Genomic DNA, 243,793 nt, shown 5'->3' on the forward strand with positions numbered 1-243,793 from the left:
TGGGAATTCACCAACCATGTTTTAGTGTTGAGAGGGAATGCGGTTGTCTCTGACCGCTCATGACTGTCTTTTGGGGATTAGGAGTATAAACTTCCCGAGGAGCAGGACGGCGCTGCTGAGGTTGGTTTTAACCAGTTGGAAAAATATATCCACTATCCTCCTGCAGCCTCATACGCTCATCAGATCAACGTGCTCTAAGGTCCTGCTTGGGCTTAGATACTGCTGCCGAGTCATAATTGGACAAACTGCTTTGTGTGGGCGGGCTCTAGAGAATAGAAGATTTATTAAAGATAAACTTGGCCTAACGATGGATGTTGCTGTTGGTTGGGAGCGCTGCAGTGATGAGCCTTAAGTGACTGATCTGGTATTGCTTTTTCCTTTCTCGGGGAGAGCTCTGACCAGGGAATGATCTCGACTTAATCTTCTCTCTGAGCAGACCACCCAGCGGCTAAAAGGAAACTTTATGACCCAGACGAACTCTACAGGACTCCAAGCATGTGTAGCAGCAGTTTGAGTAATTCAATGCTCTGGTTCTTTCCTCAGATTTTAACTGCCAACGATAAGGAGCTGAACCAGTGGTGCACTCTGAAGAAGACCTGCATGTTCAGGTACCGGCTCCGGCCCAAAGGTCAACGTGGCCTTTCTGCTCTGTCGGGTCCTTTTCCAACTCTAAGAGGCCTTTGTCTTCCCAGGTCCGACAGAGCAGAGTCGTGTGACTTGAGGAACTATCAGATAATGGCGCAGAATGTGAAGAGGAAGCAGGCGATCCTGCGCTCTGTGTATTCTGAGTGAGTATAATGCAGTCAGCTCCTCCCCCCTCATGATCCACCATTAGTGGAGTAATGCAGAGCGTTTTTTCATCTTGCTTTAATCTACAGGGAAGACAAACCGCTGGAAGATAAGACCAAGCCGGGGAAGCAGCGACGCGATCATCCAAAGGACACAGAGAAGCAGGACCGAGCTGCAGGGGACATGGTGGACTCTGCAGAGGAGACGCCAGGCCAAGCTCTCGGAGAGGAAGCGGAAGAGATTCTGATTCCCAAGAAAATGAAACTCCAGGAGGAAGCCCAGACAGCGGTCTCCGCCGTGGAGAAAGCGGACAAAGCTGCAGAGGTGAGAAACCGGACTGAAAGGCCCAAATGGTCCACGAAGAAGCAAACGCACCCCGTTGGACGCCTCAGATCGGGAACCAGCAGGGTGAAGATCGGCGGCTGCGAGTTCAGTAAGCAGAGACTGAAGGCCTACGGTCTGAACCCCAAGAGACTGTTCTTCAGACAGCTCGGCAGGCAGAAACGAAAAGAACCGAAGAAGCTGGAGGAGAAAAAACAGGCGTGAGCCACCATCTGAGTGAACTGTACAATCATAGATGTCTGAGAATTTAACACATTGTCGAATTATAAATTCCCTTTTTGTTTAAATTAGAGCTTTTTTTTTTTTTTTAAGGTTTCAATCATTTTCTGTTATACCCAGTGTACGCTTTAACTACACAATAATAAAGATTATTACAATTAAACGTTTTATCTTGCTACATTCATATTGTGTTTACATTTCACTCACTTTGATAACAGATGTTAGTAGTGAAAATTGTTTTCTCAACTTTCCAAATGTAATGTTGACTCACATTAACGCTCTGGCTGTCTTAATCCTTTCACAGCTGTTTAAAGCAGATGTGTTATTAAGCCGTTCATGTGGGTGAAAGCAAACTGGAACCACACTTTAGTATAATGCAGAGGTTCTGTCCTCTGCTGTCTGTTCCATTCGATTTCCTATGGAAAACACGCTGGCATGATCAACACGTCGGCTTAAAAGTTGTACCTTTGCCCTGAACCTGTAAGTTCTGAGTGCTACCTGGAAGAGCTGCTTCATGAACCAGAATCTGTGTGAAGCTTCCAGATTGGAAGCAAAACGTCATAAAAGGGTAGTGCACCTTAACTGATGAGACCCAATTCCCACTGGGGGGGGGCTAGCCTGCTACATTTAGCATTATGTTAACAAAAACGAATGCGTTTTACAATGTGGAAATATTTTTCACTTCACGCCAAATCTCATTGAAGGGTTGGATGTAATTAATCATCCGTGATACTGACTTTGGCAACAAGCGACATGCAGCGTGGCGCTTTTCTTCTTGTACGGCAGCGGGCGCTATGACGGTCCGCCAATGACCACAGAAGAAGAGGCGGTGGCAGCAGAAGAAGAAGAAGAGGCGCGCTCACGGGGAGGATTTGAATCATCGCACTGAAGAGCTGTAGGTTCGTTTTCTGTCTGACTTTAACGTAATAACCGTATTAACGTCATCTTTGCCTCACGGACAATGTGCTCACTTTTTACTTTTTACAGTCGATGCTGTTGTGTGCAATTTGTTTAATGAGTCTGCAGCATTTTATCGTAGTTAAGCTAACTTTAGCTGCGTAGCTAACGATCCTGTTGTAAACAAGGCAAACGAGTAATCACTGTTATTGTGAGTTGCTTTTCCTGGTCGATCTTAAGTTAATGCGTAGTTTAAAAGTTCTATTAATTTAGCTTTAGAAACTTTCAAGTGCAGTTCTGTGCAATCTTGTTCGATTTAAAGTAGTTGATTTATCAATTTATTTATTTAATATACTCAAGATGTTACTGTACCTTTTTTTTGTCAGTTCAAATTACGAGGCGTTGTGTTAAATGTCAATGAAGTCAACACTTATTATCCTTATAAGTGTTTATCTTTAGGTTTAACCTTTTCTCTTATGGGCTTCCTAGCTGCCACAATGGCTCAATGTCATAAATTCAATGACTTGGTGGAGACGGCGGAGGGGTTGGTGGCCTTCATCAACAGCAGCCAACCGGAGAAGCTGAGACAAGTCAAAGATGAACATCAGGCTCTTTTTGACAACCACATGAAAACCAAAAAGATTGTCGCGCAGATTTTAAAAGGCAAGTGGTCCGATATTCTCTATTGTGACTCAGCTGTCTACGTGCTCTCCGTGAAAGATTGTGTAGATTCATTTACCTTCAAATAAAAAATTAGTTTCGACTGGATCCAGTCGTTCTTACTTTCATCTAAAATGCTCGGTCTTTTCCTCCGCTGTCTCTCTCTGTCTCCCGTCCCCCAGATGTGGGAGAGATTGAGGAGAGGGCGGGGCAGATGCTGCTGGACATGGAGGAGGAGAAGACCAGAAGGGAGAGGGAGCTGCAGAGCCTGGGGGAGCAGCTGAGACAAGCCGCCGCCAAGAGCCAGATGACCGACTCAGAACTACAGTATCTTCTCATACCTTGTGGAGAATCCAATGAAAGTCCCTTTGACTCCCCTCTTGCTTTGATTGATTCAGATGTACTTCCGGACACGGGAATCCATGTTATGGACTTTTATTTGCAGCTGTGCTTTATTTATGTTTTTACTTCTGTTACTTTGTTGGCTTCCTTAATCCTTCATCCAGATTTCTGCAGAGAGAGTTTGAGAGCCTGAAAAACACGGAGCACGAGCTGGTGACTCTTCAGAGCGAGGTGGACGAAGACACGACCGAGGTCATCCCTTCAGCAATGTGAGTCTCAGATAATAAGTAATGGAAATCTCTTGTCAAAGGCGTTGTCCCACTGCCGTTGCTTCCTTCAGACAGAGAATGTAAATCTGGCCCACATAGACTTGAAACGTGTTATGTTTCCCTCTGCACATCGTAGTTTGCTTCTAGTTTTTTTTTTTCTGCAGGGAGATATTACTTTATACAGCAGTTGCAAGTAGTTTTTTTCCGTCAACAGATACGTGGCTCAGGTGTACTACCTCGTAACCAAGATCAAGTGGGAATATGACACGCAGCCCAACATCCTAAAAGGAGGTACGGATTGCTTTTCTCTTTGCCGTGTCTGAGGACGCTCTACATGTCCTCAGTCTGTCTTCTCGTCCCGCAGTGCACTACGGCGCAGACCTGGCGACTCCCATCAACATCGACACCTCCACGCGGCCTCGGAGCGACGTGAGCGACCAGCTGTGGGGCTTTGTCAGCACTGAGTGGTAGCCGCGTTATCACACGGGATCGTTGCGTTATTGTTGTTTGTCCGTAGATGTCTGTGTTTTTGGCCGTTCTGTACGCCGCTGATACTGTTTTCAAAATAAAATATCTTTTGTGGGGGTTTTTTTCTCAAATGTTTTTGTTCAATGTGGACTCATCAGAGCAGTTTGGAGTCCCGGAGGACGGAGTTGGCCACTAGATGTCGCTGCAGTCTATTTACACCTACATGGTTTTGCAAAGAAACTTTTTTTTTTCTTTTTTTTTACAGTTTTTAAAATAGTTGGTTCTGTGTGCTTAGGAACCCTAAGATGCTATTTAAAGCGTTAGAAGAGGCTTTTGGGTGGATTGGTCAGACTGGTTTAGACCAGTGGTTGCCTACTGGTTTTGTCATCTGTCATGTGAGCTCGAGTACCCCTCCATCAACACCACCTGTCATGCTCCAACTGTTTTCGTCATTAATGTCTAAAACTGTTAGTTTAACCCATCTAAATACATGAAGGCGGATGTCAAATGTCATTGTTTAGGTTCAGTTTGCCTTTGCACTCATCCCACCGGAAGCTATCCTTACATTAACTAGAAAACCCCTTGTCTCTTTGAACTCGTTGGCCTGCGTGTAAGCGGTGTGTTGTGTTCAGGGACAGAATGATGGGCGGCACACTGCTTATTATGTACTGTGTGTACTGAAGTAAACACACAAATGTTACCTCATTTGACTTGTGTATTTTTGTCCCGTGCATGACAGTGGTGAGTTAGTGAAAATGTAGTGAAGTGGCGCGATGAGAGGCGCTGACGTCTCTTCTTCTCTGCAGCACTCAGAGAAACCCCGGCCCGCGGTGTCATTTCCCACAGGCCCACCTCGTTCTTTCGCGACCCCCTCACACCTTCGGCGTTGGGTTGGGAGGGGGGTTGACGCCCACGCGTTGGCGTGGACCGCGCCTCGTTTCCGCTCATCTCCACCTCAGCAACACACACCGCGCATCTTAACGACAGACTAGTGCCGCTGTTTATATATATATATTACATTTATTTAATTATATAGTTTATAAATGTGTGTGTATGTGTATATATATATATATATGTGTATATATATATATATATATGTGTATATATATATATATATGTGTATATATATATATATATATATATATATTATATATATATATATATATATATATATATATATATATATATATATATATATATATATAAACTAGAACGTGTCTATATTGGTTTCAGGCAATATATTCATTTATATTAGAAAACAGTAAAACAGATTAAAATCTCTTAATAGTTGCTCTTGGTATTTGCAAAGCATTTTGTTTCATGCAGCCAGGTTTGTGTTACATGTCACACAACAAAAATAGAGGAAAGCTGTCTGAATGTGTAGAATATATGTAGTTAATGTATTTGAATAGCATTTGTACTGTCTGGATTATTCTGTAGTGCTTTTGTAACCACTTGCTGCGTATTTCAAGTTAAAATCGGCAGTGAGGAACGGGAAGGATGTTGTTCAGGCTGCTTAATTATTAACAGTAAAGAATATACACAAGGCTCCATAGAAACTTCATTTACACGCTTTATTCAGTGCACATTTAAAAACCAAAGTGACATTTTAACTTAAGTAAGGTTTTTACAATACAAAACAGCTCTGTTAAGCTCAGAAAAGGCTATACATATATATATATATTTACAAATTATACAGAAATCTGTAAATAGATGTATTTTTCTATACATGTATGTACAATATTACAATCGGAAAATAATCTATTCTAATCTTACGTGACCACAATGGAATTCCCCAGACGGCACCATGCAGCCTTATACGGATCGCTGTTGTGTGGAAGACGATTGTATCTCAACTCGAAAGAAACCGATCCATATCACGGTTGGACGTTTTCCAGCGAGGAAAATGCAATGTTTGTGTTTGCAGCAGATCGCCCCATGTTCTGCACTGTGAGACCCAGAAGGTCCTCACCGGGCCTCCCAAGTTCAGCCTCATGGCCTCCTAGTCCTTCGCTGTGTGTCGCTGCATGTGTTGATCGGGGGACCTCCAAAGCTCCCCCCCGGCCCCTCAGCATGACGTCCCCGAGGGGCGCCGAGCCTCTGATCTGGGGCCAAGGGGAGGGGGGGGAGGCACCACACGGCACTGCTGCTGACCAAAACCCACATGGCAAAAATTACATGGGTTTGGCACAGCAGATTTTGGGCGTGTTCGTAACAACGTATCATTAAACACGCCGCGCGGGGGGAGAGGAGATAAGGGTGAACCTCCCGCCCGGGCTCTGGCCGCAGACTGTCAGATGTGCAGCTTGATTGGCTGGTATTCATGTGGAACGTCTGCACACCAGCCTTTGATTTCATTTCATGTGGGAAAACTGACACTGACAAAAACGAAATGTCTTCCAGAAGGAAAATCCTCTGATAAATACTGACTGAAAAATAAAGTACTGCTAGTTTTCCACAAGAAACCGCAAGCTGCTATTTAGCCGTTGGCGTTTCTTTTTTTTTACATTATAGTCTTTCTCCCAAAACCTTGACTTCAATCACGCTCACAGCTTACAGCTTATTCAGCTTACAACCCAAACTCTGGCAGAGTGCAAAACCAAAGTCTGTCACTCGCCTGCAGCACGACTCTAGAGGGAAGCCTCAGCCCGAACGTCCGATCCGCTCGGTCATGTCTTAGACATCCTGGGGTAAATGGCCTTGATTGTGGAGGGCGTTAAGTTCCCGGAGGACACTGTCGTCTCCAGCCCCTCCAGTCTGTGGGACGCCACGTCGGTCTTGCTGGTGCTGCACTCCAGGAAGGGTATCCCGATCTTCTTCACCTGCCCGTCCTTGGTCAGCAGGCAGTGTCTGCAGAGCAGCCTGAGGATGGCCCTCCTCATGTCCTTGCTGGTCAGGGTGTAGATGATGGGGTTGAGCAGGGAGTTGAGCATGGCGATGACCAGGAAATAGTCCGCTTTGAAGAGCACCGAGCAGCTTTTGGCCGGGCAGTGGAAGTCCAGCAGCAGGAGGATGAACAGGGGCAGCCAGCAGGCGATGAAGACCCCCAGGACTATGGTGACCGTCTTCAGCAGGGCCATGTACTTCTGGGACTTGCGGTAGAGGCCCTTGCGCTGCGGCACCGAGGCCAGCCGCTGGGTGTTGAACTTGACAATGCGGAAGATGCGGACGTACAGCACCACGATGGACATGAGGATGGCGCTGAACACGGTGATGCAGAAGAGGATGTAGCTCTTGGAGAAGAGCGGGAGCACCGTGGAGCACTGGTCCAGGCGTCCCATGCAGTTCCAGCCCAGGACGGGCAGGACGCCCAGGAACACGGACAGCACCCAGCTGGCCCCGATCAGCGCAAACATCCGGCCCTGCTTGTCTCCCTGGTACGGCTTCATCCTCACCATGGTGACGTGGCGCTCTATGGCGATGGCCAGCAGGCTGATGACCGAGGCGGCGAGCATGATGAACACGCCGCCCTCCCGCAGGAACCACAGCACGGGGGTCAATAGCATGGTGGTGGCGCCGGACGTCAGGATGTTCACCATGTAGGTGAAGCCTGCCAGCAGGTCCGAGAGAGTCAAGTTGCCCAGCAAGTAGTACATGGGCAGGTGGAACTTCTTGTTCTTCCAGATGGCCAGAAGCACCACGGCGTTCTCGGCGACAATAAACAGGCAGACCAGCAGGAAGGCGATGTCCTGGGGTTTGAGGCCTTCTTTGTAGTCTTTGGCGTCCAGCTTCCCCGTGAAGTTGTAGTGTTCCAGGATGACCGTGTTGTTGTGGTAGGAGCGGAACATGCGAAGCAGGTTTCCTGTGGAGGGGGACATGGTGATGGCGGAAGGGGCCACAACGGCATAGGCATCATGGAAAGACTCTGTAGTCATTTTGTTTTGTTCTTCTTCCTTTCTCTCCCTTATTATTGTATGTCACGATTAAATCCAAGGTGTCATATAGTCCTCTGGGTGGGCATTCTTCCTTTGGTAATTTATCTAAAAAATCGGGAAAAGTCAGAGGCCCCCAGCTGCTCTACGCAGAGGAAAGAGTTTCCCCTTTTAATGCTATCAAATAGGATTTCCTGTGGTTTGAGAATTTTCCTTCCCTTCCTGTCGTGTCCGGGCTGCGCGCTAGGGGGCGATGAGAGCCGGTCTGCACGGGACACAGGGGGGGGGGGGGGGGGGGGGTCAGGATGATGACAAACAAACAAACGCCACAATTACCGACAGCAAAACCAACTTTGATTACTGTGATCCAGTATCAAACTTCCCCGGAATAACCACAGACTACAATGTACATTAAGAAAACACGTTCAAAGTCCGAAGCAAAGTTATAATTATTATTTAGCTTGAACATAAAGCCGCTTTCTTACATTCAAAACTATTTATTTCAAACATTAAACCTATGTGACACAAAAACATGAAACTAATTCGTAGGTTTAAAATATTACGAAATAATACGAATGCGTGTTAGTGTTGTAATTGTTTAATTTAACTCATTTAACAATTTTGTCCTTTACCGATCATAAATTATTTATATAGGAGTCATGTTTTAATTGGTATGCATTCAATTCAATTAAAATCTCGGTATCTGTACTGTACCATGTTAACAGCAGGCTAAACGTAAGAGTTAAAAATGACCAGTTGCGCACAGAAATGTTCCTGTAACCGCATCCCGCACGGGCCAGCCGCGTTTCGCCGCTCTTTGCGCACCGCATCTAACCAACACGGTTAAAACGAAAACTTGTAAGAAACTTTCCCACGCACCTTTAAATACACGTACATGTCCCGTGGAAGCCCGGGCGGCAGCAGAAGGGGTCCCGCAGCGGGAGGAGACGCGGTGCGGAGTGGATCACTGCGCCACGGCGACATGTGAGTGCGCAGAGCGGAGCGCGGAGCAGGACTCGACACGCAGGGGGTTGGTCTATGAAGTTATTTAACCGCAACCATTTTCACTCCCTCCTTCGCCCGACCCCCCCCCCCCCCTCCCCCCCCCTTCTTATTTCAGTGATTTGCCCTCAGGAGGAATTAGAGGTCGACGACAGGTTGTTTCTGTACAATAAGAGGAAGAAAGTTAGATTTTCATGTTTCAGTTTGCCCGCAGGTGCTGTTCAGATGAGTGTAGCTCTTCTTTTATTTGTATGTGTTCAACAGGCGGAGGTAAATTATATGTTGCTCTTCGGGTTTGGATTATGTGTAAATCTCTCCCTCTCTTGTTCCCCCCCCCTTTGAAGAGAAACGTCACACTCCGAATTAAACTCTCTATGGACCACAAGTTCATTTGTCAGTGGAAAAATAGCAATTTGCAAGAAAGGTGCAGCTGGATCTGCTTTGCGGGTCAGAAAGTCCAGATTTCAGAGCATAACTAACCTCGTCTGTAATTATCTTCCAGCTCATATTTTTAAGAAACACTTTCTTGGCAGCAGCGCCATTTGTAGGTCCTTTCCACTCCACGCATTTTGAGAAATGGTTCCGCTCTGCTTTGAGTGATCATTTGTGTACAAAAACTACAAAAATCACCCTCTCCCTCGAGGAACAATCAAGGAACAAAGTCATGCTCAGACTGCAGGAAGGTGACACCTTTGAGTGTAACTTGCTTTCACTATAAAGCTCGATTCTCATTATCCCTCTGAACTGATTTGTGGTGTGAAAAGTGCTAAACAAATAACCAATTGACTGATGTTTTTAAGCGCCGTTCATATCTCCTTAAAGCCACCATCACATTGGCAAACACAGCTGGAGGAGAGATCCACTTCCCAGCCAAAGTCTTATCACCAGTCCCACCACTTCTTTACCTTTTAGATTAGTGCTTCTTGTTGCTGCTTTTCTAACCAAAATGTAAAGCACTTTTCAAGGGAATTCTGCAGGAAATGAACAACAACAACAAAAAGCAAAAAATAACGTGCATTTCCATGCTGGCGAGCCAGAAGAATCTACGGGGAAATTACGTAAGGTGAGGGTGGGAGAGCGAAGGCCCGAACCGGCAGCTTCTCTAAAACAGGAAACTGCCTCATTGTGCCTAGAGAGGAGAGGGATATCCTTGAGAAAAAACACAGATGAGGTCATGGTAGAAATTGACACACAGGGGCGGAGCCGTGACGTGCGGACAAAATCAAACGTAACACACACATAATTAACAAGTTACTCTTTTCCACTGCAGCTCGTGATTAATGGGGAATTTTTCTAAATGTGGCCACGTCGTTTTATGGAGCGCTTGCTCTTCCCTGGTGGTCTGTTTTTGAAAAAGTGATGTTTTCTTCACCCGAGTAGTTCTTAATTTAGCTTCAACAGCTTCCCACCACCACCACCACCACCACCACCACCACCACCACACCTGCTGGTCTGGGGTTGTCCTCCATTTAAGTGTCCGCCCGCTCCCTCACCCGTTTTGTTCCGCCTCCCCCGAAGGCCCACCCAAAGTGATAACCATTGATGAACTGCTCCTCTATCTCGGCCTCGGACAGTTACCCACCCCCACCCGCACCCCCACCCCTGCAGAGAGACAGTGACAGGCTCCCCAGCCTCCGGTTAGTTAACACACAAAGACCCGACCGCGGGACTCGACAACGCTCCGTCTTCTCTGTCGTCCCACAGCAGAGTCCTGCCCCGTCACTGCCTCCTCCCCCCGGGGCAACGGGCCACACTGCGAGTGGAGATTCACTGGTTGTTGTTTCGTCACGGACTGCCCAGTATCCCCTCGATGACCGACTGTTTCCCTTTTTTGGGGGACGAGGGGCCGGCGAGTCATGTGTCCCTGCTTCCAATGTAAAGAAACAAGGGAAACATTGCGAGAGCCCATTTGGGTTCATTTCACAGTAAAAAAAAAAAAAGAAAATAACACCTCAAAATGAGTCTCTCACCTCTCGCCAACAATTGAAGAAACACACGGCCTTTCTGTTCAACGTTATTCCCCAGAGGACAATGGAGTGAAATCACACCTCTCTAATTCACTCCTCACAATGACTTGTTAATGCTTTTGCAGCCGTTTGAATACAGACTCAGGTGGCGTAACTCTACTTTCCTTCAGTTCAGGAGATCGGCCCTTTCTTAAGCCAGGAAAAGCATCAAGGAAGGAACATTTAGGCCGTGGTGTTGAGCATACGTCACATAAAGGTCTGGTCACTCCTCATTTAGGAAATCTTTGATGTCTTGAGTCTGAAGGTTGCCCTCGGGTCATCGTTTTTTGAGAGTGGGTCCCTGCTGTGAGTGGAAAAATATGCCCCACCAGAGGCCGGTGCTAAACGAAGACGGAAACAGGGACTCTAATGTGGCGTCCAGCACTGTTGTGGCTGCCAGAGCTTTATGGGACGCCCAGAAATAGCCGGCACTTTTGTTACTTTTCTGCCACGCTGTTTCAAGTGCAGCTGTGCCGGGCAGCGACCTCGCTACGAGCGCCTAATGAGGCGAAATGGGAAGAACATACGTTAATGTTCCTTTTCCATTCCTTCCATGTATTCCTGTCAGGACAGATCGCCGTGCTGAACTCACCCTCTGCATGTTTGGTGTCCCCACCTTTCTTCTCCAGCAGCACTCAAATTCAGATCTAATCAGTGACCTTAGGTTCAGACCCTAACAGTGACAATCTTTTTACTGGCTCTCAAAAGTGACATTTAAATACCAAATGCTGGTGGGTCCGTCAAATGTCTGTTTTGCTCTGAACCCGGCATCAAGGAAAACACTTGTTTTGTCTGTTTAAAGCCAAAAAGCCTTTATCGAAAGCCTTTGCACAATAAAATGCACTCAATTATTTTCCTTCATTTTTTAAAATCAACTCACCAGTAAAGGTTTCAGTGGCGGGAAAAACGACAACTGTAAAATAGATGGAGATATTTCTGCCACAAATAAACACAGGAAGAGGCTGCTGTTCCTGCCCAGTTTGATTAGAGTTGAGCATACGTGGAGGTCAGTTGTGTCTATATGCAAACATCCTCCTTTTCTATGTAAACATACTTCTCGATTGACTGCAGCCGTTTACAAACAGCAGATTGTTTAGTCCTTTTCTGCTTATTCGTGATTTTCCTATCACCATCCACAAAGTGCTTCACCGAAATTGAATCCCACCAGTTTTGCTGAAGTGTGTTTCGGGTTGACCGCTGTGCTCTCTTGGCCTTCAAAGAGAGGAAACCCACTTTGTAATTGTTATTAAAGGGAGATGGCTGAGTCTGCTTTGTTGGCAGCCAGTGCTCGACCTCATTAGTCCAAAAGCCACTGGTACCATTTCACTTCAATTGTCTGGTCACGTGAACTGGCACGACACTGATTTATCTATTTACTTTTTTCGCTCGTGCTGATTTTTCATAAGGCCCTCAGGAGTTTTTCTAGCTTTAACAATGTGGAAAATGTGAGAAGATCAACACCATGTATTTTGTGAAAGGAGGGATGGGGAGGCATTAAAGGACTATTGGTGATGGCTTCTGCATCTGTGGCTGCACGTACTTAGATTTCAAATGGAACACCCCCTGAAGTTAGACTGCTTCTCAAAGTCAAACCAAACTCAGCAACCCTCCAGCCCCAAATCCAAGATGTCCTCCTATCAACAGTTAAGAGCTGTGCTAATGTACTCGGGTTTGTCATCATCCTCAGCTCGGACTTCTCATAGAGGCTTTGTTTCCCTTCGTGTTGAGCTCATTTCTCAGACGTTTTGTTCACTCTCGTCTCCACATTCCCACATGTTTAACATTTAACCCCCCCACCCTTTACCCTCTCCTCGTTGTGCATTTTCTGATAAACCCCCAAATGTCACCAAATGAAGAGGCATTCTTTCCTCACAAAGTACCCGATTAACACTCAAGCTGTTCTAATGTTTACGTCTTAACTTCATCAAAGGGGAAAATCCTCCTGATCGTATGTCGGAAAAAACCAAACTGGGTGAAGTCAAGCTTTTGTGAAGGCCGAAACGGCTCCTTGTTCCTAAAAGGCCGACCTTTGAGAGGCTTCCGCAGTGACCAAATGCTTCACAGAGACAGTCATTTACAATTCATCGGCTGCCGTGCGGCGGCCGCTGACAGACCGTAGCTCATGCTTTAATACGTGCGTATTTCTTTCCACGTTAGTTGTTAGGGGGGGTGAGATGTGAACGGGCGGTTTTTATGAAAGCTTGTTTTGTTCTAAGCAGCGGTTTGGGATGAGTTCATCTTGGAGGACGAAATGGAAGAAAGACCAAATGAGAGTTCCCACAAAAAGGGGGGGGCGGGACGGACCGAGTCATGAGAAATAGTAACCGGCCTCTGTGAGATTTATTCAAACTGCCTCAATGAGCAACTCGCCAACGACCCACCAGCGCTCCCTCCCGCCGGGGGGGGCGGACTCCTGCAGGAGCTCGCTGCGATGCTTTTCGTCAGTAAATGAAAGGCTGCATTGCTAAAGGAAGCCGGGCAGCAAGCAACTAGATTAGTAATACAATAATCTAATATGTGTTCAGGGAGTGAGGTAAAAGTCATTTTACTGCGGGGGTTAATAATATCCTATTACGACACTCCATTGTCTGCAATGGTTTCAGCACGCACCGGCCAGTCGCCTCGCGCACATTTCTATTCACCAGTCGACCGTATAAGCGTTTCCCCTCCAGTGAAAATAAGGCCGTAAATTTCACGGGCCGAACTCGAGGGGCCGACTTCCTGTCGGAAAGACTGTTCTATGACAAACGCAAGAAGGCCGATAAGGCAACAGCACGGCCATGTTGGGTGGGTCACTCCTCATAATTCTCAACCTTTTTGGCTTGTGACCCCTCAAAATGATGCTTTATTGGATCATTAGTCGCAGGTTTCCCACGTGTCACGTGGCGTTACGTTTTCCAAAGACGTCAGTCATCAAGAGCTTTTGCTTTTGAGGCTTTGAAACTGAAATGTACTGTTTCCGAATAGGAAGTGTGTGTCTGCGTGAGAACAACAAAACAGCCTCTTTCTCCATCACAATTGTTTGAACCAACACATGGCACCAAAGTTAACTGATCCAATCAGACAGTAACAATTGTAGTTTAACAGACTTTATTTATAGACAGAAAGCTTTTGTTTACCTCTGTCTGAAACGAACTTCAACATTATGACAGTTTAATCGGTCACGTTATCATAAACTGTGAGTTTGACATGCATAGCTGGGCCGGCTGGTCCACATGAGATGAGTTTACATGATTTGTTGTTTCTTTCGTTTTTTTTTCAAGACTGAACTTGGCCCTTTTTCCTGATAGCATGGAAAATCCTCGTGTGAGGTTATTTGTGCTGTTTTTTGTGGGATTACAGCTCTGCAGTGTATAAATAAACACAGATGATGCAGGCTGTTTGGAATTGAATGAGCTATTCCTGGTACATTATGTCTGTTAGCTTGGTGCCGTTTGCCTAATGCTGTCAGGAAAGTGAGTTATTGTGAATTACAACGATGTAATTAACCGTCCTCGCTCATCATTCCTATCAGAGTGCACCCAGACCACTTTCATTGCTCCTTTCTAACTCAAAATGATATCCCATGAAAAGGTTCTGTAATGTAACATGGTAGAAAAAAATGTCCCCCCCCCCCTGGTCTCCCCCTGCTTATATTTGAGGTACATCTGTACATTGTACTGTGAGCTGAGCTGAGCAGAAACCCTTCATTACGAGCGCGCCCTGTGAGTGTGGTGTGGGGCTTGTGGGAGGAAACCAGCGGGCTGTTTGCTTCCCCCGGACCATCGCAGTATGTTTCATGATCCTGTTCTTAACTGAAACCAAAAGTATTGTTAGTCACTCTCTAGTTTCATGTCTGTTTCTCTTTAAAAAAAGAGAGAAAGAGAGGGTACTCCAGGCCATTAGGAGGGGGTGGGGGGCCTTATGGGACAGATTTCAAATGTCGATGGGCTTTTATGCTTCACATTGAAGCATGTGAAGTGTTCACAGTAAGTACAATCACTGTAATAAGGAAAAGATAAGGCCTTTTTCTCCGTTGTTGCAGGTTTTTCATCATTTTTAACTGTGTTTTGTTGCACCCACTCTGCCGTTCCTCTGTCCTTTCCTATGGGTGGAAATGTGTGTGAATGCAAACACAAAACCCTGGAGCACACGGCCTTTGGCACCCGTAGCGCTGAGAAACCCATTGCCACAGGAAGTGAATTACTGAACATTTTGTAGGGTTCTTGTGTTTTTATTTGGCGGACGCAACCTCTGGAACTTATTAAAAGCAGCTTAGCCTGGTGCACACACACACACACACACACACACACACACACACACACACGCGCGCGCACACACACACACACACGCACACACCAACCTACGCAAACAAAAAAGTAAATGCTCCCAGGATCAATCATACTCTCCACAAAACAAAACACGCCACGGGTGATGATGTGCAAGCAGCGTTATTGAGCCTGTGAGACTTTCACACTTAAGGTTCAGCAACAGACTTCTGCAAAAAAATACTGACGTTGTATGAAATGACTGAGCCTGCTTAAGACAGTAGACGGGCAGGAACAGGTGGACCAATTGCTGAGAGCAACAGACGGGTTGGTGGACAGCGATGACACTCGTCATTTAAAATGAATAGTTATAGAAAACGTTCTATTCTGTGTGCAACGCTGTTGAATGAAGAGACAGACCTAGAAATCTGTCCGTCGAAACAAGCTCGCAAAGTCTCAGGTAGCCATAGAGCTTCCTCCATGTCGGACCCACTGTGAGGTCATAACTTGTGGTTTAATGAGACCTTTTTTGAAGTGGAAGAACGTTTCGAGAAGAGGAATAAAAGGTCACCTTGTCGGGCTGGCTGTCCCGTCTGTTGGCCTGTCGCTGTCTGATGATCTATCGTTTCCCGCAGTAGGTACAGTTGAATGACCGTGTGCTGCGTGACTCTGGACCGTATAACAGGGTGACGGGGGCCCCACCTGACACATGGCGGATCCCAGCACAGCGCTGTGTTGCTGTTGGCCGTTGCTGTTCTGTGAGGTATTGCACCGTAAAACCTTAACCAGGAGACGAGGAGCGTATCATTTCCCCTCGGGGGTCCCAGTAACTGTAGACTCTCCAAAGCCCACCTCATCACCGGGACACCTTTAGACAGAGAGCTCCGAGCAATCACATCGCCTTCATTTTTTGTTATAACCCTCTTTGGAAGCCGTCTCATCCAACCACACTGTTTGTTATGATGAACTGTTGAAAGCGAATGCTGGGGAAGGTCATTTATTTGAACACATGGTTGCTGTTACTATCACCGTGATTATGCTTTGAGATTCCACACAGAGATTCTTCTTCTTCAGTCTCATCTCCTCTTGTATCAATTTAATCCAATTATCTCCCAATCCCTTCGCCGCCGTGCTCGCCGTGATTCACATGTTTACGCATGATTCTCTCACCAGTCTTAAGCCGACGCGCCGCTAATTCGCCACAAACAGGTCATTGCTGTGTTCAAGTTCAAGGGAGTTTAAAGATCAGATGCTTTTTTTTAAATACAAGGTTTGGTTGGAAAGCTCGTGAGGGAGATGATGGAGCGTAGCAGGAGGGACGAGGTTCTGGGTTTTTGGATCTGTTTGGATATCCGCGGCTTTAATGAGATGATCCTGCCTCAGCAAGGCTCAGTCAGCCAAAGCCCCCCCGCTGCCCCCCCGCTGCCCCCCCGCTGCCATGTGTGTGCTGTTAGGATTTAAGTAATGCGGTTGACAACGGGGAGCGTCTGGGCGGCACATGTAGCTTCTCCTCTGCGCTCGGCACAGGCAGGACATTCTGCCTTAGACTGAGCAGTTTCGTTCCCCGGTGAGCCCCCCCTCGGCGTCCAGCTCTACGATAACTCTGCAGCAGTTGCTTTTCGTGCTCCTCCTGTCATATCGCTCGGCCTCTGCGGTAGGATATGAGCGTCTCGACAAAGGAGGCATTAAATCCTTAAATCGGCGCGACGGACTGATGACACGCTGTAGGTAATAGACGAGTCACTGCTTCATTTATGGAGAAAAGGGGAAAAGTTAAAGGGCTCCACAGTGAAATAGACTGAAGCATAAAACGTTGAACATAAAAAAGTTAAAGGAAAAGTTGAAAAAGGCGCAAAGATGAAGACACTAAAAGGAAGATATTGAGTTTGTCGTCCCGAAGATCAGGCAGGGTGCTCAATGAAAAGTGGCGTTGATGTAAAATACATAAATTGATCAATATTGTTGAGAAATTGGCATATAGTAGTGAATTAGTACAGGGCCTAATCGAGGCTAATCGATTCTTACATATGGACCATTCAAGGCTTGTCTAACAAACAGTAAAAACATAAAGTCATTGACCGGTGAACGCAGATAGGAAGTGTCAGCTTCTCTTAGTACGCGTTAAACCGACCGCCAACTCCTGTTCTGAAGCCAATGCTGAAGCGCCTTGAAGCTGCATCCTTTCTAAGGGCCATTAGTAAGACGACTCCTCCGGCTGTTTAACGAAGTCTGATGAGAAAATGACCTTAATTCTCTCTTGATTTATTTCTCAGTTGTAAAGATACGCTTTTGGTGTCAATGGTTAGTTTCAATATGTCTTCTTCAATACGAAATGATGGACATTTAGATTAAAACAGACCATAGCTGGCGGTACGGTGGTTGTGTGCTGTACACGGAAAGAAAAACGCTTGTGTGGCGCTTGGGAATTGCGTCGAGAGGGACGAGCGCATGTAATTGGGATGGAATCCGGCCCTTTTTCAAGCTAAAAAAAATTTCAGAAGAAAAAGTCAAATGAAGATTAGTTTTATTCCTTCTTTCTCTGCGGCCCGGTACCAAGCGGTCCACGGACCGGTGGTTGGGAACCCCGGATCCAGGGCGCGGCTAACTCGTAATTCACAGTTGTTTGTGTTTTTGTCTCACAACTTTGACCATTTTACGACATGTTTCCAGTTTGAAATAGTTACTTGTCTTGTCTGTAAACTCTGCATATAAATACATATAATGCATATAAATCCAATCTCATTCGTCGAGATACTTTTGTCGTTATAATTTTAGATTTCCCCTTTTTTTCTAAAGCAGAAGATAAAGTGACTGAGTTCAACTAACACTACCATGTGACGTAGATTCTTGAAATGATGCGGTTTCGATGCACCGGTAGGAACATTTAAATGCCTCTGCAGTAGAAAACCTCTCTCCCTCCTCTTCAGCCGTCGGCTCCTTTGTTGCGGGACTCTGAGGGGGAAGCAGTGAACCGCTGGTCTCACACCGGCCAAACATTCTGGGAGGTTTGCAGACCGTGTCATAGGGAATTTCCTCAAGAAGGTTCTATTTGGTTGTTTTAAGCCTCTTCACCCTCCTCTGTGTATTTCTTTATAGTCAAAGAAAAACACACAGCAGGGTTGCCAATTTGTGCTCCTTTCACACATATAATTGCCCATGTTGAAGGCCAAATATTACACCATTGACAACCATCGCTCGGCTGCACAAATGAAGACGGGGTCTTCAAGAAAGGGAATGGAAAACCAAAGCGTCTCACACAGAAGCCTCACACACACACACACACACACACACACACACATAGACACCAACACAAGTGCAGGTTGTTGTCTCAGACTCCGTTAATGGCCGCTGAGTCACACGCTGGTGTCACTGCCGGTGAGCGCAGACAAAAGCACGGGGACAAACAGCGGGCGGACGTGGGTGATGGCTGGCACACCTGCGAAATGAAAAGCTGGAGAGCGCCGCCGACCAGCAACACAAAGAGAGGAATTCTTTTTCAGCCTTTTCGATTTGTCTTTGTGTCCCGGCTGAGCAATTGGATGAAGGGTGTGATATCCACACTGTCCTCCCTAACGCTCCCGTTTGTTTCTCAACCACAGATTTCTCAGTGTGGGACTCACTGGTCAATTGTAGCACCGACCGATGGTCAGCAAAGAAGAACAGAGCGTGTTGAAAGCTAGTAGTCAGCAGAATCACTGATGCAGAGAAACGGGTTACCCGGTCAGGCTTTGTTTCATGCATTAGCTTTATAGCTTCTAAAGCTAATAGTAATCTCTTGAACAAAAAACGTGGGAGTCAATAGCATTGCAGTAGATTGCATTCGTCAGTATTCTTTAAAATAACAGATGAAGTGGAAGTCGTAGAGGTCACATGGCTCTCTATCTATATATTCAGCCTTTCTGGGTGGAGTGGGTGTTTTCACACCACAAAATACGTTCACATCACACTTCTGTGCTCTGCACGCGTGTTCTCGCTCGCGCTCGTCAAAAAGTGTGAACAGGCTTCAGCAGGCAGCTTCGTAGGACACTGGAGAAACTAACATGAGACGCCCTTTCAGGGCCTTTAGAATATGAATTACTGGTTAATGAGTTTAGAAGCTTACAAAAAAAATAACCAATGCAATATGATTTTCAAAGAGTCTATACGTTCGTAAAGCGCATAAATACATTTTAAAACAACCACTTTTCCCTCGTGGCTTCTGCATATTTTGTGACACAGACTATACATCAGCAGGTTAAACCAGCCGAATGTAAGCAAACGCTCACCAAACACTCAGCGCTTTAAGTTTCTTGTTATTTTAGGCATTTGATGTATTTCCTCTACGTCGTCATGTTGGAGATTTTTCCCACGAGAACACATTTCCTGCCGACAATGAATATTTCATGTTTTTTCTTGTGGAATCTACATAAATTGTCTAAGAAAAGTAGCTGTAACAGGTCATTTGTAGTAAAATCACCCAAATAAGTAAAAACGTGGCATCTGCATAAAAAAAAAAATCATAGATGTGCAAAACAGGGTAACACATACATTCAGAATGGATTCATTAAACAATCGTGACTCTAGCTATTAACTAATATCCAAAATATGAAGAAATAAAATGTTAAAATTTAAAAAAGACTGGATCATAAATTAGAACTGCTTTTTGGACCAGAACTAGTCTTTGTAGTAGTAAACTAGTTTGCAAGAAACAGGTATAAAGCAAGAAGCTATCATGGCTGACCCGGTACTTGGGCTGCAGGCAGCAACTGAAGGAAAGCATTAAATGTCAGTGAATAAAGGGATGAATTTGAACACGAGGACAAAACTGTATGACTTTGTTGGTTGGTGTGACATTATGTATCGTTAGCCAGGCGGCGCAAATAGCAAATAGGAAGTTGCCCCTGCTATGCATGAGCTGAGCAAAATGACATGAGTTCAAACTACTTCATCAGATACGGTCTGATGTAGCTGACTTACAGCACCAAGCCCTGTTGGAAACAGGAATATGATCAAGAGAATTCAACAAAATCAGTTTGCACTTTCAGAACATGTGTTTTATTTCCACAGCTTTGGGTTGAGATATTGCTGAAAAGCCTTTCCTAGGAATGAATTCAAGCAACCTTTTAATAGAGAACCATTGTGTTGGGCTCTAAATGCTTTTTAGTGGCTTAAGACCGTCATATGCGTGAATCCACAGAAATTCTTGTTTGGATTTTGCCGCTTTTGCTAGCTGTCACAAATCTCCCCAAATGTGTAAAATCCCCAAACATTCATTACGGTCATGAACACGTTGCTCGCTCCTACGCACTTTGACATTCTGTCCGTCTTTGGCCGTCTCAAACGCAGCACTCTTCTCTTCGTGGGTCATGACCCCGAAGTCCAACACGTCTGGCATTGGGACAGAAAAAGGGGGATACGTCAATCTTTGAACCTCTTCTTTTTCAATTGCCCAACGTCACATTCCATAAACTTACAATGCAGCCTGAACTTTTGTTCTTGAACTCCTCATTCTTTCCCCCCCCTTTCCCTTCTTTTCCAAACAAAGTTAAAAAAATAAATAAAAAAGCTGCTAAAACCCCTGCGTCTTGTTTCATTTGTGTGGGAGAATTCTAGTGTTCAAAGTCCCTGTGAAGTTTTTCTCCGGGCCTTGCATGTCTTTCTCCTGAAGAACCCGACCTGCTAATAGCATCCTCCTGACATCGCCCTGAAGGTCTGTCAGCATCTGGACAACGCCGTTGTGTGGCGTCACTGCTGGGAAACTGGCTCGTGTATCTTTCAACGGCCGCAATCCTCCTCCCGTCACTGCGTAGTATAGAAGGGTACAAATTTAACTACGCTATTTAAAGTCCCACCAAAAGGCCAGGCGTCCTCCGCTGTTCTGCCGAGCGTGAGTAGCTGGTTCACCACATACGGGTTCTCGCTCAGCAAAAGATTACAGTAAATCCTCCCTCCCTCCCCTCTGCAACTCGCCTCAAAAACTCTTCCCCCCCAGTTTTCGACGTCCTCCACCCACCACTCCTGCTCCCCTTCTCCTCCGAATTCTCCTTCAACTAATTATGGCCCAAAACGTGGCTCGGCTCGGGATTTTTTTTGAACCGTCGTCCACTTGGGATTCTTCTAGATGAAAGATGAGAGGGGAAAATGGAAGGAAGTGGTAGCGCCGTGTTTTCACAGGAAGTCATTATTTACTACTTTCGTTCTGCCCGCGAGGGGGCTGGAATGGCGTGGGTGTCTCTTGACCTGCTAGATTCTCAGTGCTGATACATTTGATTCCCCAAAAAATCAGTCCAGAAGAGTTTGGCCCTTTAAGTTTCTCTCTCTGTCTCTGTCTCTCTGTCTCTGTCTCTCCGCCCTACGAGGTTTTCATGTCAAGACGTCAATGTTTCACCTTCTACAAAGACAACCGGGTTGAGATCTCAGAGCGCAAACACCAGCAATCAGAGGCTTAATCCCCTTTAAACAATGTTGAGATTCCCGTCCCTGCTCTGTGTTTGTTGTTTAGCCCCAGAGTCCCTCAAATAGCAATTAACGCCGCATTGTTCACCGAGTGATACGGCGGACGTGCCTGATGCGTCTAGACGTGGAGAGATACGGCTATCTAAATTGCGGCCTGCTTTCTTGTAGAGCGCAGCGCTGGATTCCTGAGCCCATTGTTTGGGGGACAGTCAGATGCCGTGATGTGGGCCCCCGGGAGCAGATAAAATGCCCGCAGAAGGATGAGTGTTTGCTCATCGTTTGAAAGCAGGTCAGGAAACACATGGCCTCGCCGAGCGCCGATGAGCCCTCCTCGTTTCCTCTGATTCCACAGGAAACAGGGCAGGTACATACCGTAAACTGTGTCCCTGCCGGTCAGTGAGGTGGGGGGGGGCTGGGGTCTGAGTTATGGCTCTGTGTCAGCACGGGACGTCAAATCCGTATGAAAAGATGAAATGAAAGAAGCCAGTGGAGCGTAAACTGTGGCCCTGAGGTCAAGCAGAAGCTCACAACCAGTCAGTGTACCAGCTCATTCTCAGTTTATGTGGGAACAACGTATGACTGGGACACTGGACTGGATTGGTCATTGGCCTGACGCATGACGCACGCTGTCATGCTCGAGCAAACCGCCTCAAACGCTCGGGCCTCGTCATCGCCTCGGAAGGGAGGAGTCTCTCTTTCGGGCCGTGTGTTCTGTTCTATTTCTGTCACACTGCTCATGGATAGTCTCGGCCCCCGACGCTGAATGCAAACGTCAATTACGCATCCTGAGCCGGTCGTGACGACAACGCGCACCACCAGACTCCAGTTTACAGAGTTAGCTTTAAAGAGCGGTTTTGCTTTAATGGATTTTCTGAGGATGTTGCAAAATAAGTTGTGTAAGGGAGTAAGAAGGCGTGGGGCAACAAACACGTTTACAAGAAAAACGGTGATGTCACTGTTGCTTGGTTTTGTTTATTGAGGCACTAAAGAGTAACATAATCATCTGTGGTGATACATTCACTTTCACATCGACACTAAACGATCTGCTCTTAAGCTTAAATGAAACAGAAAATGTGAGAGAAGGACCGACTGGCTGCCCTTGCTCCCGTTGCCCTTCACACACACACACACACACACACACACACACACACACACACACACACACAAAGTCCCCTATCACAACTTGTCATCAAGCACTCATATCCTCACATTGTCCCAGAGGAAAGCTGACCTCCCGGGCTATAAACTGTTCCCCGCCTCCCTCTTAGCAAAGAGGGCCATGAGGTGACGGGGTTTTGCCCTCTGAGGCCAAACTCATTTCTTGGCCTATAGCGAGCGGACCGTAAATCCCACCTCGGACGTTACTTGTCCCCCTCCAGCCTTCAGCTTTGGGATGCAGCTGTGGCCTTGTGTGACGTCGGCGGGGTTAAGGGAAGGGCTGGGGGGTCGGCGGCCGGCATGGACGGGGCTGTTTGGATAGGCACGGGGCCAGGTCCGGGGGGAAAACACTCGTCTCCGTGGAGATAGCACAAGGGACTCTCTTCTGTCTTTCACTGTTTACGTTCACTAGGTCTCTCTGTCCGTCTTCTTGTGGCCCCGCAGGCTTTATCTGGCTTTATAAGTTTTGATTCATCTCTGGAGTCTGAGCCCTGAGGAATCCCTCATCACTGCTCTTATTGACGCTCGTCATTGACCCCTCATGAATTCCCATCACTCAACCGTCCTTTTCTCATTTTGTTAATCTAGAAATTAACCTTTTAACTACCGCATGTTCGTGCTAAGAAAGGTTTCTCCCCCGCGCAGCTTGTGTTACTCATCCTTTTTTATTACTTCGAGCCTGCCGTCACTCACATTCTTGATGCCTGAGTCTAAAAGGAAGTGTGTGTGTGTGTGTGTGTGTGTGTAAGGGAAGGGGGGCTGTGCAACATCATTGCCTTCGGAGGGCATCGATGACATGATCCCTTGCAAACGCCGCTGACGGCTGTGGTGAGCTGTCGTTTTCTGCGACAAAACACATTTTGTTGATTTGATTTGTTAAAAGATTACTAAACATTAGTAGGACCGGCTCTCTTTACCCATCGGGGTGTTCGGAGATACGCTGTGCATGCGAATGAAGGAAGTTGTAGTCTCAGATCTCACATTTTTTTTTCAATCCATAAATCATCTGACAACTGCAAAAGTGCCCCTTTGGTTACAAAAATGTGCCCTGGTTGATAGATAGTAAGGGAGCGCTGGCAGGTGTGAGCACGCAGGGCTTCGGGGTTGCCCCGACATAATGTAAACCTGTTTTCTGCATGCGTTCCTGGAGATGATAACCAGAGCTCAGGATTCCTGATAAGATAAGTCAGCCAACTGCAGACAAGACATGTTTCTCCTCAGGGACGGGCCCTGCTTCCTCACTATCACTTGTCCTGTTTTGTGTCGTAGTCAAGTCTAAGTGGTAAAACATGGAGGAATAAGCCGCTCACACACTCGGTTTTGGGAGAGATGGGGGGGCTTTCTTATGTAAACTATGCTCGGTTAATGTTCGGTCAAAGCCTCGGAGATCGCCGGGGAGAGAGTGAGATATTGGCATCATCATTCTGTCAATATATATGATCTGCTCTGATTTGAAGGGCCTCAATTGTCCTCCTTTAAAACGTGCTACTTTAAGCCCCTTTGTATTTTGAACAGACTTGCAAACAGCGCGGAGCAGGAGCCGCACGACGAAGGTTTGACCCAGATTACTGTTTCGGATTCAGTCACATATTGACTTGACCACAATTCCCATGAAGAAGCAAACAAACAGCATGGCATTTCGCCTCCGTGGTTTGTGTTTGAAGGTGGCAAGACTGACGCCACACGAGTTTTCCCTCATACGGGTCTCTTTTTTCTTTGCATTTGACCGCATTGCCACCTGCTGCTGTGCGTGTGGGGGCGGGATTGTATGAGCCACACTGAACAACAGGCCCAATTAACACGCACAGCTTGCATCATTATTTAGCACAAAAGCTAAAATGCGAGCTTGATACAGGCGATCTTTTCCACATCTGACAAAAAACTACACCGTTTGTCATCCTCAGTGCCCCCGTCAGCTTGATTAGTGTCTCCAACGGCCATCCAAGTGGGAGGTTTAAAAACAGGCTTTTAGTGTTTCTGGAGAGTATTTTAGTGTCTCCTATGATGTTTTACTGTTCTGCCGAGCAGCGGGAGTCTGGGAACTGCTGGGGCAGGAATGTTTGGCCTGTATGTTCCAATAAATGTTGGATCTAACCGGAGCGGACTTGTCTGTTTCAAGTGGGGGGGAAAGTGGCAAATTGTTTCCATAAATCTAAAAAAATAAATGAATACATTTTTCAGAATGATGTGGGCTGCAAACCATCTTGTCTACCAAACTTTGCAATAAAACCAACCACATGAGCTACGTTATCATTCATCCAAGAGGCTTTGCCTTTAGAAAATAACTGCTGCATGTGTTCTTAATGAACTGGACAAAGAGCTGCCTTTTGCTGAACGCATACATTCACTCTCTTTTAGCTCGATTTTGGGCTCCACCGACTCTTTAAATTTAGCATCTAAACAATATGTTCACTAGCTGGTTGATAACTTTTCGTCTGCCGGCGGTTTGGTGCTGAGCAGTTTTAGTAAGTTGGTTTCTGAGAGCTCTTTCTTCCGGCTTCCTGCTGCTGAAAAGCGGGTTGACGAGAGCGAACTGAAATGCCCGTTGCCTAGAAAAGCAAGTCCATTAGCCGAAAGAGGTGGGGTGAACTGCTGTATCTGTCCATCACAAACCGTGGCTTCAAAACCTAAAGTTACCCTTTACACACTACAATTAGTCATTTAATCTACTGCAAAAATAAAATGTTTAATTAGCGCGGCTGTAAATGGGCAAACACAACAGTTGCATTCATCTCAGCCTTATTGTGTATTCTGTGGTGATGCTCTCATGCCTGAAGGTGAAACCCCCTTCATTTAGTATGGTAATGTCCTCTGGCTGCAGGGGGTGAATCATTAGAAGCCCTGTGACCCTGATTTTAGCTTTAAAGTGCAGTTGGTTCCCATGGAGAGAAACCCTGCTTCACTCAGCGTGTTCTGAATCCTTTATAGTATAAGTTGTGTAGTTCATTCAGATCTTTTTTTGTGGGGTGTCGTCAGACCGCGGAGAGATTTGTTACATTACATTACAGGTCATTTAGCAGACGCTTTTATCCAAAGCGACTTACATTACACTTTAAACCCACGGCTTTTTCACATTCTTGCCCGGGGAGCAACTAGGGGTTAGGTGTCTTGCTCAGGGACACTTCGACATGGAACATGGGGCAGCCTGGAATTGAACCTACAACCTTGTGCTTCCCAGCACACCTTCTCTAACCCCTTTCTCTGTTCTTTCTCTGTTCTTTGTTCTTTCTCTTTAATTAATATAAACACTAAATAACTCACGGGAATCAAACTAACCAGCAAATGGTCAGCTTCTGTAGAGATCCTGTACCTTTAATTCTATCCGGAATGATCCTGTGAAGCGAGGGCAGAATTGTCCCGGTCAGCGTGGTCAGCTCGGCCACGTGTGTTGTTGTTCTGCTCTGAGCCGCTCTGGTACACTGCCAGTCCCGACTCCATGGTTTCTACTCCCCGCCGAGCAGAAGACTCAGAATCAGCAACTCGGAAACAGAACCTTTTGTGCTGCTGGGAGCATCGGCCCGCCGCGTGCAGACAGCGGGACCACAGCGCTGCTCGCCATTCATTGTGTGTCCGCTGTTCTTTTAAAGGTCAATGACCCCAAACGTTGGGCCAGCGTTTGCATCGTGATGACGCTTTAATTGTTGTTGTTGTTGTTGTTATTTTTCTCTTCTCCCTCCGTCGGATGATTCCCTGACTTCCCACGGGGGGCTTCCCAAGCCAAACAGGCCCTGGGCTGTTTGCTCTAATGTGTCTGCTCAAGCCTCGCTGTGGGAGGGGAAAGAGGAGAAAGCAGGAGGGGAAAAAGGATTCCTAAGGGCCGGAGGTTGCGGGGGCAGACACTTAAGAAGGGTTGTGTGAAAACGTGGGCCTCGCTCTCTCCCGTGGTCGCGCGCGGGAGGGGAGGTCACGGACCCACCCGCTCTAAAAGAGGGCACGGGCCGCCGAGGGGGAAAATAACAGGGCGCGCAGGCCCGAGGGCAACGGCGAGGTGCCGCCCTCTAATCACTGTCGCCTCACTCACATGTGGATGAAAAAGTACACGCTGCACACAATGAAACACAGCGGAGGAGCACACCCTGGGAACACGTGTGTACAGACACATCAGAGATGGCATATAGGCGGCGCGGTAACCATCTCTATGGCGATAACTTTGCTGGTACTTTCATCAGACTGTATTAGTGATTGATTATCCTCATGCATGAACCGTACATCCCTTAGGAGCCTGATGTTTACACATGATCCACGGTCAGGATACAGAATAATGGAAATGGTCGGCATAAACAGGTTATTTACATTATTTTAGAGATTTACTTGGTTACAGTACGGTAAAGAGAAGACAAGGCCTGCACACGCCAGCTCTTAGCAGCTGTATCTGTTCATACGTTCGGGAATAAACTGTAAAGAACCGTTATCGAACTGTTATCGTCCAGACTTAGTGGTGTGGGAAGCCTTCGGTGATGGCGAGTACCTCCATGGAGACGCTCTCCTCCGGGCTGCGGTTCTGGAGGGCGTTGAGCTGGTTCTCACTCTCCGGCTCGGCTGAACACCCGGAGGGACGGTGGGCCTCGCTTGTTTGAGGCTGCTCCATAGTGACCTCAGAGCTGTTGTCGCTTGCTCAGACGCTGCCATGCGTATCTTCAGATATGGCGCTACCTTGTGTTTGCAATGCGACACCCACTAGTCTACAGTCGATCCTCATTCTGAGAGGCTGTGATGTTTTGTCATCGATTCCTAGAGTTCCAATTTGACACCACGCAGGATTATTTTCTGGTGTGAACCGTCCTCAACGTGGGCCAATGCACACGCACACACACAGACGCACACATTCCTGCAAACCTCGCCGGTGGCAGTTGAACCACTTTAACGGCACGTACTTCCAAACAGAGCACGGCCCTTTAAATAGACCGCTGTGATTGAAACATCACTCACATGTCACGGTGGTCACAGAAAAATGTTTTTGCATTGATAGAGCTGATACATGGCCACTCAGACTTCAAACAGAGTTGGTTTATTTGAACTAGTAGTCTGTATTACTTCCCTGTCACATGACTCCGCTCATAAAGTCAGGGGTTTAAAAAGACAAAGGTGAAACAAATACATTTCACAAAGCCCGAGTTGCACAGAAGAAAGAATTTAGTAGAAAAAGATGTAGATCTCCTAGCTGGTGCAGCGTGTGGGGGATTTTGTTATCGTGTGATTGAGGCTTTGCTGCCAAGCACCGAGGGGGCAGGAGGCTAAAACAGCTTTGATGATGTTTCTGTGTGTGTGTGTGTGGCTGCATGTGCTCGGTGTGTTTAAAAGTGTGTGTATCTTGAGGACGGATGAAAAGGAGCTGGTTTTGTTTGAACGGCTTCGCTTTGATTGATTTGTGACTTTCACCACTCGCAGCTCAGAGCTAGTTGGTGAAATCCATCAGAGTCCGAGACCACAGACCGGACAGCTTCACACATTGTGATCATCATCTGCTCCTATATGATGATCTATTTCCCCTCAAGTCCTGTCTGACATCTTTATTGTCAACATTCGGTCCGACTGTGAGTCAGTAGTGAAATGTGTGTGTGTGTGTCTGGAATTGTCAGTGTCGAGCCCTAGATGAGACCGGAGCGAGGTCCGGACCGTCGGCAGGAATTCTCTTTTTGAACCGCGGTAAAGATTTATGGGTGCCAGGGGTGCAGGGGGATGACCGCTCCGCTCAATGTCTTCATTGTGCTGAGAACATGTGTGGCACTGGGTGAAACGGGGTGCATGAGGGGGATTACAAGGGCAAAACCAGACCCATGCGCTCGTAAGCCTGGAGAGCACGTACAGCTCACAAACAGTAGAAAATACCTTCACGCATCACAGTTAAAAGCTTCTCTCTGCTTTCAGGAGAGTTGTGAATAGGACGCTCGGATTTCAGCTCCCAGCGAAATGATCAAGGGACAAACGTGCAAATGAAAGATTCAATTCTGCATTTAAAACCCCAGGAAAACCATGTTTAAAGTAGTTCACTGTGCCAAACATAAAGACTGCAGCTTGACAGCACTCTACCACAACAGCAGTGAAAAGAGTCCTTATATTTTTGTTGGTAGACATGTGCAAACTCTATTTGTAGGTCTCAAAATGATAACATTGAGTTTAGGAGACGCGTGGCTTTTGCAGCCACAAAACAAAAGAGAAACCGTGTCATTACTGCAGAGGTCAAAGTGTACAATCCCTTTCTGTGCTGCTGGGCAAACAGCTTCTCGGTGCTCCTCTGCTAGTTGTAGGTATTTAAATGAGGTAATATGCATATAGTTGACACAGAATTGGCCCATCTCTATTCAAATTAGTCTGTTTCCAAAAGCAGTCCAATTCACAAACGTTAGCTATAAAACAACAAACAGTTGAATGAAATTACTGATATGCATTCATAAGATGCTTCACGATGAGACTTTCCAGTCATCATAGATTATATAATCACAAATGCATATTTAAATTCCTTGCCTGGAGTCTCGGGGAACGCCTCTGCACCTTTCTTTTCCCTCTGTCCCTCTCAATGTTTCCCTCTTTCTTCATTACGTCACAGATTCGCAAGAAATGCCAAAGGCATCTGTTTAACTGCCAAACGTTTTCACAACCTCCGAGGCAAAGACACAAAAGATAAGCATCCTTGCCTCTCATTCCTGTTTTTCTTGGCTCATCAGTCGTGAGGAAATGCTCTCTTCATAATTAGCATATTTTTGGTGACTTTCATATCCAAGTTCATTACTTTTCCCACACAGACAAATGAGTGGCTTAACAATCCCTAAAGCCTCAGTCAATAGTCAAAAGCTTGTCATAAGTCCTTCTCTCTCTCTCTCTCTCTCTCTCTCTCTACCTAAAGGCTGTTGGAAATGTTCCCGCGGCCTCCTGTAAAGAGTTGTAGGTCGCTATGTAGTCCTGCAGGGCTTGTCAGAGCCTGTACGCCTTTTGTCTCGGTAACATATCGCGTTGTGTCAGAGTCAGAATGATTGCTGGAATACGCCTACTGACTCTAAGCTTTCCAGGCTAAGTTCATTTGTCCTGAAGTTACAGCCGTTGGCCGTTTGTCCGCGTGGTTAAGTTTGGCTACGTGAGTGAACACATGCTGGGGTAGTACGGGGGCTGAGTGGGCAGATGACCTGGATTTCCCGGCGCAGCTCCCTCATCCCCAGGAAAGAGAGAGGAAAGCTGCTGTGAGTCAGTCGGCATGGATTCCAGTCACCGGCCGCCAGCGTCGTGCCAATCTGCAATCACCCCCGAACGCACCTCAGGGGATTTGTCGTCGACCGCACGGCCCCGGCCACTTGCGGTGAAAGTTCACAGAGCTCCATATTTCCTCTGTGCTCTGTGCACATGCTCCAACGGATAAATAAAACAATGAGGGTGTCATGTCAGCACAACCAATTGTAGTTGTCGGAATGTCGCCAAAGGAGTGTGTGTTTATTCACTCTACCGTGAGCTGCAGGCGTTAGCACGTCGGGCTAATTAGCTTATACCTGAAGCAGCAAACCGGCACTGTGACTGTGGTCGGGGCCAATTAATACTATGTTACTTTGAGGGGTTAAAGGTTACATGAAAAAAATTAGGCTTCATTCACGACTAGCAAATCGGTGTACTTGCCTTGGATGCTATAAGAGCGTTTAGGCCAACTAGCAGCTCTGTCTTACTCAGTAGGATTCAGAGAAGTTTGCAGTTCCACCATCAACCTCCACGTCTCTTAGCGTAGACTCCAAACGCTACGCTAACAATGAAGAGAAATTTAACTTTGTTCTTTTCCAAAAGCTAAGCAGCAAAACAGGGTTATATTAAAACAAAATGGCCATTTTACATTTACATTTTTACATTTTGGCAGTAACACAAAGTTGTTAAATAATATAAATGTCAAATCTAAATGTAAATGTTAAATGTTATATCTAAATGTTAAATGTAAATCTAAATGTTAAATCTAAATGTTAAATCTAAATGTAAATGTTAAATCTAAATGTTAAATCTAAATGTAGATGTAAATGTTAAATGTTATATCTAAATGTAAATGTAAATGTTAAATCTAAATGTAAATGTTAAATGTTATTTCTAAATGTAAATTATAGTAATAATCAAGTTTATATTTCAGACCCTTATGGGCCAGACATGGGCCATACAATGACGCAGTACTCTACATATGGGTTTGCATGAATTCACCAGAGAGCAGCATGAAAAAATCTCCAACCAACCAAAGAGTCTCAATCCAACAAAAACACGTATATGAGACATCAGTTGAAAAGAAATAGTAGCGTTGGCACAATTTCATACATGTGTAAAATCCATCGTATGTGAATCCACCCACATCACGTTCCAGCTGTGTGTTCGCAGGCTGTCCGAGGGGTGTCAAGGGAGGTCACGGGACGGCAGCCGTGTTTGGGACAGCGGGGCCACTAAACAGTGTGGAACATCTGAAAGAGGGACCAGGTGGGTTTCCTGATGGCATGCCGACTGAGGAATGTATCCGTCAGCGCTGAACTCGTAGCCCCTGGTATGTGTCAGCATCACAGCTGAAGGTGTCGGGATCAAATGGCAGAGCGAGGCTGCTGTGTGTGTGTGTGTGTGTGTGTGTGTGTGTGTGTGTGTGTGTGTGTGTGTGTGTGTGTGTGTGTGTGTGTGTGTGTGTGTGTGTGCGCGTGCGAGTAAATACACACCATGCAGCATAAACCTGTATGACCGGCATGGTGCACCTGCATTTTATCTATTTTTTAAAAATTGCGATCAAATAACGCACATCACACAAGTAATTGATTATTATTTGTATCATCAGATTAGATCAGAACCATGGAGTAGAAAGTATGTCTTTATTTAAAGGATCTTAAGGCAGAGTGGGCGCTCTCTACTCACGAGAAGGTGGAGGTGGGGTGGTGGGGGGGGTCGTAACAACCCCTTGCTTCAGATGTCAGGGAATAACTAATTGTGGTGCCCAAATGTCACACCTCCACATCAGGAGTGTGTGTCTGTGTGTGTGTGTGTTGCTTTTTCTCTCCCTCTCATAGCTGCGTGGGCGAAGTGCTCGGCGAGTAAGTGAAACAGTTTCAGACTAATCATCTCGCATTGTGTGAAATTAGTTCTAACAACCAGGGGATCCGTTTACACTGATTTCTCACAACCAAACTTTGGCAAGTCTCGTGAACGGTTGTGTCTAAGCACTGGATTGTCGAGTGTCGTTGCCAGGACTCACCACCCTCATCTGCCTGCTTACGTCACAGAACCTCACGATTCAGGATTCAGTCTTTTGAATTTCCCGTCCAAACGAACTCTGGTCATACACTTTTTTTTCTTGCTTCCTGTAAAATGCCTCTTGGTCCACTTTGGACAAACTGTAACATGCTGTCAAAACAATTCCAAGTCATGGTGATGACAGTGGAAGATTAGCGCCCCATTAAAGGCTGCAGGAGGGAGAAAAGATGAAGTAAACTGGGTTTGAAAAAGACTCCAAAAGGGTGAAACACAAGTCTGTGATGCTGCTGTTCTCTCTCCATCGAAAGGGCCTTTTAAAGCGAGTCTCCAAATCCTGGAGCTTCTGACCACACGCAGTCAACACAGTGTGTGCTGAACTTCAAGGCGCAACATCTGCATTCCTTCCGTCCTTTGGTGCTTTGTCTGTCTGAAGCTGGACGGACCGCTGCCGTCTGTCCCAACCGGAAAACTTTGTTGGAAAGTCCTACCGTGGCCTTGCACGGGCATTTGCGGTTGGCGTGGTTGTGTTCATTGAGGTCAGCAGAGCACTGATGCTTTCTGAGCGACGTGCATTGTGTTTCTGTGACGTTCACTTGTCTGCAGAAATGTGTTGGGGTAAAATGACACTTAAACTGGACCGTAGATCGTTTTCCAGTGTGGCCATAAAGGACTCGTGTCAGACCAGATTAAACAGCATAGGATAAATGTAATAAAGTTGCCTCTTAATATTGGTGCAAGGGCGCCTTCTTCTGGAGGACTTTAAGAACTTCTCAAATGGGTCCAAATCACTAAAACTCAACATTGACCAGATGTTGGGGGGATTTGACTCTCAGCATCCCAATTGTAAAGGATGTGTACAATGTTGTATTGTTGTGTGAGATCAACACCATGCTGTAACTTTTCTGTGTCGCTACAAAGACATTTGTTTCTCTTTTCTTCTTTTCCTCCCCTCTGATACTTTTGCCACAGAATTAACAGCACATAATTTGACATGATGACACCTTGTGAGTTGAACCACTCTCCTTTGATGGTTGGTGCTTCCCCGTTGAGGGGTCGGACACGTTTGTGAAGTAGAAGGTTAACACATGTGTCCTTGTGAAACCGTCAAATTCACTTCAGTTGAATAACCTGATTATGAAATGTAAAATAAACATTACGTTTGTCAATCTAGGAAGGCTTTTCGCCTTTATGATCAGGAGCTCACGACTTATGATTTACATTTAGCTGAAGCAAAATAGTGAAATTGAGGTGCAAGCCTCTGAAATACCGAAGTTTTCTGCTCTTTTCGTTCTTTTTTGAGTGTTTTCACAGCAGCCATTTGGATCTGTTAAAGCAGGAAAATCATCTGTACGTGAGATTAATAAGGGCTCTGTTCCATTTAGAAGGAAATGAGTGGGCATAACTCCAGCACCTTTCAACATGCACATTTAAGTTGAATATAGCCATGATTAATGTTATTATGATACCTGCACACTAAATATAACGGCTTTGGGTTTGAGGCCATTTCTATTTCATTTTTAACGTTAGCGAGGTTGTCTTTTTATGTAGATTTACCTCAGATAAAATGAGTATTGAGTGAACTAATTATATCCATAAACTAAGGTAGTTGAGAAGTGTTGTTAGCATACACGCATTGTGTCAACTCAGAATGCTACGATATAAATTCTATCCTGTCAATGTAAACGGCAGCTTATAGTTTTCAGTGAGACAATCTTTTTTGTCACACTTTTGCAAGACATAACTACCCGAATCAGGCTTGACTGCTCAGCACTTTTATCGTTTGGAATTTCATTTATTTAATTAAATAATTTTATTTGTGGATTTCACAGGAATGTGCACATCAACATAAGTTGTTGGTTGCGCCAGTGCTCAAAAAGGCTCATGAATAATGCATCTAATAAATTGAACGATGCTTTGAAAACTTTTTTTAATATAAAAAAGGCAGATTTTATGAAACTTTCTGAGTGTTATCTTGATCCAATAACGTCCCTCTCTAGCTTTAAGCTTCTATCATGCTAGAGCTGGATGAAATATATAAATTATAATACTATCAGTCCATGGGAAGATTAGCTATATTATCTAATAATATAAACCAGTACAACGCCACCACATCAGTGTATCTGAACAACAATCAGATAACTAACATTTGTAAGATTGACTTACTGTCGGATGTGAATCTGTTTTCACAGTCATGGTAATAAAGCGATGTACGGTGGCTTGACCGACGCTTTGCTTTTGTCCCCAGAAGGTCTCCCCTCGTCCGGCCTGAAGGTGTCCCGCTCCCGGCTCCGGCTTTTTAGAGGCGTTTCACTTCTCCACCGCAAGATGGCGCCACGTCGCCGGTGCGCGCCGCCCTGCTGTGTCCGATACAGATGTGTGCAGATGCACAATGAGAGGATGACACGCACACACACACACACACACACACACACACACACACACACACACACACACACACACACACACACACACACGCTTCATTGCGTTACGGAGCCGTTTGTCAGCCAATGAAAAACGTGTTAATGAGCAGCTCCGCTCGTAAAGATGTTCACATGCAGCCTTTCCTCCACTAACGAACTCTCCCCGTCCCTCCACCTCTCCGCGGGCGTGTGCGTGTTGCTGGTGTGTTGGGTCCGGCACCTCTCCGTGCGTGTCACGCAGTTATGATCCATGATACCTTGGTTTAAACGTCGTGTTATTGTCGACCGCGCTGCCAGGATTTTAAGGGAATCAAGATGGGGGGGTTGAGGGGTTGAGGGGTTGGGGGGGGGGGCCGTATGCGTGAGAACAACCCTGCGCCTCTTTGAAGCCGTTTCAACGTCTCGCAAAGAAAAACACACGCTCATTTTTATTATTATTTTCGAAGGGTTTTTTTTTTATATCGCCCTCTGAATCACGTGAGCGGCTTGAATTTCTCACCGAGATAAGAAAACATTTCCACTGAAGTAGCTCGTACAGCAGCTCCATGACCTGCGCAGAGGGTCGTTTATCCACCGGGATCCGGCGGGACCCCCCAGGCCTGTTTAGTTACTCCACTGTGGCTGATCGCACCCCCACTTATTCATCATCTGCGGTACAAAACGAATCACATCTCCGTAATGGTTGTGTTTGTTAGATAGCAGGTTGCGTTGTTGTTAAAATGTGTGTCGCATATGGCTTCCTGGGAAAGTAAAAATGAAAAAGAAAAAAGGTCTTATTTATTTGAGAGTTTCCATATTTCGCTTTTTCATTTAATAAAGAAGAGCATGCAGAGAAAAAAACACCTGTGACGTTGGAGGCCAAATGTAATGGTGCATAGCTTTTTAATGGCGGTTCTCGTGAAATTACCAGAAATAAAAAAAAAAAATTTAAAAATCGGAGGCCATATCAGTAAATGTTGGCACCGGGAAGCCTTTAACGCAGCACAGTTTGCTGCATTTATCATCGTGTCCTTCGAGTGTCCTTCGTCGTTCCATATGTTTGTCCCCTTCAATGTCTCACGTGACTTCGGTGCCGTAACAGCGTCACATACCTTGCGCTTGTGTGGCGATTTGACGCTCTCGTCTCATTAAAACCACACAACGCGCACGGGGGCTTGGGAGGGAGGAGGGGGGGGGGTGCAGGGGGTCGTTCAGGGGCTGGTTCCAATCTGAAGACATGCGTGATGAATTTGGAAAATCATCTGCAGCTTTGCTGGTACCGTATAGAAGGCCCACCCAGCCCGCCCCCCCCCCCCCTCCTCTGCCCCGGGGTATCAATTCGATTAGGGGCAGGAAACGTGGGAATCCCCAACAAAGGGAGCCATCATTAAACATAAACAACCAGAGGCCCCCCAACAACACCAACAGCGCCCTCCTCTCCGCACTTCTCTTTTAAGTCCGAGCGGGTGCAAATCTATTACTTTCATCCCGGAATCAGCACTCTGCCATCCAGTCGCCCATTATGGGGAACGACGATCCGGCGGGGGGGGTCTTGGCGGACTTGGAGAGGTTTTCGTTCACGCACAGAGGGTGTGGGGTTTCCAGCCCCGCGGGTCTCAGGGATGTGCCGGCCCCGCAGCATCAAATGTTATTTCTTTTCTCCGTTTCACACATGGTGATATTTATTTATAAATATAGAAAAAGAAAGCAAGTGCAACAAAGGACATGTTCAGCTCATTAAAGCCCCCCCCCAAACGACTCCTGCGTCAATTGTCTGTTCAAAGAGCAAGTACCTGCCTCACGTGGACCTTTGATTTAAGGTGTAGATGACAATATGGACGTTCATTGTGATTCCCTATTAGGTGACAGTTTCCCCTTCTTCTGTTGAGGTTAATATCGTATTTTAAAAAAGTCTGTTGTTGAAAAAATATTTCCCAACTTTATTAACGCGTTAAATTAACAATGTATTGAACGATCATCATAATCCCTCTAATAATACACATCATATTAACTTGAATTATTCTGATAAAACCACAATAACCGTTTAGAAGAAATACTTGTTTTCAACAGAACCCCGTCGACTGAGACTAAAATCGCAATTTAATTGTATTTGTTTCTATTTTTAGTAAAAACATCAAAATCAACAACCCTTTTCCCAAAAATAGATTGCCTCTGTCCATGAGGATGTTTTCCCCGAACGGCCCCGTAGCGTCCGCGTGGCCCGCTGATGAGAGCGCACCGGGAGGCTGGCACGGGCCTCCTTGGTATCCGTCCCGTCGTTTTCATTGGTCACAATCCTTTTTCCTCGCGCCTCAACGTGACATCACATCCACCCGACCCGCAGGAGAGCGAACCCGAGATTCCAGATGATGCTGGACATCTCAGAGGACGCGCACGCTTCGCTTCACGCGTAAATCACTCCGTAGCGCATTTTTTTTTAGCGCATATAAGAAACGAAATAGAAAGGTGAGCGGCGCTTGTGGTTCGCAGAGTCTGTTTGTGGAACAGCAGAAGGATTGCGGTCGGACCCTCCCTCCCCTTTTTGTGAATGGAGATGAGTCGTGCGTAAAAAATAAATAAATCCGGTTCATCGCGTCGAGGAGAAGAGCCGTCACTCCTCCACCTGTTGGCGGGTGGTGCTGGCTTTCTCCTGCTGACACCTACTATGACATTGGGTTTGGAAATCATGGAGGATATTGTTATCGACGTGGTTGGCGAAGGACTCAAGGACAGCGGCGAGGAGCAGCTCTTCCCTTCGGACGAGTCGCTGAGCGAGCAGGAGCGCGGCGCCGAGACGCGCGACGGCCAGAGCGAGGAGCGGGACGCCTTCAGCCCGGACGCGGGGAGCCCCTCTGGGGCCAAAAGCAAAGGTCCCACGTCGGTCAAGCCGCCGTACTCCTACATCGCCTTGATTACCATGGCCATCCTGCAGAGTCCCAAGAAACGGCTCACCCTCAGCGAGATATGCGACTTCATCAGCCAGCGCTTCGCGTACTACCGGGAGAAGTTCCCCGCGTGGCAGAACTCCATCCGACACAATCTGTCGCTGAATGACTGCTTCATCAAGATGCCCCGAGAGCCCGGCAACCCCGGGAAGGGAAACTATTGGACGCTGGACCCCAACTCCTCGGACATGTTTGAGAACGGGAGCTTTCTGCGGCGGAGGAAGCGCTTCAAGCGGCAGCATTTCCGCTACGACCCGCTGAAGGAGCAGCACCTGGAGCCCAGCGGGCTGCACGGCTTCGCGCACGGCGCCTACGGGTTTGGCGCGGCGGCCCTGCAGCTGCCCGGTCTGGAGATCTACCCATACCTCCATCACCACGCGCACACGCCTTGCGGGCCCGCTGCCATCCCACCTGTCAGCAGCATCCTGCCGGCGCTTTCCAGCTTCTTCTCTCGCAGCGCGCTCACGGCCAAGGCTTTCCTGCAGGCGCAGCCCGGGATGGACGCCTTCTCCCCGGGCCAGTGCACCGCGTACTCCTCCCCGCTGGCGTCCGGCGCTGCGTACGCGTCCCCGGCGCTCTTCCACCCCGCCGCGGCTCCGCACTTCCTCAGTTTGCACCAGGAGTATCAGAAATTACAGACTCAGCGTGGCACCGTGGACCTGGCCAAGCACATCCACGCGCTGGAAACAACGAATAATGGCGAGAGACTATGACGGACTATGAACTTGTGTTTTCTCAGGTAACAAGAGACATTTTAATCAGAACCCTCCAGCGTCGGAAGTGTGATGTATCTGCTTTCAAAGAATCTTCTAGATATGTTTTATTTTTTTAGGGCAATGAAATATGTTTCCGCAGATGTGCTTTTATTTTGATTTTGAATCATCTTACGTTTTTTAAAAGAATATTTAAATGACGAGTTTCCTTTATTTTTTTCTGGAAAGAAATAAAATTGAATATTTAAACCGTGCGGTTATTTGTATTTTGTGCAAATCCTCGCGGTGATATTACCTTGTTTATTTATCTCATTGCGAAGGTACAAAAGCACAGACTCGCTTTAGATGTCAGGTGTTTACTTTCAGTTCCTGAGTATTTGACTATTTAGGAATTAATTAAAAATAAATTCGAATATAATTCGGGATCATACCAACAGACCGAAATTCCCTTTATTCAAATACTATGAATTATAAACTACTTGAAAAGAAAAGGGGGATGAGCTAAGCATTCAAATAACCGTCAATATTTATTTAAGGACTGAAGTAAGCTGAGGCCTAAAAGTGAAATTACGAGATTCCGCTTCAAATGATCAATCATATATAATACAAACACGGTACAGTCATAAAAAAGTACATATCTGTTGATCATCTCAGTTGAGGCAGTGATTTGCATGATTCTCAACGATTGAGATGAGTTTTAATATTAATTGAATTTTTAACTTGTCAAATATTGTGTTTCATATTAGAAAAGACGCTAAATGCGGCATTGTGCAGCATATCGGAAACACCCGGGTTTCAAGGTCAAAGTCTCAAAACCCTTAGCAGTACATAAGTGAGCAGCTGAAGGTCAACGCATGCGTTTGTGCGCGTGTGTGTGTTCATCGATACAACATGTCCATAATTGTCTTATTTCGAAGGGGCAAACACACACACACACACACACACACACACACACACACACACACACACACACACACACACACACATACACACACGTATACATATACACACCCCTGCTCTCTGAAAACTGAAGAAACGTCCCTTATTTTATTGATATAAAATATGTCAACCTTTTGGTTATTTCTGTTCCTTTTTGAGGATAAGCTTTAAAGATGTAACTTCCTCATATAATTCATATTCAAATTAAAAATTAGATTTATTTAAAAAATAAAAGGAAACAATCTTGAAATGTAGTTAATTGATATTTAAAATATACGCTGCGTAGAAATAGTTAACAGTAATATTGTAAAGAAGAATCTAATCTGCCTGATTTATTACTTGATTTAATCTTCCATTTACATTCTGGTGTATAAAGGTTGAGCTGTTTAAGGCCAAACTCAGCATAATTAGATCAAACCATAATCCATCATCTAACTAAAACAAATAAACTCTCTCTCTCACACACACACACACACACACACACACACACACACACACACACACACACACACACACACACACACACACACACACACACACACACACACACACACACAGGGTAAATAAGAGGTTTAGCAAATCTGTCCCCAAAAACCACCCATTTTTTTAACCACTTTTATTATTCCATTAATTTCATCTTTTCTTTATTGCTTTTAAGTCGACGCGGCGCTGCCTCGCAGTGAGAAAGACAGTAGTCAAACATTTCTGGGTTTCAGAGCATGGCAGTATTTGTTTAATTCTATTTTAAGTCCGGTTTAGATGGATTACCGCGCTGAAGCTCTTGGAGCGAGCTGATGGATCACACCGCACGCTCGGCCCTCTCGCAGACTTTGGCGCCCAGTGAGGGCCTGACTCAAATGAAAAGATTGCTACCTGATGGGGAGCTGCAAAGCTGTTGGCCCCTGACAGAAGAGCCCGCTTTCTCACAGGCTTTTCTTACCGCTTTTTAAAGATTTTTTACTGTTGGGTCCCTTTTTTGATCTAATTCAATCTGTTCTGAGGTTTTCTTTTATTCCCCTCTTTCTTTGGTCTCGACCAAAAGTCCAATATTTGCACTGCTAATCTCAAACAGTGCGGCGAGAGCTGCGGCTGAACTGATCCGCCATGAGATTCGTATCATACCACCACACCACCACTTCTGCTATTAGAATTTATCTGATAGGAAAACCAAACATACAGTTGAACGTGTACTTTTTCTTTTTTTTTCACTCAGTTTTTGGGGCTTTTCTCATGGTGATTTAAAAAGTCCCACCTAAATATGGAGATGCAATATAGAGGGGCTTGTGACTGCAAATGAAAAGAACCACGGAAAATGTTGCCTGTTATTCACATCGCAGGCAATAAGTTGTCATGCGGCTTGTGTACAATCACGCACACGTTGTCTCATCTGTCTCGTCCATTGTCTCACTGTCTGATGTCGCGCACCGACCGCCAAGTCAAATTCCTTGTATGTCTGACACATTCTGGTAATAAATGTTCCTGACGTCAACAGGATGTGTCCCTTCGGTGCGGCTCAGTGTTGGTCGAATATGGCGAGATGAGCGGGACACAACGATGTTAATCGTCTTTAAAGGGCATCAGAAGCAGAAATATTTGTCTTCTGGACTGAGGGGGAGAAGCCGGTGCACCTGATAAAATAAGCAAGTCAGACACCCCAGGCCTTTGCCTGTGTGTGTGTGTGTGTGTGTGTTGCTGTGACTGCACATCAGTTTTCCATCCTGAAGGAGGGGAAAGCTGCCGGCCAGCACACAGCTCAAAGTCTCCTTTCTTTCCTTCTTCCTTTGTGCATCATTCAGTGTGACGTGCTTTATTAATTCCCCTCTTTTATTACGCGCAAAAAAAAGCTTCTTTTTCAGATGTTCCTGTTTTTTTTTTTACCTTTTGTGATCTGTCTCCAAGTTGAACTGCATTTGATCCACAAAGTCGCAGCGCGTTTGACTGTGTTTGTTACTGAACGTGTCACATGGAGATGGAGCCCTACACGAGGGGCGCTCGATGAACGGGCCTTAACGCGGCGGCCTGTCAGAATCAGCTCTGAGATGTGATCCCTGGGACAAGTGAGTCGACTCGAGCCACAGCTCCATTCATGCCTTTCGCTCTCCGCTGGCCAACAGGCAAGATAAACCGGTGGGTGGAGCGCCTCCGCCTCGCTGCCGTCGCTCCTTCTGCTTCTACGTCAGGGAGCGCTGCATTCTGGGATGAACCCCTGCACGTTCAGTCAGGACGGGGAAAAAACAAGGGGTCTGTGTGGTTCTGCTTGGATTAAAATGCATCGTTTGGAAGGAATCCCTTTCAAATTTCCTTTCTAACTTTTTACTAAAACTCGGTCAACTTAACCCGAAACAAACGAGTTGACGACTGTGGTTTTTGTATTAGTGATCTTTTAGAGGTATTAGACCAATATAGAGGCAACATGCAGTAGACTTGACTTGACTTAAAAACAATTGTACATTCTTGAGTGTCACGCAGTCCATTCGGAACAGTTTCAAGATAAAACAACAACCGTTTTGGACCGTAACTCAGACGTGTAATGAAAGGCGACGGCCCGTTGGTGCTGCAGGGAAACTCTTCCTTGTGATTCTTCGCCGTGTGTAACTGAACACCTGATGGCCGGGGACTGATTTGTGTCTGCCGTAGCGCTTCCAGGGAGTTGATTTGTGCGGCCCCAGACTGGAGTCGGGACAGTATGAGGGCGCTGTGGTTTTTTAGTTATCATTAGTAAATCTCTCACCTTCCTGCTGAGGCCCATCACAGCTGAGCGTCTCTCTCCTCTCCCTCTAATGGTCCATTTCCACGGGCCTCACTCGCCCCTCGGCGTTTGCTTTTCCTGGCAGGGCCAAGATCCCCACTGCCCCGCTTTGTGGGGTTATTCAATTATAAATCTTCCAAACTTCTTTTCGCTGCCCCCCGCCCTCCCCCTCTCCCCCCCCCTCCCCGCCGCCTCCCCCTTACCTCTCTCTCTGCTTCCCCTCTCTCACCGGCCTATGCGTTACCCTGCCAAGCCCAGTAAACCACGCTGCACCGCTCTCCGGTCTCGTGCCCAAGAATTTATCGTGCTCAGGGTGGTGAAGCGGAGCGCCGTGTGTTTTTGGAAAAGGGACCCCCCCCCCGAGCCTCGGTGCCAACAGATGACAGTGACATATAGCAGGAAAGCCACCCAGAAGGAGAATGATCTCACACCTCAGCCACGCGCTCAGAGGGAGTTGGAGAAAAAGGAGAGATCTGCAGCCGGGGGTTAGGGGGGGCGGGGGGGGGGGGGGGGGGGACACTAAAATCAAGATGAAAAGACGAAGGGATGGAGAAATGCAAAGGTGGAAAGGAAAAACAAACACTGGAGAATGGAGAGAAACCGGTAAAAAGCAAGCCAATGGTCTGATGGAAGCGAACTTATGTCTGTTTCCTCTCTAAATACTTGCTAAACGTCAGCATGTGTCATATCTGAAGAAACCCAACTACGTTAACCCTCTCATCTCTGATTTCACCCTCAGACTCTTGTCTCTGCCGGCCTCTCTGGGGGAGATGCACCGCTCCAGTTGGCCTCTTTGGAAAATCCTCAGTTGTGTTCAAGATTTTTATTTGCAGATACTGTAGATCCCCGTTCTTCGCCCGTGAAGCAGCAGATCTGCGTCTCCCCCTCCTGTTGCCCTTTATTTTCGGTCCTGGGGGGGGTCTGACTGCTGGAGAGCAGTGGGCCCCCTGTCGCGCCCTCGGAGGTTTCTGCGTACCCCCCGCTGCAGGTTACAGTGCGCGCCGCTCGCCCCCTACAGGCCCGGGATCAAAGGACTGTGATGTCACCCGCGGCAGCCCCCAAAACCACTTATTGCACCAAATGAGAGCCATTAGCCATACAAACAAAGATTTAAAACTCTCTCCGTTAATCAAAATCGGAGCAGGAAGCACAATTAACACGTGGGCCAAGATGTGTCAGGGTGTTGGGGGGGGGGGGGGGGGTCAGGCTGCAACCGCGCCGGCTCTTATTACAGCGCCACGCTGCGAGGCCCGGCAGGTCGGTGTGCGGCCTAATGAGAGCCGGTGACCTCAGCCTGATTCCGACTGATCTCTGAGTAAGACGGAGTGGTCTGCCCTCCGCGCCGGGCATCGCCATGAAGCCAGTTAAGAGGTGACCCCCCCCCCCCCCCGTCTGACACACTCTCTCTCTCCATTCACTCTCTACCTCTCTCTCTGTGCCTGCACCTCTCTTCTCCATTACATTGGGTTTTATCCACTCAATAACGTCTGCTGTGGCGTACTGGAGCTTGGAAATGGATGTTGGAGTAGAGAAGGAGGCCAGAATGGGAAAAACATGGATTGGCTCAATGGAGGCAGATTAAGTTGGCATGCCAAACCTCACGCTTTGTAAGAAACAAGAAAAAGACCCCTTTTAACATTAATGCGCCGAGCTAAGGACCAACCGCATAGCGGGGCGGGTGGGGGGGGGGGGGGGGGGGTTGAAATCAAAAATCCCACCCTGTTTGAAAGAGAGAATGAAAATTCCAGGTGGTGGTTATCACCTCATACAAAGCCTTTTCCCCCTTCGGTGTCACCAGAGTGAACAACCTTTTTTTTCTATTATTTGTATCATTGCAGCTGGTCTCTGTGTGCTCAGGGAACCGTAAAGCCAATGCATAGGCATGCAAACATCCTGCAACAGCAAGATAAATCCACTAATTCAGGCCTTTGTGTTGGGTAATGGATGTTGTGCCATACTATGTAGATGTGATATGATAGGATTGATTGCTCTGAAGATCGACGGCTTTCTCGCACCGCCCTGCCACCCAAACCGTGGGCCAACGAGCCGTTCGTCCCGCGCTGCCTCTGTTGGTGGTCCCTGGTGTAAGCTATATTTTCCCCTCACTTCTCTCTCTCTCTCCCTCTTTTATAGCTAACACAAAATTGTTCCTAATTCGCTGCTGCTAGAGGGGGGTAATTTGCGGCTTTTGGCTGAGTGTCGCAAGCCCCAAATTTGAAAAAGCTGCTGAGTTGAAGGCGTTCTGTGAAATGCTGTAGGAGAGGGGAGAGGAGAGAGGGAGACAGGGAGACCAAATTCAATCAGTTGAAACGGAAAAAACAGCAAAAACATGATGAGCCTCAGCAGGCGGAAGACAGCGAAGCAACGCCGCGGCTTACATTGGGTTATGTAAGCCGTGGCCAACAACATTTCTGTCTGCTTATGAGATGATGGCGGTCATGTCTCCTCTTCTATTTCAAGTAAGCACAATTTCCGTTTGGCCGACACATACTTTTTTATTGTTTTAGGGGAGATAAAATCGCTCGCTGATTGTCAGTTGTAAAAAAATGGCCATCTGTAAAAAGGAATAAAAAGCTGAATGTTCATTTTTGCCCTTTAATAAAAAGCAGTAGCGTGAATGGCGGCTCAAGTCCGTGTACGTCAAAGAGAGTCAAAGGCCAAAGTTCAAACTGACTTACTCAAAGAGGACCTCGAGGTTCTCAGGGTACTTTAAGGGTACGAGGAAGCCTGTGATCATTGTGGACGTTGTCGAAGACAAGAGTTTTTATTTGCTACAAATTAGGCATTTGTTTTAATGAATGTCTTCTGGGAAATAAGCTGATTAACTTACTTTCGAGTTAAGATTGATAGCACACGTATGGGTATGAACCTACTGACAGCAGCCGGCTAACTCGGGTTAGCACAGACTTGAGGGAGAGCGATACTGCTACCCTGCATTTGTTTTTGAACAGTGCTTGAAACAGATTTAAAAAATGAAATATAATATGTTAATCGGTAGCTCTTTAAAGATGTCGCAAGACGGATTTAGTTTGTTAAGAAAAAGCCAAATATACGTAATAAGAGGTTGAAATGTCTAGCCTCCAATTATTTTGCCCATGGGGGATTCAAAGTGCTTTATTATACAGCAGAAAACAGCTATTTGCTTTGTAAAGAGAATAGAGATTTGCTTTGTTGACTAAGCTGTGCCGGCCAACCCCCCCCGCCCCCCCCCCCCCCCCCTTCACTCCCGTCACACCGGCTTTAGCTCACGGCCACCATCACCATTTTTTGTGTTGTAGCAGAATAATTGAGAGGCAATGAAAATGTTCACAATCAGACAGTTTCGTGTTGATGCTGAAAAGCGGCCGATAAAATATCTACAGCGAGGCAGTGATGTTTGTGCAGGAGAACGTCTGGAGTTTCTGAAGCGGGGGGGGGGGGGTCCTCCTCTGTGGCCTCATTGACACGAGGGCCCTGAGGTGCTCGTTTTGATTAACAGGACCCTCCTCACTCTCATCCCATCTTCGGTGGTTCACTCTGAGAGGGTGGGGGGGGGGGGGGGGGGGAGGGGGGGAGGCACACGGTGGATGTTTTTCCTCTTCTTTTTTTTGTGTCCCACATGGTTTTTCACTTCCACAACAGCACCTCATTACCCGAGTGTTTAAACACTTTAGAAGAGTTTAAAAGCAGGGAGAGGAGGTGGTGGGAGGAGGAGGAGGAGCCAAAAAGCACTCGCGAGCAATGAACAGTTCTCCATTAACTTTGCATCACTCAGGGGAGCCGTAAAGGCCCCGTAAGCAAAATGAAGTCAATAAATGAACGTGGCTGTTGTCAGATGTCTGGAACCGCTTGAGAGGGCTTCGAGGGAGGGGGGGGGTAGGGGGCAGTCGGGGGGGGGCAGCGTGTTGATATGAAGGGTGATAAGTTTGAGCGGCCCCGCAGAATAAGACGGTACACCCCCCCACCCGAAGGCCCGGCTTCCGCAGCGGTCAGTCGAGGACTGCTGTGTTTCACGACTTCATCAGATTAAACGTCCCAGAATCCTCTTGGTTTGAGGTCGGCTCCCCGAAGGGAAAACGCCCGCACAACAATACACAACGCGTGAGGAGAAGCGGTAGCAGCTACGTAGCAATAGACGAGAGTCTAGAGAGAGGCCAAAGGGAGGGGGAGGGTTAGGGGGCTGGTGGTGGAGGCGGGAGGTGGGGGTGGGTGGGGGCTGAGATGGTTCAGAGGAAGCTGCAGGTGTGGGGAAGAGAAAACACAATCACATCGCAAGTCAAACAAATGCGTCCCGGCTGATGGAGATGGATGGAGGCTCAGCATTCCAGTCCACGCTGGAGATCTCCACCACCAGGCCGCAGGTCCTCGCTCTCCCTCTCGCTGCGTCTGCTGCCGCTCCCGGGAGGAACATCTGGAGAGGGAGAGAGAGGGAGAGAGTTTCTGAGCGAGACCGAAGGGTGGAGGTGAGGATGGATGAAACGAGGTCAGGAGGAGAGGTGAAGGGTGTTAAACGAACAGCCGTGTTTATCTTCGGGTCTCCCGTGGAGGAGGGAGTCCACATGAGTGAGCCCGCGTCGGTGGGGGAAAGTTCACGGCCTCTTCGTCCCTGCTCTCCATTTCTCTTCATCTTCATCTGCTTCAGCTCTCTTCTGACATTTCTCGTCGGGCCGAGAGTCTTTCGGTAAACGGGGGGGCCACCTTCTGCCCGACGGCCCCGACCCCTCTCTCCTCTCCTGCTGCCCTTCAGACGGCAGCAGCCTCAAACTCACCGCTTCTCTCGTCGATGTTTTTTTTTTTTTTTTTTGTGTTTTCCCCCCCCGAGTCCCATAAAAACCCGTTCAGCTCTTGTTTTCTCTACAAGTCATGAGATGAGCTGCAGCTCATAAAGAGAGAGCTCAGAGGGCACCCTGAGGTCCTGGGCTCTGTAAAAACCACCAGGCTGCAGCTCTGGTGGTAGCAGGAGGAAAACACACACAACACACACACACACACACGCCTTGGGAGTATTTGATCCCTGTGAACACTGCACGGCCCGGGGAGGACACGCTCTGTAAATTTCCCTCCCGTGTGCTGTGTTCTCTGTAACAGCAGCCTGAGCTTGTAAAAAGAGAAAACACACTCATGACAGGTGCCAAAGTCAGGAATGTAAAAAAAAAAAATGAAAAAGCGAAACAGAGTGATGAATTATTGTGACGGAGCTTGTTACTTTCTGGTATTTCCTTGTTTTGTAGCGTGTGTGCTTTTGGGAGAGAATGTGTATTGAAGTGTCATACTGTAATACAGGAGGGATAAAAAAGAAACCATGTATTAATTCGACTTCTGACCCACTAGAAGTGTGAGGCGAGCCGGAACTTTGAAGTCCCTATTTTCTTATTTTATCAGGGACATTTCTGGTCTTTTACCTCTGTACGAAATGTCATGAAATGTCATTGAAATGTCATTCATACTATTAAAAACATGTATAGCAGAAATTGTTATAATTGTTTTCTTCATACATTTCAGCCGTCAGTGTTTGGTTTGGTCGTTTGCATTTATTTGCCCATGTGGCAGAAGCTCTGCATCTGAACCATTTATCCATTATTTTCCACTGTTTATTTCAACCACGCAGGCATTGCTTTTAGCTGACAGTTTAAACTTCTCGGCTAATTGTTTTCAGACGCCCATATGTACAGAACGCCACAAATCTTTCCTCTCGCCCTGTGGCACCTGGATAAGTAAAAACAGAAGTATGCCTCACCCTAATGGGGAATCACTGGTTTATTAACCAAATATTGCATCATATTTAATAATCTCACCACATGTTCGCCGCGATTCTGATCTGAAAAGTGAACACGAATCAAATCTGTCAAACAGGATATTGTGAAGTGAAAAGTGTGATATTAGTTTAAAGTATAAAGGCGCATGAACTGAACATTTTAACTTATTGTAAGTAGAAGAAGAAATACTTGAGTCAATATGCTTATTGCTTTCCACCATGGTGTGTGTGTGTGTGTGTGTGTGTGTGTGTGTGTGTGTGTGTGTGTGTGTGTGTGTGTGTTTTCACTGCTGATGGCACAGTGGAGGATTTATTTGAACAGATGTGAACTCTCACTGCCAGGATGACCTCAGGTCCTACTTGGCTACACTGCGGCTGATCTCTCCGCCCTGGAAAAATAACACTCAGTTTAACAGACTGACCCGCGGAGGAAGAGTCCAGGAATACGGCTACGTCTCCTCTCTTGTTGTAACCTTATCAGCCTCGCAGCAACGTGGAGCGCATGCGTCATGTGCTTGTCCTCTGTGAAATATCTCACTTACAGTAACCAGACGGTACAGTAAAACCAAAAGTTATATTCCCTTCAAAGTCAGATATATAGCAAACGGTTTTATACTCCCATTGACTGAAAATGGAAGGTTTTATACCGAAAGCCATGCACATTAACGGCACCGAGGTGAGTTAGGGGAGTGCAGAGGTTGCAGACAAGAGCCATAAAGGAGGTGAATTTATGTGTCGGAGCAACAGCGGCGGGAGGTCAGAGGCAGAGTGAAGCGTGGAGGGTCGACAGGGATGAAGAGACAGCAATGTTTGGAGAGAGGAGAGGAGAGGAGAGAGCGACGCTAATTTATGCCCAGCTAATTGGAAACAGCAGAGTCCTGCACCTGAACCGCATTCCCCCGGCCCCGTGGCCGGCTCCGGGCAACGTGGGAGGGTGATGAGGGCCGGGGGATGGAGGGACGGGATGGAGGTGAGGGTCAGTGTCAATGGCACCACTGTTGTTCCTGTCCCTGCAGAAGGGACAGAGTCTGCCGTGTGTGTGTGTGTGTGTGTGTGTGTGTGTGTGTGTGTGTGTGTGTGTGTGTGTGTGTGTGTGTGTGTGTGTGTGCGTGTGAATGCGAGGTCTAGGAGTGCGCGTCGGAGTGGAATCAGTGTGTATGTCAGACATTTTCTGGGGGTCATGTTGTGTGTTGTGACAGTCTCACTCACACACTCACACACACACACACTCTAGAGGAAAGACCACCCTGCCTCAGCGGAGCGAGGGGAGGGAGGGAGGGGTCCGCTTAATGCGCCGTGCTTTCAAACTGACACGATCTAACATGCGACATGGCTGGACTTCAGCAGTCTTAGCTCCCTAGTTAAATAAATATGACAGCCCGGCGGGATAATTGCCGCGCTTCCACCATGTTGAGTCACAGCATCCGTTAATTATTCGACGGTGGCCGCGTCAATGCCGGGCTTCAATTTTCTCTCCTGTGAGTTTTCTGATGTCGGTGATCTTTCGGTGAGTGATGATGTGTACAGATGTTGGCTGTGACCGGGGTCTGGCAGCGTGCTAAAAAGTGAAGTAGTCTACGAATTTAGATTGAAACAACATTGCTTGATGTGCTTCATCTCTGCAGGGTCTGTTTGCGCTGAGACTTGTTGCGTCTGTGATAGTTGAGAAAAGAACACTGGAAGAGATTAAGAAGCTTAACTAATCCGAACCAAATGGTTCATGAGTTCATTTGAAAACAGACACACAAACACACACACTCACACACACACACACACACGCACACACACACACACACACTCACCTGGCATTAAGCTAAAGCAGTGAATGAACAGAGAAGAAAAAATAACTAGAAGTGTGAGAAAAATAGCAGTAAACATTTAGCTAAAACTAATGGATGGTTGAATTAATGTGATATTTGACCTTCAATTTGTATAATTATAGATAATTATAAAAAATTATAGTTTATATTATAGTTTAAAGCAGTTGAAAGAGCTAAAAGTAATGAATAAAATGTTGCAATGGTTAAAATGAATAGGGCTCATTCATTTAAAAAATGAAATATAATATGTTAATCGGTAGCTCTTTAGAGATGTCGCAAGACGGATTTAGTTTGTTAAGAAAAAGCCAAATATACGTAATAAGAGGTTGAAATGTCTAGCCTCCAATTATTTTGCCCATGGGGGATTCAAAGTGCTTTATTATACAGCAGAAAACAGCTATTTGCTTTGTAAAGAGAATAGAGATTTGCTTTGTTGACTAAGCTGTGCCGGCCAACCCCCCAGAGATAATAGATAAGTAGTTATATTAATAATGAACAAAGGTTAATTAATGATTGCAACAGCTTAAGGTAATCGATAAACAGTTAAAGAAACTATTTATTGACCAAGACTAGTTAACTGATGGCAGAGCATTAATAGATCAATCAATTATTAAAATAAGAGATTCAAAATAACATCTCTCAAGCTAAAAGGTAAAACTAGGTACTAAAACTAGTAAAAAGTTGAAATAATGGGCTAAAAGTGTTCAATACATACAGAGGTCAAGAACACTGAATAAACAGTAAGGCATTGGTTCATTTAAAAATGTGTGTTGTATCCACTTTCACGTACAGTGTAAAACAACATCCACATTGTGTGGATGTTTGGATTGTGGAACACGTCCCTGATGTCCATCTGGAGGATCTGACATGGCTGCACACATCACACAGAACAAAGTTGGGCAGATTTTGGGCCCGTTGTCGTAACGCCGCTGTGTGTGCTTTTGATAAAGAAAGTCATCAAGTCAGCGCTCAGTGACGGGCTGTCAGCATTCACTGAGAAACAGCCTTCCCTTAATACGCAGCATCCCTGGAACAGCGAAGACGCACAGAGAAATGAGCCCAAAAGCCCAAATTCCTAAAAAACAAACAAAGGCTGGACATGTGGGGAGCACATTGGTGGCAGAGTTGTGATCACACAGCTTTCCTCTGCGGAGGAGAGAACACAACAAGAGTTAGATGTGGTGGTGCTGGGGGGGCTGTTTTGTTTCCCTTTTCAAGGCGTGTCAGTTGTCTCGGCCCTGCTTGAGGATTCTGGAGGACAAAACATTTTCGTCACTCCCAGAGATTGACAACTCCATAATCTGCACACACGAACGAGTGTGTGTCTGTGTGTGTGTGAAAGTAATTTGAGAATTACAGGGTCAAACACGCACACAAAGTTCCACACACGCTCCCACTGTGGTGTTTTATGCATAGAGACATTTGTCCTATCATGTGCCCCCGCCGTCCCCCCCTGTCTATTCTGAGGACCGAGCTCCGAGCGCACATCAAAGCCACCACGATCTGTCTTTTTCTCTCGCGATGTGTCTCCTACACACTCCCCCCCTCTCCCCCTCTCTCCCCCTCTCTCCCCCTCTCTCCTGTGCACGAGCTCAAACACATTGGTGTTGTGGGACGGATTGGACACATTCTTTGATCACTGCTCATCCGACAGCGGATCCCCTCCGACGCTGTGTTCAGAAACACTTGCGATTTACTTTTCGACGTTGAAGCGCTGGATTTTTAACATGCTCATCACGAAGGTTTTCCTTTGACCCATAATCCCATTTGAGCTTCAGGAAATGATGAAACTCCACCATTGCATGTAAGATATCCCCACTTCTTGACACCCCCCCCTTATCATTTCCACATTGATTCCACTGCCCTCTCTGGGGCAAAGCAAAGCTACTGCAGCTGCACATCTTAATCTCATTTCTCCTCCAACCGGCTGTCACGTTGACTCCACGTCCCCCCCCCATCCTCCCCCCGTCCTCCCCCCGTCCTCTCTTCTGCAGGATGCACGCTTTCAAAGGGACCACAGAGCAAATCAGAGGCCCATCCCTGTGCACCAATGGCGTGTCTCTCATTTCGGATGGAGATTGAAGGACAAGTCCTCCCTTCTGGAGGACCGGGGAGCCTCTGTAGCACCCGCCGCCCCCGGGGGCCTCCATGTTTCCACTGCGCGGGAGCCGGACCGTGACACACACACACCAAACATAGCGCAAACCCGCAAGTGCCTCTGCTGACTGAAGCCCGCAGTCGTCAGGGATCCCTTGTTAGCTCAAGGTCGTGTGTGAGAGGGCCCGAGTGTTGTGGCTTTGCCGTCCTTTGAAAGGAGATGACAATAACTGGCCCTTGAGCCAGACTTATTATGTGTCTTGGCGCAGAGCTTGCGGGCTCGTGTGATGCTTCCCCGCCGTTGTTCTTCAGGGTTCTTTAGCCACCAGCCTGTTGTAACGTGTCTCCCGATGCGCCCCTATTGCTGTTCCTATTGCTGTTCCTGTTGCTGTTCGTATTGTTGTTCCTATTGCTGTTCCTATTGCTGTTCCTATTGCTGTTCCTATTGCTGTTCCTATTGCTGTCCCTATTGCTGTTCCTATTGTTGTTTGTATTGTTGTTCCTATTGCTGTTCCTATTGCTGTTCCTATTGCTGTTCCTATTGCTGTTCCTATTGCTGTTCCTATTGCTGTTCCTATTGCTGTCCCTATTGCTGTTCCTATTGCTGTTCCTATTGCTGTTCCTATTGTTGTTCCTATTGCTGTTCCTATTGCTGTTCCTATTGTTGTTCCTATTGCTGTTCCTATTGCTGTTCCTATTGCTGTTCCTATTGCTGTTCCTATTGCTGTTCCTATTGCTGTTCCTATTGCTGTTCCTATTGCTGTTCCTATTGTTGTTCCTATTGCTGTTCCTATTGCTGTTCCTATTGCTGTTCCTATTGCTGTTCCTATTTCTGTCCCTATTGCTGTTCCTATTGCTGTTCCTATTGCTGTTCCTGTTGCTGTTCCTGTTCCTATTGCTGTTCCAATTGCTGTTCCTGTTCCTATTGCTGTTCCTATGTGCGACTCTGTGGCGTCGCTGCTCGTTCCTCCCGGCGGGCCTCGTGGATCAGACGAGACGAGACGTGGTTCCAATCTCCCCCCTTTCGCTCGCCTGCCTCTCGCTCCGGTCTCTCCCCCAGGCCTCCATTAAGCCCCCTTCGGCTCTCACGTGACACGGCGCGGCCCGTCAGAAGCTGCGTGACGGCAACATGGGCCCGAGCGACATCTGATGTCTGCGGCCAGAGCGAGAGCAGCTTCTCTCTGTGTCTCCCATTCATGTGGCGAGGGCGGGATTAAGACCTGATCCAATAGAGCCGGAGTGGCGAGGAAGGAGCTCGGGTCAGATCTGCCTTGAGTTAAGTCAGTGTTGCAGCAGGAATAATACAACCCCCCCCCCCCCCCCCCCCCAACACACACACACGCACACAAATCCTGTAATACTGCTGAAGGGTTAGGGTTGTGTGCATGTTTGTGTGTGTGTGTGTGTGTGTGCGACCAAACCACAGGCTGGTGTCCTTTACAGAGAAAAGGGGTCTCTGTTGACGGTTCAAACACAGCCCCCCCCCCTCCCCCAGCTTCAAAAGGCCCCCCAATCATCGCACCCACTTACAACCAACGGCGCAAGTCACTTATTGTGGACCACACTATTCGTCAATTATGGGGAGCTCAGGGGCCGTCCAACCCCCCCCTCCCCCCCCACAGCGCCACCAGCCGTGAGTTGTCTTCTGTCTTGACTGAAGCCCCCTAAAGAGTCCTCAAAGCCTGTTGCAGGAGGGGGGGGGTACGAGACCGTAACACAGACTTGCGTTGTCCCTCCTCGCTCGTGCCTGCGTGGTCCTCATTCTCCCCTCAAGGTGCCCCCCTCCCCCTCACCACCACCACCATGGAGTCCACCACCACCCTGGAGTCCACCACCGTACCCTCCCACCCACGGGTGAACTGAGCCGCACTGCAGCTGGGTAAATGTCGTCTGATTGTGACGCGTCGCCACGGGGCAGCGGTCACACCCGAGCGCCTCCTCGGTATCCGAGTGACAGGACGCGTGTCACGGTCGTACGGGTGAAAGTAAAAGACACAAATGTGGCAACCATGTTTATAAATCCCTTTAAACAGACGGAGGAGGTGAAGCAGACCAAACCTCAGAGTTCTTCTTCTTCTTCAAACTTCCTGCCTCACATCTGGACGGGCCTCAGGTCCGGCCGGCCCGACGTGGGGGCATTAGAGGTGCCTCTCATGCTGACCAGTGCACTTGAGTCATGCCTCTCCCGTGTCCTCAGCTGCGTCTGGTTCTGTGTGTGTGTGTGTGTGTGTGTGTGTGTGTGTGTGTGTTGTGTGAGCGTGAGTCCGTCTGAGCTCTAACCTCAGCAGCTGGGTGTGATTTCGTATTCATGTTGTCTGGGGGCTTCTTTCCTGTTGTATTTTTTCCTGTCTGTCCCGTCGCTTTGTTCCGCGCGCAGGAGTCTGGAGGTTGTGCTCAGATTACGGAGGGGAGCTGCTTTGTGTCAGCAGCTTCAATGACGGAGTTTGCATTCAGTCAACTGTGACCAGGCAAAGAAAAAACAATCAAATCCATTCTCTTCTACTCTTTCAATTCTGTTTGAAAGTTCGGCGGAAATATTGTACTAAATATTTCTCTTGCAATTTGATTTTTCTTCCTGTAAACCTCCCGTTCAGTGTAGGTAATTTAAACCGGGGTACTTGCAGGGTACGTGGAAAGATTAGCTCAACTGATTTGAAAAGAAATACAAGAAAGATACTACAGGCAGTGGAAAAACAGTGGATATTGTGTAAGAGGAAGTGGATATTTGCTTCTGCCACTTATGATGCAAACTTCACTAAACCTTCCTCAACTGTGTTCAATTGTTTGACAATAGTGCTTCAATAAATCCTTTCAAATAGATAAATATCAACCAGTTGGAGTACTTGAGTTCATCCGACGGGGAGGGAAAAAAAGAAAGAAAAAAGAAGTATGTGACTTCTTTTTTCTGCACATACCTGCTTCATACTTTGTATCTCACATTCTGCCTCTCCGAGCGTCTGCATTACATTTGGCCAAATTTGAAATGACATCTTGTACGCTGTAATGATTTATAAATATACATAACACAATTAAACACAATTCCATTATAAATTTTGGTTCTAATCCAGGCAATTTGTTACACGCACACACACACACGGTCGTACGCACACAAACACGCAGTTGGACGGGGAAAGTATTGCTTCACAAACAATTGCAGCCACACACGCTCGCTCAGGGAAGGAACATGAAAACGGCTCTAATGGGAAGAAGATGAGAGGGTCCACAGCGAGCCCACCAGAGGGAGGAGGAGAGGCCCGACACACCGCGTGGAGTCGGACGCAAAGATGGCTGCCTGAGGTCACGTCGTTAAGAGCGTCCTCTGGAACTGCTAGTTGAACATGGCACGACCGATCCGCGGCGCGTGAATCTCTCTCCCCGTGGGTCCTGCTTCCTTCTGCTCGTATCCACTCTCGCGCTCGCTGGGTTTCCACTTTACTTTCAGCAGCATTTTTTTCACTGTGATTGTTGTAATTTCTTAAATTGACACGTTTCCTTTTTTAAATTAAAGGATTTTTAAATCTTGTTTTTTTTACTACAAAAACTATTATAAAAGCAAAAGAAAGATGTTTTTGTTCCTGGAGACTTTTATTTGGGGATTTTGTTTGTCAAAGCCGCTCTGCATTTGGAAATTCAAGTTATTCACAAGCGAATAATCAAGAATCAATTATTTTGTTTTAATTTAATTTGTTTGAATATTCAAAAGTCGCAAGTCAAATTCTAGTATGTTAAAAACGAATGCGGGCCCCGGATCATTTGAGGGTTCAGCGGTGACGCGGGACGCGTAACCCGGCGGCGAGGGGAAACGGCCCCGTGCTCGCGAGGAAAAAGTGTGTCAACTTGTTTGCTTCCCTTCGGTTTGTCTTTTCCAGCCCCCGGGCCGCGACGATAACACAAAAATACGGCGGCGTCCACGTCTCACAGCGAACTTGCCCCCTATAACCCGCGGAGGGGCCACGAGGCCCTTAGAACAACAGTTTGGCTCCGAGGAGCAGAAGTTACGGCCTGTGTGTCAACGACGGCTCACTGGTGATTCCCTCACATGTTTGTTCAGATTCTGGCTTCGCTTATGCACACAAGCACAAATCAAACTCTCCATCCCGTTGTGTCCCCTCCTTGTCCCTGTCCCCGGGAAGTCTCATCTCCGAGAAGCGAGGTTGGCCGACGCTCTGACACTTAGCTGGCGTTGCTTTGTGCTGTTTTTAGACCTTTTGTGTCCCGTATCTTCCCGAAGAAACAATTTCCCCTCCAAAAAATTCTCATTATGTTTTCCCCTCTGTGCCAAGTCTATCATTGCTGCCTGTGCCTCGTCCGCGGTGCATATCCACTATGACGGGATAATATTTGGACAGGTGTTCTTAACCTCGAGGGTGCTAGCGTGCTGTTTCATTGCAGTTCCACGAAGAAGAAGAAGAAGAAGAAGAAGAAGAAGAAGAAGAAGAAGAAAGCGCCGCACATGGCTGCTGGTGGATTGTTAAGCTGGTAGTGTGTACTGTATGTGTGATCCCTGACAATAAAAAACTGTTTAGCACCAATTTTCCTTTACTTTTAGAACCCTCTTGCCCCCCCCCAACCCAGCCCTCTGTTTCAGACAACTGTGGAGGCCACATCTGGAAGACAGATGTAGGCCTGGAAGCTTGTTCTCTGCCTTTGACTCTCGCTCTTTCTCTCTCCCTTCGCCTTCGCCGCTTCTCACTCACTCTCTCTTTCTCGCGTCTTACCCTCCCTCCCCTCTCCTTTGGGAAACATGAGAGCTGGGGGTAATTCTCCCTCTCTCTCCCTCTCTCTCTCTCTCTCGTTCTCTCTCCCTCCCACCCCGGCTGGACCACCCACATTCGGAAACGCCTAGCCGCTCCTCAGGCCGAGCCCACGGCAGTTTGGAGAGACACTGGGAGGGCAAACGAGAGGGAGGGAGAGAGATGTAAGGATGGGTTATGACTGACGGTTTTAGTAGAGTATCAATTACATCAACGTCGAAGCCGTAACCTGCCATCGTGTGAGGAGGAGGGAGTCTGGGAGGGACGGACGCTTTGGTGCTCATGAGTTCACGCAGCAGGAATTGTGGGCTCTTGTTAAACATGAACCTCTTACTCTAATCCAAAGTGTATTTCGTGGTGCTTATATAAAATGCATCTTAGGAAGTGAGTGGTTCAAAGCCCGTCTTTGGTAAATGCACATTAGAGAGAAATTGTAATCTTTTGATCAAAATTGGTGGAAAATGGACGACTTGAGGAAAACGTCTGGCGACATGACAGTGAGACGGATTCGAAACAGCAGCTTTTATTTGCGTGAGCAGTAAATAATGATCTATTAGTTCACCTCAAACTTGTCGGAACCGGTCCGACGTGAAAGTAAAGGCCTCCATCGTGTGGCTGTCTGCTAGTACTGCCTATTTACCTCCTGCACCTCCTGTGGTGCAACTCTCATTTGCATGTTTTTAAAGTGATTTATAATTTCCACATAGACAAGAAGTCCACTCAATGGAACATTTTTTGTTTGTAAATCTGTTCGGTTAGTGGATATATGACACCTGCTTGGGACATTCATCAGCATTCAGGTACTGTTTGCATCACGAGGGAGCAACGATGTTGCATAAACCTTGAGTCATCCCCACCTGGTGAGCTCACCAGCAGTACTTGAGAAGAGGGGGTCCATCGGCACTGGTCCCCCCCCCCGACAGGTCACGTCCTCAAAGCGAAGCGGGGAAACGTTCTCCCTGTTCAGGCCAGAGGCGAGATCCTGGAGCTGCATTCCACCCGAGGATGGCGTGTGTCCGCAGGCGAGGAAGATGGACGTGGTTCCATGCGTGAGTTCATTCCTTCCTCGGATTTACCTGCTGCCGATGTCTCGCGGTGTTCAACTCTTTGGGGATTTTTTTACACACAGTACATTTAGCAACTACATGCTGTAATCTGACTTCTTTATATGTTATTTCCACACGTCATGCTGTGACTTTTTGTGATGTATTTCAACATGCTATGAACCTTTCGTGACTACGAATAAGACTCATACTGAATGATCCAATATTAATTGTATATAAAGTCTTGTAGGCCATAGAAATTTCATAAAACATTCATACTGTTATTCCATTAAACGTTTAGATTAAGTTTATAGCAAAAAGAAAAATAAACACTTAGTGTGCTTCAAAACGTTAGTTAGTTATTAAAATATTCTAGAATGTCATAGTTTCATAAATATATTGTAGTCGCAGGCCATAAAATGGCAGCAGAAAGTCGTACTGTGGCGTTCCACAAAGAGAACTTCTGCTGTGACTCCAAACCACCGTTATCTAGCGTCTCCAGAGGGTCTCGTAATCTTGGTCGTTAGTTATAAAAAAACGCCTGGCGAGGTCAAATATAAACTGCACTTTCTTGTTCTTCTGAGTTTGTATCTTTATGGTGGAAATGCACTTATTGTACGTCACTTTAGGCAAAGGCATCAGCTAAATGACATGTAATGTAATTAATGTTATATAATAAATAATAGCTTAAGAAATAGCAAAATAAATTCAGATTTTCTGCTGAAATAAAACAATTGCCTTCATAATGATTATTTTTACTATTGGTACAATTGACACGTGCTAAAATGACTTTACTTTGACCTCAATCTTTTAAATGAAAAAGAATAATGTGTCTATGTATAGCAGTGTTTTTAAAACAGCTTTACTTCTCCCACCAGACTTTAAAAGTCCTGATGTCTCGTCAACGTCACGTTCAGTGCACGACCAATAACATTTACAGCCAGAGACGATTTTGAGTACTTGAAAGAAAAAACTTTATTCATCATTCAAGACTTCAGTAGTGTGTAAGTCAACTAAGCATGACAAAGCAAGATGTGACTCCAGGAAGATGAACACTCGCGCATCGAACGTTTGTAACCCGGTAAAGCCATTAGAGAACACGGTACGCTTAAATAGACAATTGTAACAGTCGTAAAAATACAATTGTTGGTGCTCAGTGGTCAAGTATGAATATTATTTGACTGCATAAACCAAACAGCTGAGTGACACAACGTTGTGCGACACACAAGTGACTTTAATGTGCAACTCGATGCCCGAGCCCTTTGACCTGAGATCAACTCTCAGCTGGTTTTCTTTGTTCTTCTTCGCCCCACCTCAGTAGCCACGGACCCCACAGTGGCCCCCATGGCACCACCTAACGGCCCCCCCACAAACAGGCTGACCAGCGCTCCCAGCAGGGCCTCCACCCTCATCATTCTGGGCAGCCAGCTGATCCAGCCGCTCAGCTTCCCCCACAGGCCCCACAGGAAGGAGGGCGCGGCGGCGGCGGAGGCTGACCTGGGGAAGAGACCGTCTACGTCCACGTTCAAGTCGCCCGCGCTCCTCTCCGCCTCTTCTCGGACCGCCTCCATCTCTTCTTCGGTGACATCGCCCTCCGGTTGTGGGTCGGCGGGGGAGACGGGGTCGCCGCCGCCTCCTCTCCTCTGTCGGACGAGCTGTACCTGCCTCTCCCTCACTCTCGCCTCGGCCTCCCGGCACAGAGCGCCGCTGCAGTGCTGCTCCCCGCTCGCTCTCACTGCCTGCTCCACCTTCTCCAGCAGCTCCTCCACGGCTTTCGCCTCCTCCGCCGCTCCGCCGCGGGGCTCCAAGGTGTGGTAGCGCCCACCGCACGCCTGCACCAGCTCCCGGAGGTCCTTGCGCCACGTGGAGAGGTAGTCCTCCATCTGCTCCTCCTCCTCCAGCTCCTCGGTGTGGGTGAAGAGCACGATGGTGTTCGCTTCGACCGCCGGGGGGCCGAACAGCTTCTTGAGGACGCTCAGCGCCTCGGCCTCGCCCTCGGCCGGCTGGTTCACGGGGACACACAGCAGGAAGACGTGTGGTCCGGGGCTGGACAAGGCGATGAAGGACGATATGTGTCTTCTCCGTTCCTCCGGGTCGCAGCCGGGACCGAACCAGGCTGGACTGGAGACGACCGCCACCTGCCGAGAGGAAGCAGAAGCAAAAAAATCAAGAGCATTAATGCAGCAAACACAAACTTTACTGTAAGAAGAACAAGTAGAGGTTTGTAAATTCTGGTGGAAGAGTTTATTGAGACATACATTTCTATCATGTTTGTATACGGGTGTGTTTCTCTATATCTGCATATGTACAGGCCTACATGTGTGTATGGATTCCTATTCAGGATAAAGTGAGTGCTGCAGGGGTCATAGCTTAAAGCTAACGAGCCACTGACATGACAATAAGCCGTTGCTGTTACGCAACATTTCGCTCGTACCCGTCTACCGGCGGCCTCCCCCCGGTGTTTGATGCACTCCGGCCGGACGCCCTCCTCTGCGCCCCGCGGAGCTTCCTCCAGGCCCAGGATGGAGCTGACGGCCGACCTCTTCCCTGCTCCGGTCCGGCCCAGCACCACCAGCCTCAGCTCCGCTGCACCGCCAGAAAGGGCGGAGGCACCCAGCAGGGGGGGGAGAGAGAGAGAGAGAGACTACGTCATGGCTGCGCTGTTCATACGGACACGAAGTTACACAAGTTTTCAAGAAGTAGTATTTTATGACAGCGGTATTATTACACTTCCTCCTCCTTCTCCGTCGTTTACAGTCTGTTAACAACTGTTAAAACGACGCGTCGCCCCCCCGTCTCCCGGTACCGTGGACACCCGCCCGGGAGACGCCTCGCTGCCGCCGCGTCTCCCGAGAGGCACAAACGGCGTCTCGGCGTCTCGGGTGCGGCGCTGCCTACCTGAGCGCGCGGCGGATGCGGACATGTCTGTCGTTGGGTCCCGGGCGGCTACACTTCCTCGTTGCTGCCGGTTTCTGGGAGTCAACTCGCAGGAGAACACAGCTCCTTCTGTCGTGGGGCCCCGGAGTAGCAGGGCGTCTCAAACCGGGGCTCGCGGACCAGCCGGGGTCCGTTAACACGTGACGCAGCGTTTCACAAACACAGACCCATAAATTGTATGAACCCCTTTGTGATTACTTTCATGGTTAACTACAAAACATGCAAGTGTGGATGATTGAGCTGTAACACCCAAACAATAATTATGTAATAAACCAATAAACAAAGTCTGCATGTTAGCAGTGGGTAGCTTTTACCAGCTAAATGCTAAGAGCAGCATGGCCCCCATTACAATGCTATCACTGCTTATGTTCTGAAATTAATGTTTACAATAGTTTAGCATGTTAATATTTCATAACTAGTGTTGAGCATTAAAATATAAACATGCACGCTTACGCTAGAATGAAATTACACTTGAACTATAAATGCATAGTAATAATGGGTGAAGGACGCTTAAAGGCCGGATTTGCACGAACAGCATGTATCTGAAGTCACGACACCAGCACACGAACATGCAAAAAGATGCACGCACATCTGGGTCAAATGAAGTTCAACAGGAATCACCTGTTCCCCCTTTCTAAGAATAACATGTTCATACCTAGAACTACGCCTACCGCTCAAATCTTGCAAACATCCTGATGTGTAGAACTCATGAACAACGGGAGGCGTGTTGATCCGAGAGCCTAGAGGGACGGACATCCTTGTGCTCCAATGGGGCTCTCCGAGGGTTCTAAGCAGGAGCCGCCTCCATCCTAATAACCAATCAAAAATGCTCTTAGAGACCATATCATTCGAGCGCATCTTGTATTAAGCGCCTATTTTTATGTTGTTGTTAAACTGCCTGAAATAGGTCCGTGCACGTACAACTGCCGGACAGAATACTCTCGTTGCAAATTGTCAAATGTCATATTGCTTTAAGTCTCCAGTCTAGTCCTTGTTTTGCTCGCACAACATTAGCCTCAGATAACTGCTGGTTGATGGGAATGTCATTAGAGATCATCCTGAAAGGGAACATTGACAGAATAATAATACAGGTTAACCTCGTCGCCACTAATCATTTTTGTACATTTTGTGCAAACCTGTGCAGCGGGTTTAAGGAAATGTTTCCACCTGTTAACCCTGCGCTCAGCTGCACTCATAAGAAAAGAAGAATCAAAAGCTGACTTTGGAAACTGCTTTAATGTTGCCATGTTGTTAAATGTGACAGTGACTTGATCAGCTTATGATTTAAAACAAAGTTGCACCAAGAGTTGTTTCCTTTTCTACGGAGCAGTCCAAATCTAAATGCAGGATGCACAGTAAAATATCTAATGTATAAAACACCAAGGCATGACAGCATTGTTTACACGGTAAAAGAAAAACAGAGCAGCTGTCAAATATATTATGTTGATCGTGACCAAATTACTTACATGTTCCTGTACTTTTCAGTAAAAAAACAAAATCAAATATCTAGACAGAAAAGTCAACAGTCAAACACACTAAATAAACAACTGCACGCATACACTCACTACATTCACACTACTCATTTTTACAACACACTGTACATTAACAATAAAACTAAGCTGGCATGCCAAGACAACGTGTTCAGTAAAATGTTTCATTTAAAAAATATAACAATTAGAAAAAATTAAGAGAGCAGGGTTTTTAAAAAAATACACTTTAAAAAACGTTGACGCTAGAAATATCCAAGATCCCAGTTGCCGAGGAAGTGGCTTAAATTACAGTCCCGCGGTCACTGCTGTCACGGACCGCTCTGGTCCAAACTGCCGACCTCTGACCCCATGTAGCTCAACTTTGATTATCACCCTCTCCTCACAGCCCGGGCATGATGTAGGCGATATTATCCAACGTATTCGACTGACAGAAAAAAAGAACTTTGTTAGGAAACTGACATAAAGACGCACACACGATTGCTGACAAGTGTACACTCGACTTAACGAGCGGCAAAACTTTACCAGGACGTTCCGAGGACATCCGTTGAGCTGTGGTATCTGCGCGGTGAGACAGGTCAGAGGTCCCAGCGCGCACAAGATGGAGTCCAGAAGAACGGACAGACTCCCGGACACTGCCACCATCCCCTGACACAAAGAGAACATCAGTCACATGACCCGCCCATTCTACTGCATACCACCCATGAACCCTCTCCAAAGGTAGTCTGCAGCCGTAACACCAAGACATGAATTGTTGGTATCAGGAAAAGTGAAAACTAGGAAGTCACTTCAGTCAGAGAGCTCATGTTTTCGGCTCAGTTTAGACTGTTTGTGTTTTTGTACAGGCATCCAGCTTCGTTTTCTTTAACACTGCCAAGTAGACTGTGCTGTGATCATGTGGTGTTGTAACAACTTCCCAAATGGAAACGGTCGCATGAATGCCCCTTCAAGACAGCTTCGAAACAGCAAATGTGGGGTTTAAACAATAAACTACAACACCCCTCACATGTTTCCGTGTTACATCAACGAGACACATACTACGGTGAAAACACCCAAGTCCAAAGTACGACTTTCTAACCATCCAAGGAGCACCTGAAGGCACCATTGTCTCAGAACGGTTACAGTTTGGGTGTGTTTGCAGGCTTAGAATCCGTGCTCCACGCCTTTCACAATAAGTGTTTAGTAAAGTCTTACAAAACCTCTCCAAAGTAAAAAGTCAAACACGGACAGCTGGTCAGACGAGATATGCGACTTCTGTAGCGCTGCTGCAACAACTGTGCACATGTGCATATTTTATTTCCCAACACACACACGGTGCTTTTAAACTCTGAATGTATTCTCGGCTCCATATTATCTTTTATTTCCAATATACAAAGTGTCAAATAAATAACGTTGGCGCCTGCGTGTAAAAAACGTACCTCCGTCTCCTGTAGCCGATGGCCAATCAGGGACAGGGACTCTCCCAGCAGCTGCAGGTGAGCCGCCCCATCGATGGGATCAACATCTGGGACTCGTGCCGGGGACAGCGACAACGCGCCGGCCGCTCGGTTTGGTGACACCATCCCTGTTGCCGCTCCCACAGCTTCCATGACCGAACGCAAACACAAGAGTTATGAGAGGACAAAAAGTAGAGGAGTCTTTAAACATCGTCAGTCAGCTGTAAATCGCTGGGCTGAAGTCGACGCTACCTTTGCTCTTGCCGTCGCTGGCACTCTTGTGTTTGACTGTGGTGGCCTCGGCTTTGTTCTGCTTATGCTGCAGATACTGAGCTTTCTGCCTCCAGACCTGCACAGGACAAACGTTCAGTGCACCGGCACGACTGCACGGGGAACAGCGATATTCAAAATGATCTTTGACCGATAAACAGTTAGGAATGCAGACAGAAACGTACCAGTTTGTCTTTCTCTGGCATCGCCTTCCACACCTCTGCCAGCCTTTTGCTGAGCTCCCCAAAGACTGCAGACAGACAGACATACGGTTTCAAATGTTTCCTTCAGTGACCAGTGTCATTGCGCGTGCCGTGAGTCACGACGTCACCCACCCAGCCCTGGCTGTTCGGCATTGATGTTGACCCTGTACTCCTTACAGAACACCTGATACGCTGTTGTGTTCTTCTTCTTGGGCTAAAAGAGGACAAAGGAATGGAACAGACACTTAACAAAACAAAAATGAATTTTCAAATCGCACAATTTTTTAACTTGAAACTACGAATGCAACAACAAATATCCCCAAACCGTTTCTTACCTTATCTTTTTCCTTCTCGTGCTTTTCCCGATCTTTCTCCTCTTTCTTCTTCTTCTTCTCTGTCACTCCATCGTTGCCCGGGTGGTGGTGCGGGGGGACGGGCGTGCCCATGGCGTACATCGGGCCGACGGCGCTGTGTGTGACGGTGGGGTGGGAGTGGCTGTGGCCCCTGGATGAGTCTGGAGATAAAGGGATTACACCGCGGTTGTGGTGGAAGCACAAAACAGACTCTTTGCTGTACAACCAACAAATGGAAAAACCCACCTCCAAATCCTTTGCTGTGCTTTTTGTCCTTCCCACTTTTTTCCTTGTCTCTGTCCTTTTCTTTGTCCTTCTTCTTCTTGCTTTTTTTGCTCTTCTTCTTCTTTTTTGACATGTGTGTGTAGGAATCATCTATAACCAGTTCACCTGCCTCCAGCTCCCCCCCTGATGACGAGCTGTCGTCTCCCATGCCCCCTCCATAATGACCTGAGTAACAGGGAACGCATCCATGGATATTAATCAACAACACAAATATTTTATAGTGTTTAATAATATCTTCAGCCGCAATAACTGCAAATACAGTTCATCAGCAATTGGCTAGCAAACCAACATGATGCAACGAATAATAACGAAATGATAAAAAGGAAAAGGTCAGTACAGGTACTAAACCTACTGACGCGGCATGTATTACTTGCGGTTCTTCCGACCGTAACTTATGTACCAGGGACGTCAAACTAATTTGAGGTAACACTTTTTCGGCTTGCAAGGTAGTTTTCAATAAAGAAAAACATGGCGATCTACTCCCCTGTTTCCGTCCGCTCAGCCTGAATAATAATGATAAAAATAATAATAACAACAACTAGTATTAGCGGTAATCAAATGGAACACTGCATACTGTGAGCGCAAAACGAATCAATATGAAATTAAACAACGAGCATCTGATCGGTCAGAAGCGAGGGAACCGTGACAACTAAGTTACTAACCATGGTTACATTCATGGCCATTACTGTACTTGGATTACTTGCACTAATTGGAGTCAGCCAGGGTTGCTTTTGAATTAAGTTAAATCGGTCCTTTAGTAAGCAAGGTGTTTTTTTCTCCCAATAGCAGGGAATGTGACCGCCTTGGTGATGTGATCACTCTGGTCCAGCGCAAGGCTCACTCGCAGAGGGCGACCCCCAGTGGACTGATTCGGAATAGCAGCTACTTTTACAGAAAAGCAATCTGTCTTTCTGTAATTCAAACAATCGAAGAGTCATCCGACGGGCCTCACTGGACCCCCGGGGGTCCGGGTATAAAGAGTCAACAAGCACACCTCCAAACTCATCAGGTTTCATCTTGCTTCCTCTATGTTTTCTTTACATTTTGCTTGGCTAAGCTTGGCTCTGCATCCTATGAACACGGCCGCCACGCTCACTATCAAGTCTGAAACCCCCCCATGTGAACGTGTCAATACCACACCTGTGCATGTTTGCTTACGTGCAGACAGAAGTACAACTCCAACTTTAGTTGGTAACGGTTATATCTCACCTTCCACCTCCACCTCTTTCCCGACGACAGGCAGCGGATCTCGACTCTGCTGCACTTTCTTCTTGGGCGCCTTTGAGTGCTGCATCCTGTCTCTATCCTTCTCCTTCTTTCCGCCTCCTTTGGACGGGTGGGACGTGAACGGGGAGCTCTCCCCTTCCTCTTTCTCTGGCGACATGATGAGCTTCATCTTCAGACCGTCGGCCTCGCGTAACGTCAACGGCTCCTCTTTGGGCGCTCCGCCGTGGAATAGTGACGACTTTGAGGAAGACGACGAGTGCTTCTTGGAGGACGATGATGACGAGGCAGCGGGGCGGGAGTGGGAGAAGGAGTGGCTCCCTTTGCTTCCGCCGCCGCCGCCGCCCTCACGTTTGCGGTCCTTGGAAGAGTGCGAGGAGAAGGGCGGGTAGGAGGGTTTCTTGTGTAAGTGGGGGCTGGGTTCTGAACCCGTTGCCAGCGGAGAGGTGATGGCCTGCAGGAGGCCCATGGCTGTGTCTGTAGGGAGGGAGGATGAGGGGGATGAGACGGTAGGGGAGCGGTCTACAGACTTGTGCTTTTTCTTGTGGGAAGGTGGACCTAAACCATCGTGGTCTGTTACAGGGACAACACGGGAAAAGAAAAAAGTAAACACGGTTGAGTGTTTTTTTGTTGTGTGAAATTAAAATATTATTACAGCATATCAACATCTCACCTCTGTAATAGTAATCATCACTATGTTTCTTCTTCTTTTTGTGCGAGTCCCCTCCAAGCGCAAACAACTCCGAATCCTGATTTTGAATGACATAATTGCTTTTCGTTCACCAATTTGGGGATAAATTGGTTGGAAATACTATGTTTTAATAAAAAGCTTCCTGTGATATTAAATTATAGAAACGTTAATGTTGACAGATAACCTACCTTGGGTCGTTTTTTGGAAGACTTTCGGACCTGAGCAGCGATCTCCTCTTCCTCCCTTAACAGGTCCTTGTACGACCTCCTCTTCTCTCTCTGGCTACGCCCAGCTACAAGGCCTCTGTCTCCTTCCATCCCCACATCTAGAATAAATGGTAAAAATAGTCAAATGGTTCATTGAAAAGAATTCTTTGGATCTTGTTTCATCCATGTCTCTTGATATGTTCTCCGTTCCTTGTGCAAACCAACACTCAAATCGGTGAAACGGTAACATTTTATTTATTGTGCCTCTGACATTTGCAAATCTGTGATAAGTGGAATGAATGTAGAACTACTTTCAGTTTACAAGCAGACATTACCAATTCCTCCTTTATTCTTGATCTCCTCAAAAGCCATGGCTCCTGCTTTGTCAACACGTGTGGTTGTCACAGTACGTCACTGACAACGTAAGGCAGGATTCTGAGCTGCAAAGTGAACACCAAGAGACACCAATCAAATGCAAGTTAAGGTTATCTATCCTGGACAAAAAACAAGCAGAGCAGTTTAACGACGGAGAACTTGGCCATTATTGGCTACATATTTCACAGGTACAATGGTAATCACGGTGTAATAGGTACCGAATGGCTAAAAGTGACGTTGTACCGGTTTAGTCCCGCGCTGAGCTGTAGGTAACCCGAACACAACGCTACCCAAAAGTATGCAAGTTCCGTAATGAATGGCTGCTAATTGAAGGAAAATACAGGATGCCCTATGTTAGAATAATGCTGTGGTCGGTCACCGGCAAAACAGTAAAACAAACCATAGCTAGACAAACTCCCGCCTACTTTCATCAAGACACACAAACACACCCCCTCTCCGTTCACTTTGAGTCGTTAGCTTCGCAACATTTCCAGCACTGGAGCGGGTCTCGCTGAGCGCGGCCTCAGCCCGCCGGTGACAGCGAGTGAGGAAAGCCCGAGGCTTTCACTCAGAGCTAGGCCGCGCTCCTCTCAAGTGCACAAAATAAAGTGCAAAACATGCATTCAACTCTGCTCGTGTCTTAGTCTCCACTGGGGCGATAAGCGTTTGCTTTTCATACACACCGGGGAGAAAGGAAATACTGTGTTCAGTAAATTGTACTACCTTTATGGATATCCAATTTACGCGGGTCCGGTCGCCATTTTTATTATTTTCGGCGAAGCAACAATACGTGTCGCCGTAGGGGAGGGGCTTTGGAAACGTAGCCAATCAGCGTGCTGCTCTCTGCTCTTTTTACACACACGATCCTACTAGTGAAAACTAAATTCTGGAATATTGGATGCGTTGGTATTGAATCAAGAATTAAATTACACAAAATTAACCGAAATGTATTCAACATTTATCATGTATGAAATGCAATATCCTACAATCATAGCCAAACATTGATTTATTGAATCACATATCCATTGCCAACGATAGTCAAATATCTAAAAATGTTCTTTTACAGTACAGTTCACATACAAACATTACATGCAACACAGGAGAAAAGGCAACGGCATAGAAAGATGCCGTCAATAAGAAAACAAAATACAACAGTGAAAACTGTTTAATCATTTCATGAAAAATGTCTCATAATTATCAGCAAACTTAGCTAGAAATGGCAGGCAAAAAGAGATTGCGTCAGCACATAGACACAGCTGTGAGTCTTACACACACACACACACACACACACACACACAAACACACACACACACACACACACACACACACACACACACACACACACACACACACACACACACACACACACACACACACACACACACACACACACTAGAGTGAAGATCCCACTGCGCCTGAGGGTTGGTTTCTGTTCCAGCAGTTTCCTGTTCTTAATGTATATTTCCCTAAAGGGTTTCTTTTATCCCGTTTTATGAAAACCTAACATGTGACACTCCTTTCCCTCTATAAATAGATACCCACTTCATTGCGGTACTGGGAATTCCATTTTGAGCATCTTGTCGCTTTAACCAGATGATGATTTTTCTGTTACAGTCTTACTCACAGGAACGCTATGAAAACCTCACTAAAGCTGCAAATGCTTTCAAAATAATCACGGTTTTATCTTATAAAGGAACAAGGTGTCCACATTTCACAGCCCTGAAGAAACAATGCTGTAGATGAATCTGTACTTTGGAATACGGACAGAAACCCCCAGAATTTTGGTTCAGTACGGTTTAGAATTAGCTTGTCTGCTCATGGCTAATGCTGCAGAGGCATTCTCCTGAAAAGTAGCAGGACTTCAGCTCCTTGTACAACTTTTCTTCTACCTATCCCCTAGATTCTGTTTCTGTAGACTGAGTGACGTAAAACTGGCCAACAAATCGGTCACCTCATCCACCTAAAAAAAAAAAAAAAAGAAAGAAAAAAAAGAAACAACCACGTGTGAGTTTTGGGGAAATTGAAGTAAATTCACAAGAATAATCAATACATACGAAAAAGCAAACATTTAGCGAGTTACACCATGACTGATATTTATTCACAGAGTCTATAGGTCTCACCTGCTCTTTGGTGCGTGTGTGCCGCAGCTGTGTGGAAATGTGCTCGAGTCGCTCTTTAGCTTCACTCTGGCCCATTAAGTTCAGGTATTCCCTCAGCATTTGAATAATCTACAAGGGAAAGTCAAACGAAAAATGATTCAGCATTCATTCCATCTAAACGAATTAAGCATGATTTTTGCCGAAGATGAATCCAAAGCAGAAGCCGGGAAAATGAGGGCGTTCGATACCTGCGTGACTTCTCCTCTCAGCGTTTCTAAACTGCGTGAATCTCCCTCCTGCAGAATATTGAGTTTGGAGCGCGCTAGATGCAGGGGGGTCCTGCCTGCTCGGTCCAGGGCGTCCACACGGGCTCCTTGACCGAGAGAATAAGGGAACAAATTTCTCAGCTAAGTGTGTTGAACAGTTAATGGTCCATTTTGTTATATATCTGGCAACATTTAAAGGGGTTGGGACGCCAACCACCGAGGATGGGAAGCATTTGACGAGGCAGTTTCTGAGGAGACGTGCCGCCATGGTGAGTGGTTACAATCCTACACCTGAACTAGATTAAGTTAAATGCTATAGATTACTTTAAATTGGCCTATTTTGTTTGAAGCAGCCATTTTTAGGTGGGAAAATATGGCCAACAGATGTACAATTCAATTACACAACAGAACACCAAAATGAATGGCACTGGGGATCAGTTGAAACACTATTCTCAACCAGCAAACATATCAGACTGCCTTCTTCTACATGGAACCAGGGCAGCAGTGCTGCTTTATATCATGTTTATCATCGACTCAGTCAGAGTTTTTGATTGATATATATAATATATATATTATATATATACTGTACCCATATAAATATGCTCCTTCAGGGCAACAAACACCTTTAAAAGTCTATCCCGTGACCCTTTATCTTCAGCTAACTTACAACAACGAGATCTCATACAAAGGCAAGCGACATGTAAACAAAAAGGTCTCACCTCCTCTCAGCAGCGAGGTGATCACAGGCACATGGTTGGTACAGGCCGCTGCGGACACAGTTAAAAAGCAGCAAGTTGAGACACAAATAAAAGAACAAGCGGTCATGTCGTTCTGCATCTCTGCGTTAGCAGGTGCGGCGCGAAGCCGCTGCACTGCAGTGAGTCAGAGGGAAACCACAGTCATGTGCTTTTCAGACCACACTGCTGCAGGCTTTACAGGGAGAGTGTGATCGTTTTCTCTTACCCAGATGGAGGGGGGTATTTCCCAAACTGTCTCGCTGGTTTGGGTCAGCGCCGTTGCTCAGCAGCAATTGCACTACAGAGAGAGAGAGAGAACGACATTGGGAAATAATTAACTGTGACCGATAATAAAATACAGTGTAAAAGGAAGAAAATCATAAGAAGTTGCGTTGTACACAATTTTCCTATTAGAGAGTCGGGACGAGTTAATCACCAACCTACCGATGCTCTCGTTGCCATTGCAGGAAGAGAAGTGGAGGGCCGTCCTCCCCTTGTCGTCTGCCGCACACGGGTCGGTGTCATCTTGCAGGAGCTTTCGAACTGAAAAAAAACAAAAACACACAAAACTGATCACCTTTCACTCCACCTGCGAGGCATTTTACTGCACCCACCTCGCTGTTCATACCTGTGTCAATGTCGTTGCTGTTCGCTGCCTCCCTCAGTCTTTTCGCAGCTGTGGAGACACACATTGAAAATGACCGGTATGTAAATGTTGCTTTGGGTGGATGAATGGAATCTGATTGCATTTACATCAACAAACAAAGGCTCCTTTCACTGGGTTCACACTGTCAAGAGGGGGGGGGGGGGTGCAACTGTATACCTGCAGTGTACTGTTTACCAGGGCATGGTAGCAGGTTGTTACAAGACAGATGAGACAAGACAGCTACTGGGATCTTAATACTTCCTTCTGGTATTCTCTGCATTACACTGTGATAACTTCAGCCTGCCTGTGCAGGTATATCTAACTTACTCTGTATGTATTAAATCTACGTGCTCAGAGACCTAAATATGACACACACTCACACACACACACACACACACACACACACAGTTGTAATGTATAGGTAAAGCTGTCACTCACCGTAGATATCTTTCCCCATGGGCCCGAGGCTGCGGGCCACCTTGTGCTGCCGCCGGGCCCTCCTCCCCGTCATTTTCCCCATCTTGCTCGTCACCCCCCCGGCGCCCGCCTCCGCGCAGCCGGGCTCCCACAACAAGTGCAGGTACCGCAGTTCCTTCTCGTCTCTCTGTCCGACCTTACCCAACACCACTTTGCCATCCCCGGTCCCGGTCATCCCGAAGCCGAGAGCAGCGGGACCCTCGGGGTCCATCCTCTCCGGGCTGACGATGCCCCGCGGCTCCCTGCCCTCCGGCCCCTGCGCGTCGGCTTCGGGTCCGGGCTCCACCATGTACTCCCCCTCGGAGCTGGAGCGGTCGTTATCCGAGGCCGTCGCAACAATTGGGCTCCACCCGTCCATACTCTACGGTGACATGTGGATGCCGTGTTGGTGCTGCCTGCGTTCCTCACTGCGGCTGCCGAAGCAAACGGGAACCAACGCGGTCGTGTCGCGTAGGAACACCTCCGAATATCGCAGCCGCTCCGTCACGTCTCCTCAGAAACTGCCTCGTCAAAGGCTTCCCATCCTCGGTGGTTGGCAGTATATGGAAGCGCAGGGCACACTTCCTAAACAGCAGCAAAATGTCTCCTATTTCACAATGTTTCATTATCGCGGAGGTAAACTAGTAAAAGGCAAAGCCATTGTGCGGTTGACGGAGAGCTGGCCAATCAGGTTGCGTGTTGTTCGTTAAGCGCCTGTCCAATAGAATCTACGCAAACCAGGGAGCCAATCAAAGAGTCGTGTGCCTGGACCAATAACCGCGCATGCGCAGGTGTACAAAGAAAAGCTAGTCCATAAAACATATTTGGAATCCTTCTTTAATATACGTTTCATCGGGTAATACCATGTAAAATCAATAATACACACAAACTCACCCTTCCCCTATATGGCTTAAATAACATGTACATGATATGAAAATGTCATAATATTATATACAGTAGATTCAGGTTAGAAATAAAAAATAAGGGAACATTCAAGGGAAAAGGTCCCTTTCCAGTGATGCGCAGTTCCCAACCTGAGGGTTGGGTCCCCAATAGGTCCCGTGACGATGTGGGAGGAACTGTGAGATTATTACAAAATAAGGAAATATTCAGTTACACTTTACTGTAACAGTGAATTTCTTAATGGCACTTCTTCAGACACTTAAACATCAAAATAAAACAAAAAAACATTGACTCTTTGGTTGAATTTGTCAATCCAGATTTACAAATGACAAGGGTTTATAGATTGCCTCATTTTAAGGGGTCACAGGCCCAACACCTTTGGGAACCACTGATCATGGTATCAAGATATTTGTTCTCGTGGGGGGAAATATTCCAGGTGCTAGAGAAATGTAACACACACTCATTGCTCATCACAACAACTTGCAGTAGCAACATTTTTGGTTCCATTGCTTAAGATCTAGAACACTTATTTTTCTCATGTAACCACTGCCTTCAACACAATCAGAAGTCAAGTTTCAGTCCTGCAGAAATGGAGGCTCAAGCCTGTGCCAGGTGGGCAGGGAACGCGGGATCCGCCCCCGATGTGCCTTCATCCCGCACAGTGGGCATCGGGCCCCCGTCCTGATCACGCTGCCACAGCCGACTGTCGCGAGCGACACCCTGCCGCTTTAAGTAGCCCTGCTGACAAAACAGCGGCGGCTTGCGGTGGGCGAGGGACAAGCGGAAGCATGATTCTGAAAGACATGATAATAACGCGGGAATGAGTCAAACTACCACCTGTAATGATAGAGTAAATATATTCAGAAATTTGTGTGTAACTGGTATACAAAAATAGGATTTGCAGCAAAAAACTGGGCAGGTTTACCTGCATAGAAGGCCCTGAGGTCAGTCTGGACACAGTGCTCGAGGAAGCGCCGCAGCGGCTGAATATGCGATATGGGCGTCCCCCATTCTGTGAGGAAGTCCTCGACCATGTGGTGGATTGCCTTGGGCCTCGGTAAAGGCCAGCCGGGGGGACGGAGCTTCATTTCCTCATCTGGGAAAAAAGGAAACAGAACTCATATTAACTTTCAACCGGAGCTCCTTGCCTTTCATTAACTGCAGTAACTCGACCCTTTAGCGGCACAGTACTTCTACTCACCAGTGGGAAGCTTGTCATAGTAGTATAAAACCGGATGCAGAAAGTTTGATTTCCAAGCTGTGGTCCATTCGGTGTCAGCCCTGCCCCGCCCCAAGTAGTCAACTTTATTCTTCCCGTACTGCATGACCAGAACTATCAGTCCGTGCTTGGAGACCTCGTGGCCCGAGAGAGAGGAGAACCGAGGCAAGGCCTGGAGTGTGAACTCTTCCACGTATTCACAGCGAGAGCTTAGAGCCGGGCAGAGAAGAAAGCACCATGAAGAACACGGAAAGGTAACAACTGTATTTATACTTAATGAGCAAAGGTCAGGCAATATCATTTGAAATGAGAGTAAACAGGGAGTGACTTATACAGTGACTTTGATATTTCTTTATCTGTATGAGCTGTAGTTGCAATCAAACTGGCATTGCCTTCATTAGGTATCACTGCGTGTTAGAATATATTATCCTAACAAGCAGTGACGCCGCTGGTGACATCAAGACAGCACATTTACCCGCGTAGAAGGATAACATCTCCGAGAACCTCAAACATTTGGTACGGCCCAGAGGCCTCGTTGATCCGCTTCAGAATCCACGACTGCAGCTGCGTTGTCGATAGTTCTGTTGATTGCCACGGGTTACCGTGGTAACGCTGTTCAAGCACGCGATGTACAGACCGCACTGTGGTAAAAATATAAAAACACCAACAAAATTACATTTTAAATATATTTTTTGTACTTTAAATGCATATCCAATAGTCACAACACATGAACGCTATTGACTACTTGTCGCTGCCGTTGGAACCGGACCACGTCGATGAAGATGCGCAGGCTCTGGCAGAGAGGACACCTGGCGAGGCAGAAAACATTGTTCGGGCTTTCACCTGTGTAACGGAACCCGTGGACGAAGCCGCCGGCGGATGAGCGGTAGTCTCTGGAGTGAGCGGCGGTTCCCAGCACAAACAGACCGGGGGTGTTGTCCCCTTCATACCAGGCCGTCAGCCTCGGCAAGCGGCCTTTGGCGTTGTCGCTGTTCAGCGGGCGGGCCGAGCTGGGGAGACGGGAGGTCACAGAAGTTGAACCGACTGGGCTTTGACACACGTCCACTAGCACTCGAGGTTAACAGTAGTTCTCCACCTTTGGAATATACTGAAGTTGAATCGGAATCCGAGGCACGATATCACCCGGTCGTAGGGCTTGCGCATAGAGAAGTTGTCCAGTTGATACTCGAGGGTTTCCGCTCTTCTCGCATCGGAGCCGTTCTTCTCCTCCTGGTGTTGCAGGTACTTTTTTAAAGTCACACAGAACTTTGGCTTGTTCACTTTCTTCTTTGCGCCCGATCTGCTCCAGCCTTGCTCTTTAAGTTGAGTGATGGCTATTTTATCCAGAGGGATCTCCGCCAACCCGTCCAAGGACTTCAGCTGATATGTGTCGAGAAGATCATTGTTCACAGCTCTGAAAAGACAAAAACACAAGAGTTCACTTTACATTAAACAGTGTTGACATGCAAAACATTGAGGAAGAACCCCACCTGGGGCACACGTACCCGCTGGGTGACAAATATGCTGTAATAATACGAGATGTGTAAAGAAACAATAAACAAATGTATGTAGTGTGAAATCTGATGTTTGTCAATTCTTTCACTGTTGCCTTGAACATTTTACTGGTTTGCCCTGTCAACATGTCCATTGAAAGACTCTTAATTCTTCCAGAGCATCTTAAATAGAAAAAAAAGTTTAATTTCTTTGATGTTTAGAGATAAACAAACTGTTATGATAACCCATCAGTTACAAGCCTTCCATTATTTATATATTATAGCTCACTATAAATTGATAAGCAAGTTATAACAACTTGATACGAACCGAGAGCTTGAGCCTAGAATAATTCATCACTGAGTATGTTACTGAAACTCTCCATCCATCCATCTTCACACCGCTTATCCTGCACACAGGGCCGCTGGAGTCAATCCCAACCAACTTCTGGCGATAGGCCAGAATCAGTACGACCTGGTCCTATAATTTTTCTTTTTTTAAACGGCTGCCTTTTTACAAGAAACACATTCTAATTACTTCATGCTTCGATATCTTAGGATCCTCTACTTTCTGCATTGACCCCTATTCTTTAAAAATAATAATGAACATCATTTGGGGGTGTGACCAACAGGACAACAGAAAGGACCCAATCTTTAGCTCTACCTGAGATCTCCAACGTAATGTGTCTGCCAGGCCAGTCGAACGGGGTTGGAACTGAGCATGTGCACCAACTTGGCTCTTCCCGAGATGCTCTGGGCCGTTTCGAAAGCCGAGTTCCCCTTGCCCAGAATCAGTACGGCCTGGTCCTTGTAGTCCTCGGGATCGGTGGAGATGGACTCGTAGCCCTCGACCAGGTCGGAGCCGACAAACTCGACCCTCTGAGGAACCCACAGACCTGAGGCCACCAGGAGGACGCTGGGAGGGGAGTGGGAAGGGGATGGATAAACAACGTGCTTCACAATCAGAAAACAGAGACTTTAACCGTTGTCTTGGGTTCCAGTGTGGCGCAAATTACCTGCATGTGTAGTCCAACTCATGTTGATCGGTCAGGATGTATCTTCTGCCCTCGGGGGACCGCACTGCCCCGATTCTTCCGATGTCCACGCCGTACCGGACCCTCAGCCCCAGCTCCTTCTCGAACATGGACAAATAGACCGGGAAGGCGTCCGCCGGCGGGAAGAAATCTCTGCTCACCCTCTTCAACAGGAGGTCGGGTCTGTCGCTCAGCAGCGAGTTCCAGTCGTGGCGCATGTTGAACTCTCGGTTCTGGCTCCCCGTGTAGATCTTGTTGATACTGATGAGCTTCCTGTGCCTGGGGTACCTGGAGAAACAGAGCAGAGAACGGCCCCGTGTCAAAGGTGGATCAGCGGGGCAGGCGGGCGCCATTGGACAGGCCTTTCGTGAAGCGCCCTACTTGTTGAAGAAGCTGCCCGGCCCAGAGTTTCTCTCTAAGATGACGTAGTCCCTTTTTGCCCGGGAGAGGAAATATCCCATCTGCAGTCCCGAGGGCCCGGCACCGAGCACGCAGTAGTCATAGCGGCCGGTGCCGTTCTGCTGGCGGTCATCAGGAAAGCACTCGGTGCAGCCAATGAGGATGAGGAGGGTCAAATAAGGAAGGCTCGGATCCATGACCTGCTGGACGTGAAGCAATGTGGTAAACGTGTGGGGACAACTCAAATAAATGACTCAGAAAAAAATCCGTAGAGTATTGTTGTAGCATAAAGGATATTAACGCCTTATTACTCATATTATTTCACAAACCTTAACTGTAAATTGTGAAATATATGTTTCAAATGGAAACATTTGGAGGGCTTATGTTAGGAACATTTCAGGCTCATTCAATTGGGGGTTTTTTCCGCACAGAGAAAAGTGTCTTAAACATAATCTCACTACTTCTCTTTTGCTCCTAACCCGGGCACGCGCTTGTGTGTAGCGGATTGGAACATCTGTAAGAAGTACAAGTAACGTTAGCAAACCTCCACCGCGGGTCCCTGTTCCGGAGCACAGCGGCTACATCTCAGCTCCGCGTGCCTGCGACGTGGAACCAGAAGGGCGCCTCAACGACGTTATCCCTCTGCAGAGGATGCGGCGTCCCGATTCCGGTTCGGGTCCTGGTCCCGGTCCTCTGGAGCCAGACGTGAGCTCGCCTGAGGTTCTCCTACAAAAGCACGTAAGGTTCCCTTTTTATTTCAGTCGCTCCCTGCCACGCAGCGTCTGCGGTTAACCATCGATCGTACCTGTCGAGACGACTACATGTTTACTGTTTTGCGTTGTGCAGCGCGGTATGTGTGTGTGTGTGTGTGTGTGTGTGTGTGTGTGTGTGTGTGTGTGTGTGTGTGTGTGTGTGCACTCGTCTGAAATTCCACCGCCCCTCGTCAGACATCCGGAGCCAGTGGAGGGCTGCTTGCATAAGGGGCGTGGTTAGAGAATGCCATAGAACACTGCGGTCAACTCAGCAGACGCTTGAATTTTAGTGCCCGTATATGCGGAGTTTTACGGTATCAAACTTGGAATAAAGGCTATTTAAATAGCAAATTCCGGACAATGATAGAAGTACATGGTAAAAAATACATACAAGAGTAGTCAGAGAGAACTGTACAGATTTAGAGATTCCTTCAAAAAAAAGCTCTGTATTTGCAAGTTCAAAACAACATTTCTCTACATTTAAACTGTCGGACCTCTCTGACTACTAGGATGATCAATATAAGTCTTTTCACTGTACAGATTGAGATTTCTCCAAAGTAAAAGTCCTATTTTTGCAGGTTCAAACCACTATTTCTCCACATTTAAACTGCAATAAAAAACTCATTTCTCAATAATTCCAGACAAAGACCATTGTACCGAGAGGTGCAGATGAATCAGAGCCTCTTTGAACCAATCAGCAGCATTTTCTCTCATTTTGATAAACACCAGGTCTGCTTTTGAAGCTGAATGTGACTTGTCTTTTTGTTTCCTCTCCTGTTCATACATCTCTAAAACCCTCCCATGGTCACAGTGGTGAGGCTCGATTCTTCCTTAAGAGAGAGAAGCCAAAATATAGAACATTTGGACTTTTCCTCATAAGATTTGGCTTCACAAATGAATGACAAGATCCCAGCAGGTTCCCGTCATTTCCAGATTCATGTTTTAATAGTGCCAACTTCTTTAATTTAAGGGAAAAATGAAGAATGGCATGTCTATATTCAATTCTTATTGGCCTAATTCTGTGGTGTATTATTGTATTAATATTCTCTTACCCCATGATGACGCTGATGATGGTAATTATCTTTGTATGCAACCAGAGAGAAGATTGTTTCCATCAAATAAAATAAGTAGATACCGCCAATCAGTACCAACGTCTTGTAAATGTAGTCTGGAGTTTGTGTAAATGCGTCAGGCGAGTGATTGTGGCTGTCCGTTTTGTCTGAGTGCAACATGCAAATCTAAAAACTGAAGACACAGACCGGAGGAAAATGAGTATTTCTTGTTTAAAAATCACACTTTTACAGCTGCTATGAATTTCAGCTCCCCCCCAAAAAAAGCTTTTCACTCACTGACCATGGGTACCAGGTGCAGTAAGGCATCTCCAGTCAGTGAACCTGCAGCCCGGCTGATGCAGAACTGGATGCAATTGTGGAACACAGTGGTGCAAGAGGTACACAGCAGCACTACAATGCCAAACATGGATGTGAGGGTTATCAACACACTGGCAATGGTGGCACAGATGTATTCTACAGGAGAAGGAGAGAACACAAGAGGCGCAGGGAAGGTCAACAACGTCGAGAGCCCAGAAGACAAATATATGCAAAGTAAATGTAAAGCCTTTATTGAATCGGTCCATCCTGCCACGATGAAGGTGAACAGGACTCGGGGATCAGAACATTTTTTCTAAAACTGCATGCTGAGAGTCCTTTAAGTGGAACCTTTGCTCTTCATTTGTTTCTGGAAGGCCTTTCAGAACATGCACAGTTTTGCTTTGAAATACTGCGGTTGCTCGCGTATACTTAAAAACACACATACCTGTTTTAGGACACACGCTTACACACATGAGGAGGACATCCCAGCCCCTGGTCTATCCTACGGCAGGATGGAGTCCAAGCCCCAAACCACTTGGTAATATAAATATTCATGCCTGTTACAATAAAGCATTGTTAAAATTTCATAAAGTCTCTCCGGATTGAATTACAGCTGCCTTGAAGGACTGTGGTACATGTCCTGTTAACAAAGACAGATTCATAATATCTAGTAAAGACGTGCTAACTAAAGGAAAAACTTAAGCAGCTTAGTCGGAATCGGAGAGACTAGAAGATTTAGACATCGAAATTATAGAAGTCAGTTGATCTAGGTTAGAGAGGGCATCCGGAGGACAGGTCGGCACTGGTTGAAGGCAGGAGACCATCAATTTTCTCTTTGATAGTCAGAATCTTATCATTGAAGAAATTCATGAACTCGTTACTAGTGAGGTGCAAAGGAATACATGGCACAGAGCTGTGACTCTGTCAGTCTGGCTACAGTGCTGAAGAGAAACCTGGAGTTGTTTTTATTTTCTCTATTAACGATGAGTAATAAGATGCTCCTGCGTTACAGAGAGCCTTCTTATATGTTTTAAGGCTGTCTTGCCAAACTAGATCCTTCTGATTTGGTGGAACGCCATAATCGTTCAAGTTTCCGCACAGTTTGCTTTAGGTTCCGTGTTTGAGGGTTATACCAAGTGTGGGCGCCCGACCTCGCGGGGTAGGCCAAGGGGTCCCAGAGGAGAAGAGAGGCGGACGACAAGCGAAGTTAACAAAGGTTTATTATGAAAAATTAAACCGGGGGAGGAGAAAAGGGAGAGGAAAAACGATAACTCAAAAGCTCTTCACCGGGTCGGCCAGGGACATCAGGAGGCTTCGCCAGATTCCTCCTGGTGCAGAAAAGAGAGAATGTATTTCATTAGAACCGTCTCGTTTGAGGAACATCCCCTGGGTCTCACCCTCCTCGCGTTCCGGCTGTCTCGCTCGCTTGCTTTCTCCTCCGTGTCTCCGGGGAGGAAGGCTTAAAACAGGATCCCGATTGCCTGCGTGATTACCGACACCTGGGAGGGGAACTCAGTGACACCTGGGGTAGTACCGCCCTTCCACTACCATGCCTCTTGGTGGCCCTCTCCTGGCTGTTTCTCGCCACGTGGGGCACTGCTCACCGGCTGGACTCTCAAAGAGCCTGGAGCAGCATCGACAAAATGATCGATCTGGGACGGACTGAAGTTCTTCTGATATCTTGAGACGGGACACTGAACGTAGAGCAGAAGGAATAGCTTCTTTAAATGAGGTTACAGCGGTATCCGATAAGCGTCGACTGTAGAAACTCTTGGGAGGAGGAGATAACGGTAGTAGAGATCTAAAGGTTATCAGAAGATTGTCCGACAGGAGAGGTTTCTGTGGAAAAATTGTTCAATCCCAATCCCAAACACAAGAACCAAGTCGAGAGTGTGGTTAAAACAGTAAGTTGGTTTACTAACACTTTGACAGAAACCAATTGAATCTAATAATGAAAGAAATGCAGTACCAAGGCTGTCGTTGTCGACATCCACATGAATGTTAAAATCACCCACAATAATTTCCAAACTCGTTAAACTCGAAAATTCAGAAAGAAATTCAGAATAAGGACTTGGGGCCCGTACACAAAGATAACCGGCTGGATGATTTTTCAGGTTGGTTGCGAAAGACTGAATACCAGGCTTTTCAAATTAGCTGTAATCCACTTTAGGTTTAAAGTTTATTTAAAGGCAAGAGACATAAATAGCTGCAGCATAAATCGCGTGTCTTTATTTAGCATGCCCCAGAATTTGGAGACTTTCGGCGCATGTAGGCTGTAACAACAAGTAGGATAGGGTGTGAAATGTGTACTACAGCCCCCCCACACCGGTCAGCTCCCACCCATTGGCGTTGGATCTGTGGGAAACACTGATTCTATATATATATATTCTATTTAATATTCAAATTCTTGTGAGAAGCTTATGAAGGTCAAACATGTATTAAGTCATTGGAAGAAAGTTGTAAGATACATTTTAAGGGCTTACAATGAGTGCTGGTACTGTCATGTTATGGACGGATTTCATTCTGCTCTGCATCCTATAGTCAAGGTTGCCAACTTGTAGTGTTAGCATGTTCGCTGCGTGCTTAGTATGCTCGCTGCTAGCGTTAGCATGTAGCATTGAAACTGGTCCAAAGTGAATAATACTTTTTAATGCTTGTTTTATTTATTTACAGATGTCCACCGGCTCCTTTGTGGCATATAAAAAAGGAAATGGAGTTTGTTGTTGTATTTTAAAGAACATGGTTTATGTTATATTTATATTGTTGGTTAATGAATACAAATGCGTCGTTGCATGTGTCACATGGTCTTTGTGTTGTATGTGGAAACTTTTGATGTGTCACGGTGAGTATTTAACTGCTGCATATTTCATTGTCAGCATTCCCATGTTTACTGGACATTTCAAATACGGGACAATTGTAACAAAAGTGTCAAATGTGAAAAGAATTTCACTGACTTATGAAAGATGTTGATTACGTGATCACATTTAGACCTTATTTCAACAAGATTTGAAATATTGGCTTTTACTTTAAGCACTATAACATATACTGCTGTTTATTCTTTATTTTTATTTCACTATGAATACAGTGGGTGTTTGTATTTTTTCATAACAAGAAATATTTGTGTACATCAGGAATATATTTGTGAATCCTATGTGGTTTTTTGTTTATATATACGAAATGTTTGCGGAGAGTCGTTTACATCCAAACCACAAAATACACTTGTGAATCCTGCATAGTGTTAAGACCGATGTGACCGCTCACCATTTACCTCTTCAATAAATGTCAAAGAAATGATGGAAAAATATTGATTATTGGAAGCGGGAAAGGAGCATTGCCACTTTGTAGGCGTGGACCTTTAACTAAAAGTTAAAACCCCTACGACACTCACACAACATCTGACCTTTGCTTCACAGGGAGACACTTTCATGCCACACTTGATTTCTGCCATATCATGAAATCGGAGTTCCCCACAACATCCACACATCTGTCAGGTCATGTTTAAGCCGGAGCTGTGTGTCAGCAGTAACACTTCCCATGCAACTCGGCAGGCGCTGCACACCAGGCTGTATAAAAGAGCTGCGAGGACTCGGTGGACCTTTAGCTCCGCGGCGCTGACAAGAGGACCTGCCAGAAGACGCAGCTGTACGGAATATCCCAGTTTATGTCAGGTGTGTTTCAAACATTGACACATTTCTTGTTATTCATATTAAAATGTTTTTTAAGTTTACTAATTAACGCCAATCACTTGTCTGCTTAGATGGAGACCATGAAGAGTGCGAGGACCAACGAGACAGGGGACATTGGCAGGTAGGACAGTTTATTCTAAAGAGGCTTTCAACACAAAGAACCGTATGATTAGAGAGAATACAAGTTATATTTCCGGACGTTTAGCACATTTTTCCTTTTTGTGTCCCACGGTCAGTGATCTATCAGAGCAGGTCAAAGCCGCCACTAAGGACAGCCACGTCCGAGCTGAAAACACACAGCTGATGCTGAGCTACCAGAAGGGTGACATCACCCTGCCTCAGTACAAGGTGAGCGCTACACAATTTACACATCACACTTTTCTGCTGTTGGTTCCGTTTACATTGTTCAGAAGAAAGAAAGAAAATCTTTTTCTTCATGTCCCGGTCAGGTGCTGCTGTGTTCCCTCCACGAGATCTACAAAGCGCTGGAAGAGGAGCTAGACAGGAATTCTGCCCATCCCGCCGTCGCACCGATATACTTCCCTCAGGAACTCGCCCGTCTGGAGACCCTCGAGAGGGATCTGGAGCACTTCCTGGGGTCCGACTGGAGGAAGAAGGTGGTCGTTCCCGGAGCCACGCACAGATACCAACAGAGACTCCGACGGGTGAGCGGAGGGGAAGGAGCTCAGTCAACGTCGAGCACAGGCCTGTTGTGACACCATCTTGTGTGGTTGTCGTTTCATTTAACAGATTGGCAAAGAGAGGCCTGAGCTGTTGGTGGCCCATGCTTACACGCGTTACCTCGGCGACCTTTCGGGAGGTCAAGTGCTGGGGAAAATCACCCAGAAATCTCTAGGGCTGAGCAGCAAAGAGGGGCTTTCGTTTTTCTCTTTTCCCGGCGTGAGCAGCGCCAACCGCTTCAAGCAGCTGTACAGGAGCCGGATGAACAGCATCGAGCTGACGGAGGAGGAGAGGGCGGCGGTGCTGGAGGAGGCCGTCGCCGCCTTCGAGCTTAACATCCAGGTGAGCAAAAGAGGGATCACAGCGCAGATTTACCGTTTGCATGGACAGTGTGGCGGCAGTGACTTGTAATGGCATCCAGAATCCCCTTAATAGTCACACAGGAACTTGCAAAAAGAGAACTGAATCTGTCAACATTATCTTTTTTTTTTACGTCTATTCCTTCAGGTTTTTGATGACTTGCAGAAAATGTTGAGTGTCACAACCGAGATGGGGGACGGGTCAACGGTCAACGCCGGCCAAAAAACGTCTGCGTTCCCATCTTTACCCATCATGCACACCGTGGGATTGTGTGTGGCTCTCATCACTATTGGACTGGGAATCTACTCCTTGTAGATTTTGTGTGCACACGCAGTACTTTACCAACCAATTAATGCAACTTGTCTAATCTTTAAAGTATCAAATCACAGCTAAAACTAATTCTCAACTGTGACTATTAAAACCATCCTGCACTGTGAAACTCGTTTTACGATTCCTTTTTAATAAAAAAAACTTCTCTCTCTCAACGTATGAGTTGAAATAACTTATGAGCCTCACAGACTGTGAGGCTCGTAAGAGTGAGTTGTGGTTTTGGTATAAGAGTGACCATGTGAGAGGATGGATGACAGGGTGTGTGACTGAGGGTGAGTGTCCATATGACATATTAGTGATACTAGATGTGGCAAGAAACGGGTGTGGAAGAATACAACTGAGAATACTGGGGGAGTGTTCATATGACATTTGGGAGGTTACAGTAAATGATGGTGCAAGACTTCAACTGACACTATGCTTGACTTAGATTCAGACACAGATCCAGAGAGTAAGTACTTCAACAATGGGAGAAATTGTGACTACTACACGGAAAATCAGTTCAACGAAAAGTTTGGGTCAGAACACAATATAAAGATAATACACTTCAAGGGGGAGTTGCACTTTATGTTGATAGAAGACTTAAGTACAAGATTGTTGAAAGTATGACGGCTGCAATTGATGATATATGTGAATGTATTACTATTGAAATAGATATGGGGAAAAGGAAGAACATCATTGTCAGCTGTGCCTACCGGGCTCCCAACAATAGCATAGAGAAGTTCAAGGAGGTGATGGAGAGTATGGCTACAAACACCGAGCAAAAGGTAACTTTTCTCTGTGGCGATTACAACATCGATCTTCTGAATCCTAACAAACTAACACCGATAGAGAAATTCATGGATGCAATGTACAGCAAAAGCTTGTATCCTACTATTACTAAACCTAGTCGAATTACATTTCACTCTGCAACACTTATAGATAATATTTTTACTAATAACCTAATAGATAATATAGAAAGTGGATTATTATTAAATGATATTAGTGACCATCTGCCGGTGTTTTCATTCTACAGCGGTGCACCTAGGTTGGCTGAAAGGAATGAAATGATAGAAAGGAGATTAAGAACGGTTGACAATCTAAACAAGTTCAGAAATGAATTAAGTGCACAAAACTGGAGAAAGGTTTATGAGGCAGAGGAGGTTGATTATGCTTATGATTCCTTCCTGCAAACTTTTCTGATGTTATATGACAGATGCTGTCCAATTCAGCAAAGCAGAAAACGAGCAAATCGCTCAGATAAACCTTGGCTTACAAAGGGTCTGTTGAACGCCTGTAAAAAGAAGAACTTCTTATATAAAGAGTTTATCAAGAATAGAAATAAGGAGAAAGAAATGAAGTATTAAAGATATAAAAATAAATTAACTGATATTATGCGAAATTGTAAAAAGGATTATTATTGTAAACTACTAGATAAAAATAAAAATAATATAAAGGAAACATGGAAGATCTTAAATTCAGTTATAAGAAATCAATCGACCAGCTCTGGATTGCCAGAAGAAATTCTAGATAATGATAAGATTATTAATGACAAAAAGGAGATGGTAGAAGGCTTCAATAAATTCTTTGTAAATGTGGGCCCTAAACTAGAAGAGCAGATAAACCTTCCGCAAGGGGGATGCGTAGCACATTATTTGGGCAAGAGGAACCCAGATACTATCTTTCTGAAGGACACCCGATAAAAATGAAATTATAGCCATAGTTAATAACTTAAAAAAAAAAACATCAAGAGACTGGAATGGTAATCATATGACAATAGTAAAAGAAGTCATTATTAATATAGCAGATCCCCTAGCACATATCTGTAATGTTTCACTTCAAACGGGCTTCTTTCCAACCAAAATAAAAACTGCTAAGGTAATTCTGATTTTCAAAGAAGGTGAAAAAAACCTTTACAATAACTACAGACCAGTCTCCCTGCTTTCCCAATTTTCCAAAATTTTGGAAAAAATATTTGCTACAAGGATGGACAGTTTCATAGATAAACATGGATTACTCATAGATAGTCAATATGGTTTTAGGCCAAACCGATCAACATCATTGGCACTCATGGACTTAGTAGAAGAACTGACAAGCACAATAGATAACAAAAAGATGGCAATAGGGGTCTTCATAGATCTGAAGAAGGCATTTGACACAATAAACCATGATATACTGCTACACAAACTGGAAAGCTATGGGATCAGAGGGGTTGGACTAAATTGGGTACAAAGTTACATAGGACAAAGAAAACAGTTTGTACAGATAGGGGATAAGAAGTCCTCCTTAAGAAATATTACCTGTGGTGTGCCGCAAGGATCAATACTGGGTCCAAAACTATTTATTATTTATATAAATGATATAAGTAATGCTTCCAGGATCCTGAAAAATGTTATTTTTGCAGATGACACAAATGTATTCTGTGAAGGAGGGAACCTCGAACAGTTGTTGGAGGCGGTCTCGACTGAGTTAACCAAGCTGAAATTGTGGTTTGATATAAATAGATTATCACTTAATGTAAAGAAAACCAAATTTATGGTCTTTGGTAAAAGTAACACACAAGCAAACACACACATTGAACTAAAGATCGATAATATAAAAATCGAAAGGGTGTTTGAATAGTCCTTTCTAGGTGTAATGATAGACCACAAGCTCAGCTGCAGGCCACAGGTCACTCGTGTACACTCAAAATTGGCACGATGTGCAGGGATACTAGTCAGAGTCAGACATATATTGAATATACAATCACTGCATACACTATACTGTACACTCTTTGCCCCCTATTTGAGTTACTGTGTGGAAGTGTGGGGTAATACCTACAAAAGCACCCTACAGGCAATATGCACAATTAAAAAAAAAGCAATACGGATAGTTAATAAGGTGGGGTACTATGAACACACAAACACATTATTTCTGAAATTAAATATATTAAAATTTATGGACTTAACAGATTTTAAAACGTTACAGATTGTATTTAAAGCAAGAAACAGCCTACTCTCAGGAAACATTCAAAGTTGGTTTAGCGACAGACTAGGATAATTTAAGAGTGAGACTGAAACTGAGGCAACCAAAGGTGCACTCTACACTGAAAAGCAGGTGCATATCGGTCTGTGGGGTGAAGTTGTGGAACAACTTACCAGATAAGATCAAAGATTGTAAACATATTGCACAGTTCAAAAAACATCTTAAATTATACACATTAGCCAAATATGAGATCTGTGAAAATATTCAGTGACAGAAATTTAAATTGTATTTACTTGTGCGTGTGAGTATGCGTGCGTGTGTGCGTGTGAGAGAGAGTGTGTGTATGTATGTATGATATTAAAAGTAATATATACTAATTGAGAATATGGATAAGAGAGGGGTGGGTATCTATAAGCTTTTGCTTCCCTCTAATCCTTTTCTTGAACAAAAGGTGACTTTTCTAATTTTGTAGTCTATGTTGATTTTTACATTTTTTAATGTTTATATGTTCAAGAAATAAAATGCTTCAAAAAAAAAAACACTTTAATTTTTATTATTATTTTTTTACACATCATGCGGAAGCTTGATAACATTTGTGTGGCAGCGTTGTGGTTACAAGTAATCCGACAGCTGCTGCTCAAATGAAACCCAGATGCACGTGAATCCCCTCCAGACAGCGACCGAATACTCAAAGAGGTCCGTTGGGAAAGACAGAGTGCTGTGAACAGGCAAACATCAAACTATTTACATCAACAATGCTCCTGTCGGCGCACGGCTTGCTCTACTTGACTCTGTAGAGCACTTTCCTCTGCATGCGGTGCTGCAGCTCGCCCCTTCTCAACATCAGTTGCAGGACTTTATAGATGGCGTGCTCTGGATACTTCTGTTAAGAGGAAGACACAACCAGATAGGAGCGATGAGTCCTCAAATCAACAGAATAAAAAAAAAAGTTTTTTAAAAGTCATTGTTTTGTTAAAGATAGTTTTAGGTTGGATATTGTTGTACCGTTTAGTACTTAACTTTCCCTGAATATTTTGTAATATTAATATAATAATATTTAACGAACACTCGTAACCCTACGACAAAACTTTCTCTGTTTCTTCAGCAGCCGCGTTGGTGTGCCTCAAGGTTCTTTCCTTGGCTCCCTTGTATTTTCTATAAAAATACACCATCGTGGCTTGGTTTTTCTTAGTAGCCTCCACTGAATTCAGTCAAAATGTCCAGCTTCATTTGAAAGGTTTGAGATTTAGTGCATATACGTTTGTAGGAAACAAGCTCCAAATGTGTTTTGCCATTTGTTCGTCAACAATGGAGCGTTTGGCTTAAAATGACATGTTTTATTATGGAATAGTGCCATTCTTGACCACCATCATCATCATCATCTGGTGAGACAGACCTGTTTGGTGATGTCTTGGACGATGCTGTGCTCGGACACTTGAGAGCCAATAGCGAAGCGTCTCTTCATCTGCTTCTCAACGCGCGAGATCATTTCCTGGTCCTCCTGGGAAGTGAAGCCCTCCACTCCTGGTAGCAAAATGTGGTGCGAGAGATGTTGAGAATGGGGAAACATTTCCTGTCACGCGTCACCAAGTCGAACATGACTGCCAACACACACCTGAAAGGCTTCCAGACAGCGCAGCATCCAGTGTGGACACCTGGAAGAGTCGGAGGGCCTCGTCCACCTCTTCCTCTCCGGCCACAGCCTGGAGCTTCATCTTGGCCAGCGACTCTGCGATGCGCACGACGGCCTCCAGCTGCCTTGAAGAAGCAGACGCGCACACGTTCACTCACAGAACCCCCGTGTGACTAAAACGCAGGGGGGGGCGGGGGGGGGCAGAAGTCGGGGCTACGAATTCACCGCTGACGTGTCTAAGCGGGAGACTGGGTGTTTGAAAAGACAATACCTGACGGTGATGGGGATGGAGGGCCTTTTGTCGGACTCCCTTTCGTGCTCCCTTGCTCCGCTCCTCATCACCACGTACCGGTTCTTCAGCTTCTCGGCGGCCGCGGCGGAGAGCCGAGGGCCACACTTACTGCGGACATTCAGAACCCGGCATTGTGATCAGCCCCGTTCTTAAAGCCTCAAGACTGCTGCAGCTCGCGCGTTGACAGAGACTCACGTTCTGGAATAGGCGATGTATTTCTTGAAGGTGGCCAGTGGAATCTCACCCTCGACGCCCTCAGTCTGCGTCTGGGCGCTCAGGTGAACGTTCATCACGTGACGAGCAAGCGTCTATAGGGCGGAGTCATGCATTTTTTAAATTTTTTATTAAAAAGAGCCATCATGTTCCTCTCAATGACGCTGAATAAAAGCATGCGCCTCCTCACCATGTCCCGCTGATGGTCGTGGTGGTCTTTGATGATGAAGATCATGTCAAAACGGGACAGGATGGTTGGCATGAAGTCGATGTTGTCTTCCCCCTTCGTGTCGTCCCAGCGGCCGAACACAGAGTTGGCGGCGGCCAGCACGGAGCAGCGAGAGTTCAGGGTGGTGGTGATGCCCGCCTGCAGGGGGTTGTCAAAGTGTAACGTTCCCCCGGTAACACACTAAAAAACGACATTGGGTCTTAACGAATGGGTCAGTACCTTGGCAATGGAAATGGTCTGTTGCTCCATGGCTTCGTGAATGGCCACTCGGTCGTCCTCTCGCATCTGAATAACATTTCAATGAATGAAATGTGTCCCTTGGACACGAATAAGGTGGAATAGCCTCCTTCTCCCACACAAAACCGCCTCTTTTACCTTGTCGAACTCGTCGATGCACACGACTCCGCCATCGGCCAGCACCATGGCCCCTCCCTCCATGATGAACCCGCGGGTGTGGGGGTCCCTCAGCACAGAGGCGGTCAGACCCGCGGCACTGCTGCCTTTCCCCGAGGTATACACCTGGGCGGAGCACGACAGAGAGTCGGCATTAGTGAGCGAACAGCTCGCAACGAATTTAGGGAAACTGAAGAGGATGGTTACCCCGATAGGCGAGCACCTCTCCACAAACTTCAGCAGCTGGGACTTGGCCGTGCCAGGATCTCCCAGCATCAGGAGGTTGATGTCCCCCCTGCGAGTGAGTCCGTCGGGAAGCCTGAAGAGACGGGGGGGCAGCTCGGGGCGTTACTAAACAGGCGCGGGGGGAAGGGGAAGGGTCTCATCGCCGAAGCCAAACCCCCGTAGCCTCACCTCTTCCTTGAACCCCCAAACAGCAGACAGGTGATGGCCTTTTTCAGATCTTCGCTGCCGTAGATGGAGGGAGCTACGGAGCGGGCCAGGGAGCCGTAAACGTTTGGCGAGGCGGACAGCGCTCTCAGCTCCTCCTCCTCCTGTGGGGTGACCGAGCCAGTCGCGCCACGTCCTGGAAGGAGACAAACACATGTGGAATCCAGTGCGTCACACTTTTCTTGTTTTTGTTTGTTGTTGCAGAAAGCCAACCCTACCTGCTCCTTCCGTGTCCACCTGGATGCCAACCACTCGCAGGTAGGACGCACGGATGCCCACGCCGGAACTCTTCTCTCTGCCATGGGGCTTCACGGCGGCCATCTTCTTGATGGAGTAGATACCCACGATGGTCACTCGGTTGCCCGGGACCACGCGGTCACACAGATACCTGGAGGGGGGGGGGGGCGAGGAGAAGGGGAACAGCTTGAACCAACAAGCCGTCACACTTCATTGGCGCCACTGGCTTGAGTGCGCGTCGTTTACCGGTCGCAGTAGAGCTGCATGTGACGGGGCATCTCTCCGTGAGGCACGGCGTCCGGGGACTCCTGCAGGCGCAGCGTCTGGAAGTCAACGCAAACGCAGCGGTCCGGGATGATGAAGTAGGGGTCAACGGGACACTTTGCCCTTCCAGGATTCTCTCTGTGCAAAAAGAGAGCGAGAGAAAAAGGGCAAACGACAAGGAAAATTAAACCGGGGGGGGAACATCGGACTCTTGTGCTGGCCTTTTGTCAGCGCTGAGGCGGTCGCACTCACTGATTGCACTTGCGTGGCAGGGCGTAACCCTGCAGGCCCGGGGGCAGAGGGATGTTGTTGATGAGGTGGCGACAGCTGCGGCACTGCAGACACACCTTGGTGGCCTTCGCCCTCACTGGCGTGGCCGAGATGATGATGCCGTGCACCTTCACCAGACGGGACACCTGCTCCGACTACGAGGGGGAGAGGGAAACGTGAGATGCGATCAGCTGGCCGACGACAGCGAGACACAAAAAATGAAAAAAGGGGGGGGCCCGTTGGGTACCTTGAGGCCACGGATGGAGGCGTGATGCGCGTCGCTCCTCAGCATGACCTGGATGTCCTGGACGGTCTCCTCCCCCACGGGCCGGGGGCGGGTCACCTCGTCGGCCAACTCCTTCGCAGCTTCCTCCAGCTGTAAGTTAGAGCAAATTATTAAGGAGGAGAGAATATTGTGTAGAAGAGTTATCGTTTTACTTTCATCACATAAGACTCACCATCGGCAGGTTCTCCGATGGCACCTTGTAGAGACAGTCTGACAGGTCCTCGTCAAAGCTGGCCAGATCCTCCATCTCCACCTCCACCCAGTACTCCCCCAGTGTGTAGTGTCTCTTCAGCTCATCTCTGAATTGGAAACAATTGTTTAGAATAACAGGAACCGCACCAGAGTCATCTCAACAAATTTGTTAGTTAAAAACCGGCACTTCTGTAGTTTTCGTTTACCACTAAATGCATGTTGAGCTCCAGAAATGCAGGAAACAACATTTCCCACAATTCTCTTCTTTTGCTTTCAAGCTACACACAACGCTGTCAAGCAGGCCCAAAGGGGGGTGACTGTGATGACATCATCAAGGTGCTGAGCAGCACATTTTAATTAATACCACATGTTAAGTGGATAACCATTTGTTTAATATTGATTCCTGCTTCATCGCTGTTATTCCAGGCAGTTTGTACAGCAACGTTATTGGTGCATATCCTTATCCTTCTTGTTAGGAGAGGATTGCATTCATCCACCTGTAAGTCCATCTCCTCACCCTGAACTCACCTGTATTTATAGGTGAAGCCCGTGCGGTCAGTACCCACTCGGAATTGGCGGAGGAACTCACGGAACCGTTTCTTGATCTGGATCTTCTTCAGTCCGCCTTCATCCCCGCCGTGTCCGTCGCCACCTCCGAAGCTGTCGCTGTAGTAAACTCCCGGGTCGTCAAAGCCGGACATACTAAACCAGTTCTCTGAGCTACTGGAGACGGAATGAAACCGGACTAGTTTCTTAATCAAGAGACAAAAACACGGATGGATGTAAACTGCAGGAGACGAAGCTGCTCTGTGTGCGCGTGTTACGTGGGCAAAAACACTGCAACTCTTTCCCGTCTTTTTCCCGCGCCTGGCGTCTGGCAACGCCCCTATGCGGTGCTCTGATTGGCTGTAATCGTTAGGACCTGCTGCTATTGGTAGAGGTGGCTTTACGGAGGGGCGCCTGCGACGGAAAGGCGGGGTTTGTGAAGCCTGGTGGCGGGAAAAAGACACCAGGAGGAGGAGGAGGAGGAAGCGTGGGGGCAAGAAGCGGCCATGCGCCACAGAACAATGAATACAACGACAAAGTGCAATCGTAGTTAGACCAAAACACACATTTACAACCGGCAATGAGTACAGCGCTTCTCCGTAAGGAAGCTCTTTTGATTTGAGTGTTTAAAGTAATTGGACAAAGTGGAAATAGTCTCAGCAAATAAGTTTAGTTTGAGAAACTTGGTGTTGATGTGGAATGGCAGATGTGTGGTAAGACATCGTACAAGGATTTCATGTAATACCAATGTCAACATAATACCCTCCAGTTTCTTAAACCACCACAGGAGATTCGGAGGTTATTTGCTGTAGTGTCCATTCTCAGATTATTTACCTGGAAGGGCTTCAAAAGCAAAGATTGATCGAAAGTTGAGAAATCATAAACTAAGAGTTAAGGTAAACAAAGACAAACACGTCTACTTGATTGTACGAAGCTCAAATGTCAGAGTGAAGGGACAATAAGACAAAACACATTTGAGAGGAGGCAGACTTTAATGTTTTCATAATCAGCATGCACCAGTTGTTGCATCTTCTAAAGGGGAAAAAAGGCAAAGCGGCGCTCATGTGTTGAGTTGCAGCATGACATTTGTGTGCTTTGACATTATATATATGCACGCAATGTCAAATTTCTTGAATGAACATGTTCTAACTTCCTTCACTCCTTAAATAATTTCCCTCATTAGAAAGCACAAACAAAGCGGTCAGGTTCATTTCTGGTTTCAGTCTCAGATGTGTTATATCCTTTTGAATATTAAAAACACAATCTGTTAAATGAATTAACTACCCCAAATAAACCCATCGATTGCCAAGTAATTCCTATAATGCAAACACCTTCACACGCAAGTGCTTCAATCAGCTAAGCAAACACAAAAATAACAAACCTCTGCTGACCTACAAACGTAACTAATATTTCCATCGACATCATTCAAAGGTCTCGAGTAACAGGAGGCACGACGCGGCGAAAGCGAGCGCCGGCGTTGAGCGATTCACGCCGGGGGGGCTGCACCCTCCCCGGTATCTGGATGGCTGCGGCTCCGCTCAGGGGACGACGCCGTGCTTCCTGCCCGTCTGGATGAAAGCGTCCACGCAGTGGTCGATGTCTTCGTCCGTGTGCGCGGCTGAGATCTGAACGCGGATCCTGGCCTTGCCCTTCGGTACGACGGGGAAGGAGAATCCGATCACGTACACTCCTGTGGAGGCGAGACACTCGGTAGTCAGGGGAGGGGGGGAGGGACATCGAGTCCTCAGACACTCTGCTGTGACCTTCCATAGATCTAAAGTTTTAATGGTTTAATGTAAAGTGCTGCTGAATGAAAGCTTCTACTGCTAATCAATCAGTCAATTGACAAAAGATTTCTTTACTTGTATTTTTTTCAAAAAGTAAGACAGGATGAAGATAGACGTTGTTTAGCAAGTCAGCCTCTAGGAGGCTCGTAAGGTCAAAAACAGTTAGGAGAAGGACTTTAAAAGGGGGGTAAAGATATTCTTAGGCAGAAGAGAAAATGGGGGAAAGACAAACAGGAGAAATACGCATGACAGAGAGTTCGTGAAAGCACCACAAATGAGGAAAAAGTTTCCGTCTTGATCTCGTCTTCGCTATCAGAATTTAAATTCTTCATAATAAATCAGGACTTTCTCAGAAACAACTTATTTTTTTTAGGAGGTTTCCAACGCCCCCTCACCCAGCTTCAGCATGTCGTCGGCCATGAGGGAGGCCAGCCGGGCGTCGCCCAGCATCACGGGACAGATGGGGTGAGCTGACCCCGAGATGGTGAAGCCAGCCTGCGCCATCTTGCTCCTGAACCTGGATGGACAGCACAGATAAAACAAATAAATATAATATATATATATATATATATATATATATTACAGAGGGACAACTTTCAATGGACTGCACTTCAATCTATTTTACATTGTATATTATCTGTCAGGGTCACAGAGCGACATGTAGTGTTTCCCTGCAGACAAGCGGAAAAAGGCGATAACCCACCTCATGGTCTTGGCCACCATGCTCTGTGAAATCTCGTTGGAGGCGAGCAGCAGCTCCACCGCCCGGGTGGCACAGGCCACCACCGGAGGGGGGAGGGAGTTGGAGAAGAGGTAGGGGCGCGAGCGCTGCCTCAGCAGGTCGATGAGGGGCTTGGGGCCGACTGTGTAGCCACCTGAAGGAGAAAAGGAGAAGCCCGAGAACAGAACATCTACAACGTGGTTTGTTGACATTTTTTGGGAAATCTTTTGTTTGCCATTAGGAGCGATAAAAATCTCCTGTACGTATGTTAAGTATAAGGTGACATCCAGGGCGCGGTTAGCTCAGCGTAGAGACCGCTGGGAGGAAACGGCGAGCCTGGTCCTGTTATGCACATTGCCGTGGACTACTTCCATTTCTTAATAAATGAGTCTCCGCCGGTTGCCTGCAAACTCCCATAAACCCCGTAAACCCCTTGATTGTTATCTATTAGGCCTCCAGGTTGTCCGGCTGCGGCAACCAGTCGTGTCATCACTTTGTCAGGGTGACTTTTGACCCTCAAATTCGAGTCAGTTCTTTCATTTTTGAGTCTACGTTGGATGTTCCTGCCTCTCTCCAAGGCTTGAGGAAATCCCCTACACAATGAAAAGTCCTAAAAAGCAGAGAAATTAAGCTTGACTCCTCGACACTTCCTATACTTAAAATGCACTCGCTGTTTCCACCAGCTACGTCTGAAGATCAGCCATAATACACACAGAAGTCCTCAAAGCCCCAGGTGAGTTTAGGGTTCCAAAATTCGTTGGAAGTTGGAAAATTTGCATGGGATTACACAGGAACATTGGGGAATTAACGGGAATAAACTGGAAATGTTGGGTTGACTCAACTTACCAGCTGCTCCACCCAGCGCTTTCCCCAGGGTGGAGTTAACAATGTCCACTCTGCCCATCACTCCCAGGAGCTCGTCCGTTCCTCTGCAGATCCAAAGGAACTTACATTAGTTCAGCCCCTCCGCAACCAAGGCTCTAAGCACAGATGTGTGCACATGAAGACTGCATACTAATGACCACAATCCTATCTGTACTTGCTTATGTGGCATCTTATCCAAGATATTTTAACTGCCATGATGTGTTTTTCTTGTAATGCATGATTTTGTTGTATCAAGTGCTATTCAGAGAGGCGGTGTATTAATGTTAAACCAACCTGCTGAAATAAAGCAGTATTATTCCACACTGATTGGTTCATCTTTGAAAGCACCTAACAGGGCACAGCCTGGTCCTTTGAACTCTGCATGCATCCTTTGGGGGTGAAACCGGGACCTCACCCACCTGCCTCGGGGCCCCAGGAATCCGGTGGCGTGGCATTCGTCGATGAACACCATGGCGCCGTACTGCTCGGCCAGGTCACAGATTTCTGCCAACGGAGCCACGTCTCCATCCATGGAGAAGACGCCGTCTGTGACCACCAGGCGCATGCGAGATGACTGAGGAGAACCGAGACACCACAGGAAGATGGCTTTGATGCACCCTCACACTCAAATGGACACGAGTCGGACCTGCGTCCACCACTCTGAATAATGATGTGGAGACTTATGATTCTTCTTGACGCGTCTTAAAGTAAAAGAATAAAAAGGATGGGAGACCTTGTTGCACAGAACGTAGAACATCCTAACACACCTGGGACTCTTTCAGCTTGTTCTCCAGGTCTCCGATGTCCATGTGCTTGTAGCGCAGCCGCTTTGCTCGACACAGTCGGATCCCGTCGATGATGGAGGCGTGGTTCAGCTCGTCGGACAGCACCGCGTCATCCGGGCCCAACAGAACCTGCGCGGAGGAGAACCGACAGAATACTTCACCGATCCCAACGGGAAGGATCCGTCTCTGCCTCGTGAAGCGCGACGTACCTCAAACAGCCCGGCGTTTGCATCGAAACAGCTGGCGTAGAGGATGCAGTCCTCCCTCTCGTGGAACTCGGCCAGCTTCTGCTCCAGATCTTTGTGTAGGTCCTGTGAACCCAGAGCGAGCGCTTTGTAACCGCCCGGGGGGCACTGAGCTGCTTTAACGCCACGTCGACCGGGTGTCTTTTCGCTGTTGATGTGCCGATTGAGTGGCGTCGTACCTGTGTGCCACAGATGAACCTGACGGAGCTCAGCCCGGCACCGTGCGTCTTCAGAGCGTCAATCCCGGCCTGCACCACCTCCGGGTGACTGGACAGTCCCAGGTAGTTGTTGGCGCAGAAGTTCAATATGCCTTGAGGGAGACGGAGTGGAGATGGAGAGCAGGAGACCATTTGGTGCAAATTCAGATCGGTGAAATAACAACAACCAAAGAGAGACAGTCAAACCCCGCAGGAGAAAATCTGTCTGTGTTTGGTTTATTGGCACAAAGCAAAGGGAACAAAGAAGGATAAATTACATCAATGCACTGGGGTGTTAACATCAGGATGGATGAACTAAGTTTCACACATGCGTAATGACACGGAGTCATAACTCAGCAGAACTGGACAGTAAAGGTCACATTAGTTCCGTTTATGTTACAAGAACATTTAAAAAACCTTTGATTGCAGAATATTCCCGATTTATTTGAGCTTGAATCATGTATTATTTTACGCGTCGTGTCTCGGTTTTTTTTTTTAAAGTTTGTCTACCGTTTGAGTGAATATGCAAACCTCAACAGCGCGACAGCCAGTGCGCCGCGTGGTGCGTTCGAGGACCCTCGGGTCAAATTGCCATCGCGTTATTTATACACGCGCCGTTACTCACGGAAACCGCGTTAGCACTCACCGCCGCGGCTGCCGTCCACGTTGATGCGAGGTCCCTGCTTTGACGTGATGACCCTCTCCGCTTTCCACGTCCCCGCGGACCGGATGGCCTCCAGCTCCCCCCGCAGCAGCGCTCTGGCTTCGGCCACGGCGGAGTAGCGCCGGGCCGGGGCCGGGGCCGAGGCCCGGAGGGCGCCGCGCGCCGGCTTCACCAAACGACGGGCGACCTTTCCGAGAGACATGGCCGTGCGAGGCGAGTGTGTGTCTGTGAGTGTGTGTGTGTGTGTCAGGAGTTGCGGGCAGGAGACGGAACGGAACGCGAAACGTGGCGGCGTCACGTAAGAAAAAACAAAAAGGCGGAGGCGTACGTGAGGCGGACCAATCAGAGGAGGGGGGCAATTTCGAGGGCGGTGTTTTCTGTCCAATCAGGTTTCAGGGAGCAGCAACGTGTTGCCCGATGTGAACTGCTGTGTTGGACTTTCTTTTTGTTTCTTATCAAAACAACTTCACCTTTTCACTAATTATAAAGCAAACGCAGACGGTGTCACGCGGTATCAACTGCAGTGAGAGCGAAAGGTCTCAGCTGAGATTGTGCCGCTAACAGGCAGTCATTTAAAAAATGTACCTTTAAAGTTAGAATGAAAACCGCCCATTAATAGTTAATAGGTTATGTTTAATATGACAATAGTTTGTCAAACTTCAGGTAAAACATCTTCACATGGGGATGTTGGATGTAAAAAACACCAAAAAAGATGTGAAGCATGAAATTATTGAATTATTTAACAGCCAACCTTCACTTACATACAAGTTACCAGTGTTTGCTACTTAGACAGGCGCGCTTTCCATAACCCATCAGCATTTTTTAACAATATATATATTTATATATAACAGCAATATGGTACATATCGACCTTGCAGAAGTTGCCTTCAGTAACAACACCCCCCTCTTTCTTTCAACAGCAGGAATGGAACCATAGAAAATGTGCAAATGTGTGCATTCCACACATGGACAAACCCTCATAACAATGTCAAGTAAGAACCGCCGCCCCTTCATAAAACCACAATACACGTATATCTCTTAAAAAGCCCCCCAGTGAAGAGCAGCGTGCACAGCCATGACATTCTTCTTCAGATGGGCTGTAATTCCCATGTGCCATTCAACATGTTCCCCAGGAGGAAATGTCCCTTTCTCAGCCGATGGGCGCGGGAGCTTTGCGAGCCCGTTAGCGCGTCAGGTTCCTGGTGCAGCTGGAGACTGCGAGTGGCCGGCGTCCTGCGAGGAGGCTCTCAGCGACGGGAGACGCTCAGCTGCTTGCGCTCTCCCTGCCAAGAACTTGTCAAATTCTGCAGAGGGAGAGAAGCCGGATTAGAGGAGACTTCATAAAATTGTCTAAAGTACAGACAAATTTAAGTAAGTAGGGCTGGGCATGTTAATGAGATATATAAATGCGTTAATATCATTCCTTTTTTTTGTTGCATTGTGCGGGGCTTAATCGATTAATCGATGTCTAATAATAAGGTATTTTTGTACTCAAAACCTGCATGGCTGTACAGGTCTGAGGGGGAGTAAAGCGTGTGCCATCATGGCCCGTTAAAACTATACTGTCACCTATGGGTCAAATGCTCAAATGTGTAACAGATATGAGTGATTAGTTGAAGTAGGCGGTTAATAAACAAAAAAATATGTAGCCAGTCAATTCAGCACAAAATCAGCATGTTCCCCAATAAACGGCGAAAGTGCTTTGGAGGAGGAGATGCAGGACAGGTGGAATAGCGGCCTCGCCACCATCCTGGTCGCCATGGTGCTGCCAATGGTCATGGGCGTGCTGCGCGCACTGCCCGATCTCTCTGGCGATCCATCGCAGTTCCAGAGCCAGTTCACCATGAAGCCGGAGGCGGGGCTCCGGGGTCGCCACAGAAAGGAGAAAACTAACCCTCTACACTGGAAGGAAGACCAGCGACTTCCCTCTAAAAAGGACCAATCGTACACAAACCGCCCAGAAAGAAGTATGTCACAGACTGAGACCAGATCCTAGTCGGGTCCACGCCCTCCATGGTGGGGGAGAAAAGGGTGCCCAAGGCTTTGGGATAAAGAAACAAAAGAAGGTGGAACCTTCCCCGTAGACAATCATTGAACAGGCGCCAACGGCCAGATAAGAAGTTTAAAATGAAACAGACACTGGATGGCCGTATGGTGCAACGCTCCAACTATCAGGTTAAGTAGATGGAGGAATTAGACAGGTCGTTAGCGCCTCGGCCTTACGTAGAAGTGTGGCCTCCCAGTAGAAGTTGCTGTTGGTAAGGATAAGGATAAGACCCGAGAGCAGTAGGCCACAAGGCCCACGTATGTGTGTGCCGGCGCACTGGAGGTCAGCTGGGGAATTAGCTGAGAGGAGGAGGGGGGGTTTAGATAGAGAGGGAATCTTCAAGGCTGAGAGACTAGAGCGTAGCCGGACAGACAGCAGGAACAGTTACGATCAGTGAGGCACCAACGCGATGTCTAATGGAACGTACAAGCCAGAGCTAAAGAGCTGGTTTCATTTCATGGTCAGGGAGGGTTCTGTGGCGCCTCACCATGAGTCAGACAGATAAAGCCAACTAGTCGGAAAGGAGGAAGAACAGCGAGAAAATTCCACCACAACACCAGGGAGCGTCGTATGACACTGCCTGTAGAACTAATGATGACACCAACAATGTACAGCGGGCATAAAAAACTAAACTTCTCCTCGGTTACTGAAGGTGTTCACGGATGCCCGATGATTCATTCATGATCATTAAAAAAAAAAAGAAAAAGAAAAAGGGGTGTAAAGTGAGGAGCGCTTACCTTCACTGGTCACACCGTCTGCATCTTCAAAGTCGTCGTACTGCGTCACACACACATACAAACAATGTTATGGATGCATACAAGAAAAGCTGACATCTACTGTACTTGTATTCGTTTGGATTAAACGTAGGAATGGAGCCATTCACCTCGTTGTCCAGCTCTAACCATTTCTCTATGTCGTCCATTACAGTCGACTGGTTGATGGGAATCTGAGAGAGAAAGCAGATGGCGATGGTTCCAGCGGACGCCTTTCAGCTGCTGGTTTAACGTTGCGAAGGTGAAACTAAACTACCAAACCGGCCCAAAAAACAAACATGTAGTACAAAAGGAACAACCGCGCGTTGGGAAGAAAAGCATGACAACGATACGGCAGAACAGGAAAGTGCAACCCGAGACGACGTCATGCCTCCTGATGGGTGGAACTAGTCTTCACCACATGAAAAACATGCAAACCATTGGACTCCAGCACAAGAACTGAACCACAAAACCACTGAAAAGTGACCCGTGCCAAAGCAATCCAGACCACAGCAAAAAGTAAAATCACAACCGCACGACAAGACCGAGCGACAGAGGGGCGTGACAGAGGAGGTGAAGCGTCGTGTGACGGCGGGACGCATTTTGCACCAAGACGCACCATCCCCCTTTTAATCATCCAATCTAACTTTGGCGAGGCGCTGCGGGTGGAGGCCGGGCTGTCGTCCTTCACGCGCCGAGAGTCCATTGAGGAGGGAGGCAGTTACCGGGACAAAAATCACACACACACGTTTACTCAACCGGGGGAACTTTTCATCAGAGGAGCAGAAGATTTCCGTGCGAAAAGCTTGAAAAGGTTTCTGGAGCAAAATGAGCAATTTCGACCCTGAATCTTTCCCTCCCATCAAAAGGTCACGGCGCAGACAAGCAAATCCTGCCTACTTATGAGGAAAAGCTGAACTACACGGCGTCTTTGCTCACCGTTGCAGCGCTGCGTAGTCTGCTGTCCCGAGCCTCGGCTGGGCCGTCCTCTGCGACCTCACTCAGCTCACTGAAACACAAGATTTACACGCCGTTTAGCTGCCGCGAGAGCTAATCGTTGGGAAATTAAGCTCCAAAACAAAAATAGACCTATTTACAGTTGCACGGCCGCTCGGTAACATCGTGTTTTTAAACATATTGACATAAAATATGTTGCTGGAGTCAAATATTCAATATATATTTATTACTTTTAACATTAACTATTCAAAACGCATTTTGTGCTTTTAGCCAACTCATTCTACGGTTAATTGCCATCTCAACTTCATTCATCATCTTCGGCCTCATTGGGAATCACTCTTTTACTTTCGCAACCTGCGTTTACTGTGAATATCCCCAAGGTCACATCATCAATAGTTTTCTTTGTGTACCTCGGCCTTTGTCGGGTTGAGATATTCTGCGGCAACGCGTCATCTGATTCAGATGTACCTGCAAGAGGAACAGCAAGAAGTTCACAGTGCAAAGAATAAGAGGAGGAACACACTGAGCATGTGCAGAACGGAGGTCACACGTATACTCACTAAGTCGGGCCATCTGACTGGAAAAGCTGTCCGCTTTCGACAGGCTGAATGAGCTGTTGGTAACGGACGCGAACCCTGATTGGCTGACAGACTCGGGCGTCAGATCGAAGTCTGTTAGGTTGACGTACGTTTGACTCTAAAAGGGACAAAAAGGGGAAAGACTTTTCGGTGACTGTCGCCAAAACAATATTCAAACATTACCGATACGCTATTTACCTTCTCTGCTGCGCTTTGGCAGTTCGGTATTCGCCTTTCAAACCTGTGAACGCCACAGCGGAATGGTAAGACACAAGCTGTTGTCATATTCTATAGTAACAGGGAAGGCTTGTGGTGAACCTGTGGTAGCGGGTGAAGGCGCTGTTTATCTCATCGTTCGCTGCCAGCAGCTCCTCGATCAGCTTCTCCTCGCTGAGTCTGGGGACCACCTTTACAATCCTGTCCTGCATTTCCTTACACACTGTGTATAACTGCTAATGACACAATCAGACAAAGAATGTGTGGGTGGGGGTTTGACGGGGGTGTGTGTTGGGGGGGGGGGGGCAGATGCAACACAAAATGTATAAAGTGGGAGATCAGTTAAGGGTAAGGCAGCGTTACTCGAAGAGACTGGAAGGAAATGAGTGGCACAGAACACGTCTTTAGAGCCGGAATGCGTGCTAGCGTGTCATCGTTTCCTTTACCTCCAGCAGCTCCATGTCGGCTTCTTTCACCGTGACGGGGTCCAGCTGAGTCATCATGTCGGACATCATCGTCAGGTTGCTTCGCACCACTCCCAGCTCCGTCTTCAGCTGTTTTACCTGGGGGAGGGGTGGGGGGGCGGGATCAATATTTCCTGAATAAGCACAGCTAAAGGCATGTATTGATTTATGTAGGGCCGCAGGCCAAAGGGAGACAAAAGGAAGCGTGAAACAGCAGACAGTGCCATTGAAGTGGCGAAGAGCGGCCATCACCTGGACGGACGTGAATGCGTTGTTCCCCTCCAGGGCCAGTTTGAGCTCTGAAGTCAGCTGGGGGATGAGCGGCGGTTTGGAGGAGAGGAGCGCGGAGGGCAGCGTAGTGACAGAGGACCCGTTCCCAGGAGAACGCTGGCAAGCAGATGCAAAGAAATGACCCCCAAAGAAAGGAACATCCCCAGAAGACCGCAGGTAGACCCCCCGAAAGAGCAGCGAGCGAGAGCGGCGGCGACGGCATGGCTTGTACCTTTTGGGGGGCTTGGATGGGCGTGTAGCCGTCCAGCTCGGTGACGGGGAACTCGAGTCCCTTCCTGCGCAGGTCTTCGTACACGGACACCACGCCCGTCAGGTCAGGCGAGCTGCGGAATGCATCGGCCCACGCCTTCGACGACAGACAGCCACTAATTACCGTCAGACATCAGGGCTGAGCGCGCATTTTCTTTTCCTCCCACGCTGCCGCAGTGTTGCCAAACGTGTAACGAGGTTGTTATCGGTGCGTATGTTTTACCTGCACAATGCTGAGCACTCTGTCATGCAGAATCAACGGAGGGTTGTTTTTCGGGATGATCGAGCGGACCAGGACGCCTTCTACAAAGTCCCGCGTGGTCACCAGGACGTGAAACTTGTAACCGCAGTTCTTCACGCACGTCTCCAGGACCTGAGGCGAGACGGAGACGCAAGTGCAGTCGGAAAACTCAAAAGGGGGCGTAAACAGCGGGAGCATGAGGGCGAGGAGGGAGCGACACTCACAGTGAGCGCCAGCATGACCTCCTTGAAGTTCCGGTTTCCTACGATCCTTTTCTTCAAGGCTCTGACCGCGTCCTTGGATCTGTAATCACAACACGTGGAACCGTCAGTGGCGTGTGACCTCCAGAGGACTCGTTTGCTCCCTGATGCGGACGGTTGATAAAAGACACGCACGCACACTAAAATGCACACACCCTTCCTCTGAGCTGTTGATCATGTCGCAGATCTCCATGTTGAGAGCCCAGTCTTCTGATGGCAGGCTAGAGCCTGTCGCACTCTCTGTGGAATAAAAACACATAAATAAAATGATAAATAATATAATAAAAACATAAAAACATTTTGCAAAACAAATAATGCTGTCTCTAATATTCTTTAATCCGCTAATATATTCATTTCCCAATTTCCACCTGTGACTGAACAAACTGAAGTAACTAAGCTACAGTTGAACGTGCATCTAATTTGGGTCAGGAGGTTCTGGGCCACTTTTCGTCTCGCCCAGCTATTGGCTGGTTGAAGACGGACACAAAAGGCGACCAATCACGTTGAGCCTGGCAGCAGCTAAATCCCGCCTCCGTCAAACCGTCTCTCAGTAACCCGTTGGTTCGGTCTGCCCTAATGCATTTATCTCGCCTTAATCACGCTAATGTGCTGACATTATATACGTCTTATCTTACGCAATAAAACAACGCACGCTAGGATGAGAATAAAGGAAGGCGCGGCTCGACACAAGATGCTCGTGCCGGCGGCGTAATGACTCCGGTGAAGGTGGCCGAGCCTGACCGACGTCAAAGGCTCTCGTTTAACACAAAACCCGCGACTCGCGGGCGACATCGAGCAGCTCACCGACTCGCTGTCCCACCGGCGTGCTGAACGGGTTTCCCATTAGGAACTCCATGGTGAGGGCGGTGAGGGCCCCGCGCAGAGCCCCGGTGTGCAGCGACGAGCCCCGCTTTCTCCCGCAGACTGCGGCTCGCGCAACCGGCGCCGCTACGTCACGACTTAAAGGGACAGCAGCACCGCATACGTCAGACGGGCGGTGTGAGAGACACCGCCCGGGAGGACACGGCAACGCCCGCCGCCCATCCGGGCACTTCATAATTATGCTGAAAAAAAAGGTTTTTTGGGGGGTCAACGTGATACACGTGGAATGTGCAACACAGAAAACCAGCTCAGGTTCATGTATCTTACTTTTATTAAAACCTACCATGATATCCAGGTATTAACTAAGGGTGCACATGTGATGGACGGGGCCAAAATGACTGCACGAGATTAAGCATGGAAATGAACTTTCACAGGCAAAGAGTGAACCCTGTGTCATCATCACTCCTGCTTGGGGTTGAGAGGTTGCCCGTAAAACAAAAGAAATCCATAACAGCCTTATTGGGGATGTGGGGCCGTGTAGTCGTGTCATAATCAATCATGGATATAAACCATAGCCATGTTTTGTTTTCATTTGTTTAATTCTGCGAGGAATACTACAGCAAAATATTGCTGAATTACAGTAATTTGATAACTGGGTGTGAAATAGTTTAAAATTTGTTGTAAGGGTCAAGCTCCAGCAACACTGGATGAAAATAATTAAGGTCTTACATTATTATAACAGAATCATTAGTTCTATCAGTACTTGTCACGAGTATACTGAGCTTTATATCCGAAGTTGGTGCCCGTTTAGCACTAAATGAACATTTACACAATAAAACAAAAGGTCATGACAAACACAGTTTACTCAGTCACTGCTTCTTCTGGAACTCACAACCGTATCACATGGTTTGTATTAAACATCCTGTTGTCATCCACGTTTGCTTAAAAGTCTGTAAGAACTGTCGAGCTTGACAGGAAAGGAAAATAATCTTGCAAATGTTCCCTCAGTATTCACCGCCGCACCTTAAAAGCGCCGCGCTGGTGAGATGTGGTTCTCTGCCACACGAGTGCACTGTTTGATTTCATATTTCACAACGTCGAGCAGCTCAACGCCGCCTCGTGATTTCTGATGACGTCCCGTCAGGCACCGACTGTCCTTCACACTACGTTGTGCTGACTGGTTTGTCCTCGTTTCCTTTGACAGTTCATTATTGCCGTGCGATTAAGTTGCACACTCCCGAATGAACAGGTGTTTGAACTAGAACAAACAGGGTGAGGGACTCTGTTGTAGCTGTTGGGGACCACAGGCCGGTCTGCAGGAGTATTTACAGTCAGCAAATCTTCTTTTCTGAGTGGGAGGCGTCACCTTCCTTGCAGCTCATTACAAAGACTAGTTGGCTGATTTTTAACATTCCTTTGATCATAGTCGAGATGTGAGTGTGTGAAGTGACTAACAGAGTCAGCAACATGGAATGAAGTTTTTACACCCCTCTGTTTCCACCAGTGATCATCTCACACAACTCTGGCCATTAAAAAATAGGCGTATGTGGGCAGAGTGGGCGATCACAGCGAGGACATACATCCAGGCGGTTTCTCACACATCAAGAGAAGGGCGTAGTTTTCCTTGACCTCATCCAACGTCTCATAGAGCCTGTTGCTAGATGTTCTTGCAGCAACGTGGAAACCATGTGGTCTTTGCACCGGAACGGAGATCCAGCTTCTCCGCGGGAACTGTAATTACATCTCTTCCATGATCTTCTGAATGATGGCTTCATGAGTGGGAGTGGGGAACCGTGCACGGTGCGGTTCCTGTGCTATTGTATAGAAAGAAAATAGCCAATCGTTCACTGAAATAACATTTTAGGGGTTTCAGAGTAACATATACACAACATTTCCCAGGCCTGTCAGTGGCAACGTCAGTATGTTCATCCAACAGGTTTGAATGTCAAAGATATGACATCACCACTGAAAAACCAATTGGAAACATAAACAGATTCTGTGCAGTTCAGAAGTCTGTTTCATTTCTTCTGCAGAAATGCAAGCGATCGAACCACAGTCCTCAGCTGAGACACACGTTTGACCTTTAAAAAAACACACGTCTTCAATATGTAAATTATTTTAGTCTGAGTTATTCAGAGCAGGTTTTAGCCTCGATATCAAAGTTCTGCACTTCTGCACTCTAATTCTCCCAAATATCTAAATGTGACAGGCGTTGGCATAAGGGCTCTTGGCCAGGAAATTGCTTTTGACTTGAATTGAATCCAACTGTCTATGCAACCATAGCCATGATAACACATTTATAATATATTACATTACCGGCAGAAAAAGTAATATAAAAGACATCACATCTCTCAGAGTGAAATCAGATGGGTGAACCTTTGTGCATTTCCCCTTTCTCCCATTTGCCGTTCAAACCTTTTATTACTTATCAACTCACACAAAACTCTCTCCTGTGTGTCAGCCGACTGCTGGGGGGCCATGCGGCTCCTAACAGTCCGAGCCGGCTATCATTCAACACTTTCACAAAATGTCAAGGGTGCACGCTGAATAAAAAAAAAAAGACCCAAACCATTTAATTGGCCGAGCATGTCGTAGCTTTTCCAGGGACTTCTCAACGTCTCAGCCGACTCTGCGAAGCGAGAGCAAGCAGCCTTTTCCCAGAAGCATCCAATTAGAGTGGGTTGGCAGTAACTTGCCTACATTCACAGTGTGCGGCCCGCTGATTAGGCTGCTCAGCCTGCTAATTAAATACAGCAGAGGAGCGTTGCAGGTCTGTTAATCTGCAGCCAGCTGTGACGGCCAGAGGGATGAAACCTCCAAACGCCACATTACTACGCAGCAGACTATAGCAGGAAAGCGTACCAACCGCTTCCATAATATCCACAAAGATGGATTCATCTTTTTACAAAATGCACTATAAACAATTTAAAGACAGCACAGGGAGGGTTGGCTTGGGGGGAAACGGGGGTGGCACCGCCGCTTAGTCCACCGCGTGACTCATCCGTCGCTGCAGCGTGTATTATTGTGTGCGTATGAGAGGTGAAGGCAGCTGAGGTAAGTTACGTGGAACTGAAACCATCTGGCTTGCTCCTCACCAGGGTGATCAATAATAACTCCTGAACGCCAGACGCACACACACACACACACACACACACACACACACACACACACACACACACACACACACACACACACACACACACACACACAATCTCATACTGTTGTCATGGTAGTAACACGGAGGACGGAGGCAAGATGTTCTCTGAAGGGGTTGGGTATTTAAGTCCTGTCTCCTGCTCGTTTCTGAAGAGGTGTTGAGATGTCGTCGAACGTATTGAATCAAAACTCTTAGACTCAAAGATGGATTGTATGCAATGACGCTTCATTCTAATGTGGCCGGCTTATTGGAACTTTACGTACTTTAAACCCACTTGGGATTAAAAGCCTTTATTTTGAAAACATTGCATGGATGGCGTGTCACACAAAATAATATCACATTTTAGGTACATTTATTTGTTATTTTTGTTCTTATGTGAAAATCTTTTCCTATAAAACACAGACTGTAAAGCATGTTAATTAATGACGAATCATATCCTGTGCAGAAGATGTAGTGTAGTTTGTTCCCAGTGACCTTTACTCTCACAGCATTAAATACATCACAAACACAGCAGCCATAATAATATCTAATTACCTTAATTGGACATAAAGCATTACAATAGCCCAGAAGCTCCACTTCTGCAACACATATACATGCAGCATTCCTTAGTTGCTCATCACATAATATATAATAAGAATAATATGCATCTCTTACGTTGTATGCACATTAGGGTGAATGCAGAACACATACAATACACACATGAAAACACACACACACACACACACACACTGTGTTTTCTTCCGGGCGGTGTTACATGATGGAGCAGGTGAAGCCGCAGCAGTCCTTCAGTAGTGTAAATCCAGTTTTAGTGAAAATGGGTGCAGTCTTCTGCTGGGCTTCGGACACCGTCGCTTGATCTTGCAAAGCACCTAATTGAACAAGAAGATGTGATGGTAAACTCTCATCCTCCGCATCTTTTACTGAAAAGGTTTCACATTTTGGTGAATTTACTTCTTAGACTGTGGGCTGCATGTTAGCTTAGTTTAGCACAATGGCAGAAACGTGGGAAACGGCCAGCCTGGCTCTGTTGTTGTCCCACCAACATGACGTGCAGTCAGGGTAGGCAAGGTAGGCACTGCCCACCCTGACAAGATTAAAACACAAAAATGTTTATTAAATCATTTCATTTAATAAACTTGTATTTTACACTGTTTATTCTCATAATTAGATACGCAATATGTGTGTTATTCCAATTGTTTAGATGCTACAAAGGCAAATGTAGCCGTTACGCATAATCAAATACAAAGAAATGGTAGAATACGCAGTGCTTTTACCGTCCATCCATTGTGGACAAGCAGAAACCCACGTTCGATCCTGTATTCTGCAACATGTGAAAAAACACAACTCTGCTGTGCCTTTGCACGTAAATAGGTTATGCCAGTAATCATCTATGTTACGATATCGAGATGTTACTGACGTCACTGCCGTCACTACACCAGCTACGTTGTAAGCGTATGCGCCACGAAATTCAAAGTCGAAATGACGGCGGTGTGACGAGTTTTACAAAGCTGTGATCGACGTCTTCATGAGGAAAAAATTATTTTATGTACAAATTAACCACACAGCAAAATTCTTGGAGTTAATCTTCCGGTGTTGGGCAAAAGTGTTGAAGTGCAGAGTCTAAATCACACTGCAAAAAGTGATTAAACTCTTACAGAGTCAATTGTACGAAAGAGCTGTCAAGAGCAGGAATTGTTCAGTGTCAAGATCAGATTCATTTGCGACACAGAAGAGTTAAATGAACTCTTTGATAGGTTTGAAATGTAACTGTACAGGGTCACACTTCTTGGTGTTTGGTTTAACTCTACTTACTGTGGCGCGTGGAGTAGAAATGGTGAGCCGGGAACCACAAGGTTGGTGGTTTGAACCCTGGTTGCTACATGTCCCATAGCAAGACACCTGACCCCTAATTACTCCCCAGGCTAAAATGTAAAAACCATGGGTTTGAAATGTAATGTAAGTCGCTTTGGATAAACGTGTCAGCTAAATTATGTGTAATGTTTTTAACACTGGGGAGATTTATTTTTGACACTTATGCCGAGTTAACTTGTTAACACTTCGTTCAGTGTTGATTTAACACTGACAAGATTGGGACAATATAAACACCAGCTTAGAGTTAAATTGACTCTTACAGAGTCAATTTAACAAATTTCAGAGTCTCTGAAATTTTCTGTGTACCGATTGGTGAGTCAGAAACTATTTTGGGCTTAATACTGAATTGATAAGTGTGGTGTAACGAATGCCGACTACAACCCATTTGCCTTCATATTCAGCAGTGCGTGTTTGCATTGATGCTGACTGGCAAACATAATTGGCCGCTGTGCAAACATTAAGCAATAATGTCCGACAGGCCGGACTTTGTCATCAATAATGTTGCGATCGGATGCTAAAGCTAGCACTGCCCCAGTACTGACATCACCGCACGTCACTGCCCGCAACGGCCCTCGCAGGTTGCCCCGGCAACTGGTCCAATTTGAGAAATAGTTTGTCACACAACCCGCTGTGTTTAACATAAGTGAGATTTCAGCGCGTCGATGGTTTTGATACCTTTGAACAGAGCCGGGCTACAGCTGTTTCCATTCGTCTTCATGCTAAGCTAAGCTAACCTGCCGTTGACCGTGGCTTTAGCCAGTTTAAGCTCATTTCTCAAAACACCACCAATATAATAAAAATAATTTGCACCAAATAACTTTATCCGTCCTACACACTAGAGTCAAAGGCGGCTTCTGATTGGAAGCACGTGCACACGTGTGTCTTTTCGGTCGGACTCACCTTTTGCATCCAACGTCTTAGGAAATTTGGACTGTAGGAATGCGGCCATTTCTCTGTCTTCCTCTTGCTCCCTGTGGAGGAGAATATGGCCCCGTTGGTCTTAGTTGTCAGACATGTGTGCTTCTCAGATTTTCTAATCTTGTCTCATCTTAAATGTCTCTTGGCTCCATTTCAAGGCGAAAGCAAGGCGACAGGCTGACAAATCGTCAGGAGGAGGTTTAATCTAGCCGTGCACGGCGTGGATCCCCGGCCGCTTGTGCAAACGATGTGGCCCTCAATCTGTTTCCATCATTAAATAATGACAGAGGAGAGGTGGCATCTCACTTTCCCGCAACCCCCTCCGAGACCAATGAAAATGTCACTCAAACGTATTCTGTCACATCAGCGACTGCCATCTTATCAGAGGTGACAGCTTATTCGGCACCACAAACAAATATATAAAGAGGCAATGCACCAAACACAAAGAGACACAGCGTTATAGGAACAGACCTACGGACGATACGTGGATCAGTATTCTGACACATTGACAATGACTACTGTCAGTTTGTTTTTGCAATAGGTATTGAGTCAGGTTTCGATAATTGTTTTTAAGAAAAGACTGGTTAGCAGTGTTGGGAGTAACGCGTTACAAAGTAACGCATTACTGTAATTCCACTACTTTTAGCGGTAACAAGCATGTAACAAAGTATTTTTTTAAATAAATTAACGCAGTTACAATTACTGAAATTGAAATGAGTTTGTTACTCGCGTTACTCTCTTTTGTGACGCGAAGCGGAGGGCCGGCAAATAGTAAGTAAATAGCTGCCTGTCAGCACAAAATAGTTGTGGCCACCAAACGTTGTGTGTCACAGAATAGTCGCGTACGTGCACGTAAACAGCATCGCGTCGCTCATGACTAAAGAGCGCCGCCCCGCGGATGCTGCAGGCGCCGCTCCACGCAAACAACCACGGCTCCACTTCACACGGACTGCAGTGCAGCCGATGAACCGGGCAGAGCTGAATAGATTGATCGCTCGCTATGTTGAAGATGAGATGCATCCTGTCAACTGTGGAGTCAGTTGCCTTCAGGCAAATGCCTCAAACAGTTACTTTGTATTAAGTTAAGTATTAAAAAGGCCTTTTGTACTATTGCTTGATTTGAAGGCCCGTTGTCCTGTTGATTACAATAAATAGGTCTAAAAAATATGTTTATTGTGTTTGACTGTTCAGTACTATTTATATTCATTACATTTAAAAAGCAGACATAAAAGTTACTTTCCAGAGTAACTAATTACTTTTGATACATAGTAACTGGTAAGTAATTCAGTTACCTTTAAAAGAAGTAACTAGTAACTAACTAAATACTCATTTTCAGTAACTTGCCCAACACTGCTGGTTAGCATGCTGAAAGCTAATGGTAACGATCAATATTTACAGCGTTAGATCAGCGGGATCTAAACATCCAGACCAGACGTCGGCGTTTCACTCGAGCGATTTGATAATCTCACCTCAGCCTCTCGAACTCCACGTCATCCACAAGGAAGTCTCTGGTCTCCACCAGCTTGTTGATCTGCTGCAGCAGGTCCTCCTCCCTCTCCCGGTCCTCCTTGGACTTGCCATTGTCTGTTCGACATTCACGTGACAAGCAGCATGTGAAATACAGCAACAAGTGTCACAATTATGAACTAGAATGCATTTCAACTTATTGAACTGGGATATAATAGTACCTGTGTTTTTTACCAAAGGCACTTTATCTAATAGCTCTGTAACTACTTCGGTTCATCTAGCAGAACAATTACACTTTTCATTTCACCTTCACTTTAGCAGGAATATTTGTATTTGAGACCGCAGCATAAAAGGTTGCACATACCAAAATATTTTGTCTATCACATTTAATATGACTATATATTTAACAGGAAAATGACATCGTAATTTGAAGGTGACTTTGAAAAACCAAATCCTTTTTATTTCCGACCAGGCCGTTGAGGATGTGTTTAATTCTCTCCACTTCCCATTACAGAAGCACTGCTGGTCAGAAAAATGTCTTTCATTTTTCTAAGATAATCATCATAAGTGGAAGGAAAATGCGTGCTCGCAAATAAAACGCTTTTTGATTAACCTGAAATAGAGACAAGTTCCTGCAGCTCCGTCTTCAGTCTTGTGATTTCTTTGCAGAGCTGGATGTCGTCAATCCTGCGTAGAACAAAAACACATCACAAATATATTTGCAGCAAAACAGATATGAAAAGAAGTTATTGAACTAGACCCCAAATTATCTTTTCTTCCATTCAACAAGCTTTCAAAACGTGGAATGGATTTTATATGACAACAGCAACCCAATTTCCTTCCTACTGGACATAAAAACATCCGTGTGAAACACGGTACTGCAGCGACGTCCGCGAGTCCACTAAGTGGAACAATACCGACCCGCTGCCCCGAATCACACCTGACATTATCAGATCTCATTTCACCGTCTGACTCTGAAGCACAAACATCAGGGGCCGGTCAAAAAAGTCTGTGTGTGTGTGTGTGTGTGTGTGTGTGTGTGTAAAAGTGAGGGAAATGACTGTGAGATAAATATGTGCTCTGAGCTGTTGGGTTTTATTTCAGCAGGATATTTATCAGGGTGACTCACTCTGTTTATGTCAAGGTAAGACTGCATTATGTCTGTGTTAAAAAAAGAAAGTATGCTGTATTTAACACCGGAATAAGGCAAACTGTAGGCAACAAACCGGACGTGTGAAATAGAAGCTGCGCTACAAATCACACACGTTCCCTTATGACCAAGTACATACAGTTGAATGCAGTAGCGTTTAATTGGAAGACTATTCCCTCATCGTGCATTGTCCGTGATCTGCGTAATCACACAGTTAGAAGTTGTGCATTGCAGAATTTGTGAAATTGCGAATGTGCGTCTTTTTATCATAAAAAACATACTACTTGCATGTCATAGCATGTCCTCTTGAATGGATTCCATGTTAACTCAGCACTCCGTCTGCTAACAGAATCTGAGAGTATTCAAATCCCTGAACATCAGAGCTCTGCTGTATGTGCCGGCGCAGTGGGACATCTCACGTGTATTATCATCTCGGGTCAAATGTCATCGCTGTGCGTCAGAATCCAATCCCTTAAAAAACAACACGGTTTCATGGTTTTGTTCGGTCTGAAATTGAAGGTGGAAAAAGCAGGTCCTACATGTATCTCAGCTCCGATTCCCTCCGTACCAGGATGTCTCTTATCCGCTCAATTCTGCCCAGCTCTCCTTCAATGTCCTCGATCGTGATTGTGGAATCAGCCATCGAAATGACATCCTCTGCTGGAAGACACACGAGACCAAACATAGATTATTGGGTTCAGATCGTGGCTCAGTGTGTTTGCCATCATCAAAACAAGTGACATAAGCACCAAAAGGAAGCTCATTCTTTCAAGTAAAAATCTGTTCTATAAATTATTTGAAATTGAGGCTGGCAATTCCCTCCACTGCTTTCTTGCTGAATGAGGAGATTAATGCAGCCGGCTAGTTTAACGGGAAGAAGAGTGTCGGCCAGCACCTCTGAAGCTTTAGTGTAAACCACATTTCACTTTGCTCGTTTACCTTTGGAGGAAGCCGAAAGGAAAGGTGAATATTAAAAAGAAACCATAACTGTGTAACTGTCCATGTTTCCGTCGCACCGCAAATGAAAAATTTGAGTCATTTATTGTTCTCATTATGTCCAATAAACACCAGTCTCTGTTTCTCAAGGAACAGAAAACTTAAACATTGGGAGGTAAAACCTGCAAAGATCCTCGTTGGGCGTTAAATATTAAAAGTACTCTGGCTCCAATTCACCGGGCTGCTATGATCTGATCAGAGCTCTGTTGTAGAGAGCCCTCCCCCCACCCCCCCTGGAATTTTTCAAGCATCACTGTATAGCTGCACTGCCTCCCCCTGCAGCCTCCCACTCCTCACCAGGAGCGATGAGTCATCCAGCAGAGCTCGGGTTGGCTTTTAATTACCTGACCTTGTGTGAAGGGACATAACAATCACACACGGAGCAGATCACTGGGAATAACACTCCAACTCTGTTCACCACACACACACACCAGTGCCCCCCCGCCGACAGCCTCTGGGAAGTTAGTCAAAATCATCTTGATATCAAAAATGAGTAACTGACTTTATTTACTTGTTAAAGCAGGTGTGTGCGAATGCAGTTTATATTGTTTACTGCACCTATTGAAGCATGTGTATCATTTCAATACAGATGTAGTAGCTGTCACACCCTTAAAGCATATTAAAGTCAAGCATATGGTACATGTTCTGTACTAGAAAAGCAAGAAAATAAAAAGAATGTCAGCCTTTGTGTTCTTTTGCACGTATTAAACTGAGGACTGAGCCCAGAGGAATTAAAATAAAATCCAGTGTCGCCCCCCCCCGTGCCTCCAAAAAAATGTCCCTGGAAGAGACACAAAGCAACCACGAAGAGACTCAAAATCACCACGAAAGAAACCCACAAAAAGAAGGTATTTTTTTGGAAAACAAATGTCTAATTTGTTCATAATTATGAATTACTATAAAAAATAATTTTTTTATTCATTACTAGATTGTTTTCATCATGTTGAATTCTTCTGCAGTGCAATGACATTGTGACTCTCTACAGCTACAAAATAATTAAAATGAAAGATAAAACCAGATCAGCTTAACTGATTGTTGTCATAACAATTATCTGCAGGTATAATTACCATATTCTGTTATTTATCTCGTTTCAGCTTCAAAGTAGGAGAATAACAAGCTTATCTATGTCTGGTGTGACAGTAAACTGAATATCTGTCAATTTTGGACTATTGGTTGAACAAAAACTATTTGATGGGGAGTAAACTGTGATTCATATTTTATCATTATCTAGATCGATCTTTGATTTGACTAAACAAAAATAACTGGAAGACGATGCATCCTTGCCAGTGTGGAAGAAAGCGGTTATTGAAAAAAACTGCAGTTTTATTGAGGCTTGATTGATAGATTAACCTGAGAAATCTACTACTGGTCTAAACAGACGACTTCACCGGGTCTGCAGGGACCGGAAGCTTTCATTCTCTAATGAAAGTTGGTGCAATGGACACAAGTCCACTTATTTCTCCAATTGCTTCACACGGCAACACAATCCACGCATGCATCCAAAAAACTGTACTCAAAGCTCACTTGATTTCTCCGTCGCTGCGTCCACCTGCGTCTTCTCCAGGGAGCCGTACTGCTTGGAGGATTTTCTCTCGCTTTCCATATTGTAAAAAAATAACAGAAAAGAAAATCTTTCCTCCTGATTTTTTCTCCAGACACTTCGCAGAAAAATCCAATAAATACCTGTGAAGGCAGACAATGTTTACTAGGAGGAATCGACTGAGTCCATGCAGCGCTGCTGCAACGTGTGAGGGAATACAAGGGAGCGCTGCCAACATATGGGTGGCGGTCCGCTGCAGGGCGCCACCTGCTGGCTGAGTCGAAGAACAACGAGCTACTAAAGAAGCAGAATTATGCTTGAGTGGTGAGAAAGGTATGCAGATCCTTTACATGTTCCACTGCTGTAAATGTTTTGTTACTCCTTTGTATGCCGTTGTCTGGTTTAATCTACAGCAATGCATCATATTCTATAAGATCATCGTATGTTTGTGGAGCTGCTGTGTGAGAATCACGCATTTAGAGAAAGGGAACGGCCCTGTATTACCTGGAACACTATTTATTCACAGTTCACGGGACACAAAGAGTAAATCTGAAAAGTAACTCAAGATACCAGACAAATGCAGTGGACTAATATCTTCTTTTGAGATGTGGTCGAATTGGTAAATTACCAAATGGGAATCCTTGAGTACAAGAACAACGGATAAACGTATAGAATCAATGATTCTAAAAAGGCTTCAATAAAACAAACATCTGCCCTGCCGACGGTCTGCTGCTCTCTAACCATCACGTCACCGTCCACAGGAGAATCCAGCCGTCCTTCACCATTGCATTTTCATCTTGCGTGATTGAGTTCAGCTGTTCAACGGTATACCGGGGACGACCGGGGCCCCCTCAAGGGCCTCGCCAGATGTTCGAGGGTAGAGGAGGTTACTAGCAGCGTCCCACTCATTCAAGACAAGAGTTTACACCCAAAGCAGGTGAGCCGGGAGTCTGAAGGCATTTCTCAGCAAGCACATGATTCAGATCATCAACATTTATTTTGGCCGCTGATTTGCACTCAACGTGAAGCTTCTGCTCCTCCATGTGGTGCAGATACTTTATGGCATGAATACAGTTCTCTTCACAGTACTCATGTCTAACAGGTGGAAGACTTTCAAAAGACATATACACTTTGCAGAGGAATGAAAATGACTCATCCTTATTCACATTTTACATTTCTAACTCAGAAAAAAAAGAATCACCTTGAAATGCAGATTAGACAAAAGATTTTCTGACTCTGATTCAGCAAACACTTGAGAATCTTACGATGCGCTGAGCTCCCTGCAGCTAAACAACCCTCGTTTTATCGGTTCATCACTTCACACAGTCCAAAATAAGGCCCAAACACAGAGGAGCACGGCGGGGACTTTAGCCGTGGACAAACAGCCTGTCCGGGTGTGGTGAGACCGGCCTCGCCTTGTGCACACCTCTGGAGTTTACACCCAAGAGGACGAGGCGTCGGGTGTTCCTGTTGACATGACGCGCGTCTCCTCCCCGCCCTCAGTCCTGCGTCCTTGTTTGCTTTAGAACACTCTTTGCTTATGCTAATGTTCAGTCGAGACGGCTCTCGTGGCACAGAGATGAATCCCCGGGTCCATCAGTGCTCTGAGCAGCCATGAGAGTTAAACATACCATGAATATATTACCCCCACACTAAACGATTCTATGTAAATGGTCTGCTGCGCTCGTCGAAGCGTCAACTACGTGTCCTCACAGCGCAGGGGTCAACGGTTCATCCTGTTGCTGCTGCCGCCGCCACCGCCGCCTCGGTTGTCGCCCATCGCCTTTTCCAGCCAGTCTCCATCCTGTTCAGACTCGGAGTCGCTGGCCTCGCTCGCGTCCGCCGCCAAAAGCCGAGAGTAGTTGATCCTGCGCAGGCGGGGGGCCTTCCACTGGAGCAGAGGCAGGCAAGCGCACCACGCCACCACACCCACCGCCGCTCCCCTGAACAGCCACGTGAGCCCGAACCGCTGGACCACGAGGCCTCCGGCGAAGCTCCCCAGCCCGCCCCCCAGCTGAGCGAGCGCGCCGTAGACCCTCCTCACGCTCCTCTCGGCCCCCGACGTGGCCACGTCGTCGCAATGAAGCCCCACGGCCCACCAGAGGGCCCCGCCGCTGAGGCAGCTCAGGGCCTGAGCGGGCGCCGCGGCCCACGGCCCCCAGAGGAACGAGTAGTAGAAGCACTGCAACCCGAGGCAGGCGCCCGCAACGGCGAGCACGCGCCCCGGGCTGAGGAGCTTGGACACCCGGCCGGCCAGCAGGGGGAAGGCGGCCTGCGAGAGCAGCGCGACGGCCAGAGACAGCCCCATGTGCAGCTCGCCGCTGCCGTGGTCCTGCATCTGCCACAGGAGGAAGTTGTCCGCGGCGGAGCCCGCCGCCCCGACCAGCAGCACGGTGACGGCGCAGAGCAGCGCGCGAGGGGAGCCGCGCACGAGCCGCGCGGCCCTGAGGAGCCCGCTGGTCCGGTCTCGCTTCCTGTTCAGGTGCAGGGGGAGGTGGGCCGCCAAGGGGAGGGCCGCGGCGGCCAGGGCGGCGTAGCAGAAGAAGTGCGCGGCGCTGCGGGAGAACCCGCCAGCCACGAGGCAGCTCAGCCGGCTGACCAGGAGGCCCGCTCCCCCGACGCCGCCCGCCGCCCCGAGCAGACCCCACAGCGCCGTGCTGCCGTAGCGATCCGAGGCATCGGCGGAGTCCAGATACTCGTACAGGCCGTCGTCAGCGGTCCACTCCAGAGGGGCGGACGCGCACTCCCACGCCGACACGATGAGGAGTATCAGGAGGAAGAGCTGGTGTTGAGGGTCCATCCGTTTCAGGCGGCCCAGAAATTCATAGCTCCTCCCCTCCTCCTCTGCGTCCGTCTGGTTTACCCGAAGCTGCTCCTTTGACCGCTTACTCCTCACTGAAGGTGCCGAAGAGTTCTCCGGGCGGGGCGTAAAGGAGCCGCAGACCTCCGATTGTCCAGCGCTGTCGTTGACCACCGCCGATGAGTTCAGCGGAGGCAGCGGAGGAGGGGATTGGTCCCGATGACGAAGCGCGGTTTCAGTAGCGAAAAGCGGCACCGCGGTCGAATTGACCCCAGACTGGGACGTAGCGGCGCTGTTGATCGTGGTCTGAGACTTGGGGAGGGCTGACGTCGCGGAGGGTGCAGCGGCGGCGAGCAGGTCGCCCTCCGGGCTTTGGGTCCGACCGGCGCTCAGGCTGCAGTTGCCGGCCCGCGCGCCCACATCCGCCGGCGGGAGGAGCAGCAGGGCCAGAGCCGCCGCCGCCGAGCACACGAGGGACCCGTGTATCGCCGCGCGCCTCTTGTTGTAGTGCTTGGAGAGCAGGCTCGCCACGGGGCTCCACGTCAGCGACACCAGGTGCTTGGTGCCCATGACGACGCCGGTCATCGGGGCGGAGAGACCCAGCTGTCTGAAGTACAGGGTGAGGAAGGGCAGCAGGCAGGCTCGGGCGCACGACCACAGGAAGTGGAAGGCGCCGGCCAGCGCCAGGGCCCGCCTGACGTCGATCTGCTTGCTCTTCTTCATGGTTTTGAAGGCCGCGGCCTCTCCTGTGACAGAATGCAGTAAGCACAGCACAACGGGGCCATTAGAGACCAACACCAATGTTATTGAGGGCTGAAATTATTTTCTTCATCCATTAGCCTGAGAATTATTTTTCATGTTAAACACGAGTGAAAAGTGCCCATCGCAGAACACGTCCAATACACAACGCAGAGCGTCAAGGAGAAGCAGCAGTATCCACACTGGTTTTGTTATTTTTCACTGTTTGCTGAAGAATTGTCACTTTTGAGCTGCCTTAAAAAAGAGCTTCCCAAAGCCCAAACCAAAGCTCCAAAAAAGTTAAGATTAAATAGAGTAGATTAAAAAATACATTCGATGGGATTTGGGTTTTAAAATAACTTAAAGGGCCGTCTGTGTACATCCAAGACCCATGGTTCTATACGCGGTACGGACACAAACCAGCTCTTATGTTGGTGAGGATACATAAATAAATGCATTAATGTCGATGTTTCCCGAGTCCATTGAATATTCAGGGTTTTGTTGGACTCAAAGTGCATACTTGCTTTTTTATGTCGACGTGTATTAAATGCAATCAGGATGTGGAGTCCACGTCACATCACGTTCCAAAGGTAAGACAATAAAATGAAACCGTTCGACGAACATAACGTTACCTTTTGAACTCCTCCTCTCGTTCGGACTATTTTAAAACTTTCTTTCAGCGGTGACGTCCCTCCTCGCGCTGCTTCATTCCATCCGCGTCTCAGTGTCTTCTGTGTTCCGCGCAGCGGCCACCTGCGCGCACGGTGCACCGTGCGCGAGTTCACACCTGCAGGGCCGGTGACGGGACCACAGCGCCCCCCAGCGGCGCGGATGCCTCTGTGCAGCACACACACAGAAAGAGCGAACGCTAATCAGTCTTATATATGTGTTTTATATTATAATATATATACATACATATATATATACATACATATATATATATATATATATATATATATACATATATATATATATATACATATATATATATATATATACATATATATATATATATACATATATATATATATATATATATATATATATATATATCAGTCTTATATATGTGTTTTATATTATAATATATATATAATATAAAACACATATATATATAAGACTGATTAGCGTTCGCTAATATATATATATATATATATATATATATATATATATATATATATATATATATATATATATATATATAAAACACATATATCTTTAGCACCAGTGAAAGGCAAAAACATTCAGCATGCTGCTTTACTGGGAGGGAAAGCATGTTCATGCAAACAACTTCCTCTAAGCAAATAAAAGCTGTTATTTCACACAGGACACACACAGACAGGTAGTTTTCTTTATTCAGCACACATGATAGACTCACACCACATGGTTTTCTTCCTCATATGTGTTTCCTCATTTCAAACAGATAGTGAAAGATCACAGATCAGACAATGTGATATTACCAAACTGAAAATGAATTCCCCTGTGAACAGCATTACAAGAACATACTATTACTACATGTTGTGTTGCGAAATGAAGGTAACGCTTAATATTACGGCTTCAAAACACACAGCATTCAACAATGCAACACATGTATGACTATGGGTTTAGTGCAGCGTGTCCCTCAGGGGGACACACCACTGAAGGTGTTGACCGGCAGGTACAGGACTTTGTCCACGTCGTTGCTAAACAGCAGCTCTCGCTCTGATTTGGACCAGATGCTGCATCCCGGGTCCAAGCACGGAGAAATTTCCACCCTGTAGCGGAATGACATCACTTTGCATCACTTTCTATTTGCATAACGTGATCAGGTGATGTTAAACAGAAAGGACGCAACGTTTCATATGACCTTTGAATATTGCCGTAAGTACAACGGGAGTCCTTGTCCAGACACACAGAGAGGGTCAGCGACTGCGTGGCTCTGATGCTGATTTCCTGGGTTCGGATGGTCTGTAATCGAAACAAAAAAGGTTCACAAAGCTGCGCTAAAGGTTCACTTACAATACTACTATTACTATTTAAAGGATTGTAATGATGATCTTAAAAGGCAAAACTAATTATATTCAAGAGGACAAAAGTGAATAACTCCTTACTTTGTTATTTTCCGGGTTCACGCTGTGAAACTTGACGGTAAGATGACCCCTGCCTACATAAAGTAACAAGGATTATTCAATGCATTCCTTTGCGGTGACATAAATCCGTCATATGAATGTCAGTGCAAAAGGTTGACCTGATGTTACAGCGGCCGGCTCCGATGCAATCACCACGCCACACGTCATGGGTGTGTTTCCCTTTTCCACTCCTCGTTTGCTCAAAGCGATCTGTTGAGGATTTAATATCCTGCTGTTGTTGATGCAAATACTAAATAAAAAGTATTTATTCTGGTTAACAGTAATTAGGACTTTACCTCTGTGTAACTGACTGAGAGGACCAACCCAAAGACTTCCGCTCTCGTCTTCCTCGGGCGCACACCCTGCTTCTCTGTCCAAGACAACATATTACTGCAATTAGACAACTATGACGTTTGCAAAGTCATGGCAGTATCTGTGCACACCGAAGGAGACTCAAAGACGTACGAGAGGACTTTTCTATGAGGGGTCTGAACTCTGGGATGACGGCCTCCAGGTGGGACACAAACATCTCTTTTATCACGTCGCAGCCGGAGCGGGTCATCTGAACACATAATGCAGTCAGCCAAACCAGGGAGTGCACGTCCAACATCGACACGTCATCAACACAGATGCGCCGTACCTTAACCGAATAGAGCGGCAGCTTAAGTGGCCGCGTCCCACAGCGGAGGTAATAACACAGTGTGTCCAGCAGGAAGGCGCTGGGCTTTTTTGGCTCTTTGTGGACCGACTGCTAAAGGGAAGAGACATCACAGAAGGATGAACTCCCATTCTAATATGATTGTATTTTAACCCGGCTGTGCCTCTTCAGGTTTAGTGCTTAGCAACATGCACGTGTTAGCATTTAGCTTCAAAGCCATTGTGCCTAAAGAGGGTCGATATCATAGACTCTTTGGTTACCGTTCCTGCCAGTTTGGAGATCGCTGCTCCCAGACTGTTGATGTTGCTGTTGTACCATGGATCCACTCTTCCCAGTAAGGAGGCAAGAGACAATCTGCTCTCCATCTGACATGGGCCCTCCTATGAGAAACAACGTGTGTCCTGTAGTCTTCTACATTTACACCAGTCCGTCAGTATCGCTTTGAGTGACTCAGTGGGACTCACAGCTGGAGTGAGCGAGAGCTCCTCGTCAGAGACCGGGATGTAGTAAAACCGCAGGTTCACCTTCTCGGTCAAAATATGACATTTTGACTCTCTCTCTCTGTCGGAAATACATTGAAAATGTTCATGGAGAGCAGAGTTCGGTCCCCGAAACCTCCACCACACACACAATGCGAATGCAGAAACGGTTTGAGGAACACACAGCACTTTTCCTCAACACTTTCTGGAAAGCGGCTGCTCACCGAATCGAGTGGTAAGCTCTGGTAACTCTTCCCAGCACGCGGTCGTCTCCCAGCACCACCACCCGAGCTGTGTGACGCCTCCTGTCTTTGTTGGGGCTTTCAGGATGAAGGTCCATCTTGTCCCTCATGAAGAACAGTTTTTGTGGCGCCTTCGTGGTCTTGATGGCGTTTCTCCGCGTTAATGTTGGTGCAGGGTTTGATGGTGCAGCCGGCGCTACATCATCCAAGTCACTCTCTTTTAGCTCTCTCTCTATCCCACCGTCCACAGACCGAACTGAGTCCCGCTTGTCCTTCTGCTCTTCATCAAAAGCATTTGATTTAGAGGCGCAGCACGCTGCGAAGTTTGCCAGCAGATTCCCTTTTGGAGACAATACATATTTAATCTACATGTGTATTGCAGCATCTGGCTCTTTTTATTAAGAGAAAGTAGAATATATTGTTTGTTTGCCTCACATAGATCCTCTTTGTCTCTCCACAAGTGGAAGTTGATCTCTGGATAGGGCATTGCAGTGTTGAACACAGAACTCTGATCGAGCTCAGTTTGTTCTGAGAAAACAGGGTTCAACAGCTCATGATGTCATCGTGTGATGATCTCTAATAATGCCGATCTGTGCATAACCGCAGAATATGAACCTTCTTTAGAGGCAGTCAGGATGTCTTTGTAGATGCGTTGCAGTCTGTTCAGATAGTCGGCACAACCACCTGCACCCTGTGTCTCACTCTCCTCCACGGCTTGAACCACTTCCTGGAAATACGTCTTTGTCGTTTGTTCCCCCAAAGCCTAAATTACACAGAAGAACCAAAGGTTGATTAAAAAACAGCATCAATATGAAATACTGATTCAGATAACCATCTGATTTATTTATGTAGTTCAGTGGGAATCTTTCCACATGCCTGCTACAGCCAGGCTGGCCGTGAGACTGCACAGCTGTGCTTTGTCATAAACGCCAACACTAGCATGACAAACAGCGCCTCACGCTATCATTGATAACATGCTAACGTTCAGCAGGTATAATGCTTACCATGTTCACTATCTTAGTTCAACGTGTAAGCATGCGTTTTCTGCTAACTGACACTGACGACAAAGTTCCACTCAGACGTGGAGAGTGAGCCAGCAGGATCCATCCTCTGGGAACCACGAACGTCTTTATGAACGTTTGTGCAAATCGACCCACGGAGAGGTGGAGATATTTCAGTGAATGCTTTGACATGTTGGTGGTGTTAGATGAAATGTAAAGTAAGAGGGTTAACAAAGTTATTAGGGTTCATCCATTTGGAGACCATGAATGTATGCACACCATTTAAATGGTAGTTTCTCCAATAGATGTTGAGATATTTCCGTCTGTACCAAAGTGGTAAGCCGATCGACTGACTGGCCCCACCATTCCTGTACAGCATGGCTGAAAAAAGCCTCCTTATTGCCTCCAAAACATGCTCACTAACTCCACCTTCAGAGCCTGAGCCAACGTGGAGCTTTGGCAGGACGTCCCCAGTCCCGTCTGCAGCACGTGTAGCACCACATTCTTCTCCATGGTGTCTGTGAAAAAGCTGGACTCCTCCAAGTGTGTTCTCACTGCTGCTTCCAGCGGAGCAGAGAACACAGCTGGGTCAGCAAGCACAAACACCCTGCAGGAAGTCAGCAGCGGGAAGCCATTATTAAACCTGCCACTTTGATACGAGTCCATTGTCATTAAAACAAAGTACTAACTTCTCCTGGAGAGTGATATGCTCGTTCATCAAGTTTTGCTCTGCGGTGACTCTCCTGAGGTACGAGGAACCTGTTGACGGGACGATTTGGAAACATACTTGATCAGAAGTATCAATGTCTCAATTCCCAACACACCGATACAAGGACCACGTATTTTTTATTTTATAGATCAACAGAATGTGTTATATATTAATAAACCAGTTGCTTTCAGCGTTCTCTAAATGTGTGCATGATACCTGGTGTGGTCATCTCCATCTTGATGCCTCTCAGAGTGCTCAGGGCCACAGAAGAATAAGGAGACGGAAACATCAGCAGTTTCATCAAGCACTCATATAGCTTCTGGTAAACGCTGGTCGGAATCATGACACCTGACTAGAAAAGTAAGTACAGAAACAGAAAAGTCTGCGTCTTAATCTGTTTTGTCTTAATCTGCAGATTGTAACACGCTCTCCATTGTTCAAGATTTTCCACAAACAACACAATGTTATCAGAGTCACACAGCTGCGTCTTACCTGCATAACCACGTAGGAGAGAGTGTGCAGCGCTGGAATCGTGTGAGTGTAGGATCGCGTTTCATGAATCTGAATCAGCTTGTCTAGCTCGGTGATCAGCGCTCTGATCAATGAAACGCTGCAGGATGGATTGTCTTCCAGATTCCTATGGAGACTCCATCGCATCACTCCTGCAGAGCGGGCAGACTACAATTGGTTTTCTTTCTATATGTGGTGTGTTTATGCAGTCTGCTAGAAGGCTACTACTTTAGCTAGTTTGCGAATGTAGTCCAGTGTTTCCCTTTTTTCAACCCTCCATTGAAATGAAGATTCCACCTGCATTGTTAGCTTAGTTTAGCATAAACAATGCAAAACAAGAATAAACAGCTAGCCAGACTTAAAGGGACCAGATCCGCAGTTCAAACAATCGTACATATATGTTAAGCTAAGCTAATTAGCTGGCATATTATGGAGCCAAATCCAGGACAAAAATGTTGATAATTTCATAAATTAATGTGATCCTGAAAGTTGTGGTCTTGAATATTGAAAAATACATCAATGTTGGATTATATTTTCAAGTTTCAAATCTTTTTTTTCACTTTCAGAACTTTTTTCACTTTCGGATCATTTTTTCGCTTTCGAATCTTTTTTTTTCACATTCAGACTTTTGACCTGATGTGGCGGGCAGGGGGGGCCCGGGAGGGAGGGGGGGGGGCGTCAACTGAGAGGGGCACGGCATCATGAGTGACAGCTTCATATAAAAAAACATTTTCTCCTCTTCTTTATCAAATGATCAAAACATTTGACCTGGATTTGGTAACTGTGCCTCTAATTGTACTGTAAAGACATAGGCTCATTGAAATAATTATCTTTTAAATGGTAAACGCTGTTATTGTTTGCATTCAAAACGTATTGGCCCTTAAAAGTGCCTCATGTTCCCTCCGTTGTGGCTACCTGTCTGCGGAGCACTTTGGCCACTCATCTCTTTGAGAAGAGCCTGCACGGTGCCGTACATGCCGGACTGCAGAGTCGATAGAGACATGCTGGCTAAAAATGAAGATCATACACGTTATTGTACGACCATTTTATTTCAATATCCACATTCTACAACACCTGGTTCTGATCAGCTAAGCAAGTTTGGCCCACAGTAATTTTGATGAAGGAAAACACTCACTGGTAGGATCGACCCGATATCTCTGCTCTTCAGGATCTGACAGCTCCAGATGAAACCCGCAAAACTGAAAGAAAATCTTCTGTGTTCCCTCTCAACAGGTTTCAGTCAGTCTGAAGACTTGATCGTCGCTGAAAGCGCAACAATGCTTGAAGTGTGTCTCCAGCTCGAAAACTGACAAAACTCCAACGCGTTAGAGGCAGAGAGTAAAACATTTGATTGGAGTGCACCCAGGTGTGCGTGACTCATAGAAGGAAGTGTGTTGACGGTGACAAAAAATAAACCGGAAAGACTTTATTATTTATATAATGTAATTTTTATTCCAGTTGTGTGAAAAATGTAAAAAAAAAATCACTTAAAAATAAATAGCTTGGTATTTGACTCTGATATCAACATAACGTACATAGTAGCAATCAAGTAATTTGTCTTATGCAGCAGATAGAGAGGAGAAAATTGCAGGAAGCTTGAAAACATTCCTTTTAAACTGTCACACACACATCCATCGAATCAAAATGTGTCACACAGCAACAGGGTAAACCTGATGTAGAAATAGACGTCTCCCGATGACTTGTCACTGGCTATGGACTTGTTGTAATTATCAAAAACACTACGGAAACTTTGCGTCCGCTCGGCTCCAACATGCCCGGATTCGTTCAGCGTACAAAGTGTCTCAGGGACACGAGGCGGAGAAAGAGGTGATGGGGAGGCAGAGCAGGGAGCAGTAGGACGGGTGCAGAGGCTGCACCTGGCCGGGTGAGGGCTTGTAGGCCTTCCAGTCTGAACTGCTTCCTTGTTTACTGCAGAGAGACACCTCGCACCTGCAGAGACAGAGGAGACAGGTGTCCCATAAATGCACGCTCACGTTGTGGCTCTGTTGCACATTCTAATGGGGTTTCTGATGCTGTTGTACCTGGTAACACTTTGGATGAACTTCTTCTCGTCCTGATCCAGGCACACGGCGAAAGTCGCTCCATCCGCTCCACCGTGCACCTGCACCTTGTCCACCTTCACCTCTGATATGTAGATCTGCTGCCAGAGGGAGGGGGGGAGAGTGTAAGTGGATTGTGTTTCAAAGGGAGAGCGGCCATGAGATTATGTTTAATACTTCATGTGAACCCTCCACCTGGTTGTAGCCCTTTTTAGACTTAGAGCTCTGCCTCTTGACGACTTCAGTCATTGTCAACTGCAGACTTTCTATTCTGGTATCTGGAAGGACAAGATGATTGATGCTTGGACAAAAAAAGATCAGTTGCTAGCAGATGAGGGACCTTCCCTGCCACGCACCCAGCTGCTCCGGGTTCCTGCATGCTTTGTGGAGATTGATCGATGTGCAAACCACTTCCTTCTGGATCCACTGACTCCTCCCACTAACCACCACCTGTAAGCAGGTGTAGACGGGGCGGCTTTTCAAATAACTCGTGCAGTGATACTGTTTGTGTTCGGAGGAAGTCGAAACAAATACCTTGTTGTAGGCAACACTGAGTGTTAAAGGGACGGCCTCCCGTTCCTCATCGATTCCAAACCTTTTACTGGCAGAACCTGCAAAACGACACATTAGACTACCTGTTTGTGTGCGTGTGTGTGTGTGTGTGTGTGTGTGTGTTTGGGCGTGCCTCTATGCTGTTGTGTGTGTCAGAATGGAACTCACCCATGGCCTTGACTGCTCTGGTTCCAGCAGTGTGGCCGAGCTCCAGGGAGTGAATAAACACTTCCTTTCTCCTCTCTCCTCCAGCCAGGGTCAACTTTGAGGGGGAAGAAGACAAAAAAAACAATCAGCTGCGTGTCTGTGTGCGTGTGTGTGCTTGTGTGCGTGTGTCTCTGCGCTCCCCTCTCACCTCCGCCTGGTAGAGCTGCACCAGGACCGGCTGGTCTGCATGTCGGCAGTAGTAGAGCACCATGTCAGCCAGCAGGGGAAGGCGCTCCTCGCCGCTCACCGACTCGGCGTCGTCCTTACAGGCGGTCTGGCTCATGGAGAACACACATGGGGATTTTCAGACAAAGTGGACAGAAATGGTCAAATGTCGCCTTTGTGTGCAGTCACATCTGCTGAATAAGGTGAATCACCATTAGCGACACGTGAAACGTGCACAGTGGTTTCTCACCATGGAAGTATTTGTACATAACATACTTATCGTATTTGACTTTCTCTCTATTTGATTATGTTTTATTCTTATATCACACCAATCATCAAGACATGTACGGTACATGTGTAACATCCGTGTCAATAAATGGCTTCTGATTGTGATCCTGAGTAATCAGGTGTCAAGGGGATTAATGGAGAAAATCAGAGCGGCTCTTGATAAAAAAAATAAAGCTGTAATTTTTGTTGTATTCAAACGTAGAATACCACATCTTTGCACTAGAGACGATTCTTTGTCAATGACTCACCAAGGAACTGTACAAATGTTAGTCCAGTAAACCTCACAGTGTGCCAAAAGCTGTTGTTCTGTCAGCGGCTCTCCTGACTCACTATGGGATGCACGGGAGCAGACGAAGGAGCCACAAGTTACCTGAAAAAGGACGTCGGAGGACAGGCTGAGCAGACTGAGGACGTTCCGCTCATACCAGGGGTCCATCATGCCCAACATCTGGGCTATGTCCTGAGTGCCGTCCTCCAGCACGCTGCCGTTAGACTCCTGTCAGAGTGAAGGAATCAAAGGGGCTCATTCTGCAGTCGAGGCAAAGCATGAATGTTTCATTGTGGTTTCCGCCCGGCAAAACAGGATAACAAGACTGCTTTACTTTTTACTGTATTTATGAATGAATATATATATATATATATCTCCCCTACAGGTGATGCGTGTCCTCCAGAGCTTCCCGTAGCTCTCCTTTTGGTGGGAACAAGGTAGAATCTCAGTTTGCATGTCTTGGTGAGTCGGGGACATTTACTCTCCTTCTGCTGCAGGTCGCTGTAGGCCCTGGCCAGCCTGCCGGCTTCTTTGTCGCCTCCGAACACCACCACTTTGACCAGGGTCGGCGCGTCCTGCGCATCGCCCTCGTCGCAGCTCATGATCGGCCTCCTGCGCACGCACATGTGCTTCCGGGGGGAGAGGGGATCGCGGGTGGCGGCGCACGCATGCAGCGGGCGGACTTGTCTGCACAGGGACAAGGAGTTGAGCCCGGCTGTGGGAACGTCTCTGGGGAAGTCCTGGCGGTGGCCCATGCTCTGGACCCGCCGGCAGGTGCCGGGGCTGCGGGGACCCTTGAACAGCAAGGAGAAGCGCTCCACGCCTAAGATGGACCTGGACTTCTTCTTGGGTTTCTTTCGAAGCTTCGGTCGGCTGTCTGGCCCGCCGTCCGTGTCCTCGCTGAAGTCGCTCTCCACGCCCGACGAGCCGGACGGCGTGGAGACGGCGGACCAGCTGGAGGAGAGAGAGTGGCTGGAGGAGAGAGAGTAGCTGGAGTCCCTCGAGGACGAGGATGCGGTGGAGACCCGGTGGCTGTGGAGCTCATGGTCCTCTTTGTTTCCCTCTGCCCCGTCTTCCCCATCCACACTGGTGTCCTTGATAACATTGTCTGTTTCGTTTTCTAGGAAACAGTCCGGAGGGGAGTCCAGGTCGGACTCGCAGGAGAGAATGTCTTTCAGAAAATCTGCAGGGATTTAAAGGAGAATTGAGAATAAAGAGTGCAGTGGAAGATAAAATATCTGACAAATAATACAGGGGAGTTGTTTGAACTGAGCTAATTACCAAAGTTGTCATTTTCCCAGGAGCACGTGTGACATTTAGGGAAGGGCAGCATAAACGTCTCAACGGCCCCTAATGAGAGGAGGCCATATTCCGTGTTAGGGAAGCACCAACAAACTTAAACCGTCAGGAGATTCACAGCAACACTCCACACATTTATCCCCCTCTGACATCATCTGTCATACCAGCGTCCGTGCAGACAGCAGCGGGACCAGCGACTGTGTCTCTGAGCTTCTCCATGACGTGCAGCAGAGCTCGCCGAGCCGTCTCGGGGTCCGCCGCAGAAGCCGCGGCCTCCATGTGGTCAGTCACGGCCTCCGCCAGCTGGTCCAGCTCGTCGTCCCGCTTGGTCTGCAGGGCGGCGTGTAGCGCCCGCAGGTCGCAGGTGGCACCCAGAGAAGCCTGAAAGCTGTGCAGGACGAGGGTGATGGCGACGTCTCTGCCGGACCGCCGAGCGCCGCTCATCTTCTCCGAGATGGACCGGACCTCCGGAGGGACGCACTCATCGGGGTTCACCAATAGCACCGTTCTAATAAGACACACACACACTGTCACATATAAGGAGAGCGGTGATGTGTTCTGTAGTAGGAGGAACAATATGTATTTTTGATTTTGGGGCAAACTTTCCCTTCAAAATGAATGGAAATAACATTGTGGCTTATTGTCAGAGTTGTCAATGGCTATGGACTTACATGGTTTTGGAGAACTGAATCTCAGGGCAAATACCCTGCTCGGTCCGAACTAGCTGATGAAATGAAATACCTAAAGCAAAAGTACAACAGTAGTATCCAGTGTTAGTTAAGTTTTCCTCAGTGGCTAAACAGTGACCCTTGGTGGTCACACAGACACATAAAAAACGCCCAAATGCACCAACGCAGTCCTGCCAGAAGCACCACCCCATCAACACCATCAGGTGGGAAAACCCTGGTTTGAACAGCGTCATCTGCTGTGGGCCTTTTCATTCGCGGTGCATTAGAGCGCCGTTCGCTACCTGGTGCTCTGCGCTCCTTCTGGATGATTTTCAGCAGGGTTTTACTGGCAGAGCTGCAAGGCTCAGGCCAGGCCAGGAAACGATGGAACAACAGGTAGGCCTCCTCCAGCAGCCCGCAGTCCGGAGCCACATGAGGAGCCTGAGAGGAGACCAGAAGAAACCAGGTTCGGATGTGAAAGAGTCTGTGCTTCTTTCTCATGAATAACATCCACTCACTTTAAGGAGGGTGGACGAGAACAGGAGAGTGAGAGGCACCACCAGCTCATAGCGACACTGCTGGATCACCTGCAGGAGACGGGCAGAAAGAAAGCAGCAGATGAAAGACACTGTAAACTCGGGGGGGGGAATGAGGTTGTTTTTCAGTTCTGGACCTCTGTTGTTTTCCTCAGTATTTTCTGCAGAAGGATGAGGAAGTTGTGGGCATCTCTCTTTACAAGTTCCTCCAAACACCAGCGGTTTATGCACAGCCCAGCTGATGAGAGAGACAGAAACACGCAGTGTTTATTTCTCCTTTTAGGTTTCATCCTGATAACTGTCAGTAAACCGGTAACTTAGATAAGCGTGTTCACACCTGATATTCAGAGAGGCGCTGAGGGAAAACGAAGTGGTTGCGCTACTTTCCTTTCTTGCCGAAGGTCTGAATTAAGAAATTTCAGCAAATCTTTCAACATGATTCTCCTTTATACTGTTGGTCCCTCCTCATTCTGTGTATCACCACTTTCAATTCCCATTTGTCTCTGTAAGACGGACAGTCTGTTCGGGACAGGTCGGCTGGGTGCGTGTTTGGACAATTCAAAGCGAGACTTTAAGCAGAAATACTAGTTTTCATGCGCTTTCATGTGATTTTGGGCTACTCTGCTTCCATAACATGTCAGAGAAAAGAGAAAACTACTACTATTTCCCTTCATAGATTCCTCCTACGCCAAATGCTATTGTTAGAAAATGTTCCATTTGCATATTTAAAATTTGACATTTCTGAAAACTTGTTATTCACAAAAAACAACTTCTTAACCTCATGGTTTAATATTTTTACACAATTCACCTCTAGCGTCATACTTGCATTTGGCTTGTTTTCGGAATGAGGGTCTGTTATGGAACATTGTAAACCTTTAAAACAAATAAGTTGTATATATGTACATATATATATACATGTCCAAACCTCTGTGTCTATAAAAGAAATTAGAGTTTTATTCATGCCTTTATCCAATGTATGCATGTCTGCTCTGAATGAGTGCAAACTGCACATATAGATACGAGAATGCATCTGTTGTATGTTCAAACCTACAAACACTAGCTGTGAAGAAGTAATTGTCTCAATGCAAGTACTCAGCTTTAATGTTTGGTGGTGTAGGGTGATATTAGTTAAGGTTTTTACCAGGTGTACTTATGTGAGCTGGGGACATAAGCCAAATTCCATCGCCAGCCCTGATTTTGTGATGCGGCCCTACAGGGAGGTTTGGGATCGGCTCTTACCGTTCCAGAGTTGTTTGTTGGGAGTGTCGAGACCCAGGCCGCTGAGGCAGCGCTCAAGGACATGCTGGATGCGATCCTCCGTGCACGAGCTGGGCTCCGTCACCTGCATCATCTTCTGCAGAGGCGTCACAACATCCACCGAAAAACACAGGAGAGGCAAGTGCCAAAATGAGAACAAGAATGACGCCCTAATGTCGTGTTCCGGTAAACCAATATAGTGTCCCCCGATTGGTCCAAGCTTCCTGTTATTGTGACTGCGGACACATTAAACCCAACCCAAAGTGGCAATGAGCAGAGTGGCAAATACGAATGTCGACAGCAGAGACGTCAGGACAGAAAGCACCTCCCACCAAAACCCGTGAGTCACAGACCATATGAGCGGGCCGGAGATGAGCCGGTAAAAAACAGAAGCCACAACTTTGTCGACTTCTCCATTTTGGATTCATTCTTAAAATCAGCTGCTTAGAGAAAACATTCTGGTGGAGGTGGGATGGAAATGGAATCCTGTAAGACAACAACTTCCCATGTCATCCTTTGTACTCTTTTCAACAAGTGTAAACATGTGAGTGTTAGTTAAGGCAAAAAAAAGTCATTAAATTATGTTCGATGAACTAAACTTGAACAGCAACAGACACATTTTGGGGAATTTGCTTACGAAAGCAATGGACATGTTTCGAAGCCGATTGAATTGAAAATAAAAAAATAAAAAACACAGCCATGAGACATCCCACCTAATAAGACATGTTATTCTCTGAATATGTATCCTCGGCTCACAGGATGTCGACTTGCATGCGGAAGCTGCAATTGTGCCCCAGCTGTGGCAGATGTGTTGAATGTTGTGTGCAGTGACACAACTGGAAATCAGAGGGTCACCTGTGCCCGTCAAAACAGGAAAAGGCCTCCCGGGAGCAGTTTATCAAAGGCACTGGGGTTATGTGACGATATAACAGTAAAATAAGCTTAAGCCTTTTGAGCTGAAAAGCATAAAATAAATACATTCGCACCCGACAGAGAAAAGCATGAAGACAAGCTTGTCTGCAAGCAGGAACACAGACGGCAGCTCTGTACTCAGAGGTTCCCTGCATATCCAGATCCTGCACGTCAATTCAATCAATTGTCTACTGAGGAAGCAGGTGTTACACCATTGTATGTGTTCAGGCTATATGGCCCACTGCTGCAATGCACAAAGGCAAAAAGCCTGATCCCCCATTGGTCTTCTTTAAGCATTAAGATTATTCTACTGTGAGCGCGGGGGGAGAATGGAAAGATGTACAGATGTGCAGTGAGACACCTTAACGGTATACTTATGAGCTTCAATATAGACGTAAATATTCTAGTGACACTCCAAAATCTATTTAAAACACTGAGCCAAACTAAATTCATTTAATTCAGAATGCACTGTCAACAGCCTTCAGCGGCTTTTAAAAGAAAGGGAACAGGAAATCTGCTTGAGAGCCTTGCAGTGCGATGTGATGGAAGTTGTGCAACAGAGGCTTGTTTCTACTAGAAAGAGCGTATGTGAAATAGTCCAAATAAGGCCAGCGTGAGACGGGCACGCACGGGACATGCAATACAGACACATGGAACGTCCTGTAAACATGTCGAGGCACCGAAAAGAGGCTAAAGATCATGAAGCGAGAGGCATTGCTCTTACCTACCTACGGTCTCCAGTGTCCTAGATCATCCCAGATCGACCTCAATTGAGACACACCAGCAGGCGGGGGAAACAATAGAGGGACCACATCCTCCTTCGTTGGTGCCCTTTTTAAAAATAGACCCTCTGACTGCAGAGTTAGTGAGCGTCTGCTGCTAAAAAGGAACTGAATGAGTCCTTAAGGCTGCGTTGCTTAACAAAACCTACTAGAAGGAGGAGTCTTTTAACATGACACAAGAGCGTCTCGAAAGCACCTGGTCACGGGTTTTAGGCAAGCAGTTTGTGTTTTAATATTGCAATCTGTTACGACAAAATAAATTAATTCATAATGTCCCAGGTGGTTATAGCGAGCTGTTTTTTTTTAAAGACATATTGTCTGTTATTGTCACACCACGGTCAAATCATCTCACTTTGACGCTCAAAGATAAAGTACAGAAGAGCTTTTCACTTGTACCATGTGTACCAACCCAGTTGGGTTAAAATGGTCTGTCACTGTTTGACCTTTCACTAATTTTCCATTAATGGTTGAACCTGAATTAAATTTCTGCTCTTTGTGACTTTTAAGGGCCATCTCTTTACCATTTACTTTCACTTTGTTCAGATTATCTACTTGCCTTTCTGAGTAAACCACAAGATGTTCGTGCAACATCTTTGCCTATTTAGGCCACACGGTTTTAATGCCTGCTGCTTCTCTTCGTGCATCATCAAATCACAGGATTTTATTGCATCGAAATTATATTCATTGATCGACTTTTGTGAGGACAAAACTATGCGTGATTTCTTTTTAACATGTAGCGCACGCAACCTCTCGGAAGATGTCGCTGCTGTCTCTCCCTCCGCAGAGAAACTCCCCAGGACCAGCGGAGCCGATTATAACAGAGAGGGGACTGGGACAGCCAGAGATAGAGGTGGGCAGAGGTGTGACTGAGAGGACACTCGGGGCCAGCTGGGCTTTTTGCCATTTCTCGTTTATATTTAGGCAGTATCAAAGAAGGGTGTAGGGGTGCTGTGGGGGGGTTGAAAGCCTGAAGAAGTATAGCGGCAGTTTGGGGTTTTTCTTTTCGTGCGTAAAGGGGATAGGTTGTGTCCCTCATTCTTAGGAGCTTCACTTTCAGACTGAGCGGTTTATTTGGAGGTAGTGTCCCGGGTCTCTTTGCCTCGTAAGAACATTTTATTCACCTTTTTAAAAAAATGATCTGTAAGATGCTTCGCCGGTGCGTTCAAGTCGCCCAGAATCTCTCCCAGAGCATCACTTGTTCTAACCGTGTTATACTCGTATAGATTCTGTCCAATCATAGTGTTTTAAAAAAAGAACTCTGGTCATATATATATATTTTGTCTCCATTGCATTGCAGCGCGCGGGTCCCCTGCGGTGCACGGATTACCATGCAAAGGATTTTGGAGGTTTGGGTCGCCTTGGTGACAGTCGCGGCGCTGACCGAGGGGGTCTCCGGAGGGTACGGGCTCAGCATGTTTGCCGCGCAGTCTTCCCCGCCGGACCCGTGCTACGACGAGAACGGCAACCCGCGGAGGTGCATCCCGGACTTCGTCAACTCCGCTTTTGGCAAGGACGTGCGCGCGTCCAGCACCTGCGGCGGCCCCGCCGCCAGGTACTGCGTGGTGTCCGAGAAGGCAGAGGAGCGGACGAGGGACTGTCACACGTGCGACGCCGCGGATCCCAAGAAGTCCCATCCGCCGGCGTACCTCACGGACCTCAACAACCCGCACAACCTCACCTGCTGGCAGTCGGAGAACTACGCGCAGTACCCGCAGAACGTCACGCTCACCTTGTCGCTGGGCAAGAAGTTCGAGGTGACCTACGTGAGCCTGCAGTTCTGCTCGCCCCGACCCGAGTCGATGGCCATCTACAAGTCCATGGACTACGGCAAGTCGTGGGTGCCGTTTCAGTACTACTCGACCCAGTGCAAGAAGATGTACAACAGGCAGAATAAGGCCGCGATCACCAAGCAGAACGAGCAGGAGGCCATCTGCACGGACTCCCACACGGACATGCACCCTCTGACCGGCGGGCTCATCGCCTTCAGCACGCTGGACGGCAGGCCGTCGGCGCACGACTTCGACAACTCCCCGGTGCTGCAGGACTGGGTGACGGCCACCGACATCAAGGTGATCTTCAGCCGGCTGCACACGTTCGGGGACGAGAACGAGGACGACTCGGAGCTGGCGCGGGACTCGTACTTCTACGCCGTGTCGGACCTGCAGGTCGGGGGACGGTGCAAGTGCAACGGGCACGCGTCAAAGTGCGTCAAGGACCGGGAGGGGAACCTGGTGTGCGAGTGCAAGCACAACACGGCGGGGCCGGAGTGCGACAGGTGCAAGCCGTTCCACTACGACCGGCCGTGGCAGCGCGCCACGGCCCGGGAGGCCAACGAGTGTGTGGGTAAGTGTGCGCGTCGACGTGCCACTCATTCGCTTGTTTGGGTGTTACAGTTATATTGTCCGGTATCTGAAAATAAAATACGCAGCAGCACGATGTCGATGCGTTAATGGGGAGTTTTATATTTGCCTAATTTATTTCTTACCGGGAATGAATTAAACTTCACAGATCTCGCTGCAAACGATGACGTTCTGTATTTTGCTGCGCGGAAATGTTTGTGGCCCAGATTCATATTAATAGAATTGATTAATCCTAGTTTAGGGATCGACACAAGAAAGCCTGCAGTTTTAATCCCGGAACCTAAATGGTTTAATAACCTTAATAATTTAAATCAAGCAGAAGAAGTACTTGATTTCAATTAAATCAAGTAATAAAATGAATTAGTCGAAAACGAACCTGACTCGTGTTCTTGCAACTTAATAATTGTCTCCAAACAAAGTAAACCACTTATAAGAATGTATACGAAATAAGCTATTTAAATTTAAATATATTTATTAACAAATATTTATAATTTAGGAATAAATCAACTGTAAATTGGTCAATTGCTTTGCTGAATTCAGTAATTCTATTTTGCGAGGAGGAATTCAATTTGTATTCATCAAAATCAGATCGCCCGTTTAATTGCACGCAGTCCAGCTGATTTATTACAGTCATTGTGTTTTTTTTAAAGGCTCGAGGTTCTATTTCCTGGCTGCCCACAAAGAAAACGCAAGTGTTGTTTCCAACTCTCAGAATCCCAACGCTTTTTCTCCCCAGAAGCCAAACAAACGTTTGCACTTTGTCGACCCCTGATTTTTATCAACGTTCAGAAGAACAGAATCGGCCGGAAGTCGTTTCGGTCACTTTGGAGAGAGCGGCTGTCCGGCTACGCGCAACTGCGCGCAACTGCGCTCTGACCCGCGTTTCCCACCGTGGCTGTCTAATAACAGAGACAGAGACAGACTGCGGGGCGCGTTGTGCTTCGCTCAGCAGGTGCGATTACGAGTTGATTCAGGCGGTTTTATTGACATTTTTTGGCACGTAGGTCATAAACAGCCGCGTTAGAGCCAGTAAACTATTCACAGAGGAGGACAAAGCGCGAGGTAATTTGAAGCCTGATCTGTTATTTATATTTATTCTAGAGCGGGTATTTGCTGTGATGCTAATTTCCATCAGAGCAGGGGAGAGGGACAGGGGGGGCTTTGGGCTGTTGATATAAGCCCCCTCTGAGCTGCAGCGACCCAAACCTGGACAAGCAACAAGTTCAGACAGTGCCGTGGTTTCCTTAACCAAACAGAACAAGGGAACAAGTGGTTCCCTTTGTTCACCACCTTGTGCATCCCTGCGTATTTTATACTAAAAAACAAAAGCTTGTCACCGGTGGCATCCATCTCACTGTCAACCCCCCCGGCCCCCTTGCACCCTTTCACCACCTCCCTTTTTGTGTGCGCGGCGTGGTGGGATAAAGCCGCAGGAAAGCCAGGCCGAGCATGTCTAAAGAGGGGATGGTGAGGGTGGCCTGACACCTATAGGCGTGAAAGAGGAGGGGGTGTTTCCATTGAGCAGGGGGGGGTCCATATGGTCGGGCAGCGGGGATGCAGAGTGGTCGGCGCTAAGGATCTGTCTGGATGTCCCCTCCCTGCTGTAGGACATTCAGGGATTGTGGTGTTTGGAGAGGCGCTGCATTCAATCACTGTTTTCAGGGAAGTAACACAACGTAAATGTCCCGTGACTTCGCGTGCGGCGGTTGCCACTATTTCGTCGTGAAGCATTTTTGCTGGCAGCAACAGCACCTTTTTCTCATTTCTACCCGCTTGAGATGCGTGGCTTACAAATGTGTTAATAAACGAGAGGATTGGGGGCCACGGCGGTGGCTCATGCACGGCCATCCATATGAAATCTAGGGGCCCCCAAACCAGAGGCAGAAGGCGATAGGGAGGCTTGTTAGCACCATGGATGGATGGAGCCACAAAATAACCACAAAACGATGTAATTCAACCAAAAAGAGGCATGTTAAGTGTACACAACACTGCTACATTACTGATCCCCAGTGGCTGGGTGTGTTTATGCGTTATTCTGTCTTCTATGCTGTGCCGTGTGGGTAACTCTTGTGCACGCTCAGTACGTCGAGGGATCGCAGAGAACGTGTGATTTGTTTTTGATTTGAACCATCAGGTTTTTGTCGGGGGGTTTATTGATTTATTTAATAGGCCTGCTTCAGTTGCCTCAATTAAGTTTGTCCTGACGAAACTGCATGGATGGAAAACAAACACAGGGAAGAGTTGGATGAATGCAACGTCAAAAAGACACATGCACTTCATAGAGATGCAAATTGAACACAAACAGACACGAAACGACTACACAGAGACACAAACGACTACAAAGAGATGCAAAATGTGTGTGTGTGTGTGTGTGGGGGGGGTATTTATATGTATATATTCAGGGACCTGCCTGTATTTGGAGTGGATTTTCTTTCGTAAGCATTATTTATTTGGCATTCCTTTAACAATTGATCTAGTAAATCTCTTCAAACGTCTCTTACCCTCCTGCATAGAGCTTGTAGAGGAAAACCTCCACACTTTAATGCACGATAAAGTTTGACCACGACCCGAAATCATCTATGTAAAGAAGCGTATGTGGTTGTGAATCACACACATATGGTGACACGTCATGCTCCCCTATCCCGGGCAGCTGCTTCGTATTCTCTTCATGTTCAGCGTAGCACTGACCCCTGACAGTCAGGCCCCCCCCCTCCTCTCCGGCCTGACTGATGGGCTGTGAAGGGAACTGTGGGAAACTTCGACTTGCCAAGTGGGTTTTGAGGCAAGGTGAATATGGTAGCCTTAGTCACTCAAACGTGCGATTTTTCACATTTGTTCAATTTCATCATTGTTTTTCCTTGTCAGCGTTGCATGCGAGGTTCTGTTTTACAACGGCTGAGAATCAGCGGGAGATTCACTCAGTCCTGTTTCTTTACTCTTTTGATCTGCTTTCAGAGTCAACTTTCACCATCTCGTAAATTCTGACGGTTGGCAGGCGCTTATCTGCCCTTAGATGGTTTTGATATAAAAGAGACTTTCAGCAAGCCATCTTTGCTTGGATAAAAAACATATAAATCCGAAACTCAGTGGAGACATTTTTGTATTGTTCTCTTGCCCAACTATTTATTCTATTAAACCTACACAGAATCCTTGAGAGGAAGAGCCGACATGTTTGCTGCCCACAAGGTGGCCGAATTAGGATCCGATTGTATCAATTGCTCACTGGCTCTGCTCCCAGTCTTTTTACCACATACTGGTCTCCAACTGCTCTAAAAATAGAGTGCATGATATAATTGCACACTCACAAAATTTGGAAAGAACCAGCAGGTTTGATGACAAATATGGGAAAAGAGATTTGAGAGAGCAAATGCAAGTGAGATCAGTATGTTGAAACCTATGCTGTCGTGTTGTAGGTCTTAACCAGTGGTTCGCTGCCTTTTATGCAAAGCCATTTTCTATATGTTAACCATTACGGTATTTTCAGTTACCAATATCAATATCTATTACGTTGGAATTTCAAATACTTATTAACAAGTGTTAACAATCTTTTGAAACCAATTAGGTCCACTTTTAACTTACGCCAAACGTGTATCTGTTACTTTTAGCTGTCTATCTCCATCATTTAACCATGATGCTTTAAGATCACCATTTCCCACTTTCCTGATTCTATGTCATTCTACGTAAACCTGTTACAATTAGCCTACTATTTTACCATTTTTACATTAGCCAACTTTAGCTAATAGTTTGAACCATTACTCTTTTAGTTTTAGCTAACTCACTATTTCAACTATTATTCCTTTAGTTTAATCCAACAATTTTAACTCTGCCTGCTCGCTAACCGGGTTTCACACACTCTCATTTATGTAGTTCAGGTGTTACAGTTGACTCAATATTTGGTCATAATTTTATTTTAGTTTCTAGTGTTTCAATCTTACCTTTGGTTGAGAATCACTGGTCTAGCCCCATCGAATAAGAGTGCTTTGAGAAAAACAGCATTTGTGTCTTTGAACACGGCCCACTCGCATGGCGGCAGCTCAGGGAGACAGAGGAAGAGAAGAAAAGCAGAACCGTACACCACATTTACCACGTTCTACAGAGCTGCTCTACTTCTAACGTTACATTTCCTGTTTATCTAACAGTTGGGCCACAATTGATTTCAGTCACAAGATGCTCGTAAGGATGCAGGCAGACAACGTCTCCAAGCCGGAGCCGGTCGTTGCATCCACGCGGCGGCAGCTCGGGACCGTCGACGTTGTTTCCGTTGACCGTAAATGTGTCTCCGCCTCCTCCCGCGGGTTGCCAGGTTGGGCCGGGCCAGGCCGGCTCACCATCTGGGTCTCATTTCAGCTCCATGTGACGGGAGAAAATAATTTCTGTAAAGCATGATGTCATAGATATTCTTCTTCTTCTTACTCGTTCTCTGGTATTTTGGTTTCTTTCATTCTCTCTCTCTCTCTTTATTCTGTACGCATTGTGTGCGAACACCAGGGGACAGAGAGCCATTTACTTTTAATTTGTAAGCAGAGACATATTTGAGGGTTTCAATTTTTCACATTAGTTAGTCAACAATAGGCAATTTATGTGCGGTTGTTTCTGTTTTGCTTACTTCTGTTTTAGGAGTTTCAGGTTCAAATACATCAGTGTAACATTTTGCACGCTACAGCAATCGAAACAGGCTGCGGTTCCAAAGTAAATGCGTCGATTCAAGCGCAGTTATTACCTGCAAAATAGGGAAGATGTTGTTTGGTTAAAGAAACAAGGCGCTTTGGTGACAAAACCATCCTCTGTCTTACGAAGGCACCCGTGAGCACGCCACCTCAAGCTTTGACCTTTGACCTCGCTCTGGATGGAAGAGAGAAATTACACTTTTGTTGGTGAATTAATGCACGACACACGCAAAGACATCCGGTATAGTAAACACTTAAAGAGGACGTGTGTCACGCAGGAAAAAAACGGTTCGTATTTGTTTTGTAGGACTCTTTTTACTTGTCAGTTAGCAGAACCTCGAGAGCTCTGGGAGCACGGACGGTGAGGAGGCCTCGCTGCAGCACGTTTTGGCAACGAGTTAACAATAATAAAAAATGTACGCAATTTGCAGTTGAAAGGGGATAGAACCCTGTGTTCCTTTAAAATGGACCTCACGGAGTCCGGCCTTACAAAACATGGCGGCTGGACAGGACAGCGACTCGGCCTCTGGTCTAATGCCTCAAACATAGAGGCAGACAGATTCTTGATCGCGCGGTAACCTATTGATGCCCTTTGTCTACATTCTCCCTCTGTCACGATTACGGAGAACAAAGAACAATACTTCAGAAACTGGCCATCTACTCTGTCGCCTCCGGTCTTTCTTGCAACATAAGCCTATGTGACTTTGGTAAGAGGTTTCTCTGTATACAACCAGACCGTAAAACAAAGAGATGTATTGGGGGGGGGCGCTTACAAAAAAAAAAATAAAGAATCCACGCTGCAACCCAGTGTCCTCTGGGTAGAGGTTGCATGTTTTGAGGATTTTGTTTGGTTGAGCTCATAATTCAAGACAGACACGACGGTTCGAGCCAGAAAGGTTTCACTCCGGCTTTTAAGAGCACACTGAAAAATGTGGTTGTACCGCGCTGTGGACGGCGGTTTGGAGAGGTGACTCAGTGTTTTAAGAGCAGTGCATTGGCTCAAAATTTAATGTTGGTATCCTTTACCCGTGGGATGTTGGATCGCACGGCGTGAGCGTTGACCGGTGCGAAACACAAGCAGAATACAGAGGATTTCTTCTGCACATACAGATTATTGTGCTTCATATTTGACTGACAGGCACACATACCTCACACACATACTTCACTGCGTGTGTGTTGATGCTCGCGTGGTGGCATTGTAATCCATGCAGTGAAGCTGAAGTTAGGGACTGTCCAAAAATGGCATGTAAAACAGTGAAGAAGGTTCAGGTGCCATGTTTTGACTTAAATTCTTAAATATTACCAATGTGCTATCATGGCTGTTTTATTTGTAAATATTAAATATTACCAATACCAATGTGCTATCATGGCTGTTTTATTTGTAAATATTTTAGTCAGTCCAACTTTACATTAAGCTGGTTCTCTCGTTATACACAAACTGCAGATTCAAAAAGCTGTTACAAACATTATGCATTATGGCTCCTGACTGAGCTTCTGACTCATTTTGCCACGTGTTATCCACTATGCGTATCCAGCAGGACCATTAACAGACCTTTTCATGATCCCTTCATGGCACTTCTGAGAAGGTGTGTGAGAGAACGTCAGGCGTGAAATGAATGGCATGCGACTAACTTTTGAAAATGTTCTGGTTGTAAGGTATTCCTATTTTGTTACTTGGTTGTAATGTAATTTTATTTTAAACGTTTATGAGCAAGAAACCTACATCATTTATTCCCTGGTGTGTATCTGAAAAATGTCGGAAAACTGGAAACTTTTAACAGAAACAGAATGTCTTGGACTCCTAATCGTTATCACTGATGCATTTATTCAGTCAGTTTGTGTGAACTGGAACCCCATGTGTCTTTATCCTTTAAACTGGCGTGATGCAGCGAGTGAATCCTCAACCGCTTTGAAGGCTCAAATTGTCGGTTCTTGGCTGTTTATTTCGCTTTTGTTGACTGAGTCTGGATGAAATAGATCCACATGTCTTGGGTGAACGCGCGATCTTTGTGTCCGCCGTCTGTCTGCGTGGGGCTGGCTGCTGGGGCCCTCCAGGGTGGCATCAGGACCACCTAGTGCGGCCTGCGCATCGAGCCCCTTTGGAGACGCTGAAGCAGTGCAGGCTGGGAATGATTAATGGGCCGCCGGGGCGACACGCTCCGCGGCTCGGCTTCTGACCCCCCCCCCAAACACCCCCCCACGCCCCCCCCCCCCTCCACCCGTCTTCCACCCCTCCACCCTCCCCGTGCCAGCTCCCCTGCTGCGCCGCCACCCGACACAGCCAGATCAGCGCCGCCGCCGCTTGGACGGCCCCGCACGCTGCACACTTCCTCGGTGTCACTTGCACAACAGCCCCCCCTCGCCCACCCCCGGCCCCCTCCAAAAAGCATTAAGGGACTCTGCAGTAGAGGCGTAAGCTCCTTTGGCTGGTACCGTCCTCCCCGCTGCGCCGCCGACACAGGGCCCTTTTTTCCCTGGAAGACAAAAGGCGCCGACTGACAACTGGATTGGTTATAGTTGAATTAAGTCTTGATCCTTTTAGATCACAACCACACTTACAGCAAGTCCTCAGTTTGGAGCCTAATGTGTACATTAAAAGATTACTTTGCTTAATAGTCCTCCGAGCATCGGGAACGCCGCTGCTAATTACCCCCGCTCCTCTTTTCATTAGCAGACGCTTATCTTTAAAACAAACACGGCGCAGACAAAACAAGCCCGCCTCCAAAGAGGAAATGGAGTCGCTGCTTCCCGTTTCATATTTATTTCCCCCGTATAATGCCTGCGTGAGCCTGTCCGGGAGTCTCTATCGTCCCATGATGGATGTCCGCATCCTCCTGCGCTCGGCCTCCATCTCTCACACACCCCTGCGACACATTCTTCTTGGAAGGGAGGATGAGGAACCACTTATTGGATTTGAGGGGATATCCAGCAGGATGGATGGCGGAGGGGAGAACGCGGCGTCTAGCAGACATCGGTCCCCGCGCGGCTATAAATGTCCACCGGCTGCTCGACAGGAGGAGAAGACCTGGGGATTCAACGGCCGCCGTCCTCCCTCTGCGCGTCTGAGATTGAGGCGGAGGATTCTGCAGCTCCTGCAGTGTGGGCGGAGGTGCAACCCCCCTCTGCTGGCGGGAGGAACCTGGGAGCTTGATGTAAACTCCCAGCATGCATACGAGCGTGTGCGTGTGTGTGTGTGTGTGTGTGCCATGTGGTTTATTTACACCAGACACAGAGATAACACTCTGTGTCTGGTTCCCATTTGGGGGGGGCGGCCGGGGAAAGAATGACCTCAGAGACATCTCGGGAGGACCTGGGCTTTGTTACAGCGCGTTCTTCTGCTTTTTGATAACCAAACAGGGAACCAGATCACATTAAATATACAGGTTGCAATGAGCGGTTAAGATTCCAATAGATTTAAAGAGTTGTGTTGCAATGTTATCACAGGAAAAGACGTCCTGGGTCTTCGGGAGTTGCTCCAATGAACAATGAGGCCGATATCGAGGATGGTTGTCGACGAGTATTTACGAGCGCTAACACGGTTCTGCAATTTGAATTGAGCAGACTATGAAAACGACTACAGGCATTGAGTTATAGCCTCGGAAAAAGCTAACTATGAATGGTATCAACATGTTTTGGGGATTTCATGTTTCAATGAAAAGAAAGAACATTAAAGGGGTTTGCTGCAATTAATTATTGTGCTTCCATTAATCGGGCATTTGGGGGTGATAAATAAATGCCTCTTTCCCTAAATGGTGGTTCCAACACCTCCCATAACTCCGATTACATCATCAGGGTTACTTTCCAAAGCTGCCTTGACCTTTGTGTGTAAAATTTGTGGAATTCCCCTTTAATCAGGAAAAGTTGATACATTTATATTTTAAATCAACGTGAAATGAACAGCAGAGTGACATGGGTGTGATTGACAGCAGACGCCCCTCACACTGTACATTTGTTTTTCTCATTACTACCGTAGTTTGAGGTTCACTGGGTTTCTGCTGCCAGCAGTTGGCATGTCGCAGGAAGAACCAACCCTTTTCCTCCTCAGCTCAGCACCAGTCCCCGTAGCCACCTAGCAACCGGGACAAACTTTGGGACGGCTTTGGAACACAGTAGGAAGAAAACTTTCACAATGACCGCTCAATGTTTCCATGAAAACAATCATTACGGTTTAATTTCAAAACATTTTCCTCCAGAGAAAGAGAAAATATGACAGCAAAGTTGAGGCTGTGCACTCCCCCCCCCCCCCCCCTCCCCCACATAGCATCCCATTACTCGTGCAAAGAACATATTAGTGTTAGAACTCAGCCGACGTCTCCGACAAATAAGAACAAATCGGAAAAAAAACCTGCATGTGAAATGAACCGGGGATCGCTGAGATATGAGCTTAAATGTTTTGATGCACTCTGAAAACACACGGAAGAGATTGACACACGGGGATGTGGCTCGTTATAAATAAGCCCTCGGAGAGACGGGAAGAAAAGCACAATAAACACGCCACAAGAACGATGGACTGTCATCTCGGCGTCGTGATTTACAACCGAGTGGCTTCCTGCCTCCGTCTCCCTTATCCCCGGCGGAGGAGCACACGTGCCGAAATGTGTTAAAATAACCTCCCCGCTCTGCGGGGAAGACTTGGACCGCGGCCGAACGGCGGCCAGCGCGGTCCCACAGCAGCCTGGCGCTGTTTAGGTGTTTCATACAGGTTTAGTCTGGAGAACGTCCCCTCTAACCTCAAGCTCAATAATTGCCTTCGAGTCCACTGCGAATGCAAGCAACCGACTGGAGGAAACAACCCAGGTCGGCCTGGAGCTGGCGATTTCGGTTAAGATAAATGAGAGGATTTCAGATGTTTCCGAGTTGTGTCAACACTCAAATCCCAAATCCCCAATCATCCAAATTGCTCATAAGACACAAGGAATTAACTCTCATTTGGAGAACTGAGTTCAAAAGGTAAAATGCAGAAAAATCCGGTGCCACTGCAAACACATTTCATGCTATCATAACATCTGCTCCACCAACTAAACCTGTGAGGGAACTTATATGACACTTTAAACAGGGACTCACAACCAGCTCCACTTTTACCGGTGGGAACTTCTGCAGCAACGCGGCTCTCCCTCTCTCATAGAGGCTTGGTAAATGTTCAAACTATGAAGCTTTAGGTAACCCGCTGTGTCAGCTATGGATGCGTTAGGGAAGGCGCTTCAATATTCCATCTTCTAAGGATGTTTGCTTTTGGGAACAGACCCACTTAAAGTGAAACTTAAAGGGAAAAGATCTGCGTTTACAAAAAACAACCTGTCAGTTACAGACGCCATTTTGGATTTTGTTTATTGAGGAGTGTATCAAACCTGAATAGACAGTATGTGCAAAAACAAGCAGGAAGTCCAATCCGTGCTGTCATTAGGTAAATGCAACGAGTTAATTATTGAAGTAGCTAAAGTGTTGAAAGGAAAAGTTGAAATACATAACAGGATTACACAGTTGTAGAAGTTATATTGTCGTTGAAGGAGTCTGCATGTAGGTCTGAAAAAGACAGATTGAAGCTTCAAAACCCCTTTGTGTCTATGCAGAGCACTTCCCAAGTAACCTCCCTCCCCAAAGGAAAAGCTTATCGAGCTTCATGACTTCCAAAATATCCAATGCAAATTCATCCATCTTCACACCGCTTATCCTGCACACAGGGTCGCGGGGGGCTGTCAGCCAACTTCAGGCGAGAGACGGGGTACAACCTGGACTGGTCGCCAGCCAATCGCAGGGCTACACAGAGACACACAACCATTAGCATTCACACACCTACGGGCAATTCAGAGTCCCCGATCAACCTGATCCCCAGAGCATGTCTCTGGACTGTGGGAGGAAGCCGGAGCAGCCGGAGAGAACCCACGCAGACCATTCAGACTGCACACAGAAAGGCCACTGGGCGGATTCAAACCCAGGACCTCCTTGCTGCAAGGCAACAGTGCTGACAACCACGCCACCGCGCCGCCCGTCCAACGCAAATTAGTCCGGAAAATTGTGGAACAATCCGGTGAAGCTAAAAGCTAACATGGAAAATGAGATCGCTAGCCGAGTATGCCAAATTGGGAGTAAAAACATACCACTTAAATCATAAATGCAACCTACCGCCGTTGCTTTGAACACCATTTTGCATGACACAAAAGCCTGTTCTAGAGTAGTGATCCTCACTCTATCAACGTAAAACGTTCCATGTGTCCTTCCACTCTGGGCTATCATGCACGTGTTTTTACCGCAGTGTTTTATGGGGCTGGATACCCTGTTAGTGATTTTATTTCAGGCAATTCTCCAAATCCAAAGTTTTTTTGGTGTGCCATATGCATTTCACCAGTAACATATTAACGTATTTGTACACATCACTAGGTTAAGGAGGAGGAGGTTAATTGGGCGTCTTTAGGTCCAGTCTTGTTTTCTTCCAGCGGGTCGCTCGGGAAGCAAACCTCACATTTGATGAAATGACTGACTTCCTGATTTGGGCTTAACACGTGACCTCTGATGCCTGGTGAATCAGGTGTGAGAGAGAACAGGCATCTGAGGGCAAAGCTCAATTTAGAGAAAAGCCAACACTAACATCCATTGCCTCGCTTTTCCCCCTCTTCTTTGTGTTTCCCCTTTGTCCCATTCCTTCCCTTTTCTGACGGCGCCACTACTTTAATTGGCAAGTTCAGGGCGCACAAAGACAAGACGAATGGCCGATGGAAACCGGGTGACACGCAACAAAGATCCCAGGCGAGATTGTTGCAATTACACGGCGTTACGTTCCAGCAAAGTGAACCGGCGCTACGCCCACTCCCGCCTCCCCCCTGGACCGCTCCCAAGCCCTGCAGCGAGAGGACAAATGGGCCCGGGCCATTACGCATTATTATTCATAAGAGAGGGTGTGTTATCGTTGGCACCGCGTAGCGCCGGCTGTTTAGAAAGCGGAGTGAAGAACTGTGGTCATCGCTGATTGCGCAATTACAACATGTTGCTGGAGAATGCCGGCTCCCCTTTTCATGTGTGCAAACCAGCGTCCGGTGCGGATGAGCGCGGCCTCACTCACTGCACAGTGGGTGTGACATGGCTTCACAATGCCTGCGAGGGCATCAAATGCACTAAAAAAACAACCATATGTTGAGCCTGTGCGGTCGGCATGCAGATCATTAAAGGCGGTCAGAGAGAACTACTGTTGGAATAGGTTAAATTACGGCGCTAATGGTGCGTGGCGTGAGCCGATGTCACATGGCAGCCGTGCAGCGCCGCTCGAGGCCAGCTAGAGACACTTGGGGTGGCTGTTTATGTCGGAGGCAGTGGCATTTCCCTCCCCACCTCCACCCCCCCCCCCCCCCCCCCGTTTGCCCGGCAACCCGGCGGTTTACGAGCAAGTTGTTTTGCGCACAAAAGCGCAGGGGGCGGCGCTGATTGCTCGGCTAATTGATCCCCGCCAGAGATCACAGGGGCTGCGCTTGTAAAGAAGGGAAAGGGGAACGCCTCCCATGACATCACCGCGCGCTGCACGGCATGTCAGCGGGGGAGACTTATTCCCACGCGGAGGTCTGCAGCGAGAATGGAAACATCAAAAAAAACACACGCACATGCAAACCTTTAGTACAGCACCACCTAAAGGGACCTTTTTTGACCAAAATGTATAGTATTCTTCTTCAATGCTCAGGGAAATTCCCGGGAGGTCAGAGGTCAAGCCTGTCCACAGGTATATTGTGTGTTTTTTAAGGACCCAATAGAAGAGCTTGAACTCAAGATGGACTCTTTGAGGGTCTCACTAGGGCACCCTGAGTACGCCACACTAAGTCATACGTTGGGTAGCACTTTTCTTTTCCTCCAATTACGTGACAAATGTAATTACCACCTGGATTATGTTCAGAGGGAAGGAACAGTTCACATCCACACTATTATCCATGATAAATGACTTTGGTTAAGATCAGGAAAAGACATTTTTGGTTAAAACCCCAATGAAATGATCTCATCCCTGAACTGTAGCTAAAACCGGACAAACGCGGTGACCAGCAGGTTTCTTTTTGTCTCAGACGCGGGAACGTGCTCGGACCCGAGAGAAGCAGAACGGCGAGATGGCTTCAGATAGCCTTTCATCCGGAGCTTTCATTCATTAGCTCAGCTTTTACCTTTTTCATCTCTTATCTGGTCTCGGGGCACAAAGTGCACTCTTGTGAGATTTGGCAGCTCCTCGGAGGTGAAAGGTGAGCTGAGTGATGGGTCATTATGTCTGTCCGTGTGCTCTTATGGTAGCAGGGCGGACACACCTTCCCCGCAGGGAACAGAGGTGTTGCTGCCAAATTGGCCATGATGACATCATTAGATTGATAACATCTGTCCTCATACAACTTAACGGATGCACCTAAACTGTTAGCCTTTGACCTTCGTCGGAATTCTGAAGTGGACAGCTGTCGTGATTCTTGTTACAATAAAAATAACATGAATCAATGTCATGTTACCCAAAGGCTTCTGAAATACGTGACTATTATAAAGTCGGGCCACGCGTTGTTTGTTGATTGCGTTAGCTTCGTTTTCCCCACAATCCAAACGATAGAAAAGAGCACTGGACTTTCCTTAACCTTGGATCTGTTCTTGTCCCCAGTAATCTATGAAGTCAAGCTGCGCACTATTGGCCAGAAAGCAGCAACTGATTTTCCATTATTGCCCTCAGGTTGTAATAAGGAGCCATTATTTGATATCCTCAAGGCACAACACAAGAAACCTGAAAAACAATGACGGAATGAAGTGAAATAAGCGCCGTTGCTGCCAACCGCCGTGTCTTTTTAGACCTGATCAAAGACGAGGGTCTTTAGATCATTCAGATACGGGCTCACACGTCGTCCTGATGCTTTATTTGTTTGTGCGTCACCGTGGCGATGTAGTTGCTCTTGATGAGGCGGCCCTCAGAAGGCCGTTGCGAGATAGAGATCTCCCTCTAACGGCTCCAAATGTTTGTCTTTGGTTGTTGACCATGTTTTGCCTCGAGTGAAATCCTCAAGAGCGGTCGGTAAACTTGTAGAAGGGTTCATCCACTGGAGAGCTTTTTGTAGAAGTCCTTTATTGTTGTGGTCTTGGCACTCACCAAATATCACCGCCGTTGAAGTGATGTGCGATCGTAATAATCGCTGTGGGGAAGTCAGACGTGACGAATTGTATTTTTGTCTTCGTCTATTAACGAGTCAAACGTGCTTCGTCAGAGAAAGCGTGGCAGAAACGCGCGTTTGGTCGAGTCGCGGCCTGTTTATAGCTGTTGCAGCTGATGCCATGTTCCATAAAACTGACTGATTTATTGAACTTTTGCTGCAGAGATCTTTTATTGAATTACTTGAAGGCTACCATGGTTTTAATGACATATTGGTGCCATCTTTTTTTATGGATTATGATGTGATCAGTGACGTCTTTATAATCCTGTGAGGAACTACTTCCAGAGATTGACACATAGAAAGTGACGTCATCATTGCCTGATCAACAAAGCATACAGCATCCTAGATTTAAGCAAACGATTTAGCCATGACTTCATCCATCAACCTTCCATTAATTCTCTTATTCTGGTAACACTAAAAAATAAAACATTTTATGCGAACACTATACTATATAGCTACACTGTTAAAAAAAAGTTGAGCTCATTAAAAAAAGCCTTGAAAACGTTAAATAGATGCCCATATACATAACTAACAAACCATCGGTATGAACCCGAGGGGGGACTTTTTTTTCTTACATTATTTAACATTTTTAAACAACAAAACAGAACAAATCCGAAAATCCGCATACAGTTTTGGTCAAACAGATGTGTTTGTAATGTTAGCATAAACAGAAATATCCTTGAAAGAAATAAAATGGATAAATAAAAAAGTTTTTAATGTACAGCAATGTTTATCTTTAATTATGTTTGCATCATTTTTGGGGACAAAAATGTTTTTGTATAATGATATGCTGGAGAACACTGTATACCTGCAGCAATGATGTCTTGTCGTGTATTAACAGCTCAGCTTACTCTTCATGCTAGAAAGCATTTCAAATATACAACGAAGCTCCTTTATTGTAGCGCAAGTCCAGGAATGTGGAACGTAAATAAAGAATTATCCTTTCTAAAATGTCACAACAGTGTAGTTTCACGTTAGTATTCTGTTTGTGTTGTAAAAAATATTTAAACAATCATGCCAAGCTGTTGTTTCAGACTGCAAAATAAAAAGTGCGTACCCACTTCATGGATATTAACCCACCCTTTTGACACCACTGCAGCATCACCCACATGGACGGCAGAGGCGTTACGCAAGCACTGTGTAATCTCCATATGCTTTGCAGGGATGTTTCATGCATCTTCAACAGCACAAAGAGGACGCTCAGTGAGGCAAGGACGTGTAGAAGCACAGACCAAAAAAAAAATACACATGCAAGAAGAAATGTGAAACTGTCATAGAGACACTCACACTGTTTGTGTGTAAAGTATCCAACCACTAAACCAACTGTTGTCAAAAAAGTATGTCTCCGTGATCTGTTAAGGCCCGAGTGTTGTCTTTTCCTGCGATCACAGCCGGCTATGTTTGATCTGGCGCACTTGTCAGCTCGTCGTATGAGCGACCGAACGGGATTATGCGCAGTTAGAGAGGAAATGGTCCTGAGTCAACAAGAATTGCTCTGGAATTCCATCTCTCCCCGTGTCAGAAGAGGCGGTGCATTCTTCAGACTGTATGGTTAAACATGTGACACCCGCTGACAGGGCTGCTAAATATCTGTGTCTACTGGCCACGTTACATGACATCATTTTTTTCATCGTGTACACAGACGATTGATTGTTTCTGAAGTGTACTTTCCTCTGTAGACGGAGCGGGGGGGAAAAAAACAACCAAAAACGCCGCCGCCGAGCAGCGGGATGCGTAATTTCCATCTAATATGCAATCCCACCACCAGCGCTGCCTTCCCTCAAGCGGATAGATGGCACTTGACCACAAATAGATGGGAATAGCGTAGAGCTGAGCAGGCCCTTGAAACGAAAGGAACGCAGACCCAGAAAAGACACCTTGTTACTTGGGAAGTCCACTGCGAAACACTGTAAACTGAAGATTTACAATCACAATGCCTTTATGAACTACATTTTCACTCATAATTTAAATATGTTCTGGTGACAATATATGTGTTATAATTAAGTTTGTGTCAAGCAGATAATGCTGTTTTTCTAGTATTTAGGAAATGCACGCGGCAAACAGACACTTTAACCAGCTGGCTTGTTACATTACAGAGAAACAAATAGCGCATATGTTTATATGACAATGACACAAGTTACATGCTCTGCTTAATTAATAGCATCCTAGGATTTGCACACAAAAAGGTGCATACAAAGCCGAGTGGTTGAAACCATGGATGCGTAAAGGAGATCTGGATTCCGCAAATTAAAGATGGCGTCCCGTTCGTCCCTGTTGGAATTGCCTGCTGGGCGCATAAGGCCGCCCGTGATGTTCATTGTGTGTCTTTGGACCAGTGTGCGTCACATGATGGCTGTTAATTTGACAGCACCCCTGTGGGTCTGTCCGGGGGAAAGAAAGCTCTTGTGTACATATCTTAACACTCTGAGCAGTTTCTCCACACGTAGCCCAAATGTGTCAATCTTAACACGGCTTATCAGCGCTCGAGCTGTTGCCTCTGCCCGACGACAAGTGCAGCGGCCTTGTGGGGAGAGTGCGGATGTGTGGATGAGGTGGCACAGCGCTCATTACAAGGGTCTGTGGACAGCTGCGGATATATCGCTTATTGATCTGATGACGCTCTCTATCACACACACATACACGTGTGTAAGAAAGTACGTTTGGTTTTACCGTTGAAAGTGTAAGAATTGATATGCCCTTGCTGGACTTAACACAAAAAAGTAATTTATTTTATTTTATGTTTTTCATCTTTTCATCGAGCTGGTTCTTAAGTAAGTAATTGTGTTCTTTGAAGTCACCGCCGCCGTGTTCCAATAAACACATCTGTGTCTGAACATTTAGTTCATTTTGGAAGATGAAAGCACGGCACCAGCATCGGCTTTCTTCAGCACCAAAAACTAAGAGCATTCCATTTCCTATTCATGAAAAAAAAAAAAAAAAGCACCGGCGCATTTTTCATCACACTTCCCTTAAGTGGAGATAACATCTGGGATAAGAAAGCAGTAAAGAGTCAGAAGGAAAGGCAGGAGGGAGTGTGTGTGCGTGTGTGTGTGTGTGTGTGTGTGTGTGTGTGCGTGTGCGTGTGCGTGTGTGCGTGTGTGTGTGTGTGTGTGTGGGTGAGCTCTTCAAAGCTTGGTGTAGTGTGTGTTGGATCAGCCCTGGGGAGGGTAGAGTGGTAGATAAGCCTGTGACAGCTGCCAAACACCTCTGTGTGTGTGTGTGTGTGTGTGTGTGTGTGTGTGTGTGTGTGTGTGTGTGGGCCCCCCATTCAGGAGGATTGTTTCTGAATCCCAACCACCTGCCAGCTCTGCTCCCTTATGGCAGGTGTGAGTTGGTTTGTACGTGATTCAGACCACTGATGAACACGGAGCATATGTGACAATCTTATCGCCGGCATCTTCCTGTAATAACTTTAAGTCGGGCACATTGATGAAGAGATTAGTAGAATTTGAGGGACAGTCAGGGGAGCACATATGGATGGTAATGGCCTGACAGCCTCATAAAGGGAACGGGGGGAAGTGACCTAAAAAAGTACAATTTAGTTTAAGGATAACGGTGGAGGACACCAAGACCAAGTGTTCAATATTGGAAATCAACAAATCACTAATAATTATTTTATTGGTTCCCTTTTATTTAATTAGGTATAGATATTTTATCACAAAGGCCTTTTTGAAAACACCAGACAAGGGACGATCTTTTAAGTGTGTCACGTTTCAGCTGTTGTCACTTTTTTTTTTTTTTTTTTCATTTACCTGACGCTTTTATCCAAAGCGACTTACAATGATGCATTAAATCAAGAGGGTAGAAAACCAGCAACAACACGAATTGAGAAGTTTTAAGAAGTTTCCACTGCCTCATCTACAGTAAACTCGAGTAAACAGAACAGTAAACTCAACCACTGCTTTTAGATTTACAGTTAGCTGCTCCTGTCAGCAAGTCATTGTGAATTACACAACTACACTTTGCTGCTGTAAATAAACACAAACATCTGTTTTTATTCATGTAGCTTCCCCTGTTACCACTGCCACAACAACTTAGCAGTAACTCTGAATCAACTATTTAGCTTCAAATATGAATACGTTTATTTAGCTTAAGAAAGCTGCACTCAAGTGAAGAGACATGACAAGAGCTACAGCTAACGTTAGCCGCTTAATTCACTGTTTAAAAATGCGTTCCTCCGCGAGAGACGCACAACGTGAAGGTCTGGAGTAACAATCCCTTCTTTGGTGTGTTTAGTAACTAACTAACACTGTCTCTTCACTCTGAAGCTGAATATTTATCCCACAACCCGGCCGAGTTAGCCGGCTAAGCAGGTAAGCTAAATGCAGGGAGCTTCTGTGTACTTGTTCATAAATACCTGCACGGTGGCGTTGCTCCAGGTAACAGGAGGCAACGGGAAATACATTTGGTGAAATGCGTTGAGCTCGCCAGCTAAAAAGAGGGCTGAAAGGTGAGAGGAGTTGTGACAACAACCACTGAAATCATGAACTATAAATGGAAATGGGTACTAGAATTAAATAAAAAGGAACTTAAATACCTATGTTGAATTGACATATTGTAGTAAAGTATTTTTAAAAATATTTTCTTTAATTAGTCTTGAATTAATTCATTTAATATTGTCCACAGGGTTTCCTTCAGAGATGCCTTGAATGCATCAGTGCATCAGTGCGTGAGAAATATGAACTTTGGGGTCAACATTAACGAGTGAAAATAGCAATGACAATAAATCAACAGTCTTGTGTGGGAGAGCGGAAGGAAGTTTTTCCTGCCTGACATAACCAGGGTTCAGAGGTTAGATCCACATGCAGGTGGCCAGGCGAAGAGAGCCCGAACCAGGGTGTTTGTTTTAAAGGCTCCATTATTCTCACGGCAGACCAAAGCAGGCCAAAGCAGGCCAAACCACGCCGTCTTCTTCAGGAACCTGAATGACTAAAACCAGAACGATTGCGACTGTGGTGTAAAGTAAATATATTTTCTCAGGATCTCAACGGATTGTGCTTGGCTCTGTACCACAATTGCAAATTGGAAGGATTATAAAAATTCCGTGTCAAGTTCAATGCTGTCAGATAACAAGCTCATATTTCCAACACGTCAGCCTTTCAGTAGCTAAGAAAAACAGCAGCGTTTTGAGGTTCAATGACACGGCCTCGGGTTAGGAGTTTGGAGTTTCTCAGCTGACTGGGGTCTATGAAACCATGCCACCGGAATGAACAAAAATGTCGCCCCGTGGAATCATTTCAATTAGAGTACGGAGAATATTATTTCACTTAAAAGGCATCACGGCTCACTGAACACTGTACATATCTATTTATTCACTTATTACACTTTACATATGCACATTTACATATGCACATACTCTGCACTTTTTGCTATTTTGCACTTCTGGTTGGATGTTAAACTGCATTTCGTTGCCTCAGTACTTGTGCCCTGTGCAATGACAATAAAGTTGAATCTAATCTAATCTGATCTGCAAAACGACAGGGCAGAATTTCTCGACGTCTTACTCTCTCTCTGTCCGTCCTCAGCCTGTCACTGCAACCTGCATGCACGCCGCTGTCGTTTCAACATGGAGCTGTACAAGCTGTCAGGCCGGAGAAGTGGCGGCGTCTGTCTCAACTGCCGCCACAACACGGCCGGACGCCACTGCCATTACTGCAAGGAGGGTTACTACAGGGACATGACCAAGTCCATCGCTCACCGGAGGGCTTGCAAAGGTAGGAGACAGGACATGTCAAAGGTTACAACATTGTCTTCACCAGTGTTCCCGCAGTGTAACAGCTACACTTTCTGTTACACTTACGATTGTATGGTACACAATCTATCTCCATTTATGCTAATTTATACTTCCACTAACTTCACTTGTTTAAATAAGTGCATCGTAAAAAACGTTTTGCCATTCAATACTTTACAAGAAAATGGTGTCTAGTTTGGAGCTGCTTAGTCAACTCCCAGGTGTAAGTTACCAAGATGACCCCAGTTTCTCTGACTAACCTGAGTGCATACAAACATACTGGGTGTGGCTCAATCCGTCGGCTGCATCCTCATAAGGACGCACTCGTCGACCGCATACGTCGAGCCGGCTGCGACTCGGCTGTCCCGTTCCGTCGGCTCCCCCGAAAAGGTCGAGGGACGCAACCCTCCAGACGCCAATTTGGAGGACACATCTGATCTATCCATTTTAAATGTAAGTAATATAATTCACTTAAATATCTATTATAATATACATATAACATCACATCTTGGTTTATAAAAACACACAAGTTACATGATGTTGGTAATTGTGCAGCTCGTCTGCCTGCATCCGCCCACAGTTCTCAGTGAAAAGTCACTTAATGCCTTAACTTTCATTTCAGAGGCTGACTATTATCTTACTGGGAATGTGACGGTTTTATAGAAAGTTTATAGTGAATTTTATGAACAGAAATGGATCAACTTGATCTCAAGAAGAAAAGTTATGAAATATCACTTTTTAAGTCTAGTAACATTACAGATGTTGAGAATGAATACAAACGAATCTGAACTTGGTTGATTTGCTCCTTTTTTGTAGTTGTGATTATAAACTAACTACACATTTCATTTTGTGTTGTGATTATAAATTCTAAACTAACTAAAACATTTTGTTTTGTCTTAGTGAGCAGGAGGAAGCAGCATCAAGCTGAAGAGAATGATGTGTGTGGTGACATTCAGCTGCTGCAGCTTGGACACATTCTGTAATATGTTAAGGTTGCAGCTCGTGACCTTTGCAAGGAAAAAAAATCTGCATACAAGTTAATAAATGTCTTTTCTGCTTTTGTTTTTATTGACTGCATTGATGGATTTCCTCTGCCTTAAGATTGCAATATTACTTTTAACTAAAAGTTCAGGGCTTAAACGATTTAATTTAAATGAGCGGATGAAACATCAACATTGAATGAAATAACTAAGAAACTTCTCTATCTGCATTTAATATGTTTTTAGGGTTTTAAGCCCTACAAATTAGCCATAGACATACCTACTGGATGAATTGTTAGCAGCTCCTCCCAAAAAATAAAAAAACAAAGATCAGAGAAGAATTGCAGCATATAAATATATATTTGCGTAGCAGAATTTTCTTCTTTCCTCTAAAGATCTTCAAGATTTGCATTGGGACCTTTTATAGGGACCAGCCCTCTAGATTCAAACCACTGAACTAAACTACAAAACTTTTTCAAAAAAGTATTTCAGAATAGATCCACCTCAATCAGCTAAACTTTACTTTTGATAAATTGAGTCCTAGCTACTATGTCAATTTGTTAGATTTTGGATGTGGCCCCTGTGTTTCACCACATTCCCAGGTTCTGACAGTCTGCCGTGAGCAGTCCTGCTCTGGTTCTCCTGTGACTCTTTTCCCTCCAGTCGCCCCAGCGATGCAGCTCGGGCCCCCGGACCTCATTTCAACCACTAAGAACAGCCAATCTTTCACTCATGGTTTTATTTACTCATGTGTGTGACATTGAGTCTTTGTTATTACTTTGAGGCCGTTTCATGAGCAATTAAAAGTTTCCCAAAGTAGCATTTTGAATGCAGGACGTTTACTTTTCAGTATTTTCTCATCCTAGTAGAGATTTAGGTAAAGGATCCGTGTACTTCCTCCACCACCGTCTGTTTCACACTTCAGGTATTAAAGGAATTCCTTTAAAAAAAGAGCCCCCCTGTCTTGCTGTTGGTGAACTGACCCGCGGAGCCCCCCGAGCTATTTGGGGTCCTCTGTGGATCCCTGACAAGACAAATATAACAAACAAAACAAGAGGTGTGAGCTGATCCACTGAACAGACCGGTGGAAACAACTGGCTAATCACCCCTCTCCCCTATTCATACTTATAGACATAGGGACCAAAAAACAACACACACATACACACACACACGCACACACACAGGTGTGCGCATACGTCAGATTCAAGACCAAAGCTTCCAAGGATTAATGTGTGGGAAGACAAAAGCTGGGGCTCCTTCTGTCTCGCAGCACCTCAGACAGGATCCGCTGAGCAAACAACCTGAGCTGTCACTCAGCCACTCTGGCTGTACGCTCACTGGAAAAATATTCCCTAGATGCACAAAATATTTGCACATATCTACGTCTGTGTCTGAGCAGGTGACAATGGGAACCATTGGTATCCATTTGAAAGGCTGTTTTGGGGGGAACGTCTGTTCATATGAAGGGGACATTTTAAAATGCTATACATGTTATCCGCATGTCATTGGACATTTACATAAGAATCCTTTACCACTTCCTGATGAGAAAGGAGTTACTTTGGGAGGACACTAATACTGTGTTGCGGTATTGAGCAACATCCACGGCTGAGCTGGGGTGGGCTGGTGGAAAGGTCTTGGGATGCGTTGCCTTCTGCGCCCCCATCCTCGTTGCCCTGCTGGCTATTTGAAACACCGGAGCAGCAACATGATAATTCCAACTGCATGCCACAACCGTACTGCCCTCATGATTCACTCCACCTGGCATGAAAGAAAAGGCTTAAACATTTTTTTTAGATATTGGTATTTTGTATCAAGGGGTCACTGAGATCAATTTGCTGCATGTGATACTTTAGTGGCGAGCACAAACTTCATAGATCGTATGCACACACAAAAAGACTTTGCTTCATTCTTTTCCCAGCCATATATTTTCACATTTTTATATTTGGAGTGTAGTTGGATACGGTGGGACGGGGCTGGGAGCAGGTTAGAGTAACAGAGGTTCTCCCTTGGCCTAATGATGTAGCAACATCGATCAATCTCTGCAAAGTCTTTCCAAACAGCTGGATCTGTAACCAAAGTGAGTGTTCAAGCCCCCTCGCCACACCCCTTCACGCGCACAGCCTGGCGCTCTGGGATCAAATCCTGAACAGCCTGATTACCGAGCTTCTCCCCAGGTGACAAAAAAAGGGCGATGTGACATCAGTTACAAACCCTTATATTTATTGTTTAAATCAGCCAACGATCCCACTCTGCTGTTGTTGGACAGGAAATACAGCGCTGGGCCAGCGCAGCCAGGAGGAGGCCTGCGCTCATTCCCTGTTCCTCTTCAACAATTTGTTTAATATATGGGAGGTTTAGCAAAGGGAAAAAAATGTCTCTGCACCTTCGTCTCCAGTGGCAGCGTGGAATGCCACATGCTTTATTTCCCAGATTAACAACTTCACCCCTCATCAAGCGCAGTGTAAACTTGGCTCTTGGAGAACGACGTGGGTCAAAAAAGATTTCACAGTCAAACTATCAAATATCGAAAAAAGTAATGGAAAAAAAGTTTGAAAAATGTTTTGAAAAAGAAGTCTAAATGTGTCCAAAAATGTCACTGGAAAAAAGTATACAGTATATTAGGTCGAAAAATGTCTTTTTAAACAAAAGTAAAAACAGCAAATTGGCATTGATCATCTTTAATCTGTGGTGTGTAAATACATTTAGTTAAAAAATGTAATGGAAAAAAGTAAAATAAATATTTGATCAAAAATGTATGAAAAATAAGTTGTCACAGACCAGGATCAAAAAGTCCTTTACAATCTAAGAATTCAAGATAAAGAGAAAAACAGAGTGTGGCCAATAAATAACAGACACATGATAGAAAACACAATGTAAAACAAGGTTTAAAAGCAGGAATGTGACATGGATTTCACAAAAACGCCCCAAAAAATGTGAGACCGTCGATTTGTACTGGTGAGTAAACGGGCTGCAAGTGATGAAAAAAGTATCTGAGTTTACTTACTACTTACTGTGTAAGCCTCACTGGGTTTAAATGGACGACGGAGTTGTATATCATCTGCATAAAAATTATAGGCGACATCATGATTTTTTATTATCAGTCCTAATGGTAACAAATAAAGAGAAAATAGCAAAGGCCCAAGGACCGAGCCCTGTGGTACACCAGAAAACAATGGAGACGTATCAGATACAAACTCACTCTCAGAGACATTAAAGTTTCTGTCAGCAAGGTACGAGCCCAATCCTGTAGCCTCCTAATCAAGACGTTATGGTCTACAGTGTTAAACGCAGAACTCAACAGTCCACTAACAGAACCGTCTCCTCTAACTCTCGCTGAAATATTGAATGAGTGTTGTTTATCAAAATATGCTTTCATAAGTTGGCACAGACTGCAAGGAGTAAATTGTTTGCTGCCCAACCTGATATGTTATTCGCAAAAGCTGAAAATGTACAAATGTGTGCGTTTATTTTTCTGATTTTGTTTTCACAGATCTTTTGGTAGATGAGGATGTAAAGTAGCAGCCAAAAGTGAACTTTGTTGGTAGAGACCATTGGACAGACTGAAATCTACTCGCTATGATGTAACTGTTCATTAGTTTATTGTTAGCTGGTGGCTATTTCACTGCGTTTATACTTTCCATTTAACAGCCCTCCCTCATTTTATTTAAGAAACATGCTCATGTTGAATTCTCAGGAAATGAACTGGATCCCTGGAAAGAAAAGAAGACAATAAATCCCTATTTTATCCTAATTCAAGAAATACACTTGGAAGACGCTTTCACAATACAAATCAAGATGTTAGAGCTTACGGAAAAAAAATTAATAAGTGTCTCGTTATGTTCATGAAGCTCTATAAATTCCAGCTAAAAGCAACTCCTAAACTCTGCTGACCACTTCAAGCAGACTCTGCTTGACTCTGCCGGTACATACAACACATGCAGGGCTAATAGGGAGGCTGGGCTTCCACTTCAAACACAGGCTTTATGGTAAATGTTTGGCAGAGCAAAAACACACTCACACACGCAGAACAAATTTCTCACATTTGAACGTGCGATCCTCCCAACTAACAGCTTAAACAGACTTTGAAGTGCATTCCACTTATCCATTAATGGGAAACATTATTCAAGCAGTATTTGCAAGGAACTCTTCGCCAAAAAGGCTCTACATTGGAAACTCAATCTGAAGAGCACACAGTCCGTCTGATCACGACGGTGCAGAGGACACAAAGCCTTCTCTCAAGGAAAGCTCAAAGACACACACACACACACACCCCGATTAGCGCCTGTAACACACCAGCATTTACGCACACACACAGTCCAGCGATACGGTGCGGTGAGGGTGAATTATTACGATTAATCAAGCGAATTGCTGGTCTGCGTGCCGTCCAGAAACAGACCTAGCGAAGAATCCCGTGGTCATAATGGGTGGAGGGAAGCGGTGTAATTCGATTGAGGTTTTATGCTGGTTCAGGGCCCAGTTCCCCATCTGTGATGGTTTGGAAGTAAACGGCAGCCCGCTGTAGTGTGAGTGAGTCCTCGCTAGGTTTCCGTGCGATTACTTTTTATTGTATGGAACATGTAGAGTCAGCAAAACAGGGACGGGGCGGAGACTCACTGCAGCCTTTCCAAAGCCACCATGTCATTTGCAAATCACAAGTTTATCTAGCTTGATGTTCTTTTGACCTTTTCATCTTTTCTCTTTTTGCTTCTTCCATTTAGCCTGTGATTGCCATCCAGTCGGGGCGGCGGGTAAGACGTGTAACCAGACGACGGGTCAATGCCCCTGCAAGGACGGCGTGACAGGGATCACCTGCAACCGCTGCGCCAAGGGCTACCAGCAGAGCCGCTCGCCCATCGCCCCCTGCATCAGTAAGGCCGACCTCCACAAGCATCGCACACTATCACGGCACCCACAGGATGTTAATCCTCTTATCAGCCCCCTTCTTAAGTAGGGTTCACAATCGGTCTGTAATAATAATAATAATACCCCTTCCAAAAGTGGGTTGCCAAAAAAACGTCCCTTTGGCTGGCCAGCAACTAAATCAGGCCTGATGTAAGAACGTTTGATAACACCTCATTAGTGACCTGATATCCTTGTAACAAGGAATCAAGGCCGAGTCATACAATTCTTTAATGTAAAAGTAAAAGATCCCAGACTTTTCTAATAACTCATCAAGATGAATGAGGGAAAGCTAAAAAAGCAGCACTAGAGATGCGGCCGAGGGGATTTCTGACTGCCGTCGTTTGTCCAAAGTTTGTGGCATAAATTAATAAATAATAAAATTCCACCTTTTACCAAAGCTAAAAAGGACGTATTATACTTTAATAGTCCACGCTCCTTTTGCAATAGCGTTCATTTAATGGTCTGTATACAAGAGGTGGACGCATAGTCGCCCTCACGTCACCCATTGGTTTGGGACCAGAGAACCTCAGCACATGGCCTGAAAAGGACAGAACGTGCTCGTTGTGTATGAACTCATGGATCAAACTCACCTCGTGTGATAACTTGGATAGATATTCGGGGCGGGCAGAACATGGACAGACAGACCAGCAGAGTTTGCCTGACATGGCTTCTCTCACAATAAATCCCCAGAATGGGTCCGAGGGAATGATGGCTGATACATTTATTAGCTGTATCTGCCGCCTGCAGATTCCAAGCCCTCGGCAATAAACGCCAACGCCTCGTGGAAACAGAGATGGGTCGCTTGTAGCGGCTTTGGCTTGGAGCATCAAGTAGCAGGCTGGCGTGGTCAGATAAGATAACGTGATGTCTGGGAGCTCATGTACACACTAACAATTGTCCGCTATGTTACCGGGGTTGACATTTCTGATAAAGGCCTGTGTGAACATTGGTGTCTGCGGTCTTGAAAAATCATTTAAACCTGTGAACCTGCAGGAATAGCGTTTCTCTCATTTTCTGAGGAAGAAACAAATGTGGTGTAAAAGCCGGAGGAAATGGAGTTCTTGAAGGACATATTTGGTTTCATGTATATTTATTGAGATAATGCCTTTTGGCTTGTTTAATAGCCCAATATTACATTTTTGTGATCTCCAAGTCCCTGCCAGCTCCGTCTTTAACAAGACCGGCCACCTTGGCTCTCTGTATCTCCAACACACCACAATCCGGTGGGAGCGGAATATTAATGGAAAAATCGCAGTGTTGTTACACATTATTTCAGCACATCTGTGTGTCAAAAATCAGCCGTCATTAAAAAGACATCCCATTAAATCTGTGCTCTGAGGGGTTTTCACATGCTGCTCTTCGGAGAATAACCAGGAAATTGAGCAACATATATTCCCCCATTGCATGAATTGTATTCTGTGTGCCTTGCTATTTGATCACAGTGTTGAAAATTGTTCCCATCTTTGTCACAGAGATCCCAGTTGCATCCCCGACGGCAACTTACACCAGCTACGAGGAGCCGTCAGGTGAGAATTATGAAATGTCTTTGGATTTCAATTCACCTCCATTGGTAGTGCTCTTCTAAATATTTTTTTCTTTTGGATTATTATTGTGTTCCTCAGCCTTTTAATCACCGCGCAGCCAAAGCTAAGCCGCGGCTCCCTCATGCATGTAATTGTGTGTGCATTCCTGGCAGCATGCCTGTTTCTTCCATTCGTCCGCAGTCGTGGTCTTAAGGTCTGTGAGGTCTGAGTGCCGCTGATGTAAACTCCAGATATTTTGCCAGCGCTCCCTGCGGCCTCGTTGCCTGTATTCCCTGCCTGCCCGGCAGCCTCCCCCGGGTCTCAGCCCTAATCTGATTACACGCTTCATTTGCACCAGTTTGTATTTCAATCGAGGCCGGCTGCGCTGACAGTGAAGCCCCGCCGACCCCATTGTTCATCTGCTCTGACAAGCGTCTCCTTGTTGGACTGCTGACATCGGGCCATGTGCAACAAAAATATCTGTAATTTGACCTTTTAGCCGCTAAATAGGATGACGATTCACAGCAAGTAATTGAAAAGAAAAACCTGCAGCCTCAGCTAGTTACATGCGTTTTTATTAATTTACAGCATTGGCTTTTACCGGGATACAGCTTGGGTTGAATGGACTGAGTCAGTCAGCGTCTGAGAGTGGCGCCACTGACTTCATTCAGCTTTGTTGTGAGGCCACTTCCTGCTGTAGTGACTGGTGACTGCGCGGAGTTTGGATTCCTGTCAGCGAGTCCACACAGACACCACCCTCCAAATTAGGAGCGGTGCGGTCCCCCTCGGGACCCCGGCAGAATGAACGTGGCACCGCCGCGGGGCCCACACAAAGGGGGCGTTTGTCCTCGCAGCGGGACATCGGACCTTAATGAGAGCTGCGGGTGTAATGGCCCAGCGCAGCGGTTTGCGCTAAAGGGGGTAATGGGCAACGTCAGCTATCAAAGGGAGGTACGATAAAGGCGCTCCGGGGGCCGGCGGGAGATAAAGCGCCCCCCCGCCCTTTAGGGCCTATTTACATGGAAATCAGCCGTGCTCGATATGGACTCGTCAAATTCATTTACTTTGGGATTTCCTCTTTTCTTATTTCTCCCCGCCGCCCCAAAAAGCAGCCAGGCATTCCAGCAGAAAATGCTTTTCTTTACATACATCAGTTCTGTCCTCATCCCACGTACCACTCTCTTTTTTTTTCCCTTTTTTTTTTTTGGAGAGGGAGGAGAGGGGCGTTTTTTTCTTTCTCAATCATTACCGAGGCAACCTCATTCACACGGAGCATAATGGGGAAGAAAAGGGAAGACTGGACAGAGGGCTGGAAGAAATAATGAAGTTTGTCCATATTCAGGCAGGCTGAAAGGTCCCCCCCTCTCTCTCTCAACTGCCCCCCTCCTTTCTCTTCAGACTGCCCAGCCCAGCTTTCCCACCCCCAACCCCCGCCCCACCTGAAAAGAGCACAGGGCTTATTGCTCTGGGAGAGGCAGAATGGGAAGTGTGTGTCGGGGGGGGGGGGGGGGCACTCACAGATGATCTGGTTCCAATTCAGTCAGCGGAGAGAGTAGAGGTAACAAACGATTTCAATTTTTCAGTTTGCGCTCTGGTCCCACCTCATTGCAGCGGGCGCAGTGGCAGAACGACAGCGGCGGGCCATCGATAAAGCCCCCTGGCAGGTCCAGGTACACAACCGCTGGAGCACAGGGGACACGCCTGAGACATTAATCACAAGTTCGAGATCTTCTGTCTCCGGGAAGGTGGCGGTGGGTGGGGGGGGGGGACGCAGTACATCACGGCCCCGGCAAGCGTTGGAGTAGTCCCTCTCTCACCATCCTGTGGATTAGACGCTGCTCTGAGAGTCCCCGCTGGTTTCCAGTAGCCAGCTAATTCCTCCAGTGACCTTCCTTTGTGCCGGGTGTCCTGTGTGGCCCTCAGAGCCGCACAATGCGTGCCAGCAGACTGACGAGGGAGCGAGCTGCAGCGTAGATGTTGGGAGGAGTATAGTGAGAGTGTTGGCAGACACTGTTTGAGCTTCAACGCATTTCACGGTGGCACTTTGAAGACCTGTTAGAGACCCCCGGGGGGCACAAACAGTGGGGCAGAAACGGTACATATGATACACATTGAGGCGATTTGTGAACCGCATAAACTTGCTAACTACCTGTACCTCTGTCTTTCCTTTTCCCCTCTTCTTCCTAGACTGCGAGTCTCACTGTAAAGCCTCCAAGGGAAAGATGAAGATCACGATGAAGAAGTACTGTAAAAAAGACTACGGTGAGTGAGTCCAACGCGCGGGACTGTGCGCTGCCAGACGTCAGCCAGCAGTCAGGAGGTCAGATGTCTCAATTAGTCAGACCCCGAGCGAGGCCTCAAGCAACGTCCTCTGATTCGGATTCATCTGGAAACGTGTTTTTTCCTGGATGGTTTGGACAGAACTTTTCAAGACAAAAGGAATGCCTGCCAAAGCTCTGCTCATTTTGTATGTTGATCCAGCTAATCTGATCACTCAGTGCGAGCGCTAAATGGAAGGCCAAAGGTAGCATTTACGCGCAAATCATTCTTAAAAGCTTACACTTTATGACAGAAACTAAACTTTAACGACGGCCAGTCAAAACACTTGTATTGTGTAAGACACAAATCGCGAAGAGAGAGCTTCAAAAGGTGCTGAAAGGCAGATTCTTTTTGTAATGTTGGACAGAGCCAGGCCACATGTTTCCCCTGCGATAATGCTAAGCTAACTGACTAGAATAGGGGAGGAGGGCACATTCACGTTGAAATCAGCGTAGCAGGAGGATCAGGGCGTCAGCCATCTTTGTGTGTAACGTTTGCCAGTGTTGCAGCAGGCGAACAAGCCTTAAACAAGCTGTGCAGTAGTAAGCTCAGAGCCACGGGCACGTGAATGAGCAAAATTGATTAACGTAACGCTTCAACCACGCACTCGTGTCACTGCGTAGGAAAGCGCGTTGCCATGGCCAGATGTGTGACAACGTCTGGCTCCTTTTCTGTAACCGGTGTAGCTTTAAAGCCCGGTGGAATTAGCGAGCTAACGTCTGACCCGTGCAAATGATCATTACTTACACGTCGAGCGCGATCGCCAGGCAGAAAGTAGGCCGGAGGGTGTTGAGTAAAAGCCCGCTGCACCGCTTCTCTCGTCAGAGTGTGGCAAGCGGGACCGACCACACAAGCACGGTGGACGCGTTCTTGTCCAACGCTGTCAGCCGAGGCCTTCACCGAATACGTTGGCGTTTTACAGCCAATATCAGATAAGAGAAGCCAAAACACACACGCAGCAATCACATTACATTGTAGATGAACCCAAGTGGTGCAGCTGAAATACATCTCACGGTGTAGCGGCAGGTAAAAATAAACATCACATCGCAGGCTATGACGTGATGTTTTTTGAAAACGTCGGTGCCACCAGAATAAAGCAAAGACAGCTGTGTCTCGCAGGCCGATAACTGGGAATCAGATGGAAATGTGATGGCTGCAACACTGACATTTACACTTCGCACTGGAACCAGTACCGTACCTGCAAGTTGAGCACATGTAGGGATGCAGCCGATCTTCAATCAAATGTTGCACATCTCGTCTCAGTACTTTATCATCTAAAACGCACAGAGGGGGCTTCTGTAAACAAAACCTACATTTTCTCCTTGGAAAAGGTTCTTCACTATTTGCCCCGCTCGAACTCCCTCGACATCCCTCATGTTGATTGCTTTCAGATTTGACTAACTTGTCCCATTCAAGATCACTGTTGCTGAAACTCCATCTTTATGGACTTTAAAACGGCCTCCAGCTGAAAAATTGGCCGAATTCATTTGATTCCCCCGTACAGCTGAGTAGACACTAATTCAGGCCATTTGTTGTGTTTCCCTATAAAAAGCCGAGCGCAGCCATTATTCATATTTTGACCCATTCAAATCTCTGAGACAGACTGCATCTATAAATCAGTCAAGCTTGAGTCAGGCGAGGCGGGCGGTTCCTGTTGCTTTTCTCTGAAGTTCGTCTTAAAGAAGACAGTCTGGAAGCAGATGATTCTGCCGGAGCCAGTGTGGCCGACATCGTTGCATCCGCCTCGGCCCTAATTCATTTCTCAGGCCTGTCGCACTTGCTTTTGTGGGCTCTTCGGGGGTCTCTCCCTCTGTTCTTTTGGGGGCCACAACCTCCCCCATACCCATGTGTCGAGCGGTGATGCAGGGCCCCCCCCGGGGGTCACGGGAAGGGGCCCTCTGTTTAAACACAGTTGTGCGCTGTGCCGGCAACCCGGCATTCCTCGGCGCACAAACAGGTGGTGAATTAGGCGGACGGTGACGGATTGCCACCCCGGAGAGAAAGAAATATGTTTTGTTTATTCAATTTCTGTTTTTTCACCACCGCCGTAGCTACGGAGACGGAGGACACAAAGGGATTATATTCTCGCCTGACACCCTCCTCTGCACACACGCACCCTCCCTCCCCGCCACCGGGAGGACAATGAATCAAAGCGCCGCGTGTTTGCCGACGCTCCGGGATAGTGCTCAAAGCTCAGGGCGACCCCCCCCTCGCCTTCCCCGCCTCAGCCTCCCAGGCCACCCCTCTGTGCTCACCCAAGGGTAACAGGTCCCTGATCATTCACTCAGCTGATAACCACAAGGGACAGGGGGCCTCAGCGCGTTAATTAAGCGAGCTCTAATTTCATTAGCCCCTTCGCTTGTTGGTGGCATGCGGTGTCAAGCTGCAGCACACCGCCCAGAGAAGATAAACCCAGCTGGAAGTTTGGCGGCGAGGGAGGCCTCCCCCCCACCCCCCACACACACACACACCCCCCTCGCTGGCAGGCATTGCACAAGAGCAGGATCATCTCACACTGCCCCTCTCCCCCCCCGTCTCCCCAAACAGCGTCAGCGTGCACCGATTCGTAATAGATTGTTGTGCTCTCAGTGTCTCCCCGCCGTCCATTTAGCTCCAAAGCGGGCGGCGTGGCTCCGTGTGTTTGTGTTTTTCGACGCGCTACCAAGAGAGGAGAGGAGAAGCTGGACCGAGAGCCTGGCCCCTGTAATGGAGTCTCCTCGGCCTGGAGAGGAGCGCGCTATCTCCGCCGGATTCTCACGCTGCGGAGTTGGACGGGGCTCTGGGAGCAGAACCCCGGACAGCTCATGAGGTCGGAAACACATCCCGATTCTCCTGCAACTTTTTCTCTTGCTGGGAAGACAAATACTGCCCCCCCCCCTCCCCTCCCACCCCACTCTCGCCCCGCGCACCCTTTATGTGTCTGGATGAAGGAGAGGGCTGCGCTGAATGGCCGGGCTGTGAGAGCTCGCTCTACTCAAGCCCAACAAACCTCCTTTCTTCTGAAACCGTGTGCAATTTGCTCGCACCGTGCATTCGACGCACAAACCCAAACACCCCACTCCTCCGGCTCTTGGCAGCGTCTGGGGGGGCGAGCGATGAGCAATGAAAGTGATCGTGTTCAGCCGGGGGGGGGCAGAGAAAGGGCTAAATATGAAGACATTGACGGGGAGGGATGCGGTCATTACAAAGGTATTCTGTAATGTGTGATCTTTGTGCGTGGAAACAAAGAAAAATCTGATATTGCCCTCACAGATAAATAGATAATAAAAGATACGCAGCACATCCAAGTGATTGTCACTTGAGTCTTTTCACCTAATCCAATCTTCAGATTGGATTCATTCTCACAGCCGTGGGCGAATTCCCACATGCGCACTTAAGCGTTAATGGCACATTCCTATCTAAACCCACGGGGTGAGGCACTTCACCTCGAGCACAGATTAGCTCCATCGCTGCTCCGAGCTGTTCGCCTCTTGTTGCAGCCAGTGAGGTAATAGCCGCTCCGTCTGACAGGGAATCCGTGAAGGAAGCATTACTCATATCCTGGTATGAAGATATCTGTAACAATTGGTGTTCCATTAGTCACCAGGTCTGACTTGATTTGTGATTCGATGCTCAGAGTCCAGCTTAACACCAAATGGACCGATTGGACAGGATTTATCTCCGCTTCATTGTTAGCAGATGTGGGAGTTTTTCAAACGAAAAAAAAAACAAATCTCCTTTTTTGGCCGTTTTTTATCTCCACACATTATCAATGTCCTCCTCATCGAACTAAGTGTTTCTCTGCCCCTCATGTGAAAATATGCTCTCCGACGTTGTCCGCTGTGAGACTTTGTGTTTGCGCCGGGGTCGCAACCGTGATAGGGTATGCTCAGGATCACAAGGAAAGGTCGAAGGTCGTGAGGGGAAGGACGGGTGACGTTATGGCTCACGTTTATATGGGTGTTTTCTGGACTTTTGATTCAGCGCTGTGTAAAAGTGTTTCATGCCAGACTGCTTTGGTCCGTTGTACTCTGCTGCCCTGTTAGATGGAAACACTAGGTCACGTTCCAAAGGTTTCCACGCGCATATGTGAAATCTGGAGGATTGACCAATGACGTTTCAGGGGGTTATGGTTTAACGCAGGTAAGCGTGTGCAGAGCGAAAGTTGTGGAACGCTTTTGGCAGAAATGCAAAAGCTAACAGCTACCGACAACTACCTCCTCAAGTGGTACCGGGGTCTTCCCTGGCTCCGTTACATGTAGCCTCTTCTATCATCAGACCCTTTGGCCGGCCGGGTCCGAGGGGGTCGAGTATCTGTGGCCGGGTATAACTGGACAACGAGACGTCCGTGTAGGTGTTATAACCCCGGCTTCCCTCTTCTCCTCCAACAGCTGTCCAAGTGCACGTGCTGAAAGGAGACAAGGCGGGCGAGTGGTGGAAGTTCACCGTCAACATCATTTCCGTCTACAAGCAGGGCGAGCACCGCATCCGCCGCGGCGACCAGCTGCTGTGGGTGCGCGCCAAGGACGTGGCCTGCAAGTGCCCCAAGATCAAGCCCGGGAGGAAGTACCTGCTCCTGGGCACGGACGACGACTCCCCCGGGCAGGGCGGCGTGGTGGCGGACAAGGGGAGCCTGCTCATCCCGTGGAAGGACCTGTGGGGCCGCCGGCTGAGGAAGTTCCAACAGCGCGACAAGAGGGGAAAGTGCTAAAAGTTGGCGGAGGGGAACGCGAGAGATTGAGGCGGGAGATTGAGGGAGAAGAGGGGTGGGGGGGGGGCAAAACAGCGTCTCCGCTGGGGAAGGATGCGAGCAGGAGAGGATGAATGGGAAACTGGAAGAATAACGAGATAGAAAGCCACAGGTGAGAAGTAGAAGAGGGGGAGTGACTGCGTGCTGCTGCTCTCAGTTGGAGCGAAGAGATTAGTGATTCTTTCGTTTTGTTTTTTAGGACCTTTGGTGAAGTCGCTCGGTTTCTGTTCGTTGTGTCCTGTCATTGCAGAGTTTGCACCTAATGTTGCAGATACTTCACACCCCGACTATTTTACCCATGATGCCGTTGTTGTTGTTTTTAGCCCCTTATCAGTCGGTTTAAAGAGCAATGCATCTACTGTATCGCCCTTTTTTGTATTTTAAGAGGATTTATCTCCGCTGTGTTGTGTAAAGTATTGTCTGGATGAATGTAGAGACTTTTTCGTGGCGTTGAGGGACTCTGCTCGTGTATTATGAGTTGCTCCTGTAACCTGCCAAACTTTGGATAAACTGTCAACAGCTAAAAGGGAAAGAAATTGTGGATTAACTGTTGGAAACCTAATTGGTGCCTCAGAGAAACAACTCAGTCTGCAGCAACGATCCCGTCTCTGCTTGCCACTTATCAAGAAATATAGATATATGTATCTATATATCTATATAGATATATGTGTATGTATATGTATGAATTGTATGTTGATGCATGTAAAGTAACCGTACGTGCGTACATAGACATTATTCTAAGTAGATGATGCTATAGAGATGTAGAGTAGATGTGTCAACCATGCACTTACGTTTACTAGTTTTAGGACATATGAGATATGTTCACAAAGGGAAAAAAAACACAATTTGATGCACACACAAAAAAACTGTACAGTTCAAACCCTGCTCGCCTCACTGATACTACAAACAGTTAATAACGGAATAACGTTAATTCTGTAATATACACCTAAATAAAAGTGAGATGTCCCAACGGATGGAGTGAACAATCTCACTTCATTTATAACAAAAAGAGGAGAGATCATCGACCAATCAGCAACACTGACTCACGCATGCATGCTCATTTAATGTAGCGGACTACTAGCTAACAATGATTGTGAATTATGTACACATTTGATTTGTATACGGTATTCAATGTTGTGGGAAGATAACCTTTGGAGTGATGGAATATCACAGATGATTGTTGTGTCAAATGTCCCCTCGGAGCGACCTCTGAGGTCTCCACTGTCAAGACTTGGTACTCGACATGAAGGCACGATTGTCTGCGTGTTATATAGCTGTATAGTATTACTTTTGTTTTGTTTTGTTACACATTAACCAGATCTATCTCTAAGTGAACTTAAACAGGATTTTTTTTTTTTAAATACTAGAGGCTTAATAAATGACGGCCGGATAAATGAATGTGGGAGGAATGTCTCATGTTTACGTGAGGATCACACAACCACTCGGTTCACACTTAGAACACACACATGGACACACAAATACAAGGGTACACCTCAGTACTCTGTGCATCATACTGTATGTATTTGAAAGCTGCGAGGCACTTATAGTCCCTGCCTCTGTACCGGCCGTTTATTTCTTGTCACGAAGATAACAGCCAAACTCCATGAATATCATTACCTGAATAATTACCTGCTCGTGTTTATACGTCGGCTTGTAAATGTTGTTTAGCAGTGTCCATTGCAAATGGTTGTGTAATGTCTTGTAATACTAATATATTATGTTTATCACAAATGAATATATTTAATGACACATGAGAACAATGTGGCTTTTGTGGTTTTTACGTTTATTTTTTACTTTTTGCATTGAATTGTAGACGGCTGTGATGAAAAGTATTGATCCATGTTTGAACAGCCTTAAAGAACTGAACATTAATTCATCTGAAATAAAGCTGTGTACACAAAAAGCAAAAGAAAACTGAGGGTGTTCCCAGCTGTTTTTTTCCTCGCCTCTTTTGAATTAAAAAGTGTCATCATTTTTACAGCAACATTTACTCAAACAATGTGCTGCGACACAATTTTCCGTCAGTTGTTATGTTTTGTAATTGAAAAGTTATCAGCATGAAAAATAGTTTATACCCTACAATTTAATTACAAACCCTTAAAAAGAACCATAATCTATGGGAAAGCCGATAAATATACACGGCAGGGAAACACACACAACATTACCGTCCCATTTTTTATTTAATACAGGGTATTAATGCAACACAATACAACAGTTATTGGTTTCATAGAGTGTAAGAACAACGTGAGAAAGGCACAAGGGGAACAAATGTGTGTAGAAGCAAATTACACTTTAAGTTTTAATTACTGAGAATCTATTTAACATGTACAGGATGCAGTGATATTACTACTGTGCAAAACACGTTGATATTGCAATGATGGCTTCAGGACATTTATCAAAAATAAATAAAAATGTAGCCCCTTATTTATATAGTTAAAGGTTTGCTTTTAAAGCAATAGCCATGACAAAATGACATTAATAGATCTGAAATTAATGAGGAACAGTAATCGGGTTTTGGGGGTTAAATAAAAGAGCATATAGCTTCTACAGGCCGTCACATCATCAGATCACAAACAATTAAAGCGGCAATTACATATCCAGTCCCCCCAAACAAACAAAGAACAGTCAGCAATTAATACTGGTTTGTTTAGTTTTTATGGAAAGGAACAGCTTCAGCAAAGCTGAGATTAATAAAATCAAGACAAAGCATTGAAAACGTGTGAAAAAACGTCTCCGTCACTGTAAAAGTCTTGGGGGATAAAATTAAATGACAGTTTGGTTACAGGGTATGTTAACATTTATATTATACATAATGATAATATATGAAAACATTTCTAAAGTGTCATTGTTATGAAATACCAGCGCTATTGTGAAAGAACAGAAATGTGCAACGCCTTTAAATACTGATTCTTCTTTGCGTTTATTATCAACATTTGATTGATACTTTATGTATAAGATCGTTTGCACTGTAGTTTGTAGCTTCGATGTAAAGCGTGATAACATTTTTCATCTGCTGAAATAGGTGCAGAAATGTCAGTGACAAATAGATCAGCTTTTACACACAATGCAACACAAAAAACAAATGTTCATATAACACATGACTTATTGAGAATGCCATAAACAATGCACTACTTTTCAACGGATTACTATGCCTTTCTGGGGGAATTTCTGGAATTAATTCACCGAGGGGAAAGTTGTCAAGTGAAGCCAACATCCCAGCAAGTAAATCAGTTCAAATATATACTGCCAAAGAACGCCGACCGCGTCCTGCAGCACGGGCCGTCACTCGCGTTGGATCCCGTGCCTCTGTAAACTTCACAGACAATAAGCACCGATGCCTGTGATGCAGGCGTGTTGCTAAAAGGGGGATATCAGCGACGCGTCTGATCCAAACCGCAGATGTTATTGCTGTAGCTGGGAGGTTTTGGCGTCAGTGGAAACCCGTTAACTTATTCTTGAGGGAGCTTTACACCCAGACACACGACTCTGAACCTGCTTCAAACCGGCGTCCGTCTGTCTTGATATATCGCCCTGCGCAGATCGCTCCAAAGGAACGGACGGCAGTGGTACCGGTAATGGAGAGAAGGAAGGCAGCCAGGCGTCAGGGGATGGCTGTTGAACGGGCCTGTCCAGGTTCTGCCCAACCCCACCACTGTTGCCCGTGCTCTCTGCGACCCCTCTCATGATTTTGGGGCGGGATGAATGAGGCCTGAAAAGAGATCTGGGGCGTGTGTGAACTTCCTGCTCATTGTGCGAAAACATGAGGCTGGAACAAGCAACACGAAGACGCGATATGAACCGAAGCTCTTGGCCTCCACACACGCTCAAGAGTGAGGACTGAATGAGGGGGGGGGTCAGGTTTCCATCAGCGGCAGCATATTGGAAATTTCCAAACAGGCGAGTCCCTCCGGCCGCGCTGCCCCGCCATTGTCTCCCTGTTAAGGGAGCCGAGTCCTCGGAAGGTGGGGCCGAGGTTGTCCTGTAGCCCCCCGCCCTCTGACAGATGGCTGGAGAACGGAAACAGGGAGCGAGACTCCCATGACATTTATTCTACGTGTCTGCTGGGGAAGACAGGGTGGAAAAAAGATTGAGCCCATAAAAAATATAAATTAAAATAAACACCTGGAGGATCTGACTTTACGGCCTTTTCCTTATTGTTCTTTGCCCCCTCGGTTTTCTCCCAAAGACGAGCGTTAAGTGTTACGAGACCGCTGCAGCTTTGTGCTTACTTGAAACAACATCACATGGGGGAATGTGGCACTTCCACGCGCTTGTAGAAGTCCGCGGGGACATTTAGTGCGCCAACGACCAAGCGGGCTGAAATCACAGCCTTCAAAAACACAACTTTACAAACGTTCAGCAACAATTTACGGAAATTCCCTCCCGTCTGGAATGAATTGTGCTGAAACCATAAATCGCTCCTTAAAATGTAGAAATGACCACCATGGTGGGACGGGAAGCATCACAAGCGGCGGGATCCCATTTGAGCAGATCTGATTGGAGGAAGAAGGAAGAAAGTATTAACATAGTTCCATATCAATCTAATCGGCAGGTAATTGCAGTGCATTGACGAGGCATCCATTGACTGCAGTGTACAAAGGGTGAACTAATTAAAGCCACACAAATGGGGGGTTTTTTTGGAGCGAGTTGAGAGGCCTGTGATACCTAAGTGGAGGAAAACCAGACGGGATCACAGCAAGGACTGATTTGCATTACCCAGCGCCACCATTTCTAATTACAGTTAGTGGATTCATGGATCGGCAATCATCCGACGTCTCTTCCTGAGCGCCCCCACATTTTGGGCCAGTGGTTTGACCATTTCGATCAGGTTCCAGTCGGATTTGAAGTCTGAACAAGAGAACTAAATAACACTGTGTTTTCTCGGCAACAAAATGCATTTCCAGACTCTGTTTTGCTTCACGCGAGGAGCGGGGGGAACGTCACGAGCGCAGCGTTCGCAAATGACTCGTGCGGACGTGAGCATCAAATGAACCAATCCATGACATCAAAGCAGACCTCTGTCGTTTGGCTTTTTTTTGTGGACATTATGCGAGACGCCGACGCGTTTTTCACACGTCACCTCCATCCGTGGAAAGGCCACTCTTCTGCTTCCCAGCCTTCATTCAGCAGAGCAGAACAAAGAGTGAAGCACCTTTGGAGAAGGAAGGAGGGCCTAAAGAGGTACTTGATATCAGCACACTGCATGACCACACACACACGCACATGAGTGAGACCCCCCCACCACCACCCAGGAAAACATACATGTGCACACACAACTTCAGCCCCCGCTGCCACCATCACCTCCTCCTCACCTACTCATTCACTCTCTCCCAAACTCTCCATTTCTCGCTTCCCTGCAAAGCGCGTGGTTCAAAAGCTGCGTTTCTGGCTGTCGGGGCTGGAGCACAAAGGCTCTTCTCACGCTTCCTGGAGACCAGAGAGGCCTCCGTCCCATCCTGGATAGGAGAGCGCACACAGACAGAGTTAGTCCTCCTTTTCTCTCATTACCATTTCCATGCAGGATTAAGCCACTTGGCTTTTGGATGGTGCGGACTATATTTTTCACCCATCCCAAGCCGACCCCCAATCGCATTCTCAAGGGCCAAGTTAAACGATCAGTAGGACCATCAGCTCATGAACTGGCTCTTTTAAACGTCCATTCACGCACGCTGGCGGATGCCGCAGTGGATGGAGCTCATCGGAGTCTTGCTTCCCTTCAGTCGCCTCACAGTAACAAGAGGACACCAAACAAAGTTTAACAGACTACTAAATGTAGTTTTTATTTGCTGTTTTAAATGAGACTCTAAAGTCGCAGTCGAGCCTCACTGCTTCCCAGTTACTCTCCTTCAGCTGAATCAAGTTCTGTTAATGCAAATCGAACATTTCCTTCTGCTGCTGGTTCCCATTAAATCCATCATTAAGGGGGGCTTTTTTTGTGAAGCAGTCATGGGAAGCGTGGACAGGTCGGGGCATAATATCAAGGAAACATACGTTTATTTTTAGAGCAATGATCCGCCTTTTTATTTATGAGAAAAACTAAGGACGGAAAAATGATGGGTGTAAATGGTATTCATCAAGATGGAAAACCACCAGATACAAATATGAAAAAGAAGCATACGGAAATCTGGAGTTTTCTTCCTGAGTGCTTGGCTGCACCTTCCTTTCCTTTCTCTCCTCCACCCACCCACCCACCCTTCCTTCCTCCTCATCCGAATACATTAATATCTCAAAGTGTTGGCTCCATCCAAAAATGCTCATGGGCTGAACAAAGTGCAGAGTGACTTCAGGGTCTGGGATCTTCAAATAAACCCTCCCTGGGTGTCATGGGGACCAGGAAGTGGAATTAACTGCTATATTAGCTGACCTTCATCTTGTTGTTTGTCCCAACCTGCCCGGCTGGGCCCCGGCTGGGCCCGTAACCACGGCCTCCGGGCCCAACAATGTGGGCATTTCCCTCGGCGAAGAAACACAGGCCTTGGGGGTTTACTGAGCAAACAAGACGAGCCCTGCCAAACACTCCTCGCTCCCACATTTCACAATCACTTTCTATTGCCATTACCCCCCCCCCCCCTCCCCCCCAACACCTCCCCCTCCAACCCTTCTCTGCGCTCGTCCATCCACGGAGCTCTGAGAAGCTTCTCGACACTTCTGGGTCGAGTGTGAGACAGAAATGTTGGAAAACAGAGCGCTGACCTACGTCCAGATTGATTTAGAGTTTGTGTTGACGAGGCGGCCCCATAACTCTCTGGACGCTTTAGCTTGCAGACGAGAGGCAGCGATGTCCATGTTGGAACTTCTGCATCAAATCTAAAAACATTCCCCTTTATATATACTGGTCAAAACGTTGTGATACAAAGCGCGAGCTGTTTAAATCTTACAAACATGTTGTATTTTTAAGGGACCAAATACCTTCAAAGTTACATGTTTCCCATTCTGTCCATTTAATATGATGCTACAGCCAGCAGCCGGTTAGCTTAGCACAAAACATGGAAAGAGCGCTAGCTTGGCCCGGTCTCAAGCTAACACTAGAACCTCTGAAGTTCTTCTGCTTTAACGATGAATCCTATTCAGTGAAAACGTCTTCATGCGCTCGTATTATAGGAGCAGAAACCGTTGCGCTTCTTTTCCACAAGCTGCACGTTTTAAGGGTCCGGATCTGCTTTCGCCATTAGTTCGTATGTTGTTCCATCCTTCAGGACTTGACGTGACAGCAGAGTGAGAGCGAAGCGGTCCTGAGTTGCTTGTAAATCAGGTCGCTGGCTTACTCGGATAAATACAGGAAGACACCAAGCGGTCAGGAAACAGAGCGGCTACGTAAAGAAACGCAGCGAGCTGCAGGAGGGATTTTCCTGCGGGGCCATGACTTATAATTCCTGTAGTGAACCATCTCAGAATACGTCAAATCCGTGTCAACGGACAATACAACCAATACAAAGTTAGAAAATAAAATGCATATCCCCTTTTGATCGCCAAAATCCCTCCTCACCTGGTATTAAGAAGTGCTCGCAGATATGACAGACCAATCCTCAGGATCAAAAGAGGAGAGGGGAGCAGCACCCGATGGTCTGATGCTTCCTTTTGGTCGACTCTGCGTGTGCGCGCGAGTCACAGAGGGCACTCAGATTCAATCTTGTAGCGGCATCAAAGTGGGGCGGCCATCAAAAGCCCAGCATCAGCATCGGGGATCAAGCGCGCCTCAGTCGCAGCAATCATCCGCGGGGTCACAGGAGGAGGACCGGGGTCAGATGAAATCCATGCACACACGCACGCACGCGGCATTCTCCTTCAAGGTGGCGACCTTGGGTTATCTTGGTGTATTATTGTGACGGTTATTATTTCACTTTTAAAGGGTGTTTTCGAGGAATGATGGAGGGACATTTTGTGTTATTGTTACAAACGTCAGACGCACTGTGAGTGTTGTACTGCACTTTTCTAGTCTTCCGACCAGTCAAAGCGTGTTAACGGTACGAGTCATCAGCCACCCATTGAAACCCATTCATACACTGATGACACCATGCAAGGTGCCACGTGCCCCTCAGGACTACAAATTAGTCGGACCCGTTTAAGAGCACACTTTGGGGGTTAAGTCCGGAGTCGGGGATCGAACTGCCGATCCTCCGAATGAAGGACGATCCTGCTCTGCAACGGCCGCCACTGGCCGCAAGGAATGTTTGACGGGCATAATGCTTTCGTTTGGTCACGGCTGGTCCAGGGACCCCCGATGGAGCGCCGATCTTTAGTCTTTAGGGGATTCAATTCATTGTTGTTATGGCTTCCACTTCCTGCACCGGTCCTGATACTTCCGCTCGATTACTCCCTGTGACTTTTGAAGTAAATGCTGACGTGCTAAATATAGCTTAATAAAGCTATGCTTTGAGATAAAGGCTAACATGGTAAATACGGCAATTACTTCAGTGTGCTAACATCCTCATAGTGACCAAGCTGAGACGCTGATGTTATCAGGTGTAATAGCATCCAAATGTTATGATATTTAATCAGCCTGCAGTTGAAATTGGGGATTTTCTGACCATCTGTTGAGTTATTCTCTGGCAGTAAATAGCAATAACACTTTGGTGTGACGAGGTGCACCCTTTTATTCAGGCCCGTCCTGATCCCCAATAAAGTGTTTGTGTTGGAGCCGGTGCAATTGTTGCTTTGGATAAACAACAAGGGATCTTTCAGCATACTGCAAGCATTCAACGTGTCCTCTGGGCCCATCTACAAGGGAAAGCCCTGTGATCCCTGCTGCGAGTGACTGAGCGGAGACACGGACCGTTCAGTCCTCCGCCGTTACACTTGTCCTCTGCGGCAAGGAAAGGAAAACAGCTCTTGACTCTCATCCAATCATGTTTAAGATTCCTGAGAGATGTGCGCCGTCTGCTCCCATCTGGACAGCAGCTCATTTTTCCATGATGAGAGACAGGAACAAATGTGGTAAACTTGCATGACCGTTTTCTACTTCTTTTTTTTTCTTCTTTACCGATAAAGACGCCAGGACTGTGAAATACTTCAACAACGGGCAATAATTCAAGATTTTGCCACGCAGGCTGGTTCACGCACAAGATAACCCGCCGTGTCTGTAAATCAACAGGTCCCAAATTTGTTTTGCTTGGAGGAAGAAGCACTCCATGTTCAGACCAATTTAACTGCTAAGCCGTCCTCATGGGATGGAGGGAAACGTTGATAAACCGAGAAGTTCTTATGACACAAACTCGTTACGGGAACGTGTCAGTGCATCTTAATCCGTGTACATCTCACAGTGGAGGACGCCAATGAATCTTTTCGGCCCGTTAATAAGCAGTGTCTAAACCCGTGTCCTGCAAATTAAAAAAAAACAATTAATTCTCTGTAAATATTTTTTTAAAGGTTTTGATTACATCATCAAAACAACGTGCAGTGTATTTGAAACTGAATTAAACCTGATCTTTTATAGGGGAGATGTTTACTTTGTGCACAGGCATATTCGTGGAGTTAGAATAAGCTCACGAGGCTCCGGAGACTCTAAACAGCCACAAAGAAATGGCAAACAACCACGAGAAGTCATAAAATAACCACAAAGATATGCGCACAACCACATACAAACACAAAGAGCAACTAGAAACAGACAAAAAAGTAATAAAAAAATAATGATTGTCCAAGTAGTCATCATACTAATACTAGTTATTAATGTGCAGTCCTTTTATTAAACTCTGCCCCATCCCGTTCCCACTGAAACGTTTACAGCCCACACCTGGAAGTTGTATAATTTGTGTTGCAAACAACGGCTCTGGATTGAGTCACATTTAATATTTTTCTCATTCTCTGACTCATTCTCACCTCTGTTGTTGTTAATAAGCGATCCTCGCAGAGGCCTCACTGACCTCTTCCTCCGACTATGCACGTTTTTCCTCCCCGCCCTTTTTCTCTCACGTGCGGAGGAATCGCTCGCACCGACCCCCTCTGACAACGGAGACCGTCCCTCTGCGGCTTTGCGTAGGATGTGTGCGATCCGTCTGCGCTTTGATCCGGACAGAACTCGAGCATGTTACACACATGCAGGGAAAAGGGCGGCGTCCCATTATCTGTGCTGGGCGGCGTCAGTCTTTCGGTCCAGCGCCGGGACTGTTGACGGACACATTTTTAGATTTTCATTTCCACTCTAAAGGCGTGGGTCGGGAACATGGGGGAAAGTCTGCCATTGATTTTGGAATTATTCAACGGAAAAACACACTTTAGAGCGTTAACAACTCTTTGCCCATGAAAGTAACGCAGGATTTGACGCGTCAGGAAGCTTTCATTTAAAGGCCTTTTAGCGCCATCTTGACTTTGAAGAATCAACAATCAACAGCATGGACTTGTGTGGAGATTTGAGATCACTTATTTCTCGAGACATAAGCGTCTAACGTAGGCTTCAAATCCGTATCATTGCCTCCGATTGGTTGCCGATGTTGCCTCAGATCCGACGGATGAGTTAAGCACTGACATCTTCCGCGTCGACTTGGACCGGAGGAAGAGACGCGTTTGAAACAATGACCGGACCTTGACCCTCACAGGAACTATGGAACTATACCTTCTGACGGAGCAGGCATATGGGTGGAGGGAGGGGAGGGAAATACCGGCGCGACAGCTGAAACACATTGAGACATGGTAATCATTACCCACTCTGAATAAGACGTCAGATCGGAGAGGTCAGGAGCGCACCAATCATACACACGGTGGACCGCAGGCCCCAGAGTTTGATATACGTGACTTTTACTGGGCCGCGCAGATCATATGGAATAGATAGACGTGAGCCGCCGACCCCTTCTGTTAGAGGATTTCACCTTGCGTGCCGCATCAACGCGAAGCAGAGTGGAACCAGTCTCCATGTAGACTCAACAAACTAAAAGGTGTGTGTGTAACAGAGTGCATTCCTGACTACAGAAAACAAAAAGGAGCACGGTGTGTGGAATCCGCACCCTCTGATTTCCACGTGCGTGTGAAGCTCGGGCCGGGTTCCCCCGCTCTTCCCTCCAGGGTGAAGCGTTTTTGAAAAAAAAAAACCCGATGGACGTCTCACTCTTCACCAGCATCTGGCTCTCAGAAGTGTCTTGCGAAACACATGGGCCCATTAGTTCCACCTCCGGCTGGACTCCCGCCCGTTCCACACTGATGTGATCTCACGAGGGGGGCCGGGCCGGCCCTCCCCCGGGGACCCGTAACCACCCAGGCACCAGAACAAATAGCTCGCCGCTTACGCACTCTCTATGGCAGGTGATTACCTGCACGCGCGGGAGCTGCGGTGTCCCACACAGGCCGCCGCTCTCATCCTCGGCTTCCTCGTCTCTCACCTGGCACGTAGTTGCAATTGTTGGCCGTGGTCAGAGAGAGGTGGCCCCCCGGGGAGGGGTCACTGAGGTGTGCTTCCATGCTAGAGAAAGGAATCGACTGTGAAGGAGGTAAATGTGCTACTGTCCCGCCCAGAACCACAATGGAAAGTGACAAAATATTCCTGTGACACAAGGTGACCTCGTACTAAGCCCCTCCTTCCTGGTTACTGTTGCTACGAGTCCTTTATGTCAGACAGAGGTGGACCAGTTCTGTCTCAGCTGTGATTGAAAACTCATAGTAGCTTCATGACTTCAATGATTCAAGCTGGCTCACATTTCAATGGGAACCTTGTAAGTGGTCTTAAATTGTTGGTTACCGCAGCCACGTCTTCCATCCTCCGTTCAAAGTCCATTTACAATATAAAAAAGAGAACAGCAATTTATTTATATTGCAGTTTACAGAAAAAAAGATGTGTGAGAACTATAATAGCAAAAACGTGTTAGTTAATAACTGTGAGCTAGTTAGTCTGACATGGTAACCATTGCAGCGTGCATTAATATTAGTAAAAACCCACATTACAGTCCAGGTCACACTCCTTCAAAATGTGGAGAACGTCAAGCTCGGTGAACTTGTTGTGCCTAGATACGGTTGCTGCGGGTGCAGTTGTATTCAATAAACGTTTTTGCAAAGCAGACACACTGGCTTGTCATTATAGGAAAGCAGGAGAATGCAATAATGGCTGCGCTCCACTCAGGGGTCGTCCTTCGTATTCTGCATCCTGGCTTATAGCACTCAGTGGAAACGGGGATGTTATGAATTTTACCCACACTTTTCCTACTGGGACATGACAAAATGTGAAACGGGTCCATTGAGTGTTCGGAGGGAACACTCCTTTTGAACGTAATCGAAAATAAAAAAGTACCTCTGATCTTTTTTTTTTGTCTGCAGCACCACCCATTTTGCTTGTAAAAATTCAGTATGGAGCCCTGCATATAGTCCAGAATGTGTTTTCATTACTTGTCAATCTTAATTGATTTGACTTTAGCTCACAGCAAAGACTGACGTTTATTCTGCCTTTGTATTGGCCGATATGCTTATTTAACAAACAGAAGGGGCAATACCAAGGTCAGAAAGAAAGCTCGAGGTCGTATCTGTAAGTCCATAACCTAATTATTGAGACACACGTAGTCTGGACTTGACTGATCACGCATGGTAACATTTACTGTGTGTCCTCTTTGAAACTTCTTACCTCCGTGGGCCTGATCACCAATCTTCTATTGGCTTTGATTGACTACTTCACTCCAAAGTCTGCGCTGTAAACTCAATCTGCTACAGAGTCCTCCGCTATATTATAAGAGTCCTTAAACACGGAAACGAGTGTGATCCTGGCTTCCAGGTTTGCAAAGAAATGCCATCCATGCACCACTCCATGCCCGCTGTATCTGTCAATGGAGAGAAAAGCATGTTATCCTCTCTGCCGGGCTAATAAACATGTCAGATCCTAATTCCTGTGGCATGATGGTCAATAAAGAAGAGGCCTAATGGCTAATAGGAAATACAGAGACCTGTCACAGAGAGACATGAAGTCTTTGTTTGCCCCCCTTTTTCTTTCCTGCCTTGTGAAACCCCGACTGGACACCCAACTAGGGAAAATGTGTCTCAGTGTAGAAACCACAAGAGATTCAGGTCTGTTGAACCTTCACATATAATGGAGGTGAAACAAACAGAAACTGTGGACCTGCAGATGACATCACCAACCAAAGCTCCGTTGCCAGACGCTCAATGTGGGGAATATCTTTTTTTCTTCAAACACTTGGCAAGGGGAACATGTACGCTCCAATCCCCCTTTATTGCTATTTACCTCTTTTCCAAGCTTTGTTGAACACACATAGTTTCACAACATGAATGTAGAACTGAGAATAGAAAAGGCCCTCGACAGCACGACTTCGACTATCTGCTTTCGGTGCTTCTACTTGTCTTTTTAGAGTTGATTCTTCCCAGCTATAAAAAGGATTCCTGCAGGGGTGCGCGCTGCGCTTCTAGCGTTGGATGTCATTAAGCGGCCGTGGAGGTGCAGCAGCATCCCAGCGGATCGCTCAGGCGGCCTGACCCACAACAGAGCAGCACTCCACCGCCCCACACTCTTTCTAAATATGTACACAAGTGCACAGGAGAGCGCCAGCGAGCCCAGAGGAGGCTGCTGTTGCCGCTCGCGAATCGTAAATCCACAGCCGGCCGGGCAGGTTGAGCCGGAACGTTTAGACACTGTGGGCCAGGAGATTTATGGATGAACGCGACCTCTGGAGTTTAAAGAAAACAAGAGCAAATCTCGCCTGGGATTGAATACCTGTGCACTGCACTGATACTGCAAAGGCATTTCATCCACTCAACAGGCTGCCGCGTGGTAGAAATATGATGTGATAGGGAGATTTTATTTAAACGGGTAATGCAGGGAGCTTACCGCCTCTCTCAGCAGCTGAAAACTGAGGCGAGTTTAATGAGGAGTCGTTTATGGAAATATTGTTGCAGCGCACCGTTAACAGCCTCTTTCCTCACCGCTCGGGCCAAAAACTATTTCCCTCTCACTTCTTCTGCTTTGGTGCTTAGATCGAACATCACTCAGTGACCTCCGCCAGCTCGCACCCCGCAGCTCCCCGCCACACAAACCAGCACCTGCAGCACAGAGGAGGAGTGCCAGTAACTCAGAATGTGGCAGATCCCAGCGCAGGCCTTTCTGGGTGAGGGCCTTCCTGCACGGCGAGGACACACTCGGATGACAGAATGGCCGCTTCCTCTCCGGGCCTCACGTTTAATGGAGTGCAAAGTTCCCTTTAATATTTCTACAGGTGTTAGGGACAATGATCCTGGAGCACTTGGCGGTCTTCGTTTTAATGGAAGGCCTCGTAAATCTATTCCAGGAAAAGTCCTTTTGGAGAGGACGGGAGATGTGACACATAGAGCAATGGGAGATTATAAGAGCGTGATTTTTTTTTAGGAGTAGGCGTAAAACCAAGGGAGCGCTGCGTGGCTTAATTTATAGAATGTCCGCAGATTTGTTTAAAAGGTTAAAGAATTTGAACTCAGCTGTTTATCATCTTCAGATCTGTGGCTTATGTTTTACTCATTCTTCAATATGTTTGCAAAAAAGAAAAAAACTAAAAAACCATGTCTGTGTTACTTCAGATTGTAGTCATACAATGTGCCCCACTGATAACCTCCCCTCATCACTCCTCAGCTCAAAACACTATTTGTTTAGTTGCCCCCAAGAATCCTGTAACCTTTCATTCCAAACAGGTTGAACTACGGTACGCGGACAGGTGGCTGCTATCCGGCTCACACAAGAAGCATTCTCTATAGTCGGTGTCATGTTCAAAAAGGCACCCGAGGAAACAATCTAGCGCGGTTCTCCCGGGCCACATGCAGCTGTCATCATCCCCGTTCACGAGGCCTGGATGAGCAGGAAAACACTTATCATGTCAACGCCGCGCGTCATCGGACCACGAGCCCTATTTAGCGAGATAGCAGCTTGTAATCACTCTGTCCTCCAGGGCCGCGGCTCTGCGGTGGGCCTGGCTAACGGCGCGGGAAACGGCAGCCAAAGGAGTCGATGAACTTTGACCCGCACGCCTGCAATCGTTCACCAAGTCCCGCTGCACCGAGATGCAGAGCCCAGAACGCTCGTCTGTGATGACATTCGTTAATGACAAGTTTATGGCGTGTTCCCGAAATACCTCAAAGAGCTGCACGGCGTAAACACACTAATGGAAACATGGTGTCACAATTAACTTTTTATGTCTGCATTGGGCTTGTAAATATCTTCACACACAAAACAAAGACCAAGGCGCATATTGTAGCATGTGTGTAGCCACTGAAAACATTTATTTTTTCTCAACCGCGTCTGCCTGTTTTTCTTGAAAGGAATTACGAGTCCGCTCGCGTGCCAGAGGCCAAACTAAATGCTAATTCAAACATGCTGACCTGCTCATGCAGTCACATGATGACGTTAAGCAGGTTGAAGGGTCCACCATCTTTGTTTAGAACGTTAGCATACTAACCTTTATCTCTTATTAGCAGTGAAATCAAATAACGTCTGTGATTATTTCCCCAGTTTTATGTAGTTGGTCATAAACCAAACTTTGACTAGAAAAAAGGGTTCTGGTTATCTCCAAATCTCCATCCAATACCTGAGATAATTTAGACTCCACAGACCGCCGGGATTTGAAAAGTCAAAACATGTCTAGTTCCAGCACACTGCTCTTAATGTGACCGTAGGCCAGCGGTGCAAACAAGCGCTAACGGTGAATGCGATGGCAACAGTGCTGACGGAGCAAACAGCTTTTGTCTGCGGCGATACCGGAGGACAGCGGCTACGCTGCTGTGACGACGGCGCCGGTTGACAGAGCGTCATCGGCAGTCGCTGCCATGTGACCGCAGAGCAAAGCGGCGTCCGTGAGCTCGGCAGGGGGCAAACCAAAGAGAAACTACAACACTCAAAGATCAAGAGTGACTTCCTTCTCTGCTCGCCACGACACTATTGCATTACAGCTTTACATAAATTTATGTTCTGAATATTGAACCTTTAATACCAGTGTAAACCACCAGACCTCTATGCATTATTGGTGAAATGATCAAGTTGCAGGGTAGTATGTTGATATTTTGGGCTGCATCGTAGAGGTTTAACATATTGCTAACGTGCACATACCAGATAATAACCCAGCTATCACTTGGGCCACCTAGTCTTATTATTTTTGGAAAGGCGTGTCCACAATTTATTGCCTCTGCTATAACTCTGTCTTTCCCATTACTTGGTCTGGCTTCAGGTGGACTTCTTGCTGCACACACACACACACACACACACACACACACTCACGCACACACACACACACACACACACACACACACGCACAACGACACCTCCAGCAAATGGGTGACATGGAGTAGGAGCCACCACCCAAGGATATCCTGTTACGAGCTCTGAGCCTGGCATTCCAGGCCGCCAGTACTAATTCCCTTTTGAATGTAATTGTTATACATTGTACTAAGTTACTGCAGTGTTTTGACTTTAAAACATATGTGTAGTTTTGATAAATAGAATATTTAGATAGCAGAGATTATGAAGTGTGTAATAATAACAAGACCCTCTCTGAGAACACACTATGGACGCAGTCTATATGGTTATGGATCACACTGTTTTACACGCATTGGATTTCCCTGCATAAACATTTCTGTGTTTTGTCAGCGATGGCTGGCGAACGTTCATCTTAGAGCGCAGCTCAGCCAATGAGGTGAAATCAGGAAAATCTCACTTTGTGGTTTTTGCAAAAACATAGCTGTGCGCTGCCACTAAATCATGTAAAATTCTTTGTAAACAGAAAAGAAACAAATGCATACCGGAGTTGTCAACACGTGCGGTATATTCCTTACGACCTGACAAATTGTGGAGACGGAAAACACAGATTCTGTACCCACGATGTTGCACGACCTGTTTGAATCAGAAGTGTGTTGAACAATAGCTCCATATGTTTTTCCTGTGAGAAATCCTGCAAGATGTTCAACTGCATTCATCAAACCGTGTGACCCCCGTGGCTTCCACCGAGGGTCCAGCAGTGCAGCGATGGTGTGAAGACCAGAAGCTCATCCAATTAGCTCTGTGCTGAGACCGATCAGTCAATCGGGCACATCTAAAGGCCACGGCCACACTGGACTTCCCCCGGGTCTCCACACACCAGTCGAGGCCTAAATACTAGCAGAATGGGTGTTTTTTTAACACAAACTAATATTCTCTAATCGGTTTTGAGCTGCGAAAGCTTAGGTAATACAAGCGTAAATGATATTATTACACCGTGTCTTTTAGCTTCCCATTGTCCTCATACGGGGTTCAAAAAAAGAGGTTTTCTACTCCTAAATGTGTTTGATTTCCATTAATGTAACACAAATAAACCAAGTGGGTCATTGCTCCTCTTTGTGATAATAAAGAAGGATGGGACTTGGTGTTCAACCAACACCTCCGACGTGCTACCAGCACAATTTACAATGATTAGCCTGATGTTATCATAATTAAAGGATGCGCTGTTCCAACGCCTACGACATGGGGATTATGGACCACCTCTGTGGTTTTCATTAGGACACACTCAGTTCCCTGTCACATGTCCAAGAGGAGTCTCCCTGAACAGCCCTCATTCGCGTTTAAACACTGCCACCTGCAGGGCAGACGTGGTGCAAACCCTCGAGTGCGGACAAAGGGTCTACTTTTGAATTGTGCATAAAGGCATGAAGTGTTTCTTACTTCCAACTCCTAGATGAATGTTTCACACAAGGATCTTAAAAGTCATTTTGAATTGCAGTTGTGTGCCTTTCATGTTTGGCATAATTCACGCTGCTAAGATGCCACCCTGGAGGTCAGCTGCAGGGTGTGACTGAAGCCTCTTTCAGCAACGACGGGTCATTTATGTCTGAGAGAGAGTTATGACTATTTTTTCGCCATTCGTCATGAGGGCAAGGCTCGGGGTACGCAGTCATGAATGTGTCTCCACCCGCACAGCTGGGTGGTCTGCCGAGTCCAATGTGACCCCAATGAAGACCTTTGTGCCGGCTCCAGCATGAGCCTCGCTATTGTTCAAGTCTCACGGGCCGCTGATTCACGGCACATTATGCAAAACACAAAGTGTCATACAGAAAGCCTGTGGAAATGTATCGCAGACTTCAGCTGACTTTTATCCTATCAAATGAAATATCCCTTACGCTTTCGATGAAAATGGACATTTGTTGTGGCTTTTGTGGCATCAGTTTAAATGCATATAAACTACAACGGTGTGTGAAATGTGAAATGTTTAATGTTTTAAATCTTGAGCAGTGTAATACATAACGTGTGACACACTAGTAATGAACAAAACCGAGTTGGTCATTTATGGGGAGAGTGGAGCCAATGTGACACCAGTTAAAGAGAACAACTGATTTATGAATGTCAACTCACCCTCATCTGTCGGCTATTATATACATATATGTATTACATGGTCTGTTTACATGCGACAGCATTCATACACCATGCATTTGAGAAAATATATGAATCTAAATATATATATAGCCACATGCACATTCAAACATGTACATTCATTACAAGTTATAGTTTTTAAAACAACGTTTTTCATACTTTATTAGGCCCACAAAGTGTAAGAATGAGTGTGCAAGGCCACAGGGGGCTGTGACTTCTGTACTTCCCAGCATGCATTGACTGATGATCTGAGTCACCAGTCACTGAGCAGGTCACCAAGTCATCGTGAGTTTTAAGTACGCTCTCCCGTCTACGTCTGGGACGTGGGCAACTTATTACATTATGTTTTAACGTCACTGTGTGAAAATGATGCGTATGTGAAATGAGACATTTTGAGTTGTCCCACTCGGAAAGGCACAGCTGCTTAAATTGAACGACCCTGTCGGCCACGACCTCGGGTCTGTTGAAAGTATGGGGCGCCGTTTGTAAAATGTTGCACGTTCAAAAATCCTGCGCAGTTTTGCTACATTTAGCATTATCATATGAACACAAAAGTACGACAATATTCATATGTCACTTTCTCAAACATAAAATGAAATCAGTTAAAATGACATGTATAGAATATTCTATTCACACACAGATACGGCGCGTAGGCATATAAAAAGAGACCAAGAACATTAGAAATACTGAAAGCGGATCTAAGTACTGCATAAAGTGCATATCCAATCATTGTTCTTAATCTGTGTCAGCTGTGCTTTTTGGATCTGCAGGCAGTCTGCATGGAACCACCTGCTTTCTCAAAATCTATACAGTAATATTTCATGGAAATGTACATGAGCATAGAGGGGGTCAACATGAAAGCAGAGTGTTACCGTTTTCGGATCTGGTTTAAAGACAGTTCAAAGATTGGGATTATGACACGTTACAAGAAGGCGATTAATGCCTTTAAAGCTGTACGCCCTTTTACCGTAACACCTTAAATAGAGGCACATTTCATTTTGAAATGCGGTCCACATGACCGCAGTGGCGGTCAAATCCTCGGCGATGGTCCGGTCAAGGGGGGGTTGCGCAATGTTCCGCGCCCGTGAACCCCCCCCCCCCCCCCCCCCCATAACTTCAACGTGGCCCCCTACCTAAAATGAGTTTGACACCCCTGCTCTATAACAAGAGCTAATTCATCAGGACCGGCCAGCTTGTCTTGCTGCGGCGTAATTACCGTAAATATTATAATGTTCAGTCGTCAACTCTGATATATAGAGTGAACATTTAGATCTACATTTAACATTTAGATTTAACATTTAGATTTACATTTAGATTTAGAATTTAGATTTAATTTACATTTAACATTTAGATTTACATTTAACATTTAGATATAACATTTAACATTTAGATAAAGATTTAACATTTAGATGTAACATTTAGATTTACATTTAACATTTACATAGAACATTTTACATTTAGATTTACATTTAACATTTAGATATAACATTTACATTTAACATTTAGATATAACATTTACATTTAACATTTAGATTTAACATTTAGATTATTTAACAACTTTGTGTTACTGCCAAACATTATCCTTGGAAAAGTTATTGCATGAATTTACATAAATTTCTCTCTAAATGTTTGAAAAAGTGATATATGAATATTGTCATGCTTTTTTGTTCATATGATAATGCTAAATGTAGCAAAACTGGCAGGATTTTAGAACGTGCGACATTTTACAAACGCCGCCCCATATCAAAGAAAGTTATGCTATTGACCGCGACAAAGTGGAGGCAACGCTGAACTCGAGGCGGAAAAATATAATGTTCTTTCCGTCATTGATTGTATTATTGAAAGCCGTGCCTTTTCTAACTGGGATGTTGTGCGGTGAAAAAGGCCGAGCACCCACTGGCACAAGGAACCAGTCGACACTGTCCGGGTAGCGAAGAGAAAGAAGAGACGTTGGAACCAACATGCGGGTGAGCGTTTTTTTTTCCCTCTTATACATGAAAGTCGTTAGAGCAAAATACAATTTTAAGTGAAAATATGCTAAAGCGTTTTAGTTCGCTTGAGAACTGATGTTTATAGCAATTGACAAACCAGTGATGATGATTGAGTCACTGAAGGATGAGTCCTTCATCTTTAATCGACGCCTTACACGCACATTTATTAGTACTTAGCCATCTAAAGTAAGATTTTCAATTACTGCCACCATGTACTTGTACCCAATACATTCCAGTTGTATAATTTTTATTGTATTTCTCTGTCAACATAGCTGCTGGTTATTTAGACTTTTTGTATTTTGAAATTAATAATACAATCAATTAAATGGTGGTGTTTTTATCATGTATTAGGCTACCCTGTAGTATATAACACTTTAACAGTATGTTAATACCACCTTTTAAAGGCTGCAATATTGGTGATGCTTACATATTAAAGCACCAATTATTTTAATCTTTTAATTGAATTCAATTACATTTTACATTCCAAAATCCCAAACCACCTGGCAGGGTTTTAGAATCCGTATGACATCCTCTGTCCTGGAACCCTCACATCTGCACGGAAAAACTCCCCCTGAAAAAACTTTATAGGGTAGGAAAAATAAGGGAGAAACTTAAGGGAGACTGGTGGAGGAGATATTTAATAATAATAATATATATATATATATATATATATATATATATATATATATATATATATATATGTATGTATGTACGGTATTCGGAAATGGATATTCTACATAATAAGTGTAGTAACTGTCTGTCACTGTTTGTTTCAAACTTTATTCTTCCTCACAAGTGCTTTGAAAGTCCGCTCTGACGACACGTGTTTAGTTTGCTGTCAAACACGCTCACGCTGCATAAGCCCTGCATCTTCAAAGTCACTATGTAATGGACCAGATAGGAGGTTTGAAATGAATTCAGGAGGACGGGATCGTGAATCAGCTCACCAGCTCTGAAATCAACAATTCGGCCAAAGGCCGAGGTCGGATGACACTTCCCATCGCTGGTCGAGCTTAATGTCTTTCTTGTCTATTAAGGGGAATACAATGATTTTGTTCACTGTAGCTTTTAGTGCAAAAATGCTCACAAACTAGACATATGGTTGTCCGAATGTTGTGTTATTAGTCAGGCGGGTTGTGAGATGAGCTTTATTCTGGGGATGAAGAATCAGGTGACGTCTCGGAGGATTTGGTCAAATGTTTTCAGTGCAATATAATCTGTAACGGCGTATGAAAGTGCTCCATTTGAGAGCTTGATGTTGACAGATTGGCCGCTAACCCTTCTTGTGTACTTCAAGCTTAATGTTTTGTAAAATATTTTTTGACAACTTGCAGCTAAGTGATTGCCTTTTCAGTTGGCTGTGTGCAGAATGCTCAGCCGTCGCTGTATCCAAGAATGACCTTACTTTCTGCCTTGCCCATTAATTCATGTTGAGCCAGGTTGGATGGGCAGCGTCACAGCAGCGATCATCGTCAGCCAAATACATTTTTAATGGAATTCAAAACCGGCTTTGTTTGTGCTGCTCAGTGGAATCGACCCCCTTGTTCTAAATCCTGATCCTCGTTGATTTAACTGCATGACGAAAGGGTTGATGCCTCAATTTAGGGTCATGACGGAGGTCATCGGAAGAATATTGTCACACTAGCGACATAACAGAGACGTCTTTATTTGCTTGTTTAATTGTTCCCACGCTGTGCCTTTTGAAACAAATTTAAAAGAGCAAACACTAAATAATTTAGGACACAAACTGCTTCACTGCTCGGTCTGGAAAGTGGTAAACTGTTTGAACCTTGACTTTACCGGCCATTTCAATGAATATGTTTTTCACAGGATTTTTTTAAATATTTCACAGTATTGAAAGGCGTAAACTCTATAATGAATGACACTCGACAAGACGGACCCAAAACCGGACCGGCTGTTTGCAATCTAGATTAATAGAAGTTTGCCGTTTGCCTTTTCTTGATGGTAGTTTGCAGTCGACAATGTGTATTTGGAGTATCAGCAGTAGGTGATTGAGCAGACTACCTATCGGTAGTTTATGCTGAACCTGCATTGAGGTACTTACACAGTGTTGTGAACTGTGTGGCCTGTCATTTGTAACGGATGCTCATGTGCTAGGACAGAACTGGGACTGTGGCGTGTTGCCAGTGTGATCATCAATGTCTCCCACCCATTTGTTGGTCTGTCCCATCCATCCATCCATCCATCCATTGTCAAACCGCTTATCCTGCACACAGGGTCGCGGGGGGGCTGGAGTCCATCCCAGCCAACTTCGGGCGATAGACAGGGTACACCCTGGATTGGTCGCCAGCCAATCGCAGGGCAACACAGAAACACACAACCATTCACACTCACATTCACACAACTACGGGCAATTTAAAGTCCCCAATTAACCTGATCCCCAGAGCATGTCTTTGGACTGTGGGAGGAAGCCGGAGAACCCGGAGAGAACCCACGCAGACACGGGGAGAACATGCAGACTCCACACAGAAAGGCCACTGGGCGGAATCGAACCCAGGACCTTCTTGCTGTGAGGCGACAGTGCTAACCACCACGCCACCGTGCCGCCCTGTTGGTCTGTCCCTTTAAACTGAATTGAAGGACTTGGAAGTCATCCTCAAATGTACCACTAGAGGGAGCCACAACACAATTCACTGGCAGTTACTGAGCAAATATGTTTGCAGGAAAAGGTGTGTGTGTTTATTTGCTACTGGCAACTTCCAACCAGCTTTTTGCAGTGCTGCAGATTCTAATGGTTCCGCATCAACCAGCAGCTTTCAGTGTAATTAGCGCGAGACCTTTTGAATATGACTTTGTCACTCAGCGTGCAGATGTTGACACATGCTACGACTTCTAATTACCTCTATTCATATGCGGGGGTGAGCAGCCTGCACCTGTCTTTTTTTGCAGCCAAGCATTGATGGAAGATTCAAGTGTTTACTGGTGGAACGGGACAAAGGATGCACACAAACGACAACTTGGGATGGCTGCCACCCTCCGACATAGCAGCAGAATAATGAGGGATGGGAGTCGAGCCCATCAGGGGGCTTTAACCAAAGCGAAGTGGTACACGTGGTTACACTGGACCTGTGAGTCCTTGCTGCATGTGTGTGTCTATGCTGTAACTCATAACAGTTGAGGCACAGTGAAAGTAGGACTGGTTGGGGATGAAATAGGCCATGAATAGAAATAGCTCCCGCGCGCGGCCTGAGCTCCACGATCTCTGCAGGGATCACTGTGTGTGTGTGTATGTGTGTCGGTTGCCTCTTGTGTGCCGTCTCTTCTCCGTCCAGGTGCCCGTGTGTGGGAGATCCTGCCCGGGACTCTCGAGCTCCTGGAATCCACGAGGAGGCATAAGGCCTCTGCCAACTGCATTAAGATTAAAGGCATTGACAAGGAATGTGTTGTTGCCAGCTCAGATGGGCCCTGTGTAATCTGGGACCTGGCGGGAGCCAGAACTCGCCCACTCAACCCCTTCTGTTTCTTTCCTGCTGAGACTGACTCACGTCACAGGAATGGATAAGTCAGTTAAACTCCGATGGAGGCGATTGTCTTGTTAAACCTCCAAATGCTTTTGTAGAACACCGTGTTTAGTGAGGGCCGTAATAAATACACAAAGCAGCATTGATTTCCTCTGTGTGAGCTTCATGTGACGAGTCCGATATTCCAGGATTACACTGATCAGCAACCTCCCAGACGCAAGGAGGGTCATTACCAGGCAGCAGAAACGTGAAGGCAACGATGAAGAGTCTTAGACTTCTGTCTGCTGGCCATCAGGAGCCAAGTCTGGTTGTATAAAAGTGGATGAGAACTATGTGTGTCGTTTAACTTCTGATTACGAAAAAAAAAAAAAAACAGTCGCAGAGGCAACGTCCACTTCTTGTATACAATCGAATGTCCTTGTTAGTGAAGGAAACAAAGCTTTTTCAGAACATAAATCACGAGTAACTTATAAACTTGAATCGTGCTGTACGTGTAAGTCAAGGTGATAAGTGATGAACTCACTGAATGCTCTCGCATCCGGTCCCATTAGCACAGTGTGACGGGGTCAGTACGTTGCTCTTTAGTTCAGGGAGCGCTTGATCCCGGAGCAGATGGCAACTTAGTTTACCGGCTGTTGTTGCCTACTTCATCTTTCATAACATTTCCTTTTTTAAAGAGAGCGTCACAGGCTTATTAGCTCTCAACTTATAGGCTGACTGGGATATTAGGCCAGCACAGAGCAACGCTGATCTAATTATGTGCTGCAGCACTCAGAAAATACACACCTTGCAATCTCTTGTTTATATTATTATACATTTAAGTTGCCACCACGTTACAGTTCAAAGAATTGGCCTTTTAAATGAGATGTTCCCTCACATGAAAAACAATAAAATATGGACCACAAATAGCTTTTCTACAATGGTGCAACCTCCCTTTTTCATAGTGATAATGTAACTTATGCATGAAAAATTAAATTAGATGTTGGAGGGAGGAATCATCCGCACAAGAGAAATATTAAAAGGTACTTGACTTTTTAAAGGGAAAATGCAAAATAGCTCTAAAAATAGAATCAAATCCAAGCTGATCGCAAGGCCAAAAGAAAAAGGAGACAACTGCCAAACGCAGAAGACGCTTTTACTTTGCTACAAACCCTCAAACATGCGCAGCGCTGCTGTTAATGAGAGATGGCGGCAGCTCCGAGCCGCCCCGGGGTCATTGTTGAAGAATTAAAAAAGGTATTTCATCAAGTCCTGGGACTAGAAGGATTGAAATACTCCAGCTGATGGCTTTGTAGTAGTTTCATAACAACTCCCTTCGGCTATCATTGACTGTGAGACATTAGAGGCACATTTATGCTGCTTGAGTTTCATGTCATTCCAAATGATTTCAGCAGGAAATGAGGCTTGATGGAAAGCGAGTCGACCCAACGAGTTTAACTACGTAGTTCCTGCTGGTTGAGCGGAGCCTCGCGTTGTGTTTGGGCTCGTTGTTCTAGTGTGAGATGTTGGGCCAACCTGCACCTTAACGGACCTTAACGGCGCCCGCCAACTCCGCAAGGGTTCAGACCTGTCTGTCAAACCATCGAGTGTTTGAGGGCACTTTCATTTGAACCCTTTCTGAACCTTTTCTGAAACTCCGCATTAGTCATTTTTTTGCTGCACACTTCAAATGAAAGTTTCTTTTTCTTTGTCTAAGTAGTACCAAGTGGGCCACGCGGACTAGTACCGGTCCGCGGCCCGGTGGTTGGGGACCACTGCTCTACTGTATGTACTCCATGGCGGTTTCTAGTTCCCAGCTTAAAAGATTTCCTGAGTATTCTTGACGTTGCTCCTTGAAAGGGGCCTGCTGGTTGCACTCCATACCACCACCACCACCACCACCACCAGCATCATCAGCTCTGAAGGGAAGCAGAGTAGGAGGCTCCTCGTCTTGGCTCAGACTCTCTCTTCAGGTCGCATCGGCAGCGAGGAGGAAGGTCAGTCATAATGCTCACTGCTGCAAAAAATCAAAAGTTCCCCAGTGTTCGTGAGACAGCGGAGGAGATAAGCCGTGCTGCTCTCCTACCTCATCACCCAAGTATGATCGTAATAATCCAGGACACCGTAACCTGCGATAAATGCCTTCCAAGGTTTATCTAATTTCTTTCCTCTGTATGCTGCCGTACATTCACACAAGATGTGCTCTTTTTGTAGATTCTTAATTGGGATGAATCGGGACAACGTAGACGAGTTGATCGTCACTGTACTGGAGTTTCCAGATTGTAAGACTGTGAAGTAAAAACGTCTATGAACATTCTATGGGACAGTTGGTTACACTTCATAAACGTTTTGAGGTGCGTGGACTTTAGTTTTGAAATATATTGCTTTGTGCTTTACAATTTTCAGAGGGATGTGTTGCACAAATCTGCTACATTTATTTAGCAGTTAAGGCTACTTTATTCAGACTAAAAATGTAAAAGTTCTCATGAAGTGCAATGGTGTCAACTGGGACCCTTTGTCTCATTTTAGATGTCTGTGATTTATTAATTCCATCAAGGAAACATGTCCCCTCTGAACCTGTCGCATGGTTTCATTTGAACTGTTTAATGAACAAAAAGGGGGGAAAAAAATCCAATATGTCAGAGATCAGAGGAATTCCAGAAATCTCTCATTTGTGTTGCAGAGCTTCTGTTGTTCCTTGTTAACCGCCCGTGACCCTTTGGGAGGGGCCTTTGTGAACTAACCACAAATAATGTAGTTAAACCACTCAGTCACATTATACTTAATTGATGACTCGTTATTACCAACCTGATGTAATACAACAGGGGTCGTGTGTACCTAAAGCCTTAGAAGTACATTCTGCTGATACTACTACGTACGCCTACTTGGCGAGTATTTGACCCCGCGGCGTGATACTTCAGATAAGTCGCAGGCTTCCTATCACCAATGGAAAGTCAAATATTTCCGACGCACGTGTGGGGAGGAGGCGCCGCGCGCCATCACGAGCCCTTCTCCTCTTCCCCACGCGAAGTCGCGAGCGATGCGGAGGGGAGCGCTCGGATGCGGCTACTGGACGGCGCGGCGGCTCGTGCTGCGCCGGGCGTGACGAGATGCTGCGGAGTCGTCGGGAGTGATAATGACCGCCTTCAGCGGGCGCCGCGATGGGTGAGGGAGGTGCGCCGCCAGCTCGGGCCGGAATAACAGTGAGCCGCTGTGCCTGCCGGCCGCGCGACGGTGCCACCCCCGCTCTCCGGACGGGGCACAGTGGCGGAGATGTGACGCGCCGGCGCCGGAATTCAAACAACCATCAGTGTCGGAAATAGACGGGCGAGGCAGCGGAGCCATGGAGCGGCAGAGCCGAGCCAAGGGGGGGACGCCGGCGACGAGGGAGGACAAGCGCAAAGACAAGAAGCCGAAGTCGGGTAAGCTCTTCCGAAGGAAACCGCTGAAGTCCGTCGGGAGTTTCATGAACAGAATAATTAAAACTTTGGGCACTTTGACCCACTTTGGAGACGCGGGCGCGCGGGACGCGGAGGACGACGACGGGGGGTTCCGGAACGGCGCGGCGTGCGCCCTCGGCGCCGGCCCGGGCTCCGCCGGGGAGGACGCGCGTCCGGCCCGGGAGCGCGTGGTGAAGAACACCGCGAGCACGTCGTCCTCCCTGTGCACCGGCCGGGACAAACTGCTCCACCAGTTCGCCGACAAGATCCCGGGTGTCGTGGGCCTGAAGAACCACGGGAACACCTGCTTCATGAACGCCGTGGTCCAGTGTCTGAACAACACGGACCTGCTGGCCGAGTACCTGGGGCTGGAGCGGTACAAGCTGGACCTCGGGCACGCCGCGGTACGCGCGCACGGGAGGAGCGCAGAGACGCGGCCCGCCGGGGGGGAAGTCACGGAGCAGCTGGCGTCGCTGGTGAGGGCTCTGTGGACGCTGGAGTACACCCCGCAGCTGTCTGTGGACTTTAAGGTACTAAGGTGTGCACACAACAACAACAACAACAACAACAACACCGCCAACAAAGCGCGCGGTCCACAGGTGCATGTGAGCTAATTGATACTCATTGATAATCGGTCCATTTAGTGAGTTTTATTCAAACGTGATGCGCACAGTGTGCCATCAACTCCAAGCGCACAGAGGCGCGCTAACAGTCCTCTTCTTTAATAGAGTGGTGACCACTGTGATCCCGGGGCGCTTTGGCCTGTGGCTTCAGTGTCCACCTCCCTAAAGGCCAACAAGGCCGCGGCCTCTCAAGGTCTGAGGACTTCTGCCACCACATAACGTTATGGCAGAAGCAACCCCAGTAGGTGTGCAATGACTTCAACTTGATCCCCACTAGTTCTGCTCCTGCAGAATTAACTTTTTCTTTTCTTTTCATTGCCTCTTTCACGGCTTGGTGAGCAAAGTACTGTGGTGTTTATTTAGGTGTGTTGCCATTGCGATGAAAAGTGCGGTTGCTCAGGGAAGATTTAATCTAACACATCCTTCCTAATGCCCCCCCCCCCCCCTCTCCCACCACGAGGATCAGGGGCTGCAGAGAACTATCAGGAGACCCTCAGGCGTTCCTTCTCTGCCTCCCTGGAGATACGTATGGGAAGGGGGGGGAGCCGTATTTTATCCGCCTGAAGCTCTGGATTTCTTTGAGCCATAGTTCAATGCAAGAAGTAGATAATATGGAGCAGTGAACAAAGAAACTCCACAATGGATCTATTCTTGGAAATGCTAATTTCCCTTTAAGAAACTGGCACAAGGATGGCTACTGGAATATTCTGACCCAAACTGTGTTCAGCCATCGCCTCCTCACACTTCCATATAACGTAAAGAGGAAAGCGACCTCAGGGCCAGCTAGGTATTTTTTATGCATGTGAAATGCATTTAGAATCCATTTATGTTGTGGACGTTGGAGGTCCAGAGTTCATACAGCTTAGGCCTTCTGAAATTGCCTGTTAAGTAATACCACAGCTGCCTGTAGGGAAGCATTATAAAATAATCAGATAGCTCCATGGATTGTGTCTGAGAGGCAAAATGAGCCATGCAGGAAAGCACACCACTTCTAAACAATCCCCCGAAAACTGATTGTTTTTACTTTTTAAAACTGAATGAATATCTTATGGTTGGAAGTTAATTATCTATATTTGGGGGCCTCTGAACAGTCAGGTGTTTTGTCAGGTTTGGGTAAAGCAGCCAGATTAAAATGAATCTCTATAGTAACCCTCCTCACATCAGAAGAATGTGGATAAGAAAGGATAAAAAAAAGCAGGTGTTGAAAGGAATCTTTTTTTCTGACAGCTACCCTTTACACCACGTACACTTTGCACTGTGCTTTTTTTCTCTCTTTCATTTCAAATGAATGATGCTGTGCATGTGCACCTCCTCTGCAAATGTGGAGTCCCCCTCTTTGACTAAAAGTTCTTCTTAGTTGAGTCAAGTTAATGAATCAGCAGCGGCCTTCTCGCAAGGTCAGTTAGCTGCAGATTCCCACTCAGGAGGAAAAACAAAACACCAAAGTCCTGCAGAGTAGCTGGCACTGCGCCACATCCCAGCACCACTCGTGATGTAGGACAAGAGAGGCGGAAGGATGGAGGCTGCTTTCGCCGATGCTCACTAAAGATTAGGCATCGCGGCGCGGCTCTGTGTCCTGAGGGTTGCATTTCTTCCAACCTGGTAGCAGATGTGATCTTTTGATCTGGACGCTTGCAGTGCGTTTTCTGCACCCCCCCCCCGACACAGGATGGTGTGTTTGCGCAGTGAGGCCTGGCCTGGACAGGGACGGAGCCTGAAACTCAAACAGTTACCCAACAGCCAATTGGTTTCCATAACACGAGAGGCCTGTGAAAGAAGGGAGTGAGGCCGAGCAGGAATGCCGTCCTCCCTTCACTGGATACTGATGGGCCTATTTAGGAAGCTAAATGTGTGTTGTGACGACAGCGGCTCTTGCTCACAGGTATGTGTCAATATTTGCCGTCTCCGTGTTGATTTTTAATGATTATCTATGTTGCAGTTAGCGGAGCAGTGACTCCTTACCAGGGCCCCGTTCCTCGCATGTGGATAACTGAGTTAGCCGAATCGTTTTCAGGATGAGATTACATAGGTCAGGCTTTTCGGTTCCACAAAGCACGTTTGAAATCAACATGGCAACACATCCAAACACTGCTCCAGCGCAGGCTAATTTAAGTTAACTGGATAAGCTCGCTACTCCCCTGGAGAAAAGGGACAGATCGCCTCTTATTGATGGAGTATTAGTCCGAATTCCTCAAGATCATGAGGATCTGTTACCGCACTACGCTGACTTCCTGTACGAGGGACATCGATTCTTCCGACAAGGAATTGTGTATTTATAAGACCTTCTTGAGCCGGACACTGTGAACGCCACACGCCACAGCTGCAGAACAGCGTTCACCGTCCCACAGACTGAAAAAAAACTCCCCAATAGATTAAAATCCCTCTCCCTGATGTACAATATGTTTAATTATTACGTCACAAATGATTAAAATATACATATCATGGTGTTGAATTCCCCATATGCGTTCATGATCATCTCCTGCTCGTCAGCGGAGGAAAAAGAGCCTCTTCCATTGAGTTTATTTGTGGTACTGTTTTACACCTGTTTTACATTTGATCCTCGGACAGGACGGTACGACCAAAAATTCATATCCTTATATTTTACAAATCGTATTTTGTAAGATGCTGGCAGTATTCCGGTATATCGCGGTATTTCTTTTTAGTAAACAAGTTAATTCATTGATGTCGAAAAGAACCGGCCGGCGAGTTAGCTTGTTAGCCTGTTAGCCTGTTAGCTGTTGTGGCTGCTAGTGTGTCCACCAGAGGAAATCCCAGCGTCCGATCTAAATGTACAATGAATTGTTTTCTGATCTTACTTATGTGGGATTTTTCAAAACCAAAAACTATCCAAACAGCACAGAGCTCTTGCGCAACAGAGTGACATCTTGTTGTGATGGCGGGCGAACGACGACAGTCGGCACCGCTGTGACGGAAATGTGAAACCCAGAAAGTTCTGAGCCGTAAGACGTCCACATGTTGAGTCTGCTGGATCAGGAAATGCATCCAATGACGGAGAAGACCGACTGGAAGAGAGTTAATGATGCAAAATATCTCCACGTGTCGTGGTGGGCATGTCAGCGCTGCCAAGTCATTAGCAGACACTGAATATAGAAGAACCCGGCACTTTCTCCCACTATGTACTAAGTACTTGGAAGGTTACTTTAAATACGCAGTGGGGTATAACAAACTAGTAAGTGAATTATTTCATGAAAGTCATGCATTTTTCTAATAATACTACTTCTAGTATCTAAATTAGGCAGTGTTAACTTCACAAAAGTAATGCCTTTATTGAAAGTTAGAAGAAAAGAGCCACTGCACTGTTTGTTTTTTAGTCATCAGATTTTCTGCACTATGCCACATCGCAGTAAGATGAATTTTTCCCTCACTGTTTCAAACAGACCGGTCCCGCATTGTCGGGTTAGCTGGACGTGTTGGACCAATGGTGTAGATAGAAATATTTAAAAGTTCATATAGGTCTAAAAAAAAGCGATAGGCACTCTGAATACTTGATTATTAAAGGCAGTGGATGAAATCTATCACGTCAGCTAAAGGATGGAGAGGAAACCGTGTATTCCAGGTTGGTCTTTGTCTGTTAGTTTGATGATTACACACATTACAAACTGGCCAGTGGCCATTATGCCCCAGAGAGCAATAAACAACAAGGCACTTTCCACAACCTCAATTACATCACTGAGACAATTGCCACCTTCAAAGGGCTGGAGGTAATTACTATTATTACTGCTTTAGTTGCTGCGTGTGCACGGGTCTCATGGTTAGCAGCAGAGCGTTTCAGTAACCCTGAACGTTCGCAAGGCATTTAAAAAGAATCGGCTCTTCTATACCAAACCTCTTCCCATCAGCTTGAATTGTTGTAATGTTAAATATAAACTATATATTTGTGTGTAAAAATACTTACACGCGCTTAAGGTTGAACAAAGACTTTCCCGAATCCAAGATGTGTCGTCTATAAGAGGGAAAAGTGAACATATCCGTGCAAACATGCAGCGTGAAGAAATGTCCATCAGGCTCTTATGTGCTCCATGTAATTGCTCAACAAACTACTCAAGGAGCTTTATGTTTGAGAACTTATTTTGATTTTGTGGCCAACATTTTTAAAAGCAATTTTTAGGATGCAGCATTAAATCACAACACTCGTGACTTCACTTCGACATTCTTGATCCTTGGCTTGAAACTACCGACAGACCATAAACTCATGTTCACAACGTCTACCGAGATGATCCATTTAAGTGAGAAGTAGAATCATTGTGTGATCACACACACAATCATACTCCAGAGCCGTCTGGTGATCGCTCTGCTCATACTGAAGGCCACTCTTTCTGAAACCATCTCAATAAACTAGACTTGTGTTTACTGGTTTGCTCCGTCTTTCTTCCCAACTGCATCTTTTTATCTTGCCACACGCTCCACTCGGGGATGCAGTTTTGGGTGTTAAAAGAGCAAAGCGTGTTTTCATTCGGTATCCTTGCTCATCTCTCTGGGGATCAACCAGCAGCTCTTCAGCGACAGACCGCTGACTTCATCATCAGACATGTTACATCACGTTATAGGAGAGTGTCCATAAGAAGCACATCGCTTATTAGTGGATTATGAGGCGACGATTACAGTCTGCTGCTGCCTCCGCTGTGACCTCTCATCACTGGCTCTCCTCTTGCCGGCTGCCAGCTGCCGCCTGCGGTTCACGCAGCTAATTCCTGCCTAATTGAGTCGGGTGTCATTTACATACAGTGTGTGAGCTGAAGCGGACCTCAACCCAGCGCGAAGAGGAACGTTATTCACACATGCCCTAAATGTTTGATTCGTCAGAAGAAATAAGGGGGAAGGCAATACTTTTTCAGCGTAAAATGCATCTTACAAGGGAAGAGTAAAGAGCTTCAGTGCAAATGTGTAATTCAGGGATTCCTCTAATCAGCGCTGCTCGCAGAAGGCCGGGGTTTTTCATTCGGCTTCTCCAGGTGGCACCGCGGCTTCAACCCTGACAAGCTGTCACACGACAAAAGCCGCATTCACAGATAAGGTTTCTCTTTTAATCACGTGTACCTCTCTCTCTCTCTCTGCAGACCGTAGTGTCCAAGTACGGATCGCAGTTTCGTGGCAACTCGCAGCACGACGCCCTGGAGTTCCTCCTGTGGCTGCTGGACCGCGTCCACGAAGACGTCAATCTGGCCTCCCACAATAACAACAACAAGACCAAAGCCCCCGGAAAGGTAAGACTCGAGCGGGCCAGTAGCTCCTGGAGTAACGGGCATCAACGTTAGCACTGCGCGGCGTATCGATGCTGATCTAATACGTGACTCCGTCTGATTAATTACGTTCATTAATGCATTGAATAGCATGAGCTCCAGTGGCTTGATGTAGCAAAGCCATATTTCATATGATTACACAACGTCTGATGGATCAACATTTTTATGAATGATAATTTGCACATTAATTAACATGGCGCTTTTCCTCCTGTTGCCCCATGAAGCAAGTCTTACCTCGCCGACGAGGCGGTCCAGAAGTCTTTTTAATAATTCCACAGACGGCCTCATCACAGCTAACTCTCAGGAGGTGACCGCGGGTCGGTCTCCGGCGTGCATCCTCTCGCTCTGCGTCTGATGCGTGGGGATTTGGGCGTTAGGCCTGCGGGCACGCTGCGTCCTCGTGCTCCTTGAATGGAACTTCGAGCTGCTCTGCTGTGAGCCACCGACGCGGCGTGAAGTAGACATCCCTCTTTGCGTGTAGTTTTAGCGGCGTGATAACCAGTGCCGTAATTCGTGAGAAGCGCCGCAGTGACTGTTTGTGAGTCATTACAAATAAATCTACACAAACTCGCTACCCTTTTGTTTCCAGAGGGTAACTGCAATGAGTTATTCTCTCGTTTCGTCATCGTGGGGATGAAGAGACCAGGAAGTCTTACACTCTCCAGGCTATACATTGTATGATTTAGATGGATTACAATTATCATGACCGACATGTAAACTTTTCTTGCTCTGTCGTATAAATTAAGAAACAAAGAAGACTATGAACAGTAATGCACTGTCAGCACACTATATCATTAGAAAGGCACTGTCAAATCAAAAGTTAGGGCTCCTTATGCTACCATTTGCTTCTCTTTTCAACTGCAGTTGATACTCAGTCCTTCCATTTGTGAATGAGGCAGTGAGACTGATTACTGAAGACACTCAGTGAGTGAGAGAGTGCTCACCTTCCCTATCATCGAAAGTCTTACTTGACTTCTCTTCTCTGTGGTGTACTCGCATGGCCTGAGCGCCAGTGTTTTTATGAACTGCGTTGCCTTTGAGCTCAGTGGGTGATGGGCTGAGGTTTGGATCTATCGGGGGGGGTGTTGAGTGCACACGGGTCCGTGCAGGACGGAGGCCCCGCCGGAGAGCGGCAGATGGTATTTTAAACACCCAGACATAAACCTTTACAAAAAACAGCCGATTCCAACCAGGATCCCTCCACGTGATGGTGTGGATGCATCCATAGTGACGTGCCTGCCTACTTGTCTTGTTGGCCAGTCCAAATGATACTTTTGGCCCGCTGCCTGCAGTCGACCATTAACCTACAAATATCTGATAGGCTTGAACAATTGTATCAATACTCACAGCTTGTCAAACGGCTGTATCAATGCAGTTGTTGGAAGCAAACAACTCTGTTTGCTCTTCAGAGACTTCTAATGGGAAAAGCAAACAAGTAAATGGATGACAATTGGAACGCCTGCAGGGTTTGTGGGGCTCCGGTGGGAAAAAGCCAAAGGGGGAAGTAGTGCACCCGGTCTCAATCATTGTAGCCCTGATAGCAGCAGGTATCTGTGTGGTTTAACCGTCAGAAATGCCTTGATGCAAGAGATTGTGTCCCAATCAGTCCAAAAAACAGTGATATGGGATTGGGGGGGGGCACTGTGTATAGAATATTCTGCTTATAAATAAATATCCTTTGCAACAACAAGAAGGAGAGAGAGTGAAGCAGCACGTTGGCCTCTGTCCAAAGCGGACAATCTCTTGTGACAGTTGTCTCTTATGTCTGTCCAGGCCCTCTGCCATCCGCCAGCGTGGGCTACAGACACCACAGTCGTCGGTGCATTTCGGTTTCATCAGCGCGGAAACATGCTGCCGGATAGGCCTCTACTCAGTACCACAAAAGAATACAGGAATGATCACTGTCTCCTCAGGAATCATGTGCTCCACACTTTGTTCTATCTGCAGCAGCGTGCCTCTCACACACCGCTCCTCTGGATGAATGTGCAGCGAGGTTGTGGTATGCAGCGGGCTGTCACTGCCCCACCCACAAAGGAGCTTTGTGAGGGGACAGCGAGGGCAGGAGACGAGTAGTTGCAAGACAAGTCCCCGAATCACGCTCCCCCCCCCAGACTTTAAAGACCCGGCCGTGATCACGTTTGCCCTGGGACGGCTTGTTTGTTTGTTCCCTTTTGTTGGTTCACCTCCGCGTTGCTCCGCCGGGGCCGGTTGGCTAAGTCATCCAGGGTCACAGCCCACTTTACCAGTCCACGCACGTCCCCCGTCCCCCCCCTCACAGCCCGAGGAGTCGGCGAGCTCCATCCTCTCCTGCTGCCTATTCAGGAGCCGGAGGACCTTCACTAATTGCTTTCGTGCATTCACTGCTAGTTACCTCTTAGCACCGGAGAGCCCACGGGAGGGGGGGAGTTAAGAAAGTTCACTTCCCTCTTCCATCCACAGCCCGCTTGGACTGTGCTGTGCAGTCACAACCAGTGACTCTCTGGAGTGGTTTGCATCGGTAACGGAGGGTGACAGATCACCGCCCTGCTCACACACACAAGCAGGCCCACTCTCAATGCACACGCTGCAACATTTACCGCCGACTCCCCGTGGCTCTGACCTAATGTGGCGCACATTCTCCCTCAGTTTGTTGATTGTTTATCGCTTAGGAGACGCAGTGTGAAGCTCGCGCTGGCTGTGCCCCCCCGGCTATGTGAATGTGTTTCTTTGTGAGTCGCGGGAAGAAAGAGACACTTGTTGTGCAGCGCTGGTACAGAGGAGGAGAGGTGAGACGGAGCTCTGACGGGGCGACGGCGGTAAGCAGTAGTGACAGCCAGAGAGCGAGAAATTACCCCTTTGATTCCACGTGACAAGCATTGCCGAGGAAGTATTCACATTCAACCAGGTCTGGTTTGAGAGACTTTCCTCACACAAAGGTCCGGACCGTCACCGCAATCGATGGGAGCATGTTGCTCAAAGTTGTGCTTGGTCCTAGTGGCGCTTCACCGCTAGAAAAGCTGCGCCGGTTAACATTCGATAATTCTCCATCCTTCCTCAGTTGTAGGTCCAGACACAATATGACCTTTTCTTTTCACAAAGTGATTACCCACCAGCTGAATCGCTCTGACTGGATCATGATCAGGAAAAATGCATTACAGAAGAATAAAGAAGCAATTTGAGCAATACATTAACTAAACATCATGTAGGTTGGGTGGATGAAGCAGGACATGCCGGCGTTTACTCTCACAATACGAGACAAATGTTTTAATGATTATCGACCAAGAGGGTTACGCTTTAAACAGCTATTAACCATGAAGCCTGAAATACGTTGCACCGATCTGCCTTAGTTTAAAAAACAATGTACATCAGCCAGACGATCAGCATGAGTGCTGTTTGTTGGCCGTATCTAACGGTGCGGCTGCTGGAACACCTGCTCAGATTAGACTGATGTCTCAGAGACGCACACGGGGGGGTTTGCTGGCTCTCCGCTCAGCCACGCACCTTCTCGAGGGAGCCGGTCCTCCTCGTGCCGCTACGCGTCACCTGCACCACAACCCCAACGATACTGGTTTATCAGCCGTGCCCTCCCTCGGCCCGGAGATGTGATTTGCGGGTGGCTGTGTCCCGACATCAGACACCGTGATCCAGACAGTGATCCAGACAGTGTGCCGAGGTTTCTAACATGGTTTCTTCTCTCAGACGCTGGCATCACGCGCCCATAAACGCACTGCCAAGCCCACAGCACAGCAGCTGCCTGTGTGCTCTCTCCTAACAGGGCTTGGTGCGACTGGTTCTGTTGCGATTCGTGCGTGCGTGCGTGCGTGCACGCTCTCCGCTCTGGCCTTCCAAGCTGAAATGGCTTCCTGCGGCTCAGAGGCCCCCAGCTGGAAAAGCAGCTTGGAGGGACGGGTCCGAATATGATCACACTGCGTTTGAGGTCCTCTGTCACCTCCGACCCAGATCACTGTTGATTGGCTAAGCACCAAACAGATGCTAAGATGACAGGTGTGTGTGTGTGTGGATTGTCAAATAAACTTTGCGTGTCCATCTAAATGAAGTCCGTCTGGATTCAAGGCGAAGGCCTTCTCCTAAAGCAGGGAGCTAGTTGTATTATATTATTGTATGGCTCTCTGCCTTCTGCAAGCCGATGTCTTGTCCTTGTCAGTAAACGCAGCTTTCTATTAGCTGGCGCTCTGCAGGGAAGCCAGCAAACCAGAAAACATTCTCTCATTCGCTCGCTTTGCAACAAAAGGAAACAAAATGACCATCAGCTGTTGTTGGATATTGACTTCTGAGCCTACATGGATGTAATTACCTCACTAGTTCAGATTTAGCAGGTCAAAGTTGAAATTGGCTCCACACAAAGCTTGTTAAGAGTCATTGTTTTTAAATCTCCATAGATTTGACGGGCCTGTGGAGAAGAATAAAGCTCTTCACAAAAGTTACATCAGCAAACTGATTTGTTGTGCGATGAATAGAAATGATTCACCAACCTGCTGGGTCTGATTGGCAGACGGCAATTTGAGTGATTCAGATTCCCTCAGCGGAGGCTTTCCAGAGAGTGTGTCGATACAATTGCCTGAAACTAGAGCGACTGGAATGGTTTAAACAGTAGTTGATGGGAATGATTTGAGCAGAGAGGCGCGCCTTTTCACGCCAAATCCAGTTTTAATACGTTCTCCTGACATGAATCTCCCCAAGAAGACAAATGGATTTAAAAAAAAGCAAATTATCAATCCAGCCTCATCAACAAATGCCGGCGTAGCGAAAGAGCTTTGATTTGATACCAATAGTAAAGTTTGTATTTCTGCAGTATCACTCCTTTGATCCGCTGCACACGAGCGCCTATTTTATTGTTGATTTTAAAGCTCTTTAAAACTCTACAGCAGGTACCAGCGTCTCTGCTGAAGGATGTGTGGAGCTTTCTTCATCCTGGTGAAGCAGGAGCGTAATAACAAACCCTGTCGGCTCGGGAGGCCGACCCGCCTTCATTAGAATTCATTTGCCTCTCAGCTTCTCCTGCTGCTCTCTTACAGCTGGGCTCAATCTTCTTCAGCACGAAGATGTATTCCCCAGTAAAATGTGCCAGCGCCACTTCAACTTTCAATTACTTTTCTTCCAAGTTTCTTATCATTTATTTTTCTTGGAGAATCTGTTTGAGCAGTATGGGTTTTGAGCAGGGATGCGCTCCAGAGGCAGATAAATGTGGCATTAGCGGGCATTGATCGGCTCCACCGGACCCTCAAAAGGGTAATGTCGATGCCATAATGGCCCGGTGGTTGTCTCTCACATCTATTTTTACCGGTTTGTCAAACTACCGAAGGATTTTCCGCCCATGAGGTTGCTTTCCTTCAGTGCTGGATATATGAGGCAATGACCGATCGGCGTCCTTTAGATGAGCCCTGCGCACTCTGGCCTTCAGCCTCCGTGCTCCCAGCAGTCAGTCAGGTACAACCCCGAGGTCGGCTTGAGTCCACGCGCCGCCCCCCCCCCCCCCCGGGGGAGTAATGGGCCAGAGGGTCAGAGAGAAGGGCTTCCATCGCCCGTATCGCCGGGGCTATTTATAGGGAGCAGGGCCCACAACAGGCGGCGCTGTTGAAGGAGACTGTCCATTATTTATCCGCCGTGTGGACCACTTAGACCTCCACTCACCCAATAGTGCTCCCCTTTCTCTCACCCCACCCCTGTCCATATCAGCGCGCGCACACACACACACACACACACATTCTGCACACCTGGCCCACTTCTCCTGCTCTCTGTTACGATCGCCGCAGGGATTAAGGTGCTGTTGGGTCGTGTTCTCAGTCACTCCTCTATAGTGCTTTTCTTCAGCTGCTGCACATGTCCGTCTCCGTGTGTTTCCACAGCTTGTTTAAATTATTTACATCGGGGGCCATTACTGGGACCATTCACCCCCCCCATCCATCCACGACGCATCTCCCCAACCTCCCTGAAAACGCATCAGGGCGAGACGGGGGTCTGTGAGGATGTGGGCGCTCATTTCCTGGGTTTCTGGGAGCTCCTTCGCGGTGGGTCTACTCACTGAAACAAAACCGCTCGCGGCAACGAGCGGTTTTGTTTCAGTGAGTAGGGGTGAATAATTGAAAGCCTCCGCGACGGGACGGGCTGTGCCGTTAATCTGTGTGATTTTGGGCTTTGAGGCTGAAGTACACATGACCAGGAGTCAACAGTGCCGGAGACGCGGTGGTGAGCTGCTCGTCTGTGTTTGCGTCCTCGCTGCTGCCAACGTTTCTTTTTTTATCACATCGATCTCGCTGTGGGAAGCTCCTCTCAGTGAAAGACAGAGGAGGGATTTTTATCGCTCTCGCACTCAATATTTTGATGGAGTTCATATTCACTTTTGTCTAATCCCAGGGGGGAGATAATCCATAAAACTGTATTTTGAGGTAGAAGCCATGTTTATTTTTTAATAAAAATAACTTCGGAGTAACATCGATTCCCCCAAACTGTCATTTTTTCAGGATAGCGTTGTCATTAAAATACAGTGCTGTCAGCTGGTGGTGTTTGTTGTTTGGATAACGCGTCTGAGCCGCAGCAATGAGCTCCGAGTCTCCGTCTCTCTTTCCACACACTCGTTTTGAGTCGGCAGTGAAAATCCCAGGCGGTGACCTCTGGCCCTCCGCTGACACTGCCGGAGGCCGGGGGGCGGCCTCCCGCCCACCACTCCGCTGTATCTTTGTCATTTATCTATATCCCAGAAATCAATTAGCACGTGGAGGTGCCAGGGTGAAGGATTGGAGTTTTAATTTTCTCCCTGCTCCCCAGCCACTGGCACACTACTGGCAACGAGGCTTATGGATTAAGCAGAGGTAGACGATTCTCTGGCTTTGCATATCTTGGATATTGTTAATTATTTTGGCTTGTATTCCTCAGTGTTCACGTTTCCGCCGTGAGTTGCCGTGGTTCGTCCATCCGATGATGCGGATCTGTTTCCCCCTTTAAGATATTTCCTCTGCTCGGACATTAAACTTCAGCCCTGCATAACAACTTTAAATAAAAAAATGTTCTCCAATGCCTCATTACGGCAAACGGTCACAGCCATCGGCCATCTGTACCTACAGAGTTAAACATCGTTGTTCCGCGTGGTGAATTAACACCAGCAGCAGGGAAGGAGGACCTACTTGGCTCTAGTGAGTGCAAGAACCGTGATGCGGATTGATGACGGCAAAGTGTTGATTAGATATTGTATAATTTACAACTTAGTGGAGGTCTGTTGTTGAAACTATCCATTTATTTTCCTCTGTCTGCTCTCGTGGTGTCATTTTGTCGCGTACGGCCGCCCACATACTACATTGTTTGTGCTCCCAACAAAACCTCACGCTCATCTGTCCTTTTTAGACTGTTATTTTCTTGTTTCAAATGGAACACAATTATTGCTGAGTATTTTAGAACCCACACCGCTAAAAGGGGCCCCGCTACCTCGGAAAAGCCCAGAGTCATCGCCAAGCGGCGGAAGTCGCGACCTGCGGGATGCGAGGATGCATGAGGTGTGCAGGTCATGACCTTGGTATTGCTTTCTACGAATCTACGGTGCAGTGGGTATTAGATGGAGAATGCTGGTGTGTAAAGGTAGAAATTGAAACGTTTCCCCCAGTAGAGGGCGGCTCCCGTGGCGCACCTGACTAAAAATAACAGATCTCTCTTGTCCGTCTCTTTAGCTGCATGTTTTATCGGCTCAAAGTTGACATATTTTCCTGGCAACCAATTTCAAAGATAGCATCTCAATTCTCACCATGATCACTTGGCTGCAGGCGGCAAGATCCGACATCCGTAACCTGCTCCACCTCCTCACCGCAGCCACTGTCAATACGCGGCCGGCACCTTGCAGTCTCTTGAAACGGGAGAGCCGGACATTTCTGAGAAGTGATAAGACCGGCTGTGTCTGCACTCGGTGCCCTCGATGTTGCTTTGTTATCTCCACATAATTATAGCAATGGAATCTGTTCCCAAGTATGTGGAGGAAAGGGAGGTGAAATGCAGAGCTTGTTGATGGTTAGATTAAAGGGAACTCCCAGCCGCTGAATACATCTTTTTAGGACTAAACATTGCATGTTTTATCTGAACCAGCAACGTGAAGATCGGCTGCGTTTTGACAGTTTCAATAACCCCAGCGTCCGTGCGGCGGCTGAGAGGGGGCAGGAGCTTGCTATTGTACGTGCCTGTCGAGGCAGAGCAGGAAGCTCGGGTTTCGGTCTGTGCGAAACTCAAATGCTCTCGGAAGAATAGGCTCTGGATTTGAAATGGTGGTGAACTGAAAAGGACCCTCCTGTGTCTCTGTCTCTGTGTCTCTGTCTGTCTCTTGTGTCTCCTCACGCGCACGGCCTCCACATTCCCGCTGAACATCAGAAATTCTAAACGTCCTTTCGGGCCACGGTCGCGCTGCCCGGCCCGGGAACGGCGGGCAGCCGGCACGCGGGGCACCAGGAGCTAGAAATCACCGTAAACGGAGAGTTAGCGCGTGTGTCCGGAGATGGATCGGCGTGATGGGTGTAAAAGCTCTGCTGAAACAAGGCGACTCCTGCACCCGGGCCATTGTGTGCCTGGTAGCGTGGGAGCGGAGTAATGCTAACAAGGTGCTTCGGGGCCACGCGATGGCCTCTTTAGCAAAAGAATGTTTTTCAGGGCAATTAGCTTGGGTGGTTAGGCGTGAAATAGAGTACGGAGACGTCCCTACCGAGGCAGGGCGACCGCTCATTGTAACTGTAAGCACTTTAGATTTAGTCCTCCGCACGAGGTTTCACCTTGGAGGAAACACACTTTGCTTTCTTGGAGAGAGCTTAATAAGAAGACTGATGTCACTGTCAGGCCTCCATGGTTTAAAGTTGAAGCTACTGTAGGCAGTCAACCAACTGGCCTGACCTTATTACCCAGTGTACCAAACGGTTTATTTAAAACATTGTATAAGTCCTTAAATAAAGGGTCATTGTGCAGTAAAACAATGTGTGTGCGCCATCCCACTAATTTGCCACCTTGCCTTTCAGTTATTACTGTTTAAAATAGAAAATATAGCAAAAATGACTTTAATCTCGTCTAAGGGCGGCTTCCTTCTGTTGCGGGTGAATAGATGAGTCTAAACGGCGTCTGCTCGAGGGGGGGGGGGTGTTTAGGTCAGTGCTTTCCGACGCTTATGAATAAAACTTTATTGCCATGGAAATGGAAGAACGCTGCATGCTTCCTTCAGCCTCTGAAAGGTTCCCAGATTCTTTTGTTGCACTGCCACGAAATACAGCGCGAGTTTTCACTGACAGTGATGGAAGCTGAACCACGGCGGGTCTCCGTGTGTGTGACAGCGCCGTGTTTCATGGGTGGCCTCCTCTGTGCTGCAGGGCCCCGGTGGAGCTGAGGAGGTGCTGTTTCCTGACCCGTCGCAGTCCGAGCAGCTCAGAATCCAGCACAGCTTTGTCCAGGAACATTTCCAGGCACAGTACAAGTGAGTGTCCTCTCCCGACATACCACACGCGCACACACACACACACACACACACAGGCCTGCCAGGAAGGCAATCCACAAATATGTCCACAACAAACTTAAAGGCCTCTTAAGTCTTGTGAAGATGCCCTGGCGTAATAAAGACTGTTTGCTAAACTACATAACTTTGCAACAATAAAACAACGGGGCTCTCAAACTTGGGATTGGCGTCTTTTTTTTTACCGTTAGCCGGGCCAAAAACACCACTCACATTAGTCAAATTTAACAATGTGGTGCTTTGTTAGGCTCAATTTCTGTAACCAGCGTTGCATTAAAGCACGGTGCAATTAGCGTGCTAGCGAGCTAACAAGTGGACATCTGGCTACTTGATGAGCTTGCAAATTGGCCGAAGCTTTTAGTGACACACTGATTACACTTTACCGCCGTGTGTTGTCACCTTAACAACTATTCACAATTCCCATTTTATCAAATCACCACAGAAAGCCGGCCAAAGGCCGCACTATTCCTATTCTATCCCCCTCTTTATAGAAAGATGTAAACATACTTTGGACAAATACAAGCAATAAAGCAGTAGTCTAATCTTATAATATAATGAAAAATAACATTATACACTTACTTGCTGTACCGCACCAGGCCGATGTTGTTTCTCTGTTTATTACTCTATTCTCTATTTTGCCGTTGATCATCAGCTACTGACGACACTGACTTGTTGTCTGAGACGGACTTGATCTGCTGCTGCGTACTTTATTCTGCATGAACAGCTGAAAGGAAAGGGCAGCGTGGTGATTGTTAAAGAAACAAAAGGAAACCGTGAATGCTGAATGACGAGCAATGACAAAGGGTCGATTCCCGGAACTAACAGCCGCTGCCCCGGTGCGACAAAGAGCCCCGATGCTTGTTTATCCAAAGTTTATCCGTATGATGCGCATTCCACGTACTATATAAGCCAGTGTGACTGTCATTTCCTACAGTCATCAGGTGCTCTGAATGTTCCCATGAGAAAGGTATCAGGCTGAGCAGCGACTGTCATGCGTCATGTATTTGGTCATTAAGATGCTGCATCCAGACAGATGAGTGGCTGGAATGTAATCTTCTAATCCCCCCCTGCTGTGTAACAACATTTCGAATGCAGCTGGATCTTTGTGACTCCCGTCAGTGGTCCTCGAGTTGAAGAGAGCCAGTCAGTTTTCTTTACATGAACTGTACACCTGTCAGCTGTGGCCCACTGGGGGAGAAGTGTCATTCACATGTCGAGATGACCCACTCAGCTGTGTGCCGGTTCTGGTCCATGAAAACATTTATTGCTGTCATGTAAAAATAGATATTTTCTCAGGGATGTTTTGGGGTGTATCTTCTGTCTCCAGCTCTTGTCTCCATTCATTAACCTCTGTTGATTTTACAGCTCTTCAAGCTGATCTATGTTGGATTAATACCTTTTTTCAAGTACTCCCTCTGGTTTGTAGCTACCAAATTTGGCATCTCCGTGTGACTGGCCAATAATGCATCTGGTAGAGCGTGGCCGGTCTCTTAATTGCCGGCCTCCCTGTCAAATGTCTCAGCCGTGACAGCGCGGGTGTGTCCTAGACAGTAAGCAGCACTCGCTACCCGGGGACACTGTGCTTGTCTTGGCTGGAACAGGGAACATCTACACGAAGCACAAACTTTACAGAGGGACATATACAGCCAGCGTACCGTCAGAGTGCCTCTTAACAAAGCCAACGAGCATGCATCGCAGGGCTGAGAGTGTTTGAATGGAGATGAATGCCTTCCTACTGCTGGAATTGGTCTTTGAACAAATACTTCCTGACTCCCGAGGCCCCACCGTGGTAGCACTTCACAGCGCAGCGTCCGATGCAATCCAACATCTAGAGTCGACAGACCGGAGGATAATCCTTGTAATGGCACGGTTTGTCACCTCTCCCATCATAAAAGCTCAAACAACTTGCATCTCCGTCCGAGCAAGCCAAGCCCAGACTTGTTGGACCTTTTATTTATGTTTTCTGCCGTCAGTCTCCGGAGCCCATCCACAGATCTCACCTGTTACGTACTTCTCCACCGTCTCTGACCAACGAAGCAAATCTTAAATCACACGCGGGACCGGGATCGCGGTGTGTACTCGGCCCGAGACTGCAGCGAAAGTGTCTTTCTGTCGCGGGCAGCCGAGCATTTCAGATTACAAACGCGGTGCAGTTTCAGCGCGGCTCGTCTTACCTCCGTGCCACCTTCTCCCAGAGGTCCTCTCGATCATTACATTATCTCTCCTGGTGGATTTGTTATTGGTTAACTGGAGTTTGCAGGGGCAGTGATGGGTCTGTTCATGATGTGCTTGTTAGTGTTTGTGCCCCTTTCCTATCTCGGAACATTAGTGTGGTGAATAAACTAGAAGAAGAGAAGAATAAGCTGCCAGTCTATTTAATTTGTACCTAGTGAGAAAAGTATTGCCTCTCTCCAATTACATATAGACACCTGCGTTACTTGGGGAAAATGCAAAGCTCCAGCAGTGTGCTGAAGTGCAAAGCATGAAGCTCTGGCTCTCTTCAGCCCGGCTGCATCCCAGACAGCGGCATACAAACCTCTCAACCTTTTTGCGCGCTTCCTCCATTAGAGCATCACCCGAATATCACCTCCCCCCCCGGTGCTCCTTTTCTCTCTTTAAGTGTTTTAGAGCGGTGCCGGCCACATCTATGCTTTTTTGCAAAGTGTGATTCGTATGCACGGAGTGCAGCAACCCTCACTGTTTCCTGGCGAGAACCAGACATCCGTAGGGCAGCCATTCGGCTCTGCCAACAGGGAGAGATCCACTAAGAGCCAGTGTCAGCTGGGGCTGCTTGAACAGAGCTTTATTTATTATCCCCCCCTCACCTCCCCCTCGCCGGGGCCGTCAGGTGCCGTCCAATAAGGGGAAAACACATTTCAACAGTTCATCTGTGGGTCTGATGGCGCGTACGTAGGAGGCCCCGTGACGGTTGTAGAGAACGCAGGAGTTACGAGACAATGTTAATATGTTTATGATTTAGGTGAGATGGACGTCTCCCCCGGTTCGCGCACTCTGCTGCTGTTGGGTTGTGCTTCACACGGGTCTATTTTCAGTTTATGTGCAGCACCGAGCTTTCAGTAGTGTCACAGTGGAGAATCAAACCTGTCATTATGAACGTTTTTCACCGCTATAATTTAGAGAAGTGACGTTAGCTCATCATGAGCCGTAAATAAATGTTTACCCCGAGATGTTTAGTTTACAGTATTCTATTCAAATCCATTGACGGTGCTGTGTTCTCAATGACTTTGTGCTTTCTTTTAGGTGTAACGTGCGTTGGGAACTTGATATACTCAAACAGACGCGCTGCTTTCAGCTTCCTGATCCCTGGGATACAGTCACTCCGTCACTCCGTCATAACAAACACCGGCAGAGTTTTAAGGACGGGACCGGAACATAACAAGCGTGTCTTACTCAGAGTTGATTGAGTTTATTTGTTCAGTTGTCAACCAAATCACATTTTTTATTCCCTTTTTGCAATAAATGATGAACTGTTGATATTCAGGCCGGTCGGGCCATTATTCATCACACCTACTTCTTTCAAATTAGTAGAGCTGCTACACAATCTTTCTATTTGCAGATATACTCTATACCTCAGTTTGGTTATCACTGCTTTTAGATATCGCCTTATTTAAATTAGTGGACAGAATATTTACAGTCTTTGCACACTGAGGATTCTCAGTCATGTAATTAAAGAGGTTGATGGAAGCCCCCTATTCAAGATTCACTTAATTGTTGAGTATTTACAGAAAGTCTTATTCAGGAAATCCGGCGCGGATTTACTCCAAATGAGGGACAAAAGATTTAATTAAGTTTCAGGTCCGTTTACTAAATCACATCCAGCCATCAGTCCATTAGCTTCTGTGAGCTCTCTGACTCATTGTTGAGATAATTGGCAAACTGTAATACGTCCCCCTGTGAACCCGAGTGGGATTCATTGAAAGGGGTCCATGAACAAAGGGGCCGGATGGAAAACTGTTGTAAGAAGAAATCACGCATCTGGCCAGTGTTCATCCAGGTGCGGAGGAAGAAAGGCCATCGCATAGCAAAGCTCCGCACTTGTCGGCTGCGCCGTCAGCGCAACGGCCGCGGAGCAAGCGCTGGCGGGAGTGATGCAACAAGATGGAAACCGCTTCGGCTTGTTTCCCGTCACACCCCGGGGGGCTTTTTCTGCTGCGTGCCACCCCGCCCGCTCGTCTCTCTCTCTCGATCCTCACCGGTTGCATCACTCACCCCGCTCCGTTCTCACAATCAGATCAAGAGGTTCCTGCGTCGCTCACTTGGGTAACACGATTAGACGGGCTCCTCTCCTGCTACACTAAATCAGGAGGAGGACTTTGTGGTCGGTTTGTAAAGGCTAATGTAAATGTGTGTGCTTCCTTTTCCTCCAGATCTTCGCTGACATGCCCCCACTGCATGAAGCAGAGCAACACCTTCGACCCCTTCCTGTGCATCTCGCTCCCAATTCCTCTGCGCCAGACCAGGTAAACACAACCGGTTTTAACCCACAGATCGGCGCCTGAAATCCCGACGCGTGGCTGGTGGTCAGTTCTGAGGATCAACGTCTCTCAGATATCGGAGTCCACTCAGCAGCCAGTTAGCAAAACTGTAATTAGTTTTTCAACCTACGGCTTTCTGAATGAATTAGACCAACAGCATGAAATATTTTAAGTGGGGCGGGTTGGCAGACACAGAGACGTAGATTTACCGTACGGATGAGAGAACAGTGTCATTTCGAGGAAAAGGAAAAGTGCAACGATTCTTTAAACGTTTAAAGAAGGGTTGCATTAGGAAAACCTGGACAACAGCCAGCTGTGTACATGCCCTACAGACAGTAGGAGCTCTGGTATTAGGATGGAGAAGCTGATACTGATGTAAAACCCTCTCCGCATTGAGGCAGATTGAACTTAGCATCACATCAGCCTCCCTGTCGCCAACAGGAAAGCCTGACATTTTCTTCTTCTGCAGGTATCTGCACATCTTTTAGTCTGACCACTAGTGCTTGTGTTGACTAAACTAAATTCCACTATTATCCATCCATCTCTCCGTTTAAAACTGAGTGGAAATGTAGTTGTCTCCGGCCAGAAGTGCTGTATCAGATTGGTTCACTAAAGCTCACTGATTGTGAGCTCTAAGCCACGAAATAGGCCGGCACACTTCAAATGTTGCACAGATTTGAAGAGGGTAGCTCTTATTTCCTTTGTGCTAAGCTAAGTATGCAGTCAAGGGGCTTCCGTCCCCCCACATTTACAAACTAGAATAGAGGAAAGAGGAGTGATAACAGACCTCAGCGGTGCTGCTCGGTCTCTCATTCACATACTCCACCTGGAACACACAGAACAGCCCCATCCATCTCATTCTTGCCGTGAAAGCAAATACATTTCGTAGTGAAACCACAAATCTAAACATAGGTATTTGTCAGGGCTTTGTTAGCTAAGATATACCTTTTTAAATGAGCACAGCACCTGCAGGTTCTCGTTCCTGTGGGCGACTCACAGAGGTGTGCTGATAACTATTTTGAGCTTGGCCACGGTTTCTGCTCGCTAGTTATTTCCTTCCTGTTACTTTTCAGAATTGAAAGAAGTCACACAAGTTCAGCCAGCATCCCTTCTAATTTTAGAGAAAAAGTTTTGAGGAGCTTTTGTTGTGACAGCGAGCCGAGAGTCGAGAGCATTTAGTTGCCGTCCTCTCTTCTCGCTGTGTGGCAGACGGGGCGAGAGAAAACACTTCTGAGGGATGAAACGAGAAAGGAGCAGATGGATTGTCTTTGGAAGCACTTTTTTAATGCATCTCTCTGTGTGAAGAGTTCAGCTCGCTCGCTGCCAGATCATGTCTGTGAGCCGCAAACGCATATTGTTTGCTGGCAAACTTTTCCTTTTCCCGGCCGTCCGTCTGCTCTTTGCATGCCGGGTGGCTTTGTGTACATTTGATGCAACGCCTGCTGTGTGACCATGACCATTAATCAAATGAGCGAACGCGTCAGGCCGGTGCATATCTATAGGCTCTTTGTAAGATGGGGGCAAACTAATTGCAGAAATCAAGAAAAATTGCATCTCAAATGTATACAAGGACCAACAGTACCCCCTCTCCTCCGCAGAGCGTCTCAGCAGATGGTTTTGTCCACGCGGAGAATGTAATTGGGATAAATTGTGGATACCTCGTTGAGTTTAGGCTTGATTAGTGCAGCCACTTACTCAAATGACTTTATTCTGTTTTGCACACAAATCAAAGGCGTAAACATGTTGCTGTCAGATTTAACACATTGTGCCTGACAACAACTGGTAAAACTACAAATGTCCAGTGTTATACATCTTTAAACTAGTCCCAGAATAACTTCAATAATTTCCTGCTAGTTTATAAATCAATTTAGGTTCCCAACACCAAGATGGTGGACTGGTACCAGGTCTCATTCAGTACAGCACAAATTATAACTACCACAACAAATGTACATACTTTATAACCATAAACTATGTTCAGTGCTCCCAATACAATGCACTGATACATGAAGAGTGTGTGAAGTGTTGAAATTGGCTTTTTTTATTTGGTAAAAACCCTTCAAAACCACTTAGAGCAAATAAAGCCGAGGTTAGTTTTTATTCTTTTTTGGAATCACAACATGCAATAGATCGTGTGTACAGAATTCACCAACATCATCATATTACAGTACCAATATTCGTTTTGACGTTTTATCCGAATGGATCCGGGTTTTGTCTCCAAACAAGCAGGACGTGATCTCCCTCATTAGCTTTATTCCTTAGCGTGCAGTGAATCCTCATCCCTCGCAGCCTCATTACACCAGGCTCTCGACCTCGCCAGATGACTTCGCTCAACCTTTTCTTATTCATAGACTCATTTCTCCGGGGGTTTTTTCTTTTAATTTGGAACTTTCAGGGGCATTGTTTGTGCACATGTTCTTAATTTCTCAGTTCTTCATTTCCTTTTTTTTCTTTTTCTTTCCTTCAAGTTTAGGCCATACATTTCTCCAAATGATATTTCTGGGGCGTGCTTTTCTATTTCTCTACAGACTTCCACAGGTACCTGAAAGGGCTCCTCTGTTTCTCCTCAGTGTGCTGTTATTCACAAAAGCCATTATGTCCCGGCGCCCTGCTCATGTCAGCGCTCCCTCTGGAGAGGTCAGCGCCAAGCGCTCCCTGTTTTTAAAAATGCAATAGAGATTCCATTATTTGGCGCACATAAAAATAAGTCATAATGATCTATTATTAATGTTAAAGTGTATTGATTTATTCATGAAAGTCTTCTTTTGTCCCTTCCCGGGCCGTAGAGGAGGCTGCAGTAGAAATGGCCCAGAAACGTAACTGGAGGTTGTTCTAATCCGCACCGTCCCTGATTGTGTTTTTTCCGTTCGGTGGCAGGTCGCTGTGTGTGATTCTGGTGTTCAGCACCAAAGGTCAGAGGTACCTGCGGGTCGGGCTGGCCGTGCCTCTGTTTGGCTCCGTGGCCTTCCTGAGGAGGATGGCGGCTGACGAGGGGAAAATTTCCCCGGACCAGGTACGTAAATACTGAACCGGCGACTTTAACGGAGCACCCCGGCGCTCTGTGGCTCGAACATCAGTGTGACGCCAGTGACTCGTCAATCTTATTCTGACCTTTTCCTGGTTACATTTTTCTCACTAATGCAATAGATGGCGTTCCATAAAGTGGGTTCAAAGTTCACTCCCAGTGCATTATGCGGTTTTTGAAACTTTGCCAGTAACGTGTGTGTGTGTGTGTGTGTGCGTGTGCGTGTGCGTGCGTGTGTGTGTGTGTGTGTCTCCAGGTGATCCTGACGGAGGTTTACTCCACAGGCTTCCAGCGCTCCTTCTTTGATGAGGAGGATCTGACCAGCATAGCTGAGAATGATGTCATCTATGCCTTCCAGGCTCCGCCCCTCTACATCAGAGGAGGCTCGGCACGGATCTCAGGTATATAGTGGTACCATTTGAGGAGAACTAGTTTGTGGTGCTACTTAAATGTTTTCCCCTACATTGATGGGAATTTACAGATCTGGAAGCAAACACAAACTCATTCATTTCTATTGCTTAATGAAACCCTCAGCGAACGCACGTTACTGCAGAGGAGCCTTGGAGAGCACACCGAGAGCTCTGCAAATCACATCCCCCGTTGTGCACATCAGATTTATGTCTTTATTTTTCTGTTGCCTCGCTGCGTACTATGCGCTCGTTTCTCGCTCTGTGGTGTAAACGATCCGGTTCCCCTCTTCTGTTGTCCTGCCTCAAGTGCACTCCCAGCACGGTGTCACCGCCGCTGCTGCACGTGGAAATATTTGACTTATAGTGCTTTAATTATGTCGCTTAATGGCCGCACAGTGCTCCCCCCCCCCCCCCCACAGACATTCTGGTGGTCACAGACGGGATCCCCCGGGTTCACACGGGCTCAGCCTGCAGGGGCTGATATGGAGACTCAACACTTTACTGTGCAATGAAGATTATGTCTTTCACACTGACACGTTTTCCCTGTGAGAATACATGGAATAAGATATTTGTATCTTTTAAAAGTACATTCACACAGGGGATGTTCTTGTTTGCTCCTGATCTTAAGAGCCAATGCTCACAAAAGCAACAATAGCACCTTTTTCCCTGATGCACAGTATTTCCAATGATCCGCGATGCACCACTACGGGTTCTCGCTACTTGGCTCAATGCGCCCTCGGATGTGCAACTGGGAAACATGTTTGGTGCAGCAGTGTAGTTTTCCGCATCGAAACAGCTTGAATACAATGTACCAGGAACGGGCTGTGATGGAGAGAAAAGACTAAAAGATGTCCTGAAAAACAAAAACATCCCAGGAATTTTAGAAGGGTTATAGTGTTTCTTTAAAGCAGAAGCGCTTTTAGGTAACATCCACCCACTGAACACTGCATCGCTTTGCATGACCTCCATTATTTGTTTTCCTGATGTAACGTTTTTGAGGCACAAACTCCATCAGTCAATATGCAATATCAAAAAGGATCATTAGCTTGTTTTGGCATCTGATTGAAGAGAACATTTTACTTTCCTGTTGATGAGTATCCCATCCGCCTCTAACAGATTATTAATGTGCAAAAAAGTATTTTCTGTTTCTGTTTAACCAAAGATATATTAAACAGCAAACACATATCACAACATCCTATTAAATGCCCCATCATTAAATGTTTTTAGTCCAACCACAACAGTGATCTGTAATGCTTTCAGGCTGTCTGGAGCAATTAAATATGAGATCGTTATGCGTCTTCCGCAATTACCAAATCTAAAAGGCTTTTGATCCCTGAGAGACCCTTAATGAATTATCCATAAGTGCTGAAATGAAAGTCAAAGTCTTGTCTTGTGGGTTAGAAATGAGACAGAATAACAAAGCTCAGTAATCTAAGCATTTTTTCCGTGGCGTGCTAACGCTGAGGTCATCCATGTGGATGATGTCCTCAGGCGTTACATTGAACCACATGTGGTGTGGCACATGCCGAGTCAACGCTTCTTGTGGGCAATTAAAGCAAATGACGATGCACGGTGGAATCTTGAGAGGAAACCCTGTTTCAATCGAGGTGTCTTTAAGACGGCCATTAGCGGTCAGCTGCCTTTTTGCTCGTGAGACCCTTGATTGTAATGCGCCGGCATCTATTGGGCGGGTTCGGAGGTAATCTACTCACACACTCTGCTGTGAATCCTCCTGATGTGAAGTGAGATCACAGGCGGAGTCCTGCACTCTTTGGGGTAATCGCTTGCATCATCCTCCTACCGCGGCACAATCACCGCCCCACTGCACGTTAAAGTCAGACGTCCTTCGTCTTGCGAGAACACGTTGGGTCACGGGCGTATTGACTGGGCAGCGACCACCCGGCGCCGGAGCAGTGCGAGACGCTCCGAGGTGTAATGACGCATGATTGGGGACGTCTATGCCGGGTAGCGCGCTTGGTAAAAATGGCTACGCCTGTTGCGTTAAACATGTTGAACCTCTTATAACATCCTAACCGCCCGATGTGTAATTCAACGTTATTATGAAGGGTGAGTTTTACGAAGCGTTTCCCAGGAGAGCGGCACGCACTGAAAAACTGAAAAAGAAAGAAAGCTGCAACTATTGTGGTCTATAAGTAACCTGATCAGAGGAGGGATCGCGTTCCAGACCATAATAACCAAACAAACAAACGGCAAAACGCGTCCTCTCTGCTGCCTGTGACTGGCATGTCTTGTTAAGCCCACGTAGTTACTGTTGCCATGCGTGTCGAGCTGCACTGAACAATAGTGGCAGGTTAAACGGCCTAATTTTGAGTCATTTAAGACACAAGGAGACTTTGGGCGTCCAAACTATTACAAGTTAACATCATCAATCTAAAAAAGTTAACATCATCTCCATGAGCAAAGAAACGGACTGAGCATCCTCATTGGTGGATGATTCATGTAACATGAAAGTAAACCACAATCGTATCACGGCTCCGTTATCACGTGTGTTGCTACGGCGCCACTATGTTGGCGTGCTCGCGCCTGTGACTGTGCCACTCTGCCTTACAAGTGTTACAAGCGTGTTTTAATTTGCCATTTGAGATTTAGATTATAGTCCCAATTTTGAAAGAAAAGTAACAACAAGCAAACCTGTGTTTTGTGTGGAGGGTTGATGAAGGAGTCTCACAGCCAGATGAAAGACGGCGTTTGGAAGTCTGGTCAGCTGACTCCTCCGTGAGGAGATCAAAGCGAGCAGAAAGGTGGGGGTTGACTCACCTGGCGACGTGATGGGGGCCCTCCTTCTGTTATGGGCTGTGACTTTTTTTGTCCGGTGTCTCTCACCAGCCTCTCTCATGGCGGCTCTTTGCCTCCTTGCTACTCGCTTTCAGTCTCACTCTGGCGATTCTCGCCGTGTCAGCTGACCAAAAGGCTTTGGATAGTGCCATTACATCTCCAGCCATCCTTATTGTTTTTTGTGAACAGCATATCATTAACACGTCTTGTGAAATGGGATGTCACTGTTGATGTTATGAATTATTTAATACAATGATTTATTAGAGACGTTGACATGCTGGTGGAACAGCTGGCAGGTTGAGATTTGTAGCTGAATGCAACAGATAAAACCGGAGGACAAAGACAAAAGGGAGGCCGCTGCTGTTTCTCCTGGATGTAAAAAAGGAGTTTTACAAATTTAAAACCAAGAACCAAACAATAGACTTTCATGAAGTGCTACTGAAGCAGAGAGTAGTCCTGCGGGGCTATATGGCAGCAGTGAGGAGAAAAGGCCTCCAATTAGCAATGAACAAAGCCATTCCTCACACTTTTGTCATGCTCTGGAAAGGCTACAAAGCCCCCTCAAATCTTTGAATTGGTCCAAGAGGCCCACACACATCACTCCCATTTCAGAAAACAGCCCCTTCCGGTTCAGACTGCAGGCTTCTTCTTGTCGAAGTGCACAGACATGCAGTGATGTTACATTACTTCTTCATGTCCCTATGTGGCGATCAAGTAATGATCAAAATAAATAATGTATAAACTCTCAAAGCTCACACCTTCCATTTCTTTGAGATTTGACGCTGCGCTGACTAAACAACGTTGTTGTGCTGGGTATCAGTGTCAGGGACGAGACTAATATGGCATCACAGGTCATTGGCCTTTGCTGTAAAATACTCACTTGAGATTCTTGAAGCTCAGCTCTGCTGCAAACAGCCGACAAGGCCGGTCTCCTGTCCGTCCATCGCCCACTTTTTATTTAATGCGATCATCACTGTCGGACCGGTCTTACGGTAAATGCTAAACGGACTGGACTTGTATGTCTTTTCTAGCCTTCCGACCACTCAAAGCACTGTAACGCTGCACGCCATCGTTTCATCATTTCATTTCATCCGTTCATACACTGTTGAGCGGCGCTACGACAGACACCTGCCCGCCAGTTACCAACATTCAAACCATTCACACGCCGCAGTCACAGCTACGAGAGCAATTTGGGCTTAAGTGGACGTGGACACCAGCGGAGTCGTGGATCAAAAGCGGCCGACCCTTCGACCGAAGGACGACCTCGCTCCCCGCTGAGCAACAGCCGGACGCAATTAACGCGTGAGCAACAACAGAGACCAGCATGAGGTTCAGGCACTTTTCCACTTCTGTCTCGGATGCCCTTACCACGATGGTTTGATTCCTCAAAGCGCTTCTGTTGAAGTCAAAGTCTGAATTCTAAAATACATTACGTCATTTAGCTGACGCTTTCATCCAAAGCGACTTACAATGAGCGCTGCACAGCTTCCTCTTTTGGTGGGAAGCAGATTTTTTTTCTTTTACAAAATGTTCTGCCTCTATCCGTGTTTCCATCCAGCTGTGTTTTAGCCCTTCAAAAACAACTGCATCAACCGATAATGCCTCGGTTTTCTACTGTATATTATGAGTGCAGTCAGTGCCGCCCATGTGAACATTCTACCAGCTGAACATCAGCGTGTCAGCGTCAGCGTGTGCGTACATGCGGAGTTTAGCACCAGCTTGCCAATGAACTATCGCTCTGCATATAGATCAAATCTGATATCTGGCAATATTTAAATACTTGATGAGTAGAATGTGTTTTCTCCATCCTCCTGTCAAGATAAGTTGCCAATTTGTGCATTTGCTGCACAAATCCAGCCAACCCACTTGCTGCACTGCCATGTCCGGCCAGAAGAAGGAATCACGACTATTAAATAACTCACTTAGGAGCACAAATTCATATACACGGCGGTGACTATTGAATCACGTAATCTCATCTTTCCTGACTTACAATCCTCATTAGTCACATTCAGCCAATTAGGTAGTGTGTTTACGTTAAATCTATTTTGAACTTGGCGACAGTCAGACGTGAGTCATGTATTTGTCCGGCCTGCTTCCAGGCTCACAGACCTTTAAATGTGGCTGTGCAGACAGCTAATGGGATTTGGGGTGTGGGGGGTGCTGTAGCTGTGAGCAGAGTAGATCCCTTTAGGGGGCAGAGGTGTTTAATTATGGGCTTTCACGTTGTCTGGCTGTGTTTAGTCTGGCTCATCCTGTGTGTCTGTTTGACAACGAGAAAGCCCGATGCTGCAGAGCGACGAGCGGTTCGCCGGCTTCCTGCGGTGTCTCTGAATCAGTCAGAAGCTTTTTCTGTGAGATTAGGATCAACGGGAGGCTAAACATTGAATTTCATGTTGGTGTGTGTGTGTGTGTGTGTGTACCCGTTTGTGCCACTATGGCTGCAAGGTAATAGTCATTTCTAAAACACATCTACGGAATTGGAAACACACACACACACTCACATCTCACACTCCCCTCATCAATCATCCAGGGAACAAGCTAAAAAAAAACAAAAAACACATTGACACGAGCCTTGAAAGAAATGTGTAGAAACGGGAGCGTTTTTGACGGCGAGCCATGAAAAGTGATTAAACGAGCGATGAGAGCTGCGTCTCCTCCCCGGTGTCCCCGTGTAAATCTCGGCGCGACAGGCCAGGAGGTGACCCCTGCGTTTTACTGCCGTTTCATGAACATGTATCGCCAGCCATTTAAAATGAGATTTACCCCCATAAATCATTCCCCACAGCTGTCAGAGGTCACAGCCCATGTAAAATACGGCACGTTATTTCATCGAGTTTCGCCACTTGCTCCAGTCGAGTGACATCGATACGTGAGACGCCGTGCGAGCCAACCAGCTCGCCCGGATTTTATAATGTCCCACTCCTGTGTGATGAGAGCGGGGGACGGGGGGGTGGAGGAGTGGTGCCGCTTGGCGCCCCACCAGGACGGGATGTGGAGCAGAAGCTGCATCCGATAATACCTCCTGCTGAGAGTGCAGGCGGCCGTCGCTCCATCTGCTCCCCAAATAGAAAGCTGCTGCCTCGCCACTTTATGCATCTCGATTCTCCTCCTCGCTGGAGGTGTCCAGTTTAACGGCCCCGGGAATTCAGTTTGTTTTCCTCTCAAGGAGAAAAGGTGAAGTGCCCGCTTCGTCTTTGACGCTTACCAAAAGAACTGCGGTTGCGCTCGTGGTCACATGTAAAAACGCCACGTCCGCTTCCCATGACCCATTTCGGCGGCTCCTTCCAGTTTTGTCCTCACACCTCCTCCCTGAACTTGTGCCGTGTTGCTCCTTCTCTGCCAGGATACCACCACAGCCTCCCGTCATCTCCGTACTGCACTGGTCCCGAGGGGCAGAGGCTTCCTTCGTCGGGGACGGTGTCCTCCGAGTTCCTCAACCAAGGCGTCCCCGTCAAGATTCTGCTGCTGGTGTGCAACGCCGCAGGCGGCGGCCAGCAGGCTGTCAGGTAATCGACCATCAAGTGACCCTTTGCGATACGCGACCGCCGCAGCGTTAACGAGGCCTGTCGAGCTTTCAGTCACCGCTCATGTTGAAGTGATGAGGCTCTAATGTGGGCGACGCTCCGTTTGAATTGTGAGGAAAGGATAAAACTGTGTTTATTTGCTGCGAGCGTGTCCGACAAACCTGATTACCACGTGCAGAAAGTAAGCTGCCGTTATTTCCAAAGCCAAAAGGAACGTTAGTATCTAACATTATTTGGTTGTACAGGTAGCGCTCAATAAAATACCTGATCATCCACCAGAGATCAAAGTTTGAGGGATAGTGGAGGGTAGTTGTTTCTTTTCTGTAGTTATTTGCACTAAAAAGTTTTGAAAGGATTTGATCACAACAAATAGATGTTATAAAAACATGTTAGCACATTTTGTTATTGAAAGGCTTTTGTGATCTGCCTTGAAAAAGTGTCCTGTTTTTACTGTAATCAAGGTACACAGTCATCTGATCGTAATATAATCATCAATATCTGCAATTTGGCCTTTTTCAACATTGCCAACCCGACATTTGGATTTGGATTTACATGATTCTCAACAAAAGACCGTTTTCAACCACCCGAGCGTCACTTCGCACCGCGAAGCCACCGCCGATTCTAATCTGCTGTGGTCGGCTAAAACCTGAGAAGCCTGTTTTTGGTTCACTTCCGCGTGAAACCGGACCCCCAACGTTTCAACGATGAGCGCGTGAGTTCCATGCAGGAAATCAGCCCCCGCTTTCACTGGTCAACGCACATTTAACCAGGACTTCAGGGCCCAGCAAAACGCCATTTCCCGGCTCTTCTGAATTCACGGTCACTCGTTGAGGGTTTATTTTCTTTTCTTGGTTTCCGCGCCAACAGCTTCTCCGCGTGCCGCAGCTTCCGTCCGCAGTGTCTCATGTCAAGGTCACGTTAGCTCCCTGTTACAGAGAGGCCGTCTCATCTCACCGCGAGAAGAGTTCCCGAAACCCAACGGCCGAGGACTCTTGACATCTGGCACTAAGCAGAGATCAGACATCCGTCTCCTGACAGAGTCCAGAGGGATCAATATAGGTGAGCGTGCCAACGCGGCTGTGGGAAAGTCCAATCGCATCCACGTCCCGCTTTCTCCTTCAAACGCCTTCCCCTCGTTGATCAAACCGCCCGCCCGTCCCGCTCTCCTCGGGTGACAGCTGGAGGACTTGTGTGTGCCAAGAAAATGACATTGGAGTCCCGAGCTCATCTCTCGCTCTGGTTTCCTGTAGAATATCATCACACGCACATTTCTGAAATTCAGCAAAGTGTGAAAGCTCAGAGATGTCATTGATTTGTGGAAACTGTGACACCAACAGAAAGGATTTCACCAAGTTTCACATGTAAGGTTTGCTGTTTTCACATTACACCTCGGGTGTATAGTTAACTATTCCTTATAACATTCGACTCGTTCCGTTTTGCTACTGATTCTCTGTCGGGTTAGACGGAAAGACAAAACTAATAATCGATTACAGAAGCTTTTGCTGTGAGCAGGCGGAGCTGCAGAATTGCTAACCCAATGTACATACACAGTATGTTCCTATATAAATAAACCATAATGCCAGAGAGGGGAGTTGTTTTCTCTCTCCAGGTGATTCTGGACGTGTATTTGTCTCATCCCGTGTTGTGGTCGCTGCTACTCCTCTGCCACCACAGAATGTTAATAGTTACCATCCTGAACCCCAATCTGACCTAATTCACTCAGTGGTGCTCATATATGATCTAAAACAAATTGTGACTGAGGCTGTGTTTGATTCATACAAGTAAGCAATTAAAAAGACAAAATGGTGACTGCACAGATACAGCAAAGCTTTTCATCCAACACCCCTGATCACCGTGCAGTTTATTAGCACCCCATCGTCATTCCCTGTGTATGTGCATTTGTGTGTCTTTGTTGGTCTACATACATGCTCCCGTGGTCTCGTTCTAATAAATCTCAAGCATACAACGGAGGGCTGCCCTCAATTAGATGGGTGTTATGATGAATGTGTCATGTGATCTATCCTTTCACAGGGATGCTCGTCCGTCTCCTACTCATCTATTTTCACTCATTATCTCTCCCCGTCGTTCCGTAGATATGCTGTAATGAGAATTCTGCTGTAGTGCCGATAAAGTTAATAAATGGTCATTTGCATTACAATGGGAGGAAGGGACGAGCGAGTCGGCCGGGGATAATGTGGAGCGGGTCCTTGCGTGCGAACTCATTTCCATTCCTTGTTGAAGGTTTGGACCTCCGTTCTTGATGAGGGAGGACCGATCCATCTCCTGGGACCAGCTGCAGCAGAGCATCCTCAGCAAGCTTTATTACCTGATGATCAATGGGGCTCAGGCGCAGGTACTGTGCACAGTTGATCATTTATCCCTGTGTGGAAATTCATTTTCAGGGGGGTTGTGTCAAAAGTGCCAGGAGCCGGTGGCTCACAATCCCGCACACTGACGCCTACGTGTCAAAGCAGCGGCCCGTTGATGCAACGCCACGGAGACAGTTTGCCTACGAGGACAAAAGCAGGCCGCCAGCTGCAGCGCTGGATTTATTGTTCATTCTGTTTTGTATTGACTGCGTCTAAACCAGAAAACTCCAGAACTAAAGTTGCAGTGTAATAAGTCGGTGGAAAGTGTTTCCGTGGTGCTCGTAAAAACACCCGTTTACATTCTGCCCGCGTGGGGCGGGCTTGTTCTGAGGGTTGGGGACAAGGTTCCTTCCTGCTGCGCTGGCCGGGGCACCTGTAACGGGACGGGGTTTATTGGCCGGGGACGGAGACAGTAATCACATCGGTGAGTCATCGTGCAGGGGGAAAATGCATTTAATACATTGTGATGCTGGAGCTGTTTCCTCAAATCTAAAGTTAGCCAGCTTACCTGAGGCTACGGCATATTATATTAGGGTATATATATATATATATATAGCTGTGTGTTAATGAGACCTGATCAGTTCAGAAGGTGAGTCATGGCACTTTTCCCTGCACGGCTGAAAAGACGCGCGCTCGCTTAGTTTACTCGCCACGGCTTTGTGTGACTCCGGTTCAACGCGAGGCGTCATGATAGAGGTGCAAACCGGTGGCTCGGATGCACCCCTGCTGTACACTGTTGAATCAATTACTCACTCCACTTAAGCCGAAGGGGACGCTTTCTCGCCAGTTTCTGCTCGCTGGCTGCTGGCGGCGCTGCAGCGGGCGGGTGGGCGGGCTCGCAGTGCATCACTCGGTGGTCTTTGACGAGAGCCAGCAGAGAGGCGGCGGACGAGGAGGAGATGAAGAGTCAGGTGCAACGTCTTCAGGATCTCTGTTGGAGATGCGCTGTCTCCTTTGGGCCATCGATTCAAAGCGGGCTCCTTCAGTGTAATCATTTTACACGGAGCAGATGTTTGCTCTAAATCTTTTATTCATCTCCTCACTACCCGCGGTGTTCTTGCATCAACGAATCACACAAACAAGTGTATGTTTCCGTCGCTGTCTAATTTTAGATGCGGCGAATGTGCAATTGAAAAACAAAAGAGCAGGGCCTCCTCTGACAACTTTTCCCTGCTGCTGATACTTCATCTCAGCAACGGCTGGCTTGATGCTCGCCAGAGCAAGTGTAACTCAGTCTAAAGCCAGAGAGACAACTTTGTTCAGCTCATATTCGATCAACAGCGTGGAATAGTGACCTGACCAGCAGGCAGCTGGCTCGCAAACTAGCTTCTCTTCATGTTTCCTACTGGCCAGATGCAGACGCACAAAAGTTTACTGTCTGTTTGACTGCTATTCTGTTTTTATTTTGCCAATTGATGTGTGTTTCTAACAACGGTAAATCCCTCTACACACACACACGCACAAGGCTTAAACTCACCACATAGTGGATCACTGTTCTGTGCACACGTCATAATTAGAGATCTTTTGCTTTGTCAGGCTTTAATGGCACAAGCGTTAAGCACACTCAACACAAAAAGTGATCAAACCTGTTTGAAAGCGAGCCCGGGCATTTTGTCAGGGGGAAGCGTTTAAGAGACGGGTGCAGCCGCTGTACGTGTGCGGTCTTCTGACAGGCTTCATGCTGTCAGGAGAGCCTGACCAGACCTCAGATGCTCGTTTGTTCAGTTTTCACACACACACACACACAATGAGGTGTTTCCTCTTTTTTTTCTGATGGAAAAAGTAACCAGCAGCCAAAATCCCGAACACAAAGTTATTTGATCTCCCCTGAAGCGGAGCTATGAATGGAATTAGAGAATCAGTGTTTTGGGGCAAGACAATTCTGTATTTAACATGCGGACCTATGGATCTTTCTGTCTTTCTGCGCAGTCAGAAGCTCAAATCCAAACCATTTGGAAGGTGTTGAGATGTCTGCATTGTGTCTTAAAGGAATTCATACACGTGGTTTATGAAAGCGTGTTCAGGGAGAAGAAGTTGGCCGGACTCTTTGGGTGGTCTTCACGTCACAGGAAGCCCACGCAAATCTGTAATGAAAAGAGAACTTATTTGGGGTTTACACTTGTCATCCCGCCTCTTATTTTATTTTTCCACTTTTTGTTTTTCTTGCGGCACGTTGAAAGGGATCACGCGGAAAAAGTTGATGAGTTCTCTGGAAAAGCGCCACACGACCCCCGAGCGCCACGGGGGGCAGCTTGATACCCGCCGCGTGCGTCAACGCACCGCTGAGCGGATGATAACACGGTGTTGGTTACGCGGCTCTGTTATTGGTTACAGCATCTGGCGGTTATTCATTCCGGCGGGTTTCGCGTGTTCGGCCTGTCGATGTTTTGCAGGAATGAGCTGTCCTCGTCCTCAGAGCGATCCTGCTGCGCGGAGCTTCTCTCACTCCGAGACTCCGAGTGGGTGTTTCAGTTTGAGTTCAGCCGGCAGCGTCAACACCTGATTTCACTGGAACAAGAGAAAATCTATTTCATTTCTGCAAAGCGCTGGTGAAGCTCCTCCAATCTAAGCAGATCTCAGAGTAATATAAGACGGCTTCAGCTGAGGACAAGAAGATATCAGAATAATATTTGTTTTCTTTCTTTTATCGGCTCGGCTTTCCAGACCTCTAGAGAGGTACGAGAGAGTAATCTGATGATCCGTGGGTTTATCATTGGCTTACTTTTCTGTAAAATAATACTTTGAATGCAAACAGAACGCTCTGCGTCCAGCTGTTACATGTGGATTCAAACTGAGAATATTAGGCCTGTTTCTCATGTTGGCCCACTTTGTTCTCCAACACTTCATGTGCCAAGGCTCAAGCCTTCCTCTGAACCTTCTCGATAGTCCGATCGAACACGATCCCCCGTCGCTTCCTTTGTTTGCGTTTCCCATTTCATCTGATGCTCGTGGTTTAAATGTTTGAAGTCATTCTTTGCTGCGGAAGGCACATTGTCTGGCACAGAAAACTAGGAAGGAAATCGTTGCTAAAATACACAAATGTAGTAGCCAATGTTCTTTTGCACACCCGTACAGGATTCATAACATCACTTGAGCCAACTTTTTAATGCTCTGAAGTCTCCAAACTGATTACGCTAAAGTACGGAGACACGTTGAAGTCTGCTCATCCTGCCAACGTAGACACGCCATTGTTTTTCGGCAGTCGCAGCAGCATTTTGCACAAGGTGGTGGTGGTGAGTCACTGTGTGGCGGCAGCGCTCCCTTTAGACCTGAACCAGACGTGGTGTGAGGGTCCGAGGCTGCACCCGGGGCCCGGCGGTGCTTTGAGCCGCATGCTAACGTCAGCGTAATGACCGGCTCCTAATGACAACGTTAACATGCTGATGCAAAGCCGGTGTCATGAGCTTACGAGCTTAACTTTGGCTAATTAGCGCTGAGCATAAAGTTCTGCCGCGGCTGATGAGAGCGCCATCAGTCTGGCAGGATATTTGGTCATCACTCACAGTCTTGGACTAATTAAAGATCCTCCATGGAGATGACACCAGAAAGTGAAACCACGGAGGGTCAAACTAATTAATTATTAATATTAATAACAACCCCTGTTTAGTTAGTAGTACTGCTGTGATGTACTCAATGAAAAAGTGAAACGGTGTAGAATGTTTTTCTTCTTTCAGAACACCAGAGTGCTGTTCAACGTCCGCGTGGTGGGAGGATCGGCGTTTTACAGCTACCTGTCTCCTCAGGACGGGCGGCCTCTCTTCCACCCCGCTGTCGACAGGTGAGGACGTCGGAAGTTTATGAACCAGAAGAGTTCATCCTGCAGGAGGACTGATGTTTCTCACAAACACACACACACGTTTACTCAACATTTTCCAGCTCTGGATGTGTTAATTGATCTTTCACCAGAGCTCAAAGTACATTTATCATTTCTCTACTTGTTATTGGATTTTGTTCTGCACAGTTTTGGGCTGCGGAATCTTTCTCTGCAGCTTTAGGCTGTTACGCAAAGTACAAGTTAGCATTCATGCAGTGAAAGGTGCCTGCAGGACAGGGAAAGGATTTTTCTGACACATTTCTGTCCGTGTGTCTCGAGCTGAGATGTAATCCTGCAGGTGCACCAGCAGCAGCGCGTCTGCCATCTGTCTGGACACTTCATTCTTGTATTAGACTGGAAACATCATTAGATTATTCTCAATGTGTTCTTATGTTGTGGAATTACTGCTCCATGATTGTTCCAAAATCTCCACGCTGAAGTGAACCAATGTTCCCAGGCGCTTTCAAATTTGATCTAATATAATCCATTTTAATGAAATTTGAAACTGCTCTAATCGAATCAAGTCTTTCTTGAGAAAACCGTAAGCAAGGCAGCGAGTTACTGGAGACATTTTGACACGAAGCAAATGGTACATGACCGTTAAAGTCGTTATGTCCAGCACCTTTTGATGACACAGATGTGTCTGTAAATCACAAGAGTGATTTGGCCGCATTGACGGAAATGTGCAGACACTCTGTCCCTTTCACAGAATTTGACACATGTGTGATTGCTTGCAAGGAGCGAGTTGCTGTTTCGAGGGGGGCATTTTGGGCACGGCCATTGAAGGGCTTCCATTTGTGTCGTTGCTAAGAGTTACTAAAAGCAGCTAATTTTGTTGAGTGGCGCTTATGTGGCAAAAGCTATTCAGATAGTTTGAAACGCAAATGTGAAGCACACTGTATCCTCGAAACTAATGTAACAAAAGGGTTTAAACACTAAGGAGTCATTCAGAGATTCTCTGTCCTCGGGTCAAACCAACACAGCACCAACGTGATAATGTTTCCTCACAGCAAAGGAGATATTGACGTAGTCTATTGCTAACAACATGTCATTGTCACATGTCATTCATTCGGGTGGAGTTGTATTACTCTCACTGTTCGTCCTCATGACCTAATGGCTAAAAAACTAATGTCTGCTTCAGCTGCACGTTTTGGTTTGTACTAATCAACACATTTCAGAATGCTAAGCTAGCACGGTGATGAGCATAGTAAACATGGTACCTGTGTAATATCATTGTGAGACCACTGCTGTGACTAATAGCAGCTCCTGTAGAGTTGTTCTCAACAAATCAATACACAGTTTAGTGCAAACGGTGTGTTTGATGCGTGATTTCTCTCTGCCGCAGTTTGAGGTTTGATTTGAAACATGTTTGAGACGCTCCTTGGAAGACTTCTATTGAGCTTCATGTGCATTCCCTTGTTTTGTTGCAGCACCGAGTCAAATATATTTTTCACTCTTCGAAATAGTAATTTGCGTCAAGATTACGATTACTCAAGATCCACTTAATTGCTGTTTCTTGAGCTTTCAACCAATTCTCGTAGTGTGATCTGGACTGTGGGACGTGATGGAGAATCCAGCAAAGGAATTCTACAGCTGTGGGAACCAGGCTTTGTTATGAGGTCTACGACCAAAACAAAAGGACGTTGTTTATCTGTAAATGTTAACATTGTTTACCTCAAACATCTCCAGCTGAATCCTCTGTACACGATCTCCCAGCTACTCGTTCGCTCTCACGACAGTCATTGGTGACGCTGACACCTGGTGGTGAAGAAGCCTCATCACAAAGTGCACTCAAAGGGTTAGAATAAGGTCGTCCATGCACTCATTTTACCGTGCGGCTGATTTCAGAGATCTTGGTGCGAGTGGAAAGGGTAATGCCGGAGTGGTTTATGGACCTTGTGCGCTGCGTGACCTTTCACCTTTGTGTCTTTTAGAGCTCTGAAGCTCTGCTGCTCAGGAGGACCCCCGCATGTGAAGCTCATCATCGAGTGGGAGCACAGAATCAAAGACTGGTCAGGACGCTTCCTGTTACACACAGACATGAGTCTCTCGCTCCAACCTGACTTGCAACTGCAGTATCTAATCCTCGTTGTGTCCCGGGCCACAGCCTGTTCGGTAACATCCAGGAGGAGGTGGTGAAGGACGCGGACAGCGTGAGGAATCAGCAGCAGCATCACGTCCAACAGTACAGCTGCACGCTGGACGAATGCTTCCAGCTCTACACCAAAGAGGAACAGGTAGTGCGTCCGTTGTCTTTTGATGATGTGGCCGGTTTCACACTTTTCATTAAACTAAAATATTGCAGGAAAAGTATTCCGGTATTGATATTTACACAAATAGATAGATACTATTTGAATGAAGAGATATTTAAGGCAGGTTGCATTTTATTCTCTATGGATGATGGCAAGTTGAAGTTTTGTCTACCGCTGTGCGTCATTATGAGAAATTCAGGAACTGCAAATATAGTTTAGAAATCCATATGTTACTCGGTACAACTTGAATCCAAAAAACATTTCGGGTTATTAAGATCTGTGCAGTTGGAGGAAAATGTATATTCATCATGGAACACACCACTATATATGTGGCCCAGATGCACATTTTAAGTGATTAACAACCTTGTCGCAAAAATCACTATACACTAATTATTTATCAGCCCAATCACAGAACCGCCATGGACTTCTAACACTTTTACTACGTTCTGAAAAATGAATGAGGACCTACACAGCTAGGGAAGCATGTGTGTGTGTGATTATATATATATGCCAATGAATACAGTGTAGAATCAACCCTGTTTACAGTAAAAGAGCATATTTCAGTTTTCTTTCCCAACATGTAGCGGACTATAAGATTTCCGGGTTGGCCTTTTTTATATATATATCCTTTTTTTTCTGGCTGCTATTGTGCCTCTTGCGTGTGACTTGCTGCGATGCTGCTGCTGCCTTTCGTGACCACCTGGTGGCGCTGCAGGCTGATTAATTCATGTCGCCAATCAATATTATCATTTCTCTCACAAGCTGAGGGACATTAGCGGCCACTTTCTGGTACATTTGTGGGACTGCGGACAAAATAATTAGCTGTTCATCATTCTGTCCATTTGAGCCTTAAAAGATGGAGTGATACTATCATTATTATTGTATCTCGTCCTTCTATTCATGTTTCCAGTCCTTTTAGTTAACACACATTATTCACATTGCTTCAACTCTTCTGCAAGAAAACTCTTTAGTCACGTCTCAGGATTAACAACTGAACCACATGATAATTGCATTACTTGTTTCTACAATGCAGAAGGGGAAATGAAACCACTGTCTGTGCAAAGTACGTACTGCTGGAAGAGATGAATGTGAAAGGTCTCCTGAGTTCAGTGTTGTATGTTTATGCATTTTTTTTATTTTCTCATGTCTTTTTAGCAAGTGCAGTCTATTACAAAAGGCTTCCATGATAGAGTTCTGATGGTGGACAACTTTCAGTCAGAAGACAGCACATTCCTTTTTGACGGTTGTGGTCGTTCGGTTGAGTCCACATCGATGTGAGAAAAGGGAACTCGCATAAAGAAATGTCACCAACCGCTGCTGTAAATAAATGGCCTTGTTGAGAGGCGAGAACTCATTGCTGCAGCTTAGTTAAAATAGCAACAGGAATATATGAAAAGTACTTTCAAAAGTAGCTGGCAACATATTTAGATCTGGTGCGGTCATTCACATGCAATATATTAGTAATATTATATTCAACATATATTCTATAATTTACAGAAACCCAACATTCCCTCACTGGGTGGCAAGAAGAGGGAGAGAGGGAGACTTTTGATATCCTTTAATCAAACGTCTCACTTAAAAACCACCATGACGACAAAATCCAGCAAGAAATATTCTGATAATGGACCTTGATGAAAAATAAAATGAGCCCACCTCATCCGCCCGTCTACCCTCCGCTCCTCTACTCATGCATTTCACATGCACATACCCACAGCTTCCACCAAATAAAATACCCATTACATAGAAAAATGCATTAGAGCCATACATAGTGAGGCCCAACTGAGAGAGAACCGCAGACCAACGGGCAGAGATATGGAAAGACTAGACAATTAGAGAGGAGTTCAGTCAAACAGTTTTTAAAGAATATAATTACATGCAAAAGTAAATACTCATTGTGATTTATCTGGAGTTGGCGTAGACGAAGCACTGTCGAATTGATAAAAAGGTCCATCCCCTCGTCTCCCTCCCCCTCACCAGCTGGCCCCGGACGACGCCTGGAAGTGCCCCCACTGTAAGCAGCTGCAGCAGGGCATGGTGAAGATGAGCCTGTGGACGCTGCCGGACATCCTCATCCTCCACCTGAAGCGCTTCAGGCAGGTGGGGGAGCGGAGGAACAAGCTCACCACCTTCGTGCACTTCCCCCTGGCGGGCCTGGACATGGCGCCGCACATGGTGAGCCGCGGCCCCCATCAGCCCCCTCTCCAGCCGGGCTGGACTCAGCCCCGACGGCCTGACCTGGCTCCTCCCGACTTCCTGTACGACCTGTACGCTGTGTGCAACCACCACGGAGGAATGCACGGCGGCCATTACACAGGTCTGACTAACTGCCCCCTTCCCAGGAAAGACCTGCAGTAGAATTGTGTTAACATGGCAGCTACAAAGGGATTTTTACCATCAAGAAGAAATAAAAGTAAATAGAGACAGAAACTTAAAGGACATGTCAGAAGCGCTGCCATCCAAAGTGTTTCATGAGGGCAATACGCCTGAAATGAATCAGATTGAAAGATCTGGGCAACTTTATACCGAGTCTGAAAATACAACTAAGAGTCAACAGCAACTCTTAGTCAGTCAGTAACAGCTGAGTGCGCTGATGCTCGTTGGAACGCTGTTGCCAAATGGACATGAACGTTTCCTGGTACTTACTCCGGCCCATTGTCACTGTGGTTGCAGCCTTCTGTAGGAACTCTGTGGACGGCCAGTGGTACGGCTTTGACGACAGCAGTGCCGAGCCGGTGCCTGAAGCGGACGTGTGCACACGTGGAGCCTACATCCTCTTCTATCAGAGGAGGGACACCATCCCCCCCTGGTCCGCCAGTTCTTCAGTCACCGGTTGGTCCCTTTCAAATTGTCAACATGTGGAGAGCAGTCGGGGGTTAGTAGCCCGTTAGTACAGAAGTCATGGAGGTAGTGTGGGTGTATCTGCACAACTCGCACCATCATTATTCACAGGTTCACTAAACGTCTCCTTTTTATAGTTGTAGTTTACATCAGATTTGATGTGTTTAATTCATATTACAGTAATGGTTATAATATAATGATATCATTTCTAATGACACACAGACTATAATTCCAGCTGTAGTCACAATCACAGATATTATAATTTCTCCCGCTCGACGGGCTTTCCTGCTTAAATACTTGACACCGAAATGAACACGGTTTCATTGTTTCATTGTTGCCTCTGAAAAACGGACTCGCTGCCAGCAAAGGTCTACATTTCCTGAGCAGAACAGAAGCAGTGGCTTTGACGTAGGATGTTGACGGGCGGATGAAGAATTGGATTATATCCTGTTGTCCCGTTTCATTCAGCAGTGTGGATCTCACCGTGACTCTCGCTGTGCACAAAGCTTGTGTTCGGATGAACTAATATGCAAAACCCAATCGTCCCTCTTGTCTGCTTTCTGCAGGTTCCACCAGCTCGTCCGCCTCTGACCACTGGCTGGTCCGGCTGGCCGGGGGCAGTAAGAGGGGCAGCGTGGTGTCGGGGGGACCTGCACCTCAGGGTCCCATTCAGGTCCCAGAGTCTCCTGAGCTGCCAGTGTTTGGAGAGGACCCCCCCAGAACGGCAGAAACAAGTTGGTTTCTGGAGTAGTGTTCTAAAGAAAACACTACTTTGTGTCTCATGTGGAGTAGCTGTGGTAGAAAACGGTCTGTTTGTATTAGCAGAGACTTTTGTCTCTTGTGAAATGATATACATCTTAGATATACATCAACAGCAATAATGCATCATTTCCTGTGTAAAAACAATAGCAGACTCTACCAGTAACAAGAAAACGACTATATATAGAGGTAGTAACCGGATGCAAATACATTAAAAGACTATTGTTTAAATGTTTTTGATGAATATGGCATAAATTCAAAGGAGACTTGGGTGTCTTTTAACATATTGGGGTTGTGAAATTTTCGCCTCCCTTGAATAAGCAATAAGAACACCACATAATGGTAATTACGTAATTCCAAATGTTCGTTACACTAATCTAGAACATTTTGTAATTATTGTGAATGGGCAGTATTTGCATACATTTATACCAACACTGCTGACAAGGACAAATTGATGTTAAACACCATACAAGTATCCCTTGATAGTAGCAGTAATAGTCATAGTAGTTACGTGTGGCGTCTTCCCCTCTAGACGGGCTGGCGGCCGAGCCGTTTGTCCGTGGGACCCCGGGCAGGAGTGTGAGCATGAGATCGCCAACGAAGCCCAAGGAGACTCTGAGCAAAGTTCTGCCACTGCGCTGGTCCTTTGCCTCCAAGGACCGCGTTAGAAACCCAGCCCCGACCCGGCCGGGGGAGCTGGTGGAGTACCTGGAGTCTGGGCGCCGCCCCCGCTGCACCAAAGACCCTATAATAGCACTGGTGGGCCCCCCGCCACAGACGGGTGCCCCGGGAAGATCCTTTGAGGCGGCACACGACTGCAGCTCTCCCAGCGGCAGCAGCAGCCTCAGCTACAACGACAGGACCGGCTCCGACACTTGTTACTCCCCCAAAATACCGGAGGGGCAGAGCCGAGGTTGTGTCGCCAACCGGGATGACGGTTCCCTGAGGTACAGGTCATCCAAGAGAGCGAGGCCGGACCACGGCAGGAACCCGGACCTCCAGCTTCAGAGAGGGGCCCTCCTGATGGGTCACCTGAGCCACAGCGCACCTCCCAGCAGGGATTCCACGCTGAGAAGGACCAAGGTCCAGACGGGGGTCACTTTCAGGACGCAGAAAGACTCGTTACAGGCGGCCACTGAGCCCGGAGACAGGAAGGGGCCGAGGGCTCAGGAGGGCCGCAGCCACGACAGCCTCCTGTCTTTCTTCAGACCCGGTTTCATGAAGAAGGACATTCCCAGGTCACCGGTCAAGGGGCACGACCGGCGCGCCAACGGCCAGGGCCACCTGGAGAAACTGGCGAGCGGCCACTTGGCCAAACTGTCCCTCTCCAACGGAACGCTGACCGCGGCGAGCGGTGCCCTGGCGGGCTGCGACGGCCGCAACTGCAAAGGACAGCTGCTCAACGGGGGGGGCGGGGTTTACGAGGCGGCGGACATGACGCGCGCTCACAGCTCCAGCGACATCCAGGCGAGGCTGGATTTGACATTTCGCAGGTGCGCCTCCCTGCAGAGGAACGGAGACGTGGTGGCGCCCCCGGCCCGCCGCGTCCTGCTGTGCGACAAGCCGAGCTACGGCACTCTGCAGCGCACGCGCTACAGCACCGCGTCGCTGGGTAGGCACCTGTCCCTGCGTCCCTTTCATGCGCTACGAGACACCATTGTAAGAGCGTCTCCTTAGACCTCTCTTGAGAGTAATGCGGGGACTAAGTGGGAGGCAGTCAGTGGTTTATTGCTGTCATTAATGTGACTGACTACCATGTGACTGATGGCTTTGTGTTTTATTTTCAAGTGCCTCTGTGACGGCCCTGAGGGACACCAGGACCTCTACTGATTTCTACACTCTCCACCCATGGAGGCCCCCAGCAGGAGAAGTACATCCTACCCGCTCCCCTCTCATGTGCGGTTTGCAGTTCTTGCCTGCGTGTGTCTTAAAAGTAAATCTATGCAGAGTTGAATTTACAGAGGAGGAACACTGCTGTAAGGGGATTTTCTTCTTCCTGTTTTGTTTTGCGACGCTGTCTACTGGTAACCGGTTGTTTTGCTACAGCTGATGGTGATTTGGTAAATTGAGTCCTTTTATACATTCATAAAACCATCGTCTCTCACCCGAGCAAAATCATCAATCAACACTGCTAAACGTAACATCTGTAAACCAGCAGCTAAACAACACACACACATTTGCTTTGTCATTTACTATCATATTCACATTATAATACAAATGCACTTTCTTTTTGTTTTATTTTTGAATTCCATATTTTTCTACATGATCTGAGCATAACTGCCGAGTGACGTTGCTAATGGAGGAACATCTACATTACAGCAAGAAATGTCCATCTGGGTATCAGCTTATTCAATGTGTCTTTGCTCTGTAACCAGCAGAGAACTAGTAGTGGTCTGTGGAAGCTACAATAGAGGAAGATCATCTCCCTAAATAACACAAAACTAAAAAAAAGCCCTTCCTCTTGAAAACACTTGTTCCGTTGAATCAGCAGGTGAGCTTGTTCAGACCAAAAAGGAACACAGCTCGCTGAGGAATAGAAAACGGGCTCCTCTGCTGGAAACACGGGAGCCTCCGGTGAGGACAGATTTGAATTCTCCCTGATGAAGTGCCAACAATAACACGGCCGGCTTCAAAAACACAGCTCAGTTTTCTCTTTCAGCATCAAACAGAGGATTCAAATTGTGTGCACACACACACACACACACACACACACACACACACACACACACACACACACACAGATGAATTGTTCCTTTGCAGACAGAGATGTAATGAGTCCTACTGGCAGCCAAGCTCTGCCACATCCACACAGGGTGTAATAAAGTTACCGTGTGTATTTGATTCGCGGTCGTCAGCCGTCCTCGCTGTCTGTCACTGCAGATGACGAGAGAGAGTTTTACTTCACTGTAACTGTCATTTAACATCACTGTTTAACTACACTTTACCAAAAGGAAATGAAGGATGTTTCTGAGACATTGTTTGGGGAATATGGCTAGATTATATTTTATTAACTATTTTAAAGGTCTACATTTTATACCTGTAATTTAAGAACCAGATGCAAAGTGTATGTTTCAGGACCCTCTACACAAGGTCAGACTAACACAAGCTGTAACTGGGGTTTGAATTGGACACGACACACAGAAGTCCTGGTACTGGACTTTCTATATTATCTGCTTCATGCACTGCAAGTTTTATGGATTGCATATTAAACACGGCTTTTCTCACAAATGGACCGAGTGCAGGCTGAATGATTTATCGCCACGGTGTCGTTCTGTTTGTTTTCTCTTCAGGATTCAAGGCTTCTTCTGAGCTGTTCTCCGCTAAATTCAAGCAGTGAGTTATGAGCCATGGGTGAAGGTCTGCATCTTAGTGTCCGAAATGATGAGACACACACACGAGACCTGCATCGAGGCTTCTCTGAGGTCTGCGCCTCAGTCTAGTTGATATAACTCACGCCAGTTGTACATCAGATCAGACGCTTCGTTCTACAGTAATGTTGCTTCACCCACTGTGACTACGCAGTATTTAAGTTCTACTAACAGAAGCCACTGAACATTTACCACACATACGTACGGCTTAGTTATTCTACTTGCAACATGTACATTCTCTGCATTTGGCGATAGTAGAATTGGAGGGGGAATTTATTTTAGTGCACTGTTTACAAATCAGGCCCTGCTTATCGCCATCGGCAGCTATAATGAGAAGTGTTTTTAATGTGTGATGCCCGGTTGGTTGTGAGTGACACTTAATCTAATAATGATATGTCACAGTTAATCCGAAGCTATTGCACAGAATACATCTTGAGCATGCTAGTTTAATTTATTAAGACTATAATGCCAGCCAACCATCACCTGAGCCTCTCAACAAAGGGGGGGGGGGTTAAAATAACATGTTTTATAATTCAACTGAGGTGACCTGCTCCGATGGTATCATCTGCTCTAACGAGGAGGACCTGGAAAGTAAGTGCGTTCTGTTATGAAACCGTTTTCCACTTACTGTGTCCCACATGTTGGTCCAACATGGCCCTTCACCTGTTATGGTTTTCATAAAAGGAGGCGGGAGGGTTGGGTTCGCACTGACATCTCCAGAGAAGCTTTTGGAGCAATCAAAGCTTAAAGAGCAGAGATGTGCTTTATAGTAATCACCCATCGTTCACTGAGCTATCTAGCATATTGCTAAAATATTAATATTATAATAATTATTTTCAATCACACACAAATGCAATTAAGAAGTAAAGACCTTTAATAAATCAGAAATGCATTTTTATTATATCATCAGCCAAAGCTGATTGTACGTATATTTAATGTGATTTTGTGGAAAAAGTTTTCCCACAAAAATGTTTCTATAGTTCTGTTAATACCGTATTAAAAAAAGAAAATGTAATTTGCAAAATAAGCTTACTCACGTTCTTACAGAGATTGGTGGAAGTGTTGAAGTGCTGTGTGTAAAGTCGCAGCTAAATGCTAATTAGCATAGCTAACTAGCTAACATGCGACACTAGCCTTTCCTACCAGCACCTCTCAAATGCACAAATGAATACAACATCTTCTTTGTTCAAGCCTTACAGCAGCATAAAGCTTCAACTAAGTTTTAGCGGGAAGGCAAATACATTTTCCAAAATACAGTGAATGTGGCCAATATGAAGTTACTACCAATAACCAATTGGCATAGCTAAGATTCAAAAAAGAATCGACCCCTCTAAACCTCACTTCAGTATCCAATTTATTTGATCCTTAAAGAGGATTAAGCTTCAACTAGCTCCTAGCGAGATGCAAACGTAAACTATTTCCCAAAATATGGTCAATTTGGCAGATATGTAGCTAGAGCTAGCCGCCAGTTAGCTTAGTGTAGCTAAGATTAGATTCACTGTTTGCACCGTATCTATACAACCTGCACCGAATACTGTTGGGAATGGGATATCTTAAAAGCCACAAGGATGAACTGATTCCATTTGGGGGGGTCAAAGGTCATGGTCATGGTGACCTTTTTGAAACCTGTTATTGTAAGAGGGATGTTGCCTGAGTCATTACTCCAGCGTCTGTCCAGTCTTTATTCCACCCTGAACTAGCCTTTATATTTACCCCACAGACATCGGGGGGCACTTTTGCTGTCTATTTGTTTGTTTTAGTAAAGTTGGAAACCTTGACATTGAATTAATATATTAATAATAAATAATTAAATCTGAAATTAAAACCAGTAGGTTTATTGGTTCATGAAGCTGGTTGGGGACAGCTTGTTTCTAAAACTAAAACGGATTATACTGGAGGAGCCGACAAAAAGGAAGCAGTGCATAATATCCTGAATCCTTCATTATGGAAATAAGATTTATGAAAATGGGAAACTGAATGTCATGCTTCACAGACGGTGGTGAATGAATGTTCAAACCAAAAGGGCCACGTAATGTTTTATGTCCTGACAAAGTTTATGGTGTGAAAGCCTATTGATTCTCTTTTGAATTTTCATTACACCAACCATCAAGGAAGTGAAACTTCAAGAAAGTGAAACATCATGTCACGATACCTAGGGTGGACATTTTGCAGTAGAAGATCCAGGTCATAACTAGGTGGGTGTCTAATTATTCATGCTGAAGGTTTCGGTCAGTACAGCCAAGCCTCTGCGGAACAAGTTAATGCTGTTTTCATGCTGCTTTTGCATCTCTACAGTTGTTTTGATTCTCCTTGTGTGCTTTCTGTTGTTTTCCAGGTCAATATGTAGTGACTTATAGTCCGTTGGTCCTTTTGCAGCTCTAGGTAGTAATTCCGTGTCTGTTTGAAAAAGGTTTTGTGTTTTTTCACAGTGATTTGTCTGTGTATGTCACTTTTTTGTTGTTTTGCATCTTTTTTTGGTCACGTTAGTTCTTGCTGTAGTCGCTTAGTGTTGCTCCGGTCTTTGTGGTTATAGTAGAGCTTGATTTGTGACATGCTTTGCAACTCTTTGTGGTTGATTTCTATGCCATCATGGTCCTTTGACAAGAAGTATTAATGGTCACTTCAAACAGAGGCTCCATTCAGGATCCCGGGATACTCTTCTGCATTGGGGCCATCACTGCCTTGGGCCCTTGTGCTATGTTTCACACTCGTTATTATTCTTACCAGTCTTTATGTGCTGTGAACATGGAGGCTCAGCACAGGGAGGTCTCATGACTTCATGCCGTCTGTGGGAGAGAAACAGACATCACCATTCAAAGGTTTGTGGACACTCAGAGATAACGGGCAGAAAGTGAAGCTTTGG

The 243,793-nt window shown here is 46.6% G+C and overlaps 18 protein-coding genes, 1 long non-coding RNA gene and 1 other non-coding gene across 51 annotated transcripts in view; 7 read left to right on the plus strand and 13 right to left on the minus strand.

Moving 5' to 3' along the window:
* kri1 (KRI1 homolog) overlaps window positions 1-1,513 on the plus strand; it is a 5,703-nt gene extending 4,190 nt beyond the window's left edge. Inside the window, exons 16-18 of the mRNA XM_040191462.2 lie at window positions 544-608; window positions 693-788; window positions 879-1,513. Coding sequence (XP_040047396.2) covers window positions 544-608; window positions 693-788; window positions 879-1,335 — 618 coding nt within the window. The 3' untranslated portion in view covers window positions 1,336-1,513. The remainder of the gene's footprint in view (window positions 1-543; window positions 609-692; window positions 789-878) is intronic.
* Window positions 334-436, plus strand: LOC120828527 (Z30 small nucleolar RNA). The gene has a single exon (XR_005713545.2). It is a non-coding gene; the product is annotated as a Z30 small nucleolar RNA (small nucleolar RNA).
* A 397-nt stretch (window positions 1,514-1,910) lies between the features above and the next one.
* On the plus strand, window positions 1,911-4,691 carry spc24 (SPC24 component of NDC80 kinetochore complex). 3 transcript variants are annotated; one of them, XM_040191464.2, is made up of 6 exons: window positions 1,911-2,249; window positions 2,737-2,910; window positions 3,090-3,234; window positions 3,414-3,518; window positions 3,733-3,809; window positions 3,883-4,691. In XM_040191464.2, the coding sequence occupies exons 2-6, from the start codon at window positions 2,745-2,747 to the stop codon at window positions 3,987-3,989; spliced, it is 600 nt and encodes a 199-aa protein (XP_040047398.2). In that variant the 5' UTR covers window positions 1,911-2,249; window positions 2,737-2,744; the 3' UTR covers window positions 3,990-4,691. The 3 variants fall into 3 exon arrangements, with proteins under 3 accessions (XP_040047398.2, XP_040047399.2, XP_077940700.1); XM_040191465.2 differs by having other exon boundaries at window positions 2,137-2,245; XM_078084574.1 differs by having other exon boundaries at window positions 2,217-2,273.
* An 855-nt stretch (window positions 4,692-5,546) lies between these two features.
* On the minus strand, window positions 5,547-9,117 carry s1pr5a (sphingosine-1-phosphate receptor 5a). The gene is made up of 2 exons (XM_040191559.2): window positions 8,738-9,117; window positions 5,547-8,123 (listed from the first exon to the last, which is right to left on the minus strand). The coding sequence occupies exon 2, from the start codon at window positions 7,859-7,861 to the stop codon at window positions 6,656-6,658; it is 1,206 nt and encodes a 401-aa protein (XP_040047493.2). The 5' UTR covers window positions 7,862-8,123; window positions 8,738-9,117; the 3' UTR covers window positions 5,547-6,655.
* Window positions 9,118-20,124: 11,007 nt separating this feature from the next.
* LOC144384616 (uncharacterized) lies at window positions 20,125-27,529 on the minus strand. The gene is made up of 2 exons (XR_013451427.1): window positions 27,175-27,529; window positions 20,125-20,480 (listed from the first exon to the last, which is right to left on the minus strand). It is a non-coding gene; the product is annotated as an uncharacterized LOC144384616 (long non-coding RNA).
* Window positions 27,530-36,579: 9,050 nt separating this feature from the next.
* On the plus strand, window positions 36,580-38,198 carry foxd7 (forkhead box D7). Its single transcript, XM_040189887.2, has one exon. It carries the CDS (start codon window positions 36,957-36,959, stop codon window positions 37,947-37,949), a length of 993 nt encoding a protein of 330 aa, XP_040045821.1. The 5' UTR covers window positions 36,580-36,956; the 3' UTR covers window positions 37,950-38,198.
* Window positions 38,199-58,035: 19,837 nt separating this feature from the next.
* Window positions 58,036-60,699, minus strand: LOC120827553 (GTPase IMAP family member 9). The gene is made up of 3 exons (XM_040190531.2): window positions 59,984-60,699; window positions 59,520-59,671; window positions 58,036-59,223 (listed from the first exon to the last, which is right to left on the minus strand). Exons 1-3 carry the CDS (start codon window positions 60,006-60,008, stop codon window positions 58,366-58,368), a joined length of 1,035 nt encoding a protein of 344 aa, XP_040046465.2. The 5' UTR covers window positions 60,009-60,699; the 3' UTR covers window positions 58,036-58,365.
* Window positions 60,700-61,239: 540 nt separating this feature from the next.
* Window positions 61,240-67,386, minus strand: hmgxb4a (HMG box domain containing 4a). Of its 3 annotated transcripts, none has more exons than XM_040190529.2 (13): window positions 67,276-67,386; window positions 66,513-66,617; window positions 66,160-66,296; window positions 65,954-66,029; window positions 65,266-65,853; window positions 64,018-64,221; window positions 63,754-63,932; window positions 63,551-63,632; window positions 63,401-63,465; window positions 63,198-63,294; window positions 62,928-63,091; window positions 62,035-62,157; window positions 61,240-61,936 (listed from the first exon to the last, which is right to left on the minus strand). In XM_040190529.2, the coding sequence occupies exons 2-13, from the start codon at window positions 66,547-66,549 to the stop codon at window positions 61,892-61,894; spliced, it is 1,797 nt and encodes a 598-aa protein (XP_040046463.2). In that variant the 5' UTR covers window positions 66,550-66,617; window positions 67,276-67,386; the 3' UTR covers window positions 61,240-61,891. The 3 variants fall into 3 exon arrangements, with proteins under 3 accessions (XP_040046463.2, XP_040046464.2, XP_077940701.1); XM_040190530.2 differs by lacking the exon at window positions 67,276-67,386 and adding an exon at window positions 66,796-67,035; XM_078084575.1 differs by lacking the exon at window positions 67,276-67,386 and having other exon boundaries at window positions 66,513-66,618.
* Window positions 67,387-67,540: 154 nt separating this feature from the next.
* Window positions 67,541-71,448, minus strand: ankrd54 (ankyrin repeat domain 54). The gene is made up of 8 exons (XM_040190532.2): window positions 70,739-71,448; window positions 70,283-70,330; window positions 70,099-70,197; window positions 69,881-69,952; window positions 69,637-69,684; window positions 68,900-69,024; window positions 68,673-68,780; window positions 67,541-68,512 (listed from the first exon to the last, which is right to left on the minus strand). Exons 1-8 carry the CDS (start codon window positions 71,133-71,135, stop codon window positions 68,438-68,440), a joined length of 972 nt encoding a protein of 323 aa, XP_040046466.2. The 5' UTR covers window positions 71,136-71,448; the 3' UTR covers window positions 67,541-68,437.
* A 129-nt stretch (window positions 71,449-71,577) lies between these two features.
* Window positions 71,578-76,779, minus strand: foxred2 (FAD-dependent oxidoreductase domain containing 2). Of its 3 annotated transcripts, none has more exons than XM_078084576.1 (11): window positions 76,607-76,763; window positions 76,346-76,527; window positions 75,784-76,001; window positions 75,385-75,690; window positions 75,033-75,284; window positions 73,975-74,292; window positions 73,722-73,888; window positions 73,354-73,519; window positions 72,861-73,087; window positions 72,585-72,755; window positions 71,578-72,453 (listed from the first exon to the last, which is right to left on the minus strand). In XM_078084576.1, the coding sequence occupies exons 3-11, from the start codon at window positions 75,996-75,998 to the stop codon at window positions 72,257-72,259; spliced, it is 2,019 nt and encodes a 672-aa protein (XP_077940702.1). In that variant the 5' UTR covers window positions 75,999-76,001; window positions 76,346-76,527; window positions 76,607-76,763; the 3' UTR covers window positions 71,578-72,256. The 3 variants fall into 3 exon arrangements, with proteins under 3 accessions (XP_077940702.1, XP_077940703.1, XP_040046462.2); XM_078084577.1 differs by having other exon boundaries at window positions 75,784-76,004; XM_040190528.2 differs by having other exon boundaries at window positions 75,784-76,004; window positions 76,346-76,779.
* A 4,623-nt stretch (window positions 76,780-81,402) lies between these two features.
* Window positions 81,403-83,135, plus strand: hmox1a (heme oxygenase 1a). The gene is made up of 6 exons (XM_040191910.2): window positions 81,403-81,591; window positions 81,681-81,730; window positions 81,846-81,957; window positions 82,059-82,274; window positions 82,360-82,632; window positions 82,798-83,135. The coding sequence occupies exons 1-6, from the start codon at window positions 81,418-81,420 to the stop codon at window positions 82,963-82,965; spliced, it is 993 nt and encodes a 330-aa protein (XP_040047844.2). The 5' UTR covers window positions 81,403-81,417; the 3' UTR covers window positions 82,966-83,135.
* Window positions 83,136-86,457: 3,322 nt separating this feature from the next.
* Window positions 86,458-91,261, minus strand: mcm5 (minichromosome maintenance complex component 5). Its single transcript, XM_078084578.1, has 16 exons — window positions 90,908-91,261; window positions 90,360-90,486; window positions 90,149-90,277; window positions 89,884-90,056; window positions 89,614-89,769; window positions 89,349-89,518; window positions 89,095-89,266; window positions 88,888-88,999; window positions 88,663-88,806; window positions 88,507-88,572; window positions 88,249-88,425; window positions 88,041-88,153; window positions 87,825-87,953; window positions 87,536-87,678; window positions 87,317-87,444; window positions 86,458-86,803 (listed from the first exon to the last, which is right to left on the minus strand). Exons 1-16 carry the CDS (start codon window positions 91,078-91,080, stop codon window positions 86,702-86,704), a joined length of 2,214 nt encoding a protein of 737 aa, XP_077940704.1. The 5' UTR covers window positions 91,081-91,261; the 3' UTR covers window positions 86,458-86,701.
* A 637-nt stretch (window positions 91,262-91,898) lies between these two features.
* gcat (glycine C-acetyltransferase) lies at window positions 91,899-96,511 on the minus strand. Its single transcript, XM_040190991.2, has 9 exons — window positions 96,171-96,511; window positions 95,507-95,637; window positions 95,292-95,393; window positions 95,065-95,211; window positions 94,717-94,871; window positions 94,280-94,362; window positions 93,416-93,587; window positions 93,108-93,229; window positions 91,899-92,615 (listed from the first exon to the last, which is right to left on the minus strand). The coding sequence occupies exons 1-9, from the start codon at window positions 96,388-96,390 to the stop codon at window positions 92,464-92,466; spliced, it is 1,284 nt and encodes a 427-aa protein (XP_040046925.2). The 5' UTR covers window positions 96,391-96,511; the 3' UTR covers window positions 91,899-92,463.
* Window positions 96,512-96,800: 289 nt separating this feature from the next.
* On the minus strand, window positions 96,801-103,261 carry tom1 (target of myb1 membrane trafficking protein). Of its 8 annotated transcripts, none has more exons than XM_040190986.2 (16): window positions 103,047-103,209; window positions 102,398-102,482; window positions 102,207-102,285; window positions 101,965-102,114; window positions 101,704-101,838; window positions 101,454-101,588; window positions 101,184-101,300; window positions 100,840-100,970; window positions 100,720-100,762; window positions 100,504-100,639; window positions 100,354-100,411; window positions 99,926-99,995; window positions 99,606-99,671; window positions 99,118-99,180; window positions 98,972-99,011; window positions 96,801-97,491 (listed from the first exon to the last, which is right to left on the minus strand). In XM_040190986.2, the coding sequence occupies exons 1-16, from the start codon at window positions 103,096-103,098 to the stop codon at window positions 97,379-97,381; spliced, it is 1,473 nt and encodes a 490-aa protein (XP_040046920.2). In that variant the 5' UTR covers window positions 103,099-103,209; the 3' UTR covers window positions 96,801-97,378. The 8 variants fall into 8 exon arrangements, with proteins under 8 accessions (XP_040046920.2, XP_040046924.2, XP_040046922.1 ...); XM_040190990.2 differs by having other exon boundaries at window positions 100,840-100,973; XM_040190988.2 differs by lacking the exon at window positions 101,454-101,588 and having other exon boundaries at window positions 100,840-100,973; window positions 103,047-103,261.
* Window positions 103,262-106,495: 3,234 nt separating this feature from the next.
* Window positions 106,496-114,374, minus strand: LOC120828479 (bMERB domain-containing protein 1). 2 transcript variants are annotated; one of them, XM_040192079.2, is made up of 6 exons: window positions 114,149-114,374; window positions 112,168-112,288; window positions 111,092-111,165; window positions 110,481-110,595; window positions 108,994-109,064; window positions 106,496-107,090 (listed from the first exon to the last, which is right to left on the minus strand). In XM_040192079.2, exons 1-6 carry the CDS (start codon window positions 114,225-114,227, stop codon window positions 106,972-106,974), a joined length of 579 nt encoding a protein of 192 aa, XP_040048013.2. In that variant the 5' UTR covers window positions 114,228-114,374; the 3' UTR covers window positions 106,496-106,971. The 2 variants fall into 2 exon arrangements, with proteins under 2 accessions (XP_040048013.2, XP_040048014.2); XM_040192080.2 differs by having other exon boundaries at window positions 112,168-112,285; window positions 114,149-114,358.
* Window positions 114,375-115,142: 768 nt separating this feature from the next.
* On the minus strand, window positions 115,143-118,479 carry mfsd6l (major facilitator superfamily domain containing 6-like). Its single transcript, XM_040192054.2, has 2 exons — window positions 118,335-118,479; window positions 115,143-117,710 (listed from the first exon to the last, which is right to left on the minus strand). The coding sequence occupies exon 2, from the start codon at window positions 117,685-117,687 to the stop codon at window positions 115,888-115,890; it is 1,800 nt and encodes a 599-aa protein (XP_040047988.2). The 5' UTR covers window positions 117,688-117,710; window positions 118,335-118,479; the 3' UTR covers window positions 115,143-115,887.
* Window positions 118,480-119,036: 557 nt separating this feature from the next.
* Window positions 119,037-124,684, minus strand: pik3r6b (phosphoinositide-3-kinase, regulatory subunit 6b). 5 transcript variants are annotated; one of them, XM_078084593.1, is made up of 18 exons: window positions 124,542-124,676; window positions 124,322-124,414; window positions 123,389-123,558; window positions 123,113-123,248; window positions 122,877-122,946; window positions 122,617-122,794; window positions 121,802-121,949; window positions 121,622-121,714; window positions 121,169-121,526; window positions 120,930-121,026; window positions 120,726-120,842; window positions 120,448-120,555; window positions 120,273-120,369; window positions 120,104-120,177; window positions 119,927-120,017; window positions 119,790-119,842; window positions 119,546-119,646; window positions 119,037-119,453 (listed from the first exon to the last, which is right to left on the minus strand). In XM_078084593.1, exons 2-18 carry the CDS (start codon window positions 124,407-124,409, stop codon window positions 119,321-119,323), a joined length of 2,112 nt encoding a protein of 703 aa, XP_077940719.1. In that variant the 5' UTR covers window positions 124,410-124,414; window positions 124,542-124,676; the 3' UTR covers window positions 119,037-119,320. The 5 variants fall into 5 exon arrangements, with proteins under 5 accessions (XP_077940719.1, XP_077940717.1, XP_077940716.1 ...); XM_078084591.1 differs by having other exon boundaries at window positions 120,448-120,558; XM_078084590.1 differs by having other exon boundaries at window positions 120,726-120,845.
* Window positions 124,685-124,831: 147 nt separating this feature from the next.
* LOC120827737 (phosphoinositide 3-kinase regulatory subunit 5) lies at window positions 124,832-132,538 on the minus strand. 13 transcript variants are annotated; one of them, XM_040190839.2, is made up of 17 exons: window positions 132,347-132,538; window positions 130,689-130,803; window positions 129,587-129,687; window positions 129,432-129,500; window positions 129,216-129,354; window positions 128,917-128,986; window positions 128,410-128,753; window positions 128,228-128,296; window positions 127,330-128,129; window positions 127,049-127,174; window positions 126,374-126,499; window positions 126,187-126,280; window positions 126,001-126,077; window positions 125,823-125,916; window positions 125,662-125,744; window positions 125,449-125,564; window positions 124,832-125,356 (listed from the first exon to the last, which is right to left on the minus strand). In XM_040190839.2, exons 2-17 carry the CDS (start codon window positions 130,798-130,800, stop codon window positions 125,209-125,211), a joined length of 2,568 nt encoding a protein of 855 aa, XP_040046773.2. In that variant the 5' UTR covers window positions 130,801-130,803; window positions 132,347-132,538; the 3' UTR covers window positions 124,832-125,208. The 13 variants fall into 13 exon arrangements, with proteins under 13 accessions (XP_040046773.2, XP_040046772.2, XP_077940712.1 ...); XM_040190838.2 differs by having other exon boundaries at window positions 125,449-125,567; XM_078084586.1 differs by having other exon boundaries at window positions 130,689-130,800; window positions 132,347-132,514.
* Window positions 132,539-133,221: 683 nt separating this feature from the next.
* On the plus strand, window positions 133,222-170,674 carry ntn1b (netrin 1b). The gene is made up of 7 exons (XM_040190841.2): window positions 133,222-133,502; window positions 133,698-134,743; window positions 154,102-154,290; window positions 160,006-160,155; window positions 161,662-161,715; window positions 163,900-163,974; window positions 168,402-170,674. Exons 2-7 carry the CDS (start codon window positions 133,729-133,731, stop codon window positions 168,719-168,721), a joined length of 1,803 nt encoding a protein of 600 aa, XP_040046775.1. The 5' UTR covers window positions 133,222-133,502; window positions 133,698-133,728; the 3' UTR covers window positions 168,722-170,674.
* Window positions 170,675-195,461: 24,787 nt separating this feature from the next.
* On the plus strand, window positions 195,462-240,790 carry usp43b (ubiquitin specific peptidase 43b). Of its 2 annotated transcripts, XM_040191036.2 has the most exons (17): window positions 195,520-195,914; window positions 196,005-196,462; window positions 201,634-201,780; window positions 211,143-211,246; window positions 215,671-215,763; window positions 218,653-218,788; window positions 219,057-219,201; window positions 225,350-225,512; window positions 227,772-227,883; window positions 231,574-231,677; window positions 233,648-233,725; window positions 233,821-233,950; window positions 235,943-236,279; window positions 236,636-236,794; window positions 237,370-237,537; window positions 238,095-239,174; window positions 239,351-240,790. In XM_040191036.2, the coding sequence occupies exons 1-17, from the start codon at window positions 195,836-195,838 to the stop codon at window positions 239,359-239,361; spliced, it is 3,504 nt and encodes a 1,167-aa protein (XP_040046970.2). In that variant the 5' UTR covers window positions 195,520-195,835; the 3' UTR covers window positions 239,362-240,790. The 2 variants fall into 2 exon arrangements, with proteins under 2 accessions (XP_040046969.2, XP_040046970.2); XM_040191035.2 differs by having other exon boundaries at window positions 195,462-196,462.
* Window positions 240,791-243,793: the final 3,003 nt, after the last annotated feature.

This window comes from Gasterosteus aculeatus, chromosome 11 (assembly GCF_964276395.1).
Source record: "Gasterosteus aculeatus chromosome 11, fGasAcu3.hap1.1, whole genome shotgun sequence".
Taxonomy (NCBI): domain Eukaryota; kingdom Metazoa; phylum Chordata; class Actinopteri; order Perciformes; family Gasterosteidae; genus Gasterosteus; species Gasterosteus aculeatus.

What these genes read in the sequence shown, in the direction of transcription:
- spc24 (XM_040191464.2), top strand. Translation starts at nt 2,745, where the DNA reads ATGGCTCAATGTCATAAATTCAATGACTTGGTGGAGACGGCGGAGGGG. An exon ending in GAGGTCATCCCTTCAGCAAT is followed by an intron (nt 3,519 to 3,732) that starts GTGAGTCTCAGA and finishes TTCCGTCAACAG; the next exon opens with ATACGTGGCTCAGGTGTACT. An exon ending in GCCCAACATCCTAAAAGGAG is followed by an intron (nt 3,810 to 3,882) that starts GTACGGATTGCT and finishes CTCGTCCCGCAG; the next exon opens with TGCACTACGGCGCAGACCTG.
- s1pr5a (XM_040191559.2), bottom strand. Translation starts at nt 7,861, where the DNA reads ATGACTACAGAGTCTTTCCATGATGCCTATGCCGTTGTGGCCCCTTCC.
- foxd7 (XM_040189887.2), top strand. Translation starts at nt 36,957, where the DNA reads ATGACATTGGGTTTGGAAATCATGGAGGATATTGTTATCGACGTGGTT.
- LOC120827553 (XM_040190531.2), bottom strand. Translation starts at nt 60,008, where the DNA reads ATGTCCGCATCCGCCGCGCGCTCAG. An exon ending in CGCATCCGCCGCGCGCTCAG is followed by an intron (nt 59,672 to 59,983) that starts GTAGGCAGCGCC and finishes CTGGCGGTGCAG; the next exon opens with CGGAGCTGAGGCTGGTGGTG. An exon ending in GGGAGGCCGCCGGTAGACGG is followed by an intron (nt 59,224 to 59,519) that starts GTACGAGCGAAA and finishes TCCTCTCGGCAG; the next exon opens with GTGGCGGTCGTCTCCAGTCC.
- hmgxb4a (XM_040190529.2), bottom strand. Translation starts at nt 66,549, where the DNA reads ATGGCTTTTGAGGAGATCAAGAATAAAGGAGGAATTG. An exon ending in GCACAGCAAAGGATTTGGAG is followed by an intron (nt 63,933 to 64,017) that starts GTGGGTTTTTCC and finishes CTTTATCTCCAG; the next exon opens with ACTCATCCAGGGGCCACAGC. An exon ending in TGCCGAACAGCCAGGGCTGG is followed by an intron (nt 63,466 to 63,550) that starts GTGGGTGACGTC and finishes GTCTGTCTGCAG; the next exon opens with TCTTTGGGGAGCTCAGCAAA.
- ankrd54 (XM_040190532.2), bottom strand. Translation starts at nt 71,135, where the DNA reads ATGGACGGGTGGAGCCCAATTGTTGCGACGGCCTCGGATAACGACCGC. An exon ending in CAGCAACGACATTGACACAG is followed by an intron (nt 70,198 to 70,282) that starts GTATGAACAGCG and finishes GTTTTTTTTCAG; the next exon opens with TTCGAAAGCTCCTGCAAGAT. An exon ending in CAATGGCAACGAGAGCATCG is followed by an intron (nt 69,953 to 70,098) that starts GTAGGTTGGTGA and finishes CTCTCTCTGTAG; the next exon opens with TGCAATTGCTGCTGAGCAAC.
- foxred2 (XM_040190528.2), bottom strand. Translation starts at nt 75,998, where the DNA reads ATGGATCCGAGCCTTCCTTATTTGACCCTCCTCATCCTCATTGGCTGC. An exon ending in GAGTTGGACTACACATGCAG is followed by an intron (nt 75,285 to 75,384) that starts GTAATTTGCGCC and finishes CTCCCCTCCCAG; the next exon opens with CGTCCTCCTGGTGGCCTCAG. An exon ending in CCTCAGGGCCTTCTATGCAG is followed by an intron (nt 72,454 to 72,584) that starts GTAAACCTGCCC and finishes CATGTCTTTCAG; the next exon opens with AATCATGCTTCCGCTTGTCC.
- hmox1a (XM_040191910.2), top strand. Translation starts at nt 81,418, where the DNA reads ATGTTTAAGCCGGAGCTGTGTGTCAGCAGTAACACTTCCCATGCAACT. An exon ending in AATATCCCAGTTTATGTCAG is followed by an intron (nt 81,592 to 81,680) that starts GTGTGTTTCAAA and finishes TTGTCTGCTTAG; the next exon opens with ATGGAGACCATGAAGAGTGC. An exon ending in CCTTCGAGCTTAACATCCAG is followed by an intron (nt 82,633 to 82,797) that starts GTGAGCAAAAGA and finishes CTATTCCTTCAG; the next exon opens with GTTTTTGATGACTTGCAGAA.
- mcm5 (XM_078084578.1), bottom strand. Translation starts at nt 91,080, where the DNA reads ATGTCCGGCTTTGACGACCCGGGAGTTTACTACAGCGACAGCTTCGGA. An exon ending in GGCTTCACCTATAAATACAG is followed by an intron (nt 90,487 to 90,907) that starts GTGAGTTCAGGG and finishes TTTCCAATTCAG; the next exon opens with AGATGAGCTGAAGAGACACT. An exon ending in ATGCAGCTCTACTGCGACCG is followed by an intron (nt 89,519 to 89,613) that starts GTAAACGACGCG and finishes CCCCCCCTCCAG; the next exon opens with GTATCTGTGTGACCGCGTGG.
- gcat (XM_040190991.2), bottom strand. Translation starts at nt 96,390, where the DNA reads ATGTCTCTCGGAAAGGTCGCCCGTCGTTTGGTGAAGCCGGCGCGCGGC. An exon ending in CAAACGCCGGGCTGTTTGAG is followed by an intron (nt 95,212 to 95,291) that starts GTACGTCGCGCT and finishes TCCTCCGCGCAG; the next exon opens with GTTCTGTTGGGCCCGGATGA. An exon ending in CGACGACATGCTGAAGCTGG is followed by an intron (nt 92,616 to 93,107) that starts GTGAGGGGGCGT and finishes TCGCCTCCACAG; the next exon opens with GAGTGTACGTGATCGGATTC.
- tom1 (XM_040190990.2), bottom strand. Translation starts at nt 103,098, where the DNA reads ATGGAGTTCCTAATGGGAAACCCGTTCAGCACGCCGGTGGGACAGCGA. An exon ending in CCGACATGGAGCTGCTGGAG is followed by an intron (nt 100,974 to 101,183) that starts GTAAAGGAAACG and finishes TTGTGTCATTAG; the next exon opens with CAGTTATACACAGTGTGTAA. An exon ending in GCCAAAGCGCAGCAGAGAAG is followed by an intron (nt 100,640 to 100,719) that starts GTAAATAGCGTA and finishes TGTCCCTTTTAG; the next exon opens with AGTCAAACGTACGTCAACCT.
- LOC120828479 (XM_040192079.2), bottom strand. Translation starts at nt 114,227, where the DNA reads ATGGAAAGCGAGAGAAAATCCTCCAAGCAGTACGGCTCCCTGGAGAAG. An exon ending in GGAACTTGTCTCTATTTCAG is followed by an intron (nt 110,596 to 111,091) that starts GTTAATCAAAAA and finishes AATGTCGAACAG; the next exon opens with ACAATGGCAAGTCCAAGGAG. An exon ending in GTGGAGTTCGAGAGGCTGAG is followed by an intron (nt 109,065 to 110,480) that starts GTGAGATTATCA and finishes TCTCCTCCACAG; the next exon opens with GGAGCAAGAGGAAGACAGAG.
- mfsd6l (XM_040192054.2), bottom strand. Translation starts at nt 117,687, where the DNA reads ATGAAGAAGAGCAAGCAGATCGACGTCAGGCGGGCCCTGGCGCTGGCC.
- pik3r6b (XM_078084589.1), bottom strand. Translation starts at nt 124,409, where the DNA reads ATGTCTCTATCGACTCTGCAGTCCGGCATGTACGGCACCGTGCAGGCT. An exon ending in GATGGAGATGACCACACCAG is followed by an intron (nt 122,947 to 123,112) that starts GTATCATGCACA and finishes TCCCGTCAACAG; the next exon opens with GTTCCTCGTACCTCAGGAGA. An exon ending in CCTGACTGCCTCTAAAGAAG is followed by an intron (nt 121,715 to 121,801) that starts GTTCATATTCTG and finishes CTGTTTTCTCAG; the next exon opens with AACAAACTGAGCTCGATCAG.
- LOC120827737 (XM_040190833.2), bottom strand. Translation starts at nt 130,800, where the DNA reads ATGATGCAGGTGACGGAGCCCAGCTCGTGCACGGAGGATCGCATCCAG. An exon ending in CAACAAACAACTCTGGAACG is followed by an intron (nt 129,688 to 130,688) that starts GTAAGAGCCGAT and finishes CTCTCTCATCAG; the next exon opens with CTGGGCTGTGCATAAACCGC. An exon ending in ATTCAGTTCTCCAAAACCAT is followed by an intron (nt 128,754 to 128,916) that starts GTAAGTCCATAG and finishes GTGTCTTATTAG; the next exon opens with AACGGTGCTATTGGTGAACC.
- ntn1b (XM_040190841.2), top strand. Translation starts at nt 133,729, where the DNA reads ATGCAAAGGATTTTGGAGGTTTGGGTCGCCTTGGTGACAGTCGCGGCG. An exon ending in CAGCTACGAGGAGCCGTCAG is followed by an intron (nt 161,716 to 163,899) that starts GTGAGAATTATG and finishes TCTTCTTCCTAG; the next exon opens with ACTGCGAGTCTCACTGTAAA. An exon ending in GTACTGTAAAAAAGACTACG is followed by an intron (nt 163,975 to 168,401) that starts GTGAGTGAGTCC and finishes CTCCTCCAACAG; the next exon opens with CTGTCCAAGTGCACGTGCTG.
- usp43b (XM_040191035.2), top strand. Translation starts at nt 195,836, where the DNA reads ATGGAGCGGCAGAGCCGAGCCAAGGGGGGGACGCCGGCGACGAGGGAG. An exon ending in TCTACACCAAAGAGGAACAG is followed by an intron (nt 233,951 to 235,942) that starts GTAGTGCGTCCG and finishes CCCCCTCACCAG; the next exon opens with CTGGCCCCGGACGACGCCTG. An exon ending in CCCCAGAACGGCAGAAACAA is followed by an intron (nt 237,538 to 238,094) that starts GTTGGTTTCTGG and finishes CTTCCCCTCTAG; the next exon opens with ACGGGCTGGCGGCCGAGCCG.